This window comes from Falco rusticolus, chromosome 3, assembly GCF_015220075.1.
Source record: "Falco rusticolus isolate bFalRus1 chromosome 3, bFalRus1.pri, whole genome shotgun sequence".
In the NCBI taxonomy this organism is placed as follows: Eukaryota; Metazoa; Chordata; class Aves; order Falconiformes; family Falconidae; genus Falco; species Falco rusticolus.
In genome coordinates this window covers 93,376,301-93,644,662 of record NC_051189.1, presented here as the reverse complement: position 1 = coordinate 93,644,662, position 268,362 = coordinate 93,376,301, and the positions used below count along the sequence as shown (strand labels likewise).

At 44.7% G+C, this 268,362-nt stretch overlaps 4 protein-coding genes across 10 annotated transcripts; 2 read left to right on the top strand and 2 right to left on the bottom strand.

The window, feature by feature from the left end:
• Positions 1-35,183: 35,183 nt before the first annotated feature.
• Positions 35,184-52,429, bottom strand: RIOK1 (RIO kinase 1). Its single transcript, XM_037380945.1, has 17 exons — positions 52,296-52,429; positions 51,061-51,265; positions 48,859-48,949; positions 47,687-47,756; positions 46,877-46,919; positions 46,080-46,172; positions 44,955-45,067; positions 44,753-44,833; positions 44,107-44,193; positions 43,454-43,591; positions 42,762-42,865; positions 40,947-41,053; positions 39,768-39,833; positions 38,466-38,585; positions 38,061-38,114; positions 36,869-37,009; positions 35,184-35,391 (listed from the first exon to the last, which is right to left on the bottom strand). Exons 1-17 carry the CDS (start codon positions 52,364-52,366, stop codon positions 35,281-35,283), a joined length of 1,695 nt encoding a protein of 564 aa, XP_037236842.1. The 5' UTR covers positions 52,367-52,429; the 3' UTR covers positions 35,184-35,280.
• Positions 52,430-60,019: 7,590 nt separating this feature from the next.
• On the top strand, positions 60,020-63,480 carry CAGE1 (cancer antigen 1). The gene is given in 4 exon segments (XM_037380025.1): positions 60,020-60,271; positions 60,307-60,632; positions 61,534-61,609; positions 63,125-63,480. Coding segments are annotated over 4 exon segments (636 nt in total). The 5' UTR covers positions 60,020-60,163; the 3' UTR covers positions 63,251-63,480.
• A 6,922-nt stretch (positions 63,481-70,402) lies between these two features.
• SSR1 (signal sequence receptor subunit 1) lies at positions 70,403-82,643 on the top strand. 2 transcript variants are annotated; one of them, XM_037380235.1, is made up of 9 exons: positions 70,403-70,584; positions 72,546-72,664; positions 74,410-74,497; positions 74,670-74,932; positions 75,756-75,832; positions 77,503-77,581; positions 78,580-78,673; positions 79,242-79,256; positions 80,892-82,643. In XM_037380235.1, the coding sequence occupies exons 1-9, from the start codon at positions 70,509-70,511 to the stop codon at positions 80,957-80,959; spliced, it is 879 nt and encodes a 292-aa protein (XP_037236132.1). In that variant the 5' UTR covers positions 70,403-70,508; the 3' UTR covers positions 80,960-82,643. The 2 variants fall into 2 exon arrangements, with proteins under 2 accessions (XP_037236132.1, XP_037236133.1); XM_037380236.1 differs by lacking the exon at positions 79,242-79,256 and having other exon boundaries at positions 70,405-70,584.
• Positions 82,644-85,920: 3,277 nt separating this feature from the next.
• Positions 85,921-221,047, bottom strand: RREB1 (ras responsive element binding protein 1). Of its 6 annotated transcripts, XM_037380396.1 has the most exons (13): positions 220,623-220,881; positions 175,326-175,696; positions 168,621-168,746; positions 163,875-163,994; positions 162,358-162,560; positions 157,670-157,759; positions 156,172-156,335; positions 137,431-137,575; positions 136,147-136,286; positions 122,055-122,244; positions 117,529-120,271; positions 102,029-102,775; positions 85,921-98,918 (listed from the first exon to the last, which is right to left on the bottom strand). In XM_037380396.1, exons 5-13 carry the CDS (start codon positions 162,469-162,471, stop codon positions 98,395-98,397), a joined length of 4,857 nt encoding a protein of 1,618 aa, XP_037236293.1. In that variant the 5' UTR covers positions 162,472-162,560; positions 163,875-163,994; positions 168,621-168,746; positions 175,326-175,696; positions 220,623-220,881; the 3' UTR covers positions 85,921-98,394. The 6 variants fall into 6 exon arrangements, 5 of the variants coding, with proteins under 5 accessions (XP_037236293.1, XP_037236291.1, XP_037236292.1 ...); XR_005103199.1 differs by lacking the exons at positions 168,621-168,746; positions 175,326-175,696 and having other exon boundaries at positions 85,921-89,403; positions 91,090-98,918; positions 220,623-220,892; XM_037380394.1 differs by lacking the exons at positions 168,621-168,746; positions 175,326-175,696 and adding an exon at positions 220,917-221,047 and having other exon boundaries at positions 220,623-220,822.
• Between the last annotated feature and the right edge of the window lie 47,315 nt (positions 221,048-268,362).

Below are 268,362 nucleotides of genomic sequence, written 5' to 3'. Positions count from 1 at the left end.
ATTCTATCTACTACAGGAAAATGTCAGTGTCACAACTGGACAATCTCATTTAAATGTTGCTCCACTACTTCTGGAAAGGCCCAGTCTTGATGTATCTAAGGCCACATCCTGAGTTCCTTGGCTTGCTTTGACTTCAAAGAGTTTTTGAGAGCAAATGTCTGGTAAACTCTGCAAGCTGCAGACTCTCATTTCCTCCCAAGGAAAACTCTGGGCGGGAGAGAATAAAATGTACTAATGTGGAGTTTCTTGCTCATCTCCCTTAGCAGAAGGTGGAGTTCTGCCTCTTAAGACATGGATCCATAAAAACTGTCTGGGTCTTAGGAGACTCTCTTTAAGCAAGTTAGTCTAAAGGAGATGTAATGTTCCCTCCAGGTGCCTTCAACCAAGCTAGATTCAAGTAGTGTACTGTAGCCCCATACCCTACCTCACCTCCTTTGGTATTGCAGACACCATGCGGATATTAGGAGAAAGCAGTTCCAAAGAGGCAAAGGGGCTACAGCTGAACACCACCTTAGTAAACAGAGGGCAGCTTCTTTGTATGTAATACGAGGGCTAGACATAATCTATCTCTTTAGGTTTCATAAAAGGCTCCTTCCCAACCCCAAATGGTATACCCAGAAACTCTATTTTAGGCTTAGGCTCCTGGACAGTAGGTCTTTAATTATTCAGGACACTGCCTGAGCTGAACGTAGCAAGCTGCATTTCACTGAAATCCCCTCAATGTCTTGTTAATTAACAACTTTTAACAGTAGCTGCCAGCCCCTCCTATTTCATGTGCCATCTTCTGAGCTTATTTAATGACATCCTCTCTATAATGTCCTCCTTGTGTGGAGAAGAACCAAATAAATTTAAAATAGCTGAAACACACTGATAACCAGTGACATCTGACATTCAAAGTACAAATTCGAATACAACTTGGTAACTGATTTCCATTAGTGTAGCTTGGAAAAAAACAGGTCTGGCATTCCAAACAGAGATCAAATCATCCAGGTAAAACAGCATGTGACTCCTGCGTTCCGAACTCTTACAGTTTGGGGCAGTAAGGACAAGTTTGCATGTGCAAGCCACTAATCTGGCTACATCTCTTTGTAAGGTGATCACTATGCACCACCATTCCTGTGCAAGCGACAGCGTAGGCTGAGTGACAACATTCGCAAAGTCCATGTTTATTACAACATGAAGGTCAGTCCTGGGAATTTCCACTTCCTCATTTCACTCAGGCTGAAGTCTCCCCAGAAAATTCACAGTTAACATTCCTGAGTCCACAGCCTGAGCTCTTCTCTGCGTGGGAAGAGAGGCTCACCAGCTGGTGCCAGTAACAACACCTCTACAGCGACTGCAGAGATGGTCTGAAATGTCATTAGTAACAAACCAAGAGGGCTCAGACAACTTATTCCTGTCATAGGGAAGATATATCTTAAATTCACTCAACTGGTGCCTAATTATGGGCAGATTTACAGTGCCCTGCAGCACAATCCATTTTAAAATGTAGATATGCCCCAGTGAGTGTTTGGAGGAGTTGGGGAGGGAATGACTGACACAAGGTGCTTGGTGCGAGCCTGTGACTAGTCAAGCCTGCCAAGAGCTGTCATTCCCAGGTCTCTGAACACACACCATGCTCCTTTTAGACAGTCCCTGGAATACTAGGCTACCACTTTCTGGTAGGGTAAAAAAAAAAAAAAAAAAAAGTCTTTGAATTCAGCAGGAGGGAATGCATCTTAGGCCTGCACAATTTCTTCTATACCATGCAAAAGTAGAGGGTGTGGTAAGGGATGTGTCAGCCTTGTCAAACCTGACTGACTACTCAGACAAAAAGTTTCAGGATGCCTCGCTGTTTTGCTTCAGGTCGAGGAGACCAACACATGACATCCTTTTATCGCCATGGTCCCACCATGACTGACAGAGTGTGCACACTATTTCTACACAGCTCATGATTTCGTGTTGCTGCAAGCAGAGCACCCCAACAGTGACAGTACAAGGTCAATTATTTAATGTTACATTATTTCTGTTCCTTTAAAAGCTCACTTCACAATTCTGTTTCATCAACACCTGGTGACATTTGCCAGAGCTTGAGAAGTTACCATATAGAAAGACATTTAATAGTGCTGAGAGTGATACAAGGCTATTTCTGACTAGCTGTGCTTTAGTAGTGGGACAAAAATCTTTTCAGCCACAACATGCATGCAAAGTGCATTCAATTGTGAGAATGAATTGATTTATTAAAACATAAACTTTTGGCAGGGTGCACCTCCCCCTCGTTATTCAGACAGATAATTGGTGTTAGAAACCACAGTGCAGCTCAGCCACGTGCAATACAAGATAAGAAGTAGGACAGTGGAAGCTCTCAAGGCATCTTTACACTTGCTTCACACTGGGGCTGCTCTAATTTACACCCAGCTATCTGCAAGGCCAAGGGGATAAGGAGCGTGATGATTTTATTGACACCCATCCCTTTCTTCTGCTTGGGCCTTCATTCTTGGAAATGGGAGTGAAGGGTCAAATGGGAGCTGCTACAGTAGCTCTGTAGACACCCAGGGCTCCCCTCATTAGTGTGACTATTCCATTAGCAAGGCTGCACATCGTTACAGATGCTTGTCAACTCAACATGTCAAAAAACTGGGTTATGGCATTGGCCCGGGGCACTGATAGCCTTATTAAAATGTTACCACCATAATTAAAAATACCTTGTAACTTGTAAGAGAGAATACAAGATCAGAGCAGTTATAAAGGTCCCAAGTATCATTACCAACTTGATGGAGAAGAGTAAAACTTTTAAATGACATTTTAATGTACATCTCCCCCATGCTGAACTTGTATGGTGTATAATGGCTGCAGCCTGTGGAGGACAATGCAGAATTGGATCTAACCTATACAAAAGAGTGCCAATTAACTCACTTTGCATTAGTTTTTGCAAGTAGACCTGTCATTTCATGTTCAATTCGTGGGTCATACCACAACTATTTTGATAACAACCAGGGAAAATACAGATTCAGTTCTTTACTGTGCCAAAGCTCTGCTGCTCACAGCTGAGGAGCGGAGGTGTCATCCTTACAGGAATATTTTGTTTTCCAAACCCCCAAGGCTATGGAGGGCAATTCATCTCCTGGTAGAATTGGAAACCTTCTTACCAAGACACCCTCTCTACAAACTCCAGGTGCTATCGCAGCACTGTGTGCTCCAGCTGTGTTTGCTTGTACAGGCAGCCAGCAACTGGCCTTTCCAAACATGCAAAATTTGACTTAAGAAAGTTTCCTAAAAGTCTTTTTTTATTCCAATCATTTAAGAGGGAATTTTGTTAGTATAAAGTTTGCAGTACAAGTGAGAGGAAAAACAGGCAGCCTCCTCTCTCAGACATACATCCCATAACTCTCTGAAGACAAATTCAGAAGTGAGAAGTTTCTCCTCCCTCCAGCTGAGTCATGTGGAACAGAAACGGGAGTGCTTTTATTACAGCTGTATTGTCCTCCATTACAAAAGAACAACCATCACTATAACTCATTTAGATCTTGAGTAGTTGGCATCAGTGGGACCAGAATACTATGAGGCAGCACCTGGGGATCTTGAAACATCTGTGATGACCGCAGCTTTCAAGGTGTGACAATGTAAATGTGGAATTGTCCTGTCTAGACCAAATTCCAGTGCTGCCTAAGTTTCACTTGGGCTTGCAGCAGAATATTCTCCTCCTCCTGAGTCCTCAATTATTGCTGTAGTGCTGCTGCTCAGCATTCAAGAGCTGGCGCACTTTGCTTTCTTCCTCCAAACACCTACACGAACCTCGTAGTTCAAATAGCAGAATCAATTGCATTTCGTTTTCTGCCTTCTCATTCCCTTCCCTGCTCCATGTAATTATAGAAGTCTGATAAAGAGACCAGAGGATCAGAGCCCTAATATGATATGAGATGCTAAAGAGGCTGCTTTGCATTAATGTTTTCTTCCCAGCTCTCCATCTGATTTGGATGTGTCTGTGGGTATCTACAATATCTTCTCTATGTAAGTTCGTCTGAGTCAGACAGGTAGGAAATAAAATCACCACTTTATTTCCTCTTTTTCTGCTCAAATCCACTCTTCTGTTAGGATGATTTAGCTCCCTTTAGAACACAGTCAGCTATTTCCATAAAAATGTTCATCTTTTGCATCATTAGCAGCATAAGAACCAGCAACGCTAACACCAATAAAAAAAAGACTTTGATGGGAAACAGGGAAGAAAAGGGATTGTTTCATGTTAACCTTGTGGGCACAGCTCTGAGCTCTTACACCAGCACGGAGGGATTGACAGCTCTCCTTATTTTTGCTTTCTGAGTGGATTCCTGGGAAATCACCTCCAAATTGCATCGTAGGAAACAAGATCAACTTACTATAAAAATGCTTCCTTGTGCAGATGTTTCAGTGAAATAAATGTCCTCAAGTAGTCCTTAAAACACCTGTGAACAAATACTAGAAGACCACTCTGTGCAACACTGTGTAATACACTGTATTCGTGATGTCCTTCAACATAAGCAGAAATTTCACTTGTCCATGCTAATGTAGTTTGAGTTTAAATTAAGAATAAGTCCAGTCCTGCCATTTGCCTGACAAGTACAGCCTCGCCTTGAGGACAGACTTCATCCACATCATTGAAAAAATGCCAATTTTGTCTGCGAGAAAGCAATAAAATAATAGTTATGAACCGGACTGCTGTTTACAGCACTGCTTTTTCTTGAGCGAGCTGTTGTAGCCAATGCACTCTGTTGACACAGGCAAGAACAAGAGGAACCACAACCCAGCTCTTCTGGGAGAGGCAGGAGAACTCGGGGCTCACTCCACCTGCCCCTGAGCTGGGCAAAATGTGTATGGGAAGTGGCATGAGACACTGCGCCCCAGGGGAGCTCCTGTCCAGCGGCACTGGGCAGGAGGAGGAAGGGACTCTCGTGTATGTCAAACATATTTTGCCATAAAGTTTTGCCTGCCTGATCTCATCAGGCCAGATTTTTTTCTGGACTTTTGTGTGTGAGCACTGACTAGCACTGGGAAATTCCTGATATCACAAGGACAACACCAGGGCTTCTAGGTACTGAGCAACTTAAGGGATAGCCTGCCTTCCCAGTTTTAGCAAGAGATCACAGGATGGTTCGGGTTGGAAAGGATGTCAGGAGGTCTGTAGGTCAGCCTCCTGCTCAAAGCCCTTTAGCTATGAGATCAAAGTTGCTCGGGGCTTTGTCCAGCAAGGTCTCGGAAATCTCCAAGGACAGCACCTGCACACCCTCACTGCCTGTTCCACCACTTGTCCTCATGGGGAAAAGTTCATCTTCACACCTGGTTGGACCTTCTCCTGTTTCATTTTATGCCCACTGTCTGTTGTCCTCTCACTAGACACCACTGTGAGGAGCTGTCATTACCTGCTGACAGGTTCCTTTTAGGTTCCACTGAAGATGTCTCACCCCTGGGCTGGACAAGGCATGGTCCCTCAGCTTCTCCTCGCAGGACTGGCCTCCAAACCCCAACCATCTTGGTGGCTTACAACAAGTTTAACAACCAGTGCTGAAATCTGGATGCAGTACTCTAGATGGATCTAGTGAGTCCTGCATGGAGGGGGATAATCACGTCCCTCCACCCAGTGCCCATGCTCCTGTTGATACAGCCCAGGCTGCATCAGGCCCTTGGCCCTCCTGGCTGCCAGAGCACATTGCTGGCTCACGGTTAGCCTGCTGCTCAGCACCACCCCTACGTCCTTTCTTGCGGAGCTCAGCAGCAGCCTGCACAGCTGCGAGGAACCACTTCACCCCACTTGCAGGACTTTGCATTTTTCCTTGTCAAATTTCATAAGGTCCCTGTTGACCCCTTTCTCCAGCTGCCCAGGTCCCTCTGAGTGGCAGCCCTGCCCTGGAGCGTGTCAATTGCCCTCCTCAGTTTGGTGTCACCTGCAAACTTGATGAGGGTGCACGCTGTCTGCACTTCCACATCACTGACAAAGAAATTAAATTGCCAGAACAGATCCCTGAAGAACTCTGCTTGTAAAGTCCTCCAGGTAGAATACGAACCCTTTAAGCTCAACAAACAAGCCGGTTTTTCACTATCTACTAATGTGTCTGCCCAGACCAGAATGTTCTAGGGTGCAAAGATGCAGTAGGAGATCATGTCTAAACTCAAGGTAGATAACCATTGCTCTTCCCTTACCACACAAAGCAGTCAGGTTGGTCAGGCAGGGGAAATTCCCACTCAGTATTAGGGAAAATAAGTTTACCATGAGGATAAACACTGGAGCAGGTGCCCAGAGGGGCTGTGGAGTCTCCACCCTGGAGATACGCAAAACCCAGCTGGGCAAGGCCCTGAGCAACCTGCTCTACTTGGACCTGCTTTGGACAGGGGTGGGCCAACAGACCTCTAGAGGTCCCGCAAAGCCTACATGATCTGATGATCTAACCTTGGTAGCCAACCTTGTTGGCTATTCCAAATCACCTTCTTCTCATTCATGCAGCATAGCTTTCACACTCACCAATGTCCCTCGGACAGGTTTGACAGCAGCATGGAACACCATATCTGCCCTGGAATGTCTTTATTCCAAAAGGCATAAATCACCTTCTTCATTATTCAACAGCATACAGACGAGTTCTAGCAGACTCAGTAGAGACCCTGATACTTCTGTCTTCTGGGCAGATCAAGACAATACTAGGGGATTTTTTTTTTCATTATTATTATTATTTAATTCTTGTTGCTGGATGATAGCTTTTAAGAGAAGGTGGAGCTGTACTGTTTTTATAATGGAATAATAAGGGATGTAGATGCGACCAAGTGTTAGTGATATCCACATTTAAGCATGTTGTAATAGTAGAGCTGGTCATCATTTTCCCAGTGACAATACTGATGAAACACTTTCCAAAAACTTGCCCTGTATTTTGGCATCTCTGAGAGATGCCAAATGAGCCAGCCTAATGAGATGTGACAACATAATAGCCATGCTAACATTGGAAATGCAACAAGCAGAAAACAATGCAAAATTCCTATGAATAAATGGAAAACAAGCTGTTTTATGGTTTAAGATTAATTTTCATTGCTTACAACAATATGTTGTGAAACTATCAAGCATCATCATTGGGACACATGTACACTACCAATGCGGTTCACTCCCTGTTTCACTCCGGGGCCCCTGATTGTCCACACCACTTGCATGCTGGTTTGCCCCCAGGCTCCTACATTGAGAAAATCAATTCGCTCCCTCCCAGAGGGCACAACATTCCCAAGTCCCAGCTCCAGGGACACAAGACACTTCACTGCTTGGTCGGTCAGACTTTTCTTCCTGAGGTGGTCAGGGTTTACTTCCCAAGCAGACCACAGATGGGGTAGGCTCACTTGTAGTCTCTCATCCTACTAAGATACTCATTTTGCTGTGTTGCTTCATCTGGAGCAGATGAACAGTTTTCTACAGGGCTGCTGGAAGGCTGCTCCAGGGGAAGCTGTAGAAGCAGCTGGAGGAGGTGCAGCACTGAGTGGCTGAAATCAAAGATTTCTCAGGAAGGAGGGAAAGCATTACTGCAAGGAGCTGATCAAAGAAACCTGTAGTCGTACTGCGACTGTTCAGTATTTTAAAGGAAGAATATAGGCCTGTTTCCTGGCCAGATCAGTGCTGCAAGCAGGGTCCCTTTGTGGTCATGCTGTAGCAGAGGCAGCCTGACTACCCAGCTGTGGGGCTGCCCCATGACCGCAGCAGAGCAAGAAGCCTGGGGGTGAGCTTTAACCAGCCGCCAGCAGCGGCGAAACTCCAGCAGCGGGGACTTAGCATGGCTGATGACCAGAATACGCGCCCGATGCCTTGGGCAGCTCCACGCTGATATTGCATTGCTGCGGTTATACTGCCATTACCCCCTGAGCCAGCGCCACGAGACGAAGCCCGGTGGAGTCGACCCATGCTGCAGTTGCACCTTCAGCTGCCGTGTGGACATGCTCTGTGTGGCAGATGATAATCAGTGTAACGACGCATGATGTCAGCTGTCCCTCCCGCTGCCACCTCCTCACCCTCCATAAAGATCTCGCATCTCCTCTGGACACAGCCCTGGAGTGAAATAGTCCACCGTTGTTTTAGCACCAGCCTGTCCCCAGGAACACTGGTAAGGATTTTGTGTCGGCTGGCTGGCTCTGTCTTAACCACTGCTCCAGCTAACCTTGCTCTGAGCCAATTTTATGCTAAAAAACCCACCCATTTCCTCTAGAATTCTCATGCCACTAGTAAAGATAGGGATCACCCCTGCAGCAGCGGCAGGAGATTTGCCTATAATCCTCTGTCATAAAACTTGATTTTCTGTACATTCACAGAAGGCTGGGTCCTTCACATATAAAGATGTTGTCCTCCATGGCATCACTCCTGTGAGAGGTCTGTGGGATGCCCTGGCTTAAAAGGATGCCTGCCATATATATAAAGGCTTCAGAGCCGCATGTGGAACTACCTTTAAATAAATGCACAAAAAGTCAGACCTAGGGGTCCCCAGCATTTTTATGTTCTGCGTTGCTATAATCTCGTTTCTAGTTTCACATGTCCTCAGGAAGATCAGGTTTTGCCTGTCAAATTGGCTGATGGAGGTATTCTATATACACTACTACATATTTCATGTATAACAAGAATAAAAACAGCCTGCTCCAGAAGGGCAACTGAATTCATTCATTCATTCTCTAGTCTGCATTTCCTTCCCCTTCATCCCTTCTTTCTGCAGACTTTGACAAGTTTCCACAGCTAAAAATCCTGTGTCCAATTTACACACCACAGACTGAAAAATCCACTGCTGCGCGCCCTTGTTTTTAGTGGGAAGAGCCCATCAGGGTGCTTGTTCTAACATGTGTGGTATGATTTTTGCACCAGCAAACAAGTTTTTATCTAGCACGCAGAACTTATTCAAAAGGTATTACTTCTGCTGGGACTAGAGGCAGGAATGAGTCACATCTCTTTAATACTCATGAAGTGCCCTACCCCAAGGAGTGCCTCTGTTTTCCTCCCCTCCCTGTCTCGCGCGCTCTCTCTCAAGCCTTAATTGTCTTGAGTTATAATGCTTTTGAGAAATCACTTTTAAAATTATGACTCCTGTTAAAGTCAATTAGACATGAACCCCGGCCAGGAGAGCAGAGGTGGTTTCATAATTGTTATCCGAGCTCAAAACAGAAGGATTCCCTGACCACAGGAAGTTCAAAGGACCAGCAGCAGCCAAAGGAGGCGATAAACTTCATTCCCAGGGAACACCGGCTTCACTTGGGATGCCAGCGGATTTATGACATGAGCTTGGCTCTAATTACCTTTTGGGGTGGGGCCTCTCACACTGATAAACAATTGGGTTTCTACAGGCTGAAGTTTGCAACAGCACCACATATTTAGGCACAGGCATGATGGCAACATGCGTTCAGCTTATTTCAGGGTCTGCGGACCCTGAAGCTGAATATTGCCCTCCAAAGAGGACGTGCAGCTCCATATGAGCCATCTGGAAAAAAAAAAAATCAAGCTTCAGCGAGGTCACATTATTTTAACAAGCAAAATGTAGTAATATTTGCAAATTTACAAACCCAGAAGTCATTTGAATCTGCAACACTTAAAAAGACAAGGGACCTTTACATAGGCAGTATTTGATCTACATAAAAATAAAGACAAAGCAAACTAATAAACTAAACCTACCACAGGACAACAATAATTGTAAGACTGTACTCAAAAACACCCTGTGGCAGAATTCCCATTGACTTTATTGAGTCAATAAAGTCAAATATTCTCACCCCACAGATTTTTCTTAAGTTGCTTCCTCACCTAGAAGTAGCTTTAAAGTCATTTCAAAGACGAATAATGTTCTTATTTATTGAGCATCAACAGTGTATTTAGCGATGTATAAACATGCACAGCAGAGCCTTTGCCCGAAGGTCACCACGGTCTAGTTAAATATACAGCTAGAACAGATTCAGAGGAGCATAACAGCTACCTAATATAAACATTGATCATATAAGCAGGCAGATACAAATATGGAGAGCGATGGAGAGGCATTTCAGATGCCGCTGTTTAAAGGGTTCATGCATATACAGAAGTTTTTGGAAAAAAGAGGAAGGTCATATGACTCACTGTCAGGATGAAAGCCAGTGTTGTTAGAAGGCACGGAGTTGGGATCTGTAAACACATAGGATCTGTGGTCAGGAGGGAATCTGGAGCAGCATGAGAGCAAGATAAGGAAGGAATGTGTGAGCAGACACAGAGAGAGGGGGTCAGGCAGGGCATCGCTTGTGAAGGCAAGAGGCTCCAAACTCAGTGCAGGCAGAGAGGAAAGCCTGGAGAGAGGGGCTGTGAGGGGGGCAGCGCGGCGCAAAGGGAGGCTGCCTTCGGCAATAGATGCACTTAGGCTAATCCATGGTGGGAAGCAAGGACCTATGAAGATGCTATTTAGATTTTTCCTACAAGCTTTAAATACAGATTCTGTCCTTTTTTCAAACGATTCAATAAAAATTTGCCATGTGTGAATTACAGACCTTCCCTCCTCGGACCTATTGACATTGTGTCTCTCTAACCCCTGCAAGAAGAGGGCTGATCACTGCTTGCAGAAAGGAGCAACACAACATATTCCTGCATGCAATGTACATGTTTTTCTATGTATTTAATGCTCATCAGAGGGCAGGTGGATTTATATACTGAGGATTTAAACTTCAGGGGAGCTGAGGTACAGCATGAACCTTAGCAGCAAAACCCAGTGCCTTGGAAGGCACTCCTTGGAAATCCAAAAGCAATGCAGGCATGGGTAGATGCAGGGCAGACTTGATTGCTGTGTGAAATACAGCAGATTTACGGAGAGCCAGGATCCCATGGTGAGCTCCCACAGGCTGCAAACACGCAATTCGTGCCTCCAGCACAAAGGAGCAGAGACCCCCATTCAGCTGGGGACTGCCAGCCCTGCAACTGCAGGAATCCCAGTCTGCAGCAGGTAAAGGATATTTTTTCCATGCCTTCCTCTCATCCGTCAAAGCCCTCAGCCACTGTCAGGTCAGCAAATCACTGCCTTGCAGAGAAACCGCAAGCACAACAAATGGCTGGATATGCCAGCATGAGATGACTGTAAGAGATTTAACAGAGACTATTTTTTAAGTCATGCCCTATCCTGCATACAGCCATAGCTGAAAAACAGCTGGCTACTTTTCACAGAGATGAACATTTTAAAACCAGAAGGAACTGTTTTGATAATATAATTGGACCCTGGCACAAGACACACTATGTAATCTCACCTAGTAAATCTAATCTTGAATCAAACCTGTATTTTGTGGCTGAGTTAAAGTGTGACTTTTAGAAAGATGGGCAAGCCTGATTTTACTTCAGATGACTGTATGACAGGAGCAGTTAAGAGCTTCGAGAGGAAAAAGATCAACTTCAAAGGATCATTTTGGATTGCAGGTCTATGAAGCTGACACTTTAACCTCCCCCTATCCCTGGATTAGTAAACAGTGGGAAAGCACCTCAGTCCTGCCGAGCTATGGGAGAAGTGGTACCTTGTATGGCACCAGCTGGGAAAGCTTAGGTGGGGGAAAAAAAAAAAAAAAGAGATATGATAAAGGGATACTGAGGTGGAAAGCTTGTCTACCTTTCCAGATATATTACTTGATCTGACAAAAGATCCCAGGTACCACAGTTCTAACCCTGCATTTTGCATCTCACCTTGGAAAACAGTATATGCAAAAAATTGTCTTTGAACAAAGGAGACCACCACAGCAAAATACCAAAGCGTATTACACCCCCACTGCGTGACTTGCAGCCAGATAGGATGGTCTCAAGATCTGTTATTAAGCATTGCATAAGTAACAAACATTTGCACCAGGGGAGGTTTCGATTGGATATTAGAAGCGATTTCTTCACTGAAAAGGTTGTCAAGCATTGGAACAGGCTGCCCAGGGAAGCAGTTGAGTCACCATCCCTGGAAGTGTTTAAAAGACGTGTAGATGTGGCGCTTAGGGACATGGTTTAAATGGTGGACTCAGCAGTGCTGGGTTATCGGTTGCACTCAGTGATTTTAAGGGCCTTTTCTAACCTAAATGATTCTATAGATGTAAAATAATGCATTTAAATAAACAAACAATGCCTTCATATGCATGCTGTGCATCTCCTGACTTGCACATGCGATGCTGGAATGTATTCCCTTCATAAAATATGCCTTTTATCTTGCTGCACCTAAGAACAGATCCGTGCTTAAGAATTTTTCAGGCATGCTCCATTCAAGTGGTGCTGCCTCAACAGAGAGCTGCTGTGCCTTTCCCCTCCCCTCACAACCATGGCCAGCCAGCATATCCTGAGGGAAACCTGGTGCACCAGAAAACTGGCTCTTGCCAAGCTTACCTTCTGAAAAAAAGGAGGAGTAAGATGGGGCACGGCCACAAAACAGAGAACCTCATGGTCCTCCTCCCGCAGCATGGTCTCTCTGCCTTCAGGATATAAGAGCTCTGACTAAAACAAGCAGCATTTACCATTGCATTCATTATCCCATCAGTGGGAAGCAAACTCCTGTCTCTTCTGAGCTCCAAAATGAGCAGGAAATAGCTCATTGGTGGTGCACAGTCAGCCTTTTGTGGGTGAAGGGTGGTGTGGAGAATGAACTGTTTGTTCTGGTCTCCTCTGATTAATACAAGAAAAGGTAATTAATTTCATCTTTCAGAGCCTGTGAAGTAGCATTCCATATTTATGGTACCCTGGAAGACTTATCAGAAGATCAGGTACTGTCTGGCACCAGCTTGGTATTCTTATATCGAAATGTCAGCTTAGACTAACAAATGTAAATGCACAACCACATCGCAGGCGTAATTTTTAGTACTTCCCTTTCTGTACAAGTGCTCCTGAGATGCAAAACGACTAGAGGCTGATTTCAGTGACTGGCACGTAAACTCTGTTTGTACAAATATGGGGCCTGGAGAAATATTTGCTTTATAGTGAAATAGGTTTGTTGCTTACACAGAAGAATTCAGCACAGAAATACCTTTTTGGATTGTTTCTAAGCTGCAGCCTGCTCAAGACAACTTACCTTCTTTTTACAGCATGATCCATTTGTAGTCCCTTCTATCTACCATCTTCACATGTGTCCTGGAGAACTGGGAAATAGGCAGGCTCCCACCCCACAACATATGAAATGAAAATGACCCAGTCCTTAATAAGCTTTATGTATATGGCCTGGTTATGCTGGCCTCAGCCCGCTTCCCTTATTTATGTAATCCTGGAGCAACACGATTTAACATCAACCCCATGTGAAACAGCAAGGAGTGTGGAAAGTAGAAAGCTGAGGTGAGCAAACTCAGTGTGGAAGGTGCGTAGAGGCTCTGGATTTGGCCCAGCCTTGCTGTTCATCTAGCTCCAGCACCCTCTCTTCAGCAGGGGTCTTCAGAAAGAAACATTGCTCATGAAAAAAAAAGAAGAGCTTGGATAATTCTTTGATGAACATGATTGTAACAGTGCTAAGAATTGTTTGTGTTTCAAGAGGAGAGAAGGAATAATTTTCCTTTTCTCTTCTACACTAATAAGAAGTGATCTCAAACAGCCCACAATCCATCTTTTGGTGGGAATCTTCCAGAGCCTCCGGTAGGTGATGTTTTGAGGACACACAGAGTGAAGTTGCAAAGAAGAAATGAAAAGCAGGTGGCACATACAAGTTTCCATGTATTCCAAGCCTTTACCTGGAAGCAGAGGCTGTCCACAGGTATTTCCTTCACCCATTTATGTGTGAAGGACTTTCACATTGACCAGCTAGCAGTTTTTAGTCTGAAAAGTACAGCCACCTTCGCAAGAAGCCACATCAACGTGCAAGCCAAACGCCCCCAGGACGAGCTATTTCCCATTTACTCTTTCCAAAGCCGCACTGGATCTGAGCTTTCCAAAGGGCATGCCCTTGTCCTGGGCTAGGAGGGGAGAGTTTGCCTCTCGCACCCCTGGCGCAGCTCTCAGCTGCCACGAGGCTGTCCCAGCACAGAGCGATGGGTGTGGAAGGCAGGTGGCTTCCACCCTCCCATCCCCTCGCTATCAATACAACGTAAACCATTGACACTTGGTCACAGGTAGGAACACGCCATCTGGATGGCTGCCTGGGTCTGTTCCGCCACTGATGGCTGCAAGTAATCAGCAGTTAGCCCTGCAGAGCGCACAAGGTGCTATTTTTATGGGTCTAGCAAGCTGTGATTATATAGGGACCACAATAAAGGCTGAAAATAACCCACACAGCCAACCGCCAGTGGGGAGGGAGTACTCTGCAGTGTGGATCCAGCCAACTTTCTACTTTCTAAACTCGAGGAAATGCCCGCTTCCCTCGGCAGCTACAGGTCCGCCCGGCCGCAGCATTGAACCAAGGAGCCAAAAGCACTAACCCCTCTCTATTTGCACACCCCCAGCTCCTCCCCGCCGTTCGCTCGCCTTCCAGACTGAAAACAACTGCCTGGCTTGGCAATCACATTGCCAACAAGAAGTGGAGGGTGGTAGGGGGAAAAAAAGAGAAAGGGGTTGTGGTGGTACAAAACAGACCCCTGCAGCAATGGGGGTGGGTAGGGGTAACGCCTGCATGGCCAGCCAGCGTGGTGCTAGGAGTGGGTGGGACACTGAGGAAATGTAATTTTTATAGGGGGGATATAAAAAAAAGCACACGCACTGAGCAATCAGATAAATAGAAACTCTGAACCCTGTGCACCGTGTGGATTGTAGACATGATGTTGGCTCCAGCAAACACAGGGCAGGTCAAGAGGAAAGCCGTGGATAAGTGGGAACCATCAGCAGTGGCAGGGAGGAAAGGGTAAGCTCCGGCCAAGAGGCAAGGGAGGGCGGACTGGGGAGCTGCTGGCACTTGCTGCTGCAGTCTGCTGCCTGCGTGGGCATGGGAGGAGACCCAGCAGGGAGCAAGGGAACGCAGCTCTGATTTTAGAGGCACTGAACACATCCCTGCCCACAGCAGAGGCTGAGCACGCTCAAAGAGCCAGAAATGGAGACAACGCAGCACCTAGGTGTCTAATGCGGACGGTATCTCTGAGGAGAGAACAACTGAAATAAATAATTTGAGGTTTTGCAATCTTTTACCCCGATTTCCCCCATTCTTGTACTATTCTCATTCAGGTAAATGAAGAATCTGTCACTTTAGATCCTCCACCTTGTTAGCAATTTAAGGGAGACTTTTCAAAGATACCTTAGTGAGTCTCATTTGTTTTCACTGGGGCTTACAGTTCCTCAGGCATCTACTTCAGAAAACCTCTGCCTGGCACCAAGGCACATGGATTCAGCTGAAAGCCAGGAGCCCAAAAAGCTTCAGTAAAAGGCACCTGCCAAAGCCCAGTGGGTAAAGTGCTGAGCTTCCTCCAGCTGGGATAAACTGTTCGGCAACAGAATCTTACCTCTCCCTTCTTAAAGGACACCAGAGGGAGAAAAAACCCTCCTTATTTACATGACTCTGACACACACGTGTTTGAGCACAGACAGTCAAAGGCTTCTGTAAGTTCGACCCATACCAAACTGATTGCTTCTCAGTAAGCCCCATGTTAGTATATGCAGCGTGGTGAGGTATTAGCCTTATTGGACCTTATTTCCTTTGCAGAAACAGCCGCTCTTAGGCAGCTGCTGAGGGATGCTCCGATTACATCACTACTAAGCAAAATAATTTCACTTAATCTGAAAGAGATTGTTCCTGCTGAGGTTAGGCTGTGTTTAATGCAAGATAATTAAAGATCTTTACGCATCCTACATGCCTATTAAAAGCTCTCTAAAAGCAGCTAGGAGGGCGCCTTTGCAGCAAACTCATTCGGTATCAGCAAAGCTGTGAGACACCGAGGCCCTTTTTCTGGCCGTCAGTGGGAGTAGCTGCAGTCCCAGTGATTAATGCAGCTATTAAGTTACAAGGAAAACTCTCCATCTGACTGTCCTCTGAATCAGCCATAAACAAACTTCCTTTATCTTTCATTCTCCAGCCTGGGCCCCCTCCCTCGCTCCTTTTCTACTTCAACAAAGGAGAGCATGGGACAAGATGAAAGAGCTGGGCTAGGGCTTTCATTAGCATACCACACCAAGGAAAAAGAGGTAAGAAGCTCAGGGAAGGACTCGCTGCCCAATTCATAACCCCTAACCAATGCCACGGTGTGCAACACGAAACAGAATGATTGGTGTGTAGCATTGAATAACATTAAGTGTTGATGCCTCCTGCCAATACTAAATGTCATCATTGACCGTTGCTCTCAGACACGCTCCAGTTTTAATCCTGCCTTACTTCCACCACGCTCTCACCCTCAAAAGGCACACGATTAGCATGGGAAGAGAGTGAAGCTCCCTGCTGCCTAGTTCAAGTGCCACCTTTATAAACAAAACCTTTTACTGTAACGGCCTTTCCTGGTGCTCTCCAGTGCCCTGCCGCAGCAGCCCAAGGTGGCAGACGTGGCTCCCAGCCACAGTTTAGCCCCCAACGGGCGAGTGGCAGCTGCAGCCCGCTCAGAGACCCGCTCCGCAGGCAGCCCTGGGGACCTCGGGGGAGGAACCTGCAAAGGGTCATCGTGCTCTCACTGTGTTTTGCAGCAGAGCTCGTAAACCCATCCCACTGAATACCTCTGTCAAAAGCTTTTTATTTCAAACCACTTCATCAAATTGCCTGTCAGTTGGCCTTAACTTTATTAATGTCTCTTCTTAAACCTGCTTAAACATATCTTTTACTATGCCATGTAGTAAGGCAGTACTTTATCAGGAGGTTTCAGTGCATACAGAATAATTTATAGCAGCTGAGGAGCAAGCCAAAATACATTTATAGTTCCGCTATTTATTACTATGTGCTTTTTAATGTGCTGTGTATTCAACCTGAAAAGACAATATAAGCCAAGCAAACAATACTGATCATGAGCACTGAATAACAACTTTTATATTGCAGAAAGATCACAACCAAGCCAGACCCCGTCCCTTGCCTGCAGAGATTAGAAGTGACACAGCAAATAAAGGGGGAAGGAGAGAAAACCCATCCCACCACTGCGATGCCCAGGGAGATTTTGCTTGTTAAGCTGCCCAGCTAAGTTTCTGTCACAAGGGTTTTTTCACTAGTACATTCAATCTCTGTGTGGATGAACATACCCTTTTACAACTAGTCCCAACCTGTTACACTTTTGGCTGACCCAAATAAAAGCAGCACTATCTTCCATCTCAGGAATGGACAGGGAATGACAGCATCTCCAGGTGACGTCAGGAGAGTACAGCCCTTTCTGCTGCATGGCCCAAGGACTGTAACCCACCCCCATGGTTGTACGTAAAACCAATCCTTCAGGATACCGCTTCCATGAGATTGGTCCTACTCTTGCCTCCTTTTTCCCACTAGAGAAGTCGGCAACCAGCAGTTCCAGCAGATGTTTGCGCCTGCTGGATTTCATTATTCATTTCATCCATTCTCTTATTTGAAAGCCTTCTTATCTAGCTGAGCAATTCCTCCCTGAGACACTCTGCGCCCAGCTCCCACGTGACCCCAGATGAACCACAGTAAGATCTTGCACAGCCGCATGGCATAATGACAGTATTTCTTCCTTTCCTCCACCTTTTACTTACCACACAGCTACTAAGGCTTCTATGCTTTTCTGGGAGAAGGCTGCCTACAGCCAAAAGGGACCCCAAACTTGCTTAAACCTCACTACAATGCAAGAAATAGTACTATAAAATTTATGAATGAAGGAGCAAGTCCTGCAATGTCTTGCTCTTCCTATCTGCCATGCTCTTATCATCTATAAGGAGCAAAACAGAGCCTCATGAAAGACCACAGGCAGGAATGAGCTACAGGAACATGCTTCCCTCTCTCCTTACCACCCCAGGTGTCAGTGGTGGGCTCCAGGAGCCATCTGGCTGTGTGCTGTGCGGAGCCAGCACAAGAACCTGCGCGGTTCTGTGGTCCCCACCACACTCCTGCAATCTTCAGGGAAAGAAGCGCATTAATAAGTGAGAAGTCATAGGGGCATTTTTAACAACCCTTCTTTTCAAATCATGTTCTCCACACTGTCTGCTTCTGCCTAGTGTGACTGTGTCAACTGGATGTCCTGTGTGGACAGTAGCACATGACTTTCCTGTGCTTTGCACCCTCCAAAAATGAGAAATGGTCCCATTGAGCTCTACGTAAGCAAGTCCTCCTCCTCCATGTAAGTAAAAGGTGGCATGTGCTACTTCCCATGTCCATGTCTGCAGACAGGTTAAACTACAGAGTAGGCAACTTAAGCCATATGAACTGGTCAAGAAGAATCACTGCAGGCAAATGACCAAAAGCAGAAGCAATAGTGCACCACCTGGGCAACTGCAAAGCACTAACGGTGCTGTCAAAATGCTTGTTGGCACCTGAACCATTCAATACTGCATTGGTAAGCCAGAAACCGCCATTAACAGGGGCACAGTACATTTTGTTCAGATCTCCTGAGGCTCCAAAGGCCGTGGACATGCACAGCCCAGGGTCCAGTCTGAGCTGCGGGCACCACTACCAACTGATATGGAAGGGGATGCTTTAGGCAATTAATCTTATATACTTAATCTGCTTCTCAGGTTGATCCCTTTCCTTACACCCAAGGCAGACGCAGTGCTATGCACCAAGGATCTGTGTGACAGATGCTGTGAACAGAAACAAGCTTATCAAACACAAAATAAAAGGTTGGTCCATCAACCTCAGGCTCCACTGGGTAGTCCAGGGCACATACCTACAGAGCTGCGTGCGTGCAAGGCAAGCACAGAACAATACTTCCCCAGTTCTTTCTCAGGCATCCACTGAGCCTTGAGTTAGACACTGCATCAGAGGAGCGACTGTTTTGACTCAGATGCAGTAGATTCCTTTCTGTGAATTTATACAATCCTTTTCCATGTAAACCTTAAGTGTCTAAAATGGACATACTGTGAATAAGTATCGTTATCATCTTCTTTTAGATCTGGCTTTTTGCTAGACCTTGCACTAGAAATGACAGCAAGCCATTATTCCTTTATCCACCTCCTCCTTTCCATAATTTTGTAGACTGCTGTTCGGCCTCTCTTCTCCCTGCTGATGCACCCTAGGCCATTGAAGGAATTCTCACAGAGTGACTACTCTGTGCTTCTCGTCACCCCCGACACATTTCTCTGTACTTCTTCCAGCTTTACAAATCTGTTTTTAAGAGAGACACCAGAGCTATGCATGTACACAGTGACATGTTGACACCTTCCCTTCCATTTACCATCTCTTTCCTAGAACTTACTTGATTTTTTAAGAGTATAATGCAGATTTTCACAGCTCATTTCTAACCCCAGACTTCATTCTTGCGTGGCAACCACCAGCCTGGTACCCATCGCAGTATACGTAAGGTTGGGATTGTTTTCGCTCTACTCATCAGGTACACCACCCTGCACTTCTCTGTACTATATTTTATCTACTATTTCTTTATCCAGTCAGCATCACAAACTCCTTCTGCAGCCCCTCTCAACTGACCCTCAACATTCTCACCCTGATAGCTCAGAATTGCCCACAGATTTTCTCACCCCACTGCTCACCCCCTCCCTGCTCATTTACAGATATATTGCCCAGCAGACTCAGGTGAGGCATCACTGGTGACTTCCCTCCACTGCATTCACTTTTCCTTCCCCGAGGGATGACATCTCTCATAGCAATTGGTGAAGGCTTCTTGTTTTTCAATAATTCTTTAATTACCGCAGCAACTAATCTTCCCTTTAACTGACATTGCTCTTTTGGTAATAAGATGGTGTGGGTATTTATGGGTGTACTGGACACACGGGACAACAGCTCCACCAGAGTACCTATAAAATTAGGATTTGCACTCCACCCAGACACTGACTTCAGCGACAGACAGCAAACCTGCATCCACATGTGCATATCATCTCCCAGTTTAGCAAGGCTTCCCACAGAAGTCCACATGCTGCTCGTGGACTCATTCTCCCGGCAGACCAGTGATTTGAACACCTGACACATCTGCTGGTGCTGCATTTGGCACTGGTGAGCACTGCTTCCCTGTGGCTGAAACCAAGTCTGGTCCAATCGTTCATTCATTGTCGTTATTGACCAGTTTCTCTAATTACAGCACCAGATCCCATCCCTTCCCCAGAGAGCAACCTACCAGCCAGCCGAGCAGCGGGGTACCAGGCATGCTGCAGCAGGGGTCTCCCAGGAGAGACTGACCTTTCTCAGTCCTGAAGGCACTCAACCTTCAGGCCAACTTGTTGTTCAACCCCAAATAGCAGCCACAAAGGGGTACCAGACACAGAACCATAGATGAAATACCCTTCCACACTTGCTTGAGGAATGCCCCCTTCTTCTCAACAGCTGCACAGCGTCTGTTTGGCATGGAAAGTTCATCACATTTAGGAAAGGTCACGTCACACCCAAGAACCATGCCAATACCATGCACGCCCCTACCCACTACCTGGAGTTTGCAAACACACATCTCAGCATTAAGTGCATGCCCACACACAGTTGTCATCAGGTCAGAAATATTATTGTGGGATAGCTCTTCAGGCATTAACTTAGAAAGGAAATAACTAAGAAATATATCTATTACTTTCAAAAATTCTAAGACTGTCACGCTAAGTACTACACATTTGCATGTGTTTTTCTCTTTTAGGATACTACAATATTTGTGCCAAGGCTGTTGAGTTTTGTAAATATGTTAGCATTATTTGTATTATCTTCACTTTTCAGCCAGAAAAAATATCAAAAGGGATATCTTTTTTTAATTGTCTAAATATTCATATCTGTATATGCCCTACATACTAGACTCATGAGGTTTACATTAATAAATTGTGGTTGGAAGGAGAAGGAAATTTATGGCACATTTTTACACAGAACAATTTTTGCTGGAAGAGATGAAAAATTGTTTTTTTTTCCTCACAGCGACTCAAGAGTTGGGAAAATACCATCTCTTTTCATTAAAATTAAGAAACATGTTATTTTCTGATCTCTTTCTGTATTGTATTGACTTTTTTTCTGATGAACCTCTTTGATGGTAATTGCTTTTATACTTCATTGCACATCAGACAAGGTCAGCGCACCTTTATATATAAGAAAATACATATTAATCCCTGCATTAATACTTACACCTATACATGACCGTACTTTTCTCTGACACTAGTCGCAGACTGTATCAATTAAGTATTGCTATTCAAGTACTAGTTAAGTAACACTTGGTAATAATATGCATGTCAACCGTTGTTTTCACATGTACCTACACAACACACACTTCACCGTCAACAAATGTAACAACACATTAAACACTGACTACCTCTCAGAAAGGTATTTCAGATAACTATGAGAAAGTAAAGGGAAAAGGCGATGGGATTCCTGCTGTAAGATCACTGTTTCTCAGCTTGTCCCTGCAGAGTTTCACCCATACGCAAGACCTTGAAGGACTGCTGCCTTCAAATCATCAAGACCAAATGCATCCTAATGAATTTTCCCTGTTAATCAAGGCCTGACTGCTCACAAGAACTTTTTTTTTTTAATTTGTATTTTGAAATCCCTTGCGCAGGCTTCAGAAGAGGCAGCCCTCTGCAAGCCTTCACATCATCTCCCAATAACTCACTACCAAAAGGAAACCACCAGGAAAGACTGGAGCTCAGATGTTTCAGAGAATTAGAATTTTCCATCTTTTATTAAAAGATTTATTAGGAAAAAAAAACTACCATGAAGGACCATAAAAAAAAAAAAATCCCTTTTTTCTTCAACTGGCTTTAATCTCTCCTCCACTTTCAGCAAGGATGGCTCCCAGTGGTGGTCCCAGATCAGATGCTATACATGAAGCAATCACATTTCAGAGCGCAATAAATCACTTGCAGACATCCAAATTGGCCACAGATGCCGAGCCAGCTCGTCCAACAATGTACAGGACAGTAACGCTCAGGAAGCAACTTTAGTTTCATCAACTAAGGTAGCTTGGGTAACGCCTTTGCCTGAAGTGCTGCGCTGGAGTCTTTGCAGCCAAAAAAAAGCTGCTGAGTGTGGACAAATCACAGAACAGATTAAAAAGTAGCTGAGCCGACGCATGTGCTTTGTATATCATCATCTTTCAATGCACGATTCGATCCAAACTCCTCAGGCATCACATGGTGATCTGGGGACACTGTTTGTTTTTCCTCCATTATAAAAAAAGAGAAATCCACAGTATTTATTTTGAAAGGATCAGCTTCATTGATGCATGCACACCCAAAAAACCCCAGAAAGCACCATGCTCCAAACTGCATAATCATTCAAGACTATATATTTTTAAAGAAACATGCTTTTTGATATTGCTTCACAAATGACATATGCAGACGATGGCTTCGTGTTACCTTACAAAAGACAACCAAAATTTTACCAATACCCCTGCACAGAGCTAATGGGAAAGGTGTTTGGCTCTCCCCAACAGCAAAGTATCCTGTGCACCAGTACTCTCACATTTCCTCAAGCCTGCTAAGAGCATGTGTGCAGCACTTCAAAAATTAAAAGGTTTCCCTAATATCAAACGACAAGAAATCGAGAATGGTATGTCACATATTACAAGCACGTCTGCTCTGGCTGATCACAGTCATGCTGCAACCTCCAAACCAGCAAGAAGACACAGTTATGATTTTGCAAGGAGCCTTTTAAACTATTAAATCAGAGGCGGGGTGGTGGGGTTAAAAAAAAATAATCCAACTGTTGTTTTCACTTACGGTGCTTTGCAAACACACCAAACACTTGCAAAACCCACCACAGTTCCAGGGGAGGGAAGCTGCTGGAAAGACCAGCAGTACCTTTCTGAACACTCTGTGGCATCTACCAGGTCACAGTATGGAGACACACGTTAACAGGGGCTTTCAGCACAGGATTCAGTCTAATGCCTCCCCAGAGCCTGCTGCAAATGGTGGGAGAAGCCCTGTGACTTCCCCAGCCGGTGGGTCAGTACCACCAAAAACTAACAAACCAACAGACAGAGAAGAAAGGAAAAGGTAAAAGCACGTCGCTGATTGTGGGAGTGCTCTCCCAGGGACCAGAGCATCTGGCTTCTGGAGGAACAGCCATTGCTGGTACCAAAGGACAAGAGGCAGAACAAGGCAAGGCATTTACGATTCAAAGAGACGATTGTGCCAGAGGCAGAAATGGAAACCAGAAATAAAGCTCCACTCTCCCGACCTGAGCACAACAGCAGAGGAAGGAGTTGACACTAAGTAGGTTTCGCTTTACTAAAAAGATTTTTTTGTTTTGTTTTGGTTTTACATCAACTTGCCTGCACCTGTCAGGGAGAAACCATCAACTCAGTATAATCACAGAGATCTAGAGGGCAGCTCCTCCAGGATCATCCATCACACCCTGGTCCGGAGGAGTTGAAAAAGTTGTAATAAACACAATGCAAGCAAGCAAAGGCTAGAAGGCAAGATCAAAAGGTTTACCCGGCATGCCTAGCTATGGGAATAGGGAGTGCAGCTGCGTACATGAAAGGGTTACACCCAGAAAATTAATACGATTGCCAAGCAGGATGGAAAGAAATTCTGTTTACAATTGCAAAGCCTCATGCTTCCATCATCAGGTGTTACAGAACAGGGATCATTCCCTGCGAGTTTTTCCAATTACCTTCCTTGATTTTTTTCTTGCATGTAGTTTCCTTTCTTATTATTTGTTTTGAAAGTTTTTTCTGGAGTACTGTTGCCATGCAAACCAAGAATTAAACAAACCCCCAAAAAATCTGATGTCATAGGATGAGCTGTATGCCAGTTCAGACAGGATCATAATGGAAAAAAATCCTAAACCCTTCAACTATTTGCTCTGATTCAGATTCAACTTTTCAGCTTTACCTGTAACAACAATAGTGATAGCTTCCTGCGTCCTTATAGACAGTCCAATTCATGGAGCCATTTGAAGTTTTATTACAAAAAAAAAACCACAACAAAACCAAACAACCACAAAAAAACCCCAACATTCAAGAAGTAAAGCAAGCTGCCATTGTTTTCTTCTCTCCCAGAGCAAATGCAAGTTCTGAATATGCCTTTATGCTTTTAAAAAAGTGGTCAACTTGAAAATTAAATTTTTTTAAAAAGGAAAGAAAGATGAACACAGAAGTACTTTGAAAAACAATAACCAAGACAACTGCTGGTTTAGTGATGGCTGACATTTTGAGATCTGAGAAGGTTAGGATTGGGTCTTCCAGAAGAAAGCGTTCAGAACTGCAAAGTTAAAAAGAAAGGAATCAGCACAAAGCCCTTTGAGGCCAACATGTCACTGAAGACAAGGACTTTGCTCACCCTGGAGGCCATTTGCTGGGAGGGAACTCAAACTCCTGTTACGAGATAAAGTTAAGAAAATAATCAGCAAACAGCTGCATTGAAATACTACTAATAATACAGTATTCTGCTTTCCTGGGATGGTTTGAAAGTGTGCTGTATTTTTATTGGACTTTCCAATGATGTCAGTTTGAAGCAGGGCTTAGGCAAGTAATTGCTAAAGGGTGAGTTTAAAAAGGGTATAATTACTGCAGGGAGTGTCTGATGTGGGAAAGTGGCATTCCAGCTGGCGGAAGAGACAGGCCCATCTCTCCTGGGTACCAATGAACTCACAGATAGGTCCTGGCCCCACGCAGTTAGTTACAACCATGCAACGCCACTGACCTCAGTTATTCTTCAGCAATTACTCAGGCAACAGCAATTTCATGCCCAGCATTATTTGCTGTCACAGTGCTGGGAATGCAAGCACATCTTAAAACTTTTAAGATATGTAGCCCTCAAGTTATTGCATCAGGCAACGGTTGCAAAACAGACAATTGCTGACTTCAGTAAGGTTGCATGGGCGTAACTGAGAACAAAATTTGGCCCGTAGCATTTGGAAGGGTTTCACTATAACTTGCAAAAGGGATGTTGAAGAATCTTTACTTTGAAATAGCAGAGGAAGCACTACCTCCCCTGCTGTCCATCTCCTGCCCACAAAAGCCACCCATCCTCCTCTTACAAATAAGAGGAATTCCAGGTGTCACTCACTACATCCATCCTCCTTTAAATTCACCTCTCCCAGAAACGCTGACAGCCCCTAAACTGGACCTCTAAGTAGTCTGTACCAAAACTCCTTCGTAGCCCTGAATCATGTAGCTGCTCCTACACCCATGCACATCGAGCCATTTGCTTCACTCAGGTTTTTGGTCTCACCATTGGCAAAGGCTGGAAGAGTTCTGCAGCTTTTTCTTTTAGACACATCTATGCAGCATCGCAGTTCCTGACCAAACTGCTCAACTGCCAAAAGTTGTATCAACACGAGATGGCTGTGCATCACAGCCTCATCCAAAGCACAAGCGGTTCAATAGCCTCGTCCTGCGCAGCCTGATGAACACTGCCAGACCAAATAAGCTTGGGAGCCACTCAGCAGTGTGAGGCTACAGCTACCCTGTGAGTAAACCTGCTCCTAACAAACTACAGTTTTCACATGCCTGCTCTTCGTTTGCTTCCCACATGAATCTTTGCATCTTTTGCCTGTACTGCCCCTTATGTACAAAGCAAACTCCCAGAAGAGATCACCCACCAGAGGCTTTTGCAAGGGCCACTGCGTTGGTCTGGGAGCTTACATCCACCCATGGTCCTGGCTAACATAATTAGGAGATAGCAATAAGCATCAGCAAAGAGCTGGCTCAAGTCTGAAGGTGCTCTCAATGCACTGGCACCCTAAAGGCACGCACGGCTGACAGCGCAGCACAGCACGTGCTGGTGGCTCTACGCAATCTCTGCCTTACGTCGAAGGATTTCAGTTGCATCATCTTCTTTTTCTCCCCTGCTTGTCCCCTTTCCTTTCAGCACAAAACTCATCGGTTCTCCTGGCTGCGCTATCAATAACAGCTACCTTCAAGACTCAACTGAAATGCACTTCATTTTCATTTAAGCCTTGCCACCAAACTTAATTTCATTACTCTCAGCTCCTGTTTCTAATGCTTCCAGCATCCCAGTCAGCACAAAGCAAAGGCCATCACACCAACCAGCCTCACCAATTGTCAACAGAATGTGCCCACTGACCATCTTTCAAAGCTATACATAGAGCAATGCAAACAGCAGAGATACTGTGCATCCCATACTAACAGTAATCCTTCAGTTCTGCACAGCACAACCCATAGGCAGCCACAGAGTGCTTAACATAATTGAGGGACTCCCCCAAAAAAGGGCCTGACTGGTCACAGAAAGCTGATGTCTCGTTTCTATTTAAGTGGAAATCACTTAGCAGCAACGTCTGTGGGCATTGCTACCAGCTTTCCCAAATGAAAAAGACTAGAGTTCCTAGTTCACCTGTGGGAGGGGAAATAGCCCATAAAACACGTTTGACAGGGACTGACTTGCCAGTATCTTGGGAAAGTTTTGTATTTAAGTACTTGGAAAGCCAATGCTGAAGGCAAGTTCAGATTGTTTTATGACTTTTACACAATAAATTTTGCTTTTTTAATTATTTATTTATTAAGAAATACTTCCATTGTAGGCTGGAGCTTGCTCAGCTTTGAGGAAAGACTGGCTTTTTTTCTCCACCACCTATCATGTGTATAACATTGAAGTAGATTTTAATGGAAGCACTTTGGATGACTGAAAGAGATCATACAAATATGGTATTTTCCTCTTTTTCAGTATTTTTCAGTGCTATAACCAGTAATCATTAGACTCTCAGAAAAAAGAAAAAACACCTGTAACTGACTACTGAACTGTTCTTTTAAATCCTTTAAAAACAACTTTGAAGGAACAATTCACTTTCTCCTGCTGCACCAACACCAAAAATACAACACATTCAAGAAACTGTGTGTCTGTCTTCCCTACTCAGCCGTGAACTCTTTAGCCCCATTTTAAACCAACCTTAAAGCTCAACTCCCATCAGTTACACAAGGAGTTGAGCCTTTAGCAGGAGTTGAGCCCTTGGTCTTGTCCCTACCCATCCCCAACAATTAATCACGCCCTCGGCTGCACTGATGCTCCTGACGTCATGGAGGCAAGTCACTGCACATCTGCCATCTCAGTCACATACCCCCAACAGGGAGTAGCATTTTAAACAAGACAAAACTGCCCTGAAAAGAGTCTCCAGTGCTCCCCGCTGTTTCTTTGGTTTGCCCCATGTGTAGCTGACGTGTAGCCTATGGTGAAGGTGAGGAGCTGAGGTCAGGTTGGACCTACAATCGCTGGGAACTGGCAAGCACTCAAGAGCGTGGTGGATAGATCAGTGACAGCATCCAGAACGAGCCATGGTGCAAAAGGGGCTGCAGAACCACGAAGTGCCAACCCCTTCTCCTCAACAACTGCTCTTGCCCCCTCTAGCTTTGTCTATTCAGACTGTTGCTCCATCACTTGAGCTATCACCAAAGAACAACTGCTTCCCATATTCACCGCTATTAGAGCAAAGCAAGTTGTATAACCAGCGTGTTTCACGCAGCATGGTATTACCTCCTTACATTTCCTCAAGGACCAAGTATTTTTGGACCTGAGGTCTACCACGCATTGTGGTAGCTCTCAAGTCCACATAAAGGCCTGGCTGTAGCCCAGTCTGCAACACATGCACACTTACAATCCACAAGTTCATGCCTGTCCAAGGACCACAGAATGAGAAACCTGACGAGGGCAGAGGACAAACAATTCCTCAAGATTCTTTTCTAACCAGAAGTATAAAAGCATGAAAAGCAACACCTTATCTCAAGCACACAGATTAGAATTTTTATTTTAAACAGCAACAACCAGCAAACCCTCCACCATTTCTAGTCAGCATCAGCCTTCATCTAGTCCTGCCAAATCACAGCTCTCCAGGCTCTGCACATCCCAAACACAAAGCCTAGTGTGCAGACCAAAACTCTTACCCCCTCAGAGCAAACCTTACCCCAAAGAACTCAACGCACCTGACCCCAACTCAACATTCAATCCTTAGTAGATCTAAGGAGCTGCTTACCCAGCCCCACCTCTCCAAACCTTGACTCCAACCTGCTTTGACTATTTATAGGCTAACAGTAACCTTACCAAAATGCTGACTTGAACCCATATGCCTTGCAAACACTAATCTGTGCAGTGAAGATTCCAGAAAGAAATGACACCTGTTCAGATTTGCTGTCCAGATCCCTAACCAAAGTGTTGGTAACAGACCCGCATATCTCCCTGCTCAGGATTCAGCATCATTTTTGATGGTACAAACATTCACTCAGACTTTACAGAGCTGCCCATCCCGAGTCCCATCCACCTTTCAGGCAAACCACAGTCAGGGCTAAGGATAGAGAGGAATGAACAGATAATTTCATTTCTGGATCCTGAAGTAACATCAAACTAGGCTGGTTTGGGACAGCACCAGCTTGGCAAGCTGCTGGCTGCATCCGATCATAGGTTTATGTTAGGGATTGAAGGGGTTGAAGAACCAGCTTTGTTTCTTGTTTATTTAGGTGCCAGAGGACTGGGATGACAGCTGATGCTGATCATACGTCCCAGGATGATGCCTGGGGAATACAGGACTTTCCTGTTCAGGGTAAGACTAGAGTTGGAACTGGGGTTAGAGCTCAGGGCTGGAGGCACCGAGAAGCTAGGTCTGCCCCTGGACCGCGATGAGTAGTGGGGGGCTGCAGCCAGCTACAGAGAACCAGCCCTGGATGAGTAGGGGGGTGACAGCCTGGAGCACAGAGTTCATGCTAGGCTTCGAGGGCTGGGGCTCCAATTAGGTAAGGGGATGAAAAGCAAAGCTTAAGAGCAAGAATGCCAAGTAAATGCTCTGGATCCAGCAGCCTCTCCAGGGGACAGCTATGAACCAAGCTTTCTGTCCTCATAATCCCTATCACTAGCCTTCACATCAGCCCTTAGCCCAGTGCTAATGCCAGGAGAAGGGTCACTGCACATCTTTCATCCTGTTCTGCAGCCGTCCAATATAGCTAGTTGCCTTTAAAAAAAAAAAAAAAAAAAAAAAAAAGAAACACCACACACAGAAAACCCCCAAGCAATACCTGCCAACTGCAAGTCCTGCCCAACAATCCCAGCCCTGTGACCTCTGCAAAGTCTAAAGCAGACATGGATCTCTGGGCTAGATTACAGAGATAGTCTTAAATCTAGTGCTGTAGGCTAGGTCTAGCATTCGTGTTGTTGCTTAGGAGAGCTTACAGTTCCACGCAGGCTGCAGAGGTCAGAGGCAGGTTGTTGCATGTCATGAAGAAGGGCCAAGTTTGTTCGTATGTCAATCCTTTGAAAATAAACAACCATGGGGTGGAGGAGCAGCTGTCAACAACTCAAACTGTGTTTAGGGCTAGTGATTGTGGCAAAACAATTGCCAACTACTGCATTTACACAAAAGATTGGTGTTTATGCCCATGAGTTTGGACAGTTGTAAAATGGCATCGCTACCATTTTTTAGATTCTCACGAGTCTTCATATGTACAGGGGGAAAACTGGTCTTCTTGGCATTTGTTGTCTGTCATCTAGAACCTCATCCTAAACCCTGCATTAATACCATAGCTGTGGCCCTTGCCTGGCCCAGAACAAACTATGTCCTTATCACCTCTGAAAGTATAAAATTTGTCCAAGAACTACAAACTCAGGAGGCGGGGCAGGGGCAATAAAAAAAAAAATCTAGGTGCCATGCACAAATACACCAAAATTTATAGAAAGTTATGCAGAGAACTGAAACACCATTAGCACTTTTCATATACGAAGGCAGCCTTAAACACTTTTCAACATAATCTGAGCAAGAACGTACTTCTCCCTCTAGAGGATATGAGAATTAGCACAAGGAACATAAGATTACATCAAGACCAAGAAAGCAATGAGATGCTAAGGCAGAGGGTCAGCATTTTTGCTTTGAAGTCTAGTAACATTTTAGAAGGACCAAAATTACAACTGTAAAAAGTTAGTTATAAAGTTATGTATTTATTTTTACAGCAATGCCCTATAAAGTTCAAAATAAAATTCGTTAGCTTTTTCAATTAAAAAAAAAAAATATCGATCTGCAAAGCTGTTTACCACAGAACATTTTAAAACTTCATTGAGAGTGAAAAACACTTTCCTTAGGTCCTCCTTCACTCACTGAGTGTCCAAATCCTTTCATTTCCTTAGTGGCGAGAGGTGAAGACAGGGAGGTCCCCATAACCAGACAAGAGATCCCTAGGCACTTCTGCAACCCCACCCCAAGGGAGAAGGCCAGGGTGAAGGGCACACTGAGACAAAGCACCTGCCGTGTTCTGCATCTGTGCATCGTATTGACAGTGTCATACTCTGGCTGTACAATTGTAAGGTGAAAAGAGCACGTAAAGATTCATCTGGAGAACCAGGCAAGCAATCCAGTATTCTGGGATCCATCTCTCACCTCTGCACTCGAGCATTAGCTTCTCCACTAGCTGTGACCAGAAGCTGCAGGACACATTGGTCCTCAGAAAACATTGGACCATAGGTGTGACTCTTGCCTGAGCACACATGCCAAAAGCAAACATGCAGCCTGTCACAGCTAGTTTTGCATTGTTTAATCAAAATATTTCAGCATGGAAATGAAAACCCTCTAAGGAGACATTTCCTGACATGCAAAGCTGGTTTTACTGGCTTCATCACAGGGAAACCAAATCCACAAAACTCCACCTTCCAATGCTTCTCTTGCTACATGTAATAAAATACATAGCGTGGGAGAAGCAACAAATTCATAGCAGCCTGGCACGGACCTTGGAACTGAGAGGATGCCTGATGCCAGCTGCTCCGAGTGCAAGCCAGCTGTTTGGCACTGCGGCCCTTCAGGAAGATTATGAACTCCCAAAAACCCTCCAGCACCTCACTGATGAGCATTTTTTTGGAACTTAGCATATCTTAGCTAAAAGTATCTCCCTCCTAGTCCTCCCCTTCATACCTCTTCCACTGAGTGCCACTGAATGACTGGAAAGATGGGACTACTTGGGAATGCCCTGGAAGACAGGATTAATGCTTTTGTACGTTCTTATCTTTGATAGCAGAGTCATAAATTTTCCCACTCTACACACTTAAGCTTTCAAACGTCACTAAATCTTTTGGCCGCAAATTCTCTGAAGTGCATTTTTCCAAGCATCTGACCTGTGCCTGAGAATTTGATGTCTTTCATAACGCTCAGCATGTTCTAAAGAAAAAAAAAAAAGCAGCATCTCAGATTAGACAACTAATTTTCAGCCTGTGCTTACCTGTACTGGTTTAAACACCACAAGCAATGCTCTGCTGCAACCCACCAACAGCCTACTCTGTGTGTAAAGTGCCTTCTCCTGCCTCTTTCACACCAATCCTCCGCTCGTTTAAGCCAGTTCCTCTTAGCTCCACTATTTGCAGTGTTTGGTGGAGAGCACTTCTGCATTCACTCTGCCTGCTTTCATGATTTCTTAAACCTTCCCTCATCTCACTTTGCTTTCTCCTTACCAAATGCAGGAGTCTCACCCAGCCTTTTCAGTCTCTCCTCACAAGGCAGCTGCTCCATCCCCTTGGCTACGCTCTTCCCTGTGCCAACTCGGTGATGCAGAGACTGGAGCTGCAGGCAGCACATTGTTTTAAGATTTGGTTAAACACATTTTGTCTTTAGCTTGAAATTTATATACTCCTTAAATTAAAATATAATAACATTTTCCAACTCAATATTTTACCTATACGGGCTTTGATTTCACGACTGGTATTTTAGACATTTAGTGTTTCTAATTTAGCCAGAAAGGAGTATTAAAGCAGCTAACAGTTAACTGTGCTTTTGCAGCTGCCAAAATTCAGCGATTGCCTGACAGAATTGGACCCCAATCCATTTTCAGAGAAGACAGATTACAAAACATTTGTGCTTTGAAAAACACATCAGACAATATAAAAAGCCTTGCTTGCAGAAACATTCCCAAAGCCACAGTGACAAAGCAATTGAGTTTATGCCATGACCTCAGTACAGATGTTCTTGTTCAAAAGAAGGAAAAAATAGCAATAATCTAAATGCTCCACTTTGACATTGGAACACCCAGTGAGCAGCGGAGCAACAGGTCTGCAGTCAACAGAAGGGAATTCTCAGTCTTAGAGGTAGGCATCACACCCCCAAAACTCAGCCTCACCGCTGCAGTAACCTCTCAGGGTCATCTCCAGGAGCCGCAGCCCACCAGTTACCTCACCGCCCACCTCTCCAGGGTCTGTTCATTTGTGCCGCACACCATCAAGTGAGCTCCTCAATGGAAACACTTGCAATAGCCCCCAAAAGACCCAAGACGCCTACCAGTAAGTGCAATCTCAGAGAGGAGGGGGATAAGGAAGATTAAGGAAGATAAAGGGGAAGCATTTCCTTGAGCTGTTTGTGTCCCAGTTCTTGTTATGCAAGGTACTGGCATTCCTGCCCTGGCAGCACTCTGTCTGCGCAAGCGCCAGCAGCAGGGCACACCATAACCATGCTGCTATGGCAAACAAAGTGAGTGTGCCTCATCAGATCTTAAATCTCTGGAGAGAAAAAGCCCTACCTCATCATACATTGATATCAACAGAGCATAACTGACTATCTGTGCCATTTTGAACTTCAAAGCTTCTTCTTTAGCACAGGATACAAAGTCATGACATCTCATCCCCATCCTCCCCACCCCCTATCAGACCAGTGCCTTTTGGTAGTTAAGTCTAAGATTTCTCAACAGCCATTCTCTTGCTTCAGGGATCACCAGGAAGGTGGCTCATCTCTTGGTCCTAGCCCAAGCTGCTCCTGGTCCACCTCGCTCCTGTGGACTGCCTCACTTGTATACATCTCACACCTGCACATCTTTGACCAGGACACATGAACTGCACTCAAAGCCCACCTCAACGAGCACATACCCAGCTGCAACAGCTATCCCCAGGCCACCTGCACTTGCATAGTGTGGGCTTTTCTGGCCTGCTCCACCTCAGGTGCTCTGCAAACACCCCGACTATGTAAACATGCCCTAGAGAAGGCACCCGAGGTGGATAGCTCATGCTTTGCACAGCCTGCACAGACAGTCCTGTTGCACATCACTGCAAGCAGGACTCCAGTCCTAAATGACTGATTCAGGACCACCTTCATGCTACAGGATGGCTAGAGCCAGGCAAACTTGATCAGGCTGTGGTGCACAGCCTGCAGGGAAGACAAGGTTATGTGGGCTGGGACATTTCCTCTTCCCTCAAGTACAGATGATAGCAGCCTCCTTTCTTTGAAGTGTCTCCTCAGGTAAAGGAGATAAACACCCCCAGTGGCACACTGCCTGTGGGGCTTCCAGGCTCTTTGCAAAGGACTAGCATCCATCCTTGTCTTCAGAGCACCTAGTCCCAATGAAAAGGTTGTCTCTCGTGTCTGACAACCCCCAACCCACACCAATCAGCCACGGACCAGTTTCCTGGTGAAATCATCCACTGCTGAGCTACACAAAGTTAAAGCACACACAGCTTCTTAGAGATTCACTTCAGCTTCGCAGACTTGACCAAAGACACTAAGGTCTTCCCAGTGCATAACCTGTTGCTGGAGGAAGGCAACAACTCAGACACAATCCACTGCCCTCCACAACCCCCAGTCCCTACACACCCTTCCTAGGTGCACACACCCTCATGAACCACAACTGCTACCACAGACACATACATCAGTCAGCAGGAAGAATCCCCGATACAATGGGATTTAAAGGGCAAAAGGCACAAAGCTGTTACTATTTCAGTAACCTTAAGCACTACACCTATGAACACAACCAGTCAGGTTCAGGGTAGCCATCACCAAGGCCACCTCTGCCCAATTATGTCACTACACAAGCTCCCATAACGGCAAGGAAAAGCAGAGAATAATGTGTTCATACGCCTAGCAGCATCTAGGCCCATGGCGTTAAGACAAATGGCCATCAATGGTACTCGCTCACCTCTGAATGTAGCTCTTGCACTTCCTCCTCCCTTCACCACTAAGTTAGAGGCCACCCCCTTTCTTGCACCTGATGTAATGCCATTTTCCAAAATACAGGTATTTCATCTCAAGTCTCCCAACAAACATCCCTATTTGCTGAGGAAATACCAGTCTTGCTTCCCAACATGCTCCAGCAATACTGTCTACACTTACATGCATACTGTATATGAGTGCCATCAACCCCTCTCCAGATAGGAAGACAGGGAGCACAAAGAGAGAGATCTGGAAGCACTGACCAGTTCCTCTCTTACAAGATTTCTAGCCAAAGGCACCAAAGAGGTTGTGACGGTCAGACTGGGGAGCACAACCATGTGTGCAACTGGCCAACATCATCTCTCTTTTGGGTGTGGGAAGTGAGGAGCAGAGAGAAGCTTCACCCTACCCCTGGCCAACCCATCATTGTTGGATATCCATTCTTGGATAAACACTGTTCTCTGTCATCAGAGGATGCACGTCCTGTAAGCATAAATCCCCATGGCATCAACTCCACCCCTAATGTGGGAGAACATATCAAGACACTTACTGGAATCAGAACATTTCCCTGTGCTGGCACAGTGTTCTGAAACTGCAGGCAGTGGGATAACAGCTGATGTGCTACAGCATAAGGAGGACATCTCTCCTAAGACTTGTCAGCCTCGGTGGTCAAAGCAGCTGTCAAGAGAGAAGGTGGTCTGTCTTCAGCATGGTGCCTTTGCCCCAGTCCAGGTGGGTCACTTATGAGCAGAGTGGGCCTGTCACTTCTCCCTAAGAGCAAGCTGGAGCACCTTAGCACAACATGGACCAGTAATGCTGAGCCACACCACAGAGAAGTCCTGCCGCAAGCCTTTACACAGCCTTGAACACACATGATTAATCTTGTGGCAAATACTCATTTGATCAGCTTAAAAAAATACCTGGTTCATAATATTCTTAAGAGCAAGAGTGCCCTATGTTGGGATAAGGGTGAGGAGGGGGAAAGGTTAGGCTTTGGTCTGTTTGGGTACACCTACCTGATTGCTTCAGAAGGGCACTGGGCAACAAGGACAGCTGCCTCCCAAATCACAAAACTCAGCTTTCAGTAAGAAAATATCAAAGGTAACACAAGCAAAGGGAGGCAGCAAAGGCACCATGCCTGCAAGAAGACAGCTAACTCAATTTGCTTCCATACTGTGAAGAAGGCATAAGGTCTCTGAATCGCCGTTGCCTCTCCTCCAAGCATCTGTTTGAATCAAATCACTGCTCTGGAACAAACTGAACTAGCTTGCATGCAGTGTGAGGCAGGGGCATAAGGCCCCAGGAACAAATCAATGCGAGTTTAACAATAAGTTAAATCTGCACAGGTAAATTATTTTAACATGTACAAGTGTTAAACTCATTCTTTCCTATTGAGAAACCCATAACATATAATCTGTTCAAACAATTACACCATGTTATTAAAAAATCCACCCTCACAGTTAATACTGTATGTATATAAATAAAGGAATTTTAATTTTAGAAAGATAGTGACTAAATAACCCACAACAAACCATCCCCTTTCCCCAAGCCAAAGCTGATTTTATTTGCCTTTCTTCATTTTTGCAGTCTTTTCTTTCCGCTTCTTCACATGCTTTGGGATTTTGGTTTTTCTCTTCTCTCTTTGGGCTTCTTTAACCATCTTTTTCCTTTCCTATAAGGACCAAACACCACTCATTTAAAGCCGGTAGGAACGGGAGATTTTGAGCAGGTAAATCAATCATTACATTAACAAGTTACTAAACACACCATATAAATTGATGTTATCAAGAGGAAGAAATAAAAGAGAAGCAAAGTATAGGGTTGGGGTGAAGCTAGCAGCTGCACACCGCTAGTGACAAGGCAAAATTCAAACCAGTTAAAACCCGAGATTCATGCAACCTTTGAAGAAAGAGAATAAAAGGCACTCTTAACTCATGCTATTTACACCTAAGATTACAACAGGATGCCTGATCCAAGTTTTCTGCTACCCACAGGGCTACTACAGTATGTGTTTCTATGTGTCATGCAAAAGTAGGGATCCAGTAACTGCTGGTAACTCCGAACAAGCTGATCATCATCAGGATTTGCAAGGAAAGGTGCTACGCTACTGCAGTACACTGCAATTTGTGCCAGACATCGGAGAGCCTACACGCAACTGGAAAATGCAAAATCAGCATAATGGGGTGGGGAATGCAAGTAATTGCTGCTCATCAGTTGTTCAGCCTGCAACTGAACACATTACCAAAAATCTTAGCTTACAAATGGACCAAAATAAGTTCAAATGAAAACCTATCCATAAGGATGAGAAGTGACCAAGACTTCCCTGTTTCATATCTGAAAGGCAGCAGTTCTAGATTGGTAGAAAGTATCTGGTATAGCACTGCATTATTTTTTTTTGACAGATAAGGAATGTATTATCTTACCTTTTCAAGGAAAAAAACCTAACAAGCAACCCCCCAAATCTTGAACCTCTTAAGCCTAGCAAGTTTCAGCCTTCTTTTGCACAGCACCTAAAAGGCTGCCAAAAGCCTCTCTTACCCATGGGAGATACTTTGCAGAAAAGCCTCACCAAACCAGAGCATACTTGGTCTGCAGTTTGAAAAATGAAACCGTATAAAAAAAACCCAAACCATAATCCCTTTGCATGACAGCGTTACTTTTCTTGCCCACAGCAAAGCTAACCAGTCTGTACTAAAAGTACTGTAAGAGACACTGTGGCTCAAACATTGTCACCAAATCTCCAGTTCTGCAGATGGTGGTCTCAGTTCCCTGGGCATAAGGCAGTTAATCAGGGACCATGACCACAAACCCGAACACTAAAGCCTGGAAGAGCAGCCAGAGACACCAAAGAGCTACCCAGGCTTCACTAAATTCTGCTTTGCACAGCCTTAGAATTCCCTGCAGAGATGTCTCTTTCAGCTTTGTCTAGGCTACAGAGAGCTATGTTACATGCTCCTCTACATAAATACACCATTAATACAGCATCCATAATGAAATTCATTTTCTCTGCTCTCATCCTCCACAACAGGGAAAGTCCATAGCTTGTCTTAAGAAAAGAACTAGCAAGAACCACTCAGAACTAAGTTTTGGGTTTTTTTTCTGTCACATAAGCAGAGGTGGGAAAAATAAACAATTCCTGGCCAGCTGACCTTTTTGTCCATGGTAACTTCAGCAGGTTTATCTTTGGGATGTACAGATTCTTTACAGCCTGAATCCGAGTCCTCTGAGCTGCCATCATCATCAGAGTCTGTTTCTGACTCATCTGCCTTCTTTTCAAGAAGTGCAGGAATCTGCAAGATATATCAAGACAGAATTGTATCAAACCAAAACAAAGAAGCCTAATGACAACACACACACATATATATACACTATATATACAAAATCAAAACAGAATCTGCTGCAAAGAAACCCTATGTGCCATCTCCTTTACTACAGCCACCACTGAGTCTCAAGAAAAAGAATGAAAAGTAGGTTAATCCAGAACTAAAAACAAGGAAACCAGAATGCATGAGACTGATATTTTAGGTCAGGGCTCACAGCACAGCTGTACTGGCACTCCCAAACTAGTTTCCGTAAGTTAAACAGCAATTTGCTAACATATGTGGAAGCCAATTTTTAATCCTACTTGGATCATATCCAAATCTACCCTGCGGGCACTGCATGTAGGCTTTATTGCAAACACAAATATCTACATTGGAAAACTCACTTATTCTTAAATAAGCCTGGAGACTATGCCACAGCCTGTTCCCACCCATATTTATATTTCCATGTTAAAACAAAGTCTACACCACTGCTAGATAACATTTACAAAGGAAGGAGGGGGAACCCACATAGGGCTTCTGCCTTGAGTTATATTGCTACAGACTGATCAGTACCCAACTTCTTATCCAGCATACTTTATGGAAGACTTTCACTGTCAAGTACTTCAAATATGGCAAGGCATAGTATCTTATGTCTTGTACTGCAGGGCTGCTCTTTACATGATTACAGCAAAGCTACCCTGAACATATCAAAACCTGTAGTTGTGCTACAATTTAAATCAATTAATTCTCCATAATTGGAAAACGTCTTCCCTCCTCTCCACTTCAACTTCAGAGATCATGGCGATAGCAAGGATTATCATTTCATTCTCAAGCAACCCAGCATCAGCCAGAGTGCGGGGAAGCAATTCATGTGGAATGCAGACACACTGTCATGCCAGACCCATCCTGGAGATAAACGGTCACTCTGCAAACAAGAGGCTTCTTTCATGGTGTCAGCTGCAATATGAGGCATTTTCTATATTCCTTAAGCATTCTCCTGAAAATGGCTAAAATGAAGAATTTCAAAAAGACGTCTCACCTTCTGAACACCAGACAAATCTTTCTTCAGTCCTGTCACAGTCTGATAGAGAATCTACACACAGTGAGAGAGAAAAAAAGTTACATTATCAGAACAAGTCTTAAATCTTCATGCCTACAGAAAATTATTATCTAAAAAAAAAAAAAAAAAAAGAAGCCAAAACCCCAAACAAAACAAAAAACCCCAACTGGAACTCAAACAAATCAACCAAAAAAAAACCCCCAAAAACCAGGAAAAAATGTACAATGTTAGCATTAGTACTAACCAGACAATTTTAAAGTATTACGCTATATTCAGTACTCCATGTCTTGGTAACACGGCTTCAGGTTTTGTTTGTTACTATCAGTTTCCAGAAAGAATTCATATTTCCTTCCGCTTTTGCAGTGCCTCAGCATGTCTACTCACATTATCTTGCTGAATATTCAATGCCATATCCTCTTCTTTCAATTTCATCATTATATCTACATCTCTCTCATAGTTTTTAACTTCAGTCAAAGTTCGAGGTATATAAGCCTTCTTAAACACCTTGTAGAGTGAAAGGAAACACAGACTTACTAATGTACATGTAGTTTCATTGTTTTTCCTACCCAATTATGCATCCTTAAGAGAATAATCATGAAGGATTTCATGGGTCAGAGGAACTAAAAATGAACACTGCAGTCATCCATTACCATTTGCACTGCAGCATATTTTTTTTTTTTTCAGCAGCAGACTTAACATGCAACCTCCACATTATTGATAGATCATGACTAATAAGGCTCCTTCCTTAGCAGGACTTCCACCAGGACGCTTTCCAATTTCTCCAATACTTTCAACTTCCTCTTAACCTATTTGAGTCCTAAGGTTTTGTATTCTAAGGATTTTCTCATACATTTTTATTGACTTTTATAATACCTTCAGGAAGCGATTCAATCAATATGCACTGTTATAACTTAATCTCTTCATGTAATAATACCTGTTTCAACCTACAGTCCACCTCAAAAAAAGGTCCCTGCAGCAGTATAGTACAGTAAAACCTAACTGCAGTATCAACAATACACTTAAAATTTGTCATGCAGTCTTTCTGAAACAGTCCTCCAGCAAATTTAAGCCACTACCAGATCAGACTGAAGTCTTTTGCTTCTCTTTTTCATGGTGTCAGCTCAACCCCAGTACAAATTCAGTACACGTCGTGACCACAACTGCTAGATTAAGTGCCGTGCAAAGAGCAGAGGCCCTCACCTCCACAGAGCTTGCCCTTAATCAGCTCTGCTCTTCTATGAAGGAAGTGACATAAACTAGCCATGGTCACATGAGAAGTCTAAGAGAAATAAATTGAACTTAGATGCTACTGAACCACCTCTCTTACAGGTCAGTACCCTTCTATAAGCAAAGGAGTAATTGGTTTGCTACATCTGGCACAATCAGATCCCTCCGGTCAGGTTCTTTATTAGCTGAACCTGAACTAGAAGATACATCAAGGGGCCTAGCTACAAGCAAACATATTGGTTTGGGAAATTAAGTATTTGCTTTCTAACACTTTATCACTGTCAGCTTTTACACATGGTACCCCTTAATACTTCAACTAGTTCAAGACATCTCAGAATCACAAACCAACGTTTTGCTTACCAACTGTACATTTTGCCAAATAAAAGACAACGGTTTTCATTGTTTAGAAGAGGCAAGACTAACAGTAATTTCATAGCAGGAACAAAAATCCTCACTTACTTCCTCATCCACTTTATCTTGACTGGATCTTTCCTCCTCTGTTCTTTTTGATGCTATTTCCATTGCCTAAAGAAATATAAAACAATACAAAGTTATCACTCTTTAGAATTGCATCACTTAATCCAACTAACCATTCCCATCTGTGTTTCTCCCTGTACTCCACACTGTCACTCTCAAATACTCAAGCTTTCCCTATGGAAACGCTTTGAGCGACACCTCACGGTAAGTGACGTTTCTGCAAAGCGTGCTTGTAACTGTGGATATGCTTCGTCAACAGAGGGAAAACCTGCTTGCTGCTCCTCCCAGACCAAGTCGTGGCAGGCCCAGCATGACTACAGGACATAACAGAGCAAGAAGAATACAGTGAGCAGTGCTCAGTCCTGGAACTTGGCTCTTCTCATGCACATTGAGCAAGCTAGAGGAGCACAAGGAAGGGGAACCACATAGCACAGCTCTGACTCATTTAACCTCCACCATGACCGAAAGCACACACTGTCTGGAAATCCACATGCTACACTGGTATTTGGACCACACTCAGGTGGTCTTGACCAGGAATAACATCAAATCTATGCTATGAGCACAGCACATGTGAATCCCATTTCTCTTGCACTAAAAACCTTCCCACCAACCACTCCCTTTTTAAAGAAACATCAACCTGGGAGCAGAGAACTGGCAGCTAGAGATGAAATACGTGGGTGCTGCTGGCAGCGCTGAGTAAGTTTACCTCCTGCCAGAGTCAATGTGTTCTGCCAGCTGCTGTATTTGGCTAGGAAGTCTGTGCACCTTGGAGTAATGCTACCCTTCCTCCCTCAGCCCACCATGCTCAAATCTGCACTCTTAACCCCATTCTCTATAACAAACACAGTTAATATTTCTGCAGAGCTTCACCTTGCCAAAAAAAGAACTAGTTCAAAGAATCCTGGTTTTAGTAGCAGCTGAAAGAGATATTTGAGTTTCCACAGTTTAGACTTGTTGACAAAACAGAATGAAAGTGTTGTGATCCTATAATGGTATAAATGGAAAAGACCTGTATACGTTTTTGAAGCACTAGCATAACATGTCATGTACCACCTTCCTTCAATAGCAGGACATAGAGTAAATGAGATGAAGGGGCTTGAAGTAAATCCAATTTTGTTGTTCAAGTCTTCCTACACAAGCAACAAGGCCACGAGGTCTTACCTTAGACAGATAATCATCAATGTTCTCGCTTGTGATAGAAGGATCAGTAATAAACTCAAACAGTTCCCTCACAGTCATCACTGCAACATTGCGCTTCTGAAAAAAGTCTACCAGAAAACAAAGGGCAGAGACAGAAACTTTAATTATGTGTAATATATATGGCTGCGACATTAAAGTGACAGTTACACAAGCCAATGGCCCTGATGGCTTGGGAAAGCCTCAGCAGCATGTACTGCATCATATTTGGTTTAGTTATCAGATGACTCTTGGCCATCTGAAAAAAACCTGTTCATCTTCCAGATGCAACAGATGCAACTGAAAGGAGAAGAATAACTTGGTAAATATAAAAAAAAAAAAAAATGAAATCAATTTCAGCAGGAGCCAGCCTTGATGTAGTAGGGGCTAAGAAGTAAACAATTTAAAGACAGGTGTAGCACTTGCAATGACTAAGATGAAAAATGTATTTAAAAAAAAATGACCTCAAACTTTTGCCAGAGAGAAACAGAAGTATCCACTGAAACACAGTACAGCCTAATTTTGCTCCACCTAAAATGGAAGACATGTTAACATATCAGAATTTTCCTCAATACTACACTCAAAATTGGTTTCTTGAGTTAAGTATAACCAAATTTAGAGGCTTTTTTTCTGTATTTTTCTGTACTGAAAAGCAGCAGTGAAAGACACTGAGGGCTGCTTAATAAGCATTTCCTACTAAAGTTCTCTGAAGATCATTCAATATGAGAAATGAATCACAGAAAGAACAAAAACAGTTTAGTTTGGAGGCAGCTCTCTGTGCCCATGGAACCACAAGTCTTTGCAATGATCACAGCTAGGGCAGAGCGCACAGCAAGGTGTTTCTCAGCAGTCTCTGTAGGAGGACTACACAAAGAAAGTCACAGTGACAAAAAACTAACAAAACACACCAAAACCACTGCAACTCACTGAGGCACTAGAGTATCTAGGGAGAGCAAACCAAAAGACATGAAAAAAGAGCAAGGGTGCAAGTATCTGAGCCAGAAGGGAGTTATTAGAAGTCCATGAACAGAAAAAGAACAAGGAAAAACTAGCATAATGGGTATCAACAAACATAAAGCAACAAAACGCATACAGTTCTTTTTCCACAGACTTTCAAGAGCCTCTAAAATTAGGAAAAAATGAATCTGAAAAGAAAGGGGGGACAAAAACAGTCAAGCAGCCTGCAATGACAGATTTCTTGTCCTCAGGGAGGAACACACCCTACCAGGAGATGTGTGTGTTACACAACACACACACCGACATGTGAAGACCAAATTTTCAAGAGAAAAGTACCATAAAGGTATCCTGTTTATGAAAATAATATGACAAGTGATAACATCTCTAATAAACTACTCTGTGCCTCAATTCTCTCAGCGGACCTGGACAAGTAAGTAAAGGGAACTCTGTAACACAGCAATTTCTTGCCAGCTGAGGAATTCCAGATGTGGATTCCACTCACAGAAGGAAACATCAGTATGTCTGCACAGCCCTTTAAGCAAGGGAAGTTAAGACTGGGGTGGGTGCTGCTGCAGACTGGGACTGATCTCAGATCTGTCTTAAATCTGAGATTCAGTCAGGTGACTTATTTCAGCCAGATGATTTCTAGCAGAACAGGCTCTTCTGAACTTCGCACAGTACACTGCTCCCCGAGGAAGCCATGAGAACCTAGAAGAGGGAGTATTTTAATGGAAGTTTGACAGTTCCTACAGTCAGCTACACCTGAAAGAACATAGGTGAATACAGTTCACCTTCCTAAATAAACCAGCTATCATAACAAGATTTGAAGTGCAGCCCACTCACCATTAACATTGGCACAATCCTTTCGCAGGAACTCCAGCGCATGTGGGTGGTCATGCTCCACAGCTTGAGACACATCAATGATGTGCACGTCCCCACCGTGGTACCTGCAAGCAAAAAAACAGGTAACAAAGTGTGCTTCAAACTCAAGAACCAGCAAACAAAAAAAAAAACCAACAAAAAAACCCCTTAACATATTTCTCCAGCATGCAACTCATATATTAGGACCAGAGTGGCTTTTTTTGGGTCAATCCCTTCCCTCCTCTAAATAAGCTGTATTATTAAACTTAAATGTCTATTACAAGAAATAGTCTTCTTGTGGACACAAAATGCAGTGTTATGGGTGGGGGAGAAAAAAAAAAAAAAAGTACCTTACTCATTTTTCTCTAGTTGGGGTTTTTTTGTTTGTTAGTGAGGGATTTTTGTTCGGGGGGGGTTTGTAGGGGTTCTTTTTTTCCCTTTGGGTGGTTGGTTGGTTTTTTTGGTGTTGTTTTTTTGGGTTTTTTGTTTGTTTTTTTTTAAACAGAGAAAGCTCAGATCTGAGTTAAAAGCTGCATAAGTAATTAAAGAAGTCACAAAAGTCAATCACAAAGAATACCCCATCTCCCCTTAAAGGTATATTAGTACTCTCACAAAGAGGTTGTCAATGCACACATTTTAGATGTCATAATTCAGAACAAAGTTTAAAAACATACAGCATATTAAATTCACTGAGATCTGCGTGAACAAGTCTGGCATCTTGGTATATTCTTCTCATGTACTGGATGATTTGCAGGTACAACTCCCTGACTTTAGAGTCTGATAACTGAGCATTCTTCAGCAGAGGAGCGGGCCTTGAAATTACAACACAAACAACAGAAAGTGAGTACGTTTTCCTTCTTCATACCAGTTGCAAATTCTTTAATTGCTGTACCTGATCCTTCTGCTCATTAAGTGTTTCAAGCAAGACAGCACAAGCAGCTAAGTGCATGGAGCCAGCATGAAGGGCAACAAAGCTTAGTATATGCTTGCCAATGATTCTGGAGCTCCGTTTCCAACAAGAGATAATTTGGACCATGCTACATTGTGTACTACAAAGTGATGAGCTATCTTCATGTATGATCAGCAAGCCTTTCCTGCCTTAATCTCTGGTTAAGCACACAACTGAGGCTTCAGAATCATGCAGATTGCCTGCAGTAGTAGCCAGCAAATATCTGGGTATTCTACAGGTCACATGCACATGTAAAAGTAACATGTTAATTTTACAGGCCAAAAGTAAGAGTAGGTAAATTCAGAGGGTTGGTTGGTTTGTTTTTAATAAATTTGTGGAAAGCTAATAAAAAATATTTTATTTTCTAATGATACTTACCTATCACCTTTACCAATAAAGCCCATGACAAGCACATGACTTCTTAGCATAATTGGCTCAGGGCAAGGTATCTGGGCTGTATTCAACCTGTAACACAGGAGCAAAGCCACAAAAAAATAAAACCAAACTCTAATATTTGCAGTGCACTGGTGGCTATAGAAGCTTTGTTGCTTTAAACGTAATACACAATTAAGAGCTCCTCTATTCTGGAAACTCTCACTTGTGAATAACCGCCAGGAAATGAATACAAAAAGCCACAACCATTCCGGCTCTATTCTCTAAGCATTCCTGTGTTGGACAAAAAAATCTTTACACAGTTCAGGTTAATCCTAGGATTAACCTGTATCACACAGTGTGCTGTTACTCAGCAGCAGCTCTTTGTAGCTTTCCTTACTTTTCACTTATGTCAGACAGAGTTCAGACATTGAAGAGCTTAGAGCACGAGCAGCAAGACAGAAAGAAGAGTATCTTTATTCCTCCCTCCTCTTTCTTTTCTCTCCCACAGGGAAGCTTAAGACACTTGCCTGAATACTCCAGAGACCCTAAAAGGTAGTGGTAGCCACACTCTAGCAATAGGAGAGTACCTCCTATAAACTTAAACGTTTCAGTTACCTTTGCGAGCTGAAATAAAAACTGGAAGAATCACCTTATTAAATTCCTCATTTCTTTTTCAGCCCATGTCTTCACCATTTTTCTTGGGTTGCCTTTGCAATATCCATGACGAAATCTTAAAAGAAATAAAAGACAACAAGGATTCTGAGCCAATCAATGCAGTATTAGCACCAGTGATTTTACCACCTTTCACACAAGCCCTCTATCCCAGTAAAACAGGCAGAAGCCAAACTCACCTGAATTCACCACTCACATATTTATCCCGATCTTTAAACATCAGAATAGAGGTTTTGTAAATCTTTATTGCTCTGTTCTCTCCATTCGCAGTACTGGCATGATATACATTAGCCTATCCGATTATAAAAGGGAAGAAACAACATTAAAGAAAAACTCTTTAAAATCAACATAACCTTCTCCCTTCTTCTTTTTATGACACCTGGAGAAGATCTGATCTCACCCCAGGCCCTATGTGGCACCCAGCTGAGTAAGTCTGCACACAAGAGCAATCTTTTTTTCTACCAGAGGCAACTGATGGGAAGCACATGAGACTGGGCAGGGGTGTGACAGTGCACACAGGACAAAAACCCCCAATGCACAAGAAAGCTCTGACTCATCCACATTTCCGAGACTGAAACAAGCCCTTGTGTGAAGGGTTAATTTGAGCCTGTGCACTGTTTAGGCCCTAAAGCATGACCCAAATATCTCACACTGACACTTCTATGCAGGGTGGAAGTATGCCTTTAATCAGCATTCAAGGACTCAGAAGCAAACCTGATCAGCCTAGGTGAGTAGGCATTCTAAAACTAATTTATTAATTTACTTGGAAATTTGTGGTTTGGTTTTAATTATCTGCAATATTACTTGAGAACAGCAGCACACAAACATGTCAGTTTTATAAAAGCCAAGAAGATTTAATAGTATTCTAAACTGAATTTTGTTACACCATTTAGATAATCCCATGTCCACTGACATGTGGAGCTGGTCTGATCTGCATGCAGGAGTGTCTTGCATAAAGAATCACCTGGGTTTGTATGGGGTTTTTGAGGTACTGTTTAATATTGCCCGTACACATACTGCTTCCAAAGATTTCAGTTGTAACATACAATTAACATGATCCACAACTTTAATATAACATACAAGTATTCTGAGAAATCTTACATACTTGGGGAAACTTGTCTCCTTTAACATAAATTGCTTTTTATCTTAAGATAACTTCCTACTGATCAAGTAACACATACACAACACACACAAAAAAAAAAGTAATACTAAAACCAAGTACTTCGATATATCTTCTGAGCACCATAAGCTTCCACCTAACTTGCTGAGAAAGGGACTACTACGTCATTTGTAGTAAAACTTACTTCTTTCCCTGTGCTAATGCAGCCATTGATTTCTGATATGACACCTCTACTTAGCATCTTGAACAAAATCATTCGGGTCCTTGGATCCAACACCTGAAATTTAATACAGAAAAGTCAGCAAAATTGCTGTTTTTGAAGAGGACAAAACCTAAGAATACAGTCCAGCCTTAGTAACCATATTAAAAGACCCACAGCATCAGACTATTCTTAAAAATCAAATCACAATCCAAACAGCAACCACTCAGAATTTGGTGATGCTTCTAGAACAATACTTCACTTTTTCTTTCAACATGATTACTTTCTTTTTTTAAACTAAGCATATGTCCTTGAGCTAGCACTAAAAGAGATGCAAGAGAATGATTTCCCACCCACAGTTGTATTAATGTGTTAAAATAAGGTTTCCCTTGAGATAGCTGCTCTGTTTCAGCTGTGATAGCTCTATGTGGCCCTGGGCCAGTAATAGTTCAGTCTTGCTAAAGAAGAAAAATAGGAAAAAAGCAAACCCAACTTTTTTGTTGTTGTTCTTTGGAATTTAGTAAAAACTTAAGATGGAATTTTGCATTGCATATATGATCAAATCACAATGCTAAGCACAAAACTGAGCTTGAAAGCATCTGTGGAAGCAAGTACAACCTTCATAAAAGAAAGAAATATGAAGGGACAACAGGTCTCTTCAGGATAACAAGGGGAACAATTCTAAGGCAAAACTTTGTTCCTACAGTATCTCTTTTACCACTGATTCCAAAATTCCACATTATTTGTTCCAGTTAAAGAAATTTGATGAACTAAGGACTTACCTGTTCTACTGTTGCTCTGTCTGACTTGTCTTTGACTCGGTACCTAGCAGAAGTGAAGATAAAATTACACAATCCCACATACGGAGCCAATACTTTGACAGAGTAAAACATGACACTATGTATCAAAGATAAGATGACAGCCTCGGGAAGTAAGGCTTTCAGTTCATATAAAAAAATAAAGGTTTCTCCCGTGGGCAAGGGGAAAAAAAAAAAAAGCAAACAAAAAATCCTAAATATCAGACACCTCGTCCTCACTGAATTATGCTCATTCAGGAGAAAACGGTATCTGTCTTAACAATTTAGGGTTACAAGCTGCAGGCTTTAAAAAAATCTAAAAGAATCTAAAAAAAAAAAAGTACATTTCCCTCACCAAATCATCGGGAGGAACCTTCAAAAGGCTTCCAATACCTTTTTAGTCCAACTGCTTAAGGACCTCCGTTTAGAGGAAAAAAAAAAAAAAAGTATCAGAGACAACATAGTCTTTTTTAGTGGAATGATACCAGTCACTTCTGTCTTACTACACCAATACAATCAGATGTGCTACCAGCACAGAAGAATCAGTTGGAATGATTTAGGCAACTGATCTGGAAACCAAAAGGTTTAAGACAGAAGAATCAGTTGGAATGATTTAGGCAACTGATCTGGAAACCAAAAGGTTTAAGACCAAATGCCAGCCTGCATGCAGACTATATACAAATTTTGGTTTTCTTAATAAATTTATTCAAAACCTCAGGATCACAGTAGGAAATAAGAACAACTCTTCTGGGTTCAAGTTATTTAAATGAAAATAGAACTATGAGCAATACTCACATGTCTGCTTCCTTCTGTCTAGACTTTTCTGTGACTCTGTTTATAACAGAGTCATCAAAATTTAGCTTATCTGAAAAACACGTAAGAAGAAATGAAAAAAAAACAAACCCGAAGAAGTTTTCCAAGTTCAAAACTGCCCCTTCAATTCTGCTGCCAGTCGATAGGCCACAACACAATGTTACAACACAGGCAGAGGTCTCCGTCAGCAAGCACAGAAGCTTAGCTACATACCAGAGTTAACACAGCTCTCCGCTCTGTCTGCATGTCACAGTAGGACTGTCAGGAAATAACACAGGTGAGCGAGACAGTCTCACACTCTTGAAGATGTAACACCATCCAGAAGTAATGCCTTTTGGACAACATCTCACCATTAAATTTGTCTGCCCTTCTCTTATCACAATGGAATGCCATTTTTCTGACCACAATAAGCAACAGCCTCCATGATTCTCTCCCCATAATGTATTTTAAATTGTCTTTGACTAATTGCTAAATGTATAACAGCTGCTTATTTGGCTACATATGTGCCACTATTCAATCTTCATTTTAGAACCTTTTCGTTATAAAGGAAAACACCACCTCTTTTACTACTCTGTCAAAAGGCCCCCATCACAGCTACCTCTAGCCCTAACAGGCTGAGCTGAGCAGCCATTTCCATCACACAGTAAACATCAAACCACATCAACAAGGACAGCAGCCTCTTCACTCACCTCACTGAGGCACAGTTTCTGTGATAACTGTGGCACAATGTACCACCCTAATACTACAGGGGGTTGCAGCTGTCTAGGAAATTTAGCTGTGGTAGCAGCTTTGAGAGTGACCAACATCATCACAGCAGAGCTGACACCCGCCTTCCAGCCAAACAGCTTGCTACTACAAAGGAGCAAGGAAAAATACTTTAAATTTGTGTGGTCTGAAGAAGTCAAAGAGGAAGAATAAAAGAAAACAAAACAATCAAACAGCCCTATAGCCCTTAAGAAGGAGAGAAAGGTGTATGACAGCTGGTTAATGGAGACTAAAGGCAACTTCAAATACACAAAAAACATTTTTTAATCTGTCTGGCAGTGGTTAACTCACTTATTTCAATGAGTTTAAGCTTAAAGTAAGCAGAATTAGTCTGAGAATGTCAGAGTGGTACCTGTTTTCATAAAAGAACACAATGCAATTATACTCACCTAAATTAATTTTATGTTCAAATTTCCTTAAAGCCTTGTCTGTAGGAGTAGACATTTTTGCTGAATAGCAACTAGGGGTCTGTCTATTTGCCTGAAACAAAGGATTTGTTAATATAAGTTGCCTTCTCTAAATAGCCCTCTGAAATAAAGACAGTATCATTTGAAAAGTCAGCTCAAACGCCTATGCCTAGAGCCATAAAAAGAAAACCAGAAAGGGTGAGGAAATGGATACAGATTAACATCAGATTCTACTCGATTCAAGAAAGAAAATACAGGTGAGGCATCAGTTAAAATTCCAAAAAGTGTCTGAGTTCAAGGTTCTTCTCTATCTGGGAACAGAACTGCAAGTCTCTCACATTAACACTTTTCTATCTGTAAAAGGAAGGGACATAGCAGACAGAAACAAGGAGAGAAATGAGAACGTAATGAACAGAGAAAACTTTCCAAGATGCTATCTTTTCTTAAAGCTAGACTTCTCCAAACACAGTATCTGAATATGATTTCACCAACACTGGACAGCATAACCTCTAACTAAAGGCAAGAATAAATTAGGACAAGTGCTGTGAGTAGGACATGCTAGATGATGATCAGCACCACTAATTTATCTCAACCATTCTGTTACATTGGTATCAGTAAGAAAACAGGTGTTGAACCTCCAGTGTCCAAGTTGAAGGTAAGAAGATAAGTGTTCCCCAGGGCTCACTGTCGGGGCCAGTCCTGTTTAATATCTTTACTGACAATGTGGATGAGGGGATTGAGTGAACCCTGAGTAGTTTGCAGACAACACCAAGCTTGGGGGAAGTGTTGATCTGCTGGAGGGCAGGAGGCTCTGCAGAGGGATCTGGGCAGGCTGGACCGATGGGCCGAGGCCAGTTGTGTGAGGTACAACCAGGCTCAGTGCTGGGTCCTGCACGTGGGTCACACCAGCCCCACGCAGCGCTGCGGGCTGGGGGCAGAGTGGCTGAAAGCCGCCTGGTGGGAAAGGGCCTGGGGGTGCTGGCTGACAGGCGGCTGGGCATGAGCCGGAGTGTGCCCAGGTGGCCAAGGAGGCCAACAGCATCCTGGCTTGTATCCAAACAGCGTGGCCAGCAGGACAAGGGAAGCAATCATCCCCCTGTACTTGGCACTGGTGAGGCTGCACCTTGAATATTGTGTTCGGTTTTGGCCTCCTCACTACAAGACATTGAGATGCTGGAGTGTGTCCAGAGATGGGCAACGGAGCTGGTGAAGGGTCTGGAGCACAAGTCTTATACAAACCATCTGGGGGGACTGGGGGTGTTTAGTCTGGAGAGGAGGAGGCTCAGGGTGGACCTTACTGCTCTCTACAACTGCCTGAAAGGAGGCTGTAGGCAGGTGGTTGTTGGTCTCTTCTCCCAGGTAACAAGCAACAGGATGAGAGGAATGAGCCTCAAGTTATACCAGGCAAGGTTTAGCTTGGATATTACGAAAAATTTCTTTACTGAAAGGGTGGTCAAGCATTGGAACCGGTTGTTCAGAGGGGCAGTGGAATCACTGTCCCTGGAGGCGTTTAAAAAACACATCGATGAGGTGCTTAGGGACACGGTTTAGTGGTGGACTTGGAAGTCCTGGGTTCACTGCGGGACTCTATGATCTTAAAGGTCTCTTCCAACCTAAATGATTCTATGATTCTAATGATGCCAGTTCTCACATCACATGTGCTTTTCATTCTGCAGAATGCCAGAGCTTGTGTGTCAATAGCATACACTCTAAATTAATCCACTTCTAGCACCTCACCCACCTCCCATGCTTTCTTTTGCCTCCCTCACTATTAAGTCCAAAACATAACCTGCTTCACCCTGGGTGTGACAAGCAGGTACAGTCTTAAAGGATGGGGATGATGCTCAAAACACAGAGGACAAATACCAAGAAGTAAGCAACATCAGTAGAGACTGGGGTGGGCAAAGAAAAGTTGAGGAAGGTAACAAACAGAAGGAAAAGTGCATTGACAAAGAGAATCCAGTGAAAGGATTTGAGACAAGGAAAACAAGCAGAGCTCTGGCTACAACATACATATGCATATGGCATGGCAGAGGAAGAGACTCAAAGGAAGGGGATTCTCTCAAGGAGAAATGTCCATTTGCATTTATGCTCAACATAATACTAACAACGAACAAAGCCTTCAGGTTAGCCCCATTTGCTCCTGGGCACTCTTGGTGCTCACAAAATAGCATTCCAACATACCTGTGGATTGCACCCACCAGCAGCACTGTGGCGCTTCATGAGTCTTCCCACCTCATCATCCCAATCCCAGTCTTCATCTTCCTCTTCATCATCATTGTCATCATCACCATCTCCTTCCTCAGTGTTAACTTCTTCGCACATGCATAACTGGCAGTTCTCAGTCACCTCACCTTCTATAGCTGTTTCTGTGTCTTGTGTAAGTTCACTTCAAATAAATACAGAGGTTTATATAACTACAGATGATTGCTACAGTCACAAAAAATTCAATACATTTATCCCAACAAATCCTTTCACAAGGTTAGCTCTCCATGAGATGTTTCTCACTTCACCTGTGTTTAGGCAAGCCTATATGAGGATGGCATTGCTTTTAAAGGATGGACTACATTTAAATTAAATTAAAACTACACCTCAGTGCTGCCTTCTAACTTGTTCTGAAGTTACACTTATTTGGATCCCTCTGACTCCAATCTGATAAACACATCGGATCAGGTCAACCAGCTCCTTCACCAGAGACAAAACGTTCTGCTTGCTGCCACAGCAGATTTCCACCTGACAAGCATTACACAAAATCCCACTGGAGACAGACAGCCAACCTGCTGGTAACTCAGGGCACCAGTGCAATTTACATAAAAAAAGTTAGGCCTAAAAAAGAATTTGTGGGAAAAACGCACCCTTTTGACTTACCCACATCTTAGTGCCTGCAGGATGTCGTGGCTTTCTGCCACAACACGCCCCAAAGCTGATTCTCTGCCAGCATTTGAGATTTAATTAAATGAATCGTAAACTGGAAAGAAAATGGCCTGAACCCCTAACACAAGCCTGTACCTTAGTCACTCCCCAATAAATATAAAAAGCTCCAGGCTTTCAGTCCAACAGAAAACGTAATTCCAAAACGAATCGCAGCGATTTGCTGGCCTGAGCAACTCACGGTCCTGCTACGCGGTTTCACAGGCCCAGCCACCACCCGGCGACACCGCGGTGGCACTGCTCGCCCGCCCCGGCCTGCGGGCTCCCCCGCCCGCCCCGGCAGCGACCACCAGCCGCTGAGGAAAGCTGGGAGAGCGCTCAGGGCCTCGCCTCACAGGTTCTCACGGCCCGGGCAGCATCGCCGCGCCGGGCACCTCACCGCGCCGGGCCCGCCCGGCCTCGCCTCACGCCGGTGCCGCATGGCGCCACAACAGGCCCGGCACACCCCCCGCCCCGCGGCCCACACCCGGCCCCTCGCCGCCTCCTACCCATCGGAGCAGTCGGCATCATCAAACTGCCCGGGCACGGCCTGGCGCATGGCCACCGCCCGGTAATCCATGGCGGCGGGCTGCCCACTACGGCGCCGGCTGAGGGACCAAAAGCAGAGAGAGTGGGCGGGACCCGGGACAAGCCCCCCCTCGGGTTCCTGCGCGGGGATTGGCTGTGAGCGCCTGACGTCAGAAGCGCTGCGGAGCCGCTGAGGCGCGCTCCCGCGCCGCCGCCGCGGGGATCCCGGTGCGCGCTCCCGGGGCCGGCCCGGTGCAGGCTGGGGGGCTCGGGCGGCTCTCGCTGCTTACGGGCGGCGTGTCTCTAACGGCTGCGGGAGCGTTTATAACCGAGGGGAGCTCCGTGCTTGTCGGCTGCACCCCCTGTTCTGACCCGCGGAGCCGGGGCGCCCGCTGCCGGTTAACCGGCGGGGGCCTCTCGAAGCAGCCGCTCCTAAGTACGTGCTCCCCTGTCGCACATCTGTATAATATGCAATAACGCAGCATTAAAAATACGGCACCGCCAGGGCCTCTTCTCTTGGCTGGGAATGACCAGTTACGCCACAGATTCATGGTCGTTTTCCTTAAAACATTAGTAATGATCTGCACTGTCTGTAACAGATCAATAGAGTTTTATTTAACATACTCTGCGAAGTTCCAGGCTTTCTTAAAATAAAGCTCCACTTGAAACCAAAGGAATTCTGCCACTTCAAGCCTTGCTGGAAGCATCTTAGGTCACTGTAGCACTCCTTGTACTGAACAACCTACTGATCTGTTTATATACCAATGTAATGTAGAATTAAGGAAATAAAAGTGACTGCTGCACTCTTGCTATCTGGTACATAACAGTAACATTTTAGAATGCAGGTGTTTGGTAGATGTTTTCCCATTATCCAAATGGTATATGTCAAGGCTATCAAAAATCTACAATTATGCAGAAAACAGGGATGCTTGCACTGAGAAGCCTTTAAAAAAGAATGAATGCAACAGATGTCGTTTCCGCCCCCAATGCTTCTGTAAAGCTAACCCATTGAGAGACTCCAACTGTGCAAAGCTACAACCCAGCGTCCAGCATTTCTAAAGCTCCAACTTTACTTCAGACTGTCTTCAAGCTCTGCCACTGAAGCTTCTGACCTTGCTGCACCTGGGACCTAAACACCCCTGCCTCCTCCTTTTGCATAGAAGAGGGAATCTTGTGTCAAATACCCTCCCTCCATAGCAAAGTGCCAGCTGGTAAGGCAGACAATAACAGTCTGAAGTAAAGTTCGAGCTTCAGAAATGTGGGAAACCGGCGGACAAGCCTACCAGACCTGCGTGCAGAGGCACCACGGCACTGCTCCAGCCCAGGTGGCTCCAGCAGAGCAGGGAGGGAGCGTGGCTGGAGGCCCACATGCTGCTCAGCCTCTGTGGTACCCAAACCATCTCCCCTCTGTGTCACCGGGGAGGTCTGGAAGAGGAAAGGTAGGTTCCACATGAAAACAAACTGCCCTCTTATTTCTTATTATCTTGTGTTACCTGGAAAATCCCACCATGCTTCGTTGTGCTAGACATTATACAAACACCAACAAAAATGGGAGCCTGTGTGCTAAGGGACTCGGGGCCAAGCATCCTCTCTGGAAGCCGGTACAACACCTCGTATGGTGCTCTTAGCTGCAAAACGAGTGCTGCAGCAGCACAGGGTTCACTTCTGGTTTGGGGACAGCCAGGACTTGAGTTAGCGGCCCTGTCACAGACCAAGACACATAGTCATCTAGCTTAGTTCCAGTTGGTGCCCGATCTGGGTAGCCACCAGTTTTGGGAGGTGAGATGTGTCCTTGTGCAGGCATGCTCTGTGCTCTTTTTTCCCTAACATACAGCCACTTGCAACAGAAACTGGATTAAGATCACCTGTTTATGATCTTTCTCCTAGAACCAGCTGTTGGAGGACTCTTAATCCATGTGGGTGAAGCTGCAGAGAATGCACTATCCTACAGGTTTATTTCACTAATAAATTATTGTGCTCTTAAGTAAATATACCCATTTATTGTAATGACAACATTTATTGTTTGAAACACAACACTGCCAGAGGATTTCCATGTTCATTTTTATTCCCTCTTTACTCCAGGCTTCCACATACTTCCTCTACAGCCACAGCCTGCAGCCTGCTTTTTTTTCCCAGGCTTTAAGCACTCGTTTGGAAACACGCACAAATTGTTCCACAAATAATTAATCTGCAACAGGGTTAAGTGAAACAGTCCATTATGCAATGGTGATACTTTCAGAAGGAAAATCTCCTATGCTAAGAAGAGCTACGCTTGCTCTGAACTCAGTCCAGCTCTATCACAGGCTGAACTGAGCGTGGCCTTGGGTGATTCCCTTCATACAAGTTTCAGGGGGGCAATTCCTCATTTCTGAAGTGGAGATGGTAATATTTCTTGCGTTCACTCAACAAGACATGAAGATAAATGTAACAGTATCTAGAAGGCATTTAAAGAGGTCTATTGGGTTTGCGTGGCAAGGCTTTCTTTGTGCGGGGACTACAGGGATGGGTTCTGTGAGAAGCTGCCAGAAGCTTCCCCCATGTCCAATAAAGCCCATGCCAGCCAGCTCCAAGATCTGCAGCTGGCCAAGGCTGAGCCCATCAGCGATGGTGGTAGCATCTCTGGGACAACATATTTAAGGGGGGAAAATCCTATGCAACTGCAGCCGGAGAGAGGAGTGAGACTGTGAGAGCGACCGCCCTGCAGCCCCCCAGGCCAGGGCAGGAGGAGGCAGGGGGGCTCCAGGCGCTGGAGCAGAGGTTCCCCGGCAGCCCGTGGTGAAGCCCCCGGCCGGGCAGGCTGTGCCCCCAGCCCGGGGAGCCCCCGGGGGAGCAGATCCCCCCCCGCAGCCCGTGGGGACCCCACGCCGGGGCAGGGGCAGGGGGTGAGGAGCCCCCCGAGGGGCAGGAGCAGCAGGGACAGCTGTGATGGACTGACCGCAGCCCCCATGCCCCGTCCCCTGTGCCGCTGGCAGGGAGGGGGGACAGAAATCGGGGGTAACGTTAAGTTCAGGAAGAAGCAAGGGGTGGGGGGAAGGTGTTTTTAAGTATTTATTTTTATTTCTCATTACTCTACTCTGATGTGATTGGTAATAAACTAAACTGATTTCCCTGAGCCGAGTCTGTTCTGCCCGTGACAGTAACTGCAGAGGGATCTCCCTGTCCTTATCCCGACCCACGAGCCTTTGGTTACATTTTCTCTCCCCCGTGCAGCTGGGGAGGGCAGTGACAGAGCGGCTCCGGTGGGCACCTGGCATCCAGCCAGCATCACCCCACCACAAGAGGAGAGAAGGCTCAGATAATTATCTAGATAGACCACATCAGGCAAATATAATGAACTGATCTGAAAGATGGAGTCAGGCAATCAAAGACTAGTTCTTCCACCTCAGTGGAACACTATGAAGATACTGTCCTCTGCCTCCAATCTTTCTGAAGAGGGAACTTATTTTTAGTGTTCCCTTGCAGGTTCACGTTGAAGGAAAATAGGGACTTCAGGCTCTCCACTCCTTACTGACCACCACAAAGTCAGCAGGAGGGAAGGGGGAGAGCAGCATCACAGTCCCATCTGCCAGCCACCATGTGAGAGAGCATGTGAAAAGAGGTGTCAGAGGTTTATCCGTCAGCACCCTTGCTCCCTGGGAGTATAAACTTCTGCCAGCCTAGGTAATCCGCTTGGACCACTGTAGCTCCATGTTCCTTCTCATACAGGACGGTCCTTGGAAAACTATTGCCTCCCTTACACTGCCTGTGGCTATATGTCATTATCCTTGCTGAAGATGAAGAGTCGCAGTGTTTGCTCACACTCGGAGATGCACTATGTCTGTACTTAAGACTCCATGTTACGTATGACATGGAATATATTCTGGTTCACACCGAAACTGGGAAACTAGGTACAGCAACTGTACTCAGGATCTCCGGGAGAACTGCAGTCTTGCTCCTTCCTGGGAAAAGAGGCTTGAGAGGACCACTAATAATTCCCTTTTTATATTTGCAGGATGAAATGTAGAACCCAAAAGGGAAGAAAAGACACTGACTGCCAGCTTTGTGAAGGAACCTGTGTTTCTGAGCCCATCTTGGAAAACCTGACGTGCAGTGTGTTCCTGTCGATGAGGCTAAACATGAGGGATTTCAACTGCCATGTGCTGGGATAAGTTATAACGACATTTTATCTATAACCCCTCCCTCCCCTGCCAAAGTACGCCAGGGCAGTACTTTGTAGTTCACAATGCAAACAGACCTTAAGTTGATTGCAAAGCCTTTGAAATCAGACTTCATTAGGCTTTGGGGTCAGCTGCTTATACCTTACTGGCATGGCACAAGTGAAGGGCATGAACAGAGGCTGTACAGAGCATGGAGACACATAGGAGGGGGCAACAAAGCGTAGGTCAGGGGACTTTTAATAGATGATTCGCTTAAAAACCTATCTGAAAATAGAAAACAACATCTACATCCCAAACAGTGATTATACAGGAAGAAATTTAAGTGTGCTAAATGCTGACTTTATACATAGATTTAGAAGTAAGCTGCTGTGGCTGATATGTTCCCCTTCTATTCTGCCAGTCTAACAAAGAGTAAAGTACTTCCCTAGTAGCTGAGCCTTTCCACCTTCTTCCAAGCTGTGAGTCCCTCTTTCTTGATCCGTGATCACAGTAAGCGGTCACCATACACAGAGGACAAACAGCTGTGAGGAGCTACACTCACCCATCAAGGCAGATGGCCTTTTCCTGAGATGTAGCCTCAGCTGGTTCAGCTGACCTTGGGTGCTCCAACTTCACTGCAACGACAACGACTTCTATCAAAGACTAATAGTGAGCAACTCCATGTGACTCCAAAAAAAACCTGGTTTGGACATTAAGAGAAATCCGGCTCTGCTTTTTGCAGTCCCTTTACTGTGATTCTTTTTGTATAGCAGAACAGTAGGAGGCCAGGATCTCTGCTATATCATGCAGTATGCTTGATATTCCAGTATTTAGGCTATATTTGGACTTCACACAATACATTGGTTTAAATGGAAGAGGTAGGTAAATACAATACTTCAGTGCTGCTGTGAACACTCATGTAGTTGCATCACGTTTTGGCTAGGTGGCTGCTGATCAGAAAGGATACACACTGAGGCAGCAAGCAATACATGTATTAAATGCCATCAAAGTACTTAATTCTCCACAGCTATATTATTTCCGTTAATATGCTTTGAAACCACTGTTTCAAAATGTAATATTTTTTTTTTTATTCTATATAAAATTTCTGGATACCTCTCAGAAAACAACAGTCACTAAGTCATAGAAACACTTGCCATAATAGAAGCAACACACCTTTCTGCACAGACAACTGGAAGGAGTCTTCGGGTGAGGGCATGGCATTTTCCCCGGAGGAGGAATCCATAGGCAAAGAAGAACCAGCACATCAAAGGAGAATGCTGGGCTGGTGAGAAGAAAACACTATCAAAAAGGAATTGCAGGAAACCGGGGGAGGTTTCATTTCCAGAACAATTACCAGTTAAGTCCCTTGTAGTTCCTCATGAAGAGCCATTTGTAGAAACAGAGGATTACCTGCTGGACTGACATTATCAAAGAACCCTCCATAAAAGACATGTCTTAATTTATCACTCGACCCCATGTCTCTCCGTTCAAGATATATTCAGGTTTTGGTGCTGAGAAACAGTTTTCTGGAGAAGATAATTTGAACTTAGCTAACAAAACTCCCAGTCCAGAAGTAGTCATGGTAAGACTTCATGCTGCTTGAACAGAGGCTTGAATGACAAAAAACCCCTTCTCTGATAAAGCTAGTAAGTGCTTTAAATAATATGTATATTGCAATATTTTAGATGTAAGTGCAGGGCCTCCCAGATATATAATATAAAAGAGAAATGTTAAGAATAACAAATGCAAGGTGCTGGAGTTGTGCCTTGAATTGACTGAGTAATGAATGTAGGGGGCAATGCATTTTCATTAAAGTTTCCATTCAGATTATAAGTAATTATTTTTTTTATTTAAATTAATTTTTAACTGAATTATGTTTAATTACATTTCTTACAGATTTCAGATTATTACAGGTTACAAATTACACACTTTAGGTAGGCAGCCACTGGAAAACAGATAGAGCCTCCAAAGAACTGGAGAGAGAGCAACAATATATATAATCTGATTCTTTCCATGAGAGCACAGTGTATATGCCAGGTCTGATACAGTCAAACAGAGAAGTGAAAAAAGGTACAAAGAGTGTAATACAGTATGACAAAAGAGGAAATACTGAGAGTTTCCACCAGAATCTGAGATGATTTTTCTTATTTATAGTTTTCTATATTTTTCAGTTACAGATAGTGTAAGAAAAAAATAAATAAAACCAAACATTTAACAATGGTGGATTAAACCCTACCCCTGTTTGAATTTTATTATAGTACCTAGGAAATTCAATTAAAAAAAATTGTATGGCCTATTACATAAAGTATTATAGGATATTCTCACAGTCTCACTCTTTCCAACATACTAATTCAGTAATATTACAAACATTTTTTTTGCCTTCTACCTTTGTCTTCAGTGAGTAAAATCTCCCTTTTATCAGCCTTCTCAAAATTCAGGAAATAGAGCAATGCATAGAGCACAGGAAGACTTTTTTTCTTATTGCTTTAATGTAAACATTTCTCTTTCTCCATTTTCTACAATCAAGCAGGTTAGCCAATATTCTAATTTTGATTTCTTGGTGGTTTTTTAATTCTTGCTTTAAAATCAGAGATTACTGCAGGTAGGTTAGTAGGCTAAAATCTGACAGTACACTCTTTAGACTTTTCACTCCACTGGAGCTTGACGCAGGTGCAAGGACTGTAGGCCTTGTAGAAGAGCGGGCTCCTTCATTTTCATAATTTTGTAACACTGGCCCACATTGACTTACTTTCACAGATGGAAAATTTCCACTGAAGTTAGTGAAAAAACAGTTTGCATAAATTGAACAGAGGGTGTCACGTCCTATTTTGCAATAACAGAATGACACAATCTACGAGTACTGTAACAGTATGGGTGAAGCTTACTCAAATTTATCTTCAGTTGCCTTTCTGCCTTCTCTGAATAGATTACTGTGAAGCCATGTGACGTCTCATTTTTCTAATTAGTTGATGAGAGAATGTGGTTGTCCCTCTAGGAAATTCTGAAAGCTGGTAAGGACCCTTTATTCCAGCATTCTGAGATATCACTTGCTCCCAAGGAAGACTAAAAGCAAGGAGACAGAAGCAATAAAGGGATTCTCTCTACTCACAGAACAGGAAGCCCCTGTCCAGGTCCTTATGAAGCATTCCCAGAGATGTGTGGAACAAAATATTCCAATTTCCATTTGGAAAAATCATTTTTTGAGACAGTTACAAAATTTAGTGGGGTCATCAAGGAGCTAGAGCAGGCTCAGCAAAAACAAACACAAATCATGGATCTGCAGTGTGACGATATGTTTTTGAAAAGATTAAAGACAGGAGAAGACTGCTGCTTAATGAAGGGACTTTAGGTCTAAATGATGTGGCTAGGAGGATGAAGTGGAATCAGAAGAAACAGCCGAACAGCCAAAAGATTACTGGTTCTTACTATGAAACCACTTCTCTGAAGACCAATTTTAAAGAGTTAAAAACAAAAAAAGATCCAGCACCAGCATTTGGAAGAAAACGTAAACAAGTTAAAGAAAGATATTGAAGACTGAGTGAAGCAAAAGGCAAATTCACAAAGGAGAAAAATAAGCAAGCAGCTGGCTGATGGTCACACAGGAAGCTTTATCCAGTGCTATAAAATGTCTCGAGGATGCTGAGACTAAAAAAAAACCCTTTTGATGCATGTAAAAGAACTTAAATCTGCATATTATATCCTTCAAATAAAGCATGAGGAACTGGACCAGGTTTAGTAGACAGTGCTTGGAGATGGATCATACCATATGGAAGAAAGACAAAAAGATACAGGAACTGCAGCATCTCAGAAAAAAAAAAAAAACCAAACCACAAAAAAAAACCAGAAACATGAGGCCAAGACTGTAACTTCAGCCTTGTGTGTGCTAAGGGAGGAAAAGGAGAACACACAGAAATGGCTTCTATCCTTGCAAACAAAATTCCAGGGGAGAAAGGGATGGCAGATTGGCGGAAGGTCAACAGCTGCAATCCAAATATAATGGAAGCTGGTTGCTCAGCTTAAAATCCTGCAAGCAGAACTTTAAAATGAACAAGCTAAGATTAAGAAAATGCAACAGCAGATTGCTGAGTTCAGAAGAGAGAACCAAAAGCTGCAGCAACAGAGAGTGAAAGAACAAGAACAAAACCGCATCCTGCAGCTTGAAACTGCCAGATGGAAAAAGAGGTAAGAGTCAGAGAATCACAGACAGCTAAGGTATAACTCAGACTGATAAAACAGTGTAAGCATCCTAAGTATTTATAACAGATAGAGTTCCTAGTTGCCATGTGCAGCAGTTCCTCTTCCCTTCTCGGGATGAATTTCCACTGACTCAAGCTGGGAGTTCTGACCAAGAAGATACTATAAGAACTTTAAAGGTAAGACAGCACTTCTTCTCTTAAGTCCTTCACTGGACTTGAGTCCAAGTGTGGAATTCTGTCTTACACAGGCATTTATGCAATCATCTCACTTCAAGCAGTGATCAAACACTTTGCAATTTATTATTTGAAGTAAATGAGGGAATAAAAAGGTGTGATAATGGCCTTTTTTAACTTCTTCAAGGGGAAAAGGCATGAAAGGATCAGATTGTAAATGATGCAAAGTCTGACATCTCTTTCTTCAATTTTGCAGAACTTCTAGATACAGTTTTGTTTGTATCTTCCCTGTGCTGGGGAGGTTCAAGACTGGACGCAGTATTCCAGATGCACTCTAACACTGATTAGAGAGGTAACAGTCACTTACCTTGATTTGCTTGCTGTGCTCCTCTTGATATAGCCCAGGATGCTCTTGGCCTTTCAGACTGCTGGCTCATGGAAGCTTAGCATCCACAAGGACCTCCCAGGCCCTTCTCAGCAGAAGCTTCTGTCAGTCCACAGCCTGTTCTGTTGACTGGTGCTCTTCCTTTCCTGCTGCGGGATTCTGTGTCTGTTGAATTTCATAAAGTTCCCATTTGCTCATTCCTGCAGCTTGCCTAGGTCCCTCTGGGTACCAGCCCTGCGCTCAAGCAGATGCACTAGCTGTGCACTGCAGCCCCACACCACCATATGACACCATCTGCAAACCTTGCAAACACTTTTGCCCCCTTCAGATCACTGAGAAAAATATTACAATGGACAGGTCCTGTGACAGACCTCTGCAGTATTCACCTTCTTACTGGCATCCAGGTAGGATATGAGGCTCCTGAGAGCCAGCAGATTTCTGCTGAGCTGACAATGACTGTTGGCTAGATGGCAGAGGTTAGCCACATCTGATTTATAAACGCCCACACCCTCACTCATTCCCCATTAAAGAGTTCAGGGACCTGGAGGCAGGGGTCACTTTCGATGCAGAAGCCTGTAGGGCTGTGATCTACTTTTGTGGCCCAGCTGCAGTCTTCAGCAAAGAATTGGAGATTTACTAGGAACTATGTGGGAAGCCTGGGACCAAGGTCCCATGGTACTCAGCTCAGGGTTCAAGAAATCCCAGGCTAATGGTGAGGGAGCGTGGAGTGGGAATGGGGCTGATCCACAAGCAAAGATGGGCCAGAAGCTGAGGGTGACCCCAGCACAGGCAGTGTCCCACCAACCAAGGCACAGAACCACCAGTACCTGGGTGAGATGGTGACAGCAACAGGTTGTGTCATGAGTCCCAGTGACTCTGAAAGATCTCAGCTTCTGAAAAGTCAGCATCTCCTCCAGCTGATGATACTTCTATCATTGTTTCATAATGTTTGATAACACTCCTGGTGCATCTGGCAAAGGTTACATATGTTATTTTACCACTTGTTAGATCACTTACTGATTTGCTATGATAAAGTTTTATATAAATTGCGTGAAAAATAGAGCCACAATAAAATAAAAAACAGAATGAAATGCAGCATGTTTGCATTTAGTTGCAAAACTGAGTAAGTAATAAAGTGATTCTTATAGGTATAAGAACGGTGTTTTTTTCCCTTGTGGAAAGAGCTTTGCTCCTTCCCTGAGCAGGGAAAGAAAAAAGTGTTCAGACCCAGAACATACTGTTCAGATTTGAATGTGCCAATAGCAGTACATAAAGCCATCCAACAAAGAAAAGGGATCTGCTTTGTTCGTTTCCCATAGTATAAAGTGCAATGTCTAGGATTTAACTGAATCTTCAGTTTCCCTTTTATTCTTTCTTAACATTGACAACTCTACCATAGTCATAGGTGGCCTTCTTATTTATTGATTACTCCATACGTAATTATATGTGCATGTTCTCTTACTGGTTATAATTTATTTCCCTATTCTACAGACTTTAGGCTTAAAATACAATTTTTCTTTCACCATATATGACAAATAACACTGGCCTGCTCTTAGATTCTCTTCCCTTACTAACATTACTAAACACATCTTAGCAGAGGCTCAGAAGGCCTCAAACGCACACACTATGTTAGGTTTCAGAATACATTCTGTATTTTAACACTCAAAAACCAAATCTATGGAATACATACAATCTTAATTACCTACCAGTAGCTTTTGTGCTCAGGCTCTTAAGACAACTGGAACGTTCCAGTTTCTACTATTAATTCTCTTTGCCATTTGTCATAACTGGTCTTGGCCAAGACACCGCAGTTACTCTTCAATTAACTCCAAGGAAAGACAGTGATGAACCCTGTGCTAAATTTTCGTTCTCTGTCTGTTCAAACACTGTTAATTTTTCCCTACTGTTACACTCACTAGGGCGCAGATCATCCTTCTACCACTGAACACAACAGGAAGAGTGAAAGTATTATTGAACTGCAAGAAAAAGTGAAGAACTTTACCCTTGAAAAGAAAACCTTGGAGAAAAAGGTAGATCTTTCCTGAATCCTTGAGGAATGTACATGTGGGTCTGTCCAGCTGATTAAGGTTCTCTATGTCCTGGTTGCAGCTGGGACGGAGTTAATTTTCTTCTTAGTAGCTGGTGCAGTGCTGTTTTGGATTTGGTGTGAGAAAAATGTCGATAACATGCTGATGGGTTTAGCTGTTGCTGGGTGATGTTTATACTAATTCAATTCAAGGAGTTCTCAGTTTCTCAGGCCTTGCCAGCGAGAGGGCTGGAGGGGCACAAGAAATGGGGAGGGGACACAGCCAGGACAGCTGACCCGAACTAGCCAGAGGTATCCCATACCATGGGACATCATGCTTAGTATATAAACTGGGGGGAACTGGCCAAGGCCTGTGGATCACTGCTCAGGGACTGGTTGGGCATTGGTCAGCAAGTGGTGAGTAATTGTATTGTATATCACTTGTTTTATTTCCTCCCTTCCTTTGGATTTCATTCCTCTTCCCTTCTCCCTCCTTTCCATTATAATTTTTATTATTGTTGGTTTTATTTTATTTCAATTATTGAATTGTTCTTATCTCAGCCCCAAAGTTTTACATTCCTTCCCAGATCTCCTCCCCATCCCTCTGGCAGGGCGTGTGTGCATCTGTTTTAGTGAGTGGCTACATGGGACTTAGATACAGGCTGGTATTAATCTATGACACTATAGTACAAGAACACAGAAGTCTTAGTAATCCTTTTTGCTGGACTGAATATGAAAGCTATTTGATTCAGTGTTTTCATCACATTTCTCATGTGCCTCCTGGTAAAGGAAGTTTACTCTTCAAATTATTGCTTATTATTTCCAGTAACCACACAGTTATGCCCAGCATTACACATACTATCATATTCATTTACTATCATATTCATTTTCTATCATTATAATGCCTGTTGAGATTTAATTATCAGATTTCTAGGCCACTTGGGAATAACTCAGAAAAATGTATCCCTTCACCTGTGATACTAGGTGTTACATCCTTCTATTACTCACTCCTAAAACAAACCCGAAGGTTTCCATTGTAGCATTAGCCCAAACCAGTCAAATTATTTATGTACAGTAGTCTATGTGCAGTGTCCAGTGTCACAGAGTGTACACCAATCCTGTAGAAGACACTTCCACCCAAAGAGGGAACAGAGAGTAATTATGTGAACTGAACCTACAGCTCCTTTACTCTGCAGGCTTTACCTTCTCCAGGCAAGCCCCGGAGCTGATGTTCCTTATGTCCCACACAGGGAAAGAGTGCCTAATAAAAAGGTTTCGCTGTTTTGTAACTTATTCTACAGGCTTCTCTCTCAGGCCAATAAGATAAAATTTAATGGAGAAAAGCCCAAGGTAGTTGAAGATAACTGAATATACAGACTGAAGGGCATGATACAAAGATCTGAACAGCTGGTTACATTTGATAGCTGTGATTCTATAGCTAAAAGAATGTTTTAAGATACATACTAGAAAGAGGCTCCACACAGAATGCACAAAGCACTATTTCTAGCTCAGGGTTTATCACTGACAGTCTGTCCTTAAACATTGCTACTGCAACTGACAATTTTTATAAGACAGTCATGGTAGATATAAATTACAGTTGAGTCCCAAATGTTATTGCCATGAATGTTTAGTTACAGAAGTACATGAAAAATGTAGCAATCACAAGACAATAAATTAATTAAATGAAAACTTTCCAAGATCAAGTTATTGAAGAGAGGTCAGCATTATTCACAATGATAAAAATTAGAGGTTGGAGGCTGGTTGGATGTAGTGAGCACTGCTAACATAAATATTACTGTGCACTCTGCCCCTTTCTCTCTTGCTTCTCATTTGTCTGTGTTCATATAGAGTTTATATAATGGAGTGTGGAAGCTGACGAGGGCCCTGCAGTCCATTAATGTCTTAAGAATAAATATGCAAGACGAGATGCAGGCCTCCTCAGCTTGCTAGCTGAGTACTTGCTACTAGCTCCTGGCTAGACAGCTACTCCAGGGACGTGTGAATACACATAGTCAGTAAAACGTATGTATGTTGCCATATACCTTGTTATATAAACGCAGAAGCATAAGGTTGCGACGAAGTGCTGTTAAGGACACCTGAACACCGCTAGCAGCGCTTAGGATCTCATTAGCCTGCTACCTTCTCTAGCACAGAGATGTCCTCTTTCCCTCTTCCTCACCCACTTCAAAGGCTTATGCCTCATCAACATCACACCCCTATTTTTATAGAGACCTGCTGGAGAAGACAAACTATATTGACATGACAGAGTTCAGAAATGGGCTTGTCTTCTTTGCAGCAACCAGACATCCCTGCTCTCTTTCAGGACCGTAATGTGGTACAATCAAGTACAAAACCAGGTAAAGTGTGCATCAAGGGACTTGGAACACTAGGCAAACAAAATACCAGTAGACATTGGTGCCATTTTACTTCTGATACCAGAAAAACACACGGGATCGGTTGCTGAACTGTGGGGAGGCAGTTTGCAGCCTTTCACCTCAGAGCTTGCCACTAGCAAACAACATCCATGTCTGTGTAAGCCCCGAGCCCCTCCAGAACAAACTGTCAGCAGCTGTGAGGCGTGCCAGTTAGCTATCCAGAACTACACCATCGGATTCATTGCCACTCTTGAACTCTTCCACACTATGACTCCAAATTATGGGAAAGGGAATGCTGGTACCTTAAGCCACTGTGCCGCCTAGGCTCTAATACAAGCAAACTCTCACACCTACCAATTTGTTTGATTTGCATTTCCAGCTAGATTTCAACCAATATATAAGGATTAGTAGATAAATAATTACATGGACACGATGAATCTTCTAGTACCACCAAAACCACAAATTCACTTTGACTCTCAGGCTAAATTTTCTTGCAGAATTTAAAAATGTTGCACATGCTATTTATTCTTTATACACAGTAATTTAACAGCTAAACTGTTTAACTCCAAACATTTGATCTTTCATTTAAAGAAGATAAGGTAGACAGGTTCTCTCTTCTAGTGTCTGACAACTAACAGACTTAGATGCAATTGGGGAACTCTTCAGAAATTAGGACTCTTAACTTTGTAGTTCCCCGTTTATACAGTGCAGCACCCTTTCTTTGGTGAGAAAGACTAGATTTACGAGTTCCACATCCACAATGACATAGATCACCAAACAGCCAGGCTATCACTGAATTAGTAGCACTAATTAATTTGCACTGTGGAATAAAAATAGCTTTTTTATCTTTTGGTGTCAACAGCTTTGTTTCTCCTCTTCATGCAGACCTAAGATAAAAAACCTGGTGGCCAAAAATAATCTGCATGCTTTAAGCTGTATACATTGCAAAACCAATCACTCCAACCTTCAACCAAAGTGTTACAAAGAGTCTTAAGGTGGGCAGCCTTGAACTGGGCCAAAGGGAGCTCTGAAGCTTCTTTCCTGTTGCCATTACAGGGAGCATATGGAACTCATAAATCTGATTAAGCAATCATGTCTAGCATTGACAAATTTATCTAGATTATTAGATTTTTCAGTTGATTTTTTCCATTTCTCAGAGAAGCATCGAAGTATTTAGTCAAGCTCATGGAACACAATTTCTCCATGTATTTGTATCAGGTTGCTCTCCGGAGAGGTACCACCACCCACCCCACCCACCCTGTTTTTTTCAGATAAAAGTAACGAATCTGTGCGCCTTTGAGACAATTTTGCTGCAATAGGGTAACTAAAATTCCTTCCTTGTGAAGAAAAAAACTTGGGAATGCACTGGAAAAGAACCCCCAACAATTAACGCAAAAATCTAGCAGACCTCATCCTGTGAACGCTGGTTTGTGCCCTGTACCACCACCCAGTCGGAAGCAGCCGACAGGGCTCCCAGGGCTGAGGCTTGCGATATGACTTTCCGCTTGCATCAGTTTCAAGTTCAACCCCCAGAGTTATAATCAGTGGTGCGAGAGAGTAACGACAGCTTGATAGGTCCAAGTGGGAGACTCTCATTGGAATCATTTAATAACTGCCACATATAGTAACTGTGATTATGAAAAGTACTATAGAAATTCATAGGAAAAAAAATAATCTCAGAATTCCATATCCATAGAATTATTTCTTCAAACTTCCAAAAGCAATGATGAGAGAATCCTTGATCCAATTCTCTTGGTAGTGTTCTCTCTTCTGATTTCAGCAGGCACGACAAAATATAGAAGAGTATGAAATCAACAACTATTAGAAGAAAATTTTACAGCTTTTGACACTTCCTAAAAAGCACAAAAATTGGTCTTATCTGTGAGCCCGTGAAAAGTCCCAGCAAAAACAATGAGCTACTTTTTCAGCCTGCACTGGATTGGGGGGGTTACTCTCAAAACTATTGCATTGACCTGAACCTGAAGAGAATCAGGAAGTAGTGCAGTTCTCGGCGTATGGTGGCACTGCAAGGTATGGACAGCTATAGCAAACAAAGTCCAGAGAAAAACAGAGGAAAAAACCAAAACAAAACCAAACAAAAAAGCACCCAGCATTTTCCTAGTATGTAAAATTCCAGGAAAAATCAGGGAGCAAGTGAAAATGGCTTCCTGATTTCATAATCAAAATTTCTTTCTACATTACAAATGAGATCACTGTCCTAGTGAGATTTCAGCTAGCTTTTTCCTGAGACATCCAAGTACGCCATCCAAAACTGAGAAACAGGAAGCACAAAACAGGTTAGGACTCCCTGTATGACACTGCTCCTAAAAGCACTTTGGTGAATCCATCTCTCCTAGAAGCCACTGAACAAATGCTGAAGAGTCAGTCTGGTAGATTCTTAAACACTTTGCCATGCCAAAAGCAAGTATCAATGCAGAAGTATGTCTCTCTATATGTACACAGATATTTATTTGCCTTTTGCTGATATCTCAGAAAAAGAAACACACAATTGGGAAAATCATTTAAGTTCAACATGGAAACTGGAAACATGAGTATAGTCCACAGGCTTTAAGAATACTCATCCTTTTTGTAATATGTTACAAAACTGAAGGCATTTTTCCTAATAACAGTTTTACATGTAATTTCTAATTGAAAAGCTTTTTAAATGCAACAATACAATGCTTGCACATAACTGTGACCACACACAGAATTTCCGTGGGCAATGGGAACTCTTAGTGAATGCCAGTCCTCTCAGAATTAGCATCTGATGTAAGAGATGCTAGATCTAATAGTTACAATTAGATATTGTAACTATTATCAATGTATATTGCCAATGCTAATTTTGTTATGTCTGTGAATACACACACAGAGCAGTCTGCAAAAAAAAATCCCTGCAGTTTGTTATTCATAGTTTTTCCTTTCAGATTATAAATTGTTTAATATGGGTAGAGTATTTAGCACAGAAGAACCACAGCCTAACAAGTGTTCAGACACAGCTGTAATATTGCAGTCAGGCTGGGCTCAGCAAGTGTTTTGCTCGCAAGGTATCTCGATTATTTTCAGACACACCTTTAATTAACACCTTTCTGTGCACCCACCACATGCAAAGTCAGTAAGAGCACCACACTAGTTAATTGATTAGTGACATCAGCATCAGTTAGCTCAGGTGGAAAAGCAGCATATGTACGTAGTCACTGCTTAGAAGACACAGAATGTTTCAGATCCTACATTGCTAAAGAGGAAACCTCCTATAGCAAGCTAGTATTCTTTTTCATCCCCAGGAAAAAAAATATTTGGCTGCTTTTCCAAAAAAAACCCCCAACCAATCAACCAACCACACACACACACACACCCCCCAACTACAACAAAACCATGACTAGTTTAAGTCAAACATGGTTGGCCAAAGATCATTACATTAAACAAATGTAAAGACCTTTAGAGAAAAAGTAGTATCATACCATTGGATGGATATTATCTGACTGGAAATACTTTTATCAGTAGTAATGCATGTTCTTCTTCATAATCACACTTCATCTTCAGTCAATACTTTACAGCAGTTCAGTAACATTTTCAGCATGTTAGAAATACGATTAAGATAAGGCTTAGCTAGAAAGGCAACTTTTGATAGTATTTTTTGGTGTCATTTGTAGGTTCAAAATCAAATGAGTGAAAACAATGTGGAAAATGAAAGACAAAAGACTCATTGCTGTCACAGCAAGCTGCATATGCTCAAACGTCAAATTAAAGTTTGTGCAAAATATAGAATGTGACCTAACACTTCCCATATTTCACTGTGCCCTGTACGCAAGTCACTGAATTAACTGTTGGAGAAAAGGGAAAGCTTGGGGGCTGGTTTTGGCTTTGGTATTTTCACTGAATGTTTTGCATGTGGGATTTGGGAAGACTGTCCGTATTAATACGCTTTACACTTCACTTAACAGAAGATCCACCGGGATAAAGAAAATTTATCACTTTCACATACATTGCCTATCATGCTTTGGGAAACCTTTTTTCAATTAAACGATCAAACACATGGCTCAAAACCAGTTATGGTAAAGCAACGCAGAATTGTGAGATTTTGCTAGCACCTGGATTGGTAATACACCTTACCCTTGCCCCTTGCAGAGGCGGATGTTAGTATGTACGTTCAGCCTACTCTTTAAAAGATTCCATCGGATTTTAGCCCTCCCCTCACACGTCAGCGAAGACAAATCACGAGTGGCACTCGCTGCGTTACACGCAGGCTGAGCCGAGGGCACAGCCCCTCACGCTGCCCAGTGCCCACGGCACCTGGCCCTGCCGCCCCTGCCCCGTCCGGGTGCCGTGGCCCCACCGCCCCATGCAGCGCTCTCCAGGCGGCGACCGAAGCCTCGTACGGCCGGCGTGAGGCGTGAGGCGTGAGGCGCTCCTACTCCTGCGGCGGGAGCCCCCTGCCCGGCCGCCTCGGCACTGAGGGGCGCCCCGGCCCTTCCCCGGCCGCCTCGCGGCGCTGCCAGCCTTTCCCGGGCCCTTCCGCAGCCGCCCGGGCGCTGAGGGGCACCGCCAGCCCCTCCCCGGCCGCCTCCCGCCCAGCGAGCCCACGCCGCCGCCCGCCGCGCACATGCGCACTGAGCGCCCAGGGCCGCGCCGCCCGCCCGCCCCCACTGAAGCGGGGAGCGAAGGGCAGCCCCGACCTGGAAACGGAAGGGGCGGGGGAGCCGCGTGTCGAGGCCACGTGACCGGCCGCCTGCTGCCCCGCGGAGCCACGTCCGCTGCGGCGCGGGGGCGGGGCGGGGCGGGGGCGCGGCCGGGGCGGGAGCGGGAGCGGCCCCGGATGGAGGCCGCCGCCATTTAGACGGCCCGCAGCGGCAGGCGCCGGGCCGCCGGGGGTGTTGGGGAGTTGCTGCCGCCGGCGCAGCCGCCATGAGGCGCTTGTCGCATCTGCTGGTGCTCGCCCTGCTCGTCTTCCCCGCCGTACTGCTGCTCGGCGGCGGCCCAGGTGAGGGGAGGCCGGCGGCCGTCGCTGCGAGGCGGCGGGGGGGTGGCCGCCGAAGGGCAGCACGCGGCGGGCTCAAGGCGAGCTGGGGGTGGTGGGTAGGGGGACGCCCCCCACCGGGCCGGGGGCACCGGCGCCGCCCCCGCCACCCTCCCGCGGAGCGGGCAGCGCGCGCTGCTCATTCATCGCTGCCGCGCGGGCCTCCCGCGCACGTGGGCCGGTGCGGGGCGGGGTGCTGGGCTCGGGCCGAGCCCCCCGGTGCGGCCTTCCCGGCGGAGCGCGGCGCGGTTTGCCGTGTGGGGCTGGGCGCTGCTGCCGCCGGGCGACCGGCGAGGGCGCGGCGGTCCCGCTCGGTCCCGGCCGGGGCGGCTGCTGGGCCCCGGCAGACCCCTCTGCCCGCCTGGTTACCCCCGCCTCCCCCGGCCCGGTGCCGTTCGGGCACCTCTCACCCGTTCGCACCGCGGCGTTACCTGATCGCTACCTGAAGCTGCGGGGCCTGGCGGAGGGGCGGGTGTCCCCCCCCCGGGGGCGGCTGTCCCCGTCCCCCTCCCGCGGGCTGCGGCGCGCGCTCCTTCCCGCCCGGCCAGCGCTGCGCTCCCCTGCTGCCACATCATCAGCCCTCCTGACATCTTTTGGGAAGGCCGGGAGTTAGAGCTCCAAGGCAGTGTGCTAGCGCAGTTGCTTGGGAAGAGTGCCCGAAACTTATCTGTACCCTGTTCGGATACGAAATTTTTAAATTAGAAAAAAAAAAAAAATCTATTTGTGGGCTACAAGTTTAAAACTTCAGCACATAAAATCACTGTAGTTAACTCTTCCGTTAAATGTTGCACGTGGTTGAGTAAGCCTTTTGAGTGTCCCTTCTAAAGACACTGAAGAGGAGGGGTTGTATTTGTTTTTTCCACTTCTGACAATCCTGAAATCCTTGGATATACTTGCCCTAGTCAGGGATTCTTATTCCCCCGGGAAAATTTTTAAATACTGATTTTAAACGTGTACTCATAGCAATAGATCTTTTTCAGGCTTCTGTAAATCAATCGTCCATTCATTTCTACGCTTTGAGTTTTGGAAAACATTGGGTTTATTAGAAGAAAGATCTGTGGGTTTGTGTATATGTCTTAAAAGTTCTCTGTCTAGCTTGCATGTGCTCTGAACTGCAGGCAGAACTTTGTCCTGTATTAATACAAATAATATTTTGAATATTAGTGTTTGAATGTATGAAACTGGGCTCTGTAAAAGCAAAGAGGTGATGAGCTATCCGATTGCACTCGGAGTCTTGCTCTGGAGCCATGTTGTAGATGGGTGTTCTTTTCTGAATGCTGTTGTTCTGTTGAACGTGCGGATATAGTAGTAGATGATAATGAGGAGTTCATATTAAAAAATACTTTTTTATGTGTTTGAAAACTTGAATGGAAATAAGCACAAAAGTATAACTTTATAACTGCCTGTGGAAGTGTAGGGGGTTCTGATACCGTTAGATGAAAAGGACATAGTAATAATTTATTAAACTTCTTAGTTTTAGAAGGAACAGTACTTACTAAATCAATTTCCTGGCAGTAGCAATGTCTTTTCGTTTTCCCTTTTGTAATGACAAAACAAAATGAAAACATTTTCATATGATGAGATGTTAAAAAATGAAACAATGGCTTTTAGGGCAAGTTGGTTGCCTTCTCTGATTTTAAGTGTTGCTGTGTGAATGCTGAACTTTTTGTCATTGAGCTGTAAATTTTTTGGTTTTGAACTTACTGGCATGTAAATGAGTAGTTCAGAAAGTTCTTAAAGAAGGAAAGAGGCTGAAAGATCAACACAGTCATTTGTGAGGTTTTTGTAACTGAGGCTTCACTGTATTTGACAGATTTATAAGAAACTCTTTAACAATAGTTTGACAGTTGTACTACAGTGTCACTTTTCTGTTGATTTACTAGACATTCAAAAGGCTTTCTTGTATTTGCATTTTGTTTTGGTAGATTCAGGTTTATTAGTTGCAGCTCAAGATGCTACAGAAGATGAGGAAGCTGTGGAAGATACGGTAGTTGAAGATGAAGATGATGAAGCTGAAGTTGAAGAGGATGAGCCAACAGACTTGGTAATTGTACATGAATGTTACTTCATAAGTATTAATTAGACCAGAAGTGCTTGAAGCTAGATAGTTTAGATCTATTTAAATGTGAGTTTAATAACATTGCTATTTCCAAATAGCTGTTACCAAGTCTCCAATTAAACCTGCAGTTTCAGAAGGATTTATCTTTTCTCCCTGCATTACCAGCTGAAAAAACACATGGAGTTTTCTGACTACCAAACCCACGGTTCACAAAGAATAGCAAGCGAGAGTGTGAGATTCTCACAGGGGGCCCTGGTAGTTCTCTTCCAGCTTAAGCTGCATCTCGGTAAATTCAGAAAGACATTGGGGTGTAGGGCTACTTCATGTTGGCTTCTCTGATGCTGATTGTCAAGGGGCAACAGAATCTTAGTTCTTAGTTAAGCTCAGGATCAATTCTGAAAACCTTGTTTTGCAGCCTGGTTTGACTTGCTACATTCCTAATCTCTGACACTTGTTGCAGGGTATGCCTGTTATACCGGTGGTCATATTGCTGTTCAGAGTCACTTGCTTCAGCTTGACAGAGTGAAAGACTGTATGTAGCTATGTGATCTGCTTGTAGCAGTAGAGCATTAGGCTTGCTAGACACTTCGTGTACTTTAATTGGTACTAAAATTTCTCAAATTTCTGGTGTAAAGTTAAGAAAGTTTGGGACGTTATTAGGAGAAGACATGCATAATAAAAATGAAGACTTGTATGGTAATCTGTTCTTTGAGTCTGTTAGATTTTTATGGATGATGTTAAGTTTGTGAACTTGTGGTTGACCAGCTTTGCTAACTGGAAGATACGCTAGGTATTCAGTGCTGACAGAATATTAATAAATAACCTTTTCAATGTAATTTGCTTTTCATAGATAGTCTATGACTTGGGTGGAAAACATTACACTTAGGCAGTTTCTTGTAACTGTCACTGAAATAGAAGATAGCTTTGCATAGTGCCTTTGATTTCTGGTGCTCAGCCCTGGCTCATGGCTTACCTAGATTATGGTACATGTAAGACTCATCCAGTAGGCTGTCCGCTGCTTCAGCTGGTTTAAGCAGAGAGATAAAATGATCCGTGTAGCTCGCAAGCAGTTTGTTCAGGCAGTTCAAGATGGGGTCAGCCTTATTTTTATTTGGTAGGGGGAGGTGGCAGTCCCATGATCCCTGTGTGGAAAATAAGTCCTTAATGCTGGCATTTGCCAAATTAAAAAGTGAATCATCATAAAGATGGACTTGAACATGTGAATCCACAAACTAACTTACTTCCAGCAGTGTAGCCATTTCCAGGCATACATACTTAACTAATTAAAACTAAGTAGTAAGCTTCTATAAAAACTCCTTCTGTAGTGAAAGTAACTCATTTGCCCTACAGTTGCGTGTATTTTGGAAAGGCTTGTTTTCTAAGGAGAAATAGCTTTGATGTGAACCCTTAACACTTAAATTCTATTCTTTTCCTTCCACCCCCAAACAGAGACCTTACTGTTGCATTCTGATTATAAACCTTTCCATACAGCTAAATGCAGTGCAGAATTGTCACTGTGTCAAATACTACAAGTAGAAGGATAAATGCTGAAAATGATGCTAAACAAATCTAGAAGGAGAACAGACTGTGCTAATCCTGCAGGATTTGCAGGAATTGATACTAGTGCTTGCCATTGTTGCGTGCTTTGATGTATGGGATTCTCATGAAACAAGTGTGGTCTTTGCTTCACTGTTCATTATAGGATTTTTCAAAAAAGTCTCTTGTCTTAGACAGAAGAAAAAGAGGAAGAAGACTTGTCAGGAGAACCTAAAGCCTCACCTAGTGCTGATACAACCATCTTATTTGTGAAAGGTGAAGGTAAGAGACCTGTGCTGATCTGTCATCTTCTTTACTGTTGCTTAGACTATATCAATGTGTGTGTAAAACAGCAAAGCTTTAAAAACCTGAATCTGTTCTAGACACTGTCTGATTAGAAACGGTCTAGGTATGGTGTATCAAGTTTCTAATGATTGAATATTTTTTGTTTTAGACTTTCCAGCAAACAACATCGTAAAATTTTTGGTAGGCTTCACCAATAAGGGTACAGAGGATTTCATTGTTGAGTCTCTCGATGCTTCTTTCCGGTATCCTCAAGACTACCAGTTTTATATCCAGAACTTCACAGCTCTCCCTCTGAATACAGTAGTTCCACCACAGAGACAAGCCACGTTTGAGTACTCTTTCATTCCTGCTGAGCCCATGGGTGGTCGTCCTTTTGGACTAGTTATCAATCTCAACTACAGAGATGTAAACGTAAGCCTGATGCTGTAATTCATTTGAATCTTTCTAGTTGATTTAGAAATGTTAGGCAGGAACTGCCTAGTGAAGTTACTGACTCTTTGGAAAGCGAATGCCTTTGTGGTTTTTAAGCAGATCAGTCGGTACATAAGCACAGTAAGCAACTATCTACATGTTGCACCATAGCCCCCCATGTACACTACTTTGTATATGTTAGCCTTAAAGTTATGTCAGCAGCGAAGGCTAGAATTAGCCTTCTATATAGAATAGAAATAGAAGGCTTAGAACTGTGTGGTAGTGGGCTTTGCTCATTTCAAAAACAAAACCCTAAAGCCTTCTTTTAGGGTAACCTAAATTTCACTGTGCTTTTCAGATTGGGTTTTGCTGACAAACTTAATCAACCTAAATCCCATCTGCAGACTTGACGTTGAGCAAATAAATGTCCAGCGGTTGCAATCTTGGGGAAGGCTATCTAAAAGTATAAACAGGGATTAAAATGGGGGATTCTCTTCTCTTTTAGTGCAGCCCACAGTTCAACAAGCTTCTGTACCGTTGTTTTGATTGTTCTAATAAGAACACTTCATATGTAATACCTCATGTTATAGGAAATAACATACTGAATGCTAGATGTGAGTTTCTTGGTGATTTCAAGATTGTTCTCTATACTTGCACCAAAAAGTTTGCGCTTCTATGTATTGAGTCAAACTTGGGTTACTTACAAACTTAAGTCTGGTGCAGTTGTTAATTTCTAGAGTTTTTTCCAAGAACATGAGCATGTAACAAATGTATCTCTTGCCAAGAAATTATTTTAAAATGTCATGTGGAAACTTTGTTACAGGGCAATGTGTTTCAAGATGCTGTCTTCAATCAAACTGTTACAATTATTGAAAAAGAAGATGGGCTGGATGGAGAAACGTAAGGCAGCTGGAATGCCAGTTCAGTTGGTATACTGGTAAAACAGGTTACTGGCAGTGCCAGCAAGAATAGTTCTTGTATTGTCATTTTATTGGATGTTAGGTCTGTGTTCTGCTGATGGTGTAGCAGGCATTTGGCATGTACGATGTCAATAGTCTGAAAATACAAACTTTTTCCCAAAATTAAGATCTCTATTAATATTACGGAACTTAAGGATTGGTACTGTGTCAGTGAGCAGTTTACACATCTGCTTTGGCCTACAGGGCTTAAGACCTGATGTTATACAGCTGCACAGCGATTCAAAGCTGTTAAGCTTTTGTTATGCTACTGTGCTTTTTCCTAAGAGTTAAAGGGCAGAGGATCCATAGTATTGGGCTGTGGGTCCTGCTGTGAAGACTGGAATAACTTTCTTCTGGAGCACTCTGGTATAATCCAGGTTCACGTAAACTGAAAGATGCTTTTGGAGTGTGAGATAGATGAACTTGCACTCATTCTTTGTTGCACGAACCTATCTCTGTGGCAGGTATCTTTCAAGAGTGTTTTTTCTGTTGTAAAGACTAAGTACATCTGACATGCCTTATGTTTTGCAAGCATATGCTGTGCTGATAATGCTTTTAAATATTCTAACACTGGAGTAGAATTTTAAGAAAACCTGTGAGTTAAAAAAAATAATCTTCAGAAATACTTGTAGACAATGCTGAATATTTTAAAACTCTTGCAACATGTAGAAACTGCCTGCTGAGTAAGCTTGTAAAAAAGGTCAGCCTGAAGAAATAGGTATTGCATTAATTTGTATTTCTCAAATAGAATAGCATAAATGAAAGACGATTTGGTCACATGTAAATGTGTGACACTCTGGTAAATGAGCTCTCAAAAGAACTCAAATTATTAGAACCAGTTTGAGTTCATGTCCTGTGACTAGATAATTGCCCTAAAACAGGGATGTTCAATTAAGTCTCCTCTGTAGTTTAACTCCATAATTTCATTTATCATAAATCTGAGTTAAGATGTTCAACTTTGAATAGATTCTTTACTTGTAAACTCTTGTCTGCTCCCCAAATTAATTTTAGATATAATTTGTTTACCTCTTGCTAAGTATCAACAGGTATTTTCGGTAGAATTCTTCAAAGCAAACCAAAACGCAGAGTTTTAAAAAATGGTTGTTTGCATAGGTAGAATTCTAACTGGAACACAGAGCAAGATAAGCGAGGCCTTTCAAAGCTCTGTTGCCAATCAACTTGTATCCTAGCAGTACTTGCTTTGCCAGTAGTGTACTAAAAGTATAAGAGATTTTTAAGGGTTTTGTAAGTGGCTAAAGCTGTCAAACATAAATATTACCTGTGACCCAATGTCTTGAAACATAATACTGCAGAAGAGTCTTGCAGTTACTAAATTTCAGTAATTATTTATGACTGTTTCCCATTTTGAGTTTTAAAATGTTCTGTTCAGAATTAATCTCAGGATTACAATTTCTGAAATGGAAGAGTCTGCATAATTACTTAGTATCTGTTAGCACTTCTGTTTCATATTCTTCCCTCCCCCAGAAGTTCCTGCGAAAGATCCAGGTCGGCATGAGGCCAAAGCTAGGCTTAGTTTCTATGCCGTGTTGTAAACTTTATCTTAAACACTTAAGATTTTTAGTTAATGGTTTCTTAAACTGTTTTTTAAAGGATCTTCATGTACATGTTCCTCGCTGGACTTGGTCTACTTGTCATTGTTGGCCTACATCAGTTACTAGAATCTAGGAAGGTGGGTAGTATGTTTTCTTATGTACTTGTTCGTTCAAGACCTTGCTGATGTGAAAAGAAAGCAATTCAGTAATTGCTTCTGGCATGTGATGGTACAGGTAGGACTTTAGAAGATTTACTTTTAGAATGAAGACCTTGGAGATTACTGGGAAGATTAGAGGTTTTTTAAAGAAAGTTCATAATTGGAGACATTTAGATTGCTTATCTAATGCTCTTTGGCACAAAGTGGTTGAACTGGAAGCTTTGATACCTTCCAGTCACTGGATGTGTGCAGCTACTGACTCAATACTTACTAGGTAGACTTTCCCCATGGTCTCTGTTTCTATCTGTTAGTTTAATCTAGGTCAAACTTGGGGGGAAACAGCTGTCTAGTCCTTCCTTTAGTTTTTACCGATACTTGGCCATAATGTTGATTAGAGCCTTCTGGATTCCATTTATAATGCTATAACAGCTAAGGGTTTGCCTGTGTAAGTGGTCTGGCAACTAAAAGCCGTTGAAAGCTTGAGTCTCATCTGCATATAATGCATAGGTTATGTCTTTGTGCAGTCTGGCTCGCAATACTTTCGAAGTAGCTATCCTTGGGAGGGAGTATGGAATGATTATTGTGCTTTGAAATCTGTTTTGCAAGGTAACGTACAAGAACATTGTGCTAATCTAAGAAGGTATAATGAAACCGGTCATCGAAGTTTGATTAATCATCAGCCATTTTTCATAACATACATAATGAACTTGCCCAGTCATGCATGAAGTCTTGATACCTTTGTGTGGAGTTAGTGTTGTGAGGCATGGGAAGTGGCAATGCCAAGCTTAGGTGAATACATTGCTAATGGTAAAGATAGTTAAAGCTAAGCTACAAAGACAGCTTCGTCCCTCAACAGGCCTTAAATTTGTCTCTTTGTGAAATAATCACAGTTCATTAAATATAGCATTATTAGTTAATTCTGATACTTGTGCTATCAAAACTTTGGAAAGAAAAACCTTTTTTTCTTGAATTTTCAGAGGAAAAGACCAGTACAGAAAGTAGAGATGGGAACGTCAAATCAGAATGATGTTGATATGAGCTGGATTCCCCAAGAAACTTTAAATCAAATAAGTAAGTAGTCTGCCTTTCACAAACTAAAGTGTAACTTAGTTAATCAGTTAGTTGTAACTGAATAAGTAGCTGATAACAATTTGTCAGAACAGCATACATCTCTTCTAGGGAACAAAAAACTGTTTAAGGCACTGTGCTTATTGATAAGATGACTACATGAGCAGCCTATTCTGTATAGTACAGACTTGACTGCTTTATGTGATAATGACAATCAGTGGCAATTTGTTCTGTAGATTCTCTTTCAACAGTGTGAAATCTCTATCCAAAACTTGGGTCACGAAGGAGGTTTAAGTAGGAGAATGTCTATTGTCTCAAAGTTCCTGTAAATTGTTTGGAAGTTGGCCTATAGATCAAAGTTTTAAAGAAGCGTTGGAAGTGTGTGTTAACTAAAGCCACGTTAAGTCTTGGTATTAAATTCCTTCACAAGTCCAGAATGACTGAAGTTCTACTTGGTATTTGAAATGCCAACAGTAAGGCAAATATCTGATTTCTTCAGACCATTTGTGTGTTTGTGGATTTTTCTAACTTCTTTTGCTGTTTCTTCTGTTTTGCTTTCCTGTGGCTTCAGTGCAGAGTAGAAGAGGTGAGGCAAATGCTGATCTAAAGAGTGGAAGTGCTTAATGTGTTGTCCATGTGATAATTAGGCATGGGTAGAAGTACAGCTTCCTGCATGCTGTGATTGGTGCTGTAGCATGAGCAGTGAAAGATTACAGCACAGATGCATGCAACCACACAAACCCATTTTTATACATATAAACTTATGCTTTCATATATTACAAATGTGTGCATTATTTCTGGTTATATTGTAGTAACGTAGCTTCAGTAGAATATTGCTGAAATACTGCCGTCTCCTCTAACAGTTCCCTTTGTCTAAAATGCAGATGTGTATCTTGTCTTCCTTGCTGCCTTGGTGTAGTGTCAAGCTGATGGTACACCAGGGAGGTGGAGGACTAATCGTGACTAATGGCTGAGTGTATCTTGTTTCAGTGAGAAATGACCCTCAGCCTTGGATATAATAGTTTAACAGTTAGGTTTTATCTTCCTTATCCCAGGTGAACTCCTATCACCAGTAGCATTGGCTGGTGTGAGGTGAGATAGCCTTACTTAAAACAAAGGGCATCCTAGACAAGAGATGTGCTTTGAAAAGCCTTTGCAGGAGCTACCTTTACTTGAAAAAGACTCCTGATTTGACAAAATGTGCATATTCTGAGCTTTATTCGGTGTAGGATGGCTAGAGGCCTTAGCTCTGATAGGAAGTTGTGCTAGCAGTTGAGGACTTTACTTTTCTGGATTCTTCACCCTTTTAGCTGTACTTTCACTACATGGGTATAAGGACTAGTGTTTTACTTCCAAAAATGTAAGCTTTCTCATACAGTGTCCATTCCAAAGAATGATAGTATAAAATCTAGACACAAAGTTTGAAAAACCTCTATCTAGCAAGAAAGGCTGAAACTATAAATGCTAATTTTTTTCCAAAGAGCAAGTTGTCTTTAAATGGGTTCAAATCCTGTCAATATTTGGGTCCTGCCCCCCATCCCTTTCTTAAGCTAAATAGGTATTCATATCTTAATACCAGAAGTCTAGGAAAAACTGTTTAAGTTGTTCTTAATTATGGTTTTCTTTAGCTCCAGGTTAGTTTTAATTAAAACTCTATACTAGGATCTTTTGACATGTGTGGCCTTCAAGATCCTCAGAGGTTCTTGACTATTTTATTGTTGAAAGATACTTCATACTATACTGATTGGCTTGTAATGGTGTGATGGCTGCTCCTTGTGCTTGTACCTACTCTGTAAACAATGAAATTACTGGAGATGGTTCTGTTTAAGAAAATATGCATTTTTAAGTCAACAGATAACACAAATTACTTCAGCAATTCATACAAGCTATTGTAGTTTCTTTACAATACTGCAGGGATTGAAATTCTACCTATTTAAGGACCGTCATTCTAAAGGACAATTGTAAGCCTGTCATTAAGTCCAAGATGTAGGATGATGTTACAGAGTAGGAACATTTGGGGATTTTTATTACCTTCTGTTTATGATGCTAGTTGTTCAAAGCCTTAATAGTTTGTTTGAACTGGCTTTTATGGTGCTGCATTGCACTGGAAGGGCAGTTTGGCTTGTGTTTGGGTAGGAGGAAAATACACGGGGATACAACTAATCTGAAGTATCTGTAGCAATTGGTGTAACTATTTTATTTTTTTCTTTTTTAAATCTAGATAAAGCTTCACCGAGGAGGTTGCCCTACAAGAGGGCACAGAAGAGATCAGTGGGCTCTGATGAGTAAATGTTAACTAGTACAACAGTTGAACCTTTACTAATCCTGCCTGTTTGGTTTTTTTTTTTTGGATTGGAGTAGTGCAGAGAATCCATATCACCATAAGGAAAATACTGCTAAACATTTGGACTGAACAGATTAACTGAGTGGTGTTAATATTACAGAGAATGCACTTCTCTTTTTTTTTTTTTTTTGTTAATTGTTGGGGGCCTGGGGGGGGAGGTAGCCATTAAGATTTGTGCCTGCGTGTGTAAGCAGTTGGTTTTAACAGAACCATGTTACCTGAAATGTGCCTTTAGAGTTCTTTGTAATGCTGGCTTGTCATCTGTATGCTGTCTTTGAAGGAATTTTCTCCTCCCCTAATCTGAATGTCTAGTGGCTTAATCTGTCTTGATTGTGTCATGTCTGTATCAGAATCTGTATGCATTTCTCATTTTTAGTAAGTAACTTTCTTCTCTACAGTCTGCACACACTGAAATTTGTGTGTGTGGTCCTATTTCAGTGGCAAGGCACTGATCATCTAGATTTCTGCATTGTTTGCATTCTAAAGGCACAATTGGGTATAGCTGCTCGTGGTGGTAGATACTTTGCTGCTGTTTTGATCTGGGCATGCAGTGACCTAAAAACCATAACTTATCTGCATAGATGTTAGGAATACTCTTACACAGCAGCAGAACTTGTGAAGCATGGAATTTGTGTGCTGAACTGGTATTACTACATAAATTTTTTTATACCCAACTTGTTAAATTGTTAGTTATTGAGTTGTGCCAGCAGCTTAAGCATTCTGATTATAGTGGTAGCTCTGCAGTGTTTACTCCAGAAATTATTGAATAAGCCAGGAAAAATGTCTCAGTAAGTTCTTGGTTCTCTCACAAAAACTAGAATGTCATATATATCAAAACATGGACTTTTCTTAAAGCTTTACATGAGGCAAGGACTTTGCATTTACTGTACAAACTTGAAACTGAATTTGAAAACCTGTTGGTTTGACAAAATCTTTTTAAATGGCAAAATACTTAATTCACCCTTTGCAGTTTGTAAATCTCAAACTTCTTCCCACTGGTCAGTATGTTGGTCTGAGGTTTTGGAGTTTTTTTTTAATTGCTTCTGCTTTCCTACTAGTAACACAGATGCATATCCATTATTAACTACATGTTAGTTCAGTGCTAAAGCAGAAGAGCTATATGCAATCGAAATGGGATTTCTTTCACGGCAGGCACAGCTTACATGGCTACCAGGTACTGAGGTATTGATCCACATCTGTTGCATTTAGGAATTTAACAGTAAAAAGAGCAGATGATGGAGAGTGTCAGTTTGCTGCCATTCAGGCACGTGGACAAGGCTTGAATTAATTGTTTGCATCTCAGCTGCATCTCATCCTGTGTCTGAAGGTTATCTGGAAGCTTGTTGAGCTCAGGAAGAGGCACTGATTTTTGAGACCTCAGCTTTCTTCTTTTTCCTCCCCTTCCTGATCTCCACGTGTGAAAGTGCTCTTTTAGGTCTGCACTTGCTCTGCAGGGACTGAGCTGCTGAGTTGGTGAATGCTGAGCAATACTTGCAAATCATATCACAGTGTGTTTGAAGCATCTAAACTCTGAAATGACATGTACTGTTACTATACACTTTGTCAGAATGAACTGTGAAGATGTTCTTGACTCATCTTGCTGTGGAAAATATAAGAATAGGAAAAACAGCCTCAAAGATTCTTCGGTCAACTTCATGACAATATAGCTGGCCCAGACAGAGTATTTTGAATAGTTGAGTGCTGAATAGTTGTCCAGATCACTTGGCAAACAGCTGAATGCTATCGTCATAGGAGGTATCTCCACTCAGTTGTGAGGAGCAACTTTGCCTTTAATGATGTAATCTGGCAGGTTTGAGTTTATGGGCTTCCATTCAAACTTGTATTGATTCAACAATGTGTCTAAGTGCTTTGTATACTAAAGCCCTGTAGCTATCACAGCACTTGGTGTACTGAACTACTAAGTTCCCTCTCTTGGATTATGTCTGTAACCTGAAATCAAAGAGATTTTGGTTTTTATCTGTTGTGCTAATAGTTAAACTGTGTACTCTAAATTCTTCCTGAGATAGGAAGGTATTCTTTTGAGGGGGTGATGGTGAGAGCTGCTCTAGATGCAGTAGTGCTCCAGGAAAAAAGACAAAGGATCAGAACAGAGGATACTAATTCGTAATATCCTGGTTTTATTTGTTCAGATAAATAGTTTAGCCCTCCTGATTGTGTTTTAGAGCAAGTTAGACCTTTAGAAATCTTAGGCTGACAGGACTTAGAGAAGCTGAAGGACTGAGGCACTGTACAAATAAGAAATGCCCAGCTGTCCAACTGACTCATCAGTGACCTGGAGGAAGGGGCAGAAGCGCCCTCAGCAAGTCGCTGACGATACAGAGCTGGGAGGAGCGGCTGATCCACCCGAAGGCTGCGCTGCCATTCAGCGAGGCCTGGGCAGGCCGGAGAGGGACCTCATGGGGTTCAGCAAAGGCCCGTGCAGGGTCCTGCCCTGGGGAGGGACAGCCCCGCGCACCAGCACGGGCTGGGGCTGAGGGCTGGGAGGCAGCTCTGCGGGGAAGGACCTGGCAGTGCTGGTGGGCAGCCAGTTGCCCGTGGGCCAGCAGTGTGCCCTGGTGGCCAAGAAGGCCCACGGGACCCTGGGGTGCGTGAGGAGGAGCGTGGCCAGCAGGTCGAGGGAGGTGATCCTGCCCCTCTGCTCGGCCCTGCTGAGGCCGCACCTGGAGTGCTGGGTCCAGTGCTGGGCTCCCCAGTTCAGGGGAGACTGGGAACTGCTGGGGAGGGGCCAGCGGAGGGCCATGGCGATGGTGAGGGGGCTGGAGCACCTCCCTGGTGAGGAAAGGCTGGGAGAGCTGGGCCTGTTCAGCCTGGAGAAGAGAAGCCTGAGAGGGGACCTTATCAAGGTCTGCAAATACCTCAAGGGCGAGTGCCCAGAGGCCGGGGCCGGGTCCTTTCAGTGGTGCCCAGCCACAGGGCAAGGGGCAACGGGCACAAGCGGCAACACAGGGAGCTCCGTCTGAACGGGAGGGAAAACTTCTGCACCTTGAGGGTGCTGGAGCCCTGGGACAGGCTGCCCAGAGAGCCTGTGGGGTCTCCTGCTCTGGGGACATTCCAGACCCGCCTGGATGTGACTGTGCAGCCCTAGGAGACCCTGCTTCAGCAGGGGTTGGGTAGATGCTCTCCAGAGGTCCCTTCCAACCCCGACTGTTCTGTAGTTCTGTGAAATAAGTATTTGAAGGTTTCAGCATCCTTCTGCGCTCGGCGGTTAACATCCAAATGCTTATGTTCTAAGCATGAAAGAAGAAACAGTTTAGCACCTGGCATAGGAATTAGCAATAGGAAAGTGCAGTTGTACCAAGACTGTCTTTCTGATCTTAAAACTTGGCACTCATGTCGATGGTTCTCATAGTAACTTTCTCACCCAGAAGCAGTTTGTAAGAACAGTGCCCAGCAGTCCGCTATCGTGCATGATAAATGAAGTAACAGTTTTGAATTCCTTGTTTCTTGTTAAGTTTGCTGCAGTTGAAATTTAGCAATAACGTTCTCATGTATAGCGGTAATTGAACTTTGGCATCTCTTACGTTAGTCTGGTGAATAAGCCAGTCTACTACAATTGGATTTCTTCAAATGGGAGAACATCGTTGTTGCTTTATCCTGTTTATCAACAACTTTTATGTTGGTACTTGAAACTTCTGCTCAATTTTTAAGCACATTCAGATAGCTTAGTGTGGCAGATATGTTACTGGATATCGTTATTATCAGCTGAGTAGGATATAGTTTCATGAACTTTAAGATGGAAAAGTAGCAATTCTGCCTGTCTCTGTGCCACCCCTTTCCACGTGGCAGCACAAGCGTTTGTACACTAGCATCCTTACCAGCCTGGTTTTCAGCAAGCTTACTGCACTGCTGCACAGCTGCTTGTGTGAGGTTAGGAGAAGAGGAGCAAGGATTGTGACCAAAGATGCAGACTGGGGTTTCTTCCTTAGTAGTAGGAAATGATGAAATGGTTTTAGACCACAAGTAAACTATGGCCTTAGTGTGAAGGACCACTATTTCTTTCTCACAGCTCCTTAACTAATTCAAACTGAAGACTTAACAAGTCTATACTTGGGTTAAGAAAAAACTTGCTTTAGAGTTCATGTCTACAGTGGTAGCAAAGCATCAGTTTAGTGACATTTGAACTGCATTTGATACTTGTAGCCCTCTGTATGCTGTTATTTGTGACAACAGTTAATTTTTTCCTGATACCGTTTAACCTCAGAAAGAGTGTCTACTGTCAGACAAATAAATACAAATAAGTATCATCTTTAAAACAAATAAATTGTATGCTGTGGAGGTGAGTGGAGCAGACTAAGTGATAGCAGCATTTCTGCTTGTTTCAAAACAGTTACACTGAACATTGTTCTTACCTTGAAACAGATATAACCAAAAGCATCATTCACTGTTTATTCCTGGAATGCATGGTGCTAAACAAAATGTTGCAATTGAAAGCTCTCTGATTTCAGGGAAGCAGCAGGAAAGTGAAATAATAGTGTAGACTGGTTGTCCTGTTTTTCAGTGTGCCTGATGTACGGAGCAGCAGTTAAGAGGCAGTTCTCCAAAGGAAGGACAGTACCTACCTCATAGGAGTGACACAAGGGCTGTTTCAGGAGTGTTTTAAAGTTACTTGAGACTTGCACAATACACTTCCATGGAGATAGTAGGACACAGCACTAGGTGTAACTTGATGGTAATGACATAGATTCATGTTATACCAGTTTAATCCCCTCACTGAAGAGAATTTAGCAGCTTTTATGCTAAGACTTTTCTTAAATACACAGAGGAATTGCAATTAACTTACAAAAGAAGAGCAAAGCCAGAAAGTTTCTTCAGTTTCTGCAAGAGTTTATACGGGGCTAAGTAACATTCTTACGTTTTTCCATTTATCTCTAAATTTTCCCAGGGATTTTTTTTTTAATCAAGTGATAGAAATGATTGTTTGTATAGGTACAATCAACAGTCAGTTTAAGAATGACTGCTTGTTTTGGATGATTAAGTTCAGATGATGTACTGCAATTGAAATGTTAAATTAAAATTTACTTTCTTACCTGCTGACTTTCATTCATAAGTGAGATCAGATCTCTTAAGTGGCTGCAGTTTTTTTGTTTTAAAGTAAACTTGATTATTTTTTTCTTAGCATTGTGTAGTTTTTTTAAATAAAGCATGAGTATGGCACCAAAAGGCCTGCGTGGTATGGTGGTGCTCTTTTCTTTGATAAGCAACTTGTAGTAGCAAATACGCAAAGAATGAAAACATGCTTTCTTAAAAAGCTGCTTTCCTACAAGTGTATTTGACATGGGAATAATAGCGAGGAAGTATTGTGTGATATTTTGGACAACAGACTAATATTAAAGATTAGAACCCTTTATAAGAATAAGGGAGGCCTGGGAAAGTGTTCAGTAAACTCTTGAATCCTGATCTGTTAAAACTGAGCCATAGTCCCCTATGTTTCCAGAAAGAATAACTTATTGTTAAACTGTAGGCAGTGTGAAAGGGATCTCTTCAGATGCTTTAAAAGGCTGCTGAAGCACAAGGTTATAACAAGGCCAAATCTGTGTAGCTTTAAAGTGCATGCTGTTTTGTGCCCAAGCAAATGGTAGTACTCCAGGCAGTAATGAAGTAGTAGTTTGAGCAGGTGTATTGCATCCAAGACTTGCTGGGGAAAAAGCTAACAAAAGCAGAACAAAGATGGCTTAAAAATAAAGGATGGTGAGACTCCTGTATTTGTGAACTACAGCTGTGGTAGTGTTAAAAGTGGGTATAATGTGTTAAGGTATATTTTTTTTTTTTTGTTCCCGGAGAACACAACTCTCAAATTTGAACTCTGCCTCATCTTTCCCTGAAAAGATCAAGGTAGATTTTTGAGACTTCATATTGGTCTCTCTAAGCCAGTCATTGCAGTCTTAATTTCAGTAGGCTGTCTTTCTAGCCTCTCATGTTAGTAGTCTTGATTATAGATTTATATTAACAAAGATGCAGTAAAGTGTCAACATGACAGTATTCCAGTTCCTTAACTGGTGAGGCAAAACTGAGACTTAACGTGTCTTTCCTTACCACTTTTGGTCTGTTCAGCTCACATGGAAACCACAGTTTGTCCTGCCTTAATTGAGTTTACCCTCTACCACTTAAATTCACATAATGAAACCATAAATTAATAGCAAAGAATACTTGGAGTTAATGTCCGTAGCCATACAAATGCCTGAACAAGATGCGTTTTCAAGATGACCTCAGTGTATGTTCTAGTAAAACAGATACAGTCCTGTCCTACAGGGCCTGGATGGAGCTAGACAGTCAGTCTGGTTTTCATTCAGATGAAGCTGTATTGGTGGAGCATGTGTGATTAAAGCATTTACCCTGAAGATAAAATACAGTATTATGTTCACTAAATGGGAACCATTGTAACCAGCAATACCAAAAGCTGTCAGCTGAGGGATCTCCCAAGCCGGTGGCAGCTGCTTCTCATAACAGACAAGCACAAGAGGGCTTGGGTCCCTTCTCAAAGAGCAGCATCTGAATGGATGGGCTGGAGCAACTGTTTCTGGCTTTTCTTAATCGTTCTTTGCTCTCATCTTGGTCACTGAAGTAAGTCTGAGCACAGCATTTTTCCATGTGTTTTGGAAAAGCATTGACAATGTGAAACAAACTGAGAAGCTGTAGATAACCAGTGCCTTGTGTTTGCTTCCAACAAAAGTCAGGACCGTAGGCACTGACAGGGTCAGCCTAAGGTATCGCAGCAGCAGGGGTAATAGCAGTGCTGCATATGCACTGCCTCTTTGTCGTGGTCCTAGGCTCCTCAGCAAGCGTTCCTGGAACTGGAGTTAGATTAAATCGGGCCTTTTAACTCTATGTGTACCTTGACTGTGTCCAGACAAACAGGTCCACATTCTGTCTTCAGCTGGAGTATTTTTTCCATGAAAGCTGAACCAAAGAGCCCAGTCCATCCAGGACACTGAGGCATACTTCCTTGCACAAGCCTGGGTCCACACTACTACAGAAGTGAGCAGAGCACAGGACCTTACCCTGACAGCGTGCTTGATCCCAGCCTCAGCTGGCCAGTCCACCAGGAAGTTTCCAAGAGAGACAGAACAGTTTTCTTTAGCAGGAGCCTACACAGAAAGGAGGAGTCTTAAAATACCCTGGTGCAAGTTTCCATTGGAAAGAAACAGCTAGAATTGAAATAGCATCTGATGACTTATCACATACAGCATGGCAAACACTGCCCCCAAAATAACAGGGTATAATTAGAAGCAAGTGTAAATACCCTCACAAACTTGATTATGAAGTGTGTTATGTTTTCCTTAGAGCCAGTATTTTAAGACTTGGTTAATGCTTGGTTGGTTGTAGTAGTGGTTCATTGATGGAGTGGAAGTATTTCTCACAGCTGGAAATGTCGTTTTGCCCAGCTAATCCTAACTGCCTGCTACTATAAGCAAGCTGAAAACCACGAAGCACAGCTTGCTGTTAGGCCCCACAGGAAAGGCTGCTGTCTTTCAGAAAGGAAAAAACCCCAAGGGAAATGGAATTTAGCTTGTATTTTAAAAAACACACTGCACGGGGATGGTCGCCTTTCCAGTCTGTTAGGTGTCTGACAGGTGGCAATACTGCAGCATCCTATTGCCACCCCCCACACCCCCTCCCAACTAAAAGGTATGGCAAGGATGAAGTATGAGGCACTGGCTTCACTCAGTAGTGTTACTCCATGCCCATAAAGGATGAGTCGTTCCCTCAAGGTCCTGTTGAGGCTGAACTGCCTCTGCTCCTCTTAAAAGCATCTCACTGGGTGTCACTCACTGGTCCTTAGGTGGAGCGCTCCTTGTGGTTACTCCAGTTTTCCTTTAGTGGAGAGGGCCATCATGCCATCACCCGGTCATTGCTATTTTGCTGAATCTGTAGAATTGCACCGAAACAGACGTTACTGGTTCACTGCAGCGATAATAAGTGCCGGTCACTAGGATCTGTTGACAAACTGCAAAGCGATCCCACAGCTGCAGTTCAGCAAAACACTGCCACGAGGAACCCTGGGAGGAGCTGCTATCAGTTCTGGTGAAGCGTTAAGGTCACATTAAGTGCCTTCATTTTTGAGCAGGTGTTTTACAGCTGCTAAAGAGAATATTTTGGTTCAGAAAAAATTTCAAACTTCTTTATGAGAGGTGCATTCACCAAACAGTAATAGCCAAATGCATTAAAAGCAGCGTCTGGCTCTGCATCCTGTACCAAAGCACGTTACCACCAGGTGCACAGGTTGCTCAGTGCTGCAGATCCCCTCCGTTCCCTTACCTGCAGCCCTGGCAAGCTTTTCTAACCAGCTCGGCGCCGATCCTGGGCTCCAGGTAGCTGCGCTAGAAGGCCTCTGTGGTTTCAGCTCCAGATGGTACTGGCAGATAATGATCTAGACAGGAGGTCAAAAAAATCAAACTGGGTACGTTGTGGTGCAGCCTTTTCCCAGATTGCTGTGCATACACAGGCAGCTCGATACTTTGATTTTCTGCAGCTGCGGAGTATGCTGGAGCTGGTATATGTACCCTTGAAGCCTGTAAAAGCTTCAGTCATATAAGCATCTTGAAGGCAACAGATGAAATGGCGTTAAGTATTCTGCCATCGAAAAGGCATTTACTGGCAAAGTGAGCAAATGTACGAGTATTGTATCCCACTCGGCAGCAGAGCATGCGAAGGCGTGTGTCCTCCCCCGTTCTGCCTCCTCCCCAGCTGCTACCTGGGAGCCCTGCGCATCAAGTAGGGCTACACTTCAGTAGAAATAGAGGAAAACAGCAATGAAAAAGGTTACATTTTTGTGACCAGATTTTACCCGGTCGCTTTTCCGTTCCCAAGCACAGATCACGTGGTAAAGCCGAAGTTGTAAATACTTGGGAGAAATATTTATGGATCAAAGCAAGCCTACATCCCACAACTAGCACTGCCGTCACCATAAAATAAAACACAAGTATTTCTTCTGGGTGCAGATTCATTAGAAGTTAGATGCTGCTCGTTAAAAACAACAAACCTAGTTGCAAATCATTCTCTGTATGACCAGGTAACAGGAGATGGGAGGAAAGGTTAAACGCATTGATTGCTTTGGTTACCCAAATGCAACTGGACTCATGCCTGCGCCTACTCCCTGCCTAAGGGCAGGGGCTGCCAGCCCTGCGTGCACACACGCTAAGGTAGGACCATTTCTTTGCATACGTGCTGCAGGGAGGACAGTTCTGCTGTTTCTCATATCCCAGCTGCTCAGGTCGTGCATTATCGCAGAGCCACTGACCCCTCTGGCTGACACCTTGTCCTGCCTTCGCACATTTTTACGAGTAGCACAGCCGCGCTCTCTGCACAGTTACAATCTAAAAATTCCTGATGTGAAGTCAGCCCTCGGCAGAGCTGGCAGTCACCATATTAACCTCTGCCTCTGAGATTATGAAAATAGATCAGGCCTCGTGTGATGAAAAGCCTTTTCTCCGGCAAATTTCTCTCTTTATTTACAGCCTCCTGATCGCCGATGTTCACAAACTGCTTCACAGCCCTTTGCTGAAGGGGCCTAGAGAAATTCAAACGCTTTCACAACAGCGTATTCCAAACACCCATTGTCCAGAGTTTCCTCATACACTCCTGGCGGTTTTCCCTGCCAAACGAGAGATTAATCTGGCACAGGAGAAATAAACAACAAGCACAGCAAAGGAGAAAGCTATTTCCAGTTCCTACTACTCAGAGGATTGCTACAAGGTTTTCCACTGCCTTACACAGTGAGGATCCGTGAGCCAGAGAAGTCTTCCCGCTTGCTAGTATTTAACATGAAAGACTCCCGCTTCCTTTGAGTGTGGGGAGTTCTTTTTTAGGCAGAGAGGGGATCTGAGAACTGAAAGCAGGGGCAGTACTAGAATTTTTGGAAAGCTTCAGCAACGCTTCTCAGCTCCATCTGTGCTTGGTTTCAGCTCTACAGGGCTGTTTCAGATGCAGCCTGCAACGGAGGCACATCGGCCCCTTACCCCCGAATACTCTGAAGGTTTTCATTTTGCTAGAGAATTCAACTTTTTCCTCTGTCACGCACCCCATTAGCACCGTGACACACGTGCACGTCACTTACCTGGGGTAACGTGTAGCCAGCAGCAGCAAGGTAGATGTTACTGTATCGCTAGACATCCATGCAGTAAGACCGACGGCACGTCAGTCGTGTCCTCACGGCTGGCTTCAGGCGGGCCAGCTTCCCTCTGCCTCTCCACTCTCTTTCTCCCAGGTGTTAATCCATTTAATTCCTTTGGAAAAAAGAGATCTTACTGGAAAAATGTTTTGGTGGGTTTTTTGGTTTTGGTTGTTTTTTTTTTTTTTCAGTGCAGAACTGCTGCTTCATCAGCAGCGCACAAATGCAATACTTCCTGCTCACACTGCTCTCCTTGCCCACACCCTTCCTTCCCCCCCAGCTTTACCAGACCTCACTGCCCAGGTGAGGCCACTGATGAGCCCCGGCAGCACACAGGGATGCTCTGGCAGCCTTTGCTCCTGGAAGAGGTGATGCTGGCAAGATCCTAAAACACCAAATAATTCTGCCCCAGAGCACCCCTCTCTGTGCTGTGCCCCCCACCCCAGTCCTCTAATAAGCCCCAAGCAAACGCGTACCCACCACAGGACAAGCGAGTCCGTAACCTTCCACGGGCCCAGGGGGGCACGCCGCCAGTGCCTGACACCCGCTCAACATGGAGAAACACCTTGTGCTTACTTGGTATCAATCGTCCTTCCAGGACTGGCGAGTAGGGTTACATCAGCTAAAACCGCATTGCCAGCCGCTGAGGTGACTGGGAAAGGTGCTGGCCAGGCCACGTTGGGAACGGCCAAGGGCCTCCAACGGTGTGTCTGCAGGACACTGCAGGCTCTGGAGGGGGTGGCAACAACACAACACTTCTGCTGATGTTCTTGCTTCAAAACCAGAGGAACAGACTGCAGCCACACACCCCTCAGCAGAGCTGCTGGCTCAGGAACCCCAGCTGTGCTGAACCCCCTGACATTTTAGGGATAGTTCTGCTTTCTCTAATCCCGCGATCCAGCACGGCACTAATGGCCTGAGACTAGGGAAACCCTGTGATCTGCCAGCAAATCTGCGGGTACCAGCAGCCACCAGTTTCCAGGTAATGACAACAATATGCCCCTGGACATCTATTTCCCCATTCCCTGTGTGTGCACGTGAGGACATGGAGCAAGGAGCTCCCATGTGCTGGAGGCCAAACCCAGGAACTCCGGAGCACACCCAGGACCCAAAGCCCATGGGTCACCACAGTGACATGGTGCTGGCCACCTGCAGGACACACACAGCCACACAACCCATCACCTGCCCGGGTCAGCCACTGCATGGGCAGTCTGAGATGGAGGTACCCAGTCAAATAATGTCATCCCACCAGTAGGTTAGATACATGCCTTTTCCCACACGTACATATATTTTCTTCCCCAAACCCTGAACGATTTTTTGGTGAAACATTCGGCTCCTCTCCAACACAAAGAAGATCTTCAAAATCCCCCAAGTCAAACTGTGGCTGTTCCCTTATTTAAGCAGATTGGAGAGCAAAGCCCAGCGTGTTCCCTGCTGCCGGTTCACCGGGGCAGCACAGGTGAGGTGCAGCAAGGCTCTCCCCTGCGCAGGTGACTGCAGTTACTGCCAAGGGAGGGGACATCACGCAGATCCTGGGCTGGAGAGCTCAAATGGCCCGGTATCACCAGACAATACCTGTGCGTTGTACACGTTTTACTCTCCGATGTTGGTTGCTCAAGTACCCAAGTTCTGCAAAATGCCAGCGTGGCCCATTTTTCCGCAGTCCAGTAGTTGGAGATGGTCCCATTAAACAAGCTGATGCATTTCTCCATCCTTTTCCTGCGTTATCGGAGTGGATGACAGAGGACGGTGCCTCTTAGACTGTCTGACGTACAGAAAGTGCCAGTTGTTCTGTGCTGGGGTCTTGCATCTCTGTTTTGCAGATAGTTCTAAGCCTCAGGGTTTCCGAAAGTGACATTTTCAATCCCATTGTAACTACAGAAATGCCTGAAGAAAAAGGCACGTGTGATTCCCCAAACTGCAGGCCCTTTGCTGCCTTTGCTAGTTGAAACACGACTAATTTAGGAGACTTTTTCAGCAGAACACAGCAAAACACTGTTAGTATCAAACGCAAATCATTTTTCATTGTGCTCACGTTCAGAAGACCTAGGTATACAGCGCCGCCACCCCTCAAAGGCTGGGTGCTTTGTGACAGCTGGGTAACAGAAAACAAATACTTTTATTCCTTCCTTTTTACCAGTTTGCATTTCTTTGGCAGTAAAAATGTAAAAGGTGCTCCGGCTGGACTCCGTGTCCTGCTTTGGGACAGCCAGTTTCCACCCAAGCCCGCTCTCTCAGGCCAGCCCTCCTGCCCATCCCCATGGTCCAGAGCCCGCAGGTTCACACTCCACGCTTGGAAAAAGCCACCCTCCTGGTGGCCCTCGCTGCCAGGGGCATCCCCGTGGTGGCAGAGGACTTCGGCCTTCCCAAACCTTAATGCTCTGGGGAGAGGGCACAGACTCCACACCGTATCCCAGCACTGCTGAGATAGATCCACAACACGGGGGCTGTGCCACTCTCTCCACCCATGTCAAAAATTTAAAAAAAAAAAAAAAAAAAAAGTGGGGAAAAAAGCTTTAGGGACTGAGGCAAGGAAGCAGCAAGTTGGAGGAGGCACATGGAGATGCCACCACCACCTCCCCGTTCCGATGTGATGTTTCGGGCCAGCTCCAGCTATGCTGCCAGGGGAGACAGTGCGGGAGGAGCGGGGGCAGCAGGGGGGGAGGGGGGAATGCCAGCAGGGAGCAAAGTTCGGCTGCCCTGCCCCAGGTCACCCTGCCGAGGCAAGGGCAGCAGGGAAATTCCCAACTTGGGAATAGTCACAGTCAAATTTAGGTAGGAGAAAAGGGCTGGGCCCTTCCCTGGCCAAGAAGGAAGTGCTTTTTTAGTTGCCTATGTCCTAAGTAATTAGTCACAATCACTTCCTAGCCACGAAAACTTACCCCATTTGGGTTTACACCTCATGACAGCTGTAAAACGCACCTTTGGACATGAGCTTCCTTCCCATCAGTCTCGTGAGAGGAGGCATTTCTCAGGCCAGGGGGTGGGAAAGGGAAGAGAGTGATTTTCTGCAGGTTTCCTCCCTCCGAAATCTCGTTCCCAGCCCATCAGCCCACCCAGGGGTAGCTCACAGAGCCCCGCTTCGCCAGCCACCCTCGGTTTGGGGCAGAGCTGGCTGGTTTTCTTTTAACCTGTCCCTGTTTGGTGGTGAGGGACCAGGTCCTCACCCGAGAACAGTGCTGTGGGGAATTTTAACCTCTGTCACGAAGGTACAGGAGGCTAGAGGGAGGAAAGCAGCAGCAGTTTACCCCCTGGGTTTGTCTCTCTGATCCTGAATCTGGTTTGTTTCTCCACCAGAAAGAACTATCCCACCAGGACTTAGGAAGATGTGGATGCTTCAGCTTCGCTACAACTCCCTGGCCTACAGAGCTAGATACGCAACTCAGATGATTCTTTGGCTCACCGTCCTGTGAAATGCATTTTATTTATAGGAAAACATATGAAATGCAGCTAAGGCAGCTCTGACAAGCTAAAACAAAGGATTTCTTTTTTTTTTCTTTGACACATGCATGTGGCTTTTGAATACATCCTGAAGATTTCACAGCCATACACATTTATGAAAGAAGAGAGAACTATGCTGGCAGAAACCTCCTTAATTTATACAGAAAATAACTGACAGACTGTTAATCACCACAACGTGCTGGAAGGATGCTCACTTATGTCATCACAGGGCTACCGTTTATAAAAAAAGGGAAGAGAACCCTGACCCAACACCTGTGCAGGAAAACCAGCACCAAAGTACTTCGCTGCTGTCTTCGGAAGCCCCATTTCAAAGGGGCTTGACCACCAGAGAACAGCAGTCACAATGAACGTGAATTTTCAAAGTGCTGCAATCCTCTCAAACTCACTTCAACTGAAGGAAGAAAAACTGTGATGCTGTTTGCACAGATAAGCTCCAGCTTGTATGTCATCCTCTGGCAGAGAAGTCTGAAAACAAGTTACAACAAACCCACAAGAAGAGCCACGTCCATTTTGTAACCTATAATTTTTAAATATAACATTTTATTGCTTAGATGGTTTGATACAGAACAAGTTTTACTTTTTATTTTGAATTTGGAAGTACTGTACAACTGAATAAAAAGAGGAATAAAAGTACCAAAACAAATGTGTGATTCTCTGTTCATGTGGCATAAACCAGTCTTGTACACAATTCGTAGCAGCAGTTTAAGTTCCCTTTAGAAAAATATGAATTCTACACATTTATTACTGTTTCCTGCATGGGATGAAATCACTAGGATTAAACTTCCTTCGTGGAGAGAGAGAGAGAGAGAGAGAGAGAGAGAAGAGAAAGGAGACACACAGAGAGGAGAGCGAAGATGATGAATCATTCTGAAAATGGAATCAGACTGTCACATAGCCCCCAAAAGTTATTTCACAACAGCCTCAAACAAGGTTCTCTTTTTTTTCTTTTTCCTTTTTTTTTTTTTTTTTTTTTTTTTTTTGCGCTTTCACAGTCAAGTGCTTAATGTAGTGATTGAATTATCTCAATGTTAAGTCCATTGCAACTCAGGCAAAAGAATTTCAGAAGATCCTTTTTTTTTGTTTGTTTTTTGTTTTTTGTAAAAGCCCTGAGAGAGGAAAAAAAATAAAAAGATTCAAACAAAAATCGTATAGAGACAAATTAGCTGAACATGCAAACTAAAGCCTAAGATTCACCCATAGTTTAAACACATTATGAATTTCACAGTTTAATATTGGGGGAGGAGGGGAAACAAAAAAACCCCAACAACAGCAACGGTTCTCAGTCAAACTCAACTAATAAAAATGTCAATAAAATGTGGCAAGACCTTATACTCTACTAGGATATAGATAAAGGCTAAATAAAGCTTTAAATCAATAGTGATTATTGCTAGCAGATGTCCCGGCAGGCTGCTGGGAATTAATTACTTGCTACATTGTTCTGCAGCATATAGTTTAGTAATGGCTTCTCCCCCACAGTATTGCGCAGTTTAGTGTGGAGAGTTGCAAAAAAACCAAAACAAAACAAAACAAAAAACCAAAACAACAAACCAAAAACAAAAAAAGACAAAAACCAAAAAATACCCAAAATAATAATAATTATTATTATAATTATAATAGTAATAACAATTTAAGGGATGCATGAACTGGTTTTAAGTAGAATGCACCTGGATAGAGTTTCAAATGTATCATTGGTTGTGATTGATTTATCTATATCTGGCGTTAGCTTAGTTTCTGAACTGGTTCAAACATCCCTATTTAGAAAAAAAAACCCAACAACACACAAAAAATAGAAATCACATATACCTCAACCATTTTTTCTTATTCTATTTGCAAGAATATTACTCGAGAACGTTTCTCTTCCTTTGAATTCTGGACAGTGAGATTTCAGTCTCCAGAAATTTTCGGAGAATTTTTAATATAGATATAGATATATATAGATATATATATATTATATAATATAGACTGGGTCCAAGGCCCACTTCCTCCATGTCTGGTGAGAGCAGGAAAAGCGATTCTGCGGGGGGAAGGAGGGAGGGTCACAGTGCGGGCTGGGCTGGGGGGCTGCAGTGGTGGAATAGCACAGTGAGGCTCCGGCAATGCTATTATGGCTCTGTCTGTCCCAGAGGTCATGACTGAAGGACAATTAACAAACAACAATAACGACAACAACAACAAGGACAACAAAAACGCTGGGCACTCCTAAAAATGCGCAGCTACAGTAGGATACATTTCGCTTAACCCCTTCAATATTGGTGGCTGGAGTGTCACCTGTTGCCGGCAACAGGAGCCATTCGGAGAAATTCCAGCTGCCAGCATTAAAGGGGTTAAAATTATCGATATGAAATTTAGACACACACCTCAAGTCTTCAAGCATCAACCCCAAAATCTCAGGAAGAATTTTTTTTTTTTTAATTTATTTTATTTATTTTTAACATGTCTTATATCTGTAGTTTTATTACCAGTAGTATTTTCTTGCTCTAGACCATGACAGTAGCAAGATGACGGTAAGGCTCGCATTTCTCCCTTGCTTGCTTTCAACTGGAAGACGGAATAACTTTGCTCTTTAAGTAACACACGCTGCCACCGATCTGATTGCAACAAGATTAACCTAGTACTCGCAGTGCCTTTCTGATGCACTTGGAGGGGCTTTACGCGGCCCTGTTCTCGCACACTTCTCCCCCCAACACACACGCACGCACACGCACGCACAAACACGCACTCGCACCCCACCACGAGTGAGATGTTCCCCTGTACAGGTGTGATGATACCTCGCTGGCCTCCACTTGACTCTCCGGTCAGAGGAAGGGTTTCATTTAAAGTACAGTAGAAGAGCTGCAACATAAGAAGAGGAGCTGGTGAAAGCATTAAGTCAAAAACATTTCGAGAGGGGATCCAAGCTGCATTACACATCTGCGTGGGCAAATATTGCCCATTGGTTTCTGCTGACTGCAGAGACAAGCGAACTGATGGATTTTTATAAAATAATAATAAAATAATAATAATAATATACTGAAGCAAATCAAACATATATAACAGCGGGTGCGTAATTTCCATAGGTTACGTTGCTATGTAACTCTTCTCTGTATACACGCCTAGTCCACGATGGCCAGAAAAAAACCCTAGGATTTAGAAGACCATTTGTAATGCTGAAAAAGTGGAAACAAGCTTGAGGTTGAAATTCATTGCGTTTCCTGCTCCTGGCTTGAACCACTTTGAACACCTTCAACTGCCACGTTGTTATTGCCTGGAACAGGCTTAATGCTCCACCATGTGGCAAATGCAAGAACATCTACTGAGAAAAAACAATAAATCAACATCTCCTCCGCAATTCCTCCGACTATTTCGTATGAAATTCACATAATTTTTCTTCCAGTTATTAGCTGTGGTATCCAAGGGCCTCCCACCCCACTGCCCCCATTTCCAGCTCAGAGAACAAACACAGCGACTATCACAGATATACAAGAACAAGCTCACGCACACCAATACAAAAGGTAACATTAATGCTTAAATGAAAAAGGTCCTCTCCAAATAATTCATTAAAATATTAAAAAAAAATCATTTTTGAAAAAAAAAAATCTATAATACCAAAAGATCTAATAAAGTAGTAAGGCACTCAAATCAGTATATACTGTAGTCTCTTGCATTATTATACTGAAAGGCATATGGCACCGCGTCCAGTCTGCCATACTCTCCCCACAGCTGTAGGTCGCTCTTCCAAAACAAGACTCCAGAAACCTTGCTCTGCTGGCTTCAGCTTGTGTGCTGGGATGGGTCCGACTTCCTAGCAAGTTATTCAACCCCCAAGAGCTGAGGCGCACTGTCTGCAGAGGCAAGGATGTGATTCATGGGAGACTTTTTGTTGTGCAGCTCCAGCAAGTCTTGAATGAAACCCGAGGGCCTCTCGTGCTCGGAGCTACCCCGAGGCTCCTGGTCTTTTGCGGTCTGTTTCTGTGCACTCTTGGTGGGCTCCGCGAGGCAGGTGCTGGCTCCTCGCCCGCTTGGCCTCTCCTCTCTGCAGGGGGAGTCCTTGACCGTGCTGGCCAGGGACTCTTTTCGGCTCCCCAAGAGGGACGTATGGCTACCGACGCCCCCCCCCACAGAGTCACACTCGTTTTCTGAGATGGGATTGGCGCCACTGTGGCTAGACTCATTTTCGCTGTCTTCTCCGCACCTCGACTGGGTGTCCTCCTTGTCGCTCTCCTTCCCATGGTTTCGGGCATTTTTGACTTTCTGGTGTATGCGCTGGTGACGAACCAGGCTGTGTTTCAGAGTGAAGGTCCGTTCACAGGTTTGACACTTGTAAGGTCTCTCACCTGGAAGAGAATTAAAATACAAAGGTCAGCTATAAAGTCACAAACGTGCCTCCCTCTTGTTTCAATCGGCGCAAGATGCTCTACACTTTGGAAATTCGGCACCTGTATCAAATGTGGACGTCACATTTATGCAGGTTTTTTCCTTTTGTACCATTGAACTAGCTGATGACATGTAAGCAGGAATACAGATAAATCTCCTAAGGTACAAATGAAAAATCAAACCTAAATGTGTTGAGATTTCTACAAGCCCGGTATGCCCCTGCACTAGGGAGGGAGGCAGACCATAAGCCCTGGGTGCTCATTAGCATCCTGTCCAATTTAGTCAGCAGCTTTTCTGGAAGAGGTCTGCAGTCGTCCTCTGGACCTCAAAAGCCTTTGTGAAACCGGCCCACCCCAGGGGCTCCTGGCTGCAGGTCAGCCCCTGAGACACGCCGAGAGAGGGCCTGGAGATGGGAGAATGAGGATACTGCCCAGGTAACCGTGATCAACAGCACTTAACAACTGAACTGCACGTAAGAAAGCATCTCCCTCTCTCTCAGATGCTGACAGATGGGCAAGGATTAAATGCACAATTTAATCACTGAAGTCGAAGAGAAGCTGCCAGAAATTACCCTCGCCACAACAGCCCCTCCTCTTTCAGTCAGGCAGAAGACAGTATCGCCACATTTCAAAACAGACACAGGACAGCTAAAGGACCTAGATTTGTCAGGCATTCGTGGGACACAGCAGATGTCTGTTAGAGGTGATCAAAATTTACTGACTGAGTGAAAGGTGCCTGCCTCAGGATGTTATTTACAGAGCTGCTGGTGTTCCTCAGCCCACTGGTGCCTTAGGACAGGAGTGACGTGCCAAAGCCCCTGAAAAACCTCTTCATACCCATGCCAGAAATGCTACTTGCAGGTCTCATTTTGCAATCTTAAGCTGCAGAGCAGCTGCAGGCATCCTCTGCTGTAATCAACAGGTGGGTTGCTCCGATCTCAGAGCTGCTTTTTGCACTGGAAATGCTTCAACATTTTCCTAAGCATGAGCTCATCAGAAAACAAAAGCAACCACAGCCCCACAGACAAAATTCCCCCAAAGTCCCAACCAAGCCTCAAGGTGCTACCTACTCTCAAGAACAAGGTCCCACCCTGACCCATCCTCTATTTCCAGCTGCACCTACTAAAGACTTTTCAGTGCTGCAATTCCATCGAGACACCATCTTGTGCCAATGAGCACAGAGAACGAAGACAAAGAAATGCGGCTCATTTCTCACTGGTAATAATGCTTGGGATCATTAAAAGAAAACCTATTACAAACTTGAGGTGGCTGGCTGAAATGTGCAAGTAGGTCCCTGGGAAGCCAACACTTCTCTCCAGTGTCCTGCTTGGGCATCTGCTATCAAGGCAGGGCACAGACCCCTGGGAGCATCTTTGCCCAACAGCCCTTGCCCATCCGGCACTCGGCTGTAGCTGATGCTGCACCCTAGCTGATGCTGCACCCTGGCTGATGCTGTGCTTGGGCAGGCAGCACCAGAGCAGCCCACAGCTGCTTGCTGGGAAGCAGCCTGCACTGGACAACAAAACATTTCCAGCCTGATTGCCATTCTGTAGGCAGGCAGAAGTTTCTTGCACACTTCACCAGCGTGTCCCAAACGCTCCTCTTCTGAGTAAAGAAATCCCAAAACCTTACAGTTATCCTTAAAAAATTCCGGACATTAAAACTGAAGCATAAGCCACGTTACAACCTGACAGCATTTTGTCAATATAGCTGAATAACTGGGAGGGAGAGGAGGAGGACAGTCAACCCACAGTACTCAGGCAAAATCCTCAGCTGAAAATGCACTGACCTAACTGAAAATGCTCTGATCTAACAGTGGGGATAGGTGCTATTTACATTTATTAAATCTGAAGAAAGCACTGTCCCAGGTTCCTGTTCAACACCTGTCCTATGTCAGAACATCCTTCAGTGTCAAGAAGAGTCAAAATGGGAAAAAAACATACCGACAAGGCCCACATAGCTCAGCATGCAATGAAAACGATTTAAAACGTATGTTATGGGAACCTCCACGGGCACACATCATTTGGGGGTAAAGCCCAGTACTTCGATATCAGCACCTTCCAAAGCTTCTGAATTAGTATGGAAAATAGGCACAAGAATGGGACCTGTCTCACTTGTGGCTCAATGCCAGAAGAAACCAGGTCCATTTTGCACTCGATAGGTCAGTATTTATGATTTAGAAGGGTAAAAATCTGGTTAAGGCACTAGTCCTTGGTGTAGTTTACTCAACATCACTGTCAATTACAGCACAAATATTTTGTTAATCACAAAGACCTTGTCTTCAGCAGAGAGCACCTTCAAAAGACACAAAATGTCGAACTGCACCAGTTTTCACACGTCAAAGCAGCCTGCTGACAGCTAAATGCATCATTAATAACAATGAATGATTAATTCACATTTGAGCAGGCTTATGGCTTCATCTTATTTGCAAGGCACTGCTGCAAACTGCGTATCGCATAAAGAAATCCCACGTATTTTAACGGACAAACATTTTACTACCTGTGTTCCACCTTCCCTGCCCAAGCCTGAATGAAGAGCAGGGTGCCCACTGTAGCTTTGCCTGTCACTCGAGCAGCAGGACATGCAGATCACCAGCACACTACCCGTACCAGGCTTGGATAATCAGAAAAAAACAGACTCTCTCTCTAAACTTCCACTCAGAAATGAAGTCTTATCATACCCTGCCAGGTTTCTCCACTGCTCATCAAAATACTGGGAAGAGGTAGAGCCACACGCACATGACAACGGACTCAGGCGCTGGACAGAACAACTGCCCAGGGATCTCCACACTTGCCTTCACCTCTAAATTCTGCAACCAACCATGGACAAAACAGTTTGGGCACTGAAGATAAGGCAGCGGTGACAATTCCCGCTCCCTCGATAGGCTCCGTATGCAGCATAAGGACTGGGGCAGAGTAGACAACTTGCAAGATACCTGTAGAGATACCTGTAGGACTAAACACAGTGTCTCCAACTTCAAGTGCTAGCAGCAATCGTGTACCTACACAGTAGATGCCTCAGCTGGTGGCAGACCTGCCTGTAATCTGTTCTGCCCTCAGGCCTCCTCTTACCTGTATGAGACCGCATATGTCGCGTCAGATCTTGCAGAGACCAGAAACGCTTGTTGCACACAGTACAGACTTTCTTTCTTTTGTCTGCTTTTGCAGTACTCTTAGCCCCATCAGTCTTTGGTTTTTTGTCATCACTGCTCTTCTCAGTGGACTTTCTCTCTGTGCCTTCCTCCTCAGAGATGCTTTCGCTCTCTTCATTTTCCTTTCCTGTTGCCTCACAGTCCACAGGAGACTCCACTACCTTCAAGTCCATCGGAGACTCTTCCTGCTCAAGACCAGAGTCCTGCATCGAGGGAGCTCCTGCACCATCCTGAATGCTTTTGCTTTCATCCTCACTGCTCCTTTCATCCTTTCTGTCCTCACGAGTGTGGGCCTTTTTGTGACGGCTAAGAGTGCCAGCAAACTTGAAGGTTTTGCCACAAATGTCACAGGCATGTTTCCTTTCAGTCTGAGAACTGCTGCCTGCACTCTGGTCACTCTCTGCCAGCTTGAAGTCCATTAATTTGCTGGCAAAATTGAGGTCAAGACTTTTGTTACTTACAGAATCTTCCTCAGGGCCCTCTTCATATCCATCCGCTTTTTCTTCGGTATCCGCTTCTGCCAGAGGGGAGTTAGCTTTTTGCTCCTCCTTCAGGCTGCGCTCACTCCCTGGTAGCTCTGTTATTTCCTCTGGCTGTTCCTTCTCGCAGGAGGTCAGGTCCAAGACTTCGTTCCCTGTAGCTAGTGTCTCTGCATCAGACTGGCTGTCTGCAAGCAAACAGAGAGAAACTTTCAGTGGGATGCTCTCTGCTAACTCACAACTACCGGCAGTAAGGCTGCAGGCGGACCCACGAGCACTGCTTCTGACCAAGTGTCCCGACATCTGTTTCCTCTCATCTGTGACCCAGGCCAGCAACTAAGAGCTGAAAAGAGATCAAAACACCGCAGAACCCAATTAACAAGATGATTAAAAAGCTGTAACAAAATGCTTTCTTTTTCAAAATACATTCACATTCTCGACAGTTTCTTGAAGTCATTTTTAAGACAATCACTTCTAGCAGAGAACACAAAAAGCTGAGACACCAAACAAGAGTTGAGGTCACTACTATTACAAATACACCATTCCAGAGATACATGGATCTATTATTTATAAACTCATGTATGAAAAATACGCACATAGATCGAAGTAATATACATCCACATATTAATCAAACTGACTTATAAGTAGCAGAAAAAGCTTTTCAAAGGGAATGTAAAAGCCTCATGCAACCAGCTGGTACAATTGGATGTTAAAGGTTAGAGCAGACAATAACACAGAGGTCAGTTTAAAAAACTGGGTATATATCATATAAGCAAAAGATGCAGAAGTTTGTCCACATGTAGCTCTTTGACACACCACCTGGAACCAAACGTAAAGCCAAGGTGCAGTAACAGGCAGCAGCCTTCACTGTTTCACAATTACTCCAAGAAGGCGGCAAAAACCACCTAAGATGTCCACTTTCATGACCACCTCTGCTTCCTTATCAGTTTGTAGCACTAATGTTGCTGAAGAGACATAACATGTGTCCAAAAAATTAGAACAGATAAGGTGCTTAGCGCTTAAGGAGAACAAAGGGCTGGAGGCGTGTCCCTTCCAAGTCTATAAAAACAGTGAATGTGTAAATAGGAAATTAGCTGGACTGGATCTAGAGGCCAAAGCTGACGGTGATGCATGGCATGTAACTGCATCCCCAGTGCCACTTTCCAGCAACTGTTCCAGGACACACACTTTGCAAGCTGTGCTTTCTGAAAGTTGAAACTTCCCTTGCTTTAAGTCCTCCACCCCACCTCCTTCTTGCTGACAGCAGAGAGCCAAGGGAGCGCACAACCTACCATGCATTTCAGCATTCATCTGCAAGCCCGATAGCTGCTGAGTAACTACAGGGATTTAGAACCTCTAGTAGAGCAGTTTAAGTTCTCCATTTGACACAGCATAACATGCGCTTGTCTCCAGATTGCTTAGATTTCCTATTACAGGCTTTTTTCATAAGGAAGGAGTAATGACAGAAGATAAGAAGATAGTTCTCAGGCACTTAGTGGTTCAAATGCAATCTTACAACATGACTTGCACTGACCCTATCTCCTCACACAAGTGATAACAAATGGCCATTAAAACAAATGTCAAAGCTTAGCAGCATTAGGAATTGTGAACAATCACTTAATAGAGCATAATCCCCAATACACTTTTTCTTGGGGGGGTAGAAGGGGGAGAAGTGGCCTGTCAAAAAAAATAATCTCACCTTTTAATCAAAACAGATCCGTTTACATAGACAGCATGGATTACACAAAAACTTTCCACAAAGTTCATTGCTCATCTAATTATCTGCCCATTAAAACACGCAACCGAGCCATAATCTGTGTATAATGCTACAGAATTTGAGATTGTGGGCATCTGAAAAACAAAGGTCACCTACAAATGCCCTCCCAATCTCCATTTGAATTTTGTGTTTTGACTCGTTGATTATCTCTTGGCTATATTAAGGCAAAGAAAGAAAAAGAAAAGAAAGCTACTATGAACAAAAAGAGGCCGTTTGTAAAAATCAAGCTGAAATGCTGATGCATAATAATTAAGGGGAAGCACTGCTCCACCACCCAGAGAAACCGGAGCCAGGCACCTATGAGTAGCCAGGACTACACACCGTGCTCTTGCTTACACACAGGTAGCCGGGACGCACAGCTGCCTGCACAGGCAAGGGAGCGAGCTCCACACAGGGGAGATGTTTAAAAAGGAAGCACAGCTACGGGTTCCTGCCTGCCGCCTTCTTCCCCACACCGTGTCTGGGGACAGGAGGAGCACATCTGGCTTTTGCTAGCAGTGGCTCACCTTGGCCCAAGAGCGGGGATGAAAGGAAGGATTAACGGCCACCGATGCGACTCCCCACTGCTGCCAGAAGGGTCCTTGTCCTTCCTTGGTGACTCACTCCCGCCCCAGCCCTTGGACGGCCCCAACATTCACACAGGGTCTTTTTTCACCAGAGCACAGGTTTATGCTGGACTGAAGTGATGCTGTAATCACCGCTGCCTTTAGGCAAAGGGCAGGAGGGAAGGGAAACAAGAGGGAAGAGCCTCCTCCCCAGCCGCCTTTGGTTGCTACCATCACAAAGTGGATAATGGATGAAGAGACAAAAACGGAGTGGCAAAGTGGGCCTGAGGTGCAAAGACCTTGAAGTGACACCAACAGAAAGCACCCAGAACAGCTGCTGTACCTCTGCCATCGGTGCTTCTCCCCAGCAAAGCAGGCACCTCCCAGCAGAAATGGGCCACCGGGTCTCATCCCCAGTGAGGCCAGCAAATGGCCCCCCAAGAAGATGCACATTAGGACCAAGAAAAATTGCAAACGCAGCACCGAGGAGGTTCATTAGGGAGCAGGGCAGGAAACCATGTGAGCTCTGTTAGGCTGGAGAGGAGTGAAAAGCAGGAGGAGACCAAGATGGAGAGAGCTCCTCTTTTATGTACCCAGAGAGATGTTTTGTAACTCTTTGCTGACCAAACTGAAGAGAGCCGATGCAGAATGAGTTGGAAATATCAGGAGCAAAGTGAACAAGGGCAATATACACTGGTAGAACTCAATAAGAGCAAGCCCAAACCAGAATGTCTTAAACCTCTCAAATGCAAAAGTCCCAACTTTTACATTCAACACATCATATACCGTAAATGATTTTCCTATTTCCCCGTAATTTTCCTTAACTTTTTCTTCTTCTCCTTAGAGTATTTCCAAAAATATATTAATTTTCTTATAGTATATTCATCCTTCAGTGAATTGTACCCAAACTCTCTCTCCTTTTTTCCTCTCCTCTGTGCCCTGGGCCCCTTCCCGGCTGCTATTCTGTTCTCGTATGGCTGACCTGCAATTACATTTTCCTGTGCACAAGAGAAACACTCCAGGGGGTAGGTGGTCCACAGGTAAGTGATGCTGTCTTACTAGCACAGGCAAGCAGATGAGGTCAACATCAAGAAAAACAAATGCGGAGTTTAAATAATGTGCTTTCATGAAGGGCAAAGACCACTTCAGACCCTGGGAGCACGGATGTATACAGACTATCTCTTCCGAAGCCAGCCTGCCCCCCCTGAATGAACACACTTAAAACTCAGTAGGGACGTGGCCAGAAACGTGCTGACACGCGTACGTGCCTGGGTGAGCGCTCCTCCTTCTTACCTGCACAAACCAGACCTGCCGTTTCCTTTGTCAAGAAGGAGTTTCACAGGTCCCTTATGAAACTTCATGCATATCATAAAGCGGCAGTTCCTGACTAGTTGAAGCTACTCTGTGGTTACCCCCAACCTGCATGGTTGGTTTTGCAGCTGGTGAAAAAGTGAGCTGCTTTGCACAAACCCTGGCTCTTCGGGGATGGGTGAGAATCAGCCCAGCTCTGCTGCAGGTGAACTGGAAGAGCAGCAGCGGAGCCGTGAAGGCGTGTGGGAAACACGACGGTCGTGAAGACAGCTGTGTCAGGTCTGGTGCTGGGTTTCTCCCACAGTGCAAGGGATGGCTGGAAGGGTAGTCTCCTACTGGCAGCCACTCCATCCACTCCAGCAGAGGTTAGGCTTGGCCTACGCTACTGTTTTTTCCCCATTTATATGACTGTCTGCAGCAATAGAAACACTGCTGGCCATATAACTCCAGCAGGCTTACATCTTACACAAGGAGAAGGATTTTGACTGAGCCTTCAGACCTGAGCAAACATGCCTCCAACGAGGCCAGGCTCCTCTCAGATGAGTAATTCCTTTTTCCAGAATTTTGCTGATTTATGGTGCAGAGAAGTCACTTGCATCCAGGCGGTGAGGAAAGCAGGGTGCTCCGGAAAGGCGCCTTCACCCCTTTCCCATCTTTCACTTAGTAAGGTTGTAAAATGCTTGCCGGTCCATCTGTTATCCCACAGATATTTACACTACACGAGTCAAGAGGACCGGAGCGGACAGATCCGCCTGCCAAGGCTCCCACCCACTGCCACTTCTTCAGCAACCATGGGAGCAGAATACATTACGTTGTCACAGACAAGTAGAGCTTGTGTCACTCCTCTGAAATGAAGATAAGAAGGTGACACTATTTCATGATGTCAATTCTGACACTGATGTCAAAGAACATGGGCAACGTCAGACAGAGACAGGAGATGAGCAGGGAGGTAAGGACATACAGAGGAAGGCAACATGAAACAACCAGCGGTAGCTCAGCTGCTGCCTCATCAGCTCCTGGGAAAAAACAGACTTCTCAGGAGATATATTCATAAGCAAAACCTCAAGGACTCCATCTGAGAATCCAAAAACTTTTCCGCTTGCATGAAAGAAACCACTATATAGTTGTAGCCAAAATCATTTTTCCTTCAAACTGTGGAAAGAAAAAGACTGTTTTGCTGAAGTCTATTTACAATTCAAGTTGCAATTTTCAGTCAGCTCAGTCAAAAGGGTCTGCTTAATCTTTTATAGGTGGCAAGAAAGAAAGAAAGAAAAAAAAGGAGTAAACTGCTTTCCTGCATACACAAACCAAATTACCAAGAAACACCAAATGTGGAGAGTTTCAGATAGAAGCGCAGATACAGATCAAGGTGGGCAGGTTGCTGGTTTGATTTCTGTTTTCCCATGGTTTTCGTTTTTCCTGGAACTACGGTGGAATAGAGAGTGGAGCTTGAGATGCTAAGGAGTTATTAGATAAAACAGGGCGTTGTACTTGAATCTATTTTGTGACTAAAGCAAGTGTTTATTGCCAAACATTCCTGACATCGCAACAGAAGTGTCAGAAAACCCATCACATAAGTAATGCTCAGAACTGGAGCAGACAGAGCACGGGAAATGGGTGTTGTACAAGCAGTTGGCATTATCAGTCAGATGAGCCAACAATTTACTATTTTTCCTCCATTAACTGAAATAACCTCAGCTAGTCTTGTATTTTACAGGAGATGCAGCCACCACTAGGTGGTAGCAGCCTAGTAAATTTGGGATTTTTCGCACCCACTCACATAATGCTGCTCCTACTTCCACCCACGAACTGGAGAACATCTTTCCAACCTGCCGAGTCAACTTGCAGAACGTTAGGGGTTATCTTTGTCCATTTTTACTGTAATCACTCTAAACACTAGAATTTAGCCACCTTCATTGCATCACATGTACACACACAAGTTAAATATTCGCCCATCGCCCACAGTTGAGGAGCTTTGGTCATACCTGCATGCCTTTTGAAATGAAAACATTTGAGATAGAAAAGGACTGTTTACAGTAAACTAAACTGAATATATCAGGGGGAAAAGGAGAAAAAACAATTCTGGAAAAAAAACCCCACTTTTTGCCTTTGGCACAAGGTATGATTCCCCAGTACCTGCAAGGGAGCAGCTGAAGTGTTCATGACTAGCTCTGACTGCACCTACCAAGTAGAAATCAGCATTGACGCAGGGTGGGTGGGGGAACCCAGACTTTCAGCTTATGGTGAATTCCACCGTTCAGCAGCAAGGCAGTTTGATGTAGAGCCAGCAATACAATCAGCAAGTTTTATACCATCTCCTCACCATCCTCCAAACAACAGCTCTAATGCTCAGGCCAACCTCAGTGGTAAGCAACTCTTGCTTTATCCTAAGCTGCAGCTCTGGAGCAGCTGTTAAACTCTGCCTGACACTGAAAATGCAGTTTCAAGCCCTTTGCCCTCTAGGAAATATAATTCAGAGATACAAACAGCTAGAACCGTTTTGAAAAAACAAAAAGTCTCCCACTATACCCAGGGCTCACATGATTTCTGGAGGAATCACAGAGTGGCAGATATCTAGAGCAAAGATGAATTCTGCTAAACACTAATTGGAAAATTCACTGTTGAGTGTACTTACTTTGTCAATATTTGCCTAGTTAGCACAGGGAAGTTGTGTTCAACCCTCTCACGTTAGGGACAAGCCTGTTTAAGAAAGGGATCTTTCCTTAGCAAAGTCTGTATTACGTAAGAGATAATCCCTTACCCCATTCCCATCCCACATTTCTCCTCCATCAACTCTATTTTGTTGCAAGAAGGGAGCATTCAGAAAGCCCTAAGGAGACAAAGGCAGGGCTGCTTTTAATGTGATGAAAGTGGGCGATTCATTAAGTTGCTTCACGTATTCATTGTATGCTTCCCTGCCAGTACAGGTCTCCCCTGGTCTCACTGCTGCAAACTGGGCGAGATGTCCTCAGTTTGCTTCAGGTTCTTTAGAACATTCCACTCCTCTGCACGTAGCAAGGATACACACGAGCCCCATCACTCAGACAGCCTCCTCATCTCTGAACCCTATTCAAAACCACCATCCCGGGTTTTTCTGGTTTAAGACAAGACCAAAAGAAACCCTCTATAAACTTGGTCCCAGTGACACTCTATTGAATTGCACTTCCTGTCTAACACCTCGTCCTAAAGCTTTGCTTCGTTTATGGCTGACCAAACACCACCCAAGCATCTCCCTTCATTCCCTTTCCTTCTGGCACACAGTGAAAATCGGGGTAATTACCCACTTCCAAGTACAGCCCTCACATGGGCTCTGTATGTGAATGCCAGGCACGCTACTCACACACATGCTAAAACCAGCGTAAAATGAGAAAGAACCCCATTTTAAACTAAGCCACAGTTTCAAATTGTTAATTTACTTCCACTGATTTTGAAATCCGTTTTTCTTGGGACAATGGAGGGAGACCACAAGTCCACGGCTGTTGAATGATTTTGGACCATGATTAAACACCACTTGATGAAGCCAGTTAGAAACACGGAGCTGTGTTACAAAGTGCACGCGGTAACTGGAACAGTATAGGAACGGGGCTCCTTCCTTGCTGTCTGAAGCTGCTATTTGAAGACACAAAGCTTCTGACAGCAAAGCCAGTTTCAACAGCATCTAGCCCCAGCACCTCCCAGGAGATGCTGCCAGCTCCACACCTCAGCTGCATCAATGTGCTCTTTTAGGCCCGCACCGCCAGCCAGGTCCGGGAACCGATCTCAGTTCCTGCCGGTCCCTCCCCCTGCCCTTCTCATTTTTTTGGTCAGCTGGGTCAGCTACAGCTGTGGGGATGAACAGTTGGAAACAGGTCGAGCCAGTATGGCCAAGAAGTGCTTTGTGTTATCCAACCATGGCCCAAGGCTCTGTCTGCTGGGGGCAGGTCAAACCACTCTGACCAGCCCAGTGCCGGCTGCTAAGAACAACATCTACGTTCCACCGAAGTCCTACGCATCCTACGTGCTGCGCCGGCGCTCATCTCAGCAGCTTGAGAAACGCTTGCCTCCCACTGCCCAGCTCAGCTCCATTAGCATCCCTCTGACTACCAAGAAAGTTTTCCACAGGCCCAAGCAGGACATTTTAGTTTCATTCTGCCATGAAGACGGTCAGAGGTGAGCCCTTTCTACAGACTTTTGTTCTGCGAGGGGATCATGTTATAACATGAGTCGTCTTCTCTCACGCTGCAGCCTTCTGTTGTCTGCAGAGGCAGGATGAGCCCACGTGACACCCCAGATACTGTGCTACAGCCCTGTAAAGTTACAGGCTGTTACATGGTAACAAGGCAACTTCGGCTCTTCATGATAGGCGAGATCAAATCACGTCGTAACATGTCCCCAGCGTGGCAGATTTTAATGCCAAACTAGTGCCGAGACCTGTATTACTACATTTGAATCACTGCAAGGCAACCTGCCGTATTAAAAGAAGAAGAAAGGATGAGAAAGCCTGGGAAGACAGCAGATTTTCCCAAACAAATAGGAGCTTGGAAATGTAAGAGGAAAATCTTGTGCACACTTCTGTGCAGTCTAATCGGCAGCTACCAGAGGCTGAGAGTAACAACTCAGTTACAATTTCAGCTACCCTGACGCACAGAGCCAACTTCTTGCTGCTTTTAGGTTTGTTACTTCACAACTGTCCCCTGAAACCGACTCAAAGCGACACAAAGTGACCCTGTCTCTCCCGGAGGTGTGAACACCTTACAGCAATGGCTCCCTTGTGCAAACACTTTCCAGGCAAGGGACCCGTACCACCATCTGCTGAGCTCCCTTCTTGCACCCATCCCATTTGGTCAGCACAGAAAAGCCTTGAGCAACTACGCTCACCCTTGGTTTCATGTCAGCTTGTCCTTTCTGACTAAATGCACTCGCCTGCCTACAACAAAACCTTGAGTGATTTCACGGTCTCCTTCGCTGCTGAACTCTTAAAACAGAGGGGGCGATATGAGAGCAGGTGAGCTTCAATGCAGATGAATATAAGGTAAAACACCTCTGGCAAAATAATCTAAAAAGTGCCTATATGATGCTGAATGTGCTACTGGCAGGTACATTCAGGCAGGAGGTCTCAGAGCCATTGCTGACAGCTCTCCAGGACCACCAGCCTGGCCTGCAGCAGCAGCCAAACTAAAGCCAAGAAACACTGGGTACCATGAGCAAGGGTATTGAGAGCAAGACCAAGGGCGTCCCTTCGATGCTGTGTAAAGCCCTGGTGTGCCCTTGTCTCAGGTGGTGTGTGCACTTCTGGTCTCCATGCCACAGGGAGGAGACAGATGTGTTGCAGATGGCACACAGCAAACCTGATCCAAGCGATGGGTCATCTGCCCTGCAAGGAGACACCAGAAAAGCTCAGACTTCTCATTTTGGAGAGGAGGGGATGTTATGATTGAGGTTTACAAATTATTAAGGTAGCTGAGAAGGCACACACAGAACTGCAACTCACAATATCGTGCAAAACTGGAACTAAGGGGGACTCTCTGAAACTAGCGGGGGATCAGCTGAAAACAGATTAAAAAATAGTTCCTTACACAGCAGGTAGTGAACTTCTGGAGCTTGATGCCGGATGAGGTTGGAGACAGACAGCATCAGCAGGTTCAGAGAGCAAATCGAGAGACTTGCAGACAGCAGGTCCACAAACAGGTAGCAAAGGGAGCAGACAGGGATGTGCCCTCTAACACACAGCCCTAAAGCAGCAGTTGTGGATGCTGATAGAGCATGAAGAGGAACAGACCACAGGAAGTGGCCGGGCCCACACGCTCACCCTAAATAGCACGTCCTACCATCCCAGGCGCAAGTACTTGGCCGCATGTACCACTGCTCTAATGTGGCAGGGCACTTCTCATGTCCTTGCACTTGGCTCGCCCGCAGTGTTCAGTCCGACCAAACACAAACTTGGGCTTGCTGTTCTGAACAACTGGGGAAAACTGCATGTGCCACTGTGAGATCCAGCATCCTCTTCCTCAGACTGGGGGATAAGCACACTTCTCTTCAGGCAGCAGCTGGCAACTCCAGGTCTGCGCAAATTCTGTTAGATTTGGTAGAAAAGACAAAGCTTTTTTGACAGGGGAAGGGCTTCTGGCCTAACACAAGAATAAAGTATGTCTGTCTTTCTAACATGTAATAAAAAAACCTACTTGTTGGTTTTCTTTTTCCTTTTCGCCATTTACTGCTTGGTGACCAGCTACAAATCCCTGACTGCAAGCTCCTCAACACTGTAGGCTCTCTCCTGAGATGTCTATCACCCATGTGAATTTGACACAACTTCCATCAAAGCCACAGGGCATCTTTCCATTGATTTCAGTGGAATCAAGCCCCATATGTTCAATAAGCAATCAATTACTTCCCCACAGGAGAAAGTTCTTCATGTCTGTAATTCACTGAAATTACCAGAACAAGGGAAGGGATTGAGCACAGGATGAGTTGAAAGAAAAGCCAGGATCGTGCAGAGCCGTATGGAAAGCAGTCCTGCAAGACACCCTTGTGATGAAGAAAGAGATTGTGAGGATAGTTACTTGTAGATCAGCTCCTGTCACACCTGCCACCTCACCCCCAAACACACACACATACACACTGCCTCCCTCCCCACCCCCCAGCCAGCAGCTTCTTCGATACAACGTTGTGGATATGCTTCTCACTTTAATCTTCTCACTTAATCTTTAAACTAAAGAACAAGTTGCTTCTGTTCTAATTAACATCTCAACAAATACAAGGGATTCCCCGCATCTCACAGACATCTCAGGCGCTGTTTCTTTCTCTTAATTTTCTTCCAGTGTCAACACAACTTTATAGAAGCATTAAGGCACTGTTTTTTGTATGCTTTCAAGTCACTCTTTCTTTTTATAAGCCTGCTAAGTCAACCATAAATTTATGGTTACGAATACCACCACTTTCTGCACTTTTATTTGGCCTCATTCACAATGCAAATACAAAACAGAACTTCAAAGTTGAGCAGAAATCCTTTTGCTTCATGATAGCCCAATTCCTTTCCACATTTCTTTTCAAGCATGCAATGACAGGATTAGCTGGGGATTAATTACTTGAAACTCAACCTGCATCTCAGGTCACAATTTTCTCATATTTTCAGCCTTCACAACTTTCGTATCAACCTAGTATTTGTCACACAGACCAAAACTTACAACAGCCAAGATATTTTTCTTTCCACACAAACATCCTAGTTGGAGGTCTCAAAACCCAAACAAAAATCCTGTTCACTGTGCAAACTCAATCCTCCCACCCAGTTACAGTCCTATTCCCAAATGGAAACTAGACTGCTTTCCAAAAATGTCACCTTCAAAAGCACAAAAAAATAATTCAAAAAAGTAGTATTCTCTGCTTCCTATGTTGTCCCTTAAAGGCAACTGCTCTTCTGATAAAATATACTTACTCACTAGAGGGTAACCTAAACAGTCAGCTTAAGTGCAACATGATTTGATATTTTATTAACTTTTTCCATAAGAATGGTCATAGGCTGGATTAAAATACATCTGTGCCTACATATTGACTCAGAATATACTGTAATATTTGGTTAGCAGCACAGCAAGGCTAGCCTAGGCTGGACACTTCATGGAAGCCAGTCATTTGAAGGGAATCTTTTTCAATATAAAGGGTCATCTAAATAATCACAACACCCAAGAAGATCATTCCTTAATTAAGATATCTCCTGCCGTTCTTGTCCTAGTGGAAATACATTATTGCCTTGGTAAGGACAAATGCTGTAAAGATGTCTACAATTTCACTTAAGTCATGAAAACAAAGAATAAAAGTGCCTCCCGTCCTTTTTTTTCCCAGACTTGTGTCCTCCAATCAGCAGGAAACATTTGGGTTCATGGGCTAGGTGTAACTGTATTCTATTTATTTATTTATCTGTTTGTTTTGTTTATAGATCTTTTCTTGTCCAGTCAATTCCTGTTGTAACAGCAAAACAAAACAAAAATAAACCCCCCTCCTCTGCCATTAATTCTCACTTTCTACAAAAAATAATCCTGCAGTATGACTCTGAAAATATCCGTAAGCGATTCTTTGCAAACAGATGTAAGTTGTCTACAACAAACTAAAGGCCAAAAAAGACCATTATTTTAATTTTATACTGAACCTAGTCTGATGCACGTGTCATAAAAGGAGCAAAATTAACTGCACCACCTGCAGGGCACATCTTACTCGCTGCTCTGAGAATGAAAAAAGTCAAGAGCAGGACAAAAGAGCAAAAAAGAAAGGCAAACTGAGTTGAACACAGAAGAGTAAATTAAACAATAAAGACATGAAGAGAAAGAAAGTATTGAAAGCAAGTGTTCCAGCATGTTCAAACAAAACAGGTACTATGTTAAACACACTATAAAACCAAGCTATGCCAAATTCCCAATGCCCCACTTGAGCTTTGCATTAAAATAAAAAACAGCGAGGAAGGTGTATGCTTCTTCAGGGAAATGCTGTTGAACCAAAAAACACACAGTGGTGCTGAGGCAAGAATAAGCAGGGTGAAAGCTTTCACAAGTGAGACTTTTGGTTGCGTGAGGGATGTAGGTAACTGGTAGCATGTGCATTTTTGCACTTTCACAGAAGGCAAGTATGATCTTGACACCACATAGGAGTCCTCCACATCAAAATATTACTGAACATGAGAGACACACTTGCAAAAGTATTTTCCTGTCTGTATAAATACAGTTTAGAACTGGTAATATATAGTTACTACTTAAAAGCTCAGAATTATATACCTTTCCCTCAGCCACGTTCACTCATTATTAGCTTAGACCACTTAAGATAAATTTACTCCAATAACAACTTCCCTACAAACGGATGGAGAAGAGCTAGTTGCCACTTTTGAGCTCAAATGACTGCCTTTGTTTTTTGACAGCAGCATACTACAGAATCTAGAAGCATGGACCAGCTTGCCTGCAGTGATTCCCTATGAAGCAGATACCCAATACATGCATTTTGGAAGCAGATCACTGGGACTCTAATCTGTCCCATCCACATCAACATCTTGGCCCCTTCTCTCCCCAGGTCAGGGAGCCACCATCAAGCCCAGACAGTAAAGTTCCCCTTTTCTCTTTACAACATGATTAGTGAATAGAATTTTTCCTAACTCCACTCAAAAACCAGAGCTATCTAACAAGTCACTGCCTGTGCAGTAGTTAGGGACAGAAACGGTGCACTGCACTATGATGCAGATGCCTCCATCAGAAAACCAACTCGCCCACCCAGAACGCAAACCCAACAAACTGCTGTTATCTACCATGCAGCTGCCAAACTCCTCCCATGCCACCAGCACCTGACACTCACCACAAAAACACAGGGCTCGGTCCACCCAAATGCACCCTAAACACTTGCTTTGGCACCATCTCCCTGGCCTAATCTCCTCTACCTTCCTAGCTTACCCTTCCTTCCCCCCTCCATTAAGCCTCATCTACACTGCTGCCGCAGGGGAGATGCTGTTAATTCCCAGTCCAGAAACAGCACTAGTGTCACCTGAAAGCAGATGCCCCAAGGCCAGTCAAAACTTGCTGTAGGGTGGTCCTCCAGCAACAAGTCTCCTTTAACACTACTCCTATGATGATTAGAAAAAGAGTTCAGTATTATCATCGCCAGAGCACACCAGCTGGAATCCGATTACTGCCACTGCCGTAGGATCACCAAAAATCTTGTCTCTGCACTGAGGATCCAGCCCTGCCACAGCCGCCGTTGCTTGCCTTCCTAGTAGGGATTGCAGCACAGGCTTTCTGAAAGGATGGTGTCTCCTTCCAAGCCCAGTGGTCGTAGGGGAGACAAGTTTTACCAGTGTAACTCCAGGCCGAATGCATTTTCCTGTCTTCATTAAGGGTTTACACCAGTACTTGCTACCTTGGAAGTCTGCCATCAACAAGCAGGTCAAACCTCTTAGTCTGGGAAAAGCCTCTCTATTGTTTTCTGTCTCATGAACAGTTCTTCGGTAACTATATATTTTTTTTGGAGAGCAGGGTGTTAGAAAACAATTGATACGAATAAAGAGCTCTCCTTCACCACTGAAAGTAAACTGTATGCTTAATAACATGAAATAATTTGTTCTCTGCGGCCCAGAAAACAATAGCCTTACTGTTGCACTGATACCTTGCAAGTTATGTCCTCATGTCACCCAAAGCAAACTGTAATAGGGACTGCTCCACAGCTCAGATTCCCTTTAAACCTCTTAGCTAACCTTTTTTACCTCTTCAGGTTTCCCTCTTTAGCACACGCATGAATCAGTTGCTTCAGGAAACATCAATTCCTTCAAAAAACCAAAGTTATCTTTTATGAGGCTGTACTCAAGTCCCCTAAATTTCTTATAAATATCCCTAACTTTTTTTTTTTACGCCAGGAGTTGAGAATGCATAATGAAGCAAGAAGTATCGACAACTGTAACTGACTTAAAAGGGAGCAACAGCAACTAGTGCGCTGTCCTCTCTCTCTCCAAGCAGGATGAGAATCTACTAATTACTTTACTACAGTGTGGGTGGAAAAAGGAGTGAACTCCAAATCAGCACAGCATTCAACGCAGTATTTCCTTTATAGGGAAGAATGAAAAATAACCCCAAACCTAGAATAAATCTCCCTCCCCAGTTCCTCCTTTTATTTACAACAGGTTTGAGGTTACTTACACAGTGGCACAATATTAAGGATTTCACACACATCCCCACACCTTAGGGCATAAGCCCACCTTTAGTTGTCTAGCACTCAGAAGAAACATTTCCTAGAGGCAAGCAACTACGTAATGCTCAGGATGATGTTTGTTGCATCCTCCTCCTTTGATCTGTCAAATAAAAGCCACCACAAAAAAAAAAAAAAGCTAAACGCTGTATTATTTTATTTTCCTGCCACAATTCTATACTTATTTGCTCTCATCTTTATAGATCTTTTTATCATTACTGATGCAGACAAACAGCAACTGGAAGCAGCCAAACAAACCATGTAAGGCACAATGAAATATTCAACACACACGTTCACCTTTGAGATAAGACAATAATAACAGAACACCTGAAACCAGAGTCTTTTCCCAGGTAGGCTAAATTATGCCACTGAAGTCAAATGGGCTTTAGCAGTTCAATTTGCCCCCCCCCCAATACTCAAAAGCACAGAGATTATTCTACTACTGAAAAAATTACCACCATCATTATACAACAACAGCAAGTAGGGATTTGCAAAATAACAAAGAATACCATTCAGGTATCAGAGAGAGGACACGAAAGATAGACTCCTCCCATGGAGAAGCCTTTCCATGAGGAACATTCCCCAGGGTCTACAATCCACTGTGAGCACAAGGCACTCTTACCTGTGTGAGTGAGCATGTGCCGCTGCAGGGAATTTGCCCATGGAAAGACTTGAGGACAGTAAGGACAAGGGATATTTTGCAGGCAGTCTGAAAAAGCGTTCCTCTTCCCTCTCAGCAGCTTATCTTCAGCAGTTTCCTTCTCATCCTCACTCATTCCATTTCTGCCGCCTTCTTCCTTGAAATTGTCAGTGGACTGCAGAAATGGGCTAAATTTATTAGTGTCTGTGGTAGCCAGCATCTTCTCTATGCTAGCAAACTCCCCACTTGACTCCAGGTCCACACCACTGCTAAGTTTAGGCTTATTTTTTGTTCCTTTCTTTCGACCTCTTTTCTTAGTCAACCCAGCATCAGCAATGGGAGACTGCTCTGGATCACACGCCTGAGTCAGGTCACTGGGCAGGCTGGAGTCTCTCTGAACAGCGGTCACGATTGTCACTTTTGCTTTGGCGTTCCCTGATTTGTCACAGCCAGTGGAGCTGCTCACTGCCTTGGGACTGGCGTCTGCAGCCTCCGTTTTCAATAAAGCAGGAGCAGAAGACACAGATGAAATGATCTGTGCAATGGAAGCCAACGGTGGCAGCTCTTTAGTTACTGGAGGCTTTGGCAAGAGTGGTGGTGGTGGTGGTTTAGGCCTCAAGGGTCTCAGCAAGGCAGAATTGCCAAGGAGAGCCGGGGAAATGATCGGGACAGTCAAATGCAACGAACCTTTCAGTGGCTGGGGATGCCTGACACCCCTGTTTTTCTCTGAGCTTCCATTGGCACCAAAAACCAAAGGACACTGCAGACAGTTATAGGCTTTATCACTGTTCCCAGCAGCAGCCAACTCTTGACTCCTGGCTTCGCATGGGACATCATCTTTATCCTTCTTCAGGGCTTTGGGGATGGACAGGTCGATAGGCTCCATGGAACAATCGTAGAGGGACAGGGGAGAAGAGCCAAACAGGTTCTCCTGCTTCACTTGCACAGCACTCAGGTTTTTGTTCTTCTGAGAGAAATCCAATGGCTCGTCAAAATCCATCGGGAAGTTGCCTGCAGGTTCAAGTTTGATGGGAACGTGAGACGATGTCCCAAGCAAGAAGCCGTTTTGTGGCTCCAAGAAAGGCGTCATGGGCTTGCGGTCCATGTAAGTGCTGTCCTCCAATAAAGAAGGGTCCGTCTGGCCTTCCTGGGCGCTGCAGTCCACCGCCAAGATGTAATTCTCGATCTCCCTTTCTTGCACGTGCAAGTGCTGTTTGAGGATATGGTGAATGCAATTTCTCTTGGCTGAAAAGGCTGTGCCACACTCCTTGCACTCAAACGGCTTCTTCTTCTGGCAGCCACTGTGGGTCCTCATGTGAATGCGGAGAGCCCGGTAATGCTTCAGGTCCTCGCCGCACAGCTTGCACACAGTGTCTGGGGAGCAGAAGGCATCCACCATCTCTGCAGCATTGCTGGTGACATATTCGATGTTCTTCTCTATATCCTTCCTGGTCACTTTGAGATGCTTCTTTCGCAGATGCCTCTCACAGTTGGCTTTCACTGTGAACGGGTAGTGGCAGATTTTACAGATGTAAGGCCTCTCCCCGCTGTGTGTCCGCAGGTGCCGGATCAGCGCTGCCTTGTCAGCTGCGATGTAGTCACAGATGTTGCACTGGTACGGGGAAATACCCAAGTGAGAACGGATGTGAGCTCTCAGGACACCAGAGAAGGCAAACACCTGGTCACAGAAACGGCAGGGGTACAAAACTTTCCTCATGGTTGGGGCTTTCTTGTTCGCTGCCCCTGCAATGATGGCTTTGAGGTCTCCTTCTGTGACCTCTTGCTTGATCTTGGCTTCCATACTCAGAGGCAGGAGAGCTTCAATGATGCTGTCCTGCTCCAGTTGTGTCTTCATCTCGTGCTGAGTTAAAGGCTCTACTTTGGGTTGGAGGAGCAACTGTGAGGAAGGACTTGATTTGGCTCCTGGCTGGGGTAGGTGAGAGTTGGAGGAGGACTCCACCGAGTTCTTGATCAGCCTCGGAGGGGGAGGTGGGAGGCTTGGGCTGATGCAGCCAGGGGAGGCTTGCTGGGCACTGATAAGAGGAGGTGGCGTAGAGGTTGCAACGACTGTTCGGGGCGTTACCAAAGGCTTTGGCTTCAGTGGTGGCATATGCTTGAAAATGGACTGCACAGGGACAGAAGGTGCCTTAGAAAGTGGAGGAAGACTGATCTGAGGAGGAGCGGAAGAAGCCATCTTCAAGATCTGCTGAATGTCTGCCAGCTCAATGGCAGACTCATTGGAGATGGGTTTTACCACAATACTGCTGTCAGGCTGGATGATAAAACCCTTCTGGAAAGGCTGCAGCGAGAGGAGCTTTATGTTTTCTTTTGTTGGGGGAAGGACTGAAAATGACCCTCCCATAGAGGCAGCTTCCAGAGGAGAGAGGCTGAGCAGACCGGTGCTGCCAGGTTCCTGAGGTAGGTTACTCTTCAGTGCTCTGAGCCGCGTTTCTTGGACCTCATCTTGTATATTGTCCTCCTGCTTGACAGGCTTGATGTCTTTGGTGTACTGTAGGCCCAAGGATGCCATGAAGGCTTTCTGGTCTGGGTTCTCGCCAGGTGGGTTCGTGGACTGTGGCTTGTGCTTGTCTTTTCCCTGATCCATCATGTGGGTTTCTATGTGCAGTTCGAGCGCCGAAAGCATGGGGAATGCCTTGTTACACATCTCGCAAATAAACTGATGGAAGTCACTGATGCACCTTCGCAAATTCGTTTCACACCAGACCTGCAAGACATGTGAAAATACTTAGACATCTCAAACTGGAAAGGCATGACATGCCACTACAAAACACAAACAGTTCACACTCTTTTCCAATGCCCAAGTTAAGGAGTTTAGAGCAGCCACCACCTACCCAGCGTGGAGATATTCCTGCTCCGCAGCTTTTAGTCACCTACATGGTGTATCTGAATTAGGGGCTGATTTTCCAAAAGTTCCATTCTATAAAGGCAAACTCCTTCAGAGGGCTATTCAGATACTCAGATACTTTTCCACCCTGAACTTCCCTTCCAGAAACCTCTCTCACTTCACTGACAGGACAAGAGGCTCAGCAGACTATACAGCAAACTTCAGTAAGCGGGGCAGTAAGACTACCTCTTTTAGCTTTATTACTACAAAGAAACCAGGAGGAGAGGAGGAAAAAAAAAAGGCATCGAAGAAGGCAAAACAACATAAATCAACCAAAATAATATCCCCCAAAAGCAAATCAATGAAGCGCAGAGCCCAAAGCAGAAAGGCTTTTGCTTAGTGAAGTCTGATTACATTTATTCTCCCAAGAAAAATACTAAGCTCACAAACGGATTTTTTACCTGCCCCTCAAAAGGATTATAGATCCAAATGCTGTCTTTAAATGCTACCCAGACAGCTCACATGTTGCAAAGGTTCCACATCAAAGAAGAGCACAAGTGATTAAGTAGAGGGCTGGCAAGACCTTTATATACGCTACACACTTTGTTCAGATACTTCGTGGGACTTGCCTCACATGGCATGCAAAATCATTACAAAAGCAAAGTCCCAACATTTAAATCCCTTAGTAAGTTTAAATGTCTGACAATAATTACAAAAGAAATAAAATCCAAGTTGTTTTAAAAGTTTTTTCTTCTTCTGATTTTGTAAATTTCACACCAAAACCCTCCTAGAGTTACAAAATGACCTACACGCTCCCGGGGCCAAGCAGCAAATTTCAAGTCTACCACCCTGCAGTCAGGAGAGCTGGAAATCAATGTCTTAATTGAAGTAAAAGAAAAGTGCAGATACTGAATAAGCATGGTCCTGCTGGATTGTGTCGTTGATTTATTTATTTGTTTTTTTAAAAACAGAAAAGTAGCTTCATCCAGACCCAAACTAACTAAGGCTGACAAGGTTTGACAGAGGGAGGAAAAATAACATCCAGTAGAAAGCTTTATGCCTCTCAGAAAAATATTTACAGACTACTTCCCTGCCCTTCCCCAGTCACTGTCTTTCAAAGGTGCAAAATCTTCAGACCTCATGTAAGGAACATAGTGGAAAGGTGCCTGGGAACGTTTTGTGAAGTAATCACCGAAGAGGTCACCATTTAGTAAGGTGACCTGAATTTTTGATAGGTAATTTTGAAGATAAAATCTTCCACACCACAACTACAAACTTCTTACAGTAAATTAAAATCATGTACTCCTTACTATATATGTCCTCCCTATTGATTTTAGATGTGGGACGGTTTTGGGAAGGAGAGAACTACTGGGCATGCTGGACAGGGCAAGGATCTAATATCACCAAAGTTTTTGTTTAAATATTTTTATAGATGATTACACCAACAGTTACCCAATGGAATGCTGAATAAAATCAACCCCAATATTCTTCACATGAAAAAAGAAAAAGGAAAGGCAGAAAGTGTTTGAAGCCTACAGAGACAGTGGTAATGTGCTTTCCACAAAATATTCTACATCCAGTCTCTGTCTCGTAAGAGTCAACAAATACAGAAAATACGTACTTTATCAGTTGGTACCTTAAGCTATGAAGAACAGAGAGGTACCTGAGAAATGCGGGGGAACTTCCTACAGGAGAAGTCCATGAATCCCAAGTCGTGGAAGCCTGCTGGAATCGAAGGGTTGTTCTGAATGAAAGGCTTTCCCATGGCATCTCTGGGAAGCTGCTTGTGGATAACTGCATTATGGCGCAGTAAGCCCCGATGAGTACGAAAGGTAATACAACAGATGTCACACCTGGAAAGGGAAGGAATAAAATCGAAATGACTTACTGACTGCTGTAAGCTTAAGACCTAGCATTCCTCTTACATTAGGACAGCCTCCTTCCTCTCACCCCATGATACCAAGAACCTGCCAAACACAAAGCAAAGCTACAGTGTGTCAAAATCACCACAGAAAGGCCATTTCAATCACAGTCATTTTCTACCAGTTTCTGGCTATTAAGTTCACTGGAAATTTAAAGAACAGAGCACATGAGAACTGCGTGCTCCATGTGGGTAGACTGCAAAGTGGCAGCTGAGATCACAGCCTTCTGACAACCTTCCCATTGTCCGACATAAAATATTTCAGTGACTTTACATAATTTCATTTTTACTAAAATGTACTATTAAAATAAAAGACATTTTAAAAAAAATCAGTGACAAGGAGAGGCTAAATCAGACCTAAGTAGCAAGCAGCTGGAAATGTATAAATAGCACCTTTTTTAACTACTGCTTAAAAACATACTACTGCACACCACTCAAATACCCATGTAAGAATTTTCTCTGCGCTACTATTCCATAAACTTTCACTGATTTTTCTCAAAGTTGTTATGAGAAATATACTGTTTTAACTTGTGCTCCTTGGAGGGAAGGAGGGTCAGAGGAGGAAGACCTGAACCACATTCAACACTTCTGACACTCATACACCCCATTCAAGACAATGTGCCCCAAAGAAAAATGCAGAAGCAATTCCTTTTCCTACCCACACTTTATTGGTAAGATTTCTTGTTTTTCTTAAGTTCTCAAATCCTAAATTCAGCTAAACAAAACTTTCTCACAAAAAGTAGACTTGCGTTAAACAATCAAAGGTACTGGAAATGCAGCTATGCTGCAGGCAGTAAGGACTATGCAGCAACATTTGGCCAACATGTCAACAAACAAGCCTACCGCCTTTTAAATATCTGGGATTTGAGAGCTCTGCAGCATGACAGGTCGTGTCCACTCTGCATTCAAAAAGCGATGCAGTTTCACTCCACATGGTTCCTTGTGGTTACAGCTCCAGCTCGCACCCAAAGCCATGGGTCTCACAGAAGCAAACACCAGTGAATGTGAAGCAGTCAGATTTTGTCAGTGAGATTATTATATGCACTAGGAGTTTTTCACGCCTCCCTTTGCTTTAGTTCTCCCCATACTGTCTTCGCTCTCCACATCAAGGAAAAGGACATGTGCCTACTCATTAAAAAAACATCCTGCAATTAGAAATTACTTCTGACAAAATCCTGAAACCACCCCCTCCCTGTCCTGTCCCTAACAAACTCCCATTGTTGTTCTTTTTATCACTACATAAACTTCCACAGACCTTTTTTATTCCCTGAAAATGAAGAGATAAGCAAGTCACCCACAAAGCAACTGGACTCATAGTCTCTGAGTGGTGAAAGAAGCAAGTGTGAAGTATATGTAACATGGCCTTTGTTATCATGGTACCCAGAAGGCTGGGGACATAAACATTATGTGCTGGAGGTTTAATCTGTTTTCTCTCCCTGTCAATTCCTTGCATCCTACCTTTATAATTATTGCTACCATAGTCCCTGCATTCCATTAAATAAGGAACCAATGTCATTTACAAAGCAAACGTTTCCTTAAAGAGGTCTGTTACAGTCTCTGGTTAGGGGGGTGGGGGAGTGGAATGCCAACACACAGCACTCCTCCAGCGTCAGGATCTACGGCTCTCCTCCAGCTCACTTGGCATCACTATTCCACGAGGCAAAGCTTTCATCTTCAGTGACAACAAAAACACAAACCCACGAAAGCCACTGGGGGAAGGAAGGCATTAAAAGGGTTAGAGCAGTCACCTGAAGAACTTGCAGGCTACTGAAACAAATTCTTTTTTAGAGGCGACGAGAACGCCTCATGTGAAAGCAAGCAGCACTTCTGGCACACTCCCCCTGGTATGTCAGCATACAGACAACAAGGCTTGCAAGCAATGCTCCAGCACCACCAGGAGCACTGCTGGCGGGCTGTGGGGCCAGCTGTTCTGCAGAGGGACACAGACCCCCACTTCAGGGTGTCTTTGAGGTAGCGCTGGGGTTCCTGATGTGCCTGGCCTCTCCTGGACCAGCAACCCAATGCAGCGGCTGTATCCCTTTGTGTGTGATGGGGCAGGCACAGCTATACCATCGGTTGGACCACAGAGGTACTGGGAGAGCTGGCACCTGCCACGGTACCCCCAGGATTTGGGCTGAGCAGGAGGCAGCGCTCCTGAGCAAGCAGCCAGGCCTCACTCACCTCCACCTCCTCACACCGATGGGCTGTGTGACACACTGATTTTAAGGACTGGTTTATTTAGGGCTCCCATCAAAAGCTGCACTTGAGAGTAAATCTTTCCGAGCAGAGACCTGTGTGAGAAGTCCTTTGCAGTACACCTGTATCAACTACTACGCCTCAGGACAGTAAAAATTTGCAATTCAAAAATTGTGTTTTCCAAGCAAAGAGAACTGCCTCCCCTCCCCCAAAACAAAAGTAATGTATCTTGGAAAAGGAATATATACTTTCTCTCTTTTACAATGCACAGAATTAAACACCTCTCTGTATTTTAAATTCCTCCTTAATCTTCTATTTTCCTTTCTGTGAGTAAAGAAGTAGCAAGCAAAAAGAGAAGCTGGGAAAAGAATTAAGCTCTTTTTCCATTTGGTCAAAAAGAAGCATCTGGCTGAAAAAAGAAACATCCAGATAAACCATGCCTGTTATCTCAAGATTAAAGCACTTCAGGGAATATACATGCACAGAACCCTGGTTCTGCACCTTCCCCTGGCATCACAGTTTACAGGACCACATGGGAGCTGGATCACAGGAGGGACCCGGGGATGCCCGCCCTCCCTCCCTCCCTCCGTGGTCCAGGCACACCTGCACAGGCAGCTGCAGCTTGGAGAGCTGAAATAAAAACAGCCCTAGAAAAGCCCTCCCTAAGAGATGTGTGGAGCAGCCCCTCCAGGGCAGGCTGCCCGGGCGAGCAGGCAGCCCAGCAGGCTCCAGTGACTGCTGGCACTTGGTGCTCATGGTGCTCACCAAGGACAAGGGAGGTCATTGTAAAGCTGCTCACGATGCTGAGGGGTGCCAGCATGCCACCGGCTCAGGTCTCTTGGGCTCTGTAGACCTCACTTGGGCTTGTCAGACTTCACTACGGATGCAAGCCATTTAAAATACACAGCCTGTTTGCCCAAGTGTATGCACAATGTTTTTCACGTGTGCGTGTTTTTGCTGAGTTCCCTCCCCCTCACCTCAAGTAGAAAGGAGTCTGAGTTTCTCCCAAATGACATGACTTGAGCTTTGAAGTCAATTAGCAATGCAGATGCAGATATGGACACGTACCACCTCCAAGAAAAACTTACAGCTACTAAGCTTCAAAACCTGACTAGTTAAGGCAAGCATCATGTTGCATTGACTAAGGCTTGTGTTAATTTAAGATGGAGTAAGCTGCCATGCCTAACAATGCAGTAACTTGAAGCATTAGGTTTTTTTAATGACGTCTAACCATTAATTTCTGTTTTGTCATCAGTACAATTTTCCATCTTTAGGTAGTGTCAATGCCCACAGTATTTTAAAATCTAAACCCACAGTCTAAGAAGGAAAAGAGAAAGGAAACCCAGGTGATATGAACACCTTTTCCTCTTGCTTAAATGACTTTTTTTAAAAAAAGAAGATAAGTAACTGTGGAAAGTCTTAAAAGTCTGGCATATCAAATAAAGCATCCCAAACATATGGTAATACTTTGTTCATGATGAACTTTAAAACAACAACAGCAAAAAACAAAAAAAAAACCCAAAACACAAAAAAAAACCCCCTCTCCTTACAGTTTCACAAGTCTGCTCAAGTGTAGTGCCAAGTCAAACATGGATGGGTATGGCTGCAGAGAACAGAGATGGGAACAGGTTCTGAGGTTGTTAGCAGAGCAGACAGAGCAATGGCTCAACACCTGAGTGGAGATAAAAGCACTCTACTTGCAAGGTAAGTTTCCAGATGTAGCTAATAAAAGTTGCTGTGTTACCATGTGATTGCTAGTCTTGGCCAGAGTTTTCCATTTTTCTATAAATGTGATTACAAAGCAGAGAGAAGAAAGCTGTTCAGTTCCAAGCACAGAGATTCAACTATAAGTAAAAAGGAAAAACATGCTTTTAGCAGCTAAGACCACTTTAAAATGAGCTTCATTCTCAATTCTTTATGTTTTGAAGTCATTCACACCTGTGCAATGCAAATGTAATACTAGGGCTCTGGCTCACTGGCAGAGGTGTACAAAGCAAGCAGGTGAGAAAACAGAACTGCTAAAATGTAAAAGCAGAACCAAAATATGACTGTGCGATGACACTGTAATGACCAGGCTGACCTTGGTGCTCAGGCCATGGATCACACCAGGCAAGACTGTTTAATTATTACTATACCAGTGCACCCCTTTTTTTTTTTTTTTTTTTTTTTTAAATACAGATAAGGTGTCTGTGTAAAAACACACCATTAAAAAGCTTTCTACTAAAATAAGTTAGTATTCACTTTGTGCAGCTTGTTCAAGAAGCAAGCCAGGATTTGCTGCATTTATGACAAGCTGCACCTATGCACAAAAAGTTTATGTAAGCAATGCCTGTTGCCTTGCATTACACTCTTCTCTGAGACAATTCCGATCTGTCAGCATTGGAAATAGGGGTTTTTTTCTTTAAGAAAAGGAAAGGAAATGCAGAGCCAAATTTTAAACAAAATTAATCAGTCTTGATCTTGATTAACAGTAATGCTAACATTCAATCCTTCTACATTTTGTATTTCAGTAAAGATGCAAATGCCAAATATTTACACCCATCGTTCTGTTACCAAGAAGTTAAACAAACACTATGTTATGCTCTGCATTACCTGAGACCCGCAAAGGGAAATGAACATTTAGCATTCTTCTACTTGTAATTCTGAAAACACACAAGGGTAGACCAAAACCTTAAATTTTCATCCATGCAGCTCACTAACACTATGCTGCCCATGTTGTGGATGTCAACAAATAAAAAGTGTTAATTTCTAGGTGAAGGTTGGTATAATTTTGTTCCTTTCCTGTCTTGTACTCTATAGCAACTGCCACAAATAAGAAGCAAAGAAAACAAAACAAGAATGAAACATATCCTGAGACAGAAGTCATTAATACACAGTTATGTTACTATCCTCCCACTGAAATCTCTAATACATACCGTGCATAAAAGTTCTGCCTTTGTTGTTGTTATTTTCCTTTCTGTCTCACATTATTTGCAGAATCAACGCAGCTCTCTTTATGAGCAAAGAAAATCCTATGCTGACCTAAAAATAATACAACTAGGCAGAACAGAAAGATGGGCGATTCCCTGCTGTTGACTCATGCCTGCACCAGGGACAGGAGCAGGCTCCCAGCCTCTGCACCAGCCCTGTGCACTGCTGAGGAGGATGGCAAGGAAGGGGAGACGGAGAAAGGAGGGTTTTAAATGTAAGGGCTTTCACCACCTGTGAAAGAAAAACTAGCAAGTTACAGATGTATTCCCCTTCAGGAAAGCATTCCTTTGCTTCTCTCACTTCTTTTGGGGCAAGGCAAAGGGAGGGAGATGAGAGAGAACAAGTCGGTTTCTGCTCCTGTGCAACCCCACCCAGGTCCAAATACTCATCTCCTTTTGGATGAAAACCCCTTCCTGGCCTCCACACCCAGGGCCCTGGGAAATAACATCCAACAGCTGCACTAATCTCTCCCACTTGCTGCAGATGAGTGATGGAAAAGCAGCAGTGCTGTGAATGCTGCTCCTGCCTCCCCCCGGGGATCCCTGTGGGTCCTCCCACTGTCCTGTGATGACCGTTCCTGCCTCCTTCCCGCACAGCATCACAGCGTGTCTGACCCCGAAGGACCTGCTGCTCTCCCATAACCACCTTGTCCAACGCTATGGGTCAGCGCAAAACCACGAGCGCACAGTAGCACCGGGAGCCAGCTCCCTGCCAGGCGTGACAGGCTGGGGAGGCTCCCCTCCCCTTTCCCAGTGCGTAGAGGGACAGACACCGCTCACCAGAAGTTCAGTGCACGCTGCTTCACCTCCTCAGCAAAGGCAGGACTTTAAACTTTTCCTCCCCCCCACCTCCCCACCAGCTGTCCCGACTCTGCTACCAACATGTCCCGTTGCTCCCTTTAATCCTCCCTTCCCTCAAAGAAGCCACCCTTGGGTGCAGCAAAGGCTGAGACCACTGCACCAGCCCTTCTATTAATAGAGGGATGCACAATGCTATGTGCATTCCTACAGCTGCGCTGTGGTCCAGGCGAGAAAAGTATCGTGTGGGAGCCAGGGCAGATCTGATATAAACCAGGGTGATGTCGTGCTTCAGAAACTTGTCGGCATGCTGCAGAGCCAGTGTCTGTACCAGACTACTGTGACTCTTGCAGCCAGAGTAACTCAAGTGAATTTAACCCCTTTAAGGTTTAACGAGCCATCCTGTGCCATCTTTTAACTTCCTTTGTGTGTGAGCAAAGAAAAATCAGGAAAAAAGATTTCACTTCTTCCCAACTCTGTAATAAATTGCACGTACCCGAAACACTTCAACAGTGCCAAATTTAAATACCTCTGCCCTGCTGGAACAGTAGCCTACTCTACCATTCACTTCAACAGAATTAACATGCAATTAAAAACAAATAAAGGGAAAATGCGAGATGGCCTGCAGACATTTGCACAAAAGTCGTTCATTTTCTCAGAATGACCATTTTACTCAATAAAGGTCAAAGTTTTAAAAACCAGAAGCGTCAAGAAATTGGCTAGAGAGAATCATGGTGCAAGAGCTGAAGATCAACATAAGTAGCAATGAAGGGTTTAAAAATTAGAGCAAGCATACCTGAGAGGGGAAAAAAGCATGACCAATACAGTTCTCTGCAGCTACCAAAACTGGAAGCTGTACAGCATCCAGAACAAAAGTCATTATTTGTGCACACAAACTCCAGCGGACCTCCTGGTATTCTTTCAGGGTAAGAAAAGCAAAGTTCTTCCTGCCTTTTAACACATCTTACAAAAATGGAAGCCAAGTACTTGCGCAGTTTTAACATTAATGGCAAGAGTTAAAAAAAATAGATATCTATGTGTTACCATGTTTAAAAAGCAACACTGCTTTTCACAAGTAAGGTAAGAAGAAACACATCTACAGCCGCCTCTCTATCCTGTAACCATCCACTGATGACAACAGGGCTCACAATAGGCGCAGCCGAATCTGGACTGAACACCCTTGCCCTTATCTACATTCGCAGGTAAGCTATGCTCAGCACGCAGACGTGACTGCTAACACAATAAGCAGCCAGTGCTTTGAGACAGCCTGTGTATAAACAAACCCTGGCCATCGGGATCAGGCAGGCATGCTAATAACCTATTTTGGCTCAGCTCTCCTTCCCTCCTGTATTCCCTTTTACGAGCAGCTTTCCTCTACCATCAGCTTTGCATTTTACCCACTTTCTATTCTTGCAACCGAGCTAAGATATTCAATGCCATGTGACAAACCACACAGTTTCACATGAGAGCGTCACTCCCCGTGTCCATTCACTATCTGATATTTGTACTCAGCTGCTCTTGATTCCCAGTCTCCTCGCACAATGAGCTCCCTGATGTGAGCTGACCACTTCTAGGCCAGCATTGGACTCGCACTGCTCTTCTGATGGTTCCCATCTCCCTTTTCTGAACAGAAACTTCAGAAAGCACTTAAAATGCAGTTCTGGTCTGCTTTTGCAAGCCAGCATACAGATGCTTAACTCGCTGATTTTACTTCTCCATTTGCTCAGTAAAAGGACGCATTCCCCAGCTTGCTTGCATACCCTCTCCTCTGCTTTATCAACATTGAGCTGAATTGTACCACAGCATATTTTTGGTCCTAGCATTTACGAGAGCTGGATTTCATTGCCACCAGCTGGCTCGCAGAATTGCTCCTGCACTGAAAATGCTGCCAACAGAGATCAGGATTTGGTCCCTAGTTTCTATCAGCAAGACACCAAAGAAGCAGCTCACAGAGCAGAGCAGAGAAGAGCAGAGCAAGAGAGTCAGCCAAAATCAGCAATGCCACACAACTGACCCTTGCGCACCTCCATCCTTGGCTGTAACAAGCCTTGCAGCATTGACTCTGTTAGTACCTCTAGCAGCAGTTCTTACCAAAACTACCCGTGCTGGTACAATCTCAAACAATGATTACAAAGGGAACTACTGCAGCCATAGTGTGCCAAACCCCAAGGTCAAGGAGGTCCATGAACATGTCTATGCTGGAGTGCTTTCCATCCCTCTCTTGGTACTCAAAAATCTAAACAACCTCAGAATTATCCAGCTGCATTAGAAGTGCACAACATTTCATATCTTGTAGTGCTAACAAGGAATGAGGCTTATCCATGTGCACACCAACAGTCATGACAGAGATGGAAAAGTAGTATGAAATTTCACCATGAAAACTACTTGTCATTCACGCTTCAAGTTGCCTTCAGTAACAGTAGTGTCAACTACTAGGAATCTGTAATGTCACTAACTCCCTCTTCTCACAAAAGGCTGACCATGTATAGAAAGCAACATGCCTCACAAAAATGAAGTCAGAAAGATTATTCCCTGCTATGTAAAGAGAGAAAAGATATAAAGTGAATTCCTAAAGTTGCTTAAGTAGGCATTGGCAAAAACAGGAATGACACTTAACGGGCTTTATCTGGTGGTTTTTTTCCTCTTTTACATCCTGCACAAGGTACTTCTACTCAGTCACATTGCTGCTCTATACACAACTCAGTCTTGTTAGTACCAGTGTCTTTTCTACTGGTGCTAATGATTGAAACTACCTCTGTAACCTTTAAATTTAGATTATTTATTTTCTTGGCTATTTTATCTTCCCAAAGTCAATGTGCAGAACTGCCCTGAAGAACTGTAACTGGGCAATAAATATATAATATTCTAAGGAGCTGGAATAATTTTGACTCCAAACCCACTTCCTTTTGTCTTGACTTAAATGGAGCTGCTCATGTGCACTGGCTAAACTTATTTAAGACTAGGATGTAGGTCCAGGTGCCTTGTAGCATCCCACCACCTGACACCATGCACTGAAGAATGGGGATGTGCTCACAGAGGGGGAAACCTTGTGACCAGCCCGACTGCATCGTCAGCTGCATGTGGTATCTTGTCAAACTGTTTACCCACAGAGTCCAGGAGACCATTTAAGTTGTCCACTCCTTCTGAGTGAAGCCAGGTAACACCAAGACACAATGACAGCATTTTCCACCTGGGGTGTTTTCAGAAACAAGAGCTCACAGTGGTTACCCTGGCAAAAGTGGAGGCAGCTGACAACAGACACCAACGGTCAGGGTGTCCTGACACTACATCCCAGGACCTGAGCTCCTCTGTTGCTATGCCAGCTACCGATCTAACTATTCAAAACAACAGCTTTCCATGGTGGTATTCAACCTCTAGCCAATTTGACTTCACAAGTTTCTACAAAATTTGGCTAGGCTGTCTTGAAGAACAAGGTGGACTGTGAATGGCTTTTGGTTTTCTTTGTTTGGAAGTTCTACAAAAGCACATTACCCTGGGACAAGAGAACTGCTTTTGCTGTCCTTGTGAAAATATGCCCGAGATTTGGCAAGTTACAAAGCTTAATATATTATATCACTGTTTGGACATGCTCCGTAAAAGGTCAAAAAACATAACCTACCCTGAATCCATTCACAGCAACAGGCATCTACTGGTTCTGGTCACCTGGTCAGCTCAGTGACTGAGGCAGACAGTGTCTTTCACACTCTGCAACATCTATTCATTTCTTGTCTCACACAAAGAGTCAGCAGAAACAAATCCCGTAACTGAAGGCAATGCCACACTGAACGAAATACGATCAGAAAGTCCTCGTAACAGTCATTAAGATCCAGGCTTTTACCACTGTCAAACTGCACAACCATCCTTGCTCAGAACTGATGTTGAAACAAGTCTCTAAGAAAGGAGGTAACTGCAACCTACCACCACCTCCCTCCTCAGGAAGATACACGCGTGAGAGGCAGCATAAATGTAAATGTCTCCTTGCTGCTGTGGGGAAGGAAAAATTAAAAACCCTTTAGCTGTTGGTACAGAATACTGTAAAAGAAGCCTCCTGGAGAAGAAATATAAAGGGTATGCTCTGGTTACAATGAAACCCAACAGAGGAATTTTATAGTGCATACTCTTTTTTAAAAGCCACACGTTTTACTTTAAGCCTCTTCCATTGTACTTGCCAAAGGAAGAGGAGAAACCTCACATAGCGCCTGGAGAGCTTTCTCCCCAGGAAATCCTCACGTCTCTTTTGCTTGCGCTGCTGATGTTGCTCAGAGCTGTCTGTCAGCCGACCTTTACAAGCACATTACCATGTTTGACAGCAACCCTCTGCCACAAAAGCTTCCAGAGAAGTTACCCCGCTCCCCGAGGTTTCTCGTTTTCCCTATTGGCTGCACAGTGTTTCACTGCTCTGCTAATTATATCAACACTTAAGATACAAACTCACCAAAATAGATGGTGTCCCGAGGCCCCAGCTGCAGGGGAACAGACATCTTCCTTAAATAATCCAGGTAGAGGGAAAAGGGGGGCCGAAAGCACCCCTGGGCCACCTCCCACAGCTAATGGGGACTGCAGGAACCTCGCTGGGACCAGCTCATGTCACTAATTAGGGTGCAGGTCCCAGGGCTTCAAAGGGACAGAGACTGACCAGGGGGGGTAATGCAATGAAGGAGATGCAGTACCACAGCCCATTGTCAGCTGGACAAAGGGCCCTATTATTGCTCCCAAGAGCAGGGCAGTTCTTACCGTAATTAGGAGACAAAGATGCACGATTTAGAATTTTACATAATCAAGAGATACTCTCCCACGCGGGAGCCCCTCTCACACAATCAGTGGATTAAGTATTGTTTATTCTGCTGCAAGTAAACAAAGAGGTGCTCCCCGCTTGAGGCTTTACATGAAAAAGCAGTACTGGGGAAGACAATGCGGGGTGTCTTTTCAGCTGACTTTGAACAGCTAACCCTGTGATTTAAAGTTGTTCATTTGACAGTATCTGGAAGGGTAATGGCCCACCCTGTAAATTAGCTGCTCACTTGCTGATCCGGGGGCTGCCAGACAGCCTTACCTTTTCTGCTGCTTAGCAGAGGGGGGCCAGAACAGACAGACTCAGACAGCTCTGGGGGCAACAGGCTGTATTTACACAACAGCACTACAATGGCAGGATTAAAGGACCACAAGGAAGCCAGGCAGAAGCTCCTGCCCACCCGGGCACTTTGCTACTGCAAGGGATGCATTCCTGAAAGGATGTTGGTACCACCATCAAGGCAATGCACACTGGTGTGCTGCTCCAGAGCCGATGGCTACAAATGTTTTTATGCCAACTACTGGTGGAGCAAAAGGGAGTCAGATGTTTGCCCTGTGGTTTACAAAGAAAGGCACAGCTAGGCAGATTGAGCATCACTTATTTTTGGTCACGACGAAACAGTCTGTGCTGGGCTACCTAGATAGCTTCAAACTGACTGCCAGACCCGGAGCATCTGGCTCAGATGCGCATCTGGTACCTGCCTTACAGAATTCCCGATCAAGTGACTCTGCTTCTACAATACTGGCAATAAGAAGAGACTGAGGGTGTTCTGCTCCCTACCCTTCACTCAAAACACAGCTGCTACGCTTTTTTGCTTGTTTGAACTTCAAGGAGAGTTCTTCCTCCTCGTCTTTACAATAAGGAAACACCAAGATTTGATGAGTCCTTCTAACATTTTGTAGTTTACTACCCCACTGCGAGCACACCCATACACACGTACCTCCTGCTCTGATACTCTAGCATAATACTGCCTTTTCTTCACCTCTTTCACTCAAATCACCCTTAAGACTCACCAAGAGGAATCACTTTAGCCACACGAACTCAGAGCTGAGAATGTCGTGCCACATTCAGTGTATCTTGTTGAATCCTATGAACAGTCTTGCAGAACCCTGGGAACCAGGGGATTACAGCCCCTGCCTGCCAAGGATTTTAACCTATTTCCTTTGGGATGAGAGAGTCTACCTCAACTGCAGCCCAGCCTGCTCTGCTTCCCAGAGGATTTTCTGTTAGATTGGGCCAAGCAGAGACAGTGTCATTTGATTGTCTAGACCAGGACAAAAGGTGTGTTTTAAACCAGATAGGCAGGGCAAGTTGCATTTGAATATGTTAGCTGACCAGGGAGAACCACACCTTCCTTGTTCTGTCCTATCTCCACTGTCTTAAATTACTAAAGCATTTGACAAAACCCCCTTACCATCTTCTAGACTAGTCCATGAAGACCAACATCCCAGCACCACCCTTAACTCATGCCCACAGAACCTGACAATTGTGGCTTTGATTTAGGGACACATTTTAGTCTTTGTTGCTCAACATCATCAAGGGTAGCAAAATCCATTTCAGAGGAATATTATCCAAAAGCAAGTCTCCTAATCCTAGAGAAAGAGTCGCAAGAGGAATAGCATGTTTGCACAGCCACTGTGTCTTTCTGGAGCAGACTGCAAAGCTGCCAAGCTAGAAGAGTTACCTATTCTGTTATCTTTTATACATCACTCACAGCAAGAGAATCCAGCTCTCCACTCAGGTCCATGGCATATAACTTTGCAAAGAGGTCATATCTTCACAGAAGCTTGAAAATGAGGCTAATGCCAGGATAAGCCTAGTATGACAGCTGCTTTCTCTAAAGCATATAAAGTGTATGGCAAAATTACCTCAGACTCCCTTTTGTGGGGGTTGCAGAGCTCTTACCAGAGAACAACTGTTTCAATTTTGCTCTACAATAAAAATTTACTTCATCTACTTCAGAAACTGCAAACTCCATTTAATTAACTACTATTTGCTGGACCAAGTTTAAGAAAGACCTTTCCAACTCGTTTCCCCAGTAATTACAGCACTTAGAACGCCTTTTAGAATAGTTTTACACCTATTTACCAAAGTTTTTTAATTAAAAAATTTGGAAAATTTAATAAAATTAATCATGTTTAATAGAATGGGGTGGCTCTGCTCCATGCCATTCTATTAAGAAACTATATTCAGGAGAGAGTGTTGACACTTAAAGATGCTGAATTCTGCACCCCTGCAAAAAGTTCATTAGAGTCCAATGTCCCACAATAAGCTTAAAACACTGACACACATCTGCAAATGGACAATCTCCTTTTCTAAAATAGCAGCCTTTCTACATGTATAAACTAGACTTGGAATAGCTCTTTTATATCTTCATGTATCTGGTTCTATGGTTTTTTTATGGTAAAAAAAACCAGGGAATAAAATACCAGTAGTCCCAGGGGCAATTACATGAATCAAAACAAAACACCCAAGCACCTTCCCAAACAATTTATAACTAATTTTTCCTTGTTAAGAGAAGCTGATTTAAGCCAAAATCTTCATCATTCCCCAACCTTAACACGCAGAAAAAACATAACATGTTTTATTCCAAGTCTGGAACCAGAAACTCATCTATCTTCACTCACTCTCATGACAGCCAACAAAGACTTTCTATCCAGCTGCTGCCTTTTCCCCAGTCAGAATAATCCCAGAGGTTGGTACCTGAATACTTTTATTAAGTTTTGCTTCAAGTTTTAAGCATCTTTTGTTTAACTTGTTAAAGTGTTGCAGTGTTGGCATTTTACAATTTTATTTAACAACAGCAATGGGTTCAGAGGGGAGGCAGGGATGCCTTAATTTCTTCTAAAAACATTCCCAGCCATTAACTGGCAAGATTTCCTGTATTTTCAAAAAATAACAAAATTAAGCCCTACAGCACCCTGGTAACACAAGATGAAGCAGAAACATTTAAAAACCTGTTCAAAATCACAAGGAGGGGCAGCTCACCGTGCAGGGGGCTGAAAGGCTCCTGCCCCTTCCCAAGCCAGCTCCCTTAGGCCATCTGGTGACCAGAAACACTCTCGGGACTATTTCTTACCTCAGCGAATTATCTGGATGTGTGTCCATGTGGGACTCCAGCCCATACTTGCAAAAAAAAGCTTTGCAACACACTGGACAATGATAAACTTCCTCCTCAGCCTTCTTATCCCCTTCACCGGAGTGACCATCCTCGACAACCTTCAGAGAGAGGGAAAAAACCTCACTAGACCAAATTTCAAGCCATAAACCAAACATGCAATCCATTCAAAGTCTTCCTCCTAAAAATGAAGTAGCGGGCTTCATCCATAACTTTGCTGCAGGCAACCAGAAATTACTCATTTCGGCAACAGAGAGAGGGTAAGCGACCGGGCCTCTGTGTGTGTGTGAGGACATGCACAACCAAAGAGGAGGCTCAGGAGAAGATAAAGTGTGCAGCTAAGTCACGGATAAATGAGAAACTGCAATTTGAACAACTTATAAACCCATATGTTTATATAACACTGAACTAGCATTCCTCCCCCTTCAGAAAGCCAGGCGAGCTGTCAGCTTAAATTATTTATGCTGCTGAGATACTGCCAACTGCTAACTCAAGTGGTCCAGGGAAAAGCAGCGAACTTCTGCATGTTTTCTATAGCCCTCCTCTGATTACAGGGAGAAAAGCATGCACACAACAAGGGATACTGTGCTAAATGGAACTGCTACTAGCTTGCCATTTAGAGATAGCAAGTGGAAAGGGTCGAATTAATTTTGGCAGCCACGACACATTTTGTACAAATGATTGAAATGCACTAAAATATTTCATAAAAAAAACCCTAATGGAAATGTCTAGCCTTCAAATAAATATTTTCTTGTTGCTCTTGCAACTCCAATAATGCAAAATTGTGCTACTGTGAAAGGGAAATGTACTGCAGATTTTTTTTTCCCCCTTTGGGTCAAGACAAAACCAGACCTAAGCTGTCACTGCTTTTGAAGCAAACACTGCTTTTTTGCAAGTTCAAATCACTATCCTGCAAGACTACTATGAATTAAATAGGAGGTAAAAAAAAAAAGTTCATCCTCTTGTCATCCAACATCAATTATCTCATATAAATCATAAGTAAACCCAAAAATCTGAACAATAAAGAATTGAGACAATTTAATTCTTTCAATCTCTGAAATTAGACATTCTTTTTAAATCTCAGACAACAGTGCTGGCTACACAGGACAAGCACGGCATCTTAAAATATATACAGGGCTGTAAAAAGACCAGATTTTAGTATTTCTGTTCTAACTGCATGAACTCAACAGCTGACATATTAGGAGGTAGCGAGGAATGTCTTTTGCTTTATGCTCCATAAAGAACCTTTTTTGCAGGTGTCCTCTCCTCTCTGTCCATCTCAACATCATGACTAAACTTCCGTTTCGAAGATAATCGCCTGCGCTTCAGCGGCGACGGGGGAGTTGTGCTTGCTGTGCTGTTCGGATCCTTCTCATGAATCTTCATGTGCCTGAGCAGGGGGGGGAAGAAGACACTGTCAGCAGGCAAATCGGGGTGGAAAGTCCATGTAAATTTTAACACCAACAGCACTTCTTAAAGGACACCGGCAGAGATCACATAAACCAGACTGAACTTTTAAAAAACAGCTAGGGCACAATCCAGCACCGGCCCTTGGTGGCACCCAGGACCATGCAGGGCTGCAGCAGAGAGCCCAGTAGCTCTCCCCCGTGCCCCAACCCACAGCATGGCACTTGCCCCGCTACCATCTAGCACCATGCGCACCATGGCTGCCCCTTATCATCCAAGAAGCCCTGCTTCTGCCTAATACTGCACCGTAACCTACATGCCTGGCCTCCCAGTCTTGTGATGGGCTAGTAACTAAAAGCCCACAGCTTTGCATCCACTTCTCTCAGTGCAAAAGAAGTGCCCCACCTTCAGCTGGTTCTCCTTTTACAGTTTGGACAACACCCCAGATGGATCTGCATACGCCAATGTCACAGCAACACTTCTAAAATACATGTTTCCTTCTCATCCTTAGCACACTGGTGCACCCCAATATTGAATTCCACCTGCAACACTGAAGTCAAGATACACCTGGTCACACCATTATGCTACAGCAGGTATGGCTTGCAAAACTGTATTGCCACAGCATGATCACAAACCTGCTTCTCCAGGAAAACAACTATTCCTTGTCACAAAGACACTGAAAAGGGGAGAGGGACAAAATGGCTCAGGAAGCAATCTCATGAGTATCTGTAGACCTGACCTGCTTGCCTCTTGGTTTTCCATATTTGCAACCCGAGGAAGACACCGTCACCTAGTTCCCTTCAGTCACATGAAAGGTATTGCTCCTGTGATTCTTTTTTGAGTACTCACAAGCTCAAATTGTAGTATTTCCTTTTTAATGTAGGGCCTTTAGCCTTACTTCAAATTTATAGTGCTTTTGAGAAAAAAAAAAATCAAACTTCTGCTCCTTCATGCAACAGAAATTTTTGCTTCTAATTGCTAGAAATGGGAGCACAGGAGAGAGTTGCTCTTTGTCCCTAGGACTGACTTCAAAGCAGCATGAGGGAGACAATGTCAATGGCATTTGGGCACATCCTTCAGAAGTCACACCCACAACTCGGCTCAGGACCGTGTCATTTAACTTGACTGTGCACTATCATGTTCAAACATGAGAGAATGTTGTAACCTAGACAAGTCTCATATGTCCTCATAACCGCTTGGGTGTTATGACATAAAATCCGTTTTAGTTTTGGATGCCAAGGGCATGATTCTTTAAGATAACACACTGGACCAAACTGACCCACGGGCAGATGGCTGGAGCTGCTGGAAGGACTGTCCCCCTCACACAATGCTTTTTTTAATGTTTCCTTTCACAAACTCTCAACCTTTTCTTTGGGTTTGTTTTTTTTTTTTTTTTTAAAAAAAGGCATCTAAATTACCATCTCAAACTACAGCCAGGCTTCTGAGGGTGTTATGCAGGAACAGCCTCAAGCCAGAAACACGACACGTACCAGAACCACTGCAAGATCAAAATGGCTGTTCAGCTACTGCCTGCTTTCGACACTTGGCAAGGCTGGGGCTGCTCAGAGGACCAGGTCCACACGAGGAAGAACATGGCCTTCCCCAGACCCCCCAGGAACCCTCAGTGGTCACACAAATGGCGGAAAGACACTGGTGACACCTGTCAGTCACACTGTGGGAGGTTCAAGCAGGAGAGAGCACCTGTGTGCAGATGCGCCCAGCAGGTCAGGCACAGTATCACGGAAATGCTGCTGAATTTGTCTCACCTCTTTCCCGGCTGAGCAGAAGGAAGGCTGAAGGTCTGAGGGTTTGGCTCTCTCCAGGCTCGACAGCACCCGGGGAGAACCTGGAGCACTGACGTAGCCTTGGAGTGCAGTGCACTGCCCTGCCTCAGCCCTCTGCTACTGCCACCACAGGCACCACTGGTAACCGATTTATCTGCATGAATCCGGTGCTATCTGGCCTCACAAAACCTGCAAGAAAGGCATCTGCAGGTACTGTACTGCCTCGTTTTATTTAGGTTTTTTTTCTTTCCCTGTGGCACTGATTTAACTCCTCATGCTAGCTAGAGCTTCCTACAAGTGAGACATAAACAGCGTGAGGAGCAGTTGTCTGTATGCACACAAGGATAAGGGAGAAGAAACCAGGTACTTCCTCAAAGGGTTTCTGTCAGCAATAGCTGAAGGTAAAACTCAAAAAGCAACTGGGAACAACAAAACATAGTATTCAATTGCACTGGCAAAGCACAACCTGGAAGGTGGTTTGTTGGTTGCCCGCCCCCCCCTTTTCTTTTTTGGTAAAAACTACTTTCCAGTTTTGATGAGCTCTTGAAAGCATGACAGAGGCTTTTGCATGTGCCTGTCTGTTCCTCCACCCCAGACACACACACAGACTGCACGCTTAACCTTCTGGCAGCTCGGTTGATGCTTAGCTAGTATTACTTGGCCAGTTACTTTTCAGATAGCTAGAAAGGAAAAGCAGTCAAGCTAAATCATATTCACCCAGAAAACAAACAAACATCAAAAAAAATCTGCTACGCATTAAGCGTGGGACTTTTTGTTCCTATTTTCTTTTACAGTCTCTTTTCTGCCAGTAGCAAGTATGCAGAACTCCTGTTTAGTAGCTACCTATGCAAAACAGCTTCCTTAGGGCTAAGTTCTTTCCTCCTGCTCTTTGCCCACCTGTTGAACTCTTGTCTGTTTTGATGGAGCTGCTCCTACCTGAGAGGGGTGCGACTGCACGTCCACAATGTACCAACAGGAGAAACTGAGACCTCCAGGTCAGTGCCCATCCAGCCTGGCACCTCTCCCTGGCATGACCTAATGCATGCAAACACACTGGCTCCTGCAAGTCCCAAAAGCAGTCCAGCCGTGTTTGCAATATAACACATGCTAATTAGGCAGGGCTTGCTAACGTGGGTGCAGCACCACAGTGATGGGGCTTTGCTACATCTGGTGTCAAAGTCACTGGCTGCCTGCAGTTGCAGTTCTCCTTCCTGCAATGTGCATGGTTATGCCATGCCCTAAAAATGAGAGCTGAATCCATACCCACAGCAAGGAATGTGGTAATCCCTTCATGTGTTAGCTTTGCATATTTGAAAGGAAGCAACCCGAGCTATTGAGCTATAAACAGGAAGACACCCTAACTGCACCTTTGACTTCTACTGTGTAGGTCAAATATCACAGCCGCCGTGATAGCTCTCTGCATGCGATCATTAAGGAAAAAAGAAAAATCCGAAACCAAAGCAGCAGGTTCCAGAGTTCTCAAGGAGAGTCCCAACCTGTCCACGTTACAGCCAGCAGGTTTGTTCCTTTGGCAGGTTAAGCAAGTTTCACTACATCATGTCAAGGGTGGAGAGGAAAAAGATTACTAGAGCTACAGCCCAAGATAAGCGGGAAGATAAAGTCGAGCAGTACAAAGGATAGACACGATCTTCATCTCCCTCTTTTACTTTGCAACGTGGATGTCATTCTGCCTCGAGAAAACATTTATCACCCAGCTTGGGTTGAACTGCAACAGATGCCAAGTCACATCCACACATCCACATCCACAACCTTACTTCTAAAGTTAAACACTCCCTTCACCAAGGTTTCTCTTACTTTAAAAAAAATTCTAACTATAACTGGCGGGGGGGGGGAGCAGGGGGCAGGCAGTATTTGTGTTGCCTTATCCTTCTTTAGAAGAGTTTGCCTTGATTAGATCTCACATGTAATGCTGAAAATGCTCGACCTCACTGTTTAGCCTGCCAAGATACAAGGAGAACAGGAACAAAGCTGTGCTTAGAAGTTATTTTCCCATTGTGACTATAACAACATTTTTGGCCTGACAACACTGGCATACTTTGAATATGAAAGCCAGGCTTGTAAGTCAGCCTGGCTTTCAGCATCTTGCAATGATAAAGAAAAATGATATGACATCCGTCAGTTCCAAAAAAATAAAGATAAACGCTCAACACTTTAAGTGAGAATGTAGTGCAAAAAAAGAAGGGCAAAATAAGAACATGCACAGAAATGCTCACACTCAGCCACAGATGCAAGTTACAGTAACATGTGCCAGCAGCTCTGAAGAGACCACTACTGCAGTTCAGAAGAGAGCCAGAGCCACAGCAGATGAAACTTGGCTTTTTCTTCTAATTTAGATCAATGGAATATTGTGGCTCTGAGCCATCCTACAGAGCACCACAACAACTGCAGACAAGTTCAGGAAGGTACAGAGCCCTGAAACCTGCACTTCATATAGTGGTTATTAAGTCTCCCCAGCACGCATACAAGTACACATACACTTGGCCAGTACTGTGGGTGGAACACTAAAATGTAACCATGATACACAGAATGAAAAGAAGGAGATAAGTTTGAGCTTAATATTAGGGAGGACTCCCTTGCACTAACTGCTAGCTAGCCTTGATTAACCTCTCAAAGTGGTGGAACTCTAAAATGAGACCAGACAGAGCCAGAAGAATTTCCAAAGAATAATCCCAAAATGGAAAGAGGAAATTAAGTCTCTTCCAAACAATGTCTGATCCACCTCTGAACTAAACTCTTTAATGCTGAAGAACTGCTATGCAAAAAGAAAGCGCAGGTAACTTGCTACACACTGCCTTTCTCAGCACAGCTGTATGTGAAAAAACTCTCCTCCTAATCTCTTCCCTCCCCCTCACACAAGGAATTTCACAGGTGAGCCAAGAGGATCCAACTGTGCTACGACTGTGTGCCAGTCAGCCCTCCTGACAAAATCACATTTTTCAAGTGCTTGACTGCCTTTCATTCCATCCTTCCCGTGAGAATCACCTTCCGCTCCCCCCTCTTCTGCCACCACTTTCCTCTCCCCTCTAATGGTCACGTGAACAGGATGACTAAGATGAAACCGCCAAGAATTACCCCAGCTTCTTTCCTTTTTTTAGATTTTTTTAAAATTATTTTTTAGAACAAATGGGCAGAAAATTTTCAGCCCCGCACTGTAACTCAGAGTGTGATTTCAGAAGGGTGACTATTGCACCAAAACAGTAGCAAGTGAATACTTTGCTACTTTACATTGAAGAAGACACTTTTGTAATAATAAACAAATGCAGAACTCAAGTGCCTTACTCCTTTTTCTCCCCATGGATGGTGTTGGATCGTTGCCACAGGGAGGTTACTCATGGGGGGGGGGGGGGGGGGAACAGCATGTGTCCTACTGAAGTGACATGCAGCTCCTGCTGGTCACATCCCAGTCTTTACTGCATCTCCAAAAAGGGCTGCTGTATTTTCTTAATGCCAAGGGGATTTGCATGATGATCATATAAGCTTTCTGGAGGTCTTGAAACAGGGCAGCATACAGTTTCAATGCCAAACCCAGAATGTGGGCAGGTTTTGACTGGCTGGCTCAAGGCTAGAACGAGGAGTCAAAGCATCCTGAAAGAGGCAACTGCAAGACGCAGCTGCTCCCAGCTCCAGGTCCCACTGAATTACGAACAAAACCCGGAGCTCCTGCTTTGCATGCAGATAACCTGATCAGCGCCACTTTGGCTCTCGGAGAGGAAGCATCCCTCAGCGTGCGTGGGAACCCCTCACCTCTTAACTCTGGAGAGCAAAAACCACACCATAGCTGCACCTCAGATTTCCACAGCTGCTGCTGTGCTCCGCATCCCTAAGAGAAAGGGCTTGCCAGGCTCAGAAGCCCAGGAAAAAGGAAGGTGTGGAACAAAAGGGTGTATCTTGCAACCTCTGAGCAGGGTCCAGGGTTAAGCCTCTCCCTTGTAACTAAGGCAGCACAAGCCTTGCTGGCTTTCAGTCAAGAGAGGTTTATGCCAGGTAGGTCTGATTAGAAGGAGCAGCATGTCCAGAGGGGGAGCAGCAAGCAATTTCACTGAGGCCTGGTTGGGAAAGTCCCAGCACCTAAATCAAGATTAATTCTTGAGCATAGGATCCAGTGCATGTATAAACACCCTCCTCCTCCCTCACGTCTCCATGCCTGTGGAAACGCAGTGGGGAGGCCAATGAATCCAGGCATTATCAGTCCAGAGAGATCATCTGACAGCATCAAGTTCAGGTTCTGGCTTCATATCCCACATATTATTCTAAGTTTCTCTGCTTTACCACTAGATGTACCCTACACTCTACTGTATTGCACATGGCTGTTCCTCATCTCCCTCATGACTGCTGAGCAGTTTGATATCAAAATCAAGGGGATAATCCTTATACATCTGATGCTTATTTAAAGACAACAGAGCCACACATCCAACCATTCAGAGACTAAGAATAAAAATCAGTGCTTTCCATCCTTCACCTTATTTAATATATACTTTTTCTTCCCCCCTCCAACATAAAGAGATACTCAACAAGTTAGTCTGGGAAGGACTGAGCTGGTCAGATGCTGTAAATACAATTTAGCTGATACAATTGCTTTACTACTTACACTGTTTTCTTCCCTGAGATCTTTCACTTTCATTGCTACCTGCAAATAACAGTAAATAATCTCCAAAGAATAAAAAAACCTGCCATGTTTTCAGTAATTTACAGCAAAGAAAAAGCCTGTCTATCATTCAGAACATGACCAAACTTTTTTTTTTCTTTTTTTTTTTTTAATAGTCTGGTTTGTCTAAGCTTTAACTTCATGCCACCACATCAGAACTGACAAGAGTGCAGGAGGCATCCAAGACAGGTTGAAATTTGGACCACGATGCTTTTCAGGCCCCACAGAATGAAAAGTGGCTCACAGAGTAAGAGAAGACAGCCTCCAAAATTACACTGATAACATCTTTTTCTAGAGATTCGTATGTCACTTCATCTTCGTCACAGTGTTTGTTTCATTCTGCTTAATGAATGTTACTTCAGCCCAAACTGTCTAGAAATGTAAGAAACATAGAAAAGTACAGGGAACTCCTAAGCTTCTGATATTGGACATGCACGGGAAGCAGATCCCAAACCAACAGAAAGTGAAGCAGCAGCATTTTTAGGAGCAACCATTTAACGTACTGCTGCTAACCCCCTCCTTAAAGAGTCTCGTGAATGTGACTGGAACTTAAGTCAAAAGTGCAGTAATGTTATACCTTTGGGTTAAAGAGTTTAGTCCGTTGTTTGTTTGTTAAAACATGCAGAGAATCTGTATTGACAATGTATTTCCAGTGCTAATTACCAACATCACCCACTTAAGAAAGCAATCCACTGAGCCCTTGCCAGCTGTAATCACAGGAACCAGAAAGATCCTGGTAATTTTGCAAATCAGACATGGTCTGTACTTGGACAAGTTTCTGTTCGTCTTCTCTTCTTGGCTTGTCTGCTATTTGTATCCTCAAAAATACCCAAAAAATGACCCAAAAAGCCCTCAGACACACATGCACACTTCACAGCAAGTCAAGAGATGTTCGAATACCAAACCCCCAACCATTTGGGAAACACCCTCTTACAACTGCGGAGCAATCTCAAAACAAATTTCAAGTACCACCAAATACTCCAGTGGCAACCAGCGTTGAACACTAGCACAGGATAAGCACAATGAAGCTGAACAGCAAGAAATCTCCATGGCTATGCTAGTAAGAAAGCCCTTGCAATGCATGCAGTGAAAGAGCAGGGTGGGGTGAACGGGTCCCAGGAAGGATCAGATCGGGAAGCACCGACTCACTTTAGCCACACGTCTGTAATCTGGCACAGCAGAGATCCCCCAGTTAGCGCTCCCCACGGCACCCAGGCACCACAATCCTGCCGGTGCAGCAGCACAGCTCATTATCCTTACAGAGGCCCCAGCGCTTATTAGCTCTGTCTATCAGGGCTAACATGGCCCTGGCAAGCCTCCCACATAGCAGCATGCAGTGGCCTATGGGTGTAGCAGCCCCCTTGGCATCTCCCCGGGAATTGCTGCAGCCCAAGGTGCCACACAGATGGGCCAAGCACCCCCCAAGCATCCCCCCAAGTTCAGTGTGGGCTGCCACACTGTCTACCTCCCCGTCCAATAAGGTTCTCCCAGCAAAGCAAAAATAGCCTTACAGCAGGGCGGCATACAGCATCATTACAATGACATAAGCATTATTATTTAGATCCACCAAGACTAGCTGGGTGCACTAAGGCTGCAAAAGCCACCTGTAATTACGTTCACATGACAGATTCAGATCAGAAATCATTTTTCAGTGCTACCAGGACAGTCTGCAAAGTTAACCAGTGCCACGCAGCTGCCAATACGTGATACCCAAGGATACACAATACACACACCTGCACACAAAGTATTTTGTATTTTTATCCTAGAGTAAAATTCTGCTTTGCTGTGAATAAAGGCAAGTTGTAAGCATGACTGAGAGGAAAGATACTGATCTACAAATCCAAAGAGACAGGGGGTATCACTTCTGAATAATTATGCTGTATTCACATTTAAGCAACTACTTGCTACGCAGAAACAGCAAGTTCTAACAGGCTGAGATTGATACAACTGCGTTCCCAGCCTGGCTCAAAGTTACTCCTGTTCCCTACCAGCAGTGTTGTCAGAACACCTCAAAGAAAAAAGGGAGACAAATATTTGCCTGATGATGCTGTGACAGGGAAGTGATTCAAACCGTCCCTCTGAAGCAAAGCTTCCCAAAGGATAGCAAAAGAAAGCATTAATTTGCAGTTCGCATCAACCCTTGCATAAGGGAGGGCAAAAGAGGAGGGAAATGCAGTCTGAGCTTCCCAATATCACTTCACCAAACTGTCTGCCCACAGTCCACATTAAATACCAAGCAAACTAAATTAACAATGCCAAATACTGCAAGGAGACTTTCAAACCCTAAGAAACTCTTTCATAAGGGACAGTATTAAACTAGATTCTTCTGAGGCCCCTATACTTCCTTAAGCTTGGAGACAAGAGTTTATTCACAAGAATAAAATTAAGCAGGAATAAGATTTTTAAAAGTGTACCAAAAACCTGGCCTGGGACATTCTGAACTGCTGTTTTCTTTCTTCTTTTTGGAAATTTGTGGTTTTCAGGCACAGCCTTCAGTTATCACAGTATATAATCTTAGTCAATTACCTCTTTGCTGATTTTCCAAGAAGCTTCATGTTTAAAGAAAATAAGTATTATTAGATGGTAAGGACACTGAAAGCAGTTTTAAATTTTAGCATCAGGGAAAAAAGGAGGCGGGTAAGAGAGAGAGAAAATTAAAGGATGTCAGAAGGGGGAAAAGTTTTATCCTTAAGAGCAAACACAGCTGAAGAAGTCCTAGGTATGTCCTGCCTCCCTCCAAAAAAACCTGCACCCCTTTACCAAGCAAGCATAAACCCCAGCTACTTCCCAGAACCAGGCAAAGCCCTCATCCAGTTGCTTCCCCCTCACGCTCCACTGTTGAGCAATCCTGATGGCACACAACACAGAACAACTTGCTGCGTCACACAGCTCAAGGAGGAAAAAATAGATGGCCCCAGCAATGCTGGGGACACTGCGCAGATGGGATCCGAATGCCTCCCCCTGGCACACACCCATGCAAGGAAGGTGCGCTAGAGAAGAGAAGCACATCTTCATTATGGCAGGGTCTCCACATCACCCCGCTATCAGCAGTCACCAAGTAACTCCAGGGGCAAGGAAGTAAGAGGTTATCACTGCACACACACAAGTTGTGCAAACTTTTCCCAGTGGTGCGGACGGCATCCTAGCAAAAGAGGTTTCACGTGCTCAGCCCATTTCCTCTCCTGTTCCTGAACATGTGGTCCTCCTTCCTCACCAGCAGTGACCTCACAGCATTCCCCCGCCAAGCAGAGAAGCACTAGAAAAAGGCTTCATGTCTTGTTACATGTCTCTAGTCAGGCATAGTAGCTGGAAACAGAAATGCCAGCATGACTTGTGCTGCAAGGAGTTTGGGAACTTTCATCCTCACAGTGAAATTAATTTTGGTGCAGTCCATGAGCAATATGGATTGCCTTACTCTCTTTACCCTCAGTTTGAAACTGTCAAGATAGATGACACATGGAGGTGGCTTGATGTCAAAAATGAGCTGCAGAGAACCTGTACACTTCCTCTGTCTTAAGAGATCTTTCCACATGAAGTGCTGGAGAGCTGACTGAGGGTATAACCAAAAAAATGGAGAGTGTTTAGAAAACCTCATCTAACCAAGCAGCCTGAAGAACTCAGCATACCTACAGGTGACCTCAAGAAACAGAAAGCAGTATTTGCGTATTGCGTGATATTTACCAGTTGTACAATAGCACTAGTACTTTATAGACCATGTCTTTGCCTAAGCTGTGTGCCTCATGCAGGTGAGCATCATGGCTCAAAAATCTGAGTGAAAGGCCCTGGCTAAGCCCAAATGCCAAGATTCCCCTCACCATTTCTTTCTTTTCTTTTTTTTTTTTCTTTTTTTTTTTTTTTCAGCTAGAGAAGTTTCCCTAAATGACCAATCTACTGTTAACACATAGCCTATTTTTAAAAGTGGGGGGGAGAAAAGAAAGAGGAAAAAAAACCTGCTGACCCTGAGAGGGGGCACATTCTGCAGTTTGCTGGTTCCAGCATGCTGAACTAGAACAGGTTGAGCAGGTTAGATACTGGGGGGAGAAAAGGTAAAGCTGGAAGACATACATTAAAGGTGGAATGACAGCAACCACAAATGCAGTTTGAGATAGACTTTTTCCTCATTCTCATCGGCACTTGGCCCAGGAATCTTTCCAGACAACACGAGGAACAGAGTGAACACACACTCATTAGAGAAGCGATGCAAGTATTTCTGATGCGCACGCACAACTGGCTGAGCAAAGATTACCTTAACATACAAACTCTCCCAGCAAACTTTCTCACCACCAGCATTTTCTACACAGAATCACCCAACCGAAGTACAAGCTAGAAGACAAACCACGAACTGAAATGCCAACAAAACAACACGTTACTCGTTAACCTTGAAAGCTAAGGTCTCTGCAAGAATCGTGTTAATGTCAGGATTATGGCAAAGAACTAAAAGCACCGCAACACCTTGCAAAGATCGCCTGGATTTTCTAGTGCTTGCTAAGTTAAGGCTTGTATTTATTTTGTAACCCTTCAAGGTGAGAAGGGGAAGTAACATCCCTGAGAATACTACACCTTCAGAGGAGGTGATGTTCCTGAAAGGGTACTTATGTGGAAAGATCAAGGTCTTGTGCTGCCATGTGCTTTGCAAATAGAATCTAATCTGTCAAGTGGCTTGTGCGTATTTGAACTGTGACATGGGTAACAAAGCAGCACTAAGCTACGCTCAATACGCTCTGTTATACGGAGATTTATGTTATTGCCCATGAGGAGGGTGGTATTACTTTGCTATGTCAGACCACCTTCCCTTTGGCACAAGCCGCACCAGAAACTTAAACTTACTGAGAGCAGCATGTCCCCTTTTTTGGCCTGCAGAAAACCAAAACATAAAAATCCAGAACCTTACAACGCACAAGATCAGACAAGCTATTACTTAAAGGCAAACCACACAAAATCTACGACTGAAAAGCACACTGAAGTCTTTCTTATGTTAAGGTACTGAAGAGCTCTGGAGATGCAAGTATAATGTTCTTCATTGTGTACGCTTGGGTTCTCAAGAACAATGGGGCTAATTAAGGTCTGCGTATAAATCTTAACTCTGCACTTCCTTGCTTCGCTTGATTCTAATCAGATCTCAGCATTCATGTTTTTGTGTTAACTTCCTTTGCTGTTCTTTAATGATAACTGAAGGGGGATACTGTCCAAGGCTACAGGCATCATGTAACGCAGCTGAAATCAGGGCATCTCCTTTTGGCTCTGATGGCTCACAGAGGTACAGTGGCACAAGAACTCCTTCAGAGCCTCTTACTGCTGAAGATATCTGTGGAGGGGGTTTTGGAGCACACTCTTTATGTGTCACATGAATTAAATAAAACTTCATATAAAGTCTTTACAAAAGATGACCAATCTACTCCGAAACAGTGAGACAGACAAAAGTTTCTGCCTGGGACCATGGAAAAATACTGTAGTCTTCCAATTCTCATCAAAGACACAGAGAAACAAGTCTCTTAGTACTACACTATTGTTGAAAAAGCCTGACCTTTTCTTCTTCAAAACACGGGGACCACAGCACAATACCAAACATTTACTGGATATATCTGCCGACATGAGAGAGACCAAAAAAACCTTCCCTCCACCTGTTTCCCCATCCTTATTTACAAAATGTATTAGCAAAAATGTAAGAAACATTTTCAATTGCAATTAAAACCAAAACCGTTATCACATCTCACCTGTCTCCTACAACTAAAGTCATCAATTACTGGAAGCAGAAATTAGTCCTTTAAGTTTGCTATCCCTGTTCAAGAACTGGGGCACTGGCATTTGCTGAAGCACTGGCATTTCACTGGCATGCTGACGGTGGTTAAATCATGCCCCATGTGTAAGGAATGGATTTGAAAGCCTGTAACACAGCCTGCTTCTTCATATTTAAGAGCACTGCCTACCAATTACGACACTGACATAATAGCTCCTTAGGAGATAACCGAAGAGACATTTCTATTGTGTAAGACAATAAGAGAGGGCCTTTTCACAGGCATGAAGTGTCAATCACTTCCAGCGTGGCGAGTTCCTTGGCCATTTGTTTTTAGCTTCAAGACCCTTGTATGTTCATTTTTTCAAAGCTACCCAACGTTTAACACCAAATTTCCACTTGGCCATCTTTTCAAACCACCAGAAATCCAAACATGTTGTAATAAGGCAGTTCCTCTACTCTTCTGGAAAAAAACCCCTCATCACCACATTTGGCTATGCTCTGCCTCCAAAACCTCCCATCTTAAGCCAATACCAAACTGCACGTGCTAGACTGCAGAGATCCTATTTGTACTTAAGAGGCTGGGCATTGTTACTGCACTGCACCCTACAAAGCACACACAACGCACTGGAAGCAGGCCAATGCCATAAATAACACAGAAGCAATTCACAGGTGGAATGCAGGGAGAGGATGGATCCAGCCAGATCTTGAGGACATGTGCCTGCTGGGGATTTGCAAAAGTCACAGGTAACCTGTATGCATGCCTGCCCATGAAACACAGACCCATGTTAAAGACAGCGGGGAAATCATTGAAGTGACGCACTTCAACCCCTATGCCTTTATCAGGATCCAACGCTCATCTTCCATCCAGTACATTGCAATCTTCTAGAAGCTTATACTCTTCATTTGTCAAAGAAGGCCAGTTAAAACATCAAAATTTACAGATTACCCTCCAGCATGTGCATTTTCTGTCTTTCTCAAAAAACTCACTCAGCAACCTATACACACATAGTATTGTTTAAAAAAAGACTTAATTTGAACATCAGAATGGTACCATATCTTGATAACAAAACCAGCTGTTTGTCTCTCAATAGCACATTGAAAAGAGAAGTTTAGGAAAATTATCTAGCACTGAAAATAAGATTGCAAATGAAAGTGCCTTCTTAATTAAAAGAAGAAATACCTTCTTTGATAGGACCCTTTTTAAGCATGCTTCAAAGCATAGCTTCTGTGATCCAGATCTTCCAATCTGAGTTTCAAAGACTTCTGCATGTGGCTGTTGCATGTGGTGTTTTGCATGTGCCAAAAAAAAAAAAAATATATCCCCCAAACTTTGAGACCTGTTCCTGAGATGGTCCATAAATAGCCTACAAGTACCTAAGCAGAATGTAAATAAAAAGCCATTATGAAAAATTTTGCTACGTATGGGGTAAGGGATGGAACAAGAGAAAGTAGATACCCATGACATTTTGGTTTCATGTGAAACACTTCAGCTAGTTTGCATTACCGCACTTATATGGACAGCCTGGTGAACCCCAGCCGTGGACACAGCAGCTTCATTTACTAAACTGGGGAAGCTGTGGCTGAAGTACATATATTATTCCTTTACTCTTTTCAGACTTGCCACAGAGCCTTTAATAGCTACCCACTGGAAACTGGCAAGAAGGTCATTTCTCACCTCCCTCCTGGCATTTGTATCCTATTAACATTTTCAAGTTGCATGGAGAGCATATCTTTGGCAGGGAGGAAAATGTGATTTTAAAGTGATAGGCACAGACCATCCCAGTCACAGAAATAGAAAAGGAGCTGCTAGCAAAGTCTCCTACCCTCAAAGGAAACCCTTTTGGAGTAAGTGGAGGCATCACCCTTCCCCTTGAAGCCTGATGCACATTCTACTGGAATGCAACACAGCAAGCCAAGCAAAGTCTTTTCTCTACCTCTGGGTCCCTTGCTAACACTTACAAACCACCACCACCACTAAAACCTGCAGTGGTAGCCTAAATTCTCTGCATTTTGGGGAGATGCAGTGGTAGAGATGGAGTGAGAGGCTCGTGACCTCCTGTTTGGTGGAGTCTAGATCCAAAAGGGCTCCCCTCACAGTTGGCACTACTTGTAGAGAACCTCCCTAGGGGGGCTACCAGGACAGTACAGATGGAAAGCCTTTAGAGATTTCAATCTATTGATTTGAGACACTACGCTGGAAATCTCCAGCTCTTTCAGAGCTACAGAAAACTTTATGCACATCCTCCTTCCACATAGTTTATGCTCCTGCTGGAGATCTGAAAATATTCAACTTCCATTTACTGTGACCGAGAGAAAGCCACAGTGTCTGTGTCTCTAGTGGAGATGTGTGAAGATTAGCATATCCTAAAATGCAGATTCTTTTATGTACTGATCATCACAGTGGCATTCCAGTTACAGGAACTTTGAACTCAAAATTACTATGGACTAACTCCTTCCTCCAAGTTCCTAAAAAGCCCCAAGAAAACAACCCCACCAAACTGCCAAATCAGTCCCTGATGCTAGAAGGCTTGTTATTTTCAAGACTTGCTTTTTCCAGTACTAGTAAAAAATAAATGTCTGTAAAAAACTCGGCATCATCTCCAACTCTCCTCCCCCAGAGCAATTCCTGTTCCTGATACCAGACACTGACAGATCTCCCAGTTACCGTACCAGATTGCAACAACCCTCCCCAAACAGTAGGACTAGCACTGCTAAAGAGGCAGTTAGTTTGACAGCACATTCAGAAGAATGAGCAAATGAGCTTTTTGCTCAGGACAGCTAAGCATTTTCCAGGGACCTTTGACCTCTGTGACTGTCCCCACAGGAGGCTCAGGCCCCCAAACTGAGCAGTTTGGCAGCTGTAAGAGGGTTTTCTGGGATGCCCCGGGCTCATGGTTCCCTGTTAAAAATCCTGGTCAAGAGTCACCCTGGTCAGAAAAGGATGCAGGTTTTAACCTTTTTCTGAATAGTGCTGCACAAGAGAACCTTCCCCCTCCAGCCCTGTTTGCTGTGCCCATTCAACTTGACTTGCTGACAAGTAGCCAAGGAGCACAACAAAAAAGAAATTGGACTTTATGTGAGAGGCTATGACTCATTTACAAATTAAGTGTTGCATGTATTGCAGGAGTCAGGGAGGGCAGCATCAATTTCACAGGTAGAGTATACACAACACCCCAGCACAGCTAAACTAATTCAGAGAAGAGATGGGCAGAAAATGGCATTCTCACTCCACAAAAAGTCTGTTGCAAAAGAGCAACAGGAAAGAGCTCCACGCAGTTTTCTCCCTTGATAAAGTGACAGCAGAGAAAAACTACTTTTTATGGAGATGATGGGTACCCGAGAGTGTAACAACACTGATACTTCCTAATAAAAAAAGCAACCAAAATTTGTCTCCTTCCCTCCTCTGCTCAGCTGACTGTCTAATAACCTGGCTGCTACGAAGTGGAAAAACGGATCAGAAACTTCATCCTGTGACGAACAGCAGTAAGTACTCCTGTGGCACAGTAATTCCCCGGACAAAACCACTTTATTGGACTTTTTCCCCTAAAAGGTCTTGGATTGAAAAAAACACTATAGACAATTAAGTAAAAGCCAGAACAAGACAGAGGAGGAGAAAAAGAAGTAAGGATGTACATAGTGTGTGCTTATACGTTTTTACCCCCACTCAAACACTGGCACACTAACTTCTCCCTCGCTCCTCTCCCATGCACTGAGCATATTTGGTGTAAATGCAGTAATACTTGAGAAGCTCCTGCAGGACCTGCACAAGCTACATTGATTCTTTAGCAGCATACCCACAACTTTCTGCTCAGCCTACAACTTCTCTCTCTGACTCCTCATTCTGTGCAATGCTCCAGGGATACCACCATGCTGGCTACCAGGGGCACGTTAGAAAATTTATTCTTTGCTGGGTTGTGCATGTATCTGTCACTACTTAGATAGTGTCACAAAAAAATAGCAAACAATAAAAGAACCATGTGCAAAAACAGAGAAAGAGGGACTTGTATTACCATCCGGCTGGTATGGAGGGACAGACACAGCACCACCACAAGCAAGGCCTGGGGGAGCTGCATACAAGGCAGGACCTGGCAAGCAGGTCCTTGCTCTGGGATCCTAAGGCAGAAGCAGTTTTGAATGTGATGTGAGAGGCACTCAGCCACAGTACTGGCAGGCCATTGCACCTGATGCTACAGCTAAGTTTGAGATGCCTATGAAAGAATTTACTTCATACCATCTTAGACTAGAAATACCAGTTTCGGAAGGAGGTACCCGGTGGTCAAAATTAACATCTTCCTTGTGAGTGTGTCATAGAACCAGATAACACATTTCATTTCACTTTGCATTTATCCTCATCTACCTACTTGTACATTTACGCTTTCTACTTCAGCAACAGGATTCACTATTCACAACAAGAAAAGGTTATGTGGTGCAAAAAATCAGCGGCACAGTCCTGCCAACCACAACCCTCCTTTAGCAAAACTAGCCTGTTTCAGTGAGCTCAGGATCTTGCCTGTCACGGGTCTGGGGTCATTGGCTGCAGTGCCACCAAGCTCAGTGACAGGTTTCTGCAATGTCGCACCAAGCTGCCGTGGTGCGGGCCTTACACAAGAAGCTTTACAGAGCAGACAGGAACCTATTAGATGGGAAGAATTTTTAATAAGATTTTCCTTGCATGAACTTTGGTCCTTTTTCGAGAAGTCAGTAAATACAGCACTCCATCCTGGTAACTTCAAGCAGCATCTCATTATGAGAAAAATTTAAAACCAAACAATCTTCTCAGCAGAAGGTTCTGATCTATACTTATTCGGGGCACGTCACTGAGCCTGGCAATTCTGGCATATTTGCTACTAAAGCAAGGTAAGGGTTGCTATACAGGGAAACTTGCATAAGCAAAGGTGACTACATCAACATCTGATAGGCCTGGAGTGAAGTCTCAGGGGAAGCTTCCCTTTCCTGTTTCTGGGAGAGGATGAGGAGATGCCTAGTGAGCAAAAACCCAAACAAACCACGCAAGCAGTCCTTCAGCAAGCATCTCGGGCTGAGGACCTGAAGACAACTGCCGGACCACCCCAAAGTCCCAGCCCTGGAATTCAGCCTTGCATGCTGACAGTGGCATCAGCTACAACTCAGCAGCTGCCCTGCCCTCCTCATGGCAGACACAGTAATGACCCAGTCTGGCAAACATGTGGCTCGCAACACCTCTGGTCAGCTGAGTCAGACGTGTGATTTATTCACTGCCCAAGGCCAGTATCTCCTCTGAACATCTTTGTCTTTCCCTTCTCATGTTATGTGTCTCTCCAGCTCTCCCCATTCCCATTAAAGTGTAAGTTAAATACATATGGAACTGGAAAACTGCTTTCACTCCTATTTTTCCTGCTTTCACGTAACTGTTTAACCTGCACAATATGATACAGAAAAGGTAAAGCTGCAAGCAGCTATTGCTTCCTTTGTTCAGCATTACGTTATCTTTCCTACCGTCACCAAAATCACCCCTTTCATTCCATCTATAGCACACTGCTTGGAAAATGACTGGTAACAATCAAGGAAACAAGATCCCTTCCCTCCCACACAGAACCAGCCTGTAACCACCACTCTTGTCATTTTGCTTATAAGCTGGATTTCTTTCCCCCACCTGTCTTGCAGTTTCTTTGTAGGTTGTAAACTCTTTGATATGTGAACTAAAGCTATGTGGGAATTCACAAAGTCTTAATCAGCTCTGAGTTGTTACACCCATGCAAATAAATGAATAAATGTGATTTAACATTTTGTTTCCCCAGCTGACAGCTGTACATGTTGCTACAGCCCTATGAAGGAAACTACATTAAATACTTTTGGCAACTTGGGTTACAGAGGATTTCCCTGATCTATAGTGAAGTAAGTTGTCTACAGTACAAGCAAGAACTGATGTATGTATTTAAAAACAAGATCAATTATTCTGAAGAAGCATCTTCACAATGGCACTTGGATACCTGACTAGATAACATACAACACCACTACAGATGTTCCAATACAACCACTTGGATCCACAACTCTGAAGCTACAGAATTAGAAGCTACTATACAGCTTGGCTATGTATTTTTGTCCTCTGAGAAAAAAACATCCCATTTGTCAAAATAATAATAATAAAACCCAAAATCAATACTTCTGGATATCTGTAACAGATTTTGGTAACACATGAAGACAGCTAGAAGACCTTTCTCAGTTCTGACTTCCTCCCACAACTTAAGCATCCTAGTAGTTGCGTGTATGCATGAGATGCCACACTTGTAGATCAGACAGTCCACATTTTCCACCCAAGTGTCTTCATTCAGTTTGCAAGTCCTTCCAAGGAAATAAAACAGCCCCCTATCCTGCAATCCTTTCCAAACTCCTGGGTCATGATCAGCACTCACCTGTGCATGTTTCCATTGGTGGTGAAGGACTGTCCACATACTGAACATTTATAAGGCCTTTCACCTGAGTGCACCAGCATGTGGCGATCAAGGGAGCTCGCTGAGCTCAGAGACTTTCCACAGATGCTGCAGGAATGGTCTGTCCCTCCAGTGTCAGTGTTATGCTAGAGAAAGCAATGATTTTTTTTCATTGAATGCCCCTTCTGAAGTGCCAGTAAAATATTAGCTATAAACATCTTAAAAGTAGCTTTAAAGAGCCACTCAGCACAATACCTTATATTAAGGTGTGCCCTGTATATACCTCTCCTCCCCAGCCCTCCCCGCTCAACTCCACCCCCCCTTCATTTTTAACTCCTTAATGCACCAGCACAAGTAGCTTTCATACAGCCTGCAATGCCTGTCACATGCAGCATTTCTGCTGGGTGTGCAGCAGAAAAGGACAGAAAGGGACCCAGCAGCAACCCATCAGACAAACAGTACCTTGAGATACTTTAAGCTGTGCAGTGGTTTGGGGTTGGGCGATTAGTAAGGGGTAAAACAGAAAGAGGATGTAATTACAACTTCATGGCAGAAGATTCACCTAAAACCAAATCCTCTTTAAACTGACTGTGTAGTAAAAAAACAGATGTAAACTGATTTTAAGTACACATGCAGACTTGCATGTCCATAAGAATGCATTACAGGGTCAAAATATGGGCATTAGCCACTGTACTATATGTGCCACTCTTTCTTACTTGCATTCAGACTTGAAGATTTCTTCACATATTAAGAAAAACCCACAAGGAGAGTAAAAAAAAAATATAAAAAATTAAGTTACAGTACAGGAGGGAAAACTGACGTACTAAGTATCTAGTGGACTCACAGTGGTAAACCACAACCTTAGCATCTAAAGCAGAACCTTCTGACACAGAAAAGGCCAAACCTTATGAAGTATGCACATACTTCAAGAGGAGCAAGAAGAGGCCTGCAGCTGACAAAAAAAGTGCATAATCCATTTAAAAAGTTTATTTTTAATTCTGCCTCCCAAAATATACCCTGTGAAGGACTGTGAGGCTCTTCTACACTGAGATGATTTAAAAATTGTGTCTTCCTGCTTCTTAATTTGCATGACCAGTGAAGAATCTGTACTCAAACAGGGTAACAAAACATTATGCCTCACGATGGAAGTGGTTTTCCGGATCCTTGTGATACCTTAAGCTTATGCAGAACAGGACATACATCCTTGTTTGAGGCACTGTGGGGGGGTGGAGGGGTGTGGGGGGGTGATGTTGCCGTAGGAAAGGAGAAGAATTACCCACCTCAGGGTTGGGTTTGTGGGTGGGGTTTTTTTAAGGAAAATACAAGGGGAAGGGTAAAATAAAACCAAAACAATTGAATAAAGTTATAATGGAAGCATTTCGGGTTTGTACATGGAATTGTTTTTCACCACTGCAAGATGCACCCTGGCAAACCAGGCACTGAGTAACAGTAAGAAATTAAGAACCAGTATTCTGCATACCTGACGAATGTGCATAGTTAGCTGGTGCTGTGTAGTGCAAATCTTTTCACACAGAGGACAGGTATAGGAAGACTTCTCTTCTTTTGTTTCCTGTGAACAAAACAAAGCAAAAAACTCAGAAGGAATATTGATATAAAAGAACTCAAAAGCTGTTACAGCTGGGGATGGAAAAAATATAAACCCCCCTAAAGTACAGAAAGGCCACTGCTAACAGAACAACTTGCACGTATACATTTATCATCCTGATGGAACTCGCAGGGAAGTTTCAGAAACTTCTGAATTTATAAATAGGGGCCATTTCAACTACCGGAGAAGTACAGCAGCTGTTTTAACAGCACACGGATACTCAGCAATAGCAGTTTAGGACAGGAAGTGAAGGCAATTATTGCGACCAGCTCAAACTGCCAGGAGGAATTTAGGTGAGCAGAAAGTAGTTCCTGAAACACTGCCAGAATATGTGGGCAAATGCCACTAATCTTCCCAAAAAAACTTGAATAAGCACAAGTTGCCAGGACTTCAGGTTTTTCACCCCATCTCAATGGCAAAGCACTAGCTCAGTGCCCTTTTCTAGGGGCTGTATGTTCTGCTCCACGGCTGACTCAGAAGGAAAAGCGGCATTTACTGAATCACCAGCACCATTTCCCTTAGCATCCTGTGTTTCTCCTGGAAGCATCCCATCCAGGCTCACCGGCCAGGCCCAACCCTTCTGAAGCTTGCGAGATCTGATGAGATCATAGAAAGAGGTGACAATGCAGGAGTGTACGTGACTCAAAAAGAACACATTATGAACCCGGTTATTCTCCACCCAGGTGAGAATCAGGAGTAACCATGGTCAAACCACGAGTACAAACAATGAAGCCGACCGGGGAGCTCAGCCTCATTTAAGTATGCCCTTGAGACACTCAGGAAAGCCGCCACTCTTCCAGCCAAGGATGAAATGGCATTCTCGCAGGAACCAAAGGCGTTTGCCTGACTTGTCCGCAAGGATGGCTACTGCATGACATAAAGGGTATTTTCACCACTTCACTAAGAAGCCCAGGCGCGGCTTCTGCACCAACGCCCATATATTAAAAGGAAAATGGTCTGGCACTGAAAATTAAACCTGAGTTTTCCCTAGAATGATGCAAATCTTCACCAGCTAGACAGATCCACCACCTGTTACCTCACTTCTTGCAACAAGGCAGTACAAAAACCATCTCTGCATGGCCAACAGGAAAGTATGATATTTATGGCACAAGGACATTTCTACTAAACCTCTTTTCTGGCTATTTTAAGTATCATTAGTAACAACATGAAAACAAGCAAAAAGAAAACTTGCCCTCAGCAACTCTTTAGCTGAGGGGGAACTGATGGATATGAGTGTATCTGTGCATTTTCCCTCTCCAGACAATTCTTTTTCCCTATCACCATCCCTGAAGTCATCAACTCAGAAGCAACCATTTCCAGATTGTCAGACATAAGCATTTGTGGAGAACACCAAGTAGAATGACTAACCCAGCTCTCTGTGACAATTTCTCTGGCATATTAGGAGGGAAGATGCTGACACAGTGTTAGAGAGAGGGGTTTTTAGTCTCAGTAAAGCAATATTCCCTCCCACATGATTTGGGGAACCATTCAAGAGAGTGCCCTACTAAAATCTTAACACTGTGTTCTCAAAAACAGGGCCACAATAATTTTCTATTAACTTCTGTGACCTGTGGACACGAATGAAGAGCTATTTCCCCATTTTGCCTGAAGTAAACAAAACTTGTGACTTCACTTCTAAAAGGATCGCGACTGCAACAGTTAGGTTCTCCCACTCCTCCCTACTGCTTCTCTTGTACATCTTCTTCTAACCGTATTTCAGGGCTCTGCATCCTAAAGACAATCACTGCAGGCTGTGCAGACAGGCCAAGGCCTAACGTACTATTACTTGCAAAACATCAGAAAGTAAGCAAGAAAGTCTGCCATTATGAAGTCTGAACATCCCAAGAAAATGAAAATGCATTATTCCAGTGCCTCCCTCGTTTTTATATACAAATATATGGTTTGCACACACTGGTTCCATCCTACTTATACAACTTCCATTTTACTATACGTTGTGACCTGTGGAGTAGTGTTCAGCTCCAGTTATACTGCAGCCCTGTTAAAAGTTGGCTCAGGGCAGAGAACAAACACACTGTGCCGTGAGGAAAATCCCTGCAGCTGTGCTGACAGTTTAGATGGTGTTTAATCCCCTGGGTATTTCTGTGAAATTATCAAGCCACTACTTTTTTTGCTCCCCCCTGCACCTCCCTGAGTGCTACAGTTCTACATGATGCACTTGATTGTTTCAAAGCCTGCTTTCCAGACTGCCTGCTCTTTGAATCAGCAAATTAACACAAGATAATTACTGGCTCACCTTGAAGCAAAGATCAGAAACACACTATAGCTTAGCCAGAGCTGATGAGTATTGAATCTGGGGTTTATTATTAACTAAAACCCAAACTTTCTCCAGTGGTCAGACAGGGTACATGCCACATACCGTAACACAGCTCAAGCAAATCCAGGGTAGCTACAACAGGAATGCTGCTGAGTGACCCAATCCAGACAAAAAAACATTAGCATCCCTACTGTAGAAACACCCCCACTCACAAATTCAAAACATATTACTCAGCCACCCCACTGGAGCCAGGATGGTGAAAACAGACTTCCTGAACTGAAAGATGAAATTAGCAGCTAATTTGTTAGCTACTCCCCTTTTTAGTAAGTCAGCCTGGCACGGCTGCTCTGCATTCAACTGATGGCAAATGCTTTTGGAGTTGTGCATTAGGTCTGTTGGTTTTGCTCCAGCTCAAAGAAACATCTTTGTCACACTTTTTATTTTCTTCAAAAGCACACCGAATGAGAAGTTAAAATGGATGCAGGTTGATGTGAGAACATGTTTGTTAGACTACGGGTAGACTAGAGCCAAGATAAAGTCAGCATTATGAAGAGAACCATAGACTTTGGGACAAAGGTTCAGGGCAAAATCTTTCGTTGCCAATTCCTGGGAAACAGCAGTTAAACCCAGAAAACTAGCTAACTGTTATTATCCTCGAAATTATAATAAGAGGCACATTCTGACCAGAATCTGAGATCTGTGCGCTGCTACACACTGAAACAATTCAGTGCTTTCATGCTGCTATGCTGAAAGGGGAAATTTGCTGTATTAGATGTTGCTAACCAGATTGATACCCACTTAATATTTCACATCTCACTTCTATTTTCTCAGTAATGCAACCATTTGGCCCTCTGGTGATAACAATCTTTCAGCTTAAAAACAAACAGGCTATTTACTATGTTTTCAATGTATTTGTTTATTTTTATGCTGCAAGAATCCCTCTTAATCCTGTCACATTTACTCTCCAGCTTCCTTTGATTCGATGCCCATCGAAATATCAGGTGGAATAAAGGTCACTAGTGCTAATAAACTTCCCTGAAGCCAAACCACATGGTGTACCAGCAGACAGCTGTGTAATAGCACTGCCACAGAGCCTAGCCTGAACTCCGGTGCCTCACTTCACATGACGAAATCAAGGAACCAGGGCAGCAAGTCCCAAACTGGGAACACTGCAAATAAACGCTCAAGCCAGGTGCTAAGACAATACAATCCCACAAACACAGTTGCCTGTATACTGCCCAGACTCTTCATTTAAGAATGTTCATTTACAGTTAATGGCTTTCAACTCCTTTTGAGCAAAAAAATCCAACCCAAGCCGTAAGTCTGTCAACTGGGCAACTACTCTGAAAGCTAATTATAAACTACTATAGGAACATTATATGAGTCATGACTCTCAACCTTTCTGGTCCCTGTTACATCCTGATTTATTTACAAATTCTCCATGCTTCACCGTGAGCTCTGAAGTCAAATGGACACAGCGATTTGGGGTATTTCTTGATGTCCTGCAGCACCTTCATTGGTAGAGCCTTGGCCCAGCAGGAGAAAACCATTGATATAAATAATCACAGCTTTAACTGATACGACTCTCTCCTTTCACTTTTTCTGATAAATATTGCTCTCAACTGGTGCCATCAACTGGTAAATGGAAAAAAACTGATAAAAGCTACATATATTTGCTCTGTCAGATCTGTACAAAGCATGCTGCAATAGCTCTTCATAGTTTTATTAACAATGAAGCAAGGGTACCTGACACTACACACAACTGAGCATCCTGATGGATGTTTTGTTCTAGCACCACCTTTAACTTTAAATCATGTGGATCTTCCCCGGGGAAAGTCACACACTTCACATGCGGCCCCACACGATGGCCCAGCCAAGCCCCCTGCCACAGTGCTCTGTTCCTCTCTGAGCTATTTCTTTTCTTCCAGTTTCATGAAATGAACTGCCCCCCAACAGATTAGGCAAAGGCAAGAGTCTGGAGAAAGGATGCAGCGAGGAAGACGCAGTGATTCTTAGGTGACTCTGCCACTGCTAGTGGCATCTGCTAGACAAGCTCACCACTGCGTGACATGGGAGCTATGTTTTTACGTGTGAAACCAAGCAAGCTGACCCCTCTCTGATTCCCTGTTTTCTAAAACCAGAAAAAATACACAGAGGAGCAACGGCGGAGGCAAGAAATATCTGCCGAGGGAAAAAAAGTTGAAACAAAGAAATGTAATCATGTCTTATCACTTCCCAAGCAGCTGCTTGTCTCCCCTTTGCCCTCCCTGCATTTGGGTTTAGATACCTGGTTCCTCCTGCCAATCCGATTTGGTGCAGGAGACTTTGAGGGGGATTTGACATTTTGAGAGTTCCCGCCATTTTCAGCAATCTTCCCCACATTCATCACTGCTGACATCATGGCGTCAATGGAGGACAGGTCTGCTCCGTCCAAACTGTTTGGTGAACTTGGTGATACCTTGTAGCTGTTCAAGCTCTCCAGCTGCTTCTCTGGAATTAAAAACAAAAACACACATGGGAGTTGCTAGGCCATCTGAAAAAAAAAACAAACCAAAAAACAACCCCACAGTATTTTCAGCTGCCTGCAACTCACATCACACTCTGCTGGATCATCATGGAGCACAAGGAACAGCCCTTTAATAACTGGAGTTCTTGTAACAGGAAAAGTTTCTCATATTGGAATACATAGGACAACATGTACATTTCTTCTCATAGGACATCCACGTTACCTTCACTTTCAACCTCAGTTCAGTATAGGTCTTATAAAATGATTTACCTTAAACTCTCTTGCTGTAAAATCATATTATTCATGGTACCTTGTGATCACCATGAACTAGTAGAGCAGTACTGATGAATGCAAGCTCTGGCAAGCACAATCATTCAAGCAAGCACGTGTTTTGAGCAGAACTGCACAATTAAGGCATTAGTAACACTGTGTAGGGTACTGAGTTCTCTTTCTAGCGTAGTTTAAGCCAGTTTTCTATATGGAATAAGCTACATTAGCAACAACCCAACCAAAACAAAATCCCAGATCCTCCCAGATGCCTCTTGACTGCCAAAGCTGGCAAAGGTGTTACATCCACAACTAATGCCACAGGTAAAGCTGTTCAGATTTAGACTTCTCCAACTCATTCTGTATGTAGCAGGGATGCTCCTGCCTCAGATACCAAATTCAAAACAAAAATGTTTTCTCTGTTTTCTCAAACATACAGACTTGTCAAACGCACAGGTCAGGAATTCCACTTTCCTCATGTGAAAAGGAAAATGCTTTCAAAGTAAACGCTACTTTCCCCCAAAGAGGTCTCCCAAACAAACAGGAACACCCTGCAAGTCTACTGCTCTGTCACCTCTGGTGGACAGCACAGAATCGTAACGTGTGTTGTGAGAAAGTCACAGTAACACAAGAGGATGTGAGGGTGAACAAGGAGAAACACGTTTGTGAACATTTGATCTCTGCATAATACTGTCTTTGGAAAATAAGTCTGAGCATTTTAAACAGGTGTTTTTTTGAGGCTAAGTAATGTGGTGCCAAGTTACTGGGAGCCAAGAAAATCTTAGCTTAGAAGCCTGCAGTGGTAGCACAGTATTTATGTGCCCATGCTTCTGCTCAGCCTATTTTATACTTTTCAGACAGATGAAGGTTAGGGATGGGGAAAGAAACATATGTATGCACCAGTGCTTCTGCTCAGTATCATCCTATACTCTTCACACAGATAAGGGGTATGGATGGGTGAGAAATGTTTCCACAAGCCTTAATCTATGCCCCAGTTTACAGAGTCACACAGAGCTAGTCAAACCAGTCACCTTCATTTTTATCCCCTGATTGACTGTGGCTCTCTTCTTGGTTGCCGGTCTCCTCACTTAGTGTGGTATGTATAGTAGCGTCTGGCTCTTCAGCCTCTTCTTCAGCAGCACCCTCTAGCACTACGTGAGGGAGAAGGGAAAAAGAGAGAGGGCGTTAAGTTTTTCTGGAAGCCATTTTAGCAAAATAAGACTGCAGCCCTTTAGTTTGAGGACTCCCCTGACTGGTATGCAGGTCTGATGACAGAAGCACATAAACAGCACCAGTGCAGCCAAGCGCCCACTCCCACAAGTGGCTGGGCACTGGGCTGGGAGATGCTGCTGCCTCTGCCAGTGGAACCTGGGCAAAGAAAGCAAGCAAACTCTTACCAGCTAGGTCCCCAGTATTCAGCCAGCAAAAAAAGAAGGAAAGAGAGAAGGAGAGAGCAAGCTAGTATATCACTGACGGTTGTGACACTTGGTTAAGAAGCTGGAAGAATATTCCGCAGCTACAGAATTTAGGTAATCTGGTTTCATACACACACTCCTCCTCCCTTCTCTTCTTGAAGGATTAACATTTACTCCAATATCATGAATTCATGGTGACCTTTTTCTTCCTTCTAGCAGTGGTGAAATGACTACTGAGTTTTCTGGGACCATTTGGCACATTCCTCACACTCACCGCCCCAGGTTTCCAGATGAGTTAAAGACATAAGCAACCATCGTCTGTGCCGACAGAATTTCTCCACACCCCTTCTGAAACCACAAACTTATGCTATCATTGGGGTTTCAGGAAGGATGCCTGTTCCAGCTGGAGCATGACAGGTCAGTTAAACATCATTTTTAGAGGTGATAAGGAATGACCGATGCATGAGAAAGAGAGGAGTTCTCTGCCCATGGCACCTACGGTGATGGCCTCTGGAAAAGGTTATTTGTAATATGGAAAACTACTGATATATTTTAAATGGAGGAATACACCCTTATAACCTTACAAAGAAAATATTTAATTATGGAAATGAATACACTGTGGACATAGCATAATCTCAGATTTACAAATCACATCCAGCAAACTTAATACAGGTTTTCCTTTTTTCAGAAAGGAAAGACCATTGGCCTCAAACTGCAGTTACCTCAACAGCGTTTCTTCCTTTTAAATAATATATTCTCAAGGATGATGTGCAAATCAGTCATGTAATGTATCTTCAAATGCTGTTTGAACAGCATTTGCAAACAATAAATGACTACATTATCCCAACTACTGACATTTTAGAGCACACATGAAAAGGCAGACAAAGAGAAAGGGTCCGGCTTGTGTTGAGCAGTTCCTCATTTCACTCAATGCCAAGCAAAGCAGCAGATTCAAGCTTCCTATGTTTAACCCTCTTAGAAGCAGCACACATGATTCGATATAGCGAGCCAGCACAGTCTGGAGACAAAACCTAGGACCCGACTAAAGCCAATGTCTAAGGCTCTGGAGAACATCAATTTCTTAACAAACACTGTTTTCAATTTGCATCTTCAAAACCAGACAAGAATTCTGGCTATTTTTATGCTACCCTGAACAATACAAGGTAACTCTTCCCTAGTCATTTTTTTTACTTTTCTGCTAAGAAACACTAGTGTGCCCTGCAACACAGGAATTTCTTGGTCCAAGATGAGGCCATGCATCCATCCTTCTGCAGTTTCTCTAGTAATTATGGGAGCTGTTGTCTGTATTTATTTTGTTTATCCTTAACTGTACACCTTTACTGTTATTTTGTTTTTAAAAAACATCCATCCCATTCCAGAGCAACATAGTAATTTCTTTCTCACACACACACAGAGACATGCATTTTTTTTCATCACTTATGTGGCAGCTGACTTAATTTTTAATAAAATAAACACAAGAGTTATTTTCAAGACTGGCCTAAATCTTGCAAATTGCTTGTTGTATCTGCTTAGTACCACCAAAAATAAGGACCACTTTAAATTACTTGGAGGAATTCCTATTAAAACCATGCAAGTAAGTGCTTCAGTCCTTAAAAATACCCCAACCAAACAAAACAACTCTTCCTTCCAAAGCAGACCTATTCATTCCTCTTTTAGTTAATACCCAGGACATTAATGTCACCACCGATTCATCTTGGAAAAAGTCAATCTGTTGTGTAAATGTGAAGACTCCTGTGTTGGCCAAGGTAACTTTAAGATAGCTGAGGAACTTCCCTGAGAACTGAAGTCAGAATCCATAGTGCTGCTTTCAGCAACAGTTAAAATGGGGAATTTTCATCACAAAGAAGAGGCAGGCCTACGTGCACACATAAACAAATCTACCTCCTGGTCTGGAAACACCTACCACTTGCTCTCTGTTCTTCTCTCAGGAAGAAAACTGCGTTGTGCTATTACAGCCTTTCATAATTTCTACAAACCACTTTGGAATCTAAATATCTTACTGCTAGCACAAAGAAAGATGTATAGTCACAGATCTTGTTTTTAGAACAGTTTTCCATACACTAAAAATGTCCTATTTTGGAAGCAGTCAAAAGTTCACACCTTAATTTCTGCAAAAATAGATATGATTGTTGCATGCTTTCTTCACTCTCTTGCATGAAGCAAAAATGCACCACTGAAACAAAGACAAATGCATGAGCAGCACACACCAATTTCAGAAGCATAACTTTCTATTTGCAATAGGATATAGAAACAATAAGAATACTGGGCCAAATCACTCCTTCCTGTGGGAAAACCCATGGCAGAGCGCCTTTAGGCAGGAACATACTGAGAGATTTCTCTTGCAGCTTTTTTTTTTTCTTTCCTTTTTTTTCTTTAAATAAATGCATCACTGAGGATGGGGAAGTGTTGTGGTTTTTTTCCACAGCACCTACAAAACTCAGGGAATCACACAGGCAGCAACCAGCATGGATGCCCTATGACATGCTGCCTTCAGTACTGCAAGCCTTCCCAGCTCACACCAAATGCCCCCTGCTTGGAGGTCATCCTGATGGAGCCTTCTTCCTCCCTCTCCCCAAAAGAAAACAAAGACCTCCAGGAAAGAGGACAAACAGGAAATAAGCTGGCAAACAGTGCAGCCTCAGGTTGCATTCAACATTGGACCAAAGCCTCTAGGAAACAGGGAAGTGGTCACAAGCATTCAGGTCATCTTCTACTTTGAAGAAATCCCCCCTCCAGCATCACAGTCATTCTCTGTGAAAAGGACAAAAAGCAGAAAGCAAGTGACAGAGCAAGAGTGCTAACACATTTGGAGGGGGCAGCGGGGTGGGGGTGGACAGCAAGCAAAACAATGCAGCAGCCCTCTTTGCACGGCCACACCAAAAGGCCTGGCTCTTCTGCAGGAACACATCCCCTCCACTTGATGATGTTGCTGTAACCACGAAACTTTGGGAACTTTGAGCCTACAGAGAAACCTGAAGGGCTTTAGCTCCTGCTTCTGAGAGTCCTACCCCTGATGTCCCACATCACCAGCTAATGGGAGAGTCACTGAGAAAGCAGAGCGCTAAAAAAAAAAAAGAAAAATCCTTGTTGCTTCCCATTCAGTCTGTACAGGAAGATACTCGCTAGACCTATTTCCTCCTTTGGGATAAAGTGTGACTCCACTGTATGTTAAAGCTGAGCCCATCAACAGTTACTTCCCCACTTCGCTTATGTGCATTTATTTGTATTTAATTTTCTTGTTTTAAAATCACTCTCAACAGTTACAGCTGCTTCTCCTTCTGGTGAAGAGCATCACAGATGAAGCAAAAAGGAGAACAGGGGCCACAAGGGAAGGAAGAAGAAAGGAGAAGAAATGACGAGTCTTCAGAGTCACCATCACTTGACTTGCCATCAAGAGGCAGCTACACAAGCATGAGCAGCACAGACTGGCCCCTGGGAGCTGGTACAAGTCTCTGCTCCAGATTGCTCCACTGTCTTTGCACATGAGCTCTCCCTTTGGAATAGATAGGAAGAAACACACAATACAGGCAAGGAGGGGGAAAACCTGGTGTGTAGCACAAAGCTGCTCATTGTTCTGCCTTCTGAAAAAAATCCACATTAACGTTAAAGTAGAAGCCATGCACTAATTGGGCCAGGGAAAGATTAACACTCTCAGCCAAATACTTTTATTGGTTTCATTAAACATGCCATAGTACAGAATGGGGAGAGGGGGGGAGAAACAGGGGGAAGAAGTGACGGTTTTAGGAATGTGCACCCCCACACACACACACATTTCAAACCACTTTTTCCCGTGAGGCCCAAACAGGAATCCTGAGCCTTCTTCATCATTTCCATCTTAGCAGCGCTATTAGCTTATTCAAGGCTTTCCCACTGTTTTTTGGGGTTTTTTTCTCCGAAGTGGCGGAAAAAAACCCAAGGATCATTTAAATGAAGGCCAGACCTTCTAGTATACAAACTTAGATGAGAACAGAACTTCAAAGAGGGATATCGCGTTTGAGTAAACAAAGTTTACTGTTTACCCTTGAGATTATAATACCTAAGGATTGCTACACCGCACTCCAAACCATTTCTGATGCACTGGTCTCCTACTAAGCTTCTACACAGAGGAGCAAATTTTACTCCCAGAGCACATGGTGACACTCCCAAGTACAAACACTCACTCCCACCCCAAGAGATGCACACGATCACCCACACTACATTTTGACCGTGATTTTGCATCAAAGCTGGCAGGAAGGGAAGAGGGTGAAAAGGCATCGTGTGGGAAGAAAAAAGGGTTAACATTATTCAAAGCACTGCCTCAAGGCAAAGGAAAACCAAACGAAAAAAGTTTTCCCTACTGACCTTTTTAATACCAACTCTGCCCTTGCTACTGAAGTGTCGGTGCTGACTTGGCACCCCAGCGGCAGAGAATTATACTGGCAGCGTCACCTCACTGTCACCACTGCTGGAGCACCAGTACAGAGCAGCCTATGAGGAAAGGAAGACAAGCATAAAAAGAAAAGACAGTGGCATGGGAGTATCTGGTGGTTGTTCTTTTGCTTAGCGTTGGGTGCAAGCTAAGACCGTTACCCCAAAGGTTTTGAACTTGTACCTGGTAACTATAGTCTTCCTCTAGGGAAAAACACCACCAAAGAAAACAAACCCTAAAAGGCAACAACCAAAAGGAGCAACCTCTCTTGAAAGGTACTCTCTGAGCACCAAAAGACACACTGCTCCTCTTGCTATGAACTCTCTAAGCTATTAGTGATAGAATTATTTTACCTGTGTTAGCACACACATAATATTTTGCTTCCTAAAATAACCCTATGAACCCACAACGTTCACATGCCTTTTCTTACCTAACCTGTACACAGACAGACAGAACCAGACACAGAATAAACAAATGAGGCACATTCTCATGGCCATGCCTGAAAACTGAGCTAGGGACCACCTTCTGTTCTGGGGGCAGAGCAGGGGAAGAAGCACCAAACAAGATGACCCTCATGTTTCCAGATTATTTTCTACACTGTTGCAACACCTAACAGTTAGGGTAAATTTTAAATATTCAAATGTATTTACTTCAGTTTTATTTCCTTGCATGCATGACAGGATATGCATATGCATTTATTTTTTATGTAGGTTTTGAAAAATACCTCCTGATGGCTTATGGACTACTAGTAGTCCTCAGGACTTTGGCTCAGATAACCAAAAGCATCTCTCCATAAAGCATACCAGAATCTGAACTTAGTTAATGCCTTAAGTAAATGACAAGTCTGAATCACCATGATACTGTGGGTATTACATTGATGTAATACACTGAAAACAGGAAGCTAAACTAATAGAACAGTGAGATGCCATAAGGCAAAACGGGTTTCCTGGATGAAGTTCGTCTGTATGGTCCAACTGGTTTACAGCAATGCATGGAGACACCAGGCAGCCTTAATATAAAACGTATTCGTACCTATCCTCTTGGTCCTGCACTCAGTTCCCTAACTTGAACAGAGTATCCACGTTTGCTCCTTCTGCAAGTGCTGTGTGCTGTGGGAACAGCCCTGTGGTCCTTCCTGGTAGGCTAGAAAGCAGAACCCAGGCACATGCTGCTCTGCTCCAGCACCGAGAGCGAAAGCAAAACTCGGTGGGCCCCAGGTTCCCAAGAGGAAAGCCCAGGTCTCCGTCAGCAGGCTCAGCGGGCACCACCAAGGGTTTGATGCGAGCCTGCACTGAGGTCCTGACTAGCACTGCCATTCTCAGGGCCGGCAGCACCACACAAAAGGCACAGCACCGCCAGAGCTGCAGTAACCTGCGGCTGCATGTAGGATCAACAGCTGCTGATGAATTTTGAGATTTTTCTAACACCTTAGCCCTCCTCCCCCTGCCCTCAACAAGGTATCTACAAGCTGTTCCTCATCCTCACTGTTCCTGTCAGCTTGTGGGTGAACACCTGGCCCTCCAGGAAGCCTCTATCACTGAATTACAGTCAGTTTTGAAAGCTTGTTCAAACAAAAAAGATGCTGAGATTTAAAGACAGCTCAACAAACCCGGGGCCACGAGCTCCGCTTTGAGACACACGAATAGTAACGTCAGGGCAACAGCAGAGTAAAAGAAGTGGCTGTAAGAAGACATCCCCCCGCTCCTTCCCAAGCAGACAACGGCGAGCGCCCCTCCATCCTCACCCCTGCCTGCCTGCACAGCCCTCAGGAGGCCGGAGGGGAGGGCTCCCGGCTCCCCTCCATCACCGGGAAGCACGGCAATGCAGGCGGAACACGGGACAAGACAGGCCTTGGGCCTCACCCAGCAGATCCCCTCCCCTGCACCCTCCCCGCTGGCTGGGGAGGGACACAAAAGCAATACTGTCTGTCCTTATAAGCTCTGCTTTGCATGTGTTCGGGGAGCAGGGACAGCTGTGCGGACGGCTCGCAGAGTTCCAGGAAGTCGATGTGTTTCTTGGCTTTGACGCCGGTTTGTTTGCCTTAGATGAAGTGGCGACCCGAGAAAGTCCCTTCGTGTCCCCCCAGGGCTGGCACCGGCCGCAGCGGGGCTGCACTCCTTGGGGACACGGCCTGGGGTCTCTCCCCACACTGAGTGGCTTTCCCTGCTCACGCTGCCGTCCCTCCCTTGCGCTAGGGCTGGCTCATGTCCCACCGGGTAAGGGGATGGCCCTGGGACACAGCACGGGAGAGGGTGGGAGCCCGGAGCAGAGCCAGGGACCGGAGGGAGCAAGCCCTGAAGGCTCTGCTCTCAGCAGGCAGGATGGAGGTGTCTCATGAAGGAGGGAACAAGTCAGGCGAGCGGTGTCACGCTGCCTGCCAAAACCACCACTGCCCACACAGCCCCGAAGGGGCAGAGGGCGAGGCGAGGGAGCAGAGGGGCAGGGGGAAGTCGCAGCGAGGACCAGCGGGCTACCCCATCGGGCTCCCCCATCGCGTGTCTCCCTGCCGAACAGCCTGAGGAAGGGGGGGGCGCCCTGTCCCCCGAGGGGGACCCCAGCGACCTGGGGGGAGCCCAGCCCCGGGACACGATACGTTGTCTGCTGCTGCTGCTGCCTCAGACAAGTAAGGGACAAGGGATGCAAAATGAGGAAACAATCTAAAACGTAGCTCTGTGGGTCTGGTTTGGTTTTTTCCTTTGTGCTGTACACCTTTTTCCTTTGCCCTGCCAAACCCAGTTAATTTAAAACCCTTGGGGGGTGGGGGGAAGGCCAGCTATAGGTTGACGTCCCATCACCTACATGGCTAAGCAAGCACTGTACTGAGGGAACCAGATACTTGTCCAAGAGCCTGAGGGGTGAGCTAGGCAGATTGCACTTGGGAGAGCCAGATGGAAAACATTTCTGAGTAACGGAGAAGAAAAGCAACCTCCCCTCCAAGCAGTCTGATTTACTGCACCCCTCAGCTCCGACCGAGGAGAGGCTGCAGGGACACAAGGCGGGCAAAGCGGGACGCAGGGCTCGGCTGGGTAGCTCTGATGGAGATGCTGACATCCCTGACAATATATGGCCAGTCTAAACCACGGGATGTCTTGTCCTTTTAAGGTGGGCCAAGAGCAAGCATCTGTGCAGCAGCAGCACAGCCCCAGCCTGCCACCAATAGCTCCTGGTGTCACTGAAAGAACAGGGGCTCCTGTGCCATACCAACTGGCCGTGCAGATGCCCAGGCACCCGCCCTGAGAGGAGACAATCTGCCTGGTTGTTCCACCGCACATCACAGAAACAAGAAGGAACAGCAGTAATAAGAGGAAGAAAAGCCATGAAACCACGCGGCTGGGCTGCTTGCTGGCAATTGGCACCTGCAGCTGTCAGGGAAGGAGGGAGGGAGGGCCTGTCCTCGTCCCCATCCCCATCCCTGTCCCTCAGGCTGATGGCCAGGCAGCTCAGCCAAGGGCAGCTTCGGACCCGGGACGCGAGGCAAGGGTTTACAGCGAGTCTCTAGAGGGAGAAATGAGCAAACGTGTCACCCCCTCATGCTCTCATGCTTGCTCTTCACACGTAGCCAGAGCTGTGTGTGCGCAGCAGGACGGGTTTGGCAGGGATTAGAGAGGCAGGATGAATCACGCCAAGGAAGATACAGAAAATCTCCTGTGCTAGCACCCTGCTTCTTGCGTGGCACACTGGTTGCGATCCTCTTCCTCCAGGATGGATTTAAAAAGAGCTTCACAGAGGGCCTGAATGCACAGGCAACGTTACAAAAACCATTCTGGAAACAGAGTAAGCTAAAGCAGGAAAAGACTCTTTCCTTTTGGAGTAGCTATGTCCCACATGGCGTTTCACCACTGTAACTGCATCCACATGCTAGCAAATTTCCTTCCACTGGGAAGCCCAAGGGGGAGAGCACTGGTTTGCTTACTGTCGAGCCCCCAGCACATCCTTTGCAGCCCAATCACACTGTCTTTGCACGAGATGCCAGTGCACTCTCTGCTTGGAGCACCACACCAGGTAGCATGCCAAAGCACTTTACACTTTGCAAGATAACATAGTAAAATGATGCACAACACAAGAAAAGAACAGAAATTACAGGGATTAAAACTAATTTCCTGGTGGTAGCATTGTCAATCATCATGATTTTATCATGAGCCCTGTAAAAATCTGATGGTGTTACATTACTGCCCGAAAATCTCCAACTTCTTATTTTTTTTAAGTCAGAGTTCTATTTTTCTGGATTGTGGAGAAAGGACAAAAACATTACATGCTTACCAAAATACAAAAAGCAAATTGAAGTGAACAGATTAATTTTAAAGCCTCAATCTTTTAAGGATAATCATGATCTCCGATGCCTAACCTGTAATTTCTTAAGATACAGGGATAGCAACACAGTGTGTCCTTTCTTTACACAGCACGTTTTGTACCCTGGAACATACACCTTCCATAACTAAAATGGCTTTTTTCTTTTCTAAAGAGGGAAAAGAATCATAACGTCTCGGCATGTTTCTAACATTTTCTTTAAAAGCCAACACAGCTGCACTTTAATGCTACTTAAAGATGAGAACCTCCACCAAATCACCAAACTCGTTTTAAGCAGAAAGAGATTCAGCATGCAAGTATTTTGCAGAGAGAAAGATTCAAGAGTTTGCAGCTCTTCTTGCTGCTCTTTTCCAGGGAGCATGACTTGCTGACAGGATTAACTACTGCCAGGCTCACGAAGCTGGGAGACAGCTGCCACATGGCAGCCATTTATTACAAAGCTCCACTCCTCTAAAGTTAGGAAAGAGGCAGACTATTTCATCTGTGTTATCAGCAGGGTTCCTCTGCTCCACAGGCTTTAGTGACTAGGCTTTTTCTAAACAAACACCTCCTTTTCTCCCCCACCTTGTTAACATCATTATCTTCCTGTCTTCTGTTTCTGGTCAGCACAGGAACTATTCCCCCTGTCACAACAAGTCTCCAAACAACAACAACAACAACAACAAAATCTATAATAAAGACAATTTAAAATGTTCAGAAACACAAGCATGCCCTAAAATAGATTTTTTAACTAGAGAGTTTTAGCTTGAAATTTTAAGAGGGGAAACCACATGCCACAGGGGAGGAGAAAGAGATGTGCTGGAGCAAAGGGATTCAGAAGCGTGCTGTACAGCTCTAGCTCTCCCATCCACCCTAGGGGGGCATTTGTAATGTCAACCTCCAACTGCAATATCCGAAGCGGCTACACAGCTTTTTCACGAGCAAGATAACCTGTAGCACTCCTTCCTAGCTTGTATCTCCACACCAGGCAGACCCTCCACAGACCCACAAGCCAAAGCCAACCCCTGCCCTGCACCGTATGAGGCACAAAAAGGTCTCAAGTCGATCATATCCTACAGTCTGCTAAGGACCAGAAACAGATATACACCATCTACATCACCTTCATCTCATATTAAGCATAGACGGCAGTCAGTTGCCACTCTCCTGTTATTCTGAAGCAGAGTTAAAAGATACAAGCCAGCTGTTTAATTTTACCTGGGGTTATTCTAGATATACATTTGCCATAGATGCCAGAGTACCACAAATCACTCAAACTGAGGTTTACTGCTTCCTCCAGGTGAAAGGAGAACCCAGCTTTCAGAAAAATGTCTCTCTCCCATCACTGATGAACAAGTTGCCACAGTCTTGTAAGTGGTACCCACTGGCTTATATCAGTTGGGCAGGTAGCCTTCAGGGTTGTTTGCTGAGCCCTAAATTCTGAAATACAAAGTTTCTTTCTTGGTTTAGTTAGGTAAATTAATTACAGCAGTAGATGGTGCTGGCAAGCCTCTCCAAGTTGAGATCTTCACAGGAAAGCCACTAGGAAAATTTTAAACAGCAGTGCTACTTGCCAAAAGTATTCTTCAGCACAAGTTTTCTTTCTATTTTGAAGTACACACAGTGAAACTAACCTGCAGGAGGTGCTTCCTGCACACTGACAAAATGAAACAGCATCTGTTAATTTTCATAGACTACAACGTGTGCAAAAAAAGGGCACAGGGATCCAAGTCAACAATTTCTTATGGAATTCAGAAGCCCCTCAGCTTTATCAGATGAGTACAAGAAGCCTTCTCAGAAAATACATATCTCTTACCTGACTTGAAAAAAGATGTATTTTCAAAACAAGAACTCCATACACACATAGACACACACACAAATCCCCCTTCATCCACAACCACATCCAGCTGCTGACCTTCCAAGTTCCTTGTAGTATAGCCTTTGCTCTGGGACTTTAAAAGCCTAGCAGACATTTCTAAAGGATTTTACAAAGTACACAGGCCCGGCCTTGTAAAAGCTCATGAGAAATCCACGGAGGTCATCATGGAGCTTAGACAGTCTGCAAACAGCATAATCCATGTGCTAGTGATGTAAAAAATGACCGAAGTCAGCTGGATAGGCCTGAAGACTTCAGCAGCAACTGGCTCCTCCAACAATGCTGTGAACCCAGAAGGAAATGCCTGCTGATCTTCAAAGCCCTTCAGTAGGAACAGCCTGAAGTTTCCTGAACATGAGCATTCTGGTTGCAAGGCCACAATCCTCTTATACACACACAGAAAAATATAAAAACAAAGCAAACAAAAAAATGTAACATCCACCAAGGTTAATAATTGCAAATAACCAGTGAGACTGACCCTCTACTCTGCAACGAGCTGTTGGATCCATCCAGCAATGTTTTGATGCTCCTCGGCACAACAGCCACACGGATCACGCAGCAGCTTACAATCTCTGCAGCTTTCCTTTTCCTATTCCAGGCAGTCCTTCACACGTGTAGACTCCTGGAACGCAATACTCAGTTGTTCGGACTAGGAAGGGATGCTACAGCCTGTAGCTGCACAAGGTGTCCACCGTAACTATATCAAGACCATTGCAGCGTGCTGCACTGCAGGCAGAATTTTAGGTACAGCCTTCAGTCGCCTGATGGGCTGCACAGGCGACCATGAGTAAAGGGGAGTCTGGACACCTGCACACTGCAAAGAATTGCAGGAAGTTTATTTCAGGAACGCTGGGGAAAAAAAAACAACAAAAAACAAGACAAAATTGTGAACAGGTTTCTTCAGTAAGTGAAGTTTCAAGTTGCTATTCCTCCAGCCAAAAATGTCTGCTGCTAGTCCAAAACCACCCTCCTCTTCCAAAAAAACAATTCCACTGCTAGTGCTTCACACATTACCATCAAACAGATGATACAGACAATTCTTCCCACAATTCACATATGAAAAGGGAAAACTCATTTCCTTCTGCTAACTCCCATTGACATGTAATGTACCAAAACATTAGCCTGGAACAAACTAGTATGAATTATGCAGAGGTTGAACCCACAGGTTCTGGGTAAAGTAGTAGTTGCAAGTATTTACCATAGAGAAAAATGAACAACAACAACAAAATCCACCAAGTGGCCTGTGCACCTCCTCACACCCACCCCAATCTGCAGTAGGACAGCAAGTTTGTCAGTGGAACCTTGACTAACCACTTTCACATATACACACATAGGGAAGCAACACTGAAGTATCATAATCAGACCTATGACACTGAAATTCATACTTCTTTTGAGGAGTGATGTTTCTACATGAACATTTTCTCAGTCATATACACATACATACACACCCACACAGCCACTTTATTTTAATTCTAAAAATGAAGTCACCTTGCTTTACAGTTTTAAGCCACTACATACTATGGCAATATATGTATCTACATTAATCTTGTTGTGGTCACTTAGAATCTACTGTTACCAGAGATGAACAAGACCAAAAGTGTTTGAAAAGAGCCACAAAAGGAGAATAAAATCTGATCTTTGATTAAGTTACAATTCTTTAAAGAAGCAAAATGTATTTCCACCCAACTGACAGATCCCATCCTCCAAACTTCATACAAAAGTGATGTTCATTCAGAGAAAAAGGAAAGGACAAAGAAAACCTCAACACCAGAACTTGTACTTTCACTCAGATACTAAACAGCAGGAGTTATTTTCCCCTTCCAGTTCAGACATGACTGTTTTGTAGTAAGTTTTATATGCTTTATGGAGCTCAACTGTTCAACATAAGGAGACACAAGAGAAGAGTTCAAGAAATCAGTAGCTGTCTCACCTGTAAAGCAGACAAGCATGTATTTGAATGACTTAAAACAAGAAACTAAAAGGAGAAAGCAAGCAAAACCATCAGTGAAATAAATTATTTTTCACTGTAAGGTGAAAGACTTTTCTTAATCTACCCAGTCATTTCACACATATCATTCTACCAAAAGTTAGACGAGACCACCAGATTTGTTTCACTCGTTCCTTCACCTAAACTTCAAACGGGGTTTCTGAAGCTAGAAGATTTCACCATCCCTACAGGAACTGGCCCTTTCCTCATCTGTTAGGGTCTGGCATGCCACGGAGGCTACGGAGGTAGGGACCTTCATAAACAGAAGTGGCAGCAGCAGCACGTTCAGCACATTTCACACCAAACTTGAAACATTATTCAATACAGATTTGACATAAAAAATACGAAAGCTGACAAGTTCAAAGGCTCCTCAGCAAATACGCTCCTTTAGAACTTCCTAAAATCTCTTAAACATGGATAATTTCTGAAGTAATGAGGTCTTTCAAGTAGCCGTAAGCAAGCTCCCCAAAAGGTGGGGTAATTGGGAGGGTTATCACACCTCTGGGGGAAGTCACAGGCTCTATCTTGGCAGTGTTTCATCCCTTCATATACCCAGGGGACTGATTAGTTCATGATAAGCAATTAGGCACCCTAGGGAGGACGGTTAACCGTCTTACCAAAACAAAAAGGCTGCACAAATGTAAGTCTCACTAGATTAAAGAAACACTATCTGAAGAACAGCGAATTTGTGTTTGTTCCCTTCTACTGGAACTAGCAAATACTACATTTTGCCTACATATGGCACACACAGATCTCAGAAATCCCAAATTTGAGCACGTACTTGCTGCTAAATTGGTAACAAATGCTCTGAGACATTTTCTTTCCCAAGACACCAGTGCTGTGATGCAGGAAAAAAGGAGGAGGGACGGAGGGGAGGAATACAGTAAATAATGATTAGATGACTTGAACTAGCAATCTCATTCATTTAAATTCTCTTCCTCATTGTTAAAACAGTCCCTAACCAAGGATCAGCTGCAGGAAGCGGGACCTGGAAAGGCTATATACAGCTGAATGCTGGTTGCATTTCAGAATGAAACCTCCAGTCAGCAGCAGCCCCACCATTACACGCCCTGCTCCTAAAAGTTCTGGGAAGCTCCTGCCCACTGTGAGGCTTGTGGTGAGGCACCTATGCGTAGCACAATCCTACCCATGTAAAACATTTATCTCTGGTGAAGCAGAGGGACGAATACACCTTTCGCCTGCCAACTGATGTAAAAGCTCCAACACACCCCAGAGCTGCCGATGGCACTGTTTCTAACTTACATCAAGCCCAACATATTTCAAAGTACTCTGATGGCTTAAAATATGAAGGAATGCTTTTCAATAAGACGACCCCCTGTTCCCTTCTGTCCTTTTATCTTTTCTTAACAGTTTGCCATCCAGTGATAGGAGGGAACCCCAGCTGCACAGCCTGAGCTTTTATCTTCTGCTGACCATGCAACAACACAAAGCTCAGTGCTGGATTTCCTGCTGCTTGCCGAAAGGGGCTGTTCAGCTTGTTTAAATATTACTTGCCTTGGGAGCCTTGGAGTTGTGCCCAAGCACTGTACTGTATCTTCCCAGCATCCATTTCAGCATGTACTTTAAAGGTCTTTAGGTTCGATGTACTATGCTCTCCCTCGCTACGGGAGGAGCCTGATGCCTCTCGGAAGAAAAAAGAAAACCCAGCTCCTCCCTCTCTCCCCATTCCCCCTATTAATCCCTGTGCCTCATTCTGCTACACAGCTAACAGAAGTCCCTCTTCATCCCAAAAGCATGCAAACATATTTAGTCCAGTAAACTGAACCAATTGCAACCAATGGGAAAGAAATTCTGGCATGAAAGGCTACAGCTAGGAAGAAATCAGATGCCATTTATCAATGCTCAGTGAGCAAACAACTAAGGAAGTACAGCAGCAAAAGTGGACTTTTAAGCCAAATTGTGGTACAGCATTCTCTTGCCATGCTAAGTTTGGGATGCCTCCACAGTGGATTTTAGAAGAAAAGAATCTTCAAACACAGCCTTCTCTGAATTTGCAAACTTGACATCAAGGCATTTTCTTTCCTCATTCACAGCACTGACGAAAATAAAACATGGCTTTTACAAAACCAGAAAGGCTATTCCAGCCCTTACGAATGCTTTCAGAAGCCCTCCTTCCCACAATTACTGTGCCATCGAGAGGCTGAGTTCTGGCTACAAGGTCAGCAGGGAGATAACCTTGGCCAATAGAAATTATCTGCATCAGCCCAAAGGCAGCGCCAGGCGGCCACCCATTAAGCAGCCCAGCAGGCCTCACTGGTAACCTGTTTGCAGCTGATAACAACCGATACAGATGGAGAAGGAAAAGATAAAAATCCAGATTCACAATCTATTTGTGAAAGTTGTGGATGCAGCAGTTCGAATAAGGAAAACTTTAGGGAATACTGACTGCGAGAACTGTCCTGTAGAAAGACGTCTCTCACATTCCACAGCAGCTGAGATGCAGAAATACACGTATCCCACAAGCTGACGCAGAACTGCAGTTGTGAGGAAAATCGTGGCTAGAAGTAAAAACCTGTTTTTAATCCATTCTGCTTCGCCTCAGCCTGCAGCGTACAGACTGATTTAACCTGATGTAAGCCATGGCTGTCATTCAGATGGACAGACTGCCAGTCCTCACTTCACCCCGCAGCTCTGGCCACACATTCTCTCTCCAGCCTCATGCCAGTCCCAGCATTTGAACAACTGTACGGCGATGTGGGATCACGGAACTGATCTGGTTTGGGATTTGCATTTGTTTGGGTTTGGGGGGGGGTTTTGTGGGTGGGGTTTTGGGGTTTTTTCACTTAAAAATGTACACACATATAGTTTCATCAACAGCCTTCACACAGCGGAGTGCAGACATCGTCAAATTACACCCTCTATTTGAGTGAGGGATGAGAGACCTGAGCAAGAATGTTGTCGGTAACTCTACTCCTGTGGTGCTGCAGTACCAGGGAAAGATGAAAAGATGCAGTGGAACGAACCCACAGCCAGCTCCATCTCCAGGCTCCCTCCTCCCACTCCCCTCTCACTCCCTTCCCTCCAGCTCAGAGCTCACTTGCAACCCCTCTGCAGTGAAGAACACTCCTACCATGTAAAAGTCTACCTAAAGTTCAGTTCTCCAATTAAACCCAGTGAAAATAAGTTCACAATAAAATAAAACTACCACAATTAATGTGTCTGTACCACACCTCTCCAGTGGCATCCCTGGAAGAGGGGGAACAAGACAGCAAGAGCAGTCCCAGGCAATGAGTAGGTAATTTTCTGCTTACCTATCCGATTTATCCTAGATCAAGGCCTGGGTGTACCTTTTGCAGAGTGCTAAGCACAAAACAAACCCAAGTCCAAAATATCCCCATCACCACCTCCCTCAGTCGGCCGAATTAAGCATAATTTTCAACTTTTTTGTTTGTTTGTAAACATTTGTAAATGACCCCTTCCCCATGCACAAAGACAAAATTTACCCCCTCCAACACAATTCGCACTTCATTAGGTCACATCAGTAACCACGCTGAAACAGCCTGCCACTGTGTGCCACCACATGTACCAACCACAGCTCCACAGCCCCTGGTAAGTAGGGCAAGCAGCTCACCTGGAGTCCTCAGGCACTTTAGAAACAATATTTACAAAGCTTGGGCCCTTGGACTTAATACACAGCACAGTGGGAATGGCACACATGCTCCCGCACGGGCAGCTGACCCGCTCCGAAGAGCTGTATTTATTATAAAAGGCATCACCTTAAGGGGATGGGATGGGATGGGACAGAAGTGGAAAAAAGAAACAGAAGCTGCAGAGGGACAGGACATGTTGCCTGACTGCATGTCCTCAGGCACTGCTAGCTCACATTGCTTGCACCATCTGATCGCTCAAAGCTAAACATGGAATGTAGGTAGCAAGTCATAATGCTGCGCAGGGCTGGAGACATGACCCATCAGCTGCTTCTGCATTATAATTATTGCACTGGGGCACAGCAGGACCAAAAGTTTGCCCGGGCAGATTTCTGCGACGTTTTGGCTTGTTAAAAATGACAAGAAATGCCACACGCCATTTTCAGATTGCGATTACCGTCGCTTTTGTGCAGGCATTCCCTGTTTAAAATCCTCAATCTCAAGAAAAGCGGAAGGCCCAGAACAACTTCTCTCTATTCAAAACAGCATTAAGAAGTCAGATTTCACAGGGCTGTGATCTCTCTCGCCCCCCTCCCCAAGACAGAAAGGAGATTCACACACAGATGCAGTGAAGCAGCACTCCTGAACCACCACTCTGCATTTCTAAGCTGGTCTTGGTCATTTCTCCTTCAGGCCACTTCTGCTCCCAGGCTTATTCTTGCTCTCTTTTTATTTTTAAAGTTTCTGCTACTAATAAAAAAAATGAAAAACTTATTGCAATACCATCATTTCCTTGTATTATCATATCCTCTAGTGAACTGATTAATTCTCAGAGTGATCCTGACCCCCAGCTCCCACTGGACCTCAAGTGATGCAAACTGTTTCTCTCAGCTTTTCCTCCATTTTATTTTTGTCTTAACATGCACCGAGTACAAGTAGAGAACTAAATTTTGCAACTCTGGACTTTAAATGCAAATATCTTCACTTCTATAGCTGGAAAGCAACACTTCACTTCTAGGCAGTTTGATTGTTTCTGTAACATGCTCAGAATTCAGTAAAACTCGAGGAGCACAGAGTCAGTAAGGAAAATATTTAAGGCAATATATATTCAACATGTCTTACTGCCCAGGCTTTGCCCTATAAAGTAAAGCTTAAGTTATTAAAAGCACAGTTTGTCAGGCAGTGACATGAATTTTAGTACAACAGGTCAGTGGAGAAACAACAAAACCTGCAGAGGAACAGAACAAAAACCTGCAGCAGTACACAGCCACAGCATTTCTGTTACATGAAACATAGTAGGCACTGTAAATCTGGGTAGCGCAGCCCCTTTCCAAATGACTGCCTTTAGGAGACCATGAACATTCACAGGCTGGAGAGATGCTTTCAGGAGGTCACTCTGTGCTACCTCAAGCTTCCTCTTTGCTACCACGTGGACTCCTCCTGCACTTCCACCCATCCCTCAACCAAACAAAATAAAATTTTTAGCACTTTTAAGCATACTTCCAGACAAAGATGCACTCAAAGCAAAATCGTTGTGAGGGCTGAACACAAAAGGGGTATTCCCCAAACTTCAAAGGACCCATTTTTTTTTTTTGCAAGAGCAGAGAGGTACAGGGATGCCAGGTAGTTAATGGGAAGTCAGGCAAAAGGGAAGAAGACATCAGTAAGCTACAAACGAGTCTGTAGGTCAGAAAAGCACACTCAGAGTTAATAGACCAAAACTTCTGTTAGCACAAGAAGAGCACCCATCTCTAAGAAACCACTTCCTATCTTATTCTCCTCATCCCCTCCCCCGATAGCCTTCTCCCTATTGTAATTCCGAACAGCCAGGCAACTGATCTCTAACCATATATCAGAAGAATTGGCTAATACAATGTCACCCAGCCCACCACATGAACAAAAACCACCAACGAATCCAGCTAGTGGTTAACTGCAAATTTTTGCTTTACTGGTGGTGTTACACTACCGAGGGTTCCCTTGCCTTTGCACATATACTACCCTCTTAGAAACACCCTCTGCTCAAACTCAGATTTACAAATACATGTACAGCTATTCTACACATCTGCTTCCACCTGGTGGATTAGCAGAGATGAAGACAGCAGTGTTTTTAAAACAAACGTGTAAACCCACCTCTAAAATTAGTTGCATGGTAATTCTGTGGGCAAGAGCAGAGGGGAAGAGTGGTTGGGCTCGGGTGGGAGGGGGGAGTTTGCAAGAAATGGAATACAAATCGCTAAACTATTTAACCCACTTTGAAATTCAGACTGTTTTCTCTCTGAAAACAAACAAAAAAGGGATTTTTCTTCCATTTTGAGCTCAAAACAGAGGAGGACAGAGCTATTCAATATTGCTCTGGGGTGCTAAATGACTAAATGACTTCAATCAAGTCTCTTGTCAAAGAACTTAAAATACTCTTTCCATGGTCTCCCCTTCCATAATCAAGGAAAAAAGCAGTTTTAAAATGCACATTAAAACACATATTATACATACACAATGTACATAATCAAAAGACAACAAAATCCTAAACTAATTTATTAATTGCTAGCCATAACTACAGAAACCAGGGATTCTTTTAACACTTCAGCAAAGCAAACGAAAATTTTCAGGGAGTATCCGAGTTACTTGCTGTTGTAAAACCTTTCAGGTCTGATTTCTAAAAATTTCCTTGCTATGATACCTGCAAACGCAGCTTTGCAGTAACTTCCAGTTCCATTTTCATATGCATATTTTTAACGATAGCAGCCGCTTTTGCCCTGCATGTACAGCATCAGGGGTATTTCATTCTCTGTGGCCAAAGTTCCCAGAAAAGCCAACTCCGGAGATCCTAGGTGTGGCACATTCCTTTTTACTGCAGATACTCCTCCTAACTTGAAGTGAAGGTAAATATTACTCCAGCCTCAATCTGTTTCCCTCTTGCACCCACAGCAGCTTAGTAAGATACAGTCAGCAGGCTATTGCAAATCGCACTTAAGGGTTCGTTACAAAACCAAGGCCTCAGTCTTGCTAATGAACTGATACTAATAGGTCCATCCTATGGAAGAGACCCATTAAGCTTCAACAGAAGCTACAAAGGTCACAGCCCAAGCTGTGGTCTGCAAGGGAGGGCTAAGTGGCCCCTGCATCAGGAAGTTTACATGCACAGGTATCTACAAACTTCTGGGCCTTTGTTTTTATTTTTTTGTTTTTATTTATGAGACCAGCAGCATTTGGCAATGTGTGCAAATCTTGTCAGACAACCCTCATGCTATGCTTACTCCATATGGAACAGAAGTGCCTACAAAGTAAATTCATGAGAATGTTTTCACTGTACACCAACAAACCCCTCAACCAGAAATTCCATACCTATACGTGTACATCGCAGTGCAAGAGAAACGGTCACACATTCCACACGGCACATGAAAGAGCAGACAAATACAGACACATAGGAGATGGTTAAATTGCAAACTCAAGATGTGGGACTAGGTTGCCAACTTCAGTATTCACAGAGCTGAACTGACTTACTCTGGCCTGGAGTAAGAGGGACACAAGGATGTTTGGCTTTCACTGTGTCATGCCCAGTCCTTTTCAGCATCCGTATTGCAACAGACATTAAGAACAGAACGCACTGGGGAAATCACCATTGCTGATGATTATCAGCTATGATAATCAATAGCTAGCTTATTCAAATGATACCTGTAACTGCAATCTCCCACCTGCTTTGCCCTTCCCAAATCTCAATGCCCCTGCATTGCAGCTTTGAGGACTAGAAGAACAGGTCAGACTTTCTCCCCCTGCTTTGGGGGATTCTAGGTTTGTTGCATTTTTTTCTCCTTTCCAATAAGAAAAGCAAGCACATGAAAAAGAATCCAAAACCTAAAGTTACTTTACTCTTAGCTGCATCCTTAGAAATGGCTGACTTTTTTTTTTTTTTACTACTTATTTTTCTTTCAGCAAAAACAAATGTGACCTGAAGCTAATAAACATCTGACCTGTAGTGTTTCAGCATAAATGGTTAAAGCTTGGTAGAGCCGCATGGGAAGAGAAGAGTGGACCCATAATAAAGCTGCTTCATGATCTCCAATTGAAAACCCTCCTGGCAGCCCAGCTTCTTTCATGCAGAGGTACTTAACTGACATTCTCTCTCCATTGCTGTCCCTGATGACTCTCTCAGTGTAAGTGGAAATTAGGAAGCTGACTAAGCTCCCTAAAAACTGGTCTGGTCAGTCGCAGTCACCCCCACTCCAAAAGGGTGAAAGCACACAGTTTGACACCTCAGCAGATGAAGTCTCAGACTACCCTGGTGGAACTGCCAGCAAACATTGAAAGCATCTTTTTTTTCCTTGAGTCCTGTTGCTGTCACAGCCTCTCATCCCAAAAGTCAGGAGAGATTCTGAATGCACTTTTGGGGTTGCTGACTTTAAACCCACAGGATAAATGCCACTCGTGGTTGTTCACGAGTCAGAAAATGCTTGCTTGGAAAAAAAGAAAACCTGCAATTCTCCCACAATCACTCGAGCCCAAGAGCCACAGACTTAGCACTGCCAGTTTCCCATCTCATTAAGTGTCTTGCAATACTTGTTTTTGTAATCGTTTTCCATGCTGTCTATACAAAAAAGCTATCTCAGAAGCCAGAAGAACTACATTCCTTAAACATGGACCCTTTCCAGACTCACCCCAAACCTTTCTGTGCTTAAGGTCCTATACATACATGAACACACAGATCGCTACAGGCCCAGCCACTAATTCAAGTCGCCCTAATTCTGAGGCTAAACACTTCCTAAACTTCTCCATCCATGCATGCATCTTTCTTTCCAAGAACTTCATAGTGAGTAGTAACTTGTTTTCCAGTTTTAACTTTTCAATGTTTTTTGAGACAGGGACACCTCCTGCCCCTCCTTCCTCATCACCCCCCCTCAGGAAGACTGAAGCTCACTGATCCCATGCGAAATGGCAAGGCCTTTCACTCAGTGGCTGCTGGCTGGTCTTCAACCAACCTGGGTAAGGCTCAGACAAGATACAGAGCACAAACACTCGTCCAGAAACTTTTAAATCCACGTACAAATTCTCCACCCATCACCTTCAATGTCAGGCCATAAAATCACTAATAAAAGAAGTCACAGTACAAGAGGCTGTCAGCTAACTGTCTGGGGCCTGACAACCGCCAGAAAGTCCCTGGGAGGAAGGGATGTCGATCCAGCCACTGCTGGTGGTTACCTGCCTCGGCCTCTCCTCCAGCTCCTGCCCTACCGACTGGGCCCCGCGCTCAGCTCACCCCAGCTCCTGCACCTCTCAGACCTAACGAACAAATAACGGCCCAACGCCACTAACGGCCTCTTGAACCCAACCGCCTCTCCTCATCCCCTGGCGGTGCCACAGACATCCTGGGGCTCGGCAACACCAACTCAGAGGTACAATGAAAAATAAACTGGTTTTTACTTCCCAGGGTCGGAGTGTACCTATAAATGTAGGCCCACAATGTGATGCACATTTATTTTATTCGCATGCTTTACATCCTCTATGCTGAAGTCAAGACAAACCCCATTTTGGCAAGCTTTTTAAGAACAAAAAAGCCCAGTCCTTCCAATTTTTGTGCAAGGAGTAAATCCCCCAATACTTCCTTTGTGTGCTTAGGGCCCTGAAAGCTGCCAGAAATAACTGAAGGATGGTGGCAGAAGGAAGATTTCTGTGACGAATCCTACTTTTCAAAACATTTTAGAAATAACTGTAAAATCAAACAGATACAACGCGTTGCTCAAATCAATATGTAAACTCAGAATGGAAACCATTTTAAAAATCACCATGGCTTTAGGTTTTCTATTTATTTACAGCTTTGACAGCAAAGGGCTAGTGGTTTCCTGTAGAATAAAATCGCTTTTCAACTTCAAGATAGAATGAACACAGGATCTTTGCATCTTTTCTGTACATTCGTATCATAGACTCAATGGTACAAACACAAGGATGCATACCTGCAAGGTTCATAACCACACCTTTGAATTAAAAAGATTACTGAGCAATCTAACAAAAGGGTGTTTACTTTTAGTTCATACAAGTCTGTACCACTCAGCCCATTTGCAATCTGCAATACTGATACCATTAAACACTGGAGACAAAAGGACCCATGTTTCTCCAATCAGCTGTAGTAAATCCACCGAAGTCAAAACAAAACTAGTCAAGAGACAGGCCTTTGGGATGCTACACTACTGTCTCCTGCGTGGTTAATTTTGATGAGCTTGTTGAAGCACAGCCTTTAGCCAAGCGCTTTTTCATAGAAACTCATCCATAGCTCAGAGACAATTAATCATCATTTATTACTCACCTTCTGGCAACACCTTTAAGCTAGGCACGGTCCAGACACATCAAGACAGACAGTCCCAGTCTGAAGGCTTTGTGGTAAAAGGGAGCCATTTCTGAGACTCGATCCTGATGGACAGGCAACTACAGACACCCGTGGTACTCTGCATGGCTACTAGGATCTGCCAGAATAAAGCTGCTCACAGGATAACTTAAACAGGAATGCAATTCTTTCAGAAAGGGACAGGTACTTACTAAACCCACTGGCTATACCTACTTTTCAGTTCCTGTCAACAGCTACTGGAATTATGGTACAAGTAAGTCTCCATGAAAGGATTTTGCTTAAGAAATTTAGAGAATCTTCATAGACTTATTAATCAGAGCACCTCACTCGGTTACAGTACATAGGAAAGTAGTTATTCTGTTCTTCTGCAGCATTAGTAACTTCTCAAACAAAGAAGCCTGATTGAGGCAGACAGTGAGGGGCTTATCAGCTTAGGAAATGGGAAGGATGGTCCAATTAACTGCCAAGCAGTCAGACATAATTCACTCTGACGAGGCCAATGAGAGACAAGTAGGAGAAATACAGTCCTGTCCATTTATGTAACACCCAAACATTCCCTCCCTGCAAAGTTTCCCCTTCTGGAAGTCTTGCCTAAATAAGGAGAAAGTCACTAGACAAAAATCCACCTGTAGGATCTGCATCTAACCAGCCACCTCCTGTGACAAAGCAATCAGCTCCGTGGTACAGGAGGCATTGCCAGTCACTGAACTGCTGGACCCAGGCGCTAAGAGCCATCCCCAAGCAGACACCCAGGAAGCTCTGTGCAAGGTTATCTGGGGTCCACACCGTCTCGCACACCAAGGAACAGGGCAAGAAGCAGAAGGCACAAAAAGGCAGAAATATTCCACCCCGGTCGAGGCAGGCTGGCTTCATCTCCTTTTCCTGAACCACCTCTCCCAGCACAGAAAGAGAGTGCTACTGAAGTAATTTCACAATGTTTAAAAAAAAAAAAAAAAAAAAGTTGAAGGCAAACCATATGTAACAGCTGATTAAGAAAGCTGAGAATCCAGCTGCAGTGCTACTCATCATGTTCGCTGCTGTGCTCGGTACCCTACTAGCATGGGGTAAACAAAAAGAGTGCACAAAGAAAGAGGAAGGAGAGAAATTCTACGGAAGATGCTAGAATGGAAAGAGAAAGTTCCCAGCAAATCATAGCTCTAACTTGGGACCCATCACCTAGGAGGCAACAGGCGTTTGAAGTGGAGAGGGGAGAAAAGAGAAAAAAGTCCCCAAAACATTAATTTGTACAAGCTTTGTCTGACATTTAGAAAGGAGTGGAATCTTCATTCTGCAAAAAAAATGCATACGTGGGACCTTGTCCATCCTTTGGGTAAGGCACCTTGTTTGTATAATCCTCTTCGTTTTTCAAAGTGCCAGACTTAAGACTGTCATGATCAGAAACACATGCTTTATGCACTATGAGCAGGAGTGTAAAAAACCCCAGTTGTGTGGAATATTTATGTTACATATGGCAACATCCTATTTGTCAGCTGGTTACCAGGAGCTAAGGAATCTGTGTGGTACTAGCAAAGTCGCCTTGCAGCAGGGTGCTATAGTGAGCACGAACCGGGCTATATATGGTATGTTTACTGAACTATTAGGCACAAACATGTTACAGAAGAGATGATGTCTCGTATTAGACACTGAGCTTCCTGCTGCAAGGCAAAACCGTCTCGCTCAGAAATCAGTTTGTCACATATCCCTCCTATGCTTCTGGCCGCGGGTGCCAGTGAAACCTCTAGAAAACAGGAACAGGTTATGCTGCAAGTAATGATTAACTACGTGGGGGATCAGCCCTCCAAGCTCCACCCGCCAGCATTCTCCGTCTCCTTACTGCTCTTCCTCCCCCGCTACTTTTCGGCTGGGACTGCTGGCCAGGCAAGGTGGCGGAGGGCACGAAGGCACACACAGGCGCATGCCACGCGGAGCACTGCCTCTGCAACCGGGTGACGGGCACAGACAAGTGCACCCTCTATTTCTTAAGAAACAGCTGGCAGCAGGCAAGCAAGCGCTGCAACCAACCGCCTGCCCCACGTTCAAACCCAATCTGCACAGGAATATTTCATAACGGGGAGGAGGGGGGGAAACCTGAAAGGGTAGTGGGAGCAGGGTGTACTGAAGATGCCTTAAAGCACAGGAGAAGGTTCGTATCTGGCTTCAGCGTCCTGCCTAACCTGTTCTGTGGTATGTTCCAGTTAACTTTCCTTTTGGTCAATGTTGTTGGTTGGGGTTTTTTCGGCAATCAGAGCCAAGGTGCAGCCCCTTCTCTCCTCCGACTCCTTTCACGCTCCATCGCACTCCAGCACAAACATAGGCACACAGGAGATGCCAGAAAACAGAACGCCGAGTCCATCACAGCCTGAAACTGGACGCACTATTTCATCACTGTTAGGGAACTGGATCTTCCTTGTCAACTCACCAGAACCATCAGCCCTCAAGCACCAGACTTCCCACCTTCCTTGCTGCTTTTTTATGTTAGCAACTTCTGCAGCTCCTCAAAAAAAACCAAACCCAAACTATACAAAGTGGTAAGGGGTGGGAAAACACAGCAAAAAAAAAAAAATCACCCAAAACCACACCCCCAGAAGACTGCACGCCATGCAAATCTATCAGAGCACAGTGCGGGGGCAGCGGCAGTGATCCCAGCATCAGGACATACCATCATCACCACAGCAGATTTATGTCTTCATTGTGGTACAGTATTCACAGGGTTAATGGACAGCCCGAAAATCATAAATATACCTGCTACACAACAAAAGCATCAGCTCAAATCTGCACTGGGTGGTTTCTGACAGGGGTTAAGCAGCTGGTAACCAGTGGCAAGAACTCGGTGGTGGTTCAGTAGCCATTTTAAGCAGCAGACGTATTAATCACGGGAGTGCAGTAACAAAAGAACCAGGGGCAAAAATACGCTACAGAAACAAGGACCCCCAAAAGCTCAGCAACACACACATACCCCTCCATAATATGTAAAATAAACGCAGAGAAGCCAACAAAGAAGATTATTCCATGACCTCCAGAGCACAGCAAATCCCTCTGAGCAGAGTGCTAGGCATCAGAAACTTCCTGGTTTGCAGGCCGTTGCTTCACATTTTCTGGGGAGTTTTCATGCTGTGGGAAAGATTTCCAAGTACACTGAAAGTAAGCCTGCAGCATCCCCTTCCACTCCCACAGCAAGTATGCAGTCCATAAAAGATTAAAGTGTTGGAAACACATGCTTAAGCAAAGATTCCTCTTTTTTTTTTTTTTTTTTTTTAAATCGTATCAACAGTGGAGCACTTGATGCATTTTATCAAACTGTTTTGCCATCCCTTTTTTAAAGCAGCAAGGGCGGGGGGGTGGGGGGAAGATGGAGGGAGGGAGGGAGAGCACGTGAGATACATGCAGTCTGTAACTTGAACACTGTTTTACAGATGTATTTACTATACTGTTTTTCTTTAGGGGCTTTTCAGGCCAGGGTGGCCTTTGTTTCTGCGTGCTATATAATAGCCAGCTCATAACAAATGAGCAATTGCAGAGAAAGCAGATCTGGCTCCTTCTCTCAATCTGCTGGGATGCCGAGGCATGAAGATGTGCCTGAAAATCTTCTGTCTGGTTATGAATCTGGTCAATCCCTTTGGTCACGCGAGTGCCTCAAGTCTGGTACAATTATTAACTGTGCTGCAGTCACATGAAAGAGAACGAGCTTCCCCCTCCCACCCTCATCCCCCGTTAACATTATGTGGGCAGTGAATATATGAAGGAACATTGTGAGGTGGGGGGTGAGGGGTGGGAACCTCAACAGAAAGGCTGCAAAGCTGTATATTTTTCTTATTATTCCTTTTTGGTGGATGGATTATTATGTTTCAGGCAAGCCTGTCCAATGCTCAGACTCGCTCAGGTACCCAAAGGAGGGTGAGATGGGGAATCTTCATCTTCTCCAATCAATACCACCTTCTTTAAAGAGGGAAAATTTAGAGGTGTTTCCAGTCTTCCCCATTCCTTAAACACAATGATGATGAAGACGGAAAGCATTTTAACTGAAGCATGAATGGACAGTTTCTAAGCTGGCGGGGTTACTTTGGAGATGTTCTTATTTGCTGGGGGACACACTCAACAGGTATGAGAGAGAAGAGATGGGAAAAAGAGCCCACTGTGCTTCTGAGGAGAAACTCCTGGCACTGAGACAAATGAGACAGGCAGCGTGGACTAAAAGCCTAAACTGTGATTCAGCTGCCAGGACCAGAGCCTCGTGCAAGCTCCCTGTTTTACAGCCTCTGCTCGCATAACTGAAAATGGGGATGGTGCTTTCCAAAAGCTGCTCTTCAGGACTGAGGGAGAAACAAGAAAGAAACAGCATGCAAACAGCACGGTACCCACTGACCCCAACTGCGCCTCTGCCCCCTCCTCATGCACTCCCAGCCTGCCAGAGGGCTCGGTGTTGCGTTATTTTAAGTGTAAACCAAGCGTCACAGATGTGCGTGCTCTGGAGAAACCTGTTAAAGACTGCATCTCAGCTAGGATGGGAGCCGCGCTCAATGGCTGTGGAGCCCCTGCGGCCTCCCCCGACACGTCCTGACCCAGCACGGCAGCCCGGAGCCATGTGCACCTTTTTGGCCACAGCCAGTGAATTGCGCTGACCTCAGAGAAGGGGGGTAAGGGGGGCAGGTGGTGAGAAAGAGCGCCAGGTTTGACATAAGATGGCAATTCCTAGACATAGTTAAAAATGTAAAGCAGAGTGCATCTTTAAGTGGTTTCATCTATACAGTCTGGACGACATACAGTAAAACATAAATGAGCACATACACTTTCAAAGTGCTACATGTATTTTCAGCTCAATTATAACTGAGTATGCCCCCAATAAAACATCTGTAACGTTACACCATGCATCCATTTTATAAAATATTTTAAAATGTGCTTTTGCTTCAGCCCGCCTACACAAAATAATGAAGGAATATCACTCATCAGGAACTCCCTAAGAAAAATAAACCTTAAAATAGCACACTACGCTCACTGAGGAACATGTATTTCTGCAAAACTGCTGTTCTTTATATATTTTGCATCTGAAAACTGCAAGTCTCACATGCGCACACACAAAAGACAGACAGACTGCTGCTGTGGACAAAATGGTGCCATTTAATACAAAAATCTGGTTTATGCATAGCCTGGCTGTAGTGCATGCTGGTCCCAAGTAGAGTGGGATGCAGCCAGTTATATCGAACAGTTGTGCCCTCAGCAACAAATGGTGCATTCATAAAACTGGAAAAGCCTCTGTCTAGGGGCTCGCAGCTCTGCAAAGGAAACAATTGCTTGCTGGCATTTTCTGAGGGAGGGTATGGCCAAAAGAGGTTGAGGGGGAGAAGTATGATCTATAGGAAAGCTATGTACAGAAGAAATATCAAAATCGAAGGGAAAAAACCCCAAATCTGCCACTGAATTCCCTTTGCACTCTCCCTGCATTAACTAGTCTCTAACAAAAGAGCAAGGCCACCTGAAAAAGACATGCACTTGGAAAACACTTGGCCAGTCAAGAGTGTAGTAGAAAAAGAAGAAGAAGGAAAGAAAGAAGCTTTCTTGTAGAACGCTGGCCCATGAAGAAGCAACAGACATCACGCAGGCTGCAGTACACAAAGCCGCATCTGACAGGCAGTTTCTCACAAGTTTCTTACCCTTGCCTTTATTAGCTATGCCACCTCCACACTGGTAACTAAAAGCCAACATCTGGTGCTAGCTAAATGTCAGCACAGACAATCCCTTTAATAAAAATTTAAAGAGTCTGGGTCCCAGCGAGGAAGTCATTAGTGCTTTGAATGTAAGACCCTACATGAGAGCTGCAAGACTGAAACAATCCAGGCTTTTAAGCCAGGCAGAGCAGTGACTTGTGTGTGCTAGGCCACCTCTCCAGGCCCCCTGCCACCTCGCACCGGGGATGCTCAGCTCATGGCCACTGGCCCATGCGCAGCCCATCTGGACGGTTCGTCTGGTCAGCACCCTGTGCCTGGGGAGCCCAGGCAGGTCTGTGGGTGCCCAGGTCCTGCTGCAAGATGGGAGCATGCCGTTCAGTCTGCCCTTGGCTTAGGGAGCTCTGGCTGCTGAAGCTGAAGTGCCCAAACACACCTGGCATCTGTATCACTGAAGCCAAATCCTGCTTGCCCCTAAAATACATGAGACACCCACGCCAGTCGATGCTAAAGTGCTCCTAAATAGCATCTATGAATGAGTAATTGTCACCTGCTCCATTGTACGGAGCTCAGTAACTAAACAACCCCCCGCCCAGATCACACACTATAACTGAAGTACAGTGGCAGAGGCAGTGAACGTTTCTGTAAGAGAAGAAATTAACTGAGGCCCACCTACATGCTGATAGGAAGTAAAAGCCAAGGCTCCCGCACCACTCCTGGCTGCCCCAAGGCTGTGCGGTGCACCCCATTTTTTCCTGGTGCCCACGCGACACAGAGGTCTCTCACGTCTCGCCCAACAAAAAAATTTCTACCAAGCTAACCTGACCACAATGAGACTGTCTCCCCAGCTGAAGGAGAAAGGACAGAGATTTTCTGTAATGGTTGATGGTATGAGTCCCTTCACTGTGTTATCAAAAGATGTCACATGTTAAAGAGATTTGAGTACTCTTGCACTGAAGCCTTTGCAAGGGTATCAAAAAAGGGGATGCATGTAGTTCTTGCTGCCCCCAGTGCACCTAACAGTCCTCCGAGAGCCTTTTATGAAACAATTTCAGAGGGGAACAGGACTGTGGTCTCACAGACTGACAGTACAAGTATTTTTCCACAGAGGTTAAAAAAAAAGAGGCGGGGAGGGGAAGGCAAAACAGGATGAGTGGTTCTTCAAGAGAGAGTGCCACTCCTGCACCTCAGTGCTACAGCAGATAAAACCTGTGGGTCTGCTGAGAGTCAAGGAATAAATGCTGGGAGCACATACAGCCTGCTACAGCGGTGAGAACCGAGCAGAAGCTATTGAGGCGCTGGAGAATGAATGGTAATGTTTTTGTTTACCAGCTGTGCACTGTAAATGATTGCTTTTGCAATAAAATTTGCACTGTATTTGCATAAATAATTTCAATAAAACTGTATGAAAAGCCACTTCATTAGTGCTAGTTATCAGTTGGAGACCTACAGCAAATACAAAACTGCATATGCTTTTGCAGAGGCATCAAAGCGACCCAAAAACTGTCTTTCTAACTTTATTCCTTGGTCAGTTTCCAGGCAAGGCAACAGTTTACACACACACACACACACACACTGTTTTGTACATGCTCCCATTAAACTTGCCCTCAGTATGAAGTGAATGTATTTTAGAATTCAAGTAGCACACATGATTTTGTTTCCCTCCATAGACTTTACAAACGCTTCTAATACAACTCCAGATCAGCCTATTAGGAAAGGAAGTTTTGTTTGGTTTTGGTTTTGTTTTAGATTTGGAGAAGGCAGTGAAAACACCTGGGAAGCTGTGGGAAAACATCAACAGAGTTAAAAAGAAAATTACATCCCAGGCTCCTGAAAAACTTTAAAATAAAGCTCTTTGGGAAGTTTGGGAGAAAGGGATGAACAAAGAAGTTCTCAGTTTGAGAAATACCTTTCCTTTGAACACTGAGTCACAGAGTACAAGTCTCCACATCACCTTGCAAAAGAAAAATAAAAAATAAATCCTGTCTGAAATGTGTCACTTTTCACTGCTGTTTACTTTGTTTGTTTGTAGTGGTTTGGTAAAATCCCACAAATATTAAGACAAAACCACAGTCCGTATTTTATATTTAGATGAACTAAGGCACCTTCCAAGAAGCTGTAATTGCAAGCCTGCATCTAAAGCTCCTCTCCTTCTGTCACCCCCAGGAGCAGGCTGCTGTGGCAGGAGGAAGAACATGGGCCACCACTGCAGCCCTGGTGGTAGCCCTCCTCCATGTGCTGGCCTGGCCACCCCACAGCTCAGCTCCAGCAGGATGCAAGAGCTGAGTTGCACCTCCTGTGACAAGGGATGGTTTTGAGTTGGATGGCTAATGTCTGTAGTTAAAAGTTTAAAAGCAATAACAAAGTCCCTTCTTGTCTCTCTTTCATCCTTCAGCTGGTCCAGTGGAACAAACAGGATGGGATTTGTCTCTCACGCTGATGCTTCCAGTATCAGCCGTGATTTAAATCAACGTGCAGTAGGGAAAGGAGCTCGAAGGTTTCTAACCGGGTGCGGTGAACACCATGACCTCCTCACACCCCCGCCCCACAAATGCTTAACTGCTGAATGAGATTCTTCTCGTTTCCTGCACTGAATCATCTGTGTCACCACAAAGATGAGATTTTTAACTGTACGCACACGTTTCTTATTTAAGGGGCATGCAGCGGAGGGTGTTTCTCAAACTACTGTCAGATCAGCCACACACGGTTTAGATTTCTTCTGTGTTTGATGTATCTTTTAAGTAAATCTGTGTCTTTCCAATGAGGTACAACCTTTCAATGATGCTGTTTTCTAGGAAACATGCAGGTGAATGCTGCTACTTCTTTCTTTTGCAAAGTATTATTTGAATGAAACTAGGAGGGACAGGATATGCTGATTTGCACAATTAAAAATAATTTAAAATTTGAACCCTGACATCAGATGCTTCAACAAATTTCATTAGAGCAGGTCACATGCTCTTTTCAAAATGCATTTTTTCCACACCCCAACTTAAAATTGTTTCATTAATTTACCTGCAGATTACCTCATTTTCCTTGCTAAGCTGATCAACAGCAATTCATTTTGCAGAAAAATTAGTAGCACTGCACTTCTCAAAAGCAATAATGAAACATCCAAGTCACCCAAGAGAAAGAAAGGTGAGGCGAACTGCTAAACCACAGTTCCTTAACTACCCTTCCTAACCAGAATGGCTTTGTATCATTGCTTCAAGGAGGCAAGGAAAGGAGGAAATTGTGATCTCTTGCTGCCTGTGCTTGGCTGTGCACTGCTGAAGTCAGCGGGAGCTTTGTGGATGCTGGGCAGGAGCAGGCCCATATAAAGATATGACAAGCGACAGCGAAGATCATACTCTGCTCTGGATTGATCTGTGTCACGAGGAGTTCATGCTGTCAGTCAGCAAGAGTGTGAGGGGGGCTGATGTGTTCTGGTCATCTCACTAAAGCAGAAGAAAAATTAAAGATGCACGTCAACCCTGCAGTACGCCCACGTACTCTCACCTGGATGAAAGCTTAAGGACAAGAACCACGTTTTTTTAAATGGGCATACTTTTTTCACAAAGTGTAGTCAACCTTCTCTACCCCCTATTTTAATAAGGAAAAACCTACCATCGTTTTGACCTTGGACTTGTTCATTTTCTCTGTCTCTCTCAGTACATGCTCTTTGCTAACCATTCAGCATGCTGCGAGCCCTGATAAAAGTGGTTAATGTTTACTGAAACCTGCGTATGAACTGTACTAAACCTGATGCGGGGGGAGGCAAAGTTCTGCTAGCAGCATCCACAAGCAATTAAAAAAAGTTTTTTCTTTTTAAACTCACCCCCCCATACTAAACAGCTGCATCAGTAGATGGGCAAGCAGCACAGGGAGACGACTGAAAAAATGCTTCTAATCCATCCACCTAGACACTTCAAAGTCAGTCACTGTTCTGAGTACCACAGGCCTTCCAAAAACACACAAAAGCAATGGAAGAACTGACTGTTGAGATTCTCTTTCTGGGTGATGCATACTTTACCCCAAATAATTATTTTCCAAAACAATCTGAAAACCTACAAGTCTAGCAGAACTGTTGAGTGTTCCCTTTCAGCTCTCCCTGTAGGAAGTCCATACACCCTTGCTTGAGCAGTCTTCAAAACATCCTCTTAATTAAGTGAAAAAGCAGAATATTACTACTGTAAACTCAAACTACAACTAACAGTTGAGCAGTGCGATTGAGACACCTTAAATTTACCATAGCTTCTTCTCATCAGAGACATATCCTTAAAAATAATCACCTGTTTCAATAGCTACACCTGTGCACTATTTAGAAACAACATTTCATAGCGTAAACAAAATGTATGCATTGCCCCTTCTTAGCTTACTGGCATTTCCTCCATCTGTGTTATAATATCCAGCCCAGAGAGCTCAAACAAACAGCTTTTTCCTCCCTCCCACCGTCTCTGGTGACAGTGGGATGCTCTCAGGTGTTTAAAGCCTTAATTTTTTTTTTGTACTAGAGGGCAGCAACAGCGCCATAGTCACCTTGGAAACAACCATCACCCACTGTTTGCAGAACAAACAATGGTACCTTTTCAGCCAGCTCGAGGCAGGCAGGGCAAGGGGCAGCCAAGCAATTCTGGGACTTACAGGAGTGTTAACATATTGCATTCATTCAGTGCGTCAAAAAATAGTTCAGCACGAGAAGCAAGGCGCTCTCAAAGTGAGAGCCTTTGGCTGGAAACCACAGACAAGTGCATGGGGCTCAGAAGGTCAAACAAGTCTCCCAAGTCAGCAATGAGGTCTTTTCCTCTGATTTTTTTACTTGCCCTCCTGTTCCCCTCTCTCATGCACACAGAAAGAAGAAAAACGCACCTATTTAAACTGATCTTATCCCTGAGAAGTCAAGTGTTCAGCTTCCAAGTAGCACTCGCTGAAGTTTTCTCTGTGTGCCAAAATATTTTAAAGAACTGTTTACCCGCACTTGTAGTGCTTTGTACCCAATGCATGAAGAGCCATTTCCAGAAGCGCTCCCTGTGAAGTCAGTGAGAACTGCGGTTATTCAGCATTTCAGAGCCTATATCTAAGCACTCAAGCCGTTACAGACCCCTCTCCTTTCAATTTAATTCCATTTTCAAAGAGCCATGGACAATCTGACTGCTTTAAAAAACAGATGATGTACATCTGGCTTAACAGTAATTTCTGAGTGTCTTCCTATCTCCTGAAGACTTTTTCCTCTTCTCAAGAAAACCCCACCTCCAAACAAGCCTTTTTACCTACAACAAGGAGGAAAAAAAAGTGAGATGTTTAAGGACTCAGGTTTTATCAATTTTAACACCCTCTCACAAGGCACTTGCTCTTGTGCTGGTTGCAAGTGGAGTGTTTAAAGCAGAGCAGAGACTGAGGCATCGCTCAGATACTTTAGTGCTTTATAACCTTCCCACACCGGCTGGCAGACACCTACATCGGTGAGAACAAACTGTCATAAGTCCAACTGCCCAGCTCATCTGTAAGGCCACTTGGCAAAGGATTGCGAGGCCCTACGAAATCACGCTACTGCTTGACTCGTGCATAGAAGAGCATCCAGGTGTGCTGTGAAGGAGTGCCAGGCACAACACACCCAGCTGAGAACTGCACTGAGGTGATGAGAGCTGCACAAAGGTACGACAAAGCAACTCCTAGGTGAGATCTGTGGATTTCCACATCACAATATAAACATTTTTCTACAGCCTTCGCTCACCTTTCATAGTGCACTCAGCTTTGAAAAAAAACAAAAACAACAACAACAAAAAAGCCCCAACAAAACAACAGGCAAATCATCTTAATTAGACCATTAGAAACACTGACTGGCGTTGCGCTACTAACTAAAGCCTCCAGCAAACTTGTCAATGTGGGCCAGACAGGTTCACTCATGACTACAACCACGGTAGCTTCAGCTGGGTCATATTAACATTACTAAAAAATCTATCTTAATGTTCATTAAGATGCAGGTTAACCCATTAACTGGTCTTGCACAGCCACAAACATGGCTTTGGACATGGTAGGCTATACCTTAAGGAGCATCAAGAGAGCTTTTTTTTTTTTTAATTGTGTTCAGCTAACTCACTTGACCTCAAACAATTGAGACACACACCCTTTTTGCCTGTCAGGACAGGGTCCTTCTCTGTCTTGCATTGCTGGGACAGGAGAAGTGAAATAGGTATAGAGGTGATTCACATGCAACCCATCCTTCACTTACTCCTAATGGGGGGTAGAGGGGAGGAAAGCACATGGGTGAGAAGCTGCAGATGTTCCAAGGCTGTTCCAACTTTAACAGCGCACAATTTAGGGAAAACAAAACAAGAAGTACAGAAAAATGGGATTTGAACATTACCGACCTGAAAGAATCATTATAAATACCTCCTGCTCTGTGTAAGGGCTACCCTGGGCTCCATCTGCCTCCAAGGCCAAGAAAGGAAACATTAAACTTGAACAGCCGCCAGAATTCACTGTCTACCTTCTAAAAGCGCTGGGCTGTGTTTAGACGGGGAGGTCTCTACCTGCAGCAGACCACAGGCAGCACGTTGTCCACGCCTCGCTGCTGCTGCTGCCTCTGCCCTTGGCACCGTCACCAGCACCGTCACCAGCAGCTCCAGCCAGAGCCCGGCCGAGGGACAAACACGCAGCTCTGCCCCGCAGGGCTGCCCTCTCTCCCCCAGCATCTGCAAACAGCGCCGAGCTCGGATGGGAGCGTGTTCCTCACGCCCCAGCAACAGGCTCCAACTGTTCTGGCAGAGGCGCGTGCTCCGGAGGGCCCTGACTCAGCGGGCAAGGAAGGCACAAGGCACGGGTACCAGTCGGACGGGAATGCTCTCCTGCACGGCACGGCCTTCCAGCGGGCTGGGGGTGCTATTCGAGGCACCTCGCCGATGTTTAAACAAGCAAGGACGGCGGATGCACGCGTGTCGCCTTCGCTCAGGCATCGCCGCGAAAGCTTGCCGGGGTCAGGCCGCAGCCCAGGGCGCCCGCAGCCAGGCCTCCCTGCCCCGAGCCCAACGGAGAGGCAGCGGGAGCAGCAGTTGCTGCAGCAGGGCCAGCCCTTCCCCTCCCTTCCCCCCGCGCAGCCACCCCCACCCTCCAGGAGCTATATCGCAAATCCCCAGGCCTCGCCGACTGCCAGCTGACATAACTGTTTAGTCAGCAACCAGGGAGAGGGGTGGCCGCCCCCCGCCATCCTTCCCCGGCTCCTTCCCGTGGTACCTTCCCCACTGCCAGCGGCCGCCAGGGAAACAATCTCTGCCCCCCAACCCCTCCCGGCCTCCCCAAAGTATCCGGTTTACCAAAAAGTTTGTCGAGCTGTGCACGTAACTGAGGGATCGGTGCTTTGTATAACCCTCTTTCACCACCCTGCCCCATCCCCCAGGCGAGAGGAGATCCAGAAGCACTGCTTCTGCTCGAGCAACTTCCTCCATTTGCTGTGAGAACATCACTCCGGCCAGCCCCGCGCCCCGCGCCGCCCCGCAGAGGAAGCGCGACATAATAGCCAGGCCCCAGGTGCCAAGGTTAGCTTGTCCTTTTCCTCTCCCTGGGATGATTCCCACTCCTTTTAATACCAGCCTTCCAAAGAGCGAGAGCTTAAAAGCCGTGCAAAAGTTATGAACAGGAAAAAAAAAAAAACAGCACTGAAACCTGCTGAAGCACCACACAGCCTTTGCACACTACGACTTACACGTTTCAGAAAGGTTTAACCTTTTCTGTGGAGCAAAAAGTCAGGTTTCATCCACACACATAAAAGCCAAACGACTTTAACCATACCTTTTTTAAGTCAGAGAAGCCCAACCCTTGCCAGCAAGGCAGCAGTACTACCGGCATACAAAACTGCCCGTGCCAGCCTTCTCTGCCTGCCTAGTGCGGATGCAACAACTACAGCAGTACGAACGTCTCAGCTGAAAGGAAAACTGTATCCCGGACCAGGCCAGAATAATGAAAAGCCTTGGCAAAAGGCAAGGATTTAGTCTGCCAGGGAGATGGGAGGTTATCACCCCAATCCTGTTCCTCGGCACACACTAAGGACATGGTTTCCACCCTCTACTCTCACAACATCTGCGTAACTGCATGTGTGACGTATTTTTTGAAAAATGGGTTTTAATGGAAAGCCTGACAATGTGTTATTCTACCTTTCCCTTGTCACTTTGTTTTCATGGTACAGAAGTGTGCACCTACTTACTCTGAAATGTAAATACTTACAGTGCTGAGTTGTTGGGGGGAAGCTGCTACACTGGCTCATTTCACAAATCCTCTGCCTTTCCAGGTAACAAGGGGAAATCAAAAAAGTATTACTATGCCCCAGATGTTATGCTGCTATCCATAGTTTACACAGAAACAACATGTCCTGTACTGACATCCCTAAAACAAAACATCTATTTGGCTTATATAAAGGTCTTTTTCACGGTAAAAACCTGAAACCTCCCCCTTTTCTCTTCTCCTCCCCATAAAAAAATACATGCATGCTCTTTTTCGTATTTCCTCCCAGCTGGGTATCCATGCAACTGACTCCAATTCATTTGATTACTAAACTGTAGAATAACTGAGAAAATTGGAGAGTTAGAAACCTCTATCATATCATGTAATTATTACTGTGAATATAGTTACTAAAAGAAGAAAAAAACCCAACCCTAACAGTCTCCAAATAACTAAGCAATGGTGAGGATTGAAATTCCCTAGAAAAGAAGAATGTTTTAAGTTCAGAACTCCTTAATTCACTCTTCCACGCTTCAGCACTAAAACCTCACATTCTACACAGGCTGCCTGCTGCCAAGAGATAGACAGCTGCAACACGTAGACACAAAAAGGAGGTGTCTTTTGGCTGGAGTTTTAGATTTCTACATGCTGCCCTTTTTTATATGCTACTCCTCCAAACAGTTATAAAAAATAACTTCGGAAATCTAAAAACAAATGGACTATTGTAACTGATGGTAGCTACTGATAGAGCCTGTATTAAGTATGCAGATGCCATAAAGCCCCTTCACAGTCTATGTTCCTTTGCAACAAGACAATTCTCTTGGAAATGTGCTGTTGCAGTTACTGTACTTACTTGGCCTTTAGTGTATGTTTAGTTCCATATCTTATAACAGAAGCCTGGGCATTCCAATAAAACCTACATCAGTCTTCACTACTATTTTTTTTAAGCTGGTATCTCTGTGCAGTGATTCATACCCTGCTCCTGGCTACTCAAACCGACTTCTTCCACAAAAGACACTGCACCAAGACTGACAAAGCTGCACCACGTTTGTACCAGTTCAGCCAGAACAAAACCTGGATCACAATCTTACATGATGAAACATGATCTCCTTACACAGTATCAAGCATGATTAAGACAGATACTCTCTTCAGATGGAAATCTATTCGGGAGCAGAAAGAACAGCTAAAGGAGACCTGATTTACATAAGCAACAGAATTTTTGCACAGCTAATGCAATAAAGAGCTTTTCATCACGAGAGCAAACAGAGAATGTGTAGTAAGGTGGGAAGACTATTCTCACAGCTGAAACTCATAAGCCTCTTGAGGCTAACAGCCTGTAGTTTTGTGCTGATGGCACTGAGGGTCAACACCTCGCCAGAAGCTCTTCCCCTTCCTTCAGCTGCTCATTCCCATGCCAGGGAAAGCCTATGGTTTGCTTCCCCTCTGGTGACCAAAACAAAAGCTGGTGAGGTAAGACTGTTGAAAGACAGAAAAAATTAGAGGCCTGGCTACCCAGATCATTGTAGAGACAAGGCTTACAGAGAAACCCCACAAACCCTTGTACCGGCATCTCTGAAGAGTAGGTGAGTTACAGTGCAACAGCAATGAACTGCTACAGGTGAGGGGGTAAACAAATTGTGAAAAATAAAACCAAAACCCCCTCCTTAAGCTCGTTTTGCTGCTTCTTCATCCTGTGATGTCAAATGCACCTTTAGGTTGCCAATGAAACTATTCTGAAGTCACTAATTCAACATCACTATTAATTTTTTTAGTTACCCAGGCAAAGACACATCAAAAAGGGGGAAACTGGGAGAAAATACCCAAGTATCAAGATGCTTTAGAAAAAGGAGCTTCAATGAGATAACAAACATCTAGCACAGATCTCCATTGAGATTCTTCCCTTTGCATTGTCTGTAGTCACGTACCTGGAAGAATACTTGCCTTGAAGTGGTGGGGGGAAAAGCATTAAATACAAGTGGTGTTAAATACAACCTTTGAAGGTGAACACCACAATGTACCTGAAAGACAGGGGCAAGTGGGAATAGCACAAGTGGGAGAGCAGGGGAAAGTAACTCTTTTACCATAATCCTGCCGCTCTTACAGTTACTGGCATCACAGTACCCATCAACTGACAATAGCCATGGAGTGGATACTCACCCTTCAATGAACCTGGAAGCCAGAATGCAGATACAAATAAACAAGTTTAAAATGAAGCACTTTCAAAAAATTCCAAACTGTTGTGCTGCTGTTTCTCAGTATCGCAGCTACAAACCAGCAAAGATTCTAAGTCCAACAACACAGCAGATGCAGGTCCTATATACAAGGACAGATGCCACAGACATTGATAATGACACCCCCTGCCCCCATGGAGCAGATCCTGGACTAGACTCTGTGTGCAGGAATTCATCAACCCAGCAACACTGCTGCATGGATTCCAGGACCCATTCTAGCAAGCAATGCCTCCAGTTTCATCCAACGTTGATTCCAACCCTCTGCAAAGACAAACTGGCAAAAAAGGCATTCCACTTAGTTCTTCCACGTTTCCTCCTGGCCCCTGCTTCGCTACAAAGACATGATGGTTTTGACGACTTGAGCACTGATGATGACTGCATGGGCTTTTAAAATCTGTTATATCTACATTGCAACCAGAAGTCATGTCCTCTGCTATGCCTTCTCCACTGCCTCCCTGTGCTGGTACAACTAAATCAGCTGCACAAGTCAGATTAGAGAACTGACCCAGCCAACACTGAACTTTCCGAAGACAAGAGGGCCAAACACAAAAAAACCTTATCAGCTTCTTGGCCTAGCACTTTAGGGTGTACCTTTAAGATATTTAAGCTCTTTAATATTTACAATATGTACCTTAAGAAAAAAAGGCATTTAAGAAAATACTTCAAATTAAAAAAACATAAACATGCCCTCCTGCTTACACATACACAATGACTTTATTTTAGCCTTTAAGTTTTCCTGATCTAACGCCCAAGAGCAGAGAGACACCTGCAAAGCATATGCCATGCCAGGGCTCCATTCCTTGGTCCTCACACGGCCTTTTAGGATACTAAATTTAAATGTAGGATACTAAATGCGTAGAGCAGCAGTAGAGCAATGCAAGACAAGCTCTGAATTCAACAGTCAGAACTACAACCACAACTCAATGGTTTAAAAGGACAGTCCCTGCCTCCTTTCTCAAAAGAGATGCTTGCTACTTCCAAACACTATATAATTCACAGAGCCCAGCACGAAGTGCCGAACAGCTTATTAGAATGGTTTCGTACACAGCGACATTGAAAGATTATCGTTATAGATCAGTACTACACGATGAACAGGGCTTGTTTCTCCTAAGACCACTGTATTTCATCAATCCTGAGAGGCTTAATAAAGGGAACAAGTAACCTAAACAGAGCTGAGTTCTCATTGTGAAAGGCTTTCTTTACCTAAAGGACTGAAATCGCTAGCATCACCCTCGCAACCAAGTTCCCAGTTTTGGCAAGTTGAAATAAAGTTTTTCATCAGCTAAACACAAATCAAGTAATATGCATCATTTGGTAGGCAGGTTAAGGTAGGGCTTTAAAAGCCAAGGTTCCTTTTTAGGCTATGTCAGTACCGAAGAATGTGCAGCTCTTTACACAGAGAAAGGGGTTAGCATGACCTCTCCTTTCGCACTCTCCACTTCAGAAGTGGCTGCATTTCAGTAGCATTGCAGGCACCAATTTGTAAAGCACTCTGGTCGTGATCTAACGTAAGTAAATACTAGCGGTATGGTTAGTACGGAAGCAGAATTCTTTTGGTCGCAAAAATTAAAATCTCCCAAGTCCACCAACATGGAGCAGTCACTACAGATGGACAAGTGGCTTGGCAGACTACCAAAAAAAGGGGATGGGAACACAGTAGTTACATCAATAATCATTTTACTTCAGAGGGCTCAAAACAATTCCTCTGGTACCTGCTGAGACCAAACAGATGGGTGAATCCTAGTCATCGTCCCAAATAAGCAGGCTAGCACTGGAAAGCAGGCAAACTTCTTCGTGAGTAGTGTCACTTGGTTTGAGTGGATCTTGCCCAGAGCTGGCAAGGAAAAATGCCCCATGTCTCACGCAGGGCATGCCTCAGGCTGCCATCTGTAGGGGCAGGGAGAAATAGTAAGCAGAGGGATTCAGGGGCACTGCTGTTAGGATCTGGCAGGGTATTTGGGAAGGAAAGCAGTGAGCAAAGCACCATTTAAACAAGCAGTTCTCAAGCAATCAGGATGGAAGTAACTGAGCCAGACCAGCAAACACCCTCACCAGTCAGTATCTTCTGCCTGTAACTTGCCAACATTGAGGAAGTTTCCCAAAAAAGCTGCTGAAGAGGAGAATCCTGGCAGCACCTGGAAGTCTTTAAGCCTGTCCAAGTATATGTCTTACAGCAATAAATATGTAGACAAATAAAGTACTTTTGGCATGTGCCTGCGATAGATGTTAAAAAGGCAAACTGAAGCTCTAACAAATGTTGGTGAACAATGTGATCAGAAGCATGGAACAACTTCTGCACAGTAATCAATACTCAGATTGGGGCTCCAACCTGGGAAGAAGGCCACAGAGGTGATACAGCAGAGGCCCACAAAAAATCCTGAAAGGTGTGGAGAAGGTCAGTAGTGAATGATTACTGTTTCCCATAGTACAAGTCCTAAATGGCTTCCAGTGGAAGCATCAAATGGCAGGTTTAAAAAGTTGTTTTTTCACCTCCTCTCTAACAAAGCATGTAGTTAAAACTGCAAAACTCACCACCAAAACATGCCATGTGTCAGTACAGGTTCAAAAAGCCACTGGAAAAGCTCAGAAAAAAAGGATCCTTGAACCTAAATACTGTACCTATATAAAACCCCTTTGGTTCAAGAGATTCCAGAGGCTGCACATTGTTGGTAGACTATACTAGGAAAGCATCATTAATAGGTGCCCTTTTGCAATACTCTGTTTTGATAAATCCAGCTCAGTCAGCATCCTGCACTAGATTTTGGTCTGACTTGGTACTAGACACAGGTAGGACTCCCTCTAGTTTTCAGTTTTGCAGGCAAAAACCGCAGCATTACTTACTCCACAGACTAGAAAACCTTCTGCCACAGATCCAGAGGCATTTCTGCCAGCTTGAAGAGGCGTTCCCTGCTCTGAATCCAAATGTCACTGGAGAAGCAGGTAGCAGGAATGGCTCATTCCAGGACAGGGCAGTCCTGAGGAAACATCACCTGAGCCACAGCTTCAGCGTGATTCAGGTTAGGGTGATTTCAGAGGTTACCATACTGTGGCTGTCTTCCCTGCCTGACAGCCAGTGGTTACCACACTTGCAGCAGAGACACATACAACTCCTGAGCTGCCCATAATTGAAGTTTTAACTACAGCTCCATTCAATTTAAGCACAGCGAGCTCTGAAGTGCGCCGCCTGGGAGGGAATAGACACATACTCCTTTCTGCCTTCTCTGCAATGCAAACCAAGCCCTTCACCCAGGGTCACGGCCAAGCAGCAGGACGAGAAAACTGCGGAAAACCTGAAGTCCTTCCTGCAGCAAACATTTGCTTGAAGCCCTCACCTGGGCAGCGAGCACAGGCACACTTAGTTCCAGGCCTTTGGGCAGGGACGGTGATTAGAGGCTCATTTGCAGACCATCTCCAGCAGAAGAGTCCAGCACAGAGCCAGGCATCTTGCTGGTGCTGCCACAGGCCATATTAACTTGTCGCCTTCAATATGCATCCAGCAGAGTTCAGGTCATGGATTTGTTGGAAGTTCATCACTTATTCAGGCTTTTGTGCAAGAGGTCATTGCTGTCAAACTGTCTGCTTTCACAAGCACAAAAGCTCATGTTAAAATGTAAATACTTACAGGTGTTCCACCAGGCACTCAAGATGAAAGTCAGAGCAAATATATTAGCCCTAGCCATATTTTACAATGCTGGTAGTACTTGAATGTCATCTGTTTGTGAACCAAGGTTTTTATGTGGGTTCATCTGCCTAGACAGGAAGCATGATCTAATGGTGAAGACACAGAACTGGATTTAGAGCATTTGGGTTCTTTTTCTGCCTCTGTTACTGTCTCCCTCTGTGACCTTCAGATTTAAATTCTTCATCCCACTGTCCCAACTGAAAAGAACATATCTGCTTACTCAGTCCCATACAACTGCTGTGACCCTGTGTCATTTTTGCTAATTACTACAAGAATTCTGGAATGATATAGGAAACGTTAATCTGACTCGTAAAGTTAACCTGAGTTAACAAAAAGTAAGAGCCTTATAAACGAGCACAAAACTCTCCTCCCCAAACGCCTGTGTTACGCTGTTTGTTTTTCCAAGACGGAATCTCTGCAACTTATTATTACACTGGCCTTGATGGAGACAGCATTTTGCAAATTCAGCTTTGCAACGAGCCCGGATAGGCTGGTTTACCCCTGCCGCCTAGATTTGTGCATTGCATACCACTTGCAAGAGATTCAAGCACAACTTCTGTGTTGGGGTAACACCACAAGACTAGCAGCAGGACTATGCTGGCACAGGCCTACTGGGAAAATCAAGTCCCCAGCTGTGGGAAGAAGCAAAGCCAACAGAGGCTGCAATCACCACGTCACCCTGGAATCCAGTTTCATGTCCAGTCCAACCTTGTTCTGTGATTGAGCTTCACAGTTCTGGAAAAGCTGGTATCCTCTTCCCTCAGCACTTCCAGCTACACATCAGATTTTCTTGTGACTTTCGGAAACCATCAGCTACTAAACTGGAAGAAGTCATCTCAGGCACCCGCACTCATTCAGTTCAGCACCTATCAAAAGGGTAATTTTGCACTGTGCACCCCACACCACAGAGGTCAAATAGCCCCACCACCCTTAAACACGAAGAGGCTCTCACCATCAGGGACCCTTTGGTACCAACACGCAAGGAGAGACAGCTTCGGTAAAGCTCACGGGTAACGTGAAGTGCCATCTCTCTGGAACAACGCAGGGGAGTGGAAGGGAGCTGCGAACAACTGTGTTCTGATGTGTATTCCCTTCCCCTGCTCAAGCAAGCGCAGGAGGCCCACTGAGCACACATATGACACGCTCCCTGCAGGATGCCACATCCTGCTGTATTTCATACGGCATCCCAAGGAAAGCCAGATACTTTTCAGACACAGTATGATGTTTGACAGTATGATCTGTCACAGTGTGACAGGTTCTCAGAGACATCACAGGGCAGAGAGAAGGGAATGGCACTGACAGATTTATCCAACAGTGCTGAGGCGTTCCTAGCCACACTTCTCTTAAAAGGAAAAAACCCAAGCAAACAGACACATCGCAGACACACACAAATTTTACAACACATATTCTTTCTGCTCCTCCTGTTTGGTAACTTGTTCTACTTTTACAAATTTCTCATAACTCTCACTGACTCATTCAAAACCTTCCCGTTCCTATAGAAAGTAGAGGTGCTTTGAACTGGGGGGGGGGGGGGGGGGGGGGGGGGCGGGATTCTGGAGGCTGTTTTATGTACTGCTTACCCCCCCCCCCAAACCTGCTCCCAGCCCTGCTCCCCCTCACACCCCACAGAGGGTGTCGCGTTTTAAGGAGCGCTGGTTCTGCTGACATCAGTGAGGCTCCGGGGGCCATCTAGGCAGCTGTTCCTGCTCCTGTGCGTGGCCAAGAGCCAAGCTGCTCTGCCTTTTTGGTGATGTTCCCTCCTGCCGGCTACCCCCACTCCCGCCCGCACGCCTGCAGGGTGGGGTGAGGTGGCCACTGGCAGCCTTTCCAAGGAAATCCAAGTGAAAAAAAAAATAAAAATAGAAGGCAGCTTTCATTTCCAGCCTCTGGTCCAAAACACTCAGTGATTTTTGACAGTGTGCTGTGGGTTGAAGGAACCGTAGTTTTTCTTCCCAGAGAGCCAAGCTGCCCTTAGGACTTTGTCACCTAGAGGAGAAAAACGCATGCTCTGTCCTCCGTCCCCCCACGCGCAGGGACAGCCTGCCAGCATCAGCGATGGGCCCGCAGGCCCTGCTCCGTACAGCTGTTCCCCTGTTGTAAAGCACAGTCCCAACCTTGGAGGCAGCTGTTCTCCAGACAAACAATGATGGCAGAGCAGGACGAAGCTCACCCGGCCCAACCCGAGAGCACAAGGCGGGTGCAAGACATCGACACCTTCCAGGCGCAGGAAAGGGGCTGCCGCAGCACTTCTTCCCTCTGCTGCTCCCCACAAGGGCAGGAAGCAGTGCGAGGGCAGGCGAGGCGGGCCAGGGCACCTTTCGGCCCACCCAAACCCCATGGGGCAGGTTCTGGGCAGCTGGCTATCTGCAACCGGTAATCCCAGCGGCAGGGAGCGTCCCCGTGCTGAGCTGCAGCCAGATCCAGGGAGTGAAGAGGTGACAGCCAAGCCAACTTCACGTACGCCCTCGGAGCTTGCAGCTCAGACCCCATGTCAAGATTAGGAAAGTATGCACACACAGAGAGCACATGAGCTGCTGGAGTGCTTTCGTTTAACTCTTGCAGACACTGCGTACTGAAGAAGTTTGGGTTCAAAGCCACGTTTCTTGCCAACTCTCTTCCCAGCCAACTCTTCTCAGGCTGTGAGACCTGTGACACTTCCTTGGGCTGAGCAGCACCCTCTCAAGTAGGTCAGAAACTGAAGTCAGTGAGATGAGTTTGGAGTTGCAGCTCACACAGGTTAAAGATTCTGGCTTGTGTCAGGAATACTTTTTCTGAAAGTTAAATGCAGGCCCCAGTCCTGAAGCACTTCCCCTAGCTTTGCCCATGCCAGTATTTTGACTTAAATGGAACAACCCACTTCAGCATAATTGTAACTGTGTTCAAAGTTTCTGGCTTGATCTGGACTTGCCTCCGACACACACATGTGTTAAGGCAGAAAGAAAAGGATAAAGGCAGTAACCCCCACCACAGCACATTTAAAATTTACATCTGCGTATGATGGAGTATGATTCACCGGGGCAGGAGAAATAAGGATGCCTGAAGGCTACAGCTGGAAGCAAGAGAAGGGTCCCCAATACTTGGTTTACCTGCGTAAAGCGGAGTCTCAAAACCAAGCAGATCTGTACACTTACCAGCAACAGAAACACTAACAATTCTGTACACTGCCAGCAACAGAAACACTAACAATTCCAGGAGTCGCTTACAATCTTAATTTTAACTCTTCTAAGGAATAAGAATTTAAGTACAGTAATGTTAGCAATCCTAAACTGCAAAGAAAGCCCCCTTCAGCCAAGAAACAAACTCGATTCCTTCCTTCTCTGTACCAAGCACAAAAGCAGCAGATACGAACACGAGCTTCCCTGGAACAAACCAGTCAAATTCATTCAAATCTTCCCGAAGCGCAACAGGGCAGAACCCATTCCTGTTCCCAGAGCTTATTACAGTAACATGACTAAACACGCTCAGCAGTCCAATGTGATAGGATGCATCCATTTGCTGATGCCAGAGGAAGATGCATGTCTCTTCTACATGGCACTGCTCTCACAGGCTGCTTTTCAAAAGATGTTTTGAAAAGCGACCTGCTGTGTACATTCTTAACAAGTCATAGTATCACCGGCTGTACAAGTGTTTGACCTCTACTTGCTATGCACTGTGGACAAAAATCTGACATCAGCTTATTCCAACCTTAGTAACACCAAGTTTGGTGTTCCTACAAATCTGGCTGGAGCAGACTACAACAACGCACCGATAAACTCCCAGACAGACCCCTGGAGTGCTGAAAATGCAACTAGTTTAGTACATGAGCCCACATGTTTTAAATTTGGGTTGGTTTAATCCAAGTAAGTAACCTGATTAAAATGGGAGTCTTCTCTGGAGGTCTAATTTCTAGATGTTTCCATTACTCCATATGCTTTCACGTTCTATAAACATAGCAAATGATACATACATCACCGTTAGGATGATTTAAGAATTCGGTTTAAAGCTACAACGCAAGTCAGTCAAGGGAAGAGAATTAGATTACTTTGTGAATGGCAAGAGCCAGCAATTGCACTTCATTTCAGTTTTGGGATGGTGACGTATTGAGGGGGCAACATCTTTCTGTTCCCAGCTTCTTCTTCCAATTTCTCAACTTCAGAACATTGACATTTGTCACGTTTACATACAGACCTAAAGCAAAAGGGACAGAGAAGGACGTGGTCTGACTGTGATGCTTTAAAACACATATTAAAGCTAGGAGTGCATTTGCTTCTGAACAGAACACCCAGACGCAGGCCCCTGAACACATGCATATACGTGCACCTACATTGCCCAAGAAATAACAAAATAAAAAAATGCTCTGTCCTTTGTGTGCAAACAAGGCATTTACGAGAACTGCCCAAATTCTGCCTTGCAACCAAAGCTCTCCGTTTATAAGCACACACCACAGCAGCACAGGTTTCCAGCATGCCTCAACCTTGGTATCTGGAAAGGTTCCGCTATGGGGTAAAAAGATAGTTAATTAAACATTTATACTGAGGTAGTGCCGAACAGGTCAGTTCCACAATGTGTTAGGTGGCTTTTCAAAACTCTGTAATTGAATGCTGATCCCTGCCCCGAAGAGTTTACAGTGTAGGAAATCAGAGCATTAACACTTGGCATCTGTATACTGGGAATTAAACAGAGACCACCACCAGCTCACTTCTTGGGTCTTTGGATTAGGCCGCTCATATAAACATCCATTACCAAAAATAGTGGAAATTTTCAGATCAGCAGTCTGGACTTTTCTAATCCACATCTGGGCTACTGGGCTGTGCAGCTCCATTTGAGCTACTAGCTGGGACAGTAACTACAGCGTCCAGTTTGCACATGCTGCTAGTATCTTATTGTCCAGTGTAAATTATTTTTGGCCCAAATACTTTTTAGTGATCATTTTGAAAAGACAGTGTGCACACAAACAGAAACATTTACTGCAAGTCAGACAATTCTGGCAGTGCAGGCACAAGAGAGACTGCCAATGCACAAGGTCGAAAGTCTGGCAACAGCAGATCCTTCTGCACAGGGTCACCCAATACTCCAGGACGACCCCAGGCAGGCATTGGTACATCTACTATGCAATACTATCAGGCAGACCACGGCCACATGCAAGTCTGCCACATTGCAAATCTACTAACCCACACCTTTCTCTATGGAGATTAAGAGTTACGCAACGATGTAAATAAAAACTCTGGCCCCAAACATGCAGGGGCCATCTCTGTCCCAGATCCATCCTCAGGGAGAATTCTCTACATTCCCCTTTTCCTGCAGAGAAGGACAGGCTTGGGAAGGACAAGTCCTCCTCCCACTCACCAGTGCAAATATACTCAAGAAAGTAAAAGCACAGCCTCTAGGATTTAGAAAAGGGATGCAGCAATGGCCACACTGTTTCAGCGATGCCCAAAACGAGGATGGAGATAATTTAGTCAAAATAGGCTATTATATCACAAATTCAATTTGCTGTTTATCAAACAAGCTCCTAAAACAGACGCGCTGACTCTGTTAACTACACCTGTCGGAATTTCAAGCACCAGGAAAATACATAGACACTATTAGCATTTCAGTTTTTTAAAGTTTCCTGGCATCTTTCATGCTATGAATGCTCAAGAACTTTCAGCTGTATATACACCACATAAAATCTTAGTCCAGTGAAGCCTGAATGAATTTTGCTGTTGCTCTGAATGAAGCCATGTTTTCCACTTCTACATGCTACGTACGCATCTACTGATTTATTAAACACAACACCAACCATAATGAGGCATGATCTGTGTTCATCTTGGCCCACTTAACTGTTCTACGAACACCTTAATTTTCATTTGCTGACTTCTGAGCATTTAAAATTAGTAACTTTGCCATTTATTTCTGTTTTTCTTTCTTGAGGGAAAAGGAAACCATGCAAAATCCTCAATCGCTAGATTTAAAGAGCTTACAAGTTCCAAAAGCTTTGCAAGTAGAGACTGAGAACTGCTTGAACTGCAGTTAACGGAGCTGCAGAGTTTACAGAATCCACCAGTTCCTTCCTGCAGAGTTTATAATCTGCATGGCTTCCTCCCAAGGTAACTGGCATCCACTCTGAGGTACAGATCATTTCACTCACCCCTCAAAATTCACCCTCTGGTTAGGCCAAACGTGGTGGCCACTTCACGCTCAACAAAAAGACATTGCCATTTCCCATTGGAGACAAGGAAGACTTCTCCCACAAAGTGTATGTAGCACTGATAGCAAAATAAATTCCTCACTATTTAAAGAAAAGCACAGTTCCCAACAACAATCCGAGTTTACTCTGGGAAAATAGGGGCGCTGTGATACAGCTCTCTCTACCCTTTTGCAACAGTCAAAGACTCCTAACTGTTCAAAGACCATGAAGAGACCTTACCAAGCAGAAAAGCCACCTATCTGCTGTAAAAGCTGGAAATTGCTCCAAGACTTGCTCCAGAAGCTGCCAAGGACCACAGTTTTGAACCTTACTTGGAAATGTAGTAATATGTACTAAGCGACACTTGACTGGGCCATCTAATAAGGAAGAAGAACAAATGATACCTGCAGCTGTTAAAAAAGACCAAAAGAAATACACCCTCCAAATCAACTAAATACAAAGCGTAAATTACATCTCTGTAGAGAAGCACTTGTCATTGCACTCATACTTCTGCTGGAAAATACAGTCAAAACTTCACAAATGGAAGCCCTCAGTAACCCAGCCACATCTCTTCCACAGCCAGCTGCTACGGCATGTGCTTCCACTTCCTGGACCTTCAGTGCCTCACTTAAAAAGCAAGCTTCCTCCCGCAGCCCTTCTTCCTTCCATCTGAAAGCATCAAGATGTATAGACAGTAAAATATGTGAGTTGTGCTGCAAGTCATCCAGGTACACAGCAATTCAGGATACCTTAGTGCTTCTGGGGAGAAGGAGGGGACAAAGCAGGCAAGCACATGCACAAGACACCACAGCCACCTGTGGTCCTCAATACACAGGCAAATGCATCAACATCAGGAAAAAATGCAAACACAAAGGAAGAGCACACAGGTATTCATGTCCTGGCTGCTTCTCATGTTTTTAAAACACTATGAGCAATGAGACCTAATGAACTTAATTTAATGAAGAAAATACAGTTTGTGTAACAGAAAGAGGAACTTAAAGCTAGGCTCTTTCCCCTACCCAAAGCTGTGAGTGGTCCAAACTAAAAGTGATGTTGCTCCCTAAAGGAAAGACAAGGAAGTACTGCTGCTTATTGGTGCAAAATCCAAAGCAGTTCTCCCTTATCCAAACTGTAACGTTAGGACTGTGAAGGAGTTCGGCCTGAACACAGGAATGGAATTTAGTGCTGTGATGCAAGCGCTCTGAGCAAAGCACTCCCAGGTACCGATACATCTGAACACTGACATCACCTGCCTACGAAACAGGACTAACAAGGGGTCGAGTTAAACCCAGCTAATCACACTCGATAAAAGCCAGCTACACTTCAACGTGAACATCTTGCTTCTCTCATCTCAGAGAGGAAGCACATACCTAAATTAACTAAAAAAAAAAAGCTTTGTTGATGACTGATGCAGGCCACCTATTCCTAAAACACCTACAAGTAGGTTTGTACTGCTTCAAGAAAGCACATACTAACACCTTTTAAAATATCCACCAGCAGACAACAAATGGAGAAGTCTTACATGTATCAGAGACTGGCAATCCCGCTATTAAAAAATACATTTTTCCTGTAGAACCAAATGACCAAGTCACTGGCACACTGGCATAGAAAATGTCCAAGATGTTTAACATACTTTTTACCCAGAGTGACTCAAAAGTCAAAATTCAATTTTTCAAAGCTGACGGAAATTACACTGGGGAGTCACCTGATGACTGCGTGCAAGCAGTTCTCCCACACTTTTTGAGCCCTGCACAAGTAACATCCCTCGTGCAAATGGATCTTCAAAGATACTCCAGACACCAGGATGTGGGTATGTCTTCTTCAAAAGGAAAAAGATGTCTCAAAACCTTGAGATTAAATAAGTAAGTAAGATTAAACACAAAACATTTTAGCTCAGGAAGGTTAGGTGCAGGAAAAGTAGAGTTTGAAAGCTGCATTCCACATGCTTCTATGGGAAGATCAGCAAAGGAGACAGGGATGGGGGTGGAGGTACCAAGGCCTCCCTCTCTAATGGTCCTTGGAATACCCATTTTAGTTCAGGAGGCTAACAACGCCCGTGGGGGATTCTGACAGCTTTTCTTCTCCCTCGGTGTAGGCACCTCTGCAGATGGCTAGGACTCTGCAGGTGAATCCTGTTGTTAAAACAGCTGCCTTTCTCTGCATCTTTAAAGAGGTATTCAGATTCTCTCGGCCTTACTTAGTTGAATCACTCTGAATAAACAGTCTCCACCCATCAACTAGTTATTTTGTGTAAAGCACCTATTCAAAGGCAACCACCTTTATTGATTGCTAGGCTGGCCAACCTGAAAGCTGAAATGCCACTATTAAAAAAAAAAAAAAGCAGGATACACCAGAAAGCCTATGTTGTTTCTAAAGGAAGCACAGGTCTAGGTGCTGCTCAGTTACATCAGGACAATTCCTTTCTGACTGCAGGAGGCTGCTCTAACAGGTTTATCACCAGCACAGCCACGAGCCAAGTATCCCACTGACTCTTCTCTCCCTTTTGTCCAGGCCCTCTTCCTTGTTCTGACCCTTTTCCAGCACAACATGAACAAGCCATCCAACGGGCGTCCACAGCATATGCCCCAGCTGGCAATTATTTGTACTTTTAACATTTCGTAATAAAGCATCAGCACAAGCTCTAAATAAAGTTTGTCACCCTGCTCTGTGTAAAGCGCTAAGGGAAGGGGGATAAGATGCTCTGGCACTACTGCCTCGGAAGTCTGCCCTCTTCTAACTCACTGGCCCTCAAATGTTGCTATTCAAAACAGAGCTGCAGGGTGGGGTGGAGGAACACCTTCAGGTGGGAAAAACATCATGACTGGCAGACATCAAAGATAAGCCATCATCAGATTTCTTGCACTGAAGAAGAACAAAGAGTCAAAGCTCCTGAAATTCCTGTTCAGAAGTACCCCAGAACGGAGCCAGCACTTCCCACCTCAGCCAACCTCACCTATTTTCATTTGTAATCAAACGCTGATAACCAAACCCGGCCTGGCAAAGCTCTGCAAGTTTCAAGCCCTGCCTGGCTCCACACAAATAGCTAACTTTTCAGTGTATCACCAGACAGTGGCATTTCCAAGGTCCTGCCTTTCAAATTACAGCCTATAAAGATGCCGCTAAATGGGGAGGGGGGCACAGCTCCCATAGGTGGTGGTTTACGCAGAATATTTTATCTCAAACAAACAAACAAAAAACCCAACACACACACACACACAAACAGAAAGGATTCCTATACGCCTCCCCAAAGAAAATCTGCTTTATATGCTGAACAACAATTTGGCAAGTCACATCTCCCACCCCAAAATAAGAAATGAGCTGTCGGACAGTCACAGAAGGCAATTCCTTCCTCACCCTCAAAGTTTACATCTGCTCCTCCAGACACTTCCCAGGAAAACTGCAGGGTACCTGGGCACTCCATCCACAATGAAGCTGTACTCAAAAGAACACAAAGCAGTTTCTGGCCCCCTTCCAAGCTGCAGAATACTCTTGGAAAAGCGTAATTTTTTTAAAGCTGTGAGCTGTGATCCCATGACTGACCGTCCTGCTTGAATTCAGAAAGGAGGTAAAGGGAAAAGACACAGAGCAACAGGCATTCTCACTACCTTCAGGAGAACCGAAAGCAGCAGCAGCACCATCCTCCCTCTACAGACAATAATCTCCCAAGAAAGAAGCTACCACATCATCAAAGCAGCTGTCTCAAACTGGTCCAGTAACATGGTCCAATAATACACTCATTTTAAAACAACCTTCACTGCCCTGAAAGAAGACATGATTTCACATGTTTTAAGAGTGTACACCTAAAACACGGATTTCCAAACTTAGGCATCATTCATCAAAAAGTTAAAAGGGGCTTTTTCTGCACATGCATAGATTTCAGACTAACAGGATTTACTTGTTTTCTGCCTGTTCCCGGGGAACCTTTCCAGTTTCTTTTTTCCCAAGACTGTCCCTACAGGCTGCTATCCAACATACATCAGATGCTCTTGGAGCAACAGATAACTCTGGAAGGACATTTGCAAAGGGCACAAATCAAGGGCCCAATGCTGGTAAAATTTAGGCATACTGGGGGACGGTGGAATTTCTCCTGTGTGTAGATAACTCATACACTCGATACAATCCCCTGGAAAGCTTTATTTATGCATTTAAGTATTTGTTCAGATGTTTTACTATCAAAAAATGTATTTTAAGTCAATAAAAAAACTACTGCAACTTAAAAAGTGAATCCCTTACAAAAACACTCAGGTTAATTTTAGCATCCTTCTGTTTAGCTGCTTAGCAACACTTATCCTATGACCTTCTAAGCACCACCTACTTTTACAAGGGATAATGAATACAACCAAAGGGATTTATCTATATGTTTTTAACCTATACAATATTAAATACACAAACAGCTTTTTATTTAAATGGGAAATCCAATTGAGAGCAATCCAAATTATTTCTGCTTAAGAAGAAACTTTCATGGGCTGAAGTCAAGCTACTGTTACGATTGCAGTGCAACTTCAGCATAGGCAAAGTCATAAAATCCTTAAGGACTGAGAAAAGCACTACAGAAGTCAATGTTTTTATGCCTTGGGCAACACTGCACTTGCCTTTGGTAGCAAAGGAGATTATATATATTGCTAACAGATAGTGAAGACATTCAGCCTTCCCAGTTTTGAAACTTCCAAGAATCTCCTGACTCTCAGAATCAAAAAGAAAAGCCATTTTGTCAGAGGATCACTGAATATTGTAAAGAGTTAAAAATGGGCACGCAACCTAGGTAAGCTGAGTCAGAATACGATGTTTCACTACACTGAAATCTGCAAGCAAATAAAGCTTCAAACACCCAGGTCCGGGTGACAAAAAAAACAACCACCACAAACAGAAAAGACACAGAAAAACAGTCAGCAAACACCCTGTTATATTCTGTCTTAATACCAAGCCAAATACATATATATATATATTCTTTAGGCTCATTACTTAGTAAAAGAAATGTGTAAAAGTGGCTACGTAAACAGTCACTACTGATGCACAAACAACAGTTTGACAACAAGAAGCTGCCTGTGAAATTAGAGCAGAAGTTTACTTGACTGTACTTCAAGGATGGTGTTCTTTCAACCACACAGTAAGAATTCAGCTCCAAATACAGCTGTCAGGAAGAGGAAGGTGAGGGAGCAGAAGAAGCTGCACTGGGCCCAGCACAGCTGCCCCGCAGCAAGAGAGGAGGCTGGATGTGTCCCTGCCAGCAGGTGAGGGAGAGCCCTGGTACTCTGATTGATTGGATGATGGATTCATGCTGTTTCTGGGTTTCTAACAAACAAAAGGGCCTATTCTTCCCTGGATGTACCCAACTCCCGTTAAGGCTAATCGGCATTATGCAGGCACACCAAGAAAAGACTATATACCCTTAAGTCTTCAAAGGGAAAATTAAAACCTAAAACAAATATGGCTGGCCTGACCCTGAGTCACTGCATCCCTTTCACGCACGCTGACCCTGTGGAAAACAGGAACTGCGGTAACAAAACTCGGTGCTTGTGTCAAAACGACAGACCTCAACGAAAAAACTTCAGCCACCATAACAGCTGTCTACTGTGCACTGCAGGGGTGACAAGACAGCGTTATTTAGCCACCGCTCCTGTTAATAAGCGAATTCTTTTTCCAAGGCACAGGGATGGATGTTGGAATGGGAAGAAAACTGTTTGCTGTCCCTCCTAGTCCACAGCTGCCAAATCACACCGAACTAGACGTGTAACTACTTTGAGAAAGTAACCATGCTCGATGGCATCTACAAAACAGGCGAACAGAGGGAGTCGGGATTCAAACTGGATGGCCGGTTCCCCCTGCTTCCCTCCGGAACTCAGCCGAGCGGCTGCCGGGCAGGATGCTGGCTCCTCGGCGGGCAGGACCACGAGCCCCGGGCCAGGCAGCCCGGCGGGGCACGGTGGGGCACGGAGGCGCCCGGGCCTCCGCGGGGTGCGCAGCGGAGCGGGCCGGGAAATGTGCTGAGCCAGGAGAAGCACTCTCCTCCTCCTCCTACAGAACCCTGGCGAGGATGCCGAGCCGGCAAAGATATCGCGGACAAAAGGTGAAACGGGGGAAAATTAAAAAAAAAAAAAAAAAAAAAGGCAAAAAGAAGGCAGGAAAAAAAAAAAAGTAAGAAAAAAGCAAGCGTGCGTGCGGACGGGAGGCGGGGGAGAAGTGCAGGGAGAAGAAGCCAGAGGAAACTTATCTGCGACATGACAAAGTTCAATCCACCGCCCTCCCTCCTCTGCTGAAAAAAAAAAAGTTGCAGCATCTCGGCGCGCCGTGCGCCCCGACCCGGCCCGGCTCCGCTCTGCTCTGCCCAGCAACGCCGCGCCCGGCCCGGCCCCCGCACCGCCGCGGACGGGGGGTCGGGGGGGCACCCGGGCCAACCCCGTGCACTAACCGGGCGGGAGGGTCTCCCTCGCATCCATCCCCACCGCGGCCCCGCCGTGGAGGACGGGGGGGGGGGGGGGGGGGGGGGGGGTGGTCCCGGCCCGTAGCAACGGCGATGGGCAGCGCAGTCGCCTGAGAGACGGGTCGCGCCTGGCTCCCATCCGCACCGGGCACCGCCGGCGGGGGGGCGGCTGCCGCGCCGCCCGAAACTTTGTTTTCACCCGAAACACCACCGTTGCGAGGGCGGGGGGGCTCCACTGCTCCCCTCGCGCCCCACCCGGCAAGATGGGGGGTGAAAGGGGCGAGTGTGGCCCTGGGCCGGACACCCCCCCTCCTCGGATGCTGCCCGGCTCCTTCCTGTAGTGGTGACGCCGCCCAGGCGTCCCTGCCCGCCGCTGGCCCCGCCGCGCAGGGATGTGTTCCTGGCACCGCACAAAGGCAACGGGACCGGGGGTACACGGGGGAGGACCGGCGGGGGGAACCCACCCCCCGCTCTCCGGGCCTGGCTCCCCTCCGCCGCGCAGGCCGGGAGGGGAAGGACACGCACGTCCCTCCCCGGGGGGGCGTAGAAGAGAAGGAAAGGGGAAAAAAATAGAATCAAGTAAGAGGGGGGGAGAGGAGAGGGAGAGACCGGGGTGCCGAGGAAGGGCTGGCACGGCCGGCGGGCCCCGCCGAGGGGGGCACGGGGGGCGGAAAGTCAGCGGAGAGATGCGCGGCGCAAGCCGGCTCTACCTGCGAAGAAGGGGCGCCTTCATCCCAACTGCCCGGCTCCGGCGCGGCCCTCCCGTCCGGGAAAAGCGGGCAGGGGCCGCCGCGGGACCCGCCGCCACCGCCGGCAGGAAAGTAAGCCCGAAGGAAAAGTTAAAAGGCAAGCGGCTGCGGGCTCGGGAGACGGGGGCGAGCCGGGCTAGAAGATGTTGCTTCCTCGCAGCCCCATCCAAATTGTGGCGGTGGCTGGTTAAAAATAAACTTTGCAGCAGGAGGGGGGGATGATCTGGCCGGATTCCTGAGCTCAGACGGTTTAATATGGATGAGCATCAGGTCCTGAAGGCAAAACGCCGCGGCTGGTGCTGCTGGTTGGTAGAAAGTCTGCAACAGGGAAGGGGAAAAAAAAAAAAAAAAAAAAAAGAAAAAAAAAACACAGGAGCCGCGGAGGGAGGAGAGGAGAGGGAGGAGCGGGGGAAGGGAAGAGGGAGGCTGCACGAACTCATCATCATCTCCACCGCTGCCAGCCAAACTTTTTTCCTCCTCTTTTTTTTTTTAAAGGAAACTTTTCCCCCACCAACAAGCATTTCATTTTTTAAAGAAGTCGCACGACCAGCCAACACGCTGCAACGTCCTCACCCCCGCGCCTGCCCCCTTCCAGAATTTTATTTTCCTCATTTTTCTCCCCCCCTTAAGAAAAAGCAAAGAAGAAAATAAAATTAAAAAAAAAAAACAAAACAAACACCAACAACCAAAAGAGAACCCTGCGGAGTTAAGGCACGCTCCTGCCCTTTGTGCGGGAGCGCGGCCGGGCAGCCCCGCGGTACTTACGCCGGACTTTGCTGGGGCTGGGCTGCTTGCGCCGCGACATGCCGGGAGGATGGGCCGCCGGGGGGGCGCGGGGGCGCGCCGGGGGGAGCGCGCACGGGAGGGAGCCGCAAACTTGTTCCGGAAAAAGGAATCAAAATGGCGTTTCTGTGGATGTGCAAAGTTCATCAACTCCGCGCTAACTTCCCGTCCTCCGCGCCTCCCTGGAGGGGAGAGATGGGCACGGTTAGGGACCCCGCCGCGCCGCGCTCCGCGGGCGCCCCCGCCCCCTGCCCGCCCCCGCGCTGCCCCGCGCACCCTGATAAGGAGACACATCACGTGTCGCTCCGGCTCCTCTCCCGGGGACGCGCTACCGCGGCGGCCGCCTGTTGCAAATAGCATCTCTCACTCGCCTCGGCGCGGGGAGGGGCGCCTCCAAGGAGCGGAGTGAGCGCAACTTTCCCCCTCCCTCCCCCCCTCCCCCGCCCGGCCCGGCCTGGCCCGCCGCGCACCGGCCGCGCAGCAGCGGGATACCCCGGGCGGGGGGGGGGGCGGCCAGGTGCCACGCGGCGCCTCGCGCCCTCCCGCCGCTCTCCTCGGGCTCTCCCGGGCGGGCCTGGCCGGCCGGCCCGTGCGCCCCCCTTCCCCCCCCGGGGCAGCCGGCGGCTCTCCGCGGCGTGCGCTCGGGGCTGGAGCGCGTCCGGAGCCGCTGGCTCTGGGAATTGATAGGGGCTCTCCCGCTGGCCGCGGAAATGTCCGTGCATCCTCCTCCTCCTCCTCCCGCCCGCCCGGCGCTCACCAGGTACGGCGGCCGCAGGCAGGAGCCCGCGGCTCCGTGCGGCAGTCAGCTTCTGCTCGGTTTGCTCGTTGCCTCAGAAAACTTTCGTCCTTGTGCGTTTTCCCTGCTGGAGTCAGGCATCCATCCGGCTGACGAAACCTAAAGGACGCGAAATTTTCAGCTTAGGACCTGCAGGATAACCGTGTCTAATCAAGGGACGTTTGCAAATGCAGGTAGTTACAGACCGCACAGGCGCCGCATGTGGCATTGCGGGTAGGGTCCTCTCCATCGCTTTCACTGCAGTGGAAGTTCAAAGATGTAGAAGACCCGGCAAGTGATGGAGAGGTGGTCGGAGTCGTGGGGGTTTTACTTGAAGCCGTTAGCAGCACAGAGTTGGGTGAGAAATAGTACCAGTATATAAAAAGAAAATAACTGGAAATACTCCATCCTGAAAGCTCACTTGGGGGGGGGGGGGGGGGGGAAGTCAAGCAAAACTGCTTGCAAAGGGTGCCATAATGAGTACAGGAGGAACCCGTTTACACTTTCAGGAAATGGTTATTTACACTATTTCTAAAGCTACTAAAACTAGGCCTTTGCAAGCTATTATTGGTGAGGTGGAACCTGAAGTTGCAGGCAGTTTTTTAAAGAAATCAAGTCCTGGCCTGTAGACAAAAGGCTTGTACCAGCTTACCTGGTGTCCTATCTCCTGATTGAAAAGGGATTCACATGGAAAGGAAGGCTAGATTCCATATTTGTGGCAGGAAGCCCTCAACCAACTCTTTCCACAAACTGTCTTTGCCTGTAGGATGTTACTATTAACTTCCTTTGCACCGTTCTTTCCAAATACTGGGTAAAGGCATGAAGTCAGGAATACACAGGACCCATCCCAAAGACATGAGCCAAGCTACAGCTGGCTGCATGAGCAGGGTTGTTGGCTGACAGAACAGCTATATAAGAGTTTACCCTGCAATATTAGCAGCAAATGTAAGAAAGTGCATTCTGATTTGTTCTGTTACAAGGTTCTTAATTTATCAGAAAACTATCAAGGGAAGTAATTAAACATAAATTCATTTTAAAGTGTCTTTAACCTTTTCATCTCCATCCCCCTTACACCTGTCAACCTGCAGTGGAAGAACTGCTGGTAAATTCTATAGCTTTATAGCCAGCTTACATCTTCAGTGTCTCTTGTGTTAGGCATCCTATTAAGCAAAAACCTGAGCAGATGTCCACCTCAAGCTCAGCCCTTAAAACGTGTCATTCACATCGGGAGGCTGTAGTGGCTGAAGCCTGCATGGCACATACATATAAACTCATGGAGATCAGGCCTACGAGTTTACAACCTAAGGCCCTGTTTGCACAGGCATTTATATAAATATATAAATATAATTGAAACTGGTCCAAATTCCTGTATGGCTAATCATCTTTGGAGGCTGGCAACGCATGTCTCGTTGACCTGTGGGTAGCATCTGTAGGAGACTCTAGGAGGCATTTTGGACCACTTCTGCATGAAGATTCCCATCCACCCTCACCGTGTTTTCTAACTTCAGAGGTGCTTAACCAGCCTTCCATGTGGGAAGTTTAGTAAGCAGATAGAACAGGAAAGCAAGCATTGTTCAATTCAGCATCTGAAATCTGCTCTAGAAACACGGGAATGCAAATAATGTAGGTATTGTAAAGCTCGCACTGGAAAAAAATAATCATGATTTTAGTGATGGGGGAAATATGTACATAATTTTTGCATTGCATTTATGTTTGTATGTTTTAAACGTTCCTATTCTTTCAGAAGGATGTAATGAAGGGTGAACAAGCACATACTATGTCATGTTAATGTTGTAAATAAAAAAAAATATGCAAAAGTTATGTAATAACTAAAAAAAATCCCCAACTACCAATGTTTATGAAACAGTAAAAAGTGATATGTCCTTAACAGCTTAGGAATTAATTCTAATTTTGGGCTATCTCAGGGCAAGAGAAATTAACTCAGTTTTCAAACTTTCCATCATTTGAACGTTTATAATGCATCAGAGAGGTCAAAACCCACTGCAGTCTAAGCCTGAATGTGAACTTTGGCACAAATGGTTTCCTTTTTTTTTTTTTTTTTTTTTTATTCTAATGAAAAAGAAAGTAGAGGTAATATTTGCCTAATAAAAACACTTCTATGAATAAAATTACTCTCCCAAAATGTTACTGTGTTGCCTGCATGAAACATTATCCTTTCCACTCTGCATTTTGTACCATCTGCATTGCCGTATTTTCTCTCATCTCCTCTGATCACTCTATTTATGACAGTTTAAGTTTGTTTTTTTTTTTTTTTCCTAAGACTGCACGTGGTTTGTATACTTTCTGGCCATCGTGACATCAATACTCAAACAGCAATGTTAAACCTGGAAAGGGGCAAGAAGACTTCCCTCTTAACTTCTATATAACCCTCACACACCTCCCTGACCCTACCCAGTGATGTTAAATGCCATGAATAATAGTAGAAATAAAACCAATAGTTTTGTGAAGATATTTTGTATATTATCTCTTTCATTAAAACCACTGAGTGACATAGCCATGTTGGTGACATAAAAGCCACCTGCTACAATCCCAGGAAAAGGACAATTCTGCCCCCACCCACAGTTCAAATATCAGAGATGCTGATTAAAGTTATTCAAGGAGAGAAGAAAAACAGGATGTGTAGCTTACATGAAGGCCGCAACTTGAGGATACAATGATTTAAAGCGCAGAGACTAAAGCTAACATTGGCATTAAAAGAGGAGGTAAAGGTTAGTTAGAAAATACCACACACACCCCCATCTCATTAGGCATTATCAATGTCCTCTTTTAAATCATGATATTGAGAAGTTACTTTAATTTCTTGCAATGCTTACACATCCCTTTCCTCCAAAAAAAACCATTTTGGAGCAAGGCAGTTCTCATGCTAACCAGGAGTATTTTATAAGCTGTAATAGGCAGCATTGGTGGGCCCTGACTTTCTAATTCCTTTTCCCGGGATTTCCAGAGCCAGCGCCCTCACCCTGATGTGTGGCTGTCCAGCCACAGAGGATGTCAGAGGCATTGGAGGCCCCATCCACTGCCTGAGCTTATGCCTGCACAGCATCCGGAGTCCTCTCGCCGCCACCCTTTTCCTGATGTCCTCGCTTGTGCCAAGAGGCAGAACTCGGCTGACATACTAACACAGGGAAAAGCCTGCATGGAGGATCAGAGAATACAACCCTGAGGGCTTTGAGAAATAAGTCTTTATGAAACCTAAGACCAAAAGAAATGCTTGAATTTCCTTTACATTTCAACCAGGTATTTCCTTAAATGAACAAACATGCCACTGCTGGGTCTTCTCATGGGTTGGGGTTTTGTTTTGCTTTTGAGGTGCTTTTTTTCTTCAACTGAGACGCAGGTTTCTTGGATCAAAAGCTCCTTAAGAGCAAACGCAGAACTGACAAGTGTGACCAATGTACAGGCAGGGTGATTAAACAGAATAAGAGGGGGAGAAGTTCGATTAAATGTATTTCCTAAGAATGCTTGGAAAACTAAACTTGATGAACTTGGGCAGCAGAAAACCACACAGAAAAGCACATCACATAAGACCAGTCAGAAATGCTCTCAGCGTTTTTCAGATCACAGAGCATCATACAGCATTCTTACTTTGCCCGTGTGGGTACCCCGTGCTCAGCTTCCTTGGCCCCTGGAAACTGGGCAGCTGGGGAGCAAGGGAGCACAACAGTGGAATGTGCTCCTGCGGCAACCCCCCCGTTACCTCCAAGGGCAGCTTTGGGTGAGCAGAAAGTCAAGGCCGAACTTCAGTCCAAATTTACCCTAACATGAGCCTTTAGTGAGCGAAAGAAAAACTCTGGTAACACAGCGTGCTTAAGCAATTTCCCTCATATCTCAACAGGCTAGCAGTGGCAAAACTGGAAATAAAACCTATTTTTCCCCCTGAATCCCAGTGTAGTTCTTCAGGTACCAAGCTATCTGCTCTGCTTTATGACCTGTTCTCAGCAGACCGTATTTTAGTGATAACACACAGCAAAAATAAAAAATTGAGTGTGAAGTATTTGCTCCCTGTTTGCTCTGAGCCATTTCAACACTGCAAAACAGGCCTTGAGCTGGCTCACCTCACCAGCTGAGACTACCTCTTGCCTAAGGACTCATCTGGAAATACAAAGACAGTATTTCTGAAACCCACACCATTTTTTTCCACCATAGATCACAGTCCATAGGGCATATTGCGGGACTGGTTGAAGTCCCTGGCTGCAATAATTGCTGGCCCCATTTCCTTCTTTCCTTTCACTGTGGGAGTCTTCAGCAGATAGATGCAACGCAGAGCAGCTCTGCTGCTGGGACTGGACCAGCTTGATGAACTAGTCCTTTCCCCAGCCCTGATTCTCAGAATGTAAAAAGTAGCATAAACTATTCCGCTAAACTATTTTAGCAATGACCAATGTTTCTAAATCCTTTCTGGGAAAGATCAACAACTGATACCTGTTCTTTCAGGTATATAGGATATACCATATCCTAAATATAAAGGTAGCTATAGAGAATGGCTAAAGTGATACATAAGCAACTGGCATGTCTTTCAACCTTGTAACCAAAACAAAAAACAGGGGCACAAAGGGGTGTTATTACAGTTTAAATAACCAAAATTCTTAAAAGAGGAGGATTTTAAAAAATAGTACATTTTAAATAGATAAATTTAAGTGAGATCCCCCTTGCATACTTACCTAGTTACTTAGCAAATTTTGGACAGCACAGCCTACTTATTCCTCAGACTTTTTAAAAACATAGTGTGAAAAAAATAGCAAGCAGATGCTTGACATTTACGTTCTCAAACAGTTCTGTGATCACTAATGTACAGCCTCAGAAACGGGTTGTATAGCCCATGTGCAAGTGTGTCTGTGTAGAGACAGAGTGGGAGAAAGAGCAACGGTACGCAAAACCACCCACTGCAATACTTTCACTTCTTTCAAAACTCTGCATTGTTGCCCAGAGACTTTTGTTGCCAGGTAATGCAAAAACACAGGTGTGCAAGAAGAATGTTAATGTTTAATGCCCAGCTTGTGATTTGGTACTGAATGTGACATGTTTCATTCTTATTGACCACCCAGCCTCTCACACCTAATTGATTGTTAGTTTAAATGTCATTATTTTCCCTCCTGGAGGCAAGTAGTAAGCCAGCTGTGTGTTTCCCCTTGTCCTATTTGCTAGGGAGAGCTGATTCTGAAACCTCTCACAAACTAAATGAATGCTCATGCCATCAAGAGTGGTTCCAAAGAATGTTTATCAATACGGTGATAGGCGCTTTTAATATATAAATATAAATATAAATATAAATATAAATATAAATATATGTATATATAACTTCATGTTCAGTCATTCTAAGGGCTGCTATTACTTACTATTTTTTGGTATTACAGGCTAAAGATGGAAAATACCTGCTATTCATTCCCTGAGGCTGCCACAGTATTTCTCTATGCAATATACCTTTCAGTACTGTCTTGGTTTAGTTTTAAACATCCTTAATTATGGAGGATCCAACAGCTTCTGTTGGGAGCTTGGTCTGTACTCTTGCAGACCTTGCTGTTAGGACATTTCCCTTGATTTTTCCAAACTACATTTTTATTTTCTTAACTGCATGCCATAGCTAATTATAGCTGAAAAAGTGCAAGTAGACAACGGGGTGGGGAAGAAGGAAACCCCAACCAGCCCAGGGAAAATATGGTAAACAGTGCTTTGAGATGCGCCCACAAAGCAGCAGAAAATAGGCAGAGATGGCCAGCAAGCGGCAGAGAAGTGAAGAAATAGGAAGTGAGGTAGCAGTCATGAAGACTGCTTCCCTGCCTTGCAGGGAAGGAAGAAGCAGGACAACTTGCGAGGGCAGAGATTAATATAATTTTGGGGAGGCTGCAGTGACAGGTTTTGGGGAAGAGAAGAGAAAGTCCAAACTACCAGGGAAAAATGGCCAGGGGATGCGGTAGACGAAGAATCAAGGGAGAAGCAGAAGAAAGTGGTAGGGCTCAGGTAAATGAGCATGAAAAGAACCATTTGTGCTTTTGTACCTACCTAAATTGCGCTTTGTGCCTCCTTAAACCAGAGGCAAAAATGCCTCAGGACAGGTCTACGCCATGAAATTGTGCAGGCCTAGTTATACTAGTCAGGTGTACAAAGGGGTATGATTTGCAACTGAGGTTAAAATTGAGCTACGCTACCAAAAGCAGCAAATGTTCACAGTTATGCAGTCAGAACTATACTTTCACTGACACAGCTTGTGTCACTCAGACACTGATAAGATAAAGATAAGCCACGCTGGCAAAAGAACAGTTTTGCCAGTGTTAATGGTGTCGGGGGTAGATAGACCTCTGCTGCAGTGCACAGGGAGGGGTATAACCGCACCAATAGAGCTCTTCGCTTGTCAAAATAGTCCTGCTGTATTAGCAGATGATTGTCCATGAGGGAGACACAATTAAGACAGGTAAAAGGAATTCTTCTACTGACATAAGAAATTACTTCCACAGCAACAGCAAAAACTGTCAGTGGAAGGTTTCTCCTGGCAGAAAAATAGCTTTGTTGTGGGCCAGAGGAGCATAAGATAGGGACGTGTTTTAGATAATTTATTGAGCTTTCATACGAGAAAATACTTGCTTCTGCAAAAAGAAAACTCAATACTTGCAAAGTGGCTGAATATTACGACAATACGGATAAAAGCATTTAAGTCCTAATATTGACGCTTTAACCTTCATTTATCATTCAACATTCACTTACCTTCACTTTTAAATAAAGGATTATTGAGAAGAAAGTATTCTCAATACATTTTTTTTGCATTCCTGTCTTCAACTTGTAGAGTAGATAACATGTTCCATAATCTTGTTTCCTCCTGTGCAACACAGAGAAAGTGAAGAGTCTCTTAAGCATTTAGAGGAAAGATTTGGTAAGACAGGGTAGATGTGCTATTACTTTTTTTTTTCCTTTTTTCAATTACTTTGGTGGTCAGATGGGACTGTGCTCTATCTAAAATGAAACTTGAAAAGGAAAAAAAACCCCAAACCACTATTATTAAAATGAGCATAAGAGAGCTGTTACCTGAAATGATTCACTGAATGGAAATCTCAACTCTTGAAATGTATGTTTTCTAAGAACAGGGCACAGACATCAGCCTGTTCGTCAAAAGTACTCTGAGTAACTAGAAAGGGCAGAAAACATTTAAACTCCAAATTTTCAGCTTGTAGTCAGTGGCCCCTGTGTTAACATCTATGAAAGCATCCCGAAATCCTAAGTCATGCAAATTTTTTTCCTGCAGCCACTTGTGAACTGACAGTAGACTGCTGTGGCTCCCTAAACTTACACTGGTGGAATAATCTTCTCAGCTATGAATTTTGATTCAATGGCAACTGCATATAAGATTTTCTCTTAACAATTTTCTGAACCATCTTATGTAGTCACTTCACACAGATCTTCCGATTTTGTTTCATTAAGCTGTTTTACTCTATGTCCTTTCCCCCTCGGAAGTGGCTGAAGGTAATTCTTAGAGTGCAAATGAGCAGCCTAAATAGTTCAGCAAAATTATTCAAAAAATGGTCAAATGCAAAGAAACCAAAAAACAAGAAAAGGCCAGAGGGTAGAGCTAAACATCACTAAGATAAGGATTATACAGAAGCCAATCCAAGGCAAGGGCTGAGGAGAACGCTGCTAAGGTGTCCAGTAGCACAGTGGATTGGAGCACTGGCTTTCTACCTCTAGACACCTGGATGCAAAACCTGACTTAAAATACACATCAAAATGAATGTGATGAGTTCACCTTAGAGCCTTCTGAGTAGCGGTCCACATGTAAAAATTCCGTCTGCTACAGGACACCAATGTCCTCCACAATTACTTACCCCCCTACACACACAAACACAAATGCTAAATAAGATTAGAAAGTCTAATGAAAGGTCTCTCTGACTGAAAAGTGAGCTCGCTTTTGTTTTCTGTTCATTTTTACCTGGTATTTATAAGAGGTTTGCTATGGTTATAGTTATATGCAATAAAGACCTGTATAGCGAAGTGTCCTAAGTGACATGAAATTCTGAACTGTGGTTTCTGCTGTAAGTGGCGATGATTCACCTCAGATGATCTAGCCTGTCATTCTCTGGGCACAGACTTAATCAGTAAAAATCTCTCCTGATGTTTTTGTGTTAGCTGTTAAACCCCTGATCCACCAGCCAACGGACACAATTCACCACCGTTTGCACACTTTTCTTGGGATAATTTTAAAGATAGATCCACAGATGATGTTTCTGGTCCAGATTTCAAGTTACTGACACAGCAAAAGAGAGGAAACAGTCCCTGTGCCTACTTGCATGCGGTGATTCAGTAGAGTTGGTATCATTAGTCCTGTCCTATGATGAACACGGTATTACCTAACCATGCTGGAAAAGAATGAGCAGGCTCAGATTTCATATCTGGAAACTGACAGCTCTTGTGAAACTTGGTACTTGGATAATAGTGCGTGTAAATAGGAACTGCAGCAAATTTGGGCTAACCTTAAAAATGGAGAGTTTTGGAGAGCTGGGACAACAGTGGCCTGAAGATGAGAGTGGTGTATAACAGTTCAGCATACAAAAGTTTGGTAACACAGAAACTAATAGAGACAGTTCCTGGCGTGATTTTGGGCCAGTGCTGAGTGCAGAGAACTGCCGTACAGCTGGAGTATTCGTGTGAAAATGTTAGCAGCATATGTAATAAAAACCACTGAACTGGAATTATACAGAAATAAGTTATTATTGAAACACAGCTGTACTTTGAACAAAGCACTGAGGAATTTAAAAGACAATGATTTGCCAAAGGGAACAGCATAAACTTATCTCAGCCAGAGAGCCACAACCAGTTCCTGTGGCTGCTCCCCACCACTGAGTGCAAGCCCTGTTTGCCTGCAGTAATGAAATGAGGACCAAAAGCTTTAATCACATGGCATGCTCCACATCAGTTTCTATATTTTTCTATGTATTTCTATAAATTGATGTTCGTCCTTTGTATGAACTAAAAACACATGTCAAGTGTCTTGCAACTTTTTTCATCCTCTGTATCATTGCTATCACTCTTATCATTTGAAAGTTGATCACAGGGGAACTGTAATTATTCAGCTAGCAGCTAGTGGTGATAACATCAAAGCAAAAGTATGTTTATAGGGTTAATGGATGATTATTTTAGCATCCCAAAGGCTTTGGACTGCCATACCATCCAATTATCCCAGGGCTATGTGAGAAGAGGGAACTTCATGTAATTAGGAGAGCCTAAAGTAAGCTTTCAGGATCAGTAAAATACATCATGTCACAAATCACACTGCCAGCTGTTTCTCTCCAAATTTTACAGAACATAACATTAACTTTTTTAGCACTTAGAAAATGAAACAAATATGCTGAAAATCAGACTATAGAATTAGTAAATACATTTTCATTTTTAAATAGAAAAATCATAACATTTGCCAGACATCATAAATGTACGTATTGGATTTACCACATCTGAATGAGCAACAGATCCATTAAGTCATATGCTCTGCTTCTGCTAGGAACCAGGACTTAGTCCATATTCAAGAAATTAAAAAAAAAAAGAGGCAGGCTATTTTTGTCCAGGTAGGATGTCTGTACTTAGATATTTGATTCTGTATTTTCTAGACACCTACGTAGCCTGATTTGCAGAGATGTTGAACACGTTCGTTGCTTCCGTGGCTGCTGAGCAACCCTGAAACTTTAGCATGTGAGTATGAATTAGATGCCGAACTACAGTCATTCCATTTTAAAAATTAATAGCATAATGCATATAACCAGTTGTGTGATCTCTGATGGAAATGGGATGAAAATGAATGGACACACTTTTCTGCATCTCAGGTAACTGCCCAGACTACTGGGATATTCAGTGAGTTACCTTTGACTCAATAAACCCTCCCCAAGAAGGGCTTAATCAGCATTCAATCATTTAAGTGAAAAATTTGGGAAGTAAAGGTAAAATTGCATTTCAGAAATTTGTGGAAAAGTTCCAGAGCAAATCTATATACCAATAATCTGTTATCTGAATAATACTAGGAAGTTAGTTTAAAAGTGAAACTCTGTAAGAAATATTAATTTAGAATCCTCTACAGTTCGTAAAATATGCTGCAGCATGTCATAACACTTGAAAAAACACCACTAAGAAAACAAGTTAAATTCTTTGCAATGAATTCTAAACAGCTGGGAAAAGTGGTGGAGGCCAAGGTGATTGAAGGGAGATAGGAAGGTTGCTATGAACACAAAAGAGAAGGCTTTCAGGAATACAAATAATAAAATGAAGAAATAGGTTGAACTTTAAAGAATAGTGACATAAGTTAAGAGCTGTTTATATAGTTAATTTGAAAATGTATATGAATAGTAAGGTTTTCTTTGATTACCAGACACCCTAATAAGGATTTGGAAACAGGGTAACAAAATAACTTCCTAAATAATTATTCTTCTATAGCCTTGATGCATAGAAAAATGAGAGGACAGAGTCAGCTATTTATGAAAGGAATACAGTTTCCTAGTGCAATGGAAGGGAGTTAGTGTGCAGATAGCAGCAAAAAGAGCTGCTAAAACCATTAAGTGCTTTGAAAACGTATTAAGTGTATAAAAAATGCCAGGTAACAGACATCCGCTTGTAAACGTGACCTGCAAACATCTTTAAACAATCCGGTAATATTAGAAGATTTTTGCCAAATGCTTCTGAACATCACAGGGTTCTATGAGTCATTAACTTAAACACAAAATAGCTGTGTGTTTTGTGACTCTACCAAATTCTGGTGATCTGCTCATAGCAATGATCCTGCGTGCTCTCTGCTGCTCATGTCTCATCCATAAACCCTTTCTGCAGACTTCAGAGGGCCCAGTTAGAAAGATAAATGTTGTCTTATTACAATGCTTTCCATTCTTTGGGGTGTATTTTTCATTTCAGCATTTTATTTATCATTTAGCATTCACATTAACTCTCCAAAGCAAAATTCCTGATCCCATTACACAGACACACTGCTCCATTGTAGGAATATACAGAATTATAATATCACCCACACAGTGCTTTCTGGAGCGTTCCTTGGAAAAGGGGTGTCCGACCCAGTGCAAGGCTGTTACAGGATCTGGGGACAAAATGGTGTAAAGATGAAAAGGCTCAGCTTCAGATTAATAAAATGTACAATGTATACAAGTATTGCACCATGTATATGTTTTTATATATATAAATATATGTTATAACAGCCTATATAGTCTGTTGCTTTAGAGGAGAATTTTTTATTTTAGGGGATGAATTGGAGGAGGGTAAAGTGCAATGCCTTGACTTTCCTCCCCACCTCCAGAACGAACCTAACCCTAAATCTGCATGTCCATTTCAGTTACTTTAAAAACAAAATTAGAACTATCCACTAGTAAACTGAGATACCAGATAACAGTGCCTCTGGTATCAAAGTTGCGTACATGATTCAGTGCAATGAATTTTTATTTTATTTTTTTAATCAGAAGGATTTTCATTCCAAGTTACTTTGAGTTTCTCATGAAACAAACTCAGTGTCACTCTGGGAATATCCATCAGCAAGAAAATAAGGCAATGTAACTGACAGGTCTAAATGCTTATAAAACTGTTCCTGAATTAGCCAATGTTTGCTACATCCTCCAAGACTAGTTTCTGAGGCCTGCTCTGAGAAAAGATGAAGTTACAGAAACACTGATATACCCAGCTGTAAGGAATTCCAGAACTGTGCAATTTACCTACTATCATTTTTCTGTAAAATATTAAGAGATATACAGTAGCACTTAGTAATAAAATAACAACATTTAAATTATTAGAAACCATCCTGATTTCAGGGAAAAAAGAGGTCTGGTGCATAAGACATTTACTACCTCCTTGTAAGTATAGACTGTCTCAAGGTTAATAACTCGTTAAAGGAGAAATTGCCTTATTTTTTTTTCTCTTTATTGCAAAAAACTTCTGCCAGGATCCTGACAAGATCTTAAGAAGACCACAGTAATGACATCACACTGCACAAACATTTTCTTATCTAAGATGCGCTATTCTACCCTAGCCAGGCTGAATAGTAGAAGATGCTAACCTTGAAAAAAGTTATGCTGCTTTGTGTATACTAATACAGTGTTGGAGAACTCCCCGCATGGCAACAATGGTATATAATACTTCTGCAACAGCTATTGCCATCTAATTTCATGTTGTATTCTTCACCAAGAATCTTAAATCACTTTATAACAAAAAGGACAGTTTCGTGAGCTCCATTGCACAGCGGAAGGAGCTGAGGCAGGGAGAGGGGAACTAATCAGCAAGACGTAGAAAGGCCAGGAACAGGAGCCCCCTCTCCTAGCTCTGGGCCTGCTTATATCAACAGGGTGCACCTCAGTGCATGAAATAGAATAAGCTCTCATTAAATGAGGAAAAGAGGTGTCAGCTGTATAATCACGTTTAAAGAAAAAGTTTTAGAAATCGCAGAAATCGCATCACTGGCTGTGATAAAAGTTCTACTTTTACAGTTTTTGAATGCAAATCAGTCTGTAGCTGGACCTCTGCTTTATGCACACTGGTAATAAAAAAGAATCTGCTGGTCCTTGACAACTCAGGAAAAGACACAGAAATAAATATAGGGAATGATGGACTGATGCTTTCAGGAAGGCAAGCTGTGGGTTGAAGAATACAGAGAAAAAAAGCAGAGTCTTAACACAGAGTGGAAGGCAAGAGGAGGAAAGGTTTAGGGGAAGGATTTTGCCTTGTCCAGTGCTCTTTTGTGAGGCCGCTCATGACCCTAACTTTTAGGGTGAAAAGGCCTTGTGACACAGCAGAGCTGGTGTGTGTTTGTCACACGGAGCAATAATTTGAGGAGGGTGTACAGGTGTTTCCTGTGTTGCAAAAATCATCTCTACAGAGAGTCTTGTTTGCTATTACCCAAGACTTCAAAGAAAATACCAAGACGGATGTGTAAATGGTCCTGTCAATGCCAGGATCCACCATCTATTCTCTACTTACCAAAGCAGACACACACAGCTCCTGGGAATGCCTAGGAGGAAGTACCATCAACAGCAGCTCTTCAAAACAGCCCTAGATGTAAAGAAGATTCTTCATCATTCCTTGCTGGGAAGTCATGTACATTTCTAGAGTTGGGCCCTACATTTTTGTAACACATGCACCTTTCTCTCGCTATCCTGATTTTTCTTAAATTCTTATGCTGCTGACCAGCGGTACTGGAAGGCCCTTCCCCTTTAGCAAAATTTCTTTTTTAGTCTGAGCTGGTACGCTTCAAACCCAGTTCCCCTTGCTCTAACATGAGGCTACTATTTGTTTGCATTGTCTTTCATGTGAGGAAGCATATCCTGAAAAATGACATGTACGATTTCTTCTAAATCCTATTTTATGTTTTTGTGCCTCTCAGTTCTGATTTTTCAGAGCAAGCTGTATACAATGAGGCTGATTTTCAGAGGTGCTGAAAATAACATGTTCTGACCTGAAACGCTTTCCTACTCATCAAAAAAAGGGGTGCTAAGGAGTATTGAGAAATCTGTGTTTGGAAAGGGAGAACAAAATAGGAAGGTAGTATGCTTTGCAAAGTCCTTATCCATGTTTTTCGTCCTCAGACCTCCAGCGAAGAGCAAGCTGGTGGCTGCAGAGGAGCTGATCTGTCAGGCACTCTGACTGTGCCCTGAGCTTGGGTGGGAGGACCCATGCACAGCCCTGTGACCTGGAGCACAGCCCTTTGTAGGAGAGAAAAAGAGTACAGCCTTGGGCAATGGAACCTAATTTCACTCCAAGGAGTTCTAGTTAATGGGAACTCAGAGGAAGCAGGATTATACCACAGTGACTGTTTCCAATGAAGTACAAAATGCCTGCATCTCCCATGGTCCAGTCGCTGCATAGCCTCTCCCGTGGGTGTTGGCTGAGTTATAGCAAATTAAGATAAGGGAAGCTGGGTGGGTAATTAAGACTTTTATATGCACATTTTGAAACAGGATCCAGTAAACTCACAGCTAAAGTTTTGAAAAAATAGGGTAGGTTAAGCATTTTAAGTCCACCATGTTCTTACTTGCAAGATGCAAATCTTTTGAGCTCCTTCTGAAGCATCTCACTGGAAAAAGGGCTATAAATCATTGAATACTTGACTTTTGTTGTTTGGGACACTACAAAAACCAGGGAAATGTGTTTAATGAACATTCTTCTTGTTCAAAGCATTTCAGTAGTTTAGCTCTGATATTGTTTCAAAACTGTTTTCTCAAGGCCCTCCAGCACATGGCGTTAGGAAAAAAAGTTGTCAGACTGGTTTTAACATCTTTTCAGTACTGATAAGCAAAAGTTCACGAAATAATTCTCAATAAGATACATGTGGAATATACCTGTCTTAAAGCTTTCTTGTTGAATTGAAACTTTAAGGAAATCTGTTGCATTCCAAGCTTAAGCAGCCTCTTTCGAAGTTGTTAGAAAAGTACAGGGATGCATCACATACTGTGCTGAAGACAGTCTATGTCACATCCTGTTAACCGTGTCTGCTTTTAAACCTGTTTTGTAAGTACAGCGAGTGGCTGACAGTCTCCAGCTGCAAACAGCTTTGAAACTACATGAGCGAGTTTCAAAAGAAAGCCAGACGCTACTCTGTGTTGGTTGCTAAAGGTAAAACAGTCGATAAATAGCATGTTTTTCTTAATGAAGTAAACGATTTAATCTTGAGACTACTTTGCTTAACAATGCCATCATTAAAATGGTAATGGACTTTGAGGTCCCTATTCAGCATAGTATGGCATCATACCTTTGCTGCTATTGTTTCATATTGTTTACACAGAAGTTTCTGCAGTTCAGTCTGGTAAAGAACAAGATATTAACCAAGGAAATAAATCTCCAATAATAGCATGTGGCTAAATCTTTGAATCTATTTTAATAGGGCCCAATCTATCCTCTCCTTGAAGCCAGTCAGCCACTTTAGTAGGATGCAAAATAGTTCCCCTGCCAGACGGAAACAAGATGAGCTAATAACTTTTAAAAAATTATTATTACCTATGTTGGAAACAATGGTTTTAAAGGCCAAAACATGCTAAAATTACTTAGAAAAAAGTATTTTACTAAACCATGCACACTAGCCTGCTAACATGATTTGGTAAAACTTTATACATCTTTTTTCTCTCTAATAACCAGGGGGCTCAACTGAACACAGCTAGAAAAAGCCCTATCTAAATAGGTTGGGTTTTTCCTCACTTAATTTTCCAGTGTACAAGTTAAAGCAAAACCAAAGCAAAAATACTTTTGCAGATGGACTTGGGTATCAGACCTGGAACTTTTCCATGTTTCCTTTTCCATCCTTTTGCATTAACCAGCCTCTCACTGCAGACTAGGTCCATGCCCAAAGCTTGACTAGTCTAGGATGACATAATCAGCTACTGTTCAAAGCGGCCACCACATGTTGTAGGTCTAATTCTCTGTTAAACCTAAGCTGGGCTTCATGCCTTGTCATTATCTGGTCCTTCTGGGGATCTCTAAGACATCAATACAGATTTACAGCGGTGTCAAGGTCCCTGCCATTTACCCTTGAATAGAAAGGCCTTTGCCAGAGCCAAGAATAACTAGAAAGCAGCAACTTTCTGGCCACACCTCCTTCCTCACATCATCCCTACAGAAAGGGGTGGGAGGAATAGATAGGAAACACCGTGCTCCTCCACGGAGTGCAGGAGGATTTTGCCATTACTGTTTCTGTAAGGCTTAACATGGCCTTTACTTGTGCAGAGGGGCATAAAAAGGGCCCAGCCTAACAATGAAATCAGACCCTCCCTACTAGTAAGTGAAGGAATGGTTGCCAATGCAAGTGCTTCTTCTCTGTAATATTTTGTTTTCCCAGTTCACTGGGTTGCCTCAACACACATGGAAATATGCTCATAATAAGTGGGACCATCAAGAATTCTTGGCAGACCCAGAAGAAGAAGCTTTCTAACCTGGCATTTTCACCCAATAATGGGAGAGACTTGTGGGGTCCCACTGCCCAGATCTGCCAGACTGCACGGCGGCAGTGGCCCCTGCAAGCAGATGGCATGAAAGACTGTGGTCACTGACTGTTCTGCATTGCCAGGAGAGTTGACAAAACCAAGTAATGTTGTTCCACAAAAAATAAGCAGAACATACCTAAGCAATTGTTGATCTTAAAGCTGTGGATAAAGACTGTCTAAATATTTCCCATGACTGGAGGCAATGGGCTACATTCGTCTATGAGGTATCCCCCACGCCCTTTGCCGAGTTCCTTTTAAGTAAGCTTTGTGGCCCACAGCACTTAAACCATTATTGGTTTCTACTTTTTTCTTAAAACAGGAATAATGGTACAATAGATTAGTTATATTTTACCATGAATTGCTTATGTCCATGTAACTTTTATTATTAAGTTTAGCTTTTAGTAGCAAATGATTTGGGAAATCAGCTGGAGAAATTATCTCACATAAAAAGTAGAAACAGTAACATTCATTGTGCATCCTTGAATGTCCTTGAATTAAAGGGCATGGATGCTTTTGAACACTGAGTAGCTTTCAGAGATGAAAGAAGCTAAAGGGATGTTTATTTATAGCAATACCTTCTTGACAAATAATTCAAAGGAGTAAAAGGAATTGGTCCACAATTTGCTCCAGTGACTTTTGTTCCCTTAATGAAATGTACATGCATACCCTCATCCATTGACTGGCTGCATACCTGTCTATTGCCTGGCCTGCACTCGGTGTATCCCCTCACTCCTGATGCATCTGTGAGCCTGAGAGCTCAGTTCTCCTCTGTTGATCCTCAGACTGGGAGCAGAATTGGTCCCATGTATATATAGCAACCCATTTTTTCTTCAGAATACTAGTGCTTTAGCAAAATCACAACTCTCAAAGAAAACTGAAGAAGAAACAGATATATCCCAGTATCTGTCTTCTGTGGTTTTTTTTCAGTTGTTCATTCTAACTCTGAAAAGCAATTCCCCACCCCTGTGAATAAACATCCCTGTGTCTATTTCTCTCTAAGAGGAAGATAGAAATCAGATTATAAGAACTGGAGGGAATAGAGAGAAATGACGCATGTCTGCACCTCAAGTTGAATATTTTTTTGCTTATTCTTTTAGTTTGTTCTCCACTTTGCAAGTATTTAGTTTGGGGATTTTCTATAGGAGCAGAGCTGATGAGTTCTCTCCTTTAATCTGAGTAACAATACTGAAAATTGTTAATCTAAAGTAACAATGCCAAAAAGAAGATGGATGCAAACTTAAGGTTTTGAGTCAGCGTTCACCTTTCCACACCCCTTAACTTTCAAAAATTCAGGCCATCAAGCAAAAGTTACTTGCATGCGAAAGAGCTGCACAGGGCTTCTTCAGAGCTGTGGGTGAGCTCTGCACCTCATGCTACATCAGTAAGGCAGTTTATTTCTATCTGTTTTCTTAGTAGTTTACAATACATAGGGGATGAATTCTGAGAGTTTTATTGCACCAGGAAATGTAAAAGTCGTGTACTTAACTAATACAGTTTGTTGGGACATTTTTTAAACGTTTCCTGACCTGACTGCAAGAGTTATCCAGCCTATACAGTTTCAGCTTCCTCCTCCTCCATTAGCAAGGCTCACCTATGATATTTACTGCATCATTGCATCCACGCCAAACTTGGTTACTGCGGCAACTAAGTTTTTCTTCTCAAAGGGTCACAGGGAAACACATCCTTCAGGATCCCCTAGTAACCGTCAGCATAGGACTGGGGAACATCAACAGTGAAATGCCTGCTTTCCATCGCTAAGGCAGCGCCGCCTGCGCCTGCAACAAGGGGGGCAGAGTCTAGTTACATTCCTGACCCACTTTCACATCCCTCCCTCCTCCTCCTCCATCTCCTCCTCCCTCCCTGAGCACAGCAGCAACCAGCCGGGCAGCAGGAGCCTCCATTTAGCAAGCCTCACACACCCGCAGCCACCAAGCTGTGTGCTGTCTCCCAGCCAGCAGCAGAAGCGCAGGTTTCCCCAGCAGCATGCAGGGAATGGGAGGGGGAACTGCAAACCTCTAGGAAAGGAGGTCTTCCCTCTCATCACCCTGTATGTGCAGTGATGGTGCTTCTGTCTTTTGTCCAGCCCTTTCACACACCCGCATTGAAGCATGCACCCACACCAAATGCAGAACAAGGCTGTGTCCCTTCCCTCCACTCTCCACCCAGCTGGACGGCCATGCTTCCTCTCCCAACACCCTTCTGCCATCCTCTCATCCCCAGATCCCGGGCACACGTATGTGTCTGACTGTCCTGCTCCCCTTCTCACCCACCTCTTTTATGCAACCCCACCATTTGTCTCCCACTCTCATGCTCCTGGGGCTCACCCCTTTCCCCAGATATTGCAAAACCTCCTCCTGCCTCCCAATGTGGAGGGCAGCTAGGTGAGTAAGAGGAGGGAGCTCCTGACTGGTTTTGCATCCTGCGGCTGCTCACAGCACCGCGTGTTACCCTAGGAGGGCACTCCCTTCCCCTGCGGGCAGCTGAGAGGGATTTCACCCCATGCTGGGGGCAGCCATTAACCCCCATGCCTCACCTCACCTCGCCTCGCCTCGCCTCACCAGGGACTGCCCATGTATCCCTGGCCGGCCTTGTGCCCCGGGGAGGTGCAGGCCTTGCCAGGCCGCGGGAGGGCCCTGCCGCTTGGCAGGGGGGTGCAGACAAGGCGGGGGGGTGTGTCCCTGCTGCTTGCGGGGTGCAGCCAGGGCCTGGGGGTGCACGTACCACCCGGGGGGTACCAACGTGTGCAGTGCGGCTGGGCCTGGCGAGGCCTGGGAGGGGGCCGCCACCCGGCGGGGCGGACAGGGCCCAGCCGCAGGCCCTGGCCTTTGCCGTCTGCCCTTAGGGTGCGGGGCCCCCCCTGAGGCAAGGAGAGGGGAAGGAAGGCAGCCCCAGCACCCCAGGTCCCAGGGCAGGTGGGGGGGTTCAGCGCTCCCTCCTCACGGGGACCTGAGTGGGGCAGCTCCCTGAGGAGGCAGGGGTGCTGGCCCCCAGGGATGCGGGTTGGGGAACACCTCCCAGGGCTACGGGGGATGGCAGCTGCCAGGGCACCCACCGGCCCACAGCGGCGGCTGCGGGAAATGTTCATGGAAGCCATTATTGGTTGGGCTTTTTTTTTTCCAGTTCTGTTATTGCAAAATACCAGCTACAACCACGAGCAGGCTGCTCTCCAGCTGTGCTGCAGAGCCCTGGTTTGTACCCATAAAGTGCTCCCATCCCACAGTGTTAGACACCTACTGGCCTGGGGGCACAGGCTGCTGTTGGCCCTGCAGGCAGTCCCTGGGGGGCGGGAAAAGTCAAAAAAAGTGGTTCCCTGCTCCCCCCCCCTCCCTGGGAAGCAGCCTCCGTTTTAAAATTACAACTTAGATTTCACATGTTGCTTTCTCAGCCCTCTGGGGGCTTCTTTTTGGGTGGTGGAAACAGGAATAAAAATAGCTGTTTAATTTCTGAACACAAAAAGCGGCTGCCTAAAAAATTGTTCACTGTTCTTTGTGCTTGTATAACTTAAAACCACCTGTTTTCAAGTTTGGGCTTGATACATATTTCTGCTCCATTCCTGTAAGCACTTCAGCACATGTTACACACATGCTTACGTCTGCGGAGTCAGGGGCCTGAATCTTCAATGTCACCCGAAATCTTTAGTGCTGTACCACATTTACAAAACTAGTTGAGTAATAGTTTAATAATGACTCAAAATAACATGACACATAAGCAGTATATTATTTCCATCACAATGGAAAAGGTGGTTTTCCAGATTCTCTCTCTAAGTGCATATAGTGGAGTTCCAGGTACTATGTGGTACATTTGTATTTTTAATTATTACATTTGAACTAAATGTTCATACTTCTCATTTAACCTAATGTTTTACACACAGAAGTTCCCTAAAACGTATTTATTATTTACGTAAGCTTTCAATTAGCATGCACTGTCCTGTGTGCTGCCAGTACTAAGCTGTTAGCAGAACCTCAAGCATCTTTAAACCTTCCTCAGGTATTTCTGCGCAACAGTGAGTTGATGCCTATAGCTAGCCATACACTAGCAAAGAGTTACACACCTGCAGGGCTGTTTGTAAGGACATGAGATCGCACACAGGTTATTTCACTCCGTGGTAATGTTTTTTAGGTTGAGTGGATACACTGAGCTTCCCTGCATCTGTTGTGACCATGACAGTGACCACATGCCATGAAGTGCATTTGTCAATGACAGATGCTTAAGTGGAAATAAGCAAAGAAAAATTAGAAAATAACTGGGGGAAAACACCAAGAAAACTACCAGAAAAACTACTAAACTAATTCTGAGTGCAGTATTTTTCACTGAGATAACCAAATCTTGTGGTTAAGATAAAACACACTTCTGAATAAGCAGCGGTAGCTGTGCTGCAAATGCATTTTTCATGTCCTCAGAGATTTTAAAGAAATTAAAGAACAGTGACCATTTGCAATACCATTTGATAGTTTATTATTAACATAGTAGCATCCCCATTCCTAATGTCAGAAGGCATGACTGAAGCTAACTGCTAGGCTGTTTAATGAACAATTGTTGATGAGCAGCATATGCCTTTTTCTGTAAAGGATTTTTACTTCTTACTAGGCTTGCAAAAGTCCTACCCAAATCACAAACTGAAAGATATTTCTAAGAAGAGCTGTAGAGAAGAATGTATCGTCTGGATTTATTTCATAAAAAATTGCTTTTCAATACTTTATAGTGAAGATTTATTGATTAAACTGCTTGTTTAAGGAGCTTTTTGTGATAGTTCTGAGAGGCAGCAGAGAAAGGGAGGTGAAATTGTATGGTGCAAGTTGGTACAGAAACTGAGCCTAGCTGCAGTTCCTCCAGTTTAATGGTGCTTTGCAGGGATATGTTTTGTGTATTGCAAGGCAAGTTTTAATGTTAATCTTTACCATATCTACTGTAGTAAAGATGATAGTTGTAATACCCTGGTCGAGCACTCTCCTTTGGTGAGTTCATGTTATGGATAAAGAATGGTTTGCTCCAGAACAGATACTCAAATATCATTAGCAAAAGATGAAGTAAATGCATATGTAAGTTTCAAAAGGCTCAGAGGAGGGTGGCAGGGAGGCTGTCGTAGGCTGTCCTCGGACACGGGGACAGCACAAGGGAGTGTGCTGAGGACAGGAGCTGGTGAGCCTGAAACGGTTACTTAAGATGGCCTTTATATAGGCGTGCAAGGGAATATCCTGGGAAAGCCTTTCCCAAACAGCCAGGTGTGCCTCGAGGGGCCCTGCTGTAATGAGAGGCACGTGGAGTATTGCACGGCGCAGGAAGAGCCAGGTGGCATTGGGAATGGATCTCCTCGCCTCTCGCCGCTTCCCCACGGCCTCCAGCCATGCTGCCAGCTGCAAGATGAAGGCCTGAGGGTTGGGGGTGAGAGAGCCCATCAGATGTGGCAGCACTGGGGAGCATGGAAGGGAGGGGGAGAACAAATAACCCCAAGCAACCCCCTTTTTATACCCTTTATTTCAAAACAGACATTAAGGCCCGCCTTTCCTGCTCTCAAGGTTGGTGGGTTTTTTTCTAAAACCTTGCTATAACTGCTGCTGATGTGGCAAAATAGGTGAGGCCAGCAGCACAGCCCCATTTGGGGTTGACCCTGCCTGGTTTGCCTTGCAGTGAGGCTGAAGTTGCCTGGCTTCGCTGCTTTTTTACCTTGGGACAGGTCAGAAACATTACCCTGAGGTAAAAACCGATACCTCTTTGCATAGCGAAGGCAAGGCCTCGCTCTGCCTCAGCCATCTCTCTTGGTAACTGGAATTTCAGCAAGTACCTGCCCCTAAGATGAATGTTGCACGGCATTCCCAGGCACGCCCCACCTCGAACAAACGCTAGCCAGATCTTCCTCCGGGCCCCAACACAGCATCAACAACCTCCTCCCGCCTGGAGCAATGCACACCGGCTTTGGAGCACGGCTCCCTGCACCGCCTGCTACTGATTCATGCCGTTCTCCCGTCAGCAAGCAGGGAGACATCTGCCCCATCTCGGGGACGTGGGTACAAGTAGTTATCCAGGCAAAGTTCGTGCTTGGAAGAAGGTCTTTTTCTTTCTCTGCTTGCCCCCTTCTTGAAGATTTATATGACTGATTTATAAACTCTTCTTAATTGTAGAGATAATGTATTTAAAACACATGTGCTTCCCGGAGCGCTGTGCACGCTTTGAATGCTGTCTGCCTCTTGCCCTGTCTACGTTCACAGAAGGTACTTGTGCATATGGAAACAATCAGGCTACCCAAAAGACAACACACTTGATACTGCTAATTACACGGAGTAAACGCCGCTGGGACTATAACCAGTCTCTAGATCTGAGTCAGTTTTGCTGCTGAGCTAAAGAAGAAAGTCCATTATGTGCGCTCGTATTATAGCCAGCTAAGTCCCTGCTGCACATATTGCTGATTTCTCTACATGCTACATGGCAGAGAGCCAAGGAATTGTAGCACAAACAGGATTTTATAACCAGTGTTATTTAAGGATGGGCAAACTGTGAAGCTCCAAAAGTTAATGATTCTAGCGCACTTTCAATTAATTTTTATTGTCAAGCTATATTTCAGGGCACTAAAGACCTCTTGCGATGACAAGAAGGAGTGTGTGGGAACAGGCGGGAATACAGTATGCATTGTTATTCTCTCTGATTTATAGATCGGTGAATAACCTATCCAGCTGACAAGTTATTTCTTTCCTCTCATGTTAGATGGAATTCATCTCTGTGTTGAGCTCCCCGTAGCAAATGCATTTTAGCAAAATAAATACAGTATCAGGCATCATATTGCACAAATGGTACACTTGAGCTCCTGAACAGGAGTATCACCCTTTTTGCACTAAGGATATCTGTAATACTTGGGTGCTTAAGATGAGGCATCACTGAATGGAGTTTAAAAGTATTAACTACATCTTAATGACTTACAGAAGGAACTTCTGATAGGATACTATATTTTAAAGCATGAGTACATACTGCAGCCTACATGCCATAAGTTTCAAAGTCTGGATTAAAGCAGGCTGTGCATGAGCAATCAAAGTTATAAAGCCTGGCCTCATATGATGAGCACTGGGTTCACCGCCTCAGCTCCCTCCTTGTCCCTCTGAAACCGTAGGCCAGAGTCATGTGCCGGCTAATCGACAGCACAGGCTAGCAGTTGAGTTTTGCCTGCCTTTCTCCTTGCAGATGACATGAGTTTGGGCTCCTACCCGGACACTGGCTGATTTTGAGGGACATGCTGCATTTGAGACTCTTTCAGATTTGACTGAGATTGGACAGCAGATTTAAAAGGGATTACAGGAAGACTGAGGGACAGAGCAATTGCATAAGCCTTATTTCCTTAGGAAACGTAAGAAAAAAACCTCAGCCCACAAAACAATCCAAACCAAAACACAGACTTTGGAAAGTATTGGTAGACCTGGGCTGCAGTCAGGCATCGTGCTCTAGCTTGCAGCTGAGCGAGAAGGCTGCTCAGTTCGCTCCTTCTGCACTGCCCCGGGTTACTGCTTCATTGGCTGTGCTGATTCAGCTGTTTGTCTAGCTGCCCTTTAAGCCAGTTCTGTGAAATGATGTACTTAAAAGAAAAGACTTGCTTTTCAGAAAGGATGTATGGTGGGCTTTTTCTTTTTAACCCAAAGGTCCTTAAAAAATCTTTAGAGCTCAGCTACACAAACACTTGATTTGGTGTCATGGAACAGCAGGTGTAAGTGTTTCGGAGGGTGTGTGAGGGTTGAGGGGGAGCTACACCAAGGGGCTCTGCTTTAGTCTGAACAGATGTATGTCTGTAACCTGAAGTGACAAAACAGTGTTACATCTGTTCTGCTGTTCCGACTCTTCTCAAGTCCGCCAAGCCCATAAAGTGACCTTAAGCCTGTCTCCACAGTGTATGCTGGGTGGTCACTGTGGACAGCTGCTGTCCTCACCACAGGGTACTCACTGCAGCGCAATGACTTCCTTTGGACCACCAGTAGCCTGCACTGGTTTTTGCCATTTAAGCTATATCGTACCAATTTAAGAACTGAAATAATGGCAAAGCTATGCCCACACCATTTAAAAGGTTAGCCAAGCCTAGTGCATTAGCACCAGGCTCATCTCCATATGAAAGCTGGCATGTGACAAGCCAGAGTATGAACTTGCAGACACTGTCACCCTGCACTTAGTCCATAGATGTCCATGTCATCTGTGGCAGAAGTTACCATCTCCAGCTTTTCCCTGGCACTGGAGGTTCCTGCTGCTTGGGCTCCAGGGAGTAAGCTGCGGGGTGACCGCTCCCTGTCTTGCATTAGGTGGTAGCTTGTAACGTTGCAATACTGGGCCTCTGCTAACCTACCTCATTCAGACTGAAAAAATGTGAGAAGCTTGAAGCACAGGTCAGCAAATCAGATCTTCAAGGGATGGTAACCACAGGCTGGGAGGAAAGCCTTTACCACCAGCACCTTAGCTGGGGAGGATGTGCATCTGTAGCCCAGTCCCATGCACAGACGTTGTTAGATTATCTCTAGAGAGTTTATTGCAGAGAGACTTGCTGTTTATTGCTAGCATGAAACCACACAGCTCCTCTTTTGGGCTGGCATCATGCTCCAGCTAACGGAGGCAGCTATTCAGATCATCTGTGTCTGTTTAAAAGGGGCAGACATAATCTTTGTGTATGCTAAACGGGAGGTAGCTCACCTCTTTTTGAAATGCAGGTAAGCTACTTCATCGCTGATTGCAAACCAAGAGCATCTTAATGGGGAAGTTTTCTGCTGAAACCAAAGTGAAACTTTACCCTTGGCTTTCTTATTGGTACCTCCTGAGTCACCACATCCTTCTCGTGTCACCATCACCTTTCAGTTTAGAAAGTGGCAAGAAGCTACGGTGTTCAGCAGTAAGTGAGAAGTGGGTCTCTCTTTGTTTGTGGGGAAGGGATGAATTTATGCAGGAGGTAAAATTTGCTCTTTGAAAGCAGTGAAGACTGAAGGGTCCACCTGGGGAGAATGTTTCTGGTGTGCTGCAATTTTACTGAAGGGTCCACCTGGGGAGAATGTTTCTGGCGTACTGCAATTTTACGTTGCTTCCCTACATGTCTTGTGGAGACAAGCCCCAAGGAATCTGAAGACTTGGCTTATTTTCCTGGTCCTGCAACAGATTTCCTGTCTTGCCCAGCCATGGGCAATTCTTTCAGGTTCACATTTTCTAGCATGGGCTTTAATTTTAGCCCTGTAGCTTGAGATACCTAGAATCCGTCTTGCACATGTATTAGTCCCTTATAGCTCTAGCCAAAATTAACAGAAGCTGCCTGCACACAGAAGGGCACTGACAATTAGATGCTACTTAGAAAAAACAGGGCCAGCTCTGACTTAATCATCTTGTTCATATGTTCAGTGGAGATGATAACACCTGTCCAGCTGGGGACACATCAGGCTGAATTAATTAATGTTTGTAAGGCATGTGAAGCAATTACTGTTTGTTTTTTTTTTTTAGTAGCATTATTTGCAAATGTGACAGAGAAGAGCTCTTTGAGCACTGTTTCTTCTGTTTTGGTGTTTTTGTTGGACTCAAATGAGGATAAACGTTACCTCCTTCAACAGCAAGATCGCTGCCGATGAAGAATTTGGTTTTGCTTGGAAGGATTAGGGCATGAGATTTTGGTTCCTCTCACTTGTTTATGAGCATGAATTTGCTACACATAAATCACTGCAGGTCAGAACATTGCTGTTCCCTTAGCACAAGGTAAGAAAGCACAGAATCGCTCTTTAATGTTGTGCAATTGGACAGGATTTGGCTTGTCCTGATTTTGTGTTTGGAGAACTGGGACTGCCCTCTGTGCTTGATGTTTTACCTCTTTTTCTCTTGAAGGTCCAGTGGAGAAAAATCTGACTAGGCGCATTTGTATCACTCACTCACTCACTGTCTGCTTTTTGTCTGTGTTCAGTGTTTTGCTGAAATTAAAGTACAGCTTCCTTCTCTTTTGCTTTCTGTGGGATTTCCCAGTGTTTCACCAGGCTGCAGTTTGATGAACTCTTCAAGCTGGCACTGATGCTGAAAGAAGCAGGTGTATTTTCTTTATACCTGGTCCAGAGCACATGTGGCTGTAAGGTGGACCAGACCAGGGAAGAATCTGGCTCAGAAAATAACCGTTTCTGGTTTTTAATCAGCTCAGTTTTGTGCAGTTCAGTTTCACGATAGAGTTGAGCAGCAGGGCAAGAGCAGGAGTTGCAGAGGAAGGGAGTCAAGGCCTGATCCTTCGACTGGCCTTGCACGGTGGTGTTTGCAGAAGCGGTCTCACTATTTGCCACCTCGTGTCTCTTCATCTCTCTTAGTGCCACTATCTCTTGGTGGCTGGGGGGTGGTAGCAGTAAGTTAATGTTACTCAGTAGCCAGCAAGCAATGAGGATAAAGATACATATTGTGCCTTTCTGATCCCAAGGCCACCCCCCTCCCCCTTTTCATTCTTTGGTTTACTCAGTAGAGCTACCCTGATTCACATAAGCTAACAATCTGTTTGAGAAGAAACAATTAGGCCCATAGAAACTGTTGACATCTTATTTTCATTTTTTTCAATGGCATAACGGGTACTTCAGTCCAGCATGTCCTTTTGTGTTCTCCATCCCAGGCATTCCTCCCAGATGCAAAGACCCTGCGAGGATGGCGACAGAACAGTGGCTCTCCCAAACATTTTGGACCAAGAGACTGCTAATGACACTTAGCATTCCTCACAGACCATGACGTGGCTGCTGAGCCGGCTATTAATTGAAAACACTGCTCAAACTAGGCAGGCTCCCCCAGCCAGCTGCAGGCCGCTTCCCGTGCCCTCTGAGCCCACAGTGCTGGCAGTTGCCGGGATGAGCTGTGGAGCTCGCGGAGGACGGGCTGCAGTTGCAGGAGGCTGTAAGAACAGCTTGGGTGTCTTTTCTGGGAAGTCGAGCGCACGCTCCCTGCTTCTTCTTTCTCTCTGGTCTTTTGGAGTTCAGCTTAAATCAGATTCTGAAAACAGCATCCTGCTGCAGAAGAGTCAGTGGCCTTAGAAACAGACTCCTACTATAAAAAAAATCCTACAGGAGCCAGATGCCCCCGACCCTGACAAAGATTGATCAAGTGGCTGGCCGTATCACCTTTCACTTCGCTTTGGCAAGGGGGGAAGCGCAGAATGATGGAAGGTTTTCAGGTGGAGTTGTGTTTAAGTTTGTTTTTTTTTAAGTGCTGCAGATGGGAGTCATTCTGCACAAGGCAGTGCCAGCACAGAGACAGAACGCGAGGACTGTGGCTGCAGAGGAGCAGTCATTCCTGAATGCACCGTCCTACAGATTTATGCTTTGTGAGAGGTCGGATTAGATCACTGCTGTGGAAAGGAAATCTATTAAATGTATCTCCTGGAGGTATGGGAGGCTCTGTGACAAATCTCTCGGGGCAGGGTGAATATTTGCCCAGAGTGCTGCCAGCCTTTGCAGAACCGCTGTGTAAGCCGCTCCTCAGGTCTCAGCTGGAGCTGAGGACCGTACCCGTTCGTCGCCGGGTCTGCCTATTTCCGACCTGCCCGGTAAGTCACGATGCTTCTTTAAAACACCGCTGAGGGCAGCTCCAGGCGTAGCCGCCTGCCGTCGCCCGGGCTGCTGCGGGCAGGGGCAGCCGCGGGGCTGGCTCGGGTCAGGCCGGCGGGCGGGCCGCGGCCGGCGTCGTGCGCGCCACCAGGGGGCGCTGCGCGGGCGCGGGAGGGGGCGGGGGCCGGGCCACCCCCGCCCGCGCCGCCGCTCCCGCCCCGCCGCAGCCCCTCGGGGCCGTGCAGTGCCGTGGGGCCGTGCCGTGCCGTGCCGTGGGGCCGTGCCGTGCCGGGGCTGCCGGCGGCGCCGGGGCTGGCCGTCCGGAGATGGCTGGTGGCTGTATGGCTCTGCAAGGGGAGGAAGGTCGAGGCGGTGGATAAGGCGGTTGTGGCATCCCCGGGGATGTGTGTGTCGCCGGTAACGGCCGAGGGAGCCAACGTGGCTGCCCGCAAGGATCGGTTTGTTAACGTGGCGCTGCTCGGCAGAGCCGCCGGCCGCCGTTTAGCAGAAAGGCTTTAAGAGGAGACCAGGGAGAGCATCAGTCGGGGGATCGCATCCCCCTGCTTCCCCCCTCACCCCGCCGCGTGTGCGTGTGAGCATCGCTGCCGGCGCCTGCACGTCCCTTGTAAAGGCACCTCCTGGCACAAAGGTGGTCCCTGGGAGCGGGATCCTAGGTTGAAATGCAACCTTTTTGGAATAAGCAAGGACCAGGGGTTTGTTTCCTATTAAGCTAGCAGATAGTTGGTTCGTCTTGCTGCAGTTTGCAGTGTCTGACCAGATATGTCTTGTCTTCCTTCCTCTTTATATTTCCAGTCTGGAAACAGCAAAAAAGTTAGTGAAAAGAGTAACATCTGTGAGACAGAGAGAGAGAGAGAGAGAGAAAAGGATGAGGCAGGCTGGCCAGGCAGCCAGCCTCAGGAGATGGTAACACAGAAGAGCTATTCATTCTGAGAGCCAGTTGCTCCTCGCCCTGCTAGATTATAAATTGGACACCTTATTAAGAGCTGATCCTCCAGCAGCCCCACCCAGGGCTGTGCTCATGCTCTAAACCAGTGGAACGTAATCCCATTTCACTATTGATGCCTGTTCCTGGATAAGCACATGTGCAAGCAGGGCAGAGGGTACTCGGCAGAAAGAAGAGGTGCCCTGGATGTTTTCTCTCAGTGTGAGAAAAGAAGATGGAGTTTTGGGAGAGAACAGGGAAGAGGTTGGTTTGCACTAAAATTTGGGCACTTTTGTGATGATGCTAGGTGCTTTACCAAATAATTAAACCAGCTTTTTCTTCTTCTTTTTTTTTCAGTTATAACTTAAAATGCTGACTCACTAGCATGGTGTGCCAACCAAATGTTGCTGCTGGAATCAACCACTGGAAGAGCCTGAGGAGATACAACCCCACCATGGCATAGGTTTTAAGTGGGCCTCTTTGGTGATTCCAAGTTTCTCTTCTGATGGTTTACTTGGTCCCTTATTTCTTGTCAAATTAGCCCCAAAGGTCTGTACAAATTTAGGCAGATGTCAAGTTGAACAGTTGTCGTGGTGAAAATGCCATGGAAACCTAGTTTAGAAAGTTCAGCAACATTTTATCATCCTTGGAAAGACTTTCAACCTTTCAAGCTTTTCAACCTTTGCACACCTTTTAACCATTTGAAAAGTTGTCCAACAATTTACAATGCACAAAGTTATAATCAGTTGTCAGAAATAAGTATCTGACATGTATTCTTCAGGGCTTATTTTTGTGCTGAAGAAAAAAGGATGGAATATTACAAACCTGTTTTAGCGTTGCTGAATGGTATCCCTGCTCATACATGGATTTTCTTCCAGGCAAAACCAGCTTGAGGGTTCATGCAATACTAGATGCATCATGAGGATTCTGCATCATCAGAGTGTTTATTCTGAATATTGCATAGATACACAGCTGGTTTGTTCCCCTGTTGAGGTACCCCTGTTTTACTTTCCTTGGCAGGCAACTTAAACATTGATGTATTGCAGCTGAGCAGTGGTCATGGGATTCAAAAGTAACATGGAAATGCAGCCTTAAAACAAGGCCCCCTCCCTGGTGGCAGTGAGTTATGGACATGGATTCAGGTGTATTTTGATGGTGTCTTCTAGACTTCTTGACTTGTTTTACATCTTGTATAATTGGAAAGAAGCTTTTGTGTTTGTTTTAGGAGGAAATAAATTTATTTCGGATCTGATTATCATTAGTGACTCATTGTCATTTGAGAATATTTGTGTGATTCTGTCTGGGTTCTGAGTCCCTGACTGTCACTGGCAGTGGTCCTCAAACTTTTTAAACAGGGGGCCGGCGCGTGCATGAAGTGGCAGGCAGTCATCTGCGGCTGCTTGGTTTCCTCCCACAACCCCGGCGGGGGGGGGTCTGTAAATACCGGGGGCCGGATTGAGGACCCTGGGGGGCCGTATCCAGCTCGCGGGCCGTAGTTTGAGGACCCCTGGTCACTGGTGTGTTGGAAAGCAATGACTCCTCAGATGTTCCTGAATACCTTTATGTATCTGCCTCCAGTTACTTTATCAGCTCATGAAAATGAACACAAGACATCTTCGACATGCCTTTCTCTCTTCCTCTCCTATTTTTTACATAGGGCAATTTTGCCAGTAACTGTTTCCTAGTAAAACGATGCCTCTGAATTCATGCTGTGTCTGTATGTCTGTCTGCGTATGTGATTGCATGTGCCCTACCTCCCCAAAGTGGTCAGTTGATTTGGCAAAAGAATACAGATCTGAAAGGGCAGTTCCTGTAAGGTTGAAAGAGAGAGGCAGATGGGTATGTGCAGATGGGTACACGAGAGAGCCTGGCTGCGCCACAAGCACCAAGGTGCTGCCAGCTCAGCTCGTCTTTTACCAGGCACCAGAGAACCTCCACTGGAGTGTGCCCTTGGAAATCAGACTTCATCCTGTCTGTCAGTCATGGACTACTTGTTTTTACTGGCGGTTTTGGTATAGTTAGAATAGAGATGGAAAGGCTGGGTTGAAAAACTGGCATTTCTCTTTTGTGCTGCACTTTTGAGGTTTATGGTTGTCTCCCACAGGTGATCAGGAGTTCACAGTGTATCTTAGGCAGTAAGGACTATCTGTCCCTGGCACACACCTCCTTCAAATTGAATATTTTTTTTTTGTTACAGAGCAATATAACTGTCAGATTTCAACAGAATGCTAGAAGCGTGGATGTCTCTCAACCAATTTTTGCTAAGGTCATGAAGGCTTTGACTGTAAGGGCAAAGCCTTGAATTTAAGCTGGGACTGACTGGTTCGCAGAGCAAAGAAGAGAGCTCAAGCTTGTCTGGTGGTCTTGTGCTGCTGAGTAAATGGACTGAAGCATTCTTGTATGAGGTGTCATTTCTAAACCTGCTAGGTTTTAGAAATCAAGCATAAGGGCCAAGTTCAATCTAGCAAGTCATCTGATCAGAAATAATGCTGAAGGACTGAGGGTTTTGCAGCAACACTTGTTGGGGTTTCCAGAATGAACGAGTTTGGATGAACATTAAATCTTCAATTAGTCTTAATGCCAGTGATGGAGATTCAATGACATTATGGAAATGTTAAATACTTTCCTATACCACTGTCAGCCCAGGCTTTTGCAACAATTCAGCTTCTGACAGCTTCTCTTCATTTGCTGATCTCAGCCAACCCCTTGAAGAGCTGGGTAATGGTGTTATTTGCATGGGAGGTGAAGATGATGTAGAGATGGGTGTCATATGTGTACTGCTGACAAGTCAGTCCATGGTGCCACCGAATCTTCTCTAGAGGCTTTATATAGATATTGAACAGGCTGGGTGAGGGGAAAGAATCTTGTGTTATTCAACAGGTGGGAAAGGTTTTGGAGGTTAAGGAAAGAGCAAGTGTTTATCATAAATCTCATGACTGTACAAGAGATTTATGTAAGGGATGTCTGAAGATGTACCAGCTCAGTTCCATCAGGCTGCAGACAGACATTTATTTTCAAACAGCTGAACTGGCTGGAGATCTTGCAGCCATTCCAGATGCTTGCTACCAACCCTCTGCTGATGGCACCTGTACCCCTTGCTCTGTTATTAGAAAGGGTGAACCAAGGTCTTCCTATATGTCAGGTGAAGCCTTTCAGATGGTTTTAAATGCTGACAAAGGTGGTGTTAGTTAACCCAGCTGACATTGCTTTACCTTTAAGAGGGAGCTGTTTACCAGCATAGCCTTACCCTGAGTTTTAGAAAGGAGAGAAGGTGGCTGCAGCTTTTCCCACAGAACATGCCCATAGCCCCTATGTGCATTGCCTCCTATAGGTTTGAAGATGGGTAAGGCACATGTGTGAGACTGGATACATCTACTGGAATAATTATGTTACTCCTGTTTTGTGTGACTATGCGCTTGGATGTTTTATGCCAAGCATGTGTGTAAAATATGTGTGAAGTACTTGTTTGTTGTATGAGCAACTAAAATGGAGTATTTGGAGCTGTGTTGGCCTCCTGTGTAAACAAGAGCTCTAGGATGGGTACACAGTGTGGTAGAAGTCAAGGTAACTGAGAGATCATTATTGTCCAAATTTACTAACAGACCATTTACAAGAAATAGGTATTAATTATTATGTTAGTACCCCTGTGGTTAAAGCTGAACCAGCAAGTTATAATAAAATCTTTAAGAATATCCAGTTGCGGCAAAGAAGAAAGATCCTGTGCTCAAGGGGGTCATTCAGAAATGGGAGGAAGTGGGAAGAAAATGTACAGGTGGTTTTGAAGAGATCCTGGAGTTCCTACAGGGTTTTCAGATCCAAAAATACAGAACTGTTGAAGATTCCTTGATGCATGCACGGGCAAACCGGAGCAAGCTATAGTATTGTGTGTGGCCTGTGCTAGCAGTGCTTTAACATGGAGAGCTGATAGTACCCACTACTGTGATTTTCAGGTAGTGAAACATGCTCCCTGTTGTCAAATGGTCTTCTCTGAGGACTGATGAGACTCAATAGTTTTCCCAGCATCCCAGAAACAACCTGCAGCCTTTCTGAAACATGGAAATGAGCACACAGTTTATAAATTCTCCCTGCATCAATAAATAAACCGGCCCTTTTGTGTAAAGCTGCTGATTTATTGTATGACACAAACCTGTAAAAATGGGCCACCCTCATGTCTGAGTCTGGTTCTAAGCAAGATCCCTAACTTACTGGTCATACTGGGCCAGAACGAAGCATCCTACCTTAACAACAGTCTGTAACTCTAGTGGAGTTTGGACTTGGATCCAAACTCAAGGCACAGGCTCTTCTCTAAATAAAAATAACTAGATCACAATCTATTTTGGGGTGGTGACTTTTAGACAAGAAATGTAGGGCTTACATAGGTTTTTACTTCTGTCAAATACATCTGGATGCCGTCCTTGTTCCAGCCAATATTCTGAAAGTGCTTTCACCAGCTCAGAGCCAAATAACCCCAACTGGAAGGTAGAAACTGTAGAACAACTGACCTTATTCACAGTAAACACTGGTGGTTTTTTTGGTTGGGTTTTTTTTCCCCATACATAATATTTTGCTACTTTGCTGCTGATGCTGATATAATTTCTGTCAGAGCCTGTGATGAATAGCATATGCAATGCTGGGTCAAGATAAGAGCCAAGAGTGTGCTGGAAAGCCTTCTCTAAATATGAATCCCTATGGTTCTGGCTTTCTTGACAGGGAGGCGGTTAACTAAATTGTTATGCCTGGTACCATTTACATAGCTGCCGAAGCTGCTGATTGCCATCACCTCCCTTCCCCTAGCACCTGCTAGCAAACCTGGGTTTTTCCTGTTTACTTGGCTGTACCTGATATAATGATATGAGTCGTTTCCATTCATGAAGAATGTGATGGGATACAGCTGGCTATAAGGGGTAGGAAGCGGTATGCTGGGACCTTATTGTCAATGGCACTAAGCAGCAAGCACTAAACCATATTTTACATCAGTGGGAGCCGGCTGTGCGTGGTACCAAACCAGGAGCATTCCCACTGTGCTCAGCAGATGGACTCCAGGAGGGTTTCACTGCTGTGTTTTAAGGTAACGGCACTTTTCACCTTGGGAGCTCCAAGCAGTCTACAAACTTCAGTAAATTTAAAGCTCTGGACTGTGTAAATTATTATCCTGTTGTGTTGAAGAGCAAACTGGTTTGCTTAAGATGTCAAAGGAAGTTTTCAGCTTTGCCAAGGGTATAAACTAGATCGTCTGACTCATAGGTCTGGGCTATAATCGGAGTTTTCTTCCTCTTAACGCAGCTGGCTACTTTCTCTTTGATATTAGCCCGTCTTCCCCTAATCACTGGGTGACACCTGATCTCCGTGATTTACAGCATCTGAGATCTATTGTATTTGATCCAAGAGCTCACCTCCATTTCTGGCTCTTCTAATTCCATTTCAGTCCCTGGCAATTCCAGGAGGGTCATCCCAAGCCTGGCTGCTGAGCCCTTGGAAAGCGGGGTGTGCCTTGGCAGTGTATCTTGCTATGGCGTGGAGGTTTCCCTGGATCAGCCACAGGAATGGTCGCAGTGTCCTCCACTAAACTCCAGCATGGAGGATGGCTGTTGCCACCCACACACTTCCTGCAATTTCTGCTTAAAGACAGTGTCCTTTACTTGCTGCCTGCAGTCGGTATGTAAAGCTGCTTTCTGTAGGTTTAAAGCTGCTGCCCCCTCTGAAGTGGCTTTATTTTAGTGTTCAGGTCAGTGATTTCAACAAAATACTTACTAGCCGGTATCTAAGGTTTTACTTAGGGTCAAGTTAACATATAGCATTGCTTTTGTCAACATTATTATTTTTCTTCTGTCTCTAATCTCACTAATTGTTTTAGGGCTATTGTCTTTTTTTTCCCTCCCTCTCCTTTAAGGATTTGCAATTGTTCTTTTGGGCTATAGATGTCATGGACCAAATCCTGTCCTAATTTACACCTGTAAGACCAATGGAGCTGCATACACACTCATGAGGACACAGTTAAGAGGATGCTGAAGTTGTTTCCCTGTGTTGAAAAGTCATGTGGTCTAGAGGACTGATGCTGGGAAATGTCATTTAGGATTACATAACTCCTAAATCTGTAAATCCTGATGTATAGATAGCTTCTCTCCTGGCTATATACTTTTATTGCTGATAATGTATATATATTTCTTGAGCAACTTAAGATGCTGTATTGGTAGAACCCCTTACTGGAGTTGTAACACTTTCATAACAGCATTTTACACAACACAGCACTTTTCCTATCCTGCCTAGTCCTAAAGGCTTATCTACACCAGGAGATTTCACAGATTGAGAATTGTATTCAAATAATGTTTAACATTTGTACATAGGATGAAAATTGAGATTTAGGTTTGATTTTGTAGAGGATTTTTACTCTTCAGAGTTTGATTTGGCAAATTTTAAAATCTTCTGGGTTTTTAGTCCACACTTTTTTGTTGTTTTGTTTTCGTGTGTTTGGGTTTTGGTGGGGTTTTTTTTGTTCGTTTGTTTTGGATCCATTGGAAGCTTTGATTCTGAGTTTTGCAGCTTACCTAATAGAATACAAACAGACACAGAATTAAAATGAAAGTAGTTTTGAAACTAAAAAAAACCAAACCCACCTATGTCGCATTTCAAACATGCTGAAAAATGTTTCAACACCACTGGAACTCTTTGTTTTCCTGATTTTCTTAAGAAAATCCTGGCAAAAGTCGCTAGATTTTGTGATGCGTTTTCATTCCAGCAGAACAGGATTCCAGCACAGACGTTTTCCTGGTGGATGGAGAAGAGCAGGACCAGCAGAGCTCTCCGTGCAGAGGGTGTTATTCCAGAAGAAGAGCACTCCCTCACCCGTGGAGAGGAGTGATCCAATACGCCTTCCGTCTGGGGGCAGGAGGGGGAAGGAGGGAGGAGAGGGGGGATAAGGATGCTTCCTTCCCAGCACTCGGGGCTGCCAGCCAAGAATGTAAATCTAAATTCAAGCCTGGTGAGTGCTGTGCCAGATCCAAAGAGTTTGGAGTCCTTTTGTCCAGAAGCTTGCAATACTCGAGGGAGTTGCCAAATGGGATGTGTGGCATCCATGTAATATATCTGATGCATGGAAACTGGTTCCTACTGAGTTTACCGTCGTGCCTGAGGCAAAAGTACTTCTAATTCCCTACATGATGCAGCAATCACCAGACCACTGCTGTTCTCCTTAAACCCAGCTACAATGGCAGTTCAGGACAGCCTCCCGCCTCGGGTCAGGCTGAGGCAGATGGCACGCACAGGGAGAGGAAAGGTGGTGCTGCCTTTGACCCTGCTCGCTCTCTTTGGGAAGGGAGGACCCGATGCTGTTTGCATTTCTCCCTAGGCTGAACCATTAAGTCTGATGACAGAAATGAACCTTTCCCCCTGGACATGGGCCAAAAGACTTTTTTTTTTTCCCTTTCCTTTCCCCTCTTGTCTCTTTCATAACCGTCATTTTCATGTATCTCTGGAACATATCATGTATTACTGTCATGTGCTGTAGGTGTGCTCCCCATTTTTTCTTCAGCTATGTCCTGCTTCCCATCTGCCAGATAAGAGTCTCTCCTTGTCTGGCTGATGCTTGTTTGCCACGGGTGACAGGGTGGACCAAAGTCATTGCTTCTGCCCCGAGGGAGAGCCTCTGCATCTAGGAGAGAGGGAAATCTTCTCTGGAAACACCATCTGTGTCAACAGGGCCATAGCAATTCCTGTGGGATGGGAGTGCCTGTGCTCCTGTGCCTTGTTGGAAAGTTCAGCCAGTTGTGCTTGTGCAAACCCCTGCAGGGCTTCTGAGGTTGAGCAGGTGTCAGTGAGGACATAGCCCAGGTTGCAGAACACCTACAACAGGCTGTGCTGGACACAGGAAACTTGTCTGGGTAGGAATTGTTTTTGTGTTCCGTAGGGATGCCAAGGGGGACAGTAGACAGGGGGAATCCCGTGATGACACCTCCCAAACCAGTAGTACCCAAGGTGGGTTTCCCATTTCTATCTTAATGGGGTTCACATCAAATGCTGGGGGTTGCTGAGGGCTGCCTGTGGAGCAACTCTGATACAGGACCCGCCATTGCGCAGCCCTACACAAGGTCATCAGTTCAGCTAGTGTCCAGGCAGAGGTGAAGCAGAAGCAACGTGATTTGATGTGGTGTGGTTCTCCTAGGCTTGAATTCCTGCTAATACAGGTCTGAAAGAGCCCACTGGCACGTGTGGCAATAAGTTTATAACTCAGGTCTGTACCTGGATCCAGGTTATTGCTAGAGAGGCTAAGGAAGATGTGATCCCTCCATCCCTCATCCCTCCTGATGTCAGTCATGATCCTGGCACATGTTCCTCCAGCTTTCTGGGGCTTTTTGTCAAAGCTGTGCTGCTGCACTGAGATCGGGAGCTCTGGACCAGAAAATGAGAGCTAAAGCTTTTTTCTTGGGGCTACCCCAGCCTGGGCAGCCGTGCTGTCTCCTGGGCTGCAGCTCAGCAGCTCCGGCTCCACAGGCAGCAGCCCTGCTTGTCTCCAGCACCGTGTGCCAGGAGGCGGGTTTCAGCTGTGAAACAGAGCATGGTCTGCCCTGCCCTCCCTGGGTGGAGGTCCAGAGAGTGTGCCCTTTCCCCGGCATCTCACCAGCACGGGAAGCTACCTTTTCCCTGGCGTTTCACCCACTCCTTCATCTTCTCCTCCATTCACATCAGGGCTGCTTTTTCCCCGGACACAGCGAGCAGTCCCCCGCCTTTCTGTCCTGCGCTGGCTGGGAGCAAGGCTTGCTGTGTGAGCCTCCCAGGCAGTGTGACTGCTTTCCAGCAGCTACAGACAGGCCTCTATTCGGATGAATGTCCCTGTTAAATATGTATGAATTCGATTGACTTTGACTTCCTAGTTGTCCAGGTTTTATTCCTTTCTGTTCATTCACGGATGCCTCCTGCTAAACAGGGAGTTGAGACCACGTCTCCATTTTAACTTGTTTGAGAGGCTGCCCTCAATCTGCTGTCTTGAAAGCTTCCTCCCCTCCTCCTCTGCTCCATCTCCCTCTGGCTCATTCCCCCCCTCCCTTCCTCCCTGCAGCTGCTGGACAGCTTTGTGACCACCAGTTAGGATGGCTGTTTGCCACTCTCCCATGATTGCTGCCATGTGCTGTTTTCCTTATGCCTGTTCCCTGTTTTCTTCCCCAGTCAAAGAGGAATTCTCCTCTGCAGAGAGAGAAGCAGGCGCAGTTGTGTCTGGGCTGAAGTGGGAGCTCGTGCTTAGTTCTTACTCCATGGAAAGCCTAGCTTTTTTTCTTTTTTTTTTTTCTTTTTTTTTTTTTTTTTTATGCTGACCGTGTACACTTGGCAAGCACAAGCAGCTTTCTCAACCCAGCTGTTCACTGCTTCTCCACCACAGGTTACCAGCCATCAGACAAGCAAAATTCCTGATTGCACCTCTGCTGTGGCCTTGTGGAGTCTGGCAGCTCCATCGGCGGAGCGTCAGGAGGAGCTGCTTTGGGGCAGGCAGGCTGTTTGTCCCACCAGATCCCAGAGGGAGCGGGGATGAGTGGTGAGGGGCAGCGTCGCAGCTGCTGGGGCTCACTTAGCGATCGGTGCTGTGAGCACCGGCGGTGGAGCTGGAAGAGGAAGCTGGTGCTTTATAAATAGACTTATTGTTGTGGATGGGGCAAAAGTCCTAGTGACAGCGGTGCCTGTGCGTGGGCAGGTGTGCTTGTACAACCTGCTTGTGCTGGGCCTGAGGACTTTGGGTGGGATTTTCAGTGGCACCAAAGGAACTTCAGTGCCTGACTCCTGCTGAGGTTTTGTCTTTTAAGCTTTTGGGATGTTGTGATTTCCCTTTCTTCCAAGCCATCAGGGAATCTTCCCAGACAGGGCCATGCTAGTGATGTGAAATAACAAGTTTTGGTGGAGAGATCTCCAAGCGGACGTGCTGGCCCACAAGCTAGTGTGCCACCTGCTGAAGTGGTGGCTGGTCTGAAACACCACCTCAGCTCGGGTGAAATCAAGGGTTTATAGATTTTGCAGCCTACCCCTGCTGTGTGTGCCCTGCCAGTGCCTTTCAGGGAAGCTGGTGAGCCCACCGATGCTTTAGACATTGCGGGCCCAGGAAAGAGGACATCTGCTCCCTGTTGTGTTCACTGGAGATTTCACGCCGGGCAGCAGTCCCCTGCAGGGACCTGCACAGGCCACCTGGCCTGGCCAGTGATGTCAGGTGTCCTTGTCCTGCTTAATGCAGGAGGGTGTGAACAGAAAAAGGAAGTGTTTTCCCCTCCTCCAGCACTGAAATCCGCTCCTGTGTTTTCCTGGGAGCACCCGCGGCACCGGCTCTGCTGGGAAGCTGCTGTGGCCTGCGAGCTGCCCCAGCCTTTGACCCGGGCGCTGGGTTCCTGTTGACTCCCAGCCAGAGCCGCCCGTGGAACAGCAGCGTGAATCAGGGCGAGATGGCGCCCGGGGAGGGGCAGGCCCCTTCACTGCCTCCTCCTTCACTTCACACCTCCCGAGGGCAGCCTCCTGGGGGGGTGGCGGCCATCACCCCGCTGTCAGTCGGGGTGTTCTGCCAGGGGTAAGGCCCTGTGAGGCCCATCCTTGCCCTTCCGTGAGCGGGGACAGGGCTGTGCTGCTGAGGCAGGAGCCAGGCACGGAGGTTCCTTTGGTACCACTTAGTGGCTGCTTCCCCATTCCTCTCCCCTCCATGTTTGATTTTACATTTAAAATGTGGGGGGTTTTTTGTTTCATCCTATTCTATTTGCGTTTTATATATTTATTTTTACTATCTTCTTTTACTTTGACTAGCTCTATCTTCTTCAATCCTCCCCCCACCCCGAGTGCTCTTCAGGCTCCCAGTCCCTCTGGCCCCGCTCTCTGCGCCTCCCTCTCCTTCTGCTCGGTGGGAACGTGCTGGAGCTCATCCCTGCATGTAGCCCATCGTTGGGCTGAGGGGCCGTGGCAGGGCTGTCCCCCCACCCTGGCTGGGCAGCAGTGCTCACAACAGGCTGATCTTTGTCCTCTGACTTGGGCATCCCATGTGCTTGTGGCCGCTTGCTCATCTTTTCCTGCCAGGTCTGAGATGAGGCCACAGGCCACCTCTCCCGCACTCCTGTCCCTCTTTAAAGATACAATATGATTCCTTTATCTCCCAGCACCAGGCGAGCCTGGGATGCTCGGAGGTGCAGATAACACTGTGGCTGTGCATGCCGGGGGCTGGGCAGCTGAGCGGAGACCTCTCCTCTCCCCCAGCGCTCAGCAGATCACTGCCTGGTCATCTCTGTGCCCTTGCTTTTATTCCTGGTGGGCACAGAGGGGACCAGTTGCCATTTCTGCCCCATGTGGCCCCTCCAGATGCCAGCGGCAGGGGCACAGGGCAGGGCCTGGGGAAGGGGCAGCAGAGGCAGCCAGGGGGATAGCTGGGTTCAGGCTGTGGTGTAAAAGCTGGTGGGGAAGCCAGGCCACACACAAAAAAGCTGTTTATGGCCTGGCAAGGGAGTTGGGCATCCCTCCCTAAACCGCAAGTGAGCATTCGGGGTTCTTGTTTCTTCGGGCCTTCTTGTCCAGGAGCACAGTGTATGTGGCCCTATGGATGCTTATAAATACCTAGTTACTTCTGTGCTGAGGTATAAAGTCAAAACTACTTCTGGTAAATGCACAGAGAAGAGCAAAATCTTCATCACCATTAGCACAGAATACCTCTGTTACTTCCATCCAATACCACAGTGCATTTTCCTGATATTTTACAGTGAGAGCTTAAAGCCTGGTGTCTTTCAGTTTTATAATTTACAATTTACAACAACAAAAATATGTGGGAATTCAATATTGTCTGGGTCATTGGATTAAAAGCCTGCCTCCCAACTTATTTATCCTTCCACCTATGTCTTTTATTGCACCTGTTTCCACAAGCATCGGAGCATTTGTGTTTCGTCTGTCTTCTGTGGCCGGATGAAGTCATCTTGGAGCATGGGTGCGGTGGTGAAAGATGCACGCAGTGGATTTACATCTCTGGGATAAAGGGAGAAGCTGAAGAAAGATTCCTCCATGAGCTGGCTCTTACTGTCAGGGTGAACGTCTTAGTCAGCACAAGCCCAGACTGCCAAAGCTGTGCAGCCGGGTCTGTCAGGGCTACAGCCCCCGCAGCTTCCTGGCTCCCCGGATCAGCCAAGGATGAAGGCTCCGGGAGCTGCTGCTCCTCTGGCAGGGACTGCTGAGCCCAGGTCGGGTGAGTAGCAGGCATCTGAAACTTGGCATGTGACCCTGCTTCTCTGGAATTTAGGAAAACACCCCCGTTTGATTTTAACAAATCACCCCAAGGCTAGGTTCTGTCCTGTGCCGTGTTGAGCATCCGTGTATATTGGCTAGAGCTGGGAGAAACCAAATGTTTTGAAGAATCATTTCCATGATACAGATGTGATACTCAAGTGGCATATTGTGTGTTCAAGCACTCAAGTTTCCAGGAAGCAAGGATGTGTGGATACTCTGACTCATTAGAAGAAAAGTTACTTTTAGTGACTCAAAGGCTTGGATGCTGTTGTTCCCTAGTTAATCACTGTGCTCCACCGTGGGTCCAAAATCCTCCTCTGAGGACTTGAGAAAGTTTGTGGCCTTGAGGATCCTTTCTGCTGCAGTGCAACTCTCTGGGTGGAGAGATTAACCTCTTGCTGCCTGTCAGTACCACCTGCAGACCTAGCTCATTTCTGGGCTGGTACCACAGAACACCTGGTAGGCTCTGAAAGCCTGATGGTGATAGTTTTACCTAAAAGGTGGACTTTGTGGGGGACACTTGGACTTTGATTGAGTTACCATGTGATCTGAGGAACCCCACAAAGATATACTGCAGGTTTGGTGTCATGATCTGAAGATGTGGGGGATGCACAACCACAGGGGTGGTCATTCCTGGGAAGAGACTGATCCAGCAGGGCACTAGAACTGGGGAACCCCAGGGAAACCTGCAACCTTACCCTTCTTTTGCAAGAGCAGCCTTTGCCTTGGTGTGACTGGTCGACCAGGAAACTGTTCCCATTGGGCAAAAGGTGAAATTTCTATCTTTTGAAGCTTCGTGTTTGTTTTTTGTGTCCTGTAGCTGTTTTGTACCAAATGGTACAAAACCTGAGTATTATGTGTTGAGATTCCAGATAGCTCATATCCTCTGCCCTAAGACCGAAGTATATGCTGCTGTCAGCACAGGAAAATAGTATGTCCATGGATATTTAATTTCAAAGTTTGTGTTAATTTTGCACTTAATTGGTATGTAAGAAACGTAGCAAATCATAATTAAAAACTGACTTTTCCTAAAACTCAGTCTTAAAATGTAACTTGCTTTAAATGTCTGAGAAGAAAAGGCAAGCTTTTGAAAGAGATGAAGCATGCCCTCATGTGGCAATATTATTTGCTTATAATACCTGTTTGTTTTGCTTTTAATCCCCAAATAATCTATTACAACGAGTTATATCATTACAGCAGAACTGGCATACAGAGTGGGTGTTGCGATACAAAGCTGGCGTACACACAAAATGTTCGGAAATAATTATATGGGCTCTGACTCTCTTGTTACTTGAGTCCCTGCATGAGTGCTTTTAGTCTAAAATAAGACTAGCTCCACACAGGAATTCTCAAATAAACAAAGGTGTGAATTAAAACTTGTCCTGTCCTCTGCTCTGTGGGAAAGTTGCTTTCCATGACCAAAAGCAAAGTTTAAAATTGTTACAACACCGTGGGTGGGCACCTTTTTTTTTGAAACCAGAATAATCGATCTTAAAGTCAATTTTAAGCTAAACCAAAATAAACTGAAAATGAAATACGTGTTCTCGTAGCTGGCCTGAATAACTCACTTCAGAAATCATGTTATTTGTTGAGCTGGTAGAACTTCCTTATGTCTACATAAGGCTTGCAACTGTGCGGATAAACATTTGGAAACCTGGCTCTGCTGTAAATTTTATATTTTTGACAGGTAGAGGTTGGATTTTAAAGCCCCAGCTGACGCTGCTGTGATGAATTGGGAAGTTCTAGTCTTGCCTGGTACTGCATCATCTGCTTTTACTGTAGATAAATTTTCTTTTTTTTTTTCCTTCTCTGAATTTAAATAGTAAATGTGACTTCTAGAAATTACTAGGTTCTAGTGGCTTATTGGGACTTTTTATAGCACTTTTTTTGTGTGTGATTACAGATGGATTGTTATCTTTCATCCAGAGGACCATAGGGAGAGCAAAGATAAAAATGAATGAGCATCATGGGATGCCTGATTTGGAGGGGTGTGATAGTTGCCACCAAGTTTTAAACTGTGGGGAAGCATTTGAGTTCCCAGGGATTCCAGTCTGTTGCCTGCTCACCAATTCCCTTGGCTCACTCTTTACTGGCTTGCCAGGAAGATGGAGGCAAGGAAGATGTACTGCATGTACAGGTACCCGCAGCTCGACCTCCGTCCAGCGCATGATTTCTCTTCTAAGGGACCAGCCAAGGGCAAGCCTTATCTGCGTGGGGGACCTGTGACCCCTCTGTGGCAGCTTGTTGCCACTGTCACCAGGTGATCACCTGTGCTGCAGGTTCCCCAGGGTTCATCCTCTTCCTCCCAGAGCCTTGCAAAGCTGCATGGGCTTGCAGGGTGGTCAGGTCAGCTTTCTGAGAGAGTGACCAGAGCAGTTGCTTTCTTCTCTTGTCTTCCTCTCCAGCCCACACTCCCCACTAATACAGGCATCTCCCTCCTATGCTGAGGGAAGTTTCCACAGCGTCAGGAAATATGAGAAGCAGAGAAATGGGAAACTCAGGATCCACGAGGCTCCGCTTGACTCTCCTGGGGGTCCTGAATGTGTGTGAGAGCTGTGGGTGGTCTGAATTTTGGGTGCTTGATCTGGAGGCTTTGGATATTGGTGTGGATATCCAAGTTGCTTTGAGAAGACTTCAGGCTGAATGAGAAGTGAATTCCCTAAATCTCTCCCCTAGGGTCTCATTGACTTCTGTGGCAGCGAAATCCTTCCTCAGAGACAACTTGGCAATCTTCTTTCATTGCATCCTCAGCAACACTCTGCTACCGAGTTCCCTTTGAAAAGGTTTTTGTGCTGTAATCTGCTGGCTGGTTATTTAACCGGTGCTATTTACAGACCTCTGCTAGTTGTTACACATCTTGTAATTTTTAAGAGTTTATTTCATCTCCTTTGTGAAGCGTAAGGAAATGGATGATTAGCGAAATTCTTCCCAGTATTTTAGAAGCATTAGTAAATATTTAATAAAGGGCAATCACACTGTTGTTTTCATGGGAACCGTGAAAGAAAGTAAGGCTGCTAGATTAGATGCAATCCTGCTCCTAAAGTCACAATTCTTAGGCACTACTTTTTGCACTTTGGTGCAAAAACTTATGTGTGAGAATGTGTGCTTGTAATGAGCCAAGTAATTCAGCACTGCAAGAATCCCACCAACGTAATCTCCAAGCTGGTAATGAACACAGGCCTGGACACACTCAACTGATTTGCTGCCTGCAGAAACCATCTTGCACTATTTAGAGTCAATGACAGCAGTGTCCTTCAAGTGTTGGCTTTGATGCAGTAAGTGTAAGTGCCATATCTGCTTCGTTTCCCCTTGCTGTGCCCTAGGCTGGTTGTAGCTGTGCTTTGCTTTCTGTCACCCAGCCAGAGGCATCCTGCATCTGGAAAAAGGTGAGCAGGGCAGGCGAGCGGGGCAGCTCTGTCAGCTGCCCGCCAGCAGTTAGTCCATACCTGTGCCTTGCTGCCCATTCGCGCGGCCTCGGTACACAAGCCAGTGTGTTTCCAGCTGGCCGGGGTGCACCTAAGCAGCACTGATGTCCCTGCAGCAACTGCACGGGGGACTGGAGCAGGGTGGTTGGAGCGGAGGTGCTTGCTGACGTAGCTGACTAGATGAACTGGTCCACTGGTTAAATATTGGTGGCAAAAGAACTTGCAAAGCTGCTTTGAAGAAGTGGGTGGGTCTCAGCCACTGGCTTTTGTGTTGTGCCCTCAAGCCTGATTTCCATTTTCCGGACACCCTTTGCTTTCTGCTCTTCTGCTTGTTTGGCAGGAGATGCTGGCCAGTGGGTTGTGGCAAGCTGTCAGCAGTGGATGGAGACCTCCACTGGATGAACAAAGCCTGCCCGTTCTCTGCCCAGCCTGAAAACCTCACAGAAGGCATGGGATGTCTAGTCACATCCCTGTCGCTCATCTTTCAATCTGCAGGAGAGTGGAGTGACAGTGGCACCGCAGGACACACCGCCCTGGAGGCATTGCCGTGAGGCGCATGGCAGTGTGGGGGTCAGCTGCTGGTTTTCAGATGAAGAGCACTTAAGGCCATGGATGTGAGCACTCTCTCTAAACCCCTTTCCCCCAGGTGCTTCGGCAGCTTTTAATGCTTTCTGGTTCAGATACACCTGAAACACGTATTACAGGGGTACATGGCTCTTGCCGCTCCCCTCCAGTAAGGCTGGGGGTGTGAGGCAGGTAGCCCACTCCTCTCCAAGGGACTTCACCCATGAATGCTCCCTGCATTGTGGGGAGCTGCGCTGTTTGCAGAGGTGGCATGTTGACCATTTTTGCCTCTTGCCATACACCAGTGAACCCTGGCTGCTTTCCCACTGATGTAACTCACCACGCCAGCAGGATGTCGAGGTGGCAGGGAGACAGCAGCTGCTGGGGATATGGGGGGGGAGGAACAGCTGGCTGCTGCCCCAGCCCCGCTGCGTGGGGGAGATGCTGGCCAGAAAGGTGGGGGCCAGGAGGGGAGAAATGCCTCTGAGAAGGAGCTGGGCCACCACGCTCGCCTTCCTCCGAGCGCATCTGCCCCTGCTTGTCAAAGGCGATGCCTGCACGGCTGCCCAAGGTTTTATGCACATAAGCAGACACCAGTGAGGTTTAATCCAGCTGGCTTGGGCACTGGTAGGCAGGGAGTTGCTGCCCCAACCTTCCATCACCTGAGCAAGCACCATGTGAACCTGAAAAACTCAGGCTGAAAATGGCAGTGTTGCAGCAAAAGGTAGAGGTTTTGTCCAGCACTGATCCTGGCTGGCAGCTCCCTTGTGGGGGATGGGATGCACTGTGGATCGTCTTCTGGGCTGCTCAGACCTCCCCCGAGGTGGACTCAAGCTCACGATCTCTGAGGGGCTCCGTCCCTGGCTTGCAGGAAGAGGAGCACTTGTCTGGGCCAGGGGGAATCCTGAGGGCGCTGAAGCACGTGGCCAGGTTCGCTTGTCTTCCAGAGGGTCCTACATCAACAGTATTGTGCGAGGAAGAGACTGAGGCAGGACTGTGGGCTTTCACAGGACAGTGGCCTCCACTGTCAACTGAAATTTTGCTTAAATACCTTTCCAAGTCATATTTTTTTTTATAAATAGGACCAAAATCATGTGAGAGCCAGGGAAGGGTGTTTACAGGAAAGGCAGCTATGCTAGGCTGGGACCTCGTGTGAGAAACTGGGATAGCACTGGCCGCTAAAGTTAGACCATGAATTTGGAAGGGCCTCATTGCACAGCTGGATTGACCTTGATGTTTTTAACCTGACAAAGTCAATTCATGCCAAGAAGCAGCTTCTATGTCCATGTCAGGGAGAAGAAACCGTGAGGCTCTGTGACACCTCTTCAGAACACCTCCCTGAGAAACCTAATGGACCAGAGAGATGCCCACACAGTATAGAAAAGGGTGCTGTCAAAAACTGTAACCCCAACATCCAAGAGCCATCCTCTTTTGGAGAAGGAGTTTGATGAGATGGGGAGGAGGCAGGGAAGAAGTGAGTTCATTTAGAGTCACTCGCCGTTTTCTGCCTTAGTAGCTCTCAGAGCATTTTCCCAGGGACACTGTTATTCTTACCTTGCCTTAATCCATAGGGAAACTTAGGCACGCAGCAGTAAGGCGACTGACCTGTGATCGGTGCAAAGCCTGGAGAAGGACCCTGCTCTTTCGGATTCCAGCCAGGTGCTCACTACGAGTTGTAAGTGGTATAAAAATAGCTGTTCTGCCCTCTTTATTTAGAAATCACCATTTCCAGTGGGAAACAGGTAGGGGGGGATTGGTAAGCCCTGCTGCTGCTTTTCCTTACTGGCCTGCCTGTCAGTTCCCTTTTACCATTTTACATATGGTCACTTGATACCAGCAGCTGCTTTGGGACATCTCTGTCTGTCACTTCCTTCTTTTTATTTTGGTGTCCAAAAGCTTCACTGTTCCACAAAAAAACCCAAACCAAACCACACACCACCACCCACCACCACCACCCCAAAAAAACATCAAAAACCCCACCTCTGGGAGCACAGTTTCCTTCCAGGTTCGGTTCTAAACATGTCACTTTAATGATGTCTAAACTACGCAGGACTTGATGAGCAAAACATTACTATCTTCTAGCCACATTTGTTTTCCCTGTCTCCCAGAGCATTATAGTCACCCAGGGAGAACTGCGTGTTCTACTTCGCTGCTGTAAAGCTATTATGGGTATGAAAAGTTCCCATTAATCTGCTCCACACATGGATGTTTCTGGATAAAGTTCAGTAGCCAGATCCCTCTTTCTTTGTGTGCATCAAACGAAGCAGAAAAACGCCTCCAATTTAAAGACACCGAATGAATAACCAAATAGATGAGATTAATTTTTGTTTAATCCA

What these genes read in the sequence shown, in the direction of transcription:
- RIOK1 (XM_037380945.1), bottom strand. Translation starts at nt 52,366, where the DNA reads ATGGATTACCGGGCGGTGGCCATGCGCCAGGCCGTGCCCGGGCAGTTT. An exon ending in GCATTAGCACAGGGAAAGAA is followed by an intron (nt 45,068 to 46,079) that starts GTAAGTTTTACT and finishes ATAATCGGATAG; the next exon opens with GCTAATGTATATCATGCCAG. An exon ending in TTGATGATTATCTGTCTAAG is followed by an intron (nt 39,834 to 40,946) that starts GTAAGACCTCGT and finishes ATATTTCTTTAG; the next exon opens with GCAATGGAAATAGCATCAAA.
- SSR1 (XM_037380235.1), top strand. Translation starts at nt 70,509, where the DNA reads ATGAGGCGCTTGTCGCATCTGCTGGTGCTCGCCCTGCTCGTCTTCCCC. An exon ending in GCTGCTCGGCGGCGGCCCAG is followed by an intron (nt 70,585 to 72,545) that starts GTGAGGGGAGGC and finishes TTGTTTTGGTAG; the next exon opens with ATTCAGGTTTATTAGTTGCA. An exon ending in TCAACTACAGAGATGTAAAC is followed by an intron (nt 74,933 to 75,755) that starts GTAAGCCTGATG and finishes ACTTTGTTACAG; the next exon opens with GGCAATGTGTTTCAAGATGC.
- RREB1 (XM_037380394.1), bottom strand. Translation starts at nt 220,662, where the DNA reads ATGTCGCGGCGCAAGCAGCCCAGCCCCAGCAAAGTCCGGC. An exon ending in ATCAGGGGATAAAAATGAAG is followed by an intron (nt 162,561 to 163,874) that starts GTGACTGGTTTG and finishes TTTTAATTCCAG; the next exon opens with AGAAGCAGCTGGAGAGCTTG. An exon ending in ACCAATGGAAACATGCACAG is followed by an intron (nt 137,576 to 156,171) that starts GTGAGTGCTGAT and finishes CCCCCTGCTCAG; the next exon opens with GCACATGAAGATTCATGAGA.